Source organism: Lynx canadensis, chromosome B3, assembly GCF_007474595.2.
Source record: "Lynx canadensis isolate LIC74 chromosome B3, mLynCan4.pri.v2, whole genome shotgun sequence".
NCBI classification, from domain to species: domain Eukaryota; kingdom Metazoa; phylum Chordata; class Mammalia; order Carnivora; family Felidae; genus Lynx; species Lynx canadensis.
The window spans coordinates 134,051,325-134,339,682 of NC_044308.2; the positions used below are offsets into that span (position 1 = coordinate 134,051,325).

General features: G+C 39.7%; 4 protein-coding genes, 1 long non-coding RNA gene and 1 pseudogene across 6 annotated transcripts; 2 read left to right on the forward strand and 4 right to left on the reverse strand.

Moving 5' to 3' along the window:
• Positions 1-299: 299 nt before the first annotated feature.
• PPP4R3A (protein phosphatase 4 regulatory subunit 3A) lies at positions 300-37,571 on the reverse strand. Of its 2 annotated transcripts, none has more exons than XM_030319799.1 (15): positions 37,309-37,571; positions 26,467-26,522; positions 23,060-23,158; positions 18,785-19,402; positions 14,857-14,934; positions 14,659-14,775; positions 14,112-14,228; positions 12,165-12,296; positions 11,961-12,063; positions 10,120-10,278; positions 4,742-4,911; positions 3,465-3,607; positions 2,695-2,885; positions 2,084-2,310; positions 300-1,031 (listed from the first exon to the last, which is right to left on the reverse strand). In XM_030319799.1, the coding sequence occupies exons 1-15, from the start codon at positions 37,448-37,450 to the stop codon at positions 921-923; spliced, it is 2,463 nt and encodes an 820-aa protein (XP_030175659.1). In that variant the 5' UTR covers positions 37,451-37,571; the 3' UTR covers positions 300-920. The 2 variants fall into 2 exon arrangements, with proteins under 2 accessions (XP_030175659.1, XP_030175658.1); XM_030319798.1 differs by having other exon boundaries at positions 14,073-14,228.
• Positions 37,572-38,607: 1,036 nt separating this feature from the next.
• LOC115516790 lies at positions 38,608-44,247 on the forward strand. Its single transcript, XR_003969667.1, has 3 exons — positions 38,608-38,723; positions 40,127-40,210; positions 42,847-44,247. It is a non-coding gene; the product is annotated as an uncharacterized LOC115516790 (long non-coding RNA).
• A 46,078-nt stretch (positions 44,248-90,325) lies between these two features.
• CATSPERB (cation channel sperm associated auxiliary subunit beta) lies at positions 90,326-195,141 on the reverse strand. Its single transcript, XM_032593495.1, has 26 exons — positions 195,063-195,141; positions 192,262-192,350; positions 189,662-189,802; positions 184,913-184,973; positions 173,829-173,924; positions 169,337-169,486; positions 164,077-164,172; positions 163,821-163,939; positions 162,204-162,236; positions 158,157-158,223; positions 157,840-157,886; positions 157,052-157,210; positions 155,369-155,521; positions 148,005-148,149; positions 133,981-134,135; positions 131,414-131,568; positions 119,263-119,453; positions 116,947-117,279; positions 111,793-111,932; positions 109,038-109,235; positions 107,966-108,076; positions 104,084-104,194; positions 102,620-102,755; positions 100,997-101,097; positions 100,239-100,313; positions 90,326-90,713 (listed from the first exon to the last, which is right to left on the reverse strand). Exons 1-26 carry the CDS (start codon positions 195,139-195,141, stop codon positions 90,510-90,512), a joined length of 3,345 nt encoding a protein of 1,114 aa, XP_032449386.1. The 3' UTR covers positions 90,326-90,509.
• On the forward strand, positions 175,921-176,988 carry LOC115516112 (annotated as a pseudogene).
• A 36,714-nt stretch (positions 195,142-231,855) lies between the features above and the next one.
• On the reverse strand, positions 231,856-279,227 carry TC2N (tandem C2 domains, nuclear). The gene is made up of 12 exons (XM_030319800.2): positions 279,158-279,227; positions 264,797-264,919; positions 263,198-263,431; positions 255,845-256,012; positions 253,579-253,670; positions 252,299-252,374; positions 251,433-251,533; positions 250,935-251,051; positions 246,837-247,028; positions 239,315-239,429; positions 236,845-237,044; positions 231,856-234,902 (listed from the first exon to the last, which is right to left on the reverse strand). Exons 2-12 carry the CDS (start codon positions 264,861-264,863, stop codon positions 234,792-234,794), a joined length of 1,473 nt encoding a protein of 490 aa, XP_030175660.1. The 5' UTR covers positions 264,864-264,919; positions 279,158-279,227; the 3' UTR covers positions 231,856-234,791.
• Positions 247,301-248,291, reverse strand: LOC115516792 (40S ribosomal protein S3a-like). Its single transcript, XM_030319805.1, is given in 3 exon segments — positions 247,301-247,409; positions 247,412-247,783; positions 247,785-248,291. Coding segments are annotated over 3 exon segments (924 nt in total). The 5' UTR covers positions 248,277-248,291; the 3' UTR covers positions 247,301-247,349.
• Positions 279,228-288,358: the final 9,131 nt, after the last annotated feature.

The following is a 288,358-nucleotide window of genomic DNA, read 5'->3' on the forward strand; positions in this document are numbered from 1 at the left end:
ATAAAATATTTAGTCACAAAATAGTATTGCTTTTGTATGCACATAGTTGTAAGATTACTTTGTTTTTGTCAATAAAAACTATACCATCTTTCATAAAACTCTAAACAAATTAAGAACTGTGATGTAGAACAAAAATTACACATGGTAAAACAGGTACCAGCACAACGTTAGGTTATATTACATCAAAAAAAGTTTTAATGGTCCCAAATATATATACTCAACAACTAAGCATACACTCAGGGGAGAAAAAAATCAAAAACAAAATGAAACCAAAAAATTATGACACAAATGACCACATCTAGAATTCCACTCAATCTTTAATCAAGTAGGGACAAATCCCCACTTTAAAAAAAAAAAAAAAATCTGCAGTTTGAAGGGCAAAGGGAACAGATAAAAAAGAGGAAACTTTATATTCGCCCCTCCCCCAAAGAGGTTTTCCAAACCTGTTGTAGCTTGACTAAAATGCTCAGAATGTATGATTTTAAAGGCAGGTCTCTTTATACAAAGAAACTGCTGGCATTCTTAACTAGTGAAGAATCAGGGCACAAGAGCCTATTCTTCTGAGTCTCAAACGTGGTCCGAGAAAGCATATTCTGATTGTAGCAACTGACCAGTCAATCCAGAGTTCCACTTACAAAACCCCTGCCCTGTTGGCTTTTTGTTTCCATTTCCTTCCCTGAGAAAAGGGCAATGTGTGGTCCAAGCTGGAGAGCTCAAAGGCTTAAGTCTTTCCCCTAAATGTATAATATCCCCTCCTCCTGCTCCATTGAATTGGCACTTGATGAGCAGAAGTCAAGTGTGGGAGGCTGATCTGGATCAGTCATTCACAAGAGACCACTGCTTGGTTGTGGATTTTTGTAGGGGGGAGGGGTAGAGAACCAGTTTTCTCAACAGGTACTGATCAGAGGCAGTTGCCATTATTAGGACTCAAACTTTGCTTTCTTTGACAACGGTAGCGTGTCTTCCTTGTCTTCATCCTCATCATCGTCTTCATCATCATCAGGATAATCTACCAGACCCACGAGGCCTCCCTGTTCAGAAATAAGGTTTATTTTTTTTTTAAACTACATTTCCAGCACATATTTTAAGTCTAGATAAAGGATACAGATTCCCCCCTCCCAATATACTGTGTGGTTACGTGAGATTAGATGCAACTGAAATTCACTGTATTTTCCCTAAGTTTTCCGTAATAAAATTTTTAGTCTGTAATCCTAACAAATCACCCAGGAGATGGAATCAGTAATTACTGAATTGAAAAAATGTTTTAAAATTTAACAGTGCATTAACAAACTACAGAAGACCAACAGACCAGGAGGGCAGATCATTAGAAGTTAGGAAAGGGAGTCTGCCTTTCCTTCCAGCTTCCTTTTAGACCCGTGCCTTCGCCAGAAACCACTGCAGCTCTATTTAGGAGGCTGTGGAAGAAGTCCCACTGCTCTGTGGTCCCTTCACTTCAGCATCTCTCAGATTCACTTCTTAGCCCTTAGGGGTCTCGTGCAATTGTCAAAGAAAAAACAACTGTGGGTGGGGCACTGTATTCCCGATTTAGATCAACGAATTCCAAATGCCCAGTCTGCTAGTCCTGGGCAGCATAAGGTGACCCAGGGAATAGGTTTTTATCCTAAGATTATGTCTTGTCCACATTTTTGGTGTTAAAATTTTGATCCTTTCTTATATGAAAAGAGATGATGGTTAATTCTTTTTTATAAACCTTGCTTGGAAAAATAGTGTTGGGAATGTCCAGGTATTTATTTTTCTTCCACACAAGTCTTTATCTGGGTGTTAATTGGGAAAGTTGATAAAGAATAACTTTAAAATTTTGTGTATGTTTTGAAACAAATCTGAACCGGAGTTCTAAAACGCAAACCACCAAAATAATTTATTCAGACTTTGGTACTGGTCATAAAAAACTTTCAGAAATTGCTCAAGTTCTGCATACATTCAGGTAGTAGCGGGAGGATTATTCATTCCCTCTAGTTCAGAAAGGTTTGATCAGTTCCAAAAGACAGTACCCAAAGGAAATCTCAGTCACAGTTACTGTTGAACCAGATTAAATGAGAAAGGCCTGGAAGTCAAAATGTACCTTGGTAGTAATAGCTGCCGTCTGAGATGTACTTTTAGGGACAGATCCAGGAGAGCCTGGAGATCCTGGGGATCCCGGGGATCCCGGCGAACCAGGCAGATTTGCTGCAGGTGACTGGCTGGTGAGATTAGTTTTTGTTCCACTAGAGAGGGAAAGCTTGAAACTTGGGCTCTGCCGACCAGAAAGATTCGTTTTCAGAAGCACCTCTTTTTCCTCACTTTCTTTTACTAAAAATAAGAATATTGTCAATAGTTGTCACCCATACTTGTCTTTTTTTAATCCCCCCAAATGAGGTGGCACTAAACACAACTTCCTAGCTTACTCCTTTGCTGGGGGAAAACACATGTTCAACACACTACTGAGAAGGGATGAAACCTTCCTTCTGTATCCAGTGTTTCCACCCTTCCCGAAATAATCTAGTTCTCCCAAGTCAAGTCAAATTAAGAAAATTTAGTCCATGCTTTCACCCCCAGCCATTAAGTCACATTCTGTAAAGCAACTAAGTCTTTGAAATCTAGGTCACGACACAAAGTAGATACTCGTTTTCTCAAGAAAGAGAGAAAGAAACCAGGGTGGGAAAGCTGTCATTTTTGCCCAGCTTTTCAACATACATTTCTTCCTTTCCATGAATTTACTTATTGGATCCATAATATCATCATCATTTTTAGTTTTGTCAGATGGAGACACGACAGCTTCACCATCTTCCATGTCATCTTCATCAGTGTTAAACCACATCTCCTCTTCGTCTTCTAGTGTTCTGGCGTCTCTTCGATACCTGTGATTCCTCAAAATGGACCGCATGCTAGGAGTAAAGAGAAGAAAGTAAACCGACTCCTCCACAGACTCCTTTAGACAGTCTTCAAAGTGGTGCTCCGAATTAGACCGTCTTAACAGAGCAAGGAGAGAACAGATTTATACACAGGCTAATGAAGAACCAGACTCTACCCAACCAGATTTTTCATATATGATTGAAAAAGTCCACCATCTCTAGTATTATGGATCAGTTATTAAACTTGTTAACATCAGGAATTAATCCTAATTCATGGATTTTAAAATCTACCGTAAGTATGTGAATTCATGCATTTAGAAAAATATACAAGATTTCTTAAGTAACTGGTAACAAAGTAATTCAAAGCAAATCAATGAAGCCCCACTGCCACATAAGTGTTGGGTTTTCTTTTTTACTATCTAGTCTGATAAATGCCTAACGAAGAGTCCAAGACCAAGCCAATATCCACCTACACCTTCAGGACAACATTCACGTTGGCCATTGCAGAAAACTACAACTCCCGCTTATCCCATCCCTCCCTCCCCCAGCCAGGCCAGAAAGAGGCACCACCGTCGAACTTGAATGAATAGTTTAAAAAATGTAGTAATTTACCTGTCAAGTTTGGGATTATCTTGCCTTTCTCTTTGTTGTTCAAATCTCAGTTTTAATCCTTTAAATGTCTGTACATAATCTACGTCTTCCAGCGCTTTCCAGTAATTTTCAATTACATGAGCAGTTAATGATTTTATATCTTCCTACAGAAAAGAATTATAATGAAAACATACAATAGGAAAATGTTACTTTTGCTGAGAGGAGGCTTAACTGTAGAGAATTCAATAACCTGCTCCAAACAGATGAACTTCATAAAATTATAAGCCAGTCTTAATCAAATGCTGAAAATGGGCATAATTGGCTATGCTACGTACCAAAGTGTCTCTGATTTTTGGTGTATCTCAGAATTAACGGGTCTTCCCAAAGTAAATGCCCAGGTCCCACCCCAGATGATTCTTAAATTTAAGTAAGTGTGGGGTGGGATCAGCACATCACAGAAAAGTGCTAGAGACAGATGGTGGTGATGGTTGCACAACAGTGTGAGTGCACTTAATGCCGATGAATTGTACGCTTTTTAAAAAGGCAAATTTTGGGGGTTTCTGAGCGGCTCAGTTGGTGAAGCACCTGACTCGGTTTCAACTCAGGTCATGAGCTGCACACATGCTCAAATATTTTTTTTAAAAAGGTAAATTCACATTATGTATGTTTCACCATAATTTTAAAGCATGTCACAGATAATTCTAACACACTGTTTGAGAACCACTAGCCTACTCTATTACTAAAGATTCAGAAGTCTGTAATGAAATTATTCTTTAAATTTTTTTTAACGTTTATTTTTGAGAAACAAACAGAGCACGAGTGGATGAGGGGCAGAGAGGGAGGGAGACACAGAATCCGAAGCAGGCTCCCAGGCTCTGAGCTGTCAGCACAGAGTCCGACGCGGGGCTCAAACCCACAAACTGTGAGATCATGACCTGAGCTGACGTCGGCACTTAGCCAACTGAGCCACCCAGGCACCCCTGAAATTGTTCTTTGAAAGTATATAGGGAAAAGTCACAATTCAGAAGCCCTCAAAGTTTTGATGTGGTTTTTGTTAATTCTACTTTCTTAAAATGATTACCATGACGGTGTTAAATCAGTCGTCCAACTATCCTGTAAAGGATTCACAGCTGCTGAGAGACTGTATTACTTTGAACTGAATCCCTTACAAGCTTCTGGTTACATGGGTTTTCTTTTTAAAATTTTCTCCAAGTATAATCTCAAGCCACAATATCAATAATGCATATTCAGTATTCTCAATTAAAACCAAAATTCTAACTGGAAAATACAGAACCTACCACTCTAATAAATTCAAACATCTCTATAATGGCAGAGTTCATCAGATTGTAGCGGGATCCGTTGTTGAGAAACGCTTTGACAACTGGTTCGAACAAAAAACTTTTCATTATGTAGCGGTTGTAAAACTCATCTTTTAATCCAATAATCTTTCTCTTAAAACGAAGAGCACCTGAAACACAGAGGCATCGTTGTTCAAATTATATACCCCACTTCCATATTTTAGATAAACAAAAAAACCTGTGTAATAAATATTTCTTCGTGCAGTGTTAGGTTACCGCTTCCAGAAGTATGTACCTAAGGAACAGGGATCACAAAAGGGTTACCAGAAAAATGTATTCTGGAAATAGTGTATGTCATGATAGAACACAAGTCTCAGAGAGTGGAAAAATTCTGGAACCTACTAATGACCAAAATGTACTTCACATCTAAAATAAGAGCTAAAACAGGGCTGACAAATGAATTAAGCTTTATACTAAAGATGAGAAAATTCTAAATATGTCCTTCTACAGTCACCTTGAAAACAACAAAAACCATTGTTTTATTAGGGCAATCCACGTATAATTTGATATTCATTATTTTTGGACACTCTTACTATTCTGCATCAGAGTTCTGGGTTTACGATGGCTGATCTGTCAATGTGTCAGGAGCACTACTATAAACCCACAAACTCTGCATGACCCATAACTTGCCTTCCCATAATTTTGAAATAAATTTAGAGAATGTTGCTTTTAAAACGTGGTCCTCTAGGCTTATTGCAGCGAGTATGCTTTTTAACTTTTTTTCCTAATTTTCCTTTTTACAATTAATTAGGCTTTAACTTACAGATTAAAAGGTATATTTACATCTTGAGGTATGGGGAGTTACTTAAGTCACCATTCGTCAAGATCCAAATATACTCAGACAGCTAGACAAACCCTCTTTACCTAAATGGAGTTTATCAGTAAGTTAATGCCCCAGTTATTGTAAACAGTTCAAAAAAGCATACTCACTTCATGCAGTCACATCGTCTTCGGTTGGCAAGATTAATTATTGTGTTTGTATTTTGGTTTCTTTGGAGATCATGGAAGTGGCTCGTTAAATTGCCAATTTGTTATTAATCAAGTCCTTCATGAGCAGGTAGCCAGGCAACCATGCTGACACGGTTTCTGGGTGGGAAGGCAGAGGAGTAAAGCAGCTCAATTTTTCTTTAGTTGGCAGAAAAGAGGTCCACAAGTGAATGCCCATTTAGGTACAAGCTGGTTATAAACTGCCTTAACAATGCAACTTATTGAAGAGTGTCTCTTTCTAAAGTGACACTCTGGGCAGGGAATTTCAAAATAATGTATAGAAGAGTAATTGCATTTTTTTTTTCAACTACTGAATTATTTTCAAATACAAAAGCATGGTGAAATTAAGACATTTTAAACAGTAAGAGGCACCTGTGTGTTAAGTCAAGCCTAACAAGGGTTTATTTTCCCAAAACAGTGATTTTAGAGTTTGGTTTTTTTGTGATGTCACTTGACAAAGGAACTTAGTGAGGCAGTTCCATTTGTCAGAATAAAAAACAATCCATTGGAGCTCAGGCCAGATGTTCAGTTTTTAGTAATTAAGGCACGAGCTATTATTTCAAGAATCAGTACTCTGAACTCTGCAGGCTTTGTGGAGACTTGTGTCCTACCATAACACACGCTAGCTGCACCCTGTGGTCTGCGTGCGGTTCCTAGGTAATTGGTAAGAAACTCCCTTCCTAGAATTCACTAAGACCGAGGTGTGCAGTGGGACCACTATTTCCTCAAGAGCACTTCTGTCCAGAAACTGCTGGTGTAGATGGAAGACGGTTCTACTGGTCTTTGTTTTGTTCCTCCTTTCCATTTGCCCTCATTTATTTATATCCAGAAGTGGGTCACGTCCACTCAAAGTCTTCCCCAAAAGCAAATCTGCATCAAGAGTATCCAACCACTACTTGCTGTTGAATAAAGGTTGCTTTCAAAAATTTACCAGTGAGTTCTATCAAGTCAAGTTGCTCAGAGTAAATTAGAGAAAGCTTCTGGGAGAGGCCACAGTGGCATAACTGGAGGACTTTCGATGTAAAGTGCACTCTGCTTCCATGCTTCCCTCTAAACTTTATCAACATTCCAGGAATCTCTGGTGCTTCGTTTCAATCATCTCTAAAGTCATTCCTCTTCACCTCACACAACGGGAGATTTCGTGTCACAAGTTGAGACTTCTTGCCTCATATGTAACTAATGATGGCCAAATAAAGCATCTACAGTAACATTTTTATTTCATTCCTTTTATAGATGTCCACATCTTTAACAAAAAAACTAGACATGAACCCTGAAAAACCAAGGAAATCAGACGGATAAAACTGCTCTATGTATATATCTAACCTATAAAGGCCTACATTGTGAAAGGACTGCTGGTCTCCCCTACAGAACCGATTTGTTGGCTTTAGGATAAAAGCCTTCTAATAAGCAGCGGATATTAAAAAAAAAAAAAAAAGGCAAGTTCGGTGAAGTTCCCAACTTGTTTACATTTAACCACTCATTCGTTACCTGCTGTCCTTATAATCTGGCGTCTAAATTCACTTATAATGAACACTGCACCTAACATTTTCTTTCAATGTGATGTTAGCAGACTGAAAGTGTTCTACATCTCCTCAAATTTATACTTCGTTCTTTAAGAAATCCTCGATCAAAAACTCCTACTCTATACTCTACAGCCAGTCCTAGAGTGCTTATTCCTTATGACTGGCATCCTCTTCCAGAAACTACTCACGTTCTCAATCTGGGAAGACAGCCACACGGAGAATAATTTGAGAGTGAGTTAGGTTTAATGCTAACTCCGTTTGGAAAATGCGAAGAATAAAGCATAACTAAGATTTTCCTACAATATAAACCTTCCCTGGAATGAAATCTCTTCATCGTTCTCATTAAATTTTGAGACCTTTTCTTGATGATACTGCAAGCAAAATAATGAGATCAAGAACTGCGAACCAAAAGCCTTTTTTATCCCTCTCCTGCCACTCTCCCACTGGACTCGTGTGTTCTACCTACACCAAACCATTAACATGTCACACTTTCCCCACATCTGCACATTAGCTGTGTGTTCAACCAAGCATGCCACATTCTCCCATGACCAATCCAACCCAGTTTACCTCTTTTGCAAAATTTTCCTGATCTGACTCATTCGTGGAGAATAAATTCTTTCCACTATGCTTCCAAACACACCTCAATATAGTACTTAGGGCATTGTATTTTGATTTTTACAGGACTATCTCCTAATGAACTCTGATCCCTTTGACAGCTGAGTCCAGGTCTTAATCATCTTCATTTTCTTTGTACCAGGTATTTAGCATACTTCATCAAGTCTAAGATGCCACTGATTACAAGAAACTTTTTCTACTCTAAGAAAACCAAACCAACCAAACTATCATTCACAACAACATGCCGTTAATTTTAAGACTCACCTTGATCTCACAGATGACAAATGTCTAAAATGCAGAGCTTAGTACTGACAAAATAGGATAGTAGGTACTTGATACATTTATTGAAATAAATGATCAACATACTCATTTATTTAGTTTTTCCATTCTGTCCTAAACTGCCTTTCCCCGCACTTGAACAAAACCTTCTATTTTAACACGAAAGAAGTGTTCATTATGAATTCACTCTCAATTTAGTCAGGGGGCTCTCACTTTTGCTGTGGTTGGTATAGAAGGAAAGTGAATGAGTTTAAAAAGCCCTTCTTTTGCAAATGCTGAGCTCATGGATAGTACATTAGTAAGGCAGGACTGAAATAATGCATTTTTTTTGTTGTTGTCCCATTTATTTTTTTGTTGTTCTTAGCAGTCTAGATTAATGCCACACATGCTCCGAGTTACTTTTGGCTGAAAAAGTTTACCAAGGGTAGCATCAAAGTTTCTGGACAATCAACAGAAACTAATTTTACTAAATATCTGAAAGTTGAAAAATGAAAATATACTATGACTACGTGTAGTCTCAGTCCATACTGCTGTGTGTACATTGGCCCGAAAAACTAAGTCAACTAGCGGTTACCCTGATAAAAATGTTTAATGTTTTTAGAAGGAAATGTACTTCTACTTACTACTTTAAAGATAAAATATTGTAGAGCAAATCAACATCAGACACATCCTTATAAAAATAATGTTCTTATAATGTTAAGGATATTTTAAAAATCCATTAAGTAATAAAATTGTAAAAGTAGTTAAAAAAATAGCAAAAAATGGATATACATGTATATACATATATTCAGGCCTTCAATTAGTGAATGACTGTGATGCCTTTAAACAATGACAAAACAACCAAACTTACCCATAAAAAACAAAAGACAAATTACCAGCAGACATTTTATCGAGCCTCTAAGGTACCCCCCCACATTGGTCTGTCAACTTACCAAAGGCTGGCTGCTACATGATCAAGTACATTCTCAAATAACCTATTTGCAATTCTGAAACATGTTTTATTTCAACAAATAGGGCCTTAACACAGTTAAGTTTTGAAAAACGTGTATAACTAAGAACAATCCATGTGTTGCTCTAAGAGAGCTGACAAACTTTTCCCATAAAGGTTTACAAGTCCACATTTTAGGCTTTATTAAGCCACATATGTATGGCATCTGTAGCGTTTTTTTTTTTTTTTTTTTTAACAACCCTTTAAAAAACATGAAAACCACTTTTCAGCTTGTAAGTTGTGCAAAAATAGACCACAGCCTGGATCTGGTCACCTCTGAAGTCTGCCCCTCTCGCTCTGAATTGTCAGAGGTAATAAAATGTTATACTGTCCGGCACTGGTTGTTGTATGTAAAGTGATGAATCACGGTATATACACTGTATGTTAGCTAATCTGACAATAAATTATATGTTTAAAAAAATGTTATATTGTCAAATAGAAATAAACATGAGAAAAAAGTATTTGTGCAGTCAATGAATGGACCATCTACAGACATTTGTGCTGGGCATTTTGTAACTCGGAATGTGTTTTAGGAAGTCAGTGCTGTTAGCTATAAATTTCCAAATTACAAAAATATTCTTCATGATTTAGTGTGAGACCCAGGAACGTCTGATTTATAATTAGTAATGCAGTCCTAAAAAAGTTACGGAGGTAAAATGATCTAAGGTGCCATTTTAATAATGGAATACTTTAATATTAATTTTGTAGATGCACACCAACCCCTTTGCTTATGTAACTGAGAAATATGCAAATGAGGAAAATCATCTCAAAATGTGGTGAAATTATATAATCAGTGTAGTTTCCTATTAGAATGTAGGTCTCTTGACCTGAAATCCATGATCTTTTCTTAGGCAGTTAAGACCCAAAGGTACCAACAACATGATAATATATCAATAATAACTAATTCTACCAGAAGTAACACTTACATAATGCCAAGAAAGCATGCTTTGAGGCCATAAGAACTAGCACTCTCCGGAGGATGTCCTTGTTAATAATGTAGTTCTTTATGTGGTAGGTATGGTGCTCCACACAAAATGTTAACAACTCCAGTACAAGTGCCAACAACTGGGCAGTCTGAAAATCATCTAAAAACAAAACACGATTATATTTAATGACTAATATTCTTTTCCTTTCCAAATGTAAGTATCTAAATTCCAATCAAGTAAAATCCTATCCAAAATTTTATTTTTTATATGTTTATTTACTTGGCAGGGAGGAGGGGGGGTGGTGGATAGAGAATCCCAAGCAGGCTTCCAGCTGTCAGCGCAGAGCTCAACAGGGGGCTTGACCTCACAAACCGTTGAGATTGTGATCTGAGCTGAAATCAACTCAGATGCTTAACCAACTGAGCCGCCCAGGTGCCCCAACCCCAAATTTCAAGTTAAGGAAAAGGGAACAAACAATGGATTCCTATCCTACCATGTGCCAAGAACTGTGCTTTACATTTTCTTCAGCAACTCTAAGAGGAATTTGTTTCACAAAACCCAAGTATGAACAGCAAGGCAGAGATGAGACATGAATCTATTAGATCTGCTTTATTCCAAGGTGCAAGAATGCTCTACCATGTCTTAACACATCCCTCATAAGATGGACAGTACACATGGCACAGGAGGGCTTGAAAGATACCATCTGGTCTTTGGTGGAATTATTCTCTCTGCTCCTATGATTCCACTATGTTTTGTGGCTCCTTTATTACACAGGATGAATCCACACTGAGTTATAATCATTGGCTTATCTTTCTTCCTCACCAGGCAGAAAGCTTCTGGAAGTATTTTACTTACTTTTTTCATTTCCCCCATTTAGCCCCTAAAGATTATATATAGCACAGTAACTTCCACACAACAGGTTTTTAATAAATGTTTAAAGAACTAAATAAATGTGTTTGGAAAAAAGCCTTAAGCTTTACCTAGTACAAATAAAGTAGACAGAAAAATGAATTATCATGGTTCCCAGACTTAATCCTAGAGTCACAAAAAACTAAATTTAATATTTATTTTCTAAGTGGTATGTAAGTTATATTGTACTGATAATTCATCGAGAACAAAATCATCTTCTCGAAACATCAATAAAGGATTTCCCTTGAACATCCTAAAACTACTCTCTGGGGGCACCTGGGTGGCTCAGTCAGTTGAGTGTCCGACTTTGGCTCAGGTCATGATCTCACAGTTCATGAGTTCGAGCCCCGCATCGGGCTCTGTGCTGACAGCTCAGAGCCTGGAGCCTGCTTCCAATTCTGTGTCTCCCTGTCTCTCTGCCCCTCTCCTGCTCAATGCTCTGTCTCTCTCTCTCTCTCAAAAATAAACAAACATTAAAAAAAAAAAAAAATTAAAAAAAACCTACTCTCTGAAATACACACACGCAAGCTAAAGGAATGAAATGCAGAAATAATGAGTCATCAGTATATGAATAATCCCCAAATGGAAAGAAAGAGTTTAATAGTGAGCACAGCCTTGCTCTGCACATCTGGAGTGCAAATAACAAAATTACTTTGTTCATAATTACTTCCTTCTATTTTTTAACCTATGTAAATAAAAATAAAAAAATATGAATATTGCCTTAAAAACTTTTAAAATTCTGAAAGCAACAATTATCTCCTATTACGTTTTATTGTCTTCAATTATAGCACTTTTAAAGAAATTTTACCTTGAGCACCTTTTTTGAAAATGTATCCAAATGGCTTGAACTTTTAAAGACTATTACTCTACATCAACTCTGAATTTCAGAATTCAAGAACAAAGAACTTCACTACCAACCTGCATTATCTTACCTTTGCTGGGTTTGTCTTCTGTTGTATTTGCCAGTAAAGGAGCAGTGAGGACATGCATACAGTGCTTATAAAAGAAACCCAGAAACTCAGTCTTCTCTGTTTTCTAAGGAATCAAAAACACTTCCATGAACTTTAACGGCATTGGTTCCTACCAGCTATAAACAATATACTAGTATGAAAACGAGAAAAATGCCTGTGGCTTACATTGGCAGTAGCTAACATGTTCTCTGGGTCAACTAAAGTTCGAAGCAGGCCCATAAGTTGGACTGCTCCTCCAAGTTCAGGGTCTGTATCACAAATCATATGTTCTATAATGAGGTTGATGAGTAAAATATCCTGGTGAGAAAAGTACATACAATAAGGATCACTTACTATGAGTGAGAATGTAAAAGCACACACTATGACACGTTACAGCATTATACTAGCTGCCCTGTTAACTGCAAACAAAAGAAATGACTAACTTCTTTAACAGGATATATGGCAGTGTTTCCCTCAAGCACGCTACAGGCACATTTACACTAAGTAGTACAGAAAAGAAAGTCTCTTTCTTTCTCTCTGATCTTTAAATCCCTTTGATTAAGGCAAACACAAAGTTCATTTGGTGCCCGTAGAGCTTTGTACTTCTTGATAACAAAATTTCCCTTTTCTGAAGAAAGCTAATGGGCTTTCAGTTTCATAGTAAGAATATTTAGCTAGAATTTACAGCATTGTTCTATTTTTACTGCATTTCTATAGATTCTTTCTACTTATGGCAAATGATATCTGTATGTGTTCTCCACTTATGGAAATGATACAAAATTTCCATTAAAAATAAATTTAGTTGGTACCTAAATGTGTGAAGTTAGAAGAAATAAGATTATGGTATTTAGATAGCATAGAGAACAAATGTATTATAATGATTCCCAATGTCAATGAAAACTGATAGTTTTCCTGAAGCTCTATGACTGCAGTTCCTAGCCCAAGGAGTAAAATAAAAACAGAGAGGGATTCAGTGAGGAAATCTCTGCTCTTGCCTGTATATTCAGCAGTAGGATGGACATAAAGATCGAAATTGGGAATTAAGAGGCCTACTGCATGAAAGTGACATACTAAATTAATGTATGTGCAACTAGTGAGTTTCAGGGCCAACAAGAATAGCCTTTATTTTTAATAATACAGGTATTTTGGTTTTCTGGATAGGACTACTTATAAAAGAAAAATGTGACATAACATTTAACAGTCCAAACTGGTACTTTTCTACACTTACCCTGGTACTACGATTAAAAAACAAACAAACAAAAAGAGCAACCCTTAAATACAGAAAATTACTAGGCATTCCACTTCATTTTGACATTTAAGACTTTATAAAAAAGTAAAATCTATTTTCTCAATTCTGCATAGATTTTTTTTTCCTAAATGCCTCCCTCCCCTTTCAAGATGCAGTTGAGGGCAAAACATATTAGTTTATTTTCAGAAGTCACTTCTAAAATTTTATGGGAGCAGGAAGAAAAAAAATTCAGAATCATTGGATCAAATATCTAAGAATAAAACAGAAGAGCACACACATTTGGGGCTGCTGCATACGCCATATAGCACACTCCAGGAGCACGCTTCACACTACGGATTCTCTCACTTTAAAATTGACGTGTGTGTGTGTGTGTGTGTGTGTGTGCGAGTAAACAAGGCCACAGCTCGTTCCCTAATGGTCAGGCAGTAAAGAAAGTACCCTAAATACTTTTCCAAGGGACTGTGCTTCCTTTCTTCACTCCTGGTGTTTTTGAGAATCTATCCCTAGCAAAGCCAATGTTTTCCTAGGGAAGTTACTTATAATTCCACATACAGAAGAGCAATTTATTGATTAATGATTCAAATAAGATAGCATATCAAGTTAATGACAGAATTAAGAAATGTGATCTCAAAAATTTAAAAAGAAACTTAAGGTGAGCATTAACAAATAATTGCTGTAAGACACAATTTCTAAACTAAGGAGCCAATTTAGGGGAAGAAAAAGCCATGTGTATTATGGCTACACTTTTCCCAAATATTAGCTATTTGAATCTTTAAAAATGAATAATAAATACAGTTACAGCTCCCCATGTACAAATACTTACTGTTAGCGCAAATAATATTTACCTTGTTGGTTATTTTTTGCTCTGTTAACTTCTTACTTACATCATCATTCTGTTGTGCCTCCTGCATGACAAACTCTCGTACCATGGATGGATTATATTCAACCAAGTATGAGAATATATCAGTAGCAGCACTTCGCACCTGTGTATCATCCATGCCCTGCAGATAAAAAGCACTTATTTCTCCTAGGATTATAAAAATATGGAACTTACAGCTACGTAAACCCAAAACCTAACAAATTATAAGAAAACAATGCAGTAAGAAAGAGGTCAAGGTAATTTGGCACGTAGAACCTGTTCTGTGGATAAAGTTATACTTTCTTTTATTCCTGTTTACTTTTCTTCTGTCACATTTCAATGGGCTACAATTTAACAATTTATTATTAAAAATACGGAAAATTCCTGAGTATTCTTTCAATAAGGTTTAAGGACTCTTCTCTAACACTAGAATTTCATAGTTTTTACTGTAATAATACACAGCTAATATTAAATCTTGGCTATAACCAAATAATTGCATGTAACATAAAAATATATTATCTTTGTGGATTAAAAATATAATGGAAATTAAATATAAACAGAAACAAACTTACAAGGATGACTTCTAAAGCTGGTAATATGCCCATGTTTGACAAAGTCTTGAAAAAAGCATCTCTGTTTTGAGGTTGAAGCGTTTGGGAAAATGCACAAAATTCTTTTAAAAAGTTAACCTAAAAGAAGGAAAAGGACAAGTGAATATAAAAGATCTGTTGTTTTAGTTTTATGCCTTTCATAAGTATCAAATTTCTTACCAATTCCTGTCTCTTTTCCTCATCTGTTGCTTCATCTGTTAGTTGTGCAAACAAATCTGTCAGAAATTTTTCATCTTCCTGTTAAATCAAAGGACAAATTTATGCTAATGGTAAGAGTATATTAAAACATAATTTTCAGATACTATAGAAGGTACAAACTGAATAACTGGAAAAAGGAAAGATGGTATTGTTAATGGTACTCTTTAAAAGAGAGAAGGAAAAACCAAACTATTAAAGGAGAAACTGGGGATTTATCAAGGAAAATTCTTCTTTATATTTGGGCAAGGCTTTAATTTCTTAAGCCTATTTAAGGGCCACCATGTGCATATTTTTAGGCTTTGTGGACCATATGGTCCCTGCCACAATCATTTAACTCTGTTGTTATAGTAAGAAACAGCCGTAAACAATATGTAAATGAGCGTGGCTGTGTTCAAATAAAACTTGACTTATAAAAAAGGATATGGGCTATAGTTTGCAACCCCCTCATTTACATAGGATTTTAAAACCTTACCTTTAGAGAGTAAGGTTCTACAACCTCTCAAATGAAGGTAAAAATTAAGAAAAGCTTCCTTTGGGGTGCCTGGGTGGTTCATGTGGTTGAGCATTCCATCTTCATTCAGCTCATGATCCTATGGTCTGTGGGTTCAAGCCCATGTCGGCTCTCTGCTGTCAGCACAGAGACCACTTCAGATCCTATCCCTCCCTCTTTGCCCCTCCCCTGCTCACACTCTCATGCTCTCTCTCTCTCAAAAATAAAACATTTTAAAAATGTATTTTAAAAACAAAATTTTTTTAAAGCTTTATTTATTTTTGTGAGAGAGACAGTGTTGTGAGCAGGGGAAAAACAGTGAGAGAGAGGGAGACACAATATCCGAAGCAGGCTCCAGGCTCTGAGCTGTCAGCACAGAGCCTGATGCAGGGCTCGAACCCACAAACCACGAGATCATGACCTGAGCCGAAGCTGGATGCTTAACCGACTGAGCCACCCAGGCGCCCCTCCATCACTATTTTTCACTAAGATTTTATTATACTTTGGGGCACTGGGGTGGCTCAGTTAAGCGTCCGATTCTTGGTTTCACCTCAGGTCATGATCTCATGGTTTGTGGGTTTGAGCCCCACATTGGGCTCCATAGCTAGCAGCACAGAGCCTGCTTGGGGTTCTCTCTGTATCTCTACCCCTCATGCTGTCTCTGTCTCCCTCAAAATAAACTTAAAATATCTATATCGATTTAAAAAATTTTGTTATACTTTAATTCCATACTACCTCAGCTAGTGTTAGATTCAACCACTACTTCAGCCCTACAGACATGCCTAAGTTAAAAATATATACTTAGTACGTATGTATAGATATATACATATGTGTGTATGTAATCTCCCACTAGATCATAAACTCCATAGTCTCTGTTGTACGTGCTCAGGAAACATCTTCTGTGATATTAAATTGGTTAATCCTACCTTTACTTTTTCTAAAATATACAAACAGACCATACCTCAAGTGGCACCCAAATTCAAGACACATCCCAGATATAACATATCCCACCAAGTGGAAATCAAATGATTGAAAAAGATTCTCTGAATTGCTCTATTTGGGGATACAGAAGTTCAGAGAATAAGAATGTTTAAAAAAAAAAAATGTTTAATATGGGGTGCCTGGGTGGCTCAGTTGGTTGAGCGTCCAACTTCGGCTCAGGTCAGGATCTCGCAGTTTGTGAGTTCGAGCCCTGCGTCAGGGCTCCATGCTGACAGCTCAGAGCCTCGAGCCCGTTTCGGATTCTGTGTCTCCCTCTCTCTGCCCCTTCCCCGCTCATGCTCTCTCAAAAATGAATAAATGTTAAAAAAAATTTTTTTTTAAATATCTAATAATGTTACACAGAGCAGTTAAGAGTAAGGGGAGAGTATGATTGTGTACATAAGGTGGGTAGAACCTGGTTTAAATTATATCTCAATCATCCCTTTTCAAAATTTATAAAATTCTTTCCTTCGTACCAGCACTTTGGATCTAAGTGGCCCCGCATCATGAGAAACAAAACTACAGCATTGGCAGCCAAGATTTTGCAAAGCATACTGTAGGGAAACAGACTCAATAACTTCAAATTACTTATACTTAATGAGTAAAACTGGCATCTCACAGGTATGAAGACCAAGAAAACACAGAAGTGACAAATCCCTGAATAACAAAATGAGAATCACGTGGAGCTAAAGGAAAAGACCAGAAGCACTCAGGACTATCAAGGAAACCAGAAAGAGGCTCCAGTAAAAACTAGATGCTTATCAAAGAACAAATAGAAATTGGTACTGGAACCTTTCTCCCTGGTCTATATCAATCACAATATACTGTACAGAGATTACTATTGTCCTTTACTGTATTGACTGTATTATTTGTTTAAATGTCTCTTTTAAAAAGAATGGAGAACATGTCAAATCAGTCAACATGAACTGGAATTATTCCCAGCTCCAGGACAGCAGTGTTAGTAAAATGACTTTTCTATTTGGGGCGCCTGGGTGGCTCAGTCGGTTAAGCGTCCAACTTTGGCTCAGGTCATGATCTCACAGTTTGTGAGTTTGAGCCCCGCATCGGATTCTGTGCTGACAGCTCAGAGCCTAGAGCCTAAACTTTGGATTCTGTCTCCTTCTCTCTCTGCCCCTCCCCACTTGTGCTCTGTCTCTCAAAAATAAATAAAAATGAAAAAAAAAAAAAAAAAGACTTTTTTATTTGAACTTATAGTTTTGTTTCTTTAAGGTGACAAAGGCAAGAACCCTGAAAATACACCAATATTCTAAAAAGGAACAACCATAAAAATTAAACTTACTACTTTATTCATAACATGTCCTATCAAGCAGCTCTTACCGACATTTATTTGCCTCCTTTAACAAAACCAGGTTTCAATTATTTGTAGATCTGAGGTAAAGTCTTATATCTTTCAAGTCATATCATCTGTCTGTTATTCTTACAATATCATGGGCATCAAAGAAACAAAAAACATGGCAGGTGCACAAATCATAGAACTTTGCTCATAGCGCAAAGATTTATCTCGGTTAGACTAGACTAATTCCTACACTATAGGATAATATCCTGAGAAGTTTTTGGACCTTGAAGGTGTTACAAATGTGGATTGCTGGCTAGCTCTCATAGATTTTGATTTCTGTGCTTTGGGCAGAATCCAGGAAACATTACACCCTAGGCAATTCTGATACAAGCACCCCTAAAACACCAGACCTGAGAGACTGGGGATACTGTAAAAAGAAAATTTGGGGTTTAATAAGGCAAATATTAATAGATACTTTAAAATAATGCTCAAAAGGCTTACATCACGTTCATGCATGATCTTTTATCGTCACATGACTTTACAGGGTAGATACTAATATCACCATCCTTCCGATCAGGAAACCAAAGCTTCAGGAGGTTAAGAAAGTTGCCCAAGTCACATAGCTATTAAGTGACAGGTGGAGCTGTAACTCATATCCACATCCAACTTCCCCCTACTCGTCTAATAAAGAAGCATGCATGCCCTTTGCTAAGGAGAGACGCAACTATAATTTGCCAACATCTGTATTCCCTTGACCCTAAAAACTGGGTCCCTTTATATATAATTACCTGGCAGCGTTACCAATTCTACAGAACTTACATTCTTCAGTTAATTCTACATTCAACCATTTCATTAAGACCATTCCCTTAACTTCTTCAAGCTAGACTTCTTTATCACATTTACCTTCCCTGACGTAAACATAACACCCCTCTGGTCCCACAGTATTAAATATTACAGTCTCTTCTAATAACACCAACATACATACCTTCAGACAAAAATCAAAACTCAATTTAGGTATTTACAAGGAACAATAAATTACTTCTGCTAAATCAATTAACAGTTTAAACGGTATCAATCAAGAAGTATCTCTGTAAGTAGGAAAATAAAATGATCTAACTCACCTGTAACATACCAACAATTTCTACCTTATTGAAAAAGATAAAGGAGTGAAGTGTTGATAACATATTTTCTTCAAAGACTGAAGGGGTAGGTAGAACCATATCTTGGATGTACTGAACTCTGTATGTCTGATGAATTTTTTGTTTCAGCTCAGGATCAGATATGGGAATCACTTCCTTAAACTTGGCTGTTTTTGTTAGAAATTCCCTGTGTTTTCGTGGTTGTGATAAAGCAGGATCATATTCTAAGCATCCAATGACGTCCATTATACATTCCTCAGAAAACATAACTTCGAAAAGAGCAGTTCGATTCAAGAGGAAGATGCCTTTGATAATTTCATACAAGTGGTGCAGTCCTTCAATATTTTCCAAATCCTCACACACATGAAAAAGCTCTAAGAGCTTTTTAATATAACCCTCATTTTCCAGTGCTAGTGCAAGTTTTTCACGACGCAGGGGGGAAGGTAAAGATGATGCCACAAGTTCTGCAATTTCCTCAAGGCGACTTAATTCACAAGATGGCAATTCTAAACCCGGTGATGACATATCATCAAAACGCTCCTCTTCAGATTCATCTACGAGATCCTGAGTGATATCCACTGAAGGGTCCTTTCCTTGAACCTATTAAATAAGATTTACGATGGCTGTCATAGAATATAATCAAGCAAATCTAAATGATATTCTTAGATGAATACAAGAGATGTTTTAAGAATCCTAGCACTGTATGCCAGGAGAGCCACCAAAGTTTAAGTAAAATTCAAATAAATATCAAACATCATAATGTTGTGATCACAGAAAACATGTAATTAATTATAAGCTACAAGGAAAATTTTAATATCAATTCCTGAAAGCAAGGGCCAATGACATGTGCAAACTGGCTTTGGACCAAAGTGGGTCAGTGATATGCTATGAGTGCTGGTTGGTGGCCCCAAAATATCAGTTAAGAAAAACTATGGGAAACAAGCATATTTACACAAAAGTGAAACTATTTATAAAAAGCAACTGTAACATACACGTAGTAGAGCACAGTAGAGAAGAGTCCCCAAGATTATCTACTAAAAGTAACCAAACCATGGAAGTTTTCCTTTCTATTCACCCAAATTTATAGGTTTCATGATCCCTTCCAAGAAGCCCGAAAAGTGTTGTAAGCCCCAACTTAATGTCAATATATGGGCTCTCAGGGTTCACAATTAAATACATTTTAAGGTAAAAGGATATTTTTACCAAAGGGCATAGACTTATTTTGAAATAAAATAAGTTTTGCTATCTTAGCCCTATAATTTGAGACACTGTCACTAAATTTAGCAGCCCAACAGGCCAAGTTGAATGATAAAGGCATGGAAAACTTAGACCTTATATGAAACGGCCAAGAAACTGAAATTGCTTAGCATGGTTAAGAGAGACTGTTAATGGATATTGGAAGGGGAGAAGGCCTGGAATAGGTTTTGAAATTATGCTCCAAGTTGATATCATCTTGACCTTAACCCAGTGGGCAACAACCACTGAAAGGCAACTAGGCACATTCACGGATTGTACCAGCCATAGTCTCAAGTTGGCTTTGGATTTGTTAACTACATAAACTCTCAATACAGCTTTAGATTCCTGATACTCAGGCTATGCCTTTACCTATAGAAATACAGTAGCATTTGATTAAAAAACCAAATGTAAAGGGACAAAAACCCTTACTGTAATGACAATGCTATCTTGAGTTTATCTGCAAATATGAAGGGAATCAAAAAGGCCCGTGGTTAGGATATTCTTGGAATCTGATCTACTCAGGGAATCAAGGTGGAATTGTAATGATTTGACAAATACATTTCAGTCTTACTTTCAGAGAAGAAGTAATGAAGAATGAAAACAGAAAAAAGGGAGAATAAGCTACAAGTCTTCCTTAAGAGAAAGGATAAGTCTTAGAAATGAAATGAAAATGAGAATGTGGAGGCCATGAAAAGTGTAAGGAAGAAGAGATATATACAAACCTAGTATCTACTATCAAGGAGGATACTAGAAAATGGGGGAGACTTTTTGCTGTTTCTAGATCAAGAAATGAGCAGAGTTCAAGAGTAAGAAAAACATGTTAAGATCTCAAAAGAGCAAAAGGTAATGCATTCCTTAGAGCTAGGATCTAGAAATTAAGAAGTACAGACAGGATCATGAAAGACTGTGACTGAGAAACAACAATTTGAATCTAAAGTATGCACAAGTTGAAGGGGAAGATCAGAAAATCATAAAATAGCCAGTGAGTCCTAGGAAAGTTACTAGAGACAAAGTATACAAATACTACTACCTATGGCCCAAGTGTAAATGAAGAATTACAGCCTAAGGATACGTATAGTGAGGATGTGACAATTTATTAAAGGCAATTTATTAAATTTATTAAAGCGTGTCATGACAGCAACACATGGAGTCCCAGGTGTGAGTATTGGCCCTAATAGACTGTGTCCAGGGTGAGCTTGTTCAACTCAGAAAAGTGAAGGAGAACAAGGTCTGTCTGAGCAATGGGTGGGTGCCCTTAGTATACCGAGCTCTTCAATCTCCTCTCTCTATGGGAGAACTACTACACACAGGACAAAATCTGGAGGCAAGTGCTATGAAAACAAACATATGGGAAAGAAAGCAAAGAACAAGAATGAAGAAAAAGGAATTCAGATATAAATGTCAGTCTTTCACACATTAGCAAAAAGGGACAGTTTGTTGGTCACGTTAATATGTCAAGAACACAGCTGAATAGGCGATCAAGCAGAAATAAATTCTGCAAATAAGGAAACACTGTGCCTCAAGGACACTGCAGTTTTATTAAAGCGATGGCTCTCAAACTTCGGGGGGCATTGAGAATCACCTAAAACAGGAACTGACAAATGATAGCCAAACATGGCCCACCACCAATTTTTGTAAATAAATCTTATTACCAGAGAACCACGCTCTTTAGGTATGCATCACGTGTGGCTACTTTCATTTTACAACAGGAGAGTTGAATGGCTGTTAAACTGCATGGCCAACAACTATCCCGCCCTTTACAGAGAAAATGTGACCTGGAAGGCTTGTTCAAATGTAATTCAAATACAATTACTAGGACCTACTCACAGAACTTCCGATTCAGTAGGTCTCAGGGTGGGGGTCTCAGAATTTGCATTTCTATCAGTTCTCAGGTCACACTGCTGGTCTGACGACCACACTTTGAGAACCAATAAATTAAAGAACCTGCTAAAGATTATTCTCCAATTAAAGTGTGGATTATTCTCCAAAAACAAGTGTGGAGACTGAGAAACTGTCCTTAGGATGCAATCGTTTAAATGAGTCTATAACAAGAGCCAGTGGCTTTAGCATATAATAAATGCAAAACAGAGTGCATGACAAATACATACCCGACAAGACGGTGGAGATCATGTGACTAGAGGTACCAGAGTCACTAGGAAATTCCAGAATCAACTGAGAACACGCAAGATGAGGTGGAACAGATAGTCAAGAACTACTAGAAGTTACTGAACAAAGTGAGATCAGATTGGCATTTTTATTTATTTTTTTTTCAACGTTTACTTTTTATTTTTGGGACAGAGAGAGACAGAGCATGAACGGGGGAGGGGCAGAGAGAGAGGGAGACACAGAATCGGAAACAGGCTCCAGGCTCTGAGCCATCAGCCCAGAGCCTGACACAGGGCTCGAACCCACGGACTGCGAGATCGTGACCTGGCTGAAGTCGGACGCTTAACCGACTGTGCCACCCAGGCGCCCCAGATTGCCATTTTTAAAAAGATCCTTCTAGCTGTGGTATGGATTTGTGAAGACCAGTCAGGGTGAAAGCAATAAACAAGGCAAGAAATGACAGTAGCTTAGTAAACTGTGATAGCAGTGAAAATAAAGGGAAGTGAACGAATTTAAAATTTGTAATTGAAGGACTGAATGGATGTTAAGTGATGAAGGAAGGATAAATATGACCCACAAGTTTCTGGTTTCAGCAACTGGATGGCATTTACTGAGATGAGGGAGATGGGAGAATGAACAGATTCAGAGGAGATTATGTTCGGTTCTGAACTATTAAATGAGACACTAGTGAACACTCACAGAGGAGCTCTCAAAGACAGCTGGATATGAAAGTGTGGAGTTCAGCACAGATTGAGGTAGATAAATTGCACTTGCCTATAAATCAAGCTTTTCACAGACCAACAGTGAATTTAAGAAATATGAAATGCTATTTAAAATCTTGGGCATTAGCTAAAAGCGCAGCAAAAAAACAATATACTCAGAGAGCATGTTAACTTTCTAGTTTCCTAAAATTACCTGACATATTTTCTCCCAAATTTCATCACATCCAGCTTTTTCTTGAAAGCTAAGGGCCAAGTCATAATTTTCTGCTTCAGACCACACAATCAAAGTATCCTTGAGAGAAAAAAAAAAAGTCTGATTAGTATCAATTATCACAAACTACTTTAAAGTATAAGGCTTAAATAAACAAAGCAACAAGGAATTGCGTGTGAACAGTACTCAGCAACATCCATACTGGTAATTGCCAAGCCTCTGTATACCTGGCTATAAAATGAAAACAATGTTTTCCTTAAGGAGAAGTTAACAAATAAAAAGTACTACAAAGCGACCAATCTAAATGTACTAAAAGATACATACCTAAACACTGTGTCAATCCTTTGCCTGCACACTAGTTACATTTTATGCTCTAGTCACAATGCCCAGAAAGGAAGCCTGAGCATTCATTAATTAGGGCACATTAGGAGGATGGGATTAATAAACAAAATTCCTTCTCTCATCTCTCTATTGTCAACATTGGATGTTCTTTACCTGGGGCACCTGAAGCCCATGAAATTACTGGCTAAATCTGTAATATGTGAGCACTTATCTGGGCAGAAAGTTTTTTAACCTTCACCGAAGTGCTGTAGTTCAAAAAGCAAGATGCCCCTACCACCCACAACTCCTTTGCTCCTACTTGGACAGGCTTTTATTTAATGGTAATAAGTTTAATGAATAGTAAAAATATTTACAGGGTCTAAGATATCTTTTCAAACTTACTGACAGTAATAAGCATATACACTGTTCCAGAGTCATCAACTATTTCAAAAATAAGCCCTCCAACTGAGAGAGGTTTGTGACCCATATATGAAATTTTGAATGGTACCAAGGAGAATTACATTCAAAAAGAAGCCTAATGGAACAGCTACCATATAGCATTTTTTTTCAGGCTGGTCCAAAGAAAAGAATTAGGAGAAGTCAGAATTAGGAGGATGTGAGTACAACATAAAGAAAACATAATTCAATCTAAGAAATAACTGCAAGGAGCCAAGCAAAGGCTAGGTGAGCATCTACCAGAATGATAAAAGGTTCCTGTATTAAGAAGGAAGCATGGCTAGTCCATCTTTAAGGTAACTTAAAAGATATGTCTACATGGAGGAAGCTTCTAACACTTTTCCCTATCAAAGATACCCCTTATTGTACACAGATGGATCCCCTGATTAAAAATTTGTCTCCTAACCGGCATATTAATTCCTTTCAGTCAATTATGTAACTGTCCATCATGAGGACCAGTAGTCTCTCGCTGAACTACAGTGATGCCAACCAGAAGTAAATAAATGATCATCTGAATAGGCTGTGCAGTATTACTAATAGAATAAATCCACAATTTTTATTCAAAATTTTAAAAAACAGCTCAAAGACTCCTTTTTACTGTCCTCAAGAACTTCTAGAGATCATACATACCAGGCACGCACCTGTTCCACAGTGACTGAGTAGCAGTTCAAACTCAAAATAATTTATATTAACATTGTAAGATCAACACACCAGAAATTAGTCAGTTGGGAAACCCCCTAGAGTCTGCTTCATCTTTAAAATAGGTAGAATACATACTGTTATGAAAATTGCTGATAATAGAACACCTACTGAACAAACCTAAAACCAATGATCACATTAGTAATAAGACAGATTTAATACAACCATAAGCAATTACTCTGGTACAATGTAAATTCAGATTCATCTACAGGCTTAAATCAGTGCACAGCTAGCCATTTGCAACCACGTGGATGGAACTGGAGGGTATTATGTTAAGTGAAATTAGTCAGAGAAAGACAAAAATCGTATGACTTCACTCATATGAGGACTTTAAGAGACAAAACAGGACAAAACAAAAGAGACTCATAAATATGGAGAACAAACTGAGGGTTGCTGGAGGGGTTGTGGGAGGGGGGATGGGCTAAATGGGTAAGGGGCATTAAGGAATCTACTGAAATCATTGCTTCACTATGTACTAATTTGGATGTAAATTTTAAAAAATAAAAAATAAAGTTAAATAAAAATACAGAAATAACCTTCAAAAAAATATCAGTGCACAGTTAGACATATGCTCTTAACTGTCCATTTGACAAATTTAGAAGTTTGAAAATTTTTAGGAATCGCTCTTCTGTTTTCCTTAAAGAGCCTAAAATCATCTTGTTTATCATCCAACGTTAACCTATAGGTTAAGACATACGGAGCTCTTCATTCATCCTCAAAATAGACTTGATCTTTCCTTTTCCTTCAGATGACTTCCACTCTTCAACTAACTAAAACCTCAAAACACTAATTTATGTATTTAGGGATGGAATAGCAATGGCAAATACTCTAGTCTCCAGCCACTCGAATCAACCAATCTTAATGGTTCTTAATGGTTTTCTTAAGATCACTAAATGCAACGGTGTTAGCAGAACATTAGACTATCAAGAAAATATTTCAATTGTACCAAATGTTTGTTGGACAAATACATCACCACTAAACAGATTTAGGAGTTAATATCAGCTTTCCCATATACTCTCTGTGTGACCTCAACCAAGTCACAATCTTTAGGGATCTAATGTGCAAAGTAAAGCCAACACTAACTTTCCTCTAGTAGTATTTTAATGGTCAGTGATGAAGCAAAGCACTTTACAATTTATTTATAGGTTAATATATTTATAAAGTAATATACACATATGAATGCATTGGTAATAGCCTTTAGTCTAAATTATTTTATATCTATACCTTCAGGGTAATGCGGGGACTGATACTGCTTTTACTGGCTTTGTACAGCACTCAGTGTGTGTGTGTGTGTGGGGGGGGGGGTTCTGAATAAATACCCTTTGATGACAGTGCTACTAGGTACCAAATAGAGAAAGATTTACTTTCAGGTATCACTTGCTCTCTGAAGGATACAAGAAAGAGCATACTGAAACTAAAAGTTGTCTTAACAAACTGCATCACTGTTATATTACCGTAAGGTCCTATTCAGGCTATGAAAGAAATCAGACTCTTACCTACACTGGATTGCTGTATAGGGACAGAAATATCCCTTCTGCACTAGCATCTACAACAGCAAAGAAAGCAGTTTCTACCATTTCGTTGTGTTAATAGCTGATTATATCAGTAGCCACTTTTTTCTTTAGGGAGAAACCAGAAAACTATACTGTTTTAGTTTTAACTTTTGAGAATTAAATCTTAGTTGCTAGAATATCTGAAATATAAACTAAGTTTAACTTGAAGTATTTTTTTTTATTTAAAATGATTGCTTTATACAGAGATTGGTTGAAATCACATTTTAGAATTAGACTAGGAAAGTATGTTGTAACCTGTTTTGAATTTCTCACTGCAAGTAATCAATGGTAAATTTTCATTTAATCACCAAACTGAGAGGACAACATACAAGGTAAAACATAACATCTTCACATTTTTACCTGTTGTTTCTGATATGCGGTGTTAGGATTTATTTTGGACTCTAAAAGCAGAGAACCTGGGAAACAAAAGAAAAACAAAACAAAACATTCCATTATGTGATTGCAAAGCAGCACAATTACATTCCATCACATACACACACATTTCCTTTCCTGAACACTTGATACAAATGTAACTTCAGTTAAGGAAACAGTGTTTTAAAAACAATTTTAAATATAATAAAACTTGTAACCCAACAAATACTTGATATATTATGTTTACTTTTAACAAGAAGAACACAATTATCTGAAGAGTGAGGAATGGGTGGTAAAAGAAATCTAACACCTTACAGGCAGCACAGAGTAGTGACATGGCACAGCACGTAGCAGGATGACCTGGGTTTAAATCTCTGAAACACATCAGGACTTGGATACGATCCATTTCCCCAGTACATCCCCACATTATGCTTCACCTTCAGAAAGTCTCTTACTTCTGTTCCAGAATTGCCACACTTCTCCATCTTCAAATAATCAATTGTTTGCTGATAGTAAACTAATTTTAATTTGCACATTTCTGTATTTTTCCCCCCTGGCCATATCATAAGACTTGCGATATTCAGGAAATAACTAGTACTTTGTTAGGGCGCCTGGGTGGCTCAGTCGGTTGAGTGTCTGACTTCAGCTCAGGTAATGATCTCACGGTTCGTGGGTTCGAGCCCCACGTCGGGCTCTGTGCTGCCTGTTGAGGATTCTTTCTCTCTCTGTTTGTCCCCTGCTCTCTGCACACTCTCAGAAGTAAACTTAAAAAAAAAAATGTTTATTTATTTTTGAGAGAGAGAGAGAGAGAGAGAGAAAATGAGTAGGGGAGGGGCAGAGAGACAGGGACACACTGAATTCGAAGTAGGCTCCAGACACTTAACCGACTGAGCCACCAAGACTCCCCTTAAAAAATAAACTTTGATAAATTTCCCCGTGCTTCAATTTTCTTTATGCACAATTATTGGGCTTTTAAATTTTGTAATTAGAAGTTGTCTAGTGTTGCATTCATAACACGAAAAAGCAGCAAGGACATGAATATCTAGAGTCAACATTATTAAAAGCCTTCAACTATCTTTGTAAATATTCCTCCACTGTTTCCTGTAAATACTAGAACAGAAATTGCAATCTGTCGTTTCCCAGTGAAATCAGAGTATTCAGGTACATTATGGATCAAACTTAACTTTTTATAGATGAGTTGTAGCATACAATTATACTCAAAACGTGGTTTCTAGCAGAAAATACATTCCCAAAACCTACTTGAAATACCTATCACATCCTCAAAAACAATCCATCTTCAAAAAACTACATAAATAACAGACTGAAACTGGATTAAAGATCCAAGAGGTCTTGTGTCTTACAACCAAAATAAGTAATGCCTCTTTAAAATTAGGGGCGCCTGGGTGGTACTGTTGGTTAAGCGTCTGACTTTTTGGCTCAGGTCATGATCTCGCGGTCCACGGGTTCAAGTCCCGCATCGGGCTCTGTGCTGACTCAGAGCCTACTTTGGATTCTGTGTCTCTCTCTTTCAAAATAAACAAATGTTTAAATGAATGAATGAATAAATGTTAAACTGCACAGGGGCGCCAGTGGCTCAGTCATTTAAGTGTTCAAATTTAGCTCAGGTCTTGATTTCATGGTTCGTGGGCTTGAGCCCCGTGTCAAGCTCTGCTGACGATACAGGAACTGCTTGGGATTCTCTCTCTCTCTGCCCCTCCCCTACTTTCATGTAGACTCTCTCTCAAAATAAATGAACCAAAAAAAACAAACAAGTTAAGCTGCAATAAAAGCATGATCTACCCAAAAGAAAAAATTGGACATCATTGATCAATGATAATTGGACAGGATCAAAATCAAAATCTGTGCTACAAATAACACCATCAAGAATGTGAAAAGACAACCCATAGAGTGGGGAAAAATAATTGAAATCATAGATCTGATTAAGGGATTTTTATACAGAACTCTGACAACTTAAATAATAAAAAGACAACCCAATTTTGGTCAATAAATCTGAACTGACATTTCTCCAAAGATATACAAACGGACCATGAACATAAGAAAAGATACTCAACATCATTAGTCATTAAAGAGATGCAAACAAAAACCACAAATAAGACCATTTAACACCTGCTAGGATGCCTATAATCAAAGACAGTGTTGCCAACCATGTGGAGAAATTGGATCCCTCATACATTTTGCTTGAGGTATGTAAAAAGGCATCCAGTTTGTAAAACAGTTTGGCAGTTCCTCAATTGCTAGAGTTACCAGCAATTCCACTCCTAGGTATATACCCAAGAGAAATGAAAACATGTGTATGGTCACACAAATATGTGTACATGTAGTTTCTTAGCAGCACTTTTTCATAACAGCAAAAAAGTGGAAACAATCCAAATGTCCAAAAACTAATGCATAAATACTATTCAGCTATAAAAAAAAAAAAACAAAACAAAAAAAAAAACAACAACAAAAAACGCCATAACATGGATAAAACCTGAAAACATTACAAGTGAAAGAAGCCAATCATAAAGGCCTATATTCTATGACTGTATTTATATGAAATGTACAGAGTGTACAAATCAGAGAAAGAGGTATAGGTTAGTGATTGTTTAGGGCTGGGGAGGAAAGGGGAGTGAATAGGTAGTGACTTCTAATGGTTACACGATTTCTTTCAGAGAGGACAAAATATTCTAAAATTAGATTGTGGTGATGGTTGCATAATACTGTGAATATACTGAAAAATACTGAATTATACACTCTGAATGGGTGAATTATATGGCATGTGAACAATGTTTTTGAAAAAGTGTAAATACTCATTTGGTAGAATACCACACAGCAGTGTTAATGAGTGAACCAAATATGTGAATCTTATAAATATCTACCATATAATTCTATTTGCATAAAATTTAAAGACTAGCAAAAATTAACCTGTGGTGTTCATACACAGGTGGAGATAGTAACTGAGAAGGGACAGGCTTCCACAGTGCTGGTTATTTTGCAAAAATTCATCAGGCGGAATACTTACGATCTATGTGCCTTTTTGATGTATTACACTTGAAAAGTTTTTTAAAAAGTTCAAGAGTAGGGGTAAACAGAGGGGTGGAGTTATCACTTCAAATTGTGCTTTCGAAAACCACACCTGTAAAGGTGTGTCAACTATACTTCAATAAAAAGAAAGAAAGAAAAAGAAAGAGGAAGGAAGGAAGGAAGGAAGGAAGGAAGGAAGGAAGGACGGACGGACGGGAAGGAAGGAAGAAAAACACACACCTGACTTGGCCGCTCTAAGAACAAAAAGTGGTAGTGGTACAACTATTATGTTTCAGGTACCAACTCCTTTTGCATTTGCTTCAAAACTCTCTCTCCATAAAATTACAGGGTTAAGGGTAATTAGAAAGGAAAAACCACAAATTCAAGTGTTCCCTCCAAAAGCCCTAGCTAAAGCAAGAATAAGCACATAACTAGAAGCTTCTGATGTTGGCAAGTTTTTCTTTTTTCTGGGCCGCTCAAGATGTTAAAGGGAAGTATCTTCTGAAACACATTTTCAGTCACATCCCATGGCTTTGACCTAATATACCACCTTAGGAAGTCCAGCTCTGGTCCCCAAATACCATGCTCCCTAAGAAAGCAGTAAGTAGGCTACAGAGGGTGAAGCATGGAAACTGCCTTTTAGTTTGGGGACTAAGATAATAACAAAGACATATTTCTAGTTTTATATCTAGGCTATCTATTAGGTAGGTTCCCTTCCCCTATCTTAGTTTCTACTAGATCAAGTTATGAGCACTTCTCCAATTAACTGAAAAAGAACCAGTTGAGTGTTAATACGCATTAACACAATCCTTTCTCCCAAGTTTACTTGTCTCAGTTGCTATAGCTACAGTACCCGGAATAGCCATTTCATCCTAGTAATATATGGGTATGGCTGGGGATATAGAGTTCAACTGTAGGTGAGAGGCATTTATCATGGTAGCAGAGACAACAGGGGAGAAATGAGGAAGACGATCCGTAGCAGCAGACCTCAAGCAACATTGCAGGAGGTAGAGTTGGTTCTCATTAAGGAGAACACATGCTTTTGATACCAGGTAGGTTCAATGTTAGCTTAATAACTGAAGCACATATGCACAAGAGTCCCCACCCAAACTTCATTTGAGAAACATACCCATCCTCTCCAATAAAAGATGCCTTATCCCCAAGAAGAATTCACTCTCACCCTCTCCATGACACCTCCTCCTCGTCTGACAAAGACACTCTGTCACACAGACTAGAGAAAGACAAGCCTACACAGCAAACCCCAATATCAAAGACTTGAGAAAAGCCAGTTGGCAAGGATATACTGGACACAAAGAAAAATCAAGACCATGATCAAACTAAAAGGAATGCATCAATACATGGAATTCAATTTGTCACTGCAGAATCTATCATTCAGACCAGTAGCAAAATCAAACACCCTCAGGTGAGCTAAAGTGTATTCCTACACAGCAAATGCTTGTCGGAGTCTATGTCAAAGAAGCTCTGATAGGCCTACGAGTCCATATTTGCACACAGACTTCTTAAAAAAAAAAAAAAAAATTAATTCTTTTTTTACTAATACCAAGACTGACAACCAGCACAACTTTTGGGGAGGGTCATTTTATCTGTATCTAAAAGACTTTTAAACACATACTACTCTTTGGTCTAACAGTTCTGGAAATTAGCCTACATGTTCACACAGTGCCAAGTATACGAACAAATGGGTCACTAGCAGCATCCGTGATGGTAAAAACCTAGAAACAATCTCTATGCCAGCTGTCCTCAAAGTGGGGGACCTCAAGGAGTCTGGAAAATCAAAACTATTTTCATAATATGACTAAAATATTATTTACCTTTTTCACCCTTATTTTTCTCAGTGTTGACACTGATATTGCAAAAGACTGAATGCAGAAGCAGGTTAAGAAATTAAACCAGACACTAAAGAGATTTGTAAAACTACGAAACAAGGGACACTCTTCTCACTAAATTCTGACTTAAGAAAAGCTTTTTAAAGTCTTAGTTTTAAATTCTAATATGGCAATTATCAGTAGATACAACCCACATAAAACAAAAGTTTGGGGGGATCCCAAGTTCTAACAGTATAAAGATCTCCTGGGGAAGAAAGTTACAGAAATGCTACTCTATGCCAGCAACAGTATACTTGCAGGAATTAAACATATACAATGATTTACTATGCTTTTAGATGACAGATCTGTGTATCTTAACATAGATGCCCTAAATATATAGACAAAAAGGAGGTCTGTACACTCAGGAAACGGGGGAACAATGGTATAGGAGGGAAAATGCCACTCAGAACATCACCAAGACAACTGTAAGTAGAAGTTGTCAAACATAGATAAGCAAGAATGATGGACAATAAAACATTTAGTACAACAATGAGTACAGATGATTTGAGGTCATTAAAAACTTTACCTCCCTGCTTCATGACATCTTTGTTCCTCTTGTAAAATGAAATGTATCCTTGAATCTATTCTTGTATCCTGCTGCCAATTCCCAACACACCTCGATCAAAACAAATACCTCCAGGGAGTGGGATGAGAAGTAGTTGGTAGCACACCAGTGAAGCATCATTCCAAAAGTGTCTGAATCAGAGAACCTACAACTAGTGCCTGCCGCCTGGATCCAGCCAGCAGACAGCCTGTTTGGGTTGCAGTCTAACACACATTCATACACTGAATTCATGAAAATGTTTTAAAATGCAAAGACTTTACATTAAAAAAAAAAATCTAGATTTCTGGCTGAGTGCAGGAAAAAAAGACCACAGAACTAAACTATTTAATCAAAGAGTCACTAGAGCAAGACTTATGGTTAGAAAAAATGATATCCCTAGGGTTGTTGTATTAACCAAAAATTTCAAGTGCCAACCCCAGCATCTACTACATAACCAGCACTCGGTACTTGTTTTTTTTAAAGCATGGTCAAAATATCATTTCACTGGCATCTCTGTGCTGCTGAATAGCAGAAAAATTAGTAATAACAATGATCCAGAAACATATTACAATGAAAGATTAATCAACAGGTTTATATTGCTTAAGAAAAATACTGTAGCAAATAATACTTAGAAAACACTCCAAGAAAACTGTTAAGATTTTTAATCTTCTGATACAGTGTTATTTAGCTAGAAAGTTCACTGGATTAGAAGATAGCATTTCCTTTCACTGGAGAAATGAGATGTTACAGTTTCTATAACTTTTATGGTTCTATTTTCAGTATCAACCAACGAATCAAGTTCAGGTTGTTAAACAGTTTAGGGGCACCTGGGTGGCTCAGTCGGTTGAGCGACCAACTTTGGCTCAGGTCATGATCTCACAGCTCGTGAGTTCGAGCCCCGCGTTGGGCTCTGTGCTGACAGCTCAGAGCCTGGAGCCTGCTTCGGATTCTGTGTCTCCCTCTCTCTGCCCCTAACCACCTCGCATTCTGTCTCTGTCTCTCTCAAAAATAAACATTAAAAAATTTTTAAAAAAGAAAAGAAAAGAAACAGTTTAGATTTGGATAAATTAAAGATTTCAGAATGAACAGGTCCAGCTGTCACTCCACAGTAAGCAGTTTAACATCTACTCATCTCTGGTATACTGTCCTTAATGCTCAAAACTAAGGGCAGGAGCTTAAGTACTGTGCTTCATTAGAGGAAATAAAACACCATCAAAAATGAGTTATTTCAAGTCCAAAATATCATCTGGATAGGACAGCAGCATACACTTTAAACCTATAGCAATTCTGTGTCCCAAGTCCCTCTCTCCTGATTTTGTGGCTCAAGTTACACACAGCGTTTAAAAACTGAAATGAAGCCTGGGGGAAAAATGGTGGCATTACATTAAGAGGTTCCACGCCTATGTCAAACTTTCACTACACTCCAGCCCGATCACCTATACCCGACCACCTATACCCGACCTAGCTGATGGACTTCAAACTGTCGAAGTTACCACCCACAACAGATGGTAAATAAGGGTTTGCTCACCATAGGCCTACTGATTTTCTACAAAAGTAGGTCTACATAAGAAAAAAAAAAAAAAACAAAAAACAGGGGGCTTTAAATGGACTTTTCAAAGTGAAATCTTTCTCCCACTACTGATACCGAGCTCTCCCTAGCAGCTAAATCTGGAATGCCACCTGTACACAAGATTCTATACTACTTACTAATTTATGAGAGAAAAAAAAAAAATGCTGTTACTATCTCTGTTCAAATCACCACAACAGCCCAAACAAAACAAAACAGGCTTTCCACCTAAAGTGTTCTGACCTCCTTTTCTAATTATAGTGGGGGTGAGCCACTACCTACTACTACGTTCTACAAGAGGCAGACGTACAGGATTCTAGTTTTCGCCACAGTAGCAGTTCTGCCTCGACAAAACACTTCCCCGTCTCATTTTCTTCATGCCCCAAGTAATACTGAAAATTTAACCTTCTAAACTCTGAAATAGGTAAGTCAGACAATAGGGGAAACTATTTTGAAATGTAAAAATTACTTAATATAACTTAAGGTTAAAACCAAATGTAAGAACACTATTCTTGATGCTTGGCAAGTAATCCAGAAAAAAAGAACATGGATATGATTTTATGTAAAAAAGACATCCTTCACTGTGTGGAGAAATTCCAAATTCTTTTATCAATTCTAAAATTGGAAGATGGAAGTGGTAAAAGCCACAATAAGACGTTAGAATGATCTGAAATAATAAACTGAGAGGGCAAGGTAAGGGATCACATTATTATCCTTCACTTCAAGCAACTTAACAGGTACAGGAGAAGTTGAAAGAAGAAAAAAAAACACAATACCAAGTAATTTTTATTGTTAGATGGAATTTTGCAGGTACCTGAGAAATGAAGTAATCTATCTTCATTAAAGAAAGGGTTGTGTTCGTACAAAGTATTTTACCAGTATGAACTAATGAATAAGGAACCCCTAAAAAAGTGGGCTCGATAGCTTGCAGGACATCCCTTCCTCCAAGGCAAGGTGGGCTACAGATTTGCCAAGCCACTCAGTTCAGAGGGGAAAGGCACATACTTACACACAAAGATGCACCCTGTCAACAGAGAGGCCACAAGTACTTCCATTCAGAAGTGGCCTTCCTGATTTTCGGTGTAGTGTATAAAGGCCTCTAACAAGATAAAAGGCTCATTTTATGGAAAATCAGAAATACTTTCCATTTTGTTCACCACAATAAATACAGAGATTCTCAATTATCCTATAATGGAGAATGGGAGAAGCACACAATAATGGATGACCGAAATTAGCAGTCCATATAAAAACTTCCATCTGGCGTGAAGATAAACTATAATTTTAAATATCTTTAGGCTAAAAATTTTTTTTATGTTCTTTGAAATAAGCTTTGAGTCTGTAAGTATAAAGCAGCAAATGCAAGTAGACAGCAATAATGGGAATTTAAAACACACTATAAACAGTTAATGATAATTAAATAATAACAGTCTCAAGCCATAGGCTAGCTGTCTGAGCCTCAGTTTCCCCATCTGCAAAATATAGCTAATAATAGTACCTACACCAGATGACACAAGTAAACAGTCTCTGGCACATAGCAGGTACTCAATAAATTTTTACTTTGAATCCTATTTGGAGTTTTCCTATTAGAAAAAACATTAACCAAACTAGGGATTATTTAAATTATTTTTTTTAATATTTATTTATTTTTGAGATAGAGCACGAGCAAGTTGGGGAGGGCAGAGAGAGAGAGAGAGAGAATCCCAAACAGGCTCAGCACTATCAGTGCAAAGCCTGGTGCAAGGCTCGATCCCACAAACTGTGACATCATGACCTGAGCCGAAATCAAGAGTGGGATGCTTAACTGACTGAGCCACCCAGGTGCCCCCAAACTAGAGATTATTTACGACATTATGCCATAAGTGTGCTGGAATTTTCTAAACCCACTCTTTGGATTTAGTTTTCCTTTATCTTAAATTTAACAAAGGCACATCAGTTATATTTAGTTCAGCTTTTTCTCTATCAATAAATAAAAATAAATAAAACTAATGGATAAAAATTAAAACCATTTTGTTTTTGCCATTCAACCTGTTTTATTGCAGAGTTCCAAACTTTCCAAAGGGAGGAAGGGAGTTTAGGGGCTATTTCCAAAGAGGTAAAAATAAAAATGGGAAACAACCAGATCCCTACATCAGTACATTAGAACAGGAGGATTCCCTAGGATAGTAGGACATTAAAACATAACACTTAATACTTTAAACAAAACACTCTGCATAATGAGTCCAATTAAATACACGATGTGAATGTTAAACATGTTATTTTAAGTTATGAGATTTCAAAGAATTGACCTCAAATCTACCCACAGTTTCATTTGGAAGTTAACTGAACCTACAAAGCCCATTCTTTCAACTCATTATGTAAAAAGTTTTCCAAACATGCAAAGGAGGAGATGTTAGAGTAGTGGTGACTATGTGATGGTCACACAAAAGCATGCTAACACATTCAAACTTGTATTTTTAAGAGGCAAATAAGAGGCCTCAGAAAAATATTCCCAATGTATTCAAAATCCTTTAAATCCCTACCAAAGGAAATAATCTCTCCAATTAGGCTATTCTGGGTAGCCTTATAAAGATAACCTGTGGCCAATATAACTCCAAATTACAATTTTTCAAATCAGATTGAAAATCGATGTCCCTTGAGTGTTCAATTACAGAAGGGTGAGTCTTGTTTGTTTTTCATGGAATGGGGAGTTCAGGGTTGAAAGTCCAATTAAAATTCCTTGAAACGAGTTTGTAATAATTCTGATACAGAACAACTACAATCCTAATAAACAAATAGCTAGAGTGAAATTATAGACTAATGTAACAAGACAAGTTTTCAAATTCGGGATAAACAATTTGAAAACACTTTCACCTGACGTGAACATTTTAAGTGAAACTCAAGCTATGCCACAGAGAGAAGTGGCAATCCCTAAATAAAGTAAGTCTTGAAAAATGTGAAACACTTATTTTCAAACAACTGGGTCTTTGAACCTGGAGGGCTATTTCAAAACATGTGAAGCACAGGCACTAAGGCAGATTCAAAAGGTTTTAAAGTTATTGGCCAATTTCTCCCCACCTGTTAATTGAACCAAATAATGAATATACATTTAAGCAATCAAAAACAAACAAAAACAGCTCGTATAAAATTATTCCAAGCTTACGAGAAGTTTACACAAACAATACACAAAAATCTGTATTTGTGGAAAAGACAACACTGGGGGAACACAAATCGATCTTCTCACGGCAAAGCAGCATTTTCTCTGCCGAATGCAGAGTTGCCGGATTCATGAACCAGTGTTGCCAACGTGCAACACGATCAAAAAACTGTAGCAGAAAAAGTTAAAAAAAAAAAAAAAAAAAGGGCACAGCAAAACGTTCTCCGAAGACTGAAACACCTAAGAACTTTCTTCGCTCCGAGAAAGTTTCACGCCTGCTTTACAGATGAGTGAACTAAGGCAGAAGATCGGATTAATCAGTGCCTTTCTCAAGGTCACTCTAGTGCAAAAGAACAGTCCGGGCTCCCGATCTTAGGCCCCCGACCTCTCCACACGCCCAGGCAGCACAGTTCAAGCGTGCTGGGCTCCCCTCGTCCCCGCAAGTGCTACCAAGCGCTGGGAGGAAAAAGACATTTCGAGCGCTCCCCGTGCAGCTAGCTAGCTCCGGGAGGACTGGGGTGCTGGTGGCCCGTCCTCCCCGAGGGCGGCAGCCGCCCCCAGCCCCAGTCGCCCCCTCCGTTCTCGCATTAGCCCCAACCAACCAGGGAGGTGGCCCAGGGCCGGGGTGGGGTGAGGGAGGGGAAGCAAGGGTCCCGCCGCAAAGGGCTTCACTTACCATCGCTCTCGGCCCTGACAAGCAGGGACATGCCCTTCAGCCGCTCCACGTAGCCCGACGAAACATGCCCGGTGCCCCGGTCGTCCCACTGCCGGTCCTCGTTGAGCGTGTAAACCTTCACCCGCCGCCGGGTGTCGGTCATCGTGCCGCCCGGGGGCCGGGGCAGAGGCCCCGCTGGCGTCGCCCAGGAAGGGGGGCCGGGACAGGCGGGAGCCAAGGCAGGAGGACGCCCGCAAGCGGAGGACTCCCGAGCCTCACTACCGCCGCTGGCCGCTGCGGGGCCGCGGGGCCGCCCGCATGGCCCGCTCCCGGGCCCGAGCTCTGGGCCCCGGCCTTTCCTCGCCTCCGACTCCTCGGCGCTATTGTCCAGGCCCGGCGAGCCCGGCCGCCCCGACAGGGGCGCGCAGCGCTTCGCAGCCTCCCGCCCCGATGCGGTAGGAACTCGAGGCGCCGGTCACTGCCCTGCTCCCGCCTCCGCCATGATCTCTGCGAAGCCGCTTCCCGCGCCGCCGCCGCCTCCTCAGGCCGCCGCCGCCATGTTTTCCTTCCTTATACCTGGCCCTGCCACCGCAGCCAGTGGCTCCGCTCCGCTCCCCTGCTTCAGATGTCCCCAGCCGAGGGGTGCCTGCTCCTGCTGCAACTGCTACCACTGCGCGGGAGACCGCGAGAGCCCCCAAGCGCACGAGCGCTCCTGGCTCCTGGAAATCCCTTTCCCTTCGCCGCTGCCACCGCCTCTTCCGTCTTCCTCACGAAGCCAAAGCCGCCGCCATCTTGGTTCGCCCCTCAATAGCGGCGCGCGGGGCCACCCAGGCAGCAGCTGCAGGGGCGGCCCGTTGGCCCCACCATTTAAAGAGACAGGAGCGAGGCCGGGAGCCTCGCTGCGGCGGAGGCCGCGGACGGAGGCGGGAGGCGGGCGCCGAGTTGCCGAGGTGGCGGGAGCGCAGGGAGCGGAGGAGGCGGAACGCTGGTCGCGCCGGTGACGGCCCGGGGCTCCCTCGCGCTCCCTGCACGCACCGTCGTGCGAGCGCGGGGCGGTGTGTGCGCCGTCGCGCCCTGTGTTCGTCATCAGCCCCGCTCGGGGATTCGAAAGGGGCGTGGAACTCGCCTCCGGCCTCGGCGCGCCTGCCCGCTGTGTGCCCGCCGCGCGCCTGGCGTCTCGAGCTCCGAGTGCGGCCGCCTTCCCCGGTGGCTCACTGTCCGGCAGCTGCTGTCCCTGCCTGGCCTGCAGGCAGGCGACGGTCCGCGTCGCCCCGGGGCCCCGTCGCGGCGTGTCCGCCTCCGCGAGTGTCCTCTCCCGGCCTCGGCTCCCGGAGCGCAGGGTCCGGGAGGCGCCGGAGCCTCGCGGACTCCAGGCGTTTCTCCTTTGGGGAGAAGCTGAAAAGGTTCCGGGAAAGGCCGCAGGTTTGCACGGCGAGGTCAGTCGCAGGTCTTGGGAGCCGCCATGGGGCACGCACTGGTGTGGCTAATCCAGAAACGGGACGGCTGGCGCCAGACCCGAAGTGACAAGTCTAAAACCTCCCCTTACATTCCCACTACTCCCGCCATTCCTTTAGTCTTCATCAGAACTGTTCTTTTCTAGTCCTCCATGTTGCCAAGAAAAAAAAAAAAAAGATCGTGAAGGGTTTACGAAACCAGATACGGATACGATACAATGTAATCGGGATGAGTAACTCCCAACGTTAGATGTTAAACACTGCTAATCTTCACAAAGGAATCAGATTCTCGTTCCAAATTCTTACGCTCATGATAGTAAAAGCCGCCGTTTGGAGGGCTTTTCCTGTTTGCCAGGCCGTCTAGGTCATTGCTGTCCACTAGAAATAAAATGAACCCCTTGTAATTTAAAATTTTACAGCAGCCGCTTTTTGAAAAAGTACAAAGAAACTGCTGAAATTTATTTTAATGTGTTTTATTGAATGCAGTCTCTTCAAAATACTCATACGAAATTAATGACATTTTACCTTTTTTTTCCGAACTAAGTTCAAGATGCGAGGTGTGGCTTACTCATGGTGTAAATGTCTACTTGGAAGGCAAATTTTCATCGCAAATACCTAATCTGTATTTAAAGTCCATTAAATTTACAACTGAAAAAGTAGATTCACATGCTCAAGTTATTTCAAAAATGATTTTCCAAAAACAACTATCAATTTTTAAATGTAAAATTCAATTAAAATGAAATAAAGCTTAAAATTCAGTTCCCCATTCCCGGGTAAGCCACGTTTTAAGTGCTCAGTAGCCACCTGTGTCTAGTGGCCACTGTTAAGGCAGGTTCAGGTGCTTACATCACCAATAATCTCATCTCAGACCTGCAATGCAGTTCGTGTTACACCCATCTACATTCAGAAAGAGGCCCTGACAGCATGACCAGTGCTGAGGAGTTCCCCAGGATGTGGGATTTTCTGTTTTAAAATCAGAAGTTGGGACCTTTCCTCCCTCCCACCTCCCAGTCAAATGCAAAGACACGCTTACAAAGAACAGCTGCAGACTTTTATTTGCAAACAAAAGTGGAAAATGATAAAAACAAGGCAGTTTTCTCTAAAATGTAAAATGCTATAATTTCAAGCATCAGGGCATGACAGCAATTTTGTCCACTTTGGATGCAGTAAGACGTCATTACATGTATTTGTATTATTATTTACTCGATCCTCAAACCAAACATGAAATAATTTGTGGGAAAATCAGCTGGTCTCACTGCCTTCACTCTCACCTCCCTCCTAAAACATGCTGTATATTATAACTGGTGGTGATTTGTCCGAGTTAAGTACAATCTAGCCAGCCAATATGTTTTTATTTCTACTATTTGTATTTTTCCCCATTCTAGGTTAAGAGAAAGAACTTGAGCCGTTGAAAGAAAGCTCCTCTCCCTTCTGAGGGCACCAGTGAAAATCAGACCTTGCCATAATGGGTAGGTGTTACTGGGAGGTGACCTGTGGAACGCAACAGGGTAACTTTGGTGTCTCTACTCAGGAGGTGGGTACTGCTGTGGCATACAACGTGCTCCTTAAGTGGATTCTTTTGTAGCCAAGCCAACTTCCCAGCTAAGAACAAGCCCAGCACCTGAAAACAGAGGTCTGCAATGACTAAATCATGGTCTGAAATGGGCCATTAGCGTCCTGTCTCTCACCAGGCATATCTGTGTTGAGAGAGACAACCCAGTTCCTGAAACTGCTTTCGATCTAGGGGAGGGAAATCAGGTTGGGGAGGTGGGGAGGTGACTGATGCCCATGTATCCTTTCCTTTTTCTCTACCACTTCTGACAAATAAGTCTCCTCTCTCACCTTTTTCGAGACTGGTGTCAAAGAGTGCTTTATTTGGTTGAGATGCATAGGTACTTAATGAAGATTTGAAATGAGCTGTCTGCAACAATTTAGTCCACAACCATTTTCTAATACTTCAGGTAAAAATGTGAGTCATTTTCACGTTTTTTTCACCTTTGTACGGAGTCCCTCACCAGGGCCTGCTAACTTACTTCTCTTTCATATCCCCTGGATTTGATTCTGCTATTTTATTTCCTTGGTCATCACCCTAGGATTTGTTGCACCTGAAATTTTCCAACTAAGTTACAAGAAGTAAGTCCAGAAATTGTTGATATTCAGCTGCTCAGAGCCCTGTGAAAAACACTCCCAGGCACTAGCAGAAAGTAGCAGCGTTAATTAGCATCAGCATTTATATTAGTTTGCAGGGCAACGGAGAACCCAGAGACTTCTTTCAGTGTGCATGCTGCACAGTCTCCCACTTGTCTCCCACTTGTCTCCCAAGCCCTCATGCATGACAGCCCAAGCACCCAGAAGTAAAAGCAAGGATTCCTAAGGAATGGTCAAAGGAAATATTTAGAGCAATAAAGAGAAAGAGGAGATGGGTATTGGAATTAACCATGGGGAATTTCAGTGCACACATGCTTTCTTAGTTTTGTACATTTCCCTCAGGGGAAATGCGTTGTGTGCTTACAAATGGACAGCCCCTTTCTGCTGCTTGCTAGGTGTTTGAATAGCTCTAGCTGTGTGCATTATTCAGGTGATGGCCAATGTGGCAGTCACGAGAACATGCCTTTGCAGACCTCTTTTTACAAGGAACAAAATTCACCGAAGACCCCGGCTGCTGCACTCTGAAATTTATCACGGTGCTTAGGTACAGCATACCTCCCACAGGGTGCTCCCCACCAGTGACTGGATGCAGCAGGATACTAAGGCAGTTGTCCTGGGAGACATCTCTTCTATAGGCTGACTTTGGCTCAAGGGCTCCCTGACCAGCTTTGCCAAACCTTCCTTAGGGTGCACAACATTCCAGGATGCTCCTCCCAACCTTCTCTCCCTCTTACTTCACTCAGGATTAGATGCCTCTCCCAGCCATTCTGTCTCTCTATTTCCTTTCAAATAGGTGTTTCCTCAAGTAAAATCCTTACATGTTAATCTGCTCTTGGTGTGTGCTTTTTGGAGCACCCAGACTAGTGCTAAATTCAGCTCTTAGATGCAGTAAGTCTTTAAATGTAAAAGGGATAAGTCTTGATTTATCCACGATACGAGATTTTAACTAGGAATGAGAAAACAAAAATTTACTTATGGTTATGTTGAGGCCTGCTGAATTATATATTGAGAGTTGATATGTACTTAATGTATTTGACTTTTATAATCTTTGCTAAAGCTTTTCTACAGAATGGGTTTTTTTTTTTTTTTTTGATGTGTATTTTTGAGAGAGAGAAAGAGTGTGTGCTTGAGCAGGGGAGGGGCAGAGAGAGAGGGGGACAGAGGATCTGCAGTGGACTTCGTGCTGACAGCAGAGAGCCCGTTGTAGGACTTGAACCCACAAAATGCAAGATCATGACCCGAGCCGAAATTGGATGTTTCACCTACTGAGCCACCCAGGCGCCCCCCAGGATGAGAAGGTTTTAAATACAACTTTCACTTTGTTCTTTCTCTGATCTTTCTTAAGAATTCTGATTTCTGTCTGTAGGTTTGCAATACAAAAAGAGATTCTCTTTTTTCAAAAAGAGAACGCATCTCATCTCAACTCATCTCAACTCAACTCATTAACTCATAACTCATTAACATGTAAGGATTTTATTTGAGGAAACACCTATTTGAAAGGAAATAGCCAGAATGGCTGGGAGAGGCATGCGTCTAATCCTGAGCGAAGTAAGAGGGAGAGAAGGTTGGGAGAAGCATACTGGAATGCAGTGCCCACGTCTTTTGAGGTTCTGAGGTCTATTAAGAAGAGAGATGAACCAGTCCTTTCATCTATACCCTATCTTGGCCTCTGAAACTTCCCTTGTATGATTGGTCATGAATGCAGTCTCTTTCCTTAGAACTCCATGAGTAAACATCATCTAACATCGTTTAAAAACTTGCCCTCAAGTTCTTTGACATTTTTCCCCACTAGAAATGGAGTCTTTGTCTCCTCCTTTAAAATCTGGGCTGGTCTTGGTGACCTGTTTGTAATCAGTAAAACGAAGCAGAAGCGACGCTGTGTGACGTTGGAGGCGGGGCAACGGTTTTCTGGAGTGCTTTCTGCCTGGTTTTCTCAGAATGCTTTCTGTGCCATCAGGTGAGAAGCTCCCCTCTCCTACTAGGCTGAATGTCGCCGCTCTGGTAGACAGTCTTGGCTGAGCTCCCAGTTGACAGGCAGTGTCAACTGCTGCTAGCCTTGTGAATGCTTCATCTTAGACAGCCATGGCCCCGTTGAGCTCTTGGATGACAGCGGCACAACCATCTGACTACAACCACACAGCAACCTTCAGACGAGAACTACCCAGCTAAACCCTTCCCCAATTCCCGACGTGTAAAATCGAGAGCAAAATAAAATGGCCACAGTAAGCCACTGAGGTCATTTGTTACATAGCATTAGGTCATTTTGTTACATAGCAGTAGTAACAAGAGCATAGGTTTGCTTGGGTAATTTATTCTAATCACAAAGAAATGTAGCAGTACACTTTCCAGGGGTGGAATAGATGGAATTTAAATTGTTTTGCATTTTTAAAAACCTTTCTTCTGATAGGTTCCTTGTAGAACTCTTAAGCAGATACAAGGACACAGTCTAGATTCAAATACCTGACTCTGGTTCCAAAATTTGATTTGGGAAATATAGATCAGATCTTATTAAATCAACCTTATAGGAACTGTATGGATATTTTATAATACTGAAAATCTCTGTTTTGGTGTTTTTTATTTTATTTTATTTTACAAAACTGGCCTTGAAAATTTTGTTTCATTAAACTTAACTTTCACTTATTCTTTCTATCTGAAGTTGGATCAAAGGGGGAAAAAAGAAGGGGGAGATGATGATAAAAAATGAGGGCAGAACCTTCTTTCTATCAGTGACTACGAGAACACTGTGTTTTCTCCGAGAGACAGTTAAAGGTCAGTGTTCCTTTCTCAATCTCTGAGCAGGACTGATTAAAACAAAGAACACAAGCTTGCCAGATTAGTGTGGGAAAGGAGAGAACTGAAGCATAGTTGAAGTTGAGGTGTCCTAGCTAAGGTACCTCAGAAAGCAGAGCCTGAGACAAAGACTTGAAAATCAGTATTCGGCTGGAGAATGTGAAGAAAAGCAAGGAAGAGGGGTAAAAGGCAGGAGGCACCAATACGGGGAGGTGTTCCCCAAACATCGCCACCGCCGCGGATGAAGATTTCTTTGGTTCCACGAACCATTAATCTGGGGGGTGAAATGGGGCATTTATCCATAGCTCCCATGTCCCTAGTCAAAAGTTCGCCAACCGTGTTCACTTCTGAGTTATGCACGGCTGGACTTGGAGTGGTTTCTCATGGCACCCCCACACTACAGCACTGGAGAGGCCCTGGGGAGGGAAGGGAGAAAAGCATGTGACACACAACTGTGGAGGCTATTAGGTCACACCTGGGTGAATCCGGTCTAAAAATCTGACTTTCGAATTTATTGAGAGTGTAAATACTTCATATTCTTTTTAAATATTAAAAGTTATTTTTAAAATCTATTTTTTATATTTGCTTAATGGTATCCAAAGCATATAGTACAAGTTCCTCTGCTTACAGATTCTAGCAGCAATTATGAAGCTTATAACTATACATAATGGCAAACATATCAATTTGTTTAAAACCCATTGGGTAGATTTTAGTCATTCTGCTAAAAAAGAACTCTTTTTTCCGCCTGAGAATCATAAAAACATTTCACATCCTAAGAAATGGGTATTGTAAGTGGGATGAAATGATGTTTTGGTCAGTGAGAATAGTTAGTCATGTATTTAACCATCCGTATTATACCACTCACCAGATTCTGACCCTGGGTATAATTATCTAATTCCTTTTTGAACTATGAAGAATTTTGAAACCATAGAGAACAAAGCACTCTGTCCATGGCTCTAACCAGAAAATAAAAATGGAATTTTGTAGAACACATTTAATATTATTTGAATTGAGGTCTGGGATGCTGGTACTCACACACTGATGAACGCTTGTCAGAAAATTTCAGGATCTTAGGGGATGAGAATAGCATTTGGCAAGATAAAATCTTTGGTTTATAGCCACTCTAGGATTTACCTTGGCTTGAAGTCAAATGTGCTAGTTATTCTTCACCTGACTGCCTTCCCTGGGTCTGTGGCTTGGGTACTGATCCCCATGGAGGGTTTCACCCAGACTCTCTTGCCCTGTGGCTCATTGTTTCCGGTTGGGTTCAGTCAGTAGGAGGAATGGCAGGAGATTATTGAGGGAAGAAATAAGAGGAGAAAGTGATTGTGGTATTTTTTCTTTTGTCCTCTTTTTCCTTCAGTTCTGTCAGGGACAAGTAGTTTGATGTGGCTGGGGTGCAGGGGGCTATAGTAGAGCGAGATGGTGCTAGAATTTGGTGGGGACCACATCCTGAAGGCTTCTCTTTGTTTTGGATTTTATTCTGGAGGGTACAGGGATTCATGAAAGGATTTTTTTTTAAGTTTATTTATTTATTTTGAGAGAGACAGAGAGAAGGAGAGATAGAATTCCAAGCAGTCTCCATGCCATCAGAAGGAACCTGATGTGAGGCTTGAACTCATGAACCATGAGATCGTGACCTGAGCTGAGATCAAGAGTCTGACACTTAACCGCCTGAGCTGCCCAGGTACCCCATGAAAGTATTTTAAAAGTAGGGGAATGTGATAACTGGATTTATGCTTTTTCAAGATCCCTCTGGAAGCATTGTGGAGGAAGAATTAAAGAGAAGTGACATCAAAGCAGAAGGGTCCATTTATAAATTAACTGTCCCAAGTTAGGCAAGAAATGACAAATTCTTGAATTTAAGGCAGTGTCAGTGAGTAGAGAGGTGTAGGAGTGGATTTCAATTACTCTTTTCTTTCCCAAACAGGGAAGTTATCAGTGGGGGTGCTGGAACTCCCATTCTCTCCCAGCAGTCATGAGGAGCGTCTCAGCTTGGAAGTCAAGAAGGCCAAGTGCAAACCTGCACTTTCACCCCCACCTGGCCGGAATGAGGCAGCACTCCCTTCCCTGGCTGGAGTGGGGTCAGAAAAAGCCATACAGGGTTTAAGTAAGATCCAGAGTCTCATAATATATTATCTAAAATGTCCTGATTCCATTAAAAAATCATTGTCCTATCAAGAACCAGGCAGAGCCCAGATAGAATGAAAAAATACACTCAACAGATGCCAACACTGAGATGGCAGAGATTATGAAGCATTCATCATAAAAATGTTTCAACTAGCAACTATGAATACACTTGAAACAAGTGAAAAAACAAAGTCTCAGCAAAGAAATAGAAGAAGCAATTAGAAATTTTGAGAAATAAAAAAATATAGTGAAAAACTAAAATAAAAAACTCAATGGATGAGCCCAGTAGCAGCATCTAGGAGACAGAGGAGAGAATCCATGACCTTGGAGACAGAACAATAGAAATTACTCAATCTGAGCAATAGAGAGAATAGGCTGGGAAAAAAAATGAGCAGAGCCTCAGAGACCTGTGGGTCTTCACGAAGATCCAACATTCATGTTATTGGAGACTCAAAAGACAGGTAGAAAGAAGACTGGGCTGAAAAAGTACCCAAGGAAATAATGGCTGAAAACTCCTGCAATATGGCAAAATCCATAAACCTACAGATTCAAAAAACTGAGTCTACTCCAAACACAGTAAACCTAGAGAAACAGCACCATTTGCATTATAGTCAAGCTTCTGAAAACTAAAGAAGTATTGAAAGCAGGGAGAAGCACCTTAACTATAGGGGGAAACAACTTGAATGACAGCAAATGTCTCATCAGAAACCAAAGAGGCCAGAGGGAAATGGCACAACATTTTTCACGTGCTGAAAGAATTGTTAATGCAGAATCCTATACCCAGGGGAAATATTCCTCATGAGTGAAGGAGAAATCAAAGCATTCCCAGGTGAAGGAACACAGAGGCAATCTGTTGGTGGAAAATTACCTTAAGAAAATGACTAAATGAGATTCTCCAAGGAAAAAGGAAACAATAAAAGAAATCTTGGAACATCAGAAAAAAAGAACGTGGTAAGCAAAAATATGGATAAATACAACTGGCTTCCCTTCTCATACTGAGTTTTCTAAAGTACATTTGGTTGTTGAAAAAAAGATCATAACACTGTCTGATGTGTATCTTAATGTATAAGGAAGAAACACCTAACATAAATATATGCAACAGGGTAAAGGGATATAGGCAAACTTTCCACACTTTTCTTGAACTGGTAAAATGACATTGGTCAACTATGATAAGACTACATATATATATATACTATATATATATATGTATATATATAATTTATATTTATGTATATACATACTTGCATATGTACATATATATGCACACACATTCTTGTGTATGTATATACATATACACACACACAAACACACACAGAGCAGACACTAAAAAGCCATACAAAGAAACACACTTAAAACACTACAGATAAATCAAAATGGAATTCTAAAAACTACTCAAGTAACCCCATAGAATAGTGGGAAAAAGAAAACAGCTAAGCACCAAAAATGAAATAGCAGACTTAAGCCCCAACATGCCAATAATTATAAAATATAAATGGTCTAAATACACCAATTAAAAGACACGGATTGGCAGAGTGGGTTAAAAACAGCCCAAGCATATGTCATTTACAAGAAACTCCCTTTAAATATAACAATGTTGGGTTCCTGGGTGGCTCGGTCGGTAAGCGTCCGACTTCAGCTCAGGTCATGATCTCATGGTTCATGAGTTCGAGCCCTGCAACAGGCTCTGTGCTGACAGCTCAGAGCCTGGAGCCTGCTTCAGAATCTGTATCTCCTTCTGTCTCTGCTCCTTCCCCACTCACGCTCTGTCTCTCTCTAAAAAATAAACATTTAAAAAAAATTTTTTTAATGTAGGCAGAGTAAAAGGATAGAAAAAAAAAAGTATCACGCAGACAACCACAAGAAAGCTGCAGAGCTATAGATCAGAAAAAGAAGACTCAGAACAAAGAAAATTTCCAGACACAGAGAAGGACTTGATTTAATAATAAAAGGGTCAATCCATCAAGAAGACATAGTAATCCTAAATGTATATGATCCAAACAACAGAGCTTCAGAATGTGTGGATAGAACTGAAAGGAAAAATAAACAGTTCCACAACTACAGCTGGAAACTTCAACACCCTCTCAAAATTGATAGAGCAACTGGACAGAAAATCAGCAATGTTGTCGAGGAACTTCAACAACAGCATCAACCACAGGATCCAATCAACATTTATAGAATTCCACCCAACAAAGCACAATGAACTTTCTTTTCAAGTGCCCACAAAATATACCTAGGTAGATCATATCCTGGGCCCTAAAACAAACCTCAATAAATTTAAAAGAATAGAAATCAGGGCGCCTGGGTGGCTGAGGTGGTTAAGGATACAACTTCGGCTCAGGTCATGATCTCACAGTTCGTGGGTTTGAGCCCCGCATCGGGCTCTGGGCTGATGGCTTAGAGCCTGGAGCCTGCTTCAGATTCTGTGTCTCCCTCTCTCTCTTCCCCTCCCCCACTCATGCTCTGTCTCTCTCTGCCTCTCAAAAATAAAGAAATGTAATAATAAAAACAAAATTTAAAAAAAGTAAACAAACATTTTTAAAAAATAAAAGAATAGAAATCATACAGAGTGTGTTCTGCAATCACAATAGACTCAAACTAGAAATCTGTAGCAAAAAGAGAACAGGTATGACTCTAGCAAATGGAGACTAGACAACATATGTATATATAGCCCATGTATTAAAGAGGAAGTCTCAAGGGAAATTAAAAAAAAAATTAACTGAAGAACAATAAAAATACATTATTTTAACAATAAAAATGAGCAGAATGAAAACTAAAATACAAATTTTAATAGCATGTTACAATTTGTAGGACACAGCTAAGGCAGAGTGGAGGGAAAATTTATAGTTATGCATTGGTTAGAAAAGAGGAAAATTCTCAGATAATCACCTAACCTTTCACCTCAAGACCTAGGAAAAGAAGAGCAAAATAGATCCACAGCATACAGGAAAGAGGAAGGAATAGAGGTTAGAGCAGAAATCAATGAAATTGGAAGCAAAAATAATAGAGGAAGTCAATTAAAAAAAGAGATGATTCTTTGAAAAGATCAATAAAATTGACAAACCTCTACAAAGACTGACAAAGGAGAAAAAAGACAAATGGTCCACGTGAGGAATGAAATGGGATATCATTACAGACCCTGCAGGCATCAAAAGGGTAAGAAGGGAATACTATCAACTGCTCTATGCACATAAATCTGACACCTGAGATGAAATAGACCAATTCCTTGAAAAACACAAACTACCCCAACTTACCTAATATAAAATAGATCATTTGAATAGCCCTAGCGTTGTTAACCCTATGCATTTGTAATTAAAAATCTCCCCCGAAAGAAATCTTCAGGCCCAGATGTTTCACTGGAAACTTCCTATCAAGATCCTTAATGACCTCTTTTGTCATATAATGTAATATTACCCTTTTGCTGTATAAGGGGATATTCGTGGGTTCTGGGGGTTAGGATGTGATCATGTCTTTTTGGGAGCCACCATTCAGCATACTACATTCAGCCACAGTAATCAAGATTGGTATTGGTAAAGGGATACACATAGAGATTAATCAGAATATAAACGCAGAAAATAGACCTATGTAAACATGTCCAACTGAATTTTTTTTTTTTTTTTTTTTTTTTACAAAAGTGCAAAAATTAATTTGATGGAGGCAAGAGAACCTTTGCAACAAATGATGCTGGAGCATTAGGACATCCATAGGCACACACATACACAAAAGAAACTTGATCTAATTTTTACACCTTATACAACATTAACTAAAAATGGACCTTGCCTTTATTTTTATTTTATTTTTTATTTTTAAAAAAATTTTTTTAATGTTTTTATTTTTGAGACAGAGAGAGACAGAGCATGAACAGGGGAGGTCAGAGAGAGAGGGAGACACAGAATCCGAAGCAGGCTCCAGGCTCTGAGCTGTCAGCACAGAGCCCGATGCGGGTCTTGAAATCACGGACCGCGAGATCATGACCTCAGCCGAAGTCGGACGTTTAACCGACTGAGCCACCCAGGCACCCCTGGACCCTGCCTTTAAATGTAAAATGTAAAACTATAACCCATTTACCAAAAAAAAAAAAAAAAAAAAAAGAAATTCCTTGTGAACTCGAAGAAGGAAAAATGCTTGGACTCCAATTTTATCAAAAAAGTTGATAAAAAGGACTTCATCAAAAATAGAAACTTCCTTGATGATAGATTCTAGATGAAAAGATAGAGACTGGGGGAATTTACTTGCAAACCATAATGTCAGACAAAATATTTTTTCATAAAAAGAACATTCAAAACAACAATAACAAAAAACCCACACACAATCCAATTAGAAAATGACCAAAGATATGAGCATTTTACCAAAGAGGATGTACAGACAGGAAATACACATGAGATGGTCACCATCATTAGCCATTAGGGAAATGCACATTAAATCTACAATCAGATGTCTCTATACACTTAATAGCTAAAATGAAACAGTAGTGACAACACCAAATGCTGGTAAGGATGCAGAGAAATTGGACCACTCATAATACCAGTGGAGAACAGTTTGTTATTTTCTTAAAGGAAAACAAATTATGAGCCCCAGCAATTGCACTCCTGGACATCTATTGTAGAGACTGAAGACTTACATTCACATAAAAACCTGTACACAAATATTTATAGCAATTTCTTTGTAATAGCCCTAAACTGGAAACAACCCTGATGTTCTTTTATGGGTGAATGGTAAAACAAGATACCGGACATCCACACCATGGAATGGCATTCATCAATAAAAAGCAATGCAACAACCTGGATGAATAGCCAGAGAACTATGCTGGGTGAAAAAAGCCAATCCCAAAAGGTTGCATACTCTAGGATCTCATTTATGGACCATTCTTGAAATGATAAAGTGATTGAAATGGAGAATAGATTCGTGGTTGCCAGGGCTTAAGGAGGTGGGTGTGGTTATAAAATAGCAACAGCAGGTATCCTTGTGGTGATGGTAACATTGTCTTTGTGTATCTTGACTGTATCCATGCTAGTATCCTGATTGGAATATTGTACCATATATAGTTTGCAAGTTATCTCCTTGGAGGAAAGTGGATTCAAAGTTATGCTGGATTCCTCTGTATTATTTCTTGCAACTGCATGTGAAGCTCTAATTATCTCAAACATTTTAATAAATAAAACTATTAGTATGAAGCAAACAACCAGTGTAACCACTATATACAGTTGGCTAACGTGCTGTTTTTCATCACCTGTATGACATTCTCAACCATGATTCTTCAAGTATTGCCTTCTACCCTCTTTTTTTTTTAATTTTAGAGTGAGAGAGAGCACGAGCTGGAGAGGGGCAGAAGGAGAAAGGGAGAGAGAGATAAGGAGAGCGAGGGAGAGAGAGAATCTCAAGCAGGCTCCACACTTAGCACAGAGCCCAATGCAAGACTCCATCCCACGACCCTGGGATCACAACCTGAGCCAAAATTAAGAGTCACCCCTGCCCTCCTATCCTCCCTTTGGGGGACTCCATCTGACAGTCTCTTACTGTCTCTTCTAAATCTACCCTATCTTTTGTATTTTCCATAGTTTTTCTCTCGAATCTAGTCTGACATCCTTTGTTATTTTTCCTAAGTTTATTTATTTATTTTGAGAGAGAGACACGGTGAGTGGTGGGAGGGGAAGAGAGAGAAAAGGAGAGAGAGAATCCCAAGCGGGCTCTGAGCTGTCAGTGTAGAGCCCAACACAGGGCTCGAACTCACGAACTGTGAGATCGTGACCTGGGCCGAAACCAGGCTCAGGTCATGATCATTTTATGAGCTCATTTAATGAGTCAGACGCTTAACCGACTGAGCCAACCAGGTGCCTTGACATCCTTTACTTTTTATCTGGATTGTTTTGTTATAACAACCTGTGATCCAGTTAACTAACCCTCTCTTTCCCTAGAAATATTTCCAACCTTGGTTCTTATTTATGTAAACTTAGCTTGCACAGCTGTCTCATAGCCTGTGCCTGATGACTTCAAAGCCTGAAGGGTTTGCAGGTCTCTTTCTGCCTTCTCTTGCTCAGAGTCTGATTTCTGGGGGTTCCTGATATTCTTGGGCTACCGTTTGGGCATTGTATTTGAAAATTATTTGTATTCCAGAATGGCTGCAGCCACTCTGGAAAACAGTGTGGAGGTTCATCAAAAAATTTAAAATAGATCTACCCTATGATCCAGCAATAGCACTGCTAGGAATTTACCCAAGGGATACAGGAGTGATGATGCATAGGGGCACTTGTACCCCAATGTTTATAGCAGCACTTTCAACAATAGCCAAATTATGGAAAGAGCCTAAATGGCCATCAACTGATGAATGGATAAAGAAATTGTGGTTTATATACACAATGGAATACTACTTGGCAATGAGAAAGAATGAAATATGGCCTTTTGTAGCAACGTGGATGGAACTGGAGAGTGTTATGCTAAGTGAGATAAGTCATACAGAGAAAGACAGACACCATATGTTTTCACTCTTATGTGGATCCTAAGCAACTTAACAGAAGACCATGGGGGAGGGGAAGGGAAGAAAAAAAGAAAGTTAGAGAGGGAGGGAGCCAAACCATAAGAGACTCTTAAAAAGTGAGAATAGGGGTGCCTGGGTGGCGCAGTCGGTTAAGCGTCTGACTTCAGCCAGGTCACGCTCTCGCGGTCCGTGAGTTCGAGCCCCGCGTCGGGCTCTGGGCTGATGGCTCAGAGCCTGGAGCCTGTTTCCGATTCTGTGTCTCCCTCTCTCTCTGCCCCTCCCCCGTTCATGCTCTGTCTCTCTCTGTCCCAAAAATAAATAAACGTTAAAAGAAAAATTTAAAAAAAAAAAAAGAATAAACTGAGGGTTGATGGGGGGTGGGAGGGAGGGGAACGTGGGTGATGGGCATTGAGGAGGGCACCTGTTGGGATGAGCACTGGGTGTTGTATGGAAACCAACTTGACAATAAATTTCATATTAAATAAATAAATAAATAAATTCTCCAAAAAAAAAAAAAAAAGAAAGAAAGAAAAGAAAAAAAAAAAGAAAATTATTTGTAGATATAACTCGAGGCCAAGAATGGAGGTACTTTACTTCAAAGAAGAGTTTCATTTGCCTTTGCCAGGTCCCTGGGTCACTACCAATTAAGAATCGTGTTAAAGCAAGTTTAAGGCTAAAAATACCTTTGCCAAACCAGGTGACTTGAACACTGGCTATAGTTCTGTGAGGGGTGTTCTACTTCTGGTCTGTCTTCTCCAATAAGGCTTCCTCCTAATGTCCTGGACTTTGATTCCGTCCTTCTCTCCTGGGGAATTGGGTTCTCTTCAATTTTGGCCTTATAATTTCTGACTGTATTATCACAGGTTGCATTAAGATACTTACAGATGTTTACTCACCAATTTTAGTTATTTTCACCAAATAAATCAGCTTTCCATGATAGGATGACATATGGTATCTTTTTTTTCTTAGTAGATACAAAATTCTCAATAGCTACCACATTCTACATAGTTAAATAAAGGGATCTGAAGGAACAATGCATACTTGAAACCTCATTTGATAAGATCTGAAATATTACAATTTGTTGTCACAGATTAAATAATCATTGAACCCGGAATATAATAGTCCTTTCTTCAATGTTCTTTTAAATTTCTATCATTAAAACATATAGACATAAGCAACTATGGAAGATTAAAAAATTGAAAAGCAGTTGACATCCTAGAAACACATCTGAAAGTAGTGTAACTAATGTAAGGTATTAGTTTCTTGGAACTGCCATAACAAATCACTACAAACAGGCTTAAAACAGAAATCCGTCTCTTACAGTTCTGGAGGCGAGAAGTCCAAAATCACGGTGCCAGCAGAGTGGTGCTCCCTTCCAGAGGCACTAGGGGAGAGAATCTGTTGTTTGCCTTTTCTAGCTTCTGGTGGCTGCAGGTGTTCCTTGGCTCGTGGCCACATTACTCCAACCTCTGCCGCCATGGTCACATTGCTTCCTCCTCTTCTGTATGCATCAGATCTCCCTCTGCTTCTTCTTACAAAGACACTTGTGATGGCATTTAAGTCTCATTCAGATAACCTGGGATAATCTTCCCATCTCAGAACCCTTAACTGAACTACATCTGTGGGCTTCTTTTCTAAGTAAAAGAACACTCGCAGGTTCCAGGGATTAGGACATGGATATATCTTTTTAAGGACCACCATTGAACCCATTACAGGTGATATGATGGGAAATAAAATTAGGTATAGCTATTTGGGTGGTAACATCTTGTTAGAATGTATAATAGTCATTAGAAAGTTCATTTGAATATTGTTTTATCATTATTTTTTTAAACATTTATTTATTTTTTTTTTAATTTTTTTTTTCAACGTTTATTTATTTTTGGGACAGAGAGAGACAGAGCATGAACGGGGGAGGGGCAGAGAGAGAGGGAGACACAGAATCGGAAACAGGCTCCAGGCTCTGAGCCGTCAGCCCAGAGCCCGACGCGGGGCTCGAACTCCCGGACCGCGAGATCGTGACCTGGCTGAAGTCGGACGCTTAACCGACTGCGCCACCCAGGCGCCCCTAAACATTTATTTATTATTGAGAGACAGAGAGAGACAGAGCATGAGCATGGGAGGGGCAGAGAGAGGGGAGACACAGAATCCAAAGCAGGCTCCAGGCTCTGAGCTGTCAGCACAGAGCCCGACGCGGGGCTCAAACTCACAGACCACGAGATCATGACCTGAGCCGAAGTCAGATGCTTAACCGACTGAGCCACCTGGGCGCCCCTGTTTTATCATTAGTTCTGCCTGGCTAAATTGAACATCTTACAAAGTCTCTCTCTTTCCCTCTGTCTATAGATAGATTAGATATAGATATAGATAGATATAGATATAGATATAGATATAGATATAGATATAGATATAGATATAGATATAGATATAGATAGATATAAATAAATATAATATAAATATAATATAAATATAATATAAATATAAACATGTAGTCTCTCTAATAATAGTACATAACATATAACATATAATATATAATAATATATATGTAATATATAATACAGAAAATAGTCATAAAGCATTTTAAGCATCTCAAAAGAAAGGAACTAGATTAGAATGGCCTGGTATTTACATCACTAATACACATTGTTTACTTGACTCTAATTTACTTAAATTCTTATCAGCAGTGTGGTTGTTATGTTGAAACCATTAGAGTCTTGGTATGCTCCACTATCCCAATCATTTAAAGGAACAGAATACCTGAAAATGAAATACAAAGTTTTAGTGTAACTAAAGATCTTTCAAGTTTCAGACACCTGTTGGTACAAAGCGTGCAGGTGATACCATCACCTGATGTTGAACCCTGGGAAAAAGTCCTAATACACTACATTTAATGCCAACTAAAGAGCAGAAAGTTCAATATAAAAGATTTTTACTGTAAGGCTGTCTTTTGAACTATTTCTAATGAAAAAGATGAAGTCATTCTCTTTTTTTAGGAAAAAGGATGTTACGTGCTAAACATGAGCAGACTGTTAAGATCAAACAAAATACTGATTAACTGGAATTTGCATGCTAACATTAACTGCTGTCTCTATAAACCCCATTTTATAAATACAGTTTGTTAAAATATCAACATGTCATTCGGCAATTTAAATTCTACAGCCACACTATGCAAACACCAACTCACTGACCAACCTAAATGAGAAACCTAACATGTGTAGAGAGAACAAATGTGTTCAGAAGTTGTCATCCTTTCAGTAGCCTATGAATGATAGGAATTTACATTCAGCAACTGTTTGCATATTTGAACATTTTCATATTTAGTTTAACTTAAAAATTTTTTAAATAAATTTTAAGTTGAATTCTTCAAAAAACTGAAATACAGTTATGTGGTATATATATGAGGGAATATTACTCAGTCTTCAAAAATAATGAAATCTTGCCATTTGCAAGGACGTAGATGGAACAAAAGAGTAAAATGCTAAGCAGAAGAAGTCAGTCAGAGAAAGACAGATACCATATGATTTCACTTATATGTGGAATTTTGGAAACAAAACAGATGAACATAGGGGAAGGAGGATAAAGGGAAGTAAACCATAGAAGACTCTTACCTACAGAGAACAAGCTGAGGGTTGCTGGAGGGGAGGTGGGTGGGGATGGGCTAAATGGGTGACAGGTATTAAAGAGAACACTTGTGTTGAGCACTGGGTGTTATATGTAAGTGCTAAATCACTAAATTCTACTCCTGAAACCAATATTGCACTGTATGTTAAACTAGAATTTAAATAAAAATTTGGAAAAATAAACAAACAAATACAAAACCAAACAACCAAACAAAGCCAGACAAAGACAAATATAGTATATTCCACTTTTTTTTTTTAAGTCAAACTCATAGAAGGGAATAGAATGGTGATTACCAGGGGCTGGGAGAGATATTGGTCCAAAGGTACAAACTTACACTTATAAAATGAGTAAGTTCTGAGGATCTAATGCACAACAAAGTAAGTATAGTTAATAATAATGTATTATATACTTGAAATTCACTAAGAAAGAAGATATCAAGTGTTCTTAATATCCCCCCCAAAAAAAGTAACTGTAAGACGATGAATGCATTAATTAACTTGATCGCGGTTGTCATTTCACAATGTATCTCATTGAGTTGTGTACTTTGAATATAGAAAATTTTATTTGTCAAGTATACCGCGTTAAAGCTAGGGAGAAAAAGAATTACGGAAAGCCTGGATCTCTAAGAACATCAGAGAGTCAAGCCACCCTACTGGCCCTAGACCGCTAATTATAGGCTTTTATGTGAAAGACAAGTTTCCCTGTTGTTTAAGTCATGGTTACTTGAAGTTGCTGTTACTCACAGCTGTACCTAATCCTGATCTTATTTTGCATGTTCTTGCTTCTTGGTTGGCGTATTTTGTAAGATCGCATATTAAAAAAAAAACCCTTGCCTGAGCAAAATAAATTGTAGTTGACACAAAACGTTCTATTAGCTGCAGGTGTACAACATAGTGATTCAATCTGTATGTTATGCTCTGCTCACAAGTGTGGCTACCATCTGCCATCATACAACACTATTACAGGATCATTGACTGTATTCCCAACCCGTGCCTTTTATTCCCGTGACTTACTGTTCTATAACTGGAAGCCTGTATTTCCCATATTTAATTTTAAATTTTGCATCTGGAAAGATTATCTGAAAATATTGTAATTTCTGGAGTGTCTGGGTGGCTTAGTCAGTTAAGAGGCCAACTCTTGTTTTTGGCTCAGGTAGGTCATGATCTCACAGTGGGTGAGTTTGAGCCCTGTCTTAGACTCCTGGCTGATAGCTCGGACTGAGCCTGTTTGGGATTCTCTCTCTCCCTCTCTCTGCCCCCCACCCCCCTCCCAAAATGAAATAAACAAACCTTAAAAAAAAAGTTTTGAATATTTTGTGGCTTCTGAAGAGGAATTTAAATTGTATGTAAAGCACGGGATTCCTCCTAAGACTATCGTACTTTAACTTTTCTGGGGATATGATGGTTCATAGGATAATTCTGTATTTAAAGGGGTTTTCACAATTTCATATCCTATGTGTCTTCTGCTAAAAAATGATTGGTATTTTATTTTACAGTTTTCATCAATTAGCCAAACGATATCTAGGAAGCACTCTTCAGAATAAAAATAAATGCGATTAAAGGTGGTTGCAGTGGGATTGAACTCCAGAAATCATGAAATCCAAGCCTCTCATTTTAGTGAGGAGAAAAATGAGGTTGAGAGAATTAGGACTCACCCAAGCTTCTCATAGCTGGCAAGAGAGAAGATGGAGTTTGAAGCTTAAAGCTTGAGGTGGGGCTCTGGACCCTGAATTCAATGTTCTTTCTACCACAGGAAGCTATTCATCAAAAAGATGTATTGTTTTTCCTCTTCAAATAACGGATACAATACTTCTAAAGAGTCCCTTTTATTAAGAGCATATGATAATATATCGAGGAGTGTTAAGTATATCCTGTTTTTTTTAATTTTTTTTTCATGTTTCTATTTATTTTTGAGGCTGAAAACATGAACTGGGGAGGAGCAGAGAGAGAGGGGGAAAGGAACGAAGCAGGCTCCGTGCTGACCGCAGAGAGCCCGACACAGGGCTCGAACTCACGAGTGGCGAGATCATGACCTGAGCCGAAGTCAGATGCTTAGCTGACTGAGCCACCCAGAGGCCCCCATTCCCCGTTATTTTTTTTAAAAACCATGGTTTAAAATTGCTTGTTAACATGATGTATAAAGGGAATGTCAAGTCTTTATTATAAAGGTTAAAAAAAAAAAGTTTGTATCACCCTCCCATATGGTTTAGCAACAGATTTATTTTTTAAACAGAATATGGACCCAGTATGACAGTGTCATTACCTACCAGGTATTCACTATTGGGATTCTACTTGAACTAGATTATTTTATTTTATTTTAATGTTTATTTTTGAGAGAGAGACAGAGTGTGAGTGGGGGAGGGGCAGAGAGAGGGAGGCTCCAGGCTCTAAGCTGTCAGCACAGAGCCCAACAAACTGCCACATCATGACCCGAGCCGAAGTCAGACGCTTAACCGACTGAGCCACCCAGGTGGCCTGAACTAGATAATCTTCAAACCAAAACCTCTCAAATTGTCCTGAAGAATGCAGGTTACACTGAAAAAAATTTATAGGACTACAAGCATGCAATAGTACTTGGGTATCCTTTATCCTTTATCTTCTGTCTTTTTAACAGAGTTGGGAACTAATGAAAGACATGCTTAAAAGATTTACCAGATAATTTGCATGACATGATCAGGGCTGCTCTCGTCAAATTGTAAAGTGTCTTGGGGCGCCTGGGTGGCTCAGTCGGTTAAGCACCCGACTCTTGATTTCGGCTCAGGACGTGATGTCACGAATTGTGAGTTTGAGCCCCACATTGGGCTCTGCACTGACGGTGCAGAGCCTGCTTGGGATTCTCTCTCTCCCTCTCTCTCTCTCAAAGATAAATAAACATTAAAAAAAATTGTAAAGTGACTTAGTTATTCTTTATACTTTCCTCATCCTTCCACCTTCCCTAAATGTCTTCTTAAACCCTGACTGATATATCTTCCTATCATATCCAGTTACCAAAAACTATGTCTAGAGAGTCATTACAGGTACACTATGTTTTCCGTACAGAAATAAAGTTGCACGGAAACCGGGCATGTTATCTCTGAAACTCTAGCAATGATCACTCCAGAACTGGATCCCATTCAGGATACACTGACAAGCCTCCTGTATAATAGGTTGCCAGAGCAACTCAAATGTTTGTGGCTGTCCTCAGAACTTTTTTTTTTTTTCATGCTTATTTATTTTTGCGAGACAGAGAGAGACAGAGCATGAGCAGGGGAGGGGCAGAGAGAGGGAGACACAGAATCCAAAGCAGGCTGTAGGCTCTGAGCTGTCAGCACAGAGCCCGACACGGGGCTCAAACCCGCACATCACCAGATCGTGACCTGAGTCGAAGTCAGAGGCCCAACTGACTGAGCCACCCCGGCGGCCCGACTCAGAACTTTTCGTGTAACCAGTTAGGCACTAACTGGCTCCCAATACTATTTTCTGTTGCATTTCGTCCAGGAGCCGGAAGGTGGAGATGTTTCTTATTAGAGTGGTCATCCTTTATACCCTCCACCAACTCTTTTGACCCAGAAGTTCAACATGATCTTTTTGAATTTGGGAGTCAGCTTTTTGATATTTCCTAATGGAATTGACTTCTTGAGTTTTAAAACACTAAATAATAGAACAAACATCAAGAGCGTGTTGGCTCTTTTGATAAACTATATGTGAGAATGCTTGGCAAAGAGCTTTGAAATTCAAAATATCTTTACATTTCTAAAGGGAGGAGAAGGAGATAAAGAACAGAGATTATGGTCCAATGCCCTACGGGGCCACCAGTGTCAGTTAAAATTCTAATAATCAACATGCTTCTGATTTCTGCCTGCTTAACCTTTTGATCCTTTAACCAGGGGTTGCAAACTACTAATCTAAGGGTTAGATCCAGTTCGCTGACCTATGACACTTGCCTGCATAGTTTAAAAATTGGGAAATTTTACATAAAAAATCTGGACTTCTGACTTCTCTTCAGGGATTGGGAAATCTGGCCACATTGCTCACATTACCATGGGACAACAACGGGTAGGTGACACAGAGTAGAAACTACGTCTTGAGAGAGCATACACACCTGTCAGTGCTCACTTGTCCTGCTTTTTTATCCGTGCCTGGCCCCTGTAAGCCCTTAAGTTTCTGACTATTAGAAGAATCAGTAAGTGCCTTGTAGCTACAATAGGTAACCATATGCAGATGAGTCAGTAGAGCAGTTTAAAAACATTTGTTCCCAAGAAAAAGAAGTTCCAGAAATTCAGCAGACTTAATTAAAAAGGATGAAAATTCCTCTAGGTGGTGTTGTTTTATATCCCTTTTGAAATTCCTTAATTCATTTGTTTATCTAACGTGTTTTTCTTTTGCTAAGAACATTAGATTAGAACTTAGATTATTTAATCAAAGTAATCTAAGATCTTTACCAAAGCCATTTTTTTCTTTCTAAAGTGATTAATAATTTTTTTCTTTTCAATATTGGGTTGTGAATCAAGCAGACATGCTTCTAATGGTGGAGTTTACTAGAAGCTATTATTTCTACTGTGTAGCTTATCAGTATCATCCGTATAATTTGTCATTTTTATTTTAAGCACATTTAGATTTCCCACTAACACTTGAATAAATGGTAAATACAATATACCAGCAGCTGCTGTGGAACAGAGTTATTAGCATTCAAAAACATTTAAAAACTTTTTTAAAAAGTCAACATGTGGCAAGATGCCATAAACTGGCAGACTTTCGACTGTATCTGGCTCACACACTGTATTAAAAAATTCTGAATTAGTTGTAAACACTGAAAATTGCAATGTTTGTAATGAACCTTCCACAAGGGGGTGCTTCTGGGACACTTGATTGTGCAAAATGACATGCCTGGCCCCACAGACATTGAGTTTGTGACCTGCGCTTCAAAGTTATTCTTTTTTAACTCAGCGATATTACAAGGAACCTCATTTTTCACCCTTTTTTCTGTTGTTTGAAAGGCATTGACAATATATAAAGACATTAAAAAGTACAAAGAAGTACTTATTGGAAATGATGAGACTAAAATGTGACATCATTGTATGAAATCAAGGAACTCAGAAATTAGCAAAGAAATCAGCAAACTCCCAGAACTAATCAGATTTAGTAAGATTTAATGTGAATAAGATAAATACAGTTAAGAACACTCAAGTATTTTAGCATGGAAAATATAATTTCTCCCTTACCTCATCTTTTAAAAAATGGGTACTAAACACAGTCAGTTCTCATTATATGTGGTAGTTACATTCTCCAAGGTCACTGCAAACCCTGAATTAGTGAATAGTGCATCATCGCTTCTAATGAAACACAGGCTTAGGTTCCTGTGAGCCTCTGGTCACCACATTTTTGTCAACTGACCATAACCTTGTTTTAATGTGTGTTTCTGTTGATCGATTTGGAGTTACAAATAAATTTTAGTAAATAGGCAAACTGGAAAATATAGAATCTGCAAGAAAGAAGAATCAACCGTACGTAAAATTGCAAAAACACCCACTTATAATTTTACAAAAATACATATATACTTTTTTTTTTTTAATTTTTTTTTTCAACGTTTTTTATTTATTTTTGGGACAGAGAGAGACAGAGCATGAACGGGGGAGGGGCAGAGAGAGAGGGAGACACAGAATCGGAAACAGGCTCCAGGCTCCGAGCCATCAGCCCAGAGCCTGACGCGGGGCTCGAACTCACGGACCGCGAGATGGTGACCTGGCTGAAGTCGGACGCTTAACCGACTGCGCCACCCAGGCGCCCCTATACTTTTTTTTTTGATGCAGTGTTTTTTCTTTAGCTTTTTGGTTGTTTCCCTTCTCATTCTCCTTCTTCTCCTTTACATCCTTCCCTACTTTCATACCATGCACCAGGGGAATTTATGTAAATGACTTAATTGATATCATCCTGTCTTTTCCTCATGTTTAATCACATACAAAATAAACATATATCCACAAACATATATTGTCTTATAAAAGTAGAATTAAACACCCTTATCTCCGTCTTGCTTTTTATATCTCATGGAAGTTCATCCAAGTCACCCAGTATATCCCTAATTCAGTCTTTATAAAGGCTGTATAATACTCCATGGTTTGGGGCATGTATCTATTTTCTATTGGTAAACATTCACTTTGTACTTATTTTCGCTACTATAAACAATGCTACAATAAAGTTCATAGAATATATATTCTCTCTTATTTCTATGGGCTAGGTCCCCAGGAAAGGGACTGGTGGCTTCTGTCAGATCATTTTCCAGAAAGTCTGATGCTAACATTTGTACCAGAAATATCTGAGAATATTCTGATATCCCTATAAGGAATAGATGCTACCAGGCCGCTAGTAAAAGGATCATTTCATTGTTATCTTAATTTGAATTTCCCTGAGTATCATCAAATTGGAGCAGTTTTTCGTGTTTGTTGTCTTTTGGATTTGCCTGTCTGTGAACAATCTACTTTTTCATTGGGCTACCTAATCCATTTTTTGCTGAAATGTAAGAGCTCTTTCTATATTTAGGGATCATAAATAATTTGTTCTCTGTTTTTAAAATATCTTCTAAGTTTGTTATTTTTTAAAAGTTTTTATGTAAATTCCAGTTAGTGAACGTACAGTGTAATATTAGTTTCAGGTGTACAAATAGTGATTCAATACTTCCCTACGACACCTGGTGCTCATCACAAGTGCCCTCCTTACTCCCCATCCCCTATTTCACACATCCTCCCACCCACCTCCCCTCTGGTAACCATCAGTTTGTTCTCTATGGCTAAGAGTCTATTTCTTGGTTTGCCTCTCTCTCTCTCTTTTTCCCCCTTTGCTTCTTTTGTTTCTTAAATTCCACATACGAGTGAAATCATATGGTACGTGTCTTTCTAACTTGTTTCACTTAGCATAATATTTTCTAGCTCCATCCAAAGAATGGATGCCAAGGTTTTGGCATGCACATTCATATATATATGCCACTTCTTTATCCACTCATCAGTTGATGGACACTTGGGACGTTTTCGTCATTTGGCTTTGAAGATAATGCTGCTATAAACATTGAGGTGCGTGTATCCCTTTGAATTAGTAGTTTGTCTTCTTTGGATACGTATCTAGTAGTGCAATTGCTGGATCGTAGAGTAGTTCTATTTTTAGCTTTTATGAGGAGCTTCCACACTGTTTTCCAGAGTGACTGCACCAGCTTCCATTCCCACCAGCAGGGCAAGAGGGTCCCCTTTCTCCACATCCTTGCCAACACCTGTTGTTTTTTGTATTGTTGCTTTTAGCCATTCTGACAGGTGTGAGGTGGTAGCTCATTGGAGTTTTGATCTGTGTTTCCCTGATGATTCTAAAGTTGTTATAATATACAGACTTTGATTATAGTATTTTTTCCAAAACGTGATTTTAATTTCTATGTAGTCCAAATCTCACCTTTCCTTTATAGCTCTTGGATTTCCAGTTTTGTCCACAGTCTTCCCTGTCCTAGATTATACATGTGATATTTTATATTTTCTTGAAAGATGTTTATGCTTCAATCCATATAGAATTTATTTTTTTAAGTTTATTTATTTTGAGAGAGAGTACATGAGCGGGAGAGGGGCAGAGAGAGAGAGAGAGAGAGAGAGAGATGGAGAGAGAATCTCAAGCAGGTTCTGTGTTGTCAGTGCAGAGCCTGATGCAGGGCTCAGTCTCATGAACTGTGGATTATGACCTGTGCCGGGATCAAGAGTCGGACAATTAACTGACTCAGCCAGTCAGGTGCCTCTAGAATTTATTTTTATATATGGTGCTAAGATAGGCCTTCAACTGTATTTTCATCCAGGCGACTAGCCTGTTGTGCCAGCACCATTTAATTAAAAAATCCACTATTTTCCACATATTTGAAATAATACCTTTGTCAATATGAATACTACTATATTTATATTAGGGACAATACATTTTACTGATCTATTTATCTATTCTAATGACGGGTTAAAGGATTGACATTTTTGTATTTTTTCCCAGTCAAGAACATGATGTGTCTTTCCTTTTGCTCAAATCTTATTTTATGGCTTTCAAAAAGATTTTTATAGTGTTCTTCATATAGGTTCTAATCTTGTTACGCTTACTTCCAAGTACTTAATAGATTTTGTTGCTATTATGAATGGGAAAAATACCCCCATTTATTTTTCTAGGAAATTAAAATAGAGAATGGTTATTTTGTACATTTAACTTTTAAGCCATTTTATGAACTTCATGAATTTTATTGATTTTTTATAAATTTTGTTAATGTTTATCAGAGAGAGAGAGAGAGAGAGACAGAGCATGAGGGGGGAGGGGAAGAGAGAGGGAAACACAGAATCCAAAGTAGGCTCCAGGCTCTGAGCCGTCAGCACAGAGCCTGATGTGGGGCTCGAACTCGTGAGCTGCAAGATTATGACCTGAGCTGAAGTTGGGATGCTTAACCGACTGAGCCACCCAGGCGCCCCAAGGAATTTTATTGGTTCTAATGCATTCTTCTCATGAGAATCTCTTGGCCTTCCTGGTTATAAAATAATGCCAGCAACAAATAGATGGTTTTTATCTTTCCTTTTCCAGTGTTATGCCAGTACCTTATTTCTTGGTCCTAGTGTTCCTGTTATAACTTCCAAGACGACGTGGAATGTTATAGTAGCAGGTTGTCCTGCCTTGTTCCTAATGGTTTTGATCATTTGACCAATGTTCATTGAACGTTTGCTGAGAGTCAAGCAGTGTCCTAGGGGCTGAGGATACCTGGGGGGATAAAGCAAAATCCCTGGACACATGACGCGTACATTCAAGAAGGGGTACCATGGAAGGGGACTTGGAGTACCTTTGTTCCACAAATGTTTGGTCATGTTCTTGATTTTCACTGATGTCGCTTCAGTGTTTTGTCACTTAAAGATATCATTTGCTATTGATGTTTTCGTAACTATGCCTATGTTATAAAAGGAAGAGCTACCAAATTTTTTTTTTTTTTTTTTTTTTTTTTTTTTTGGACAGAGAGAGACAGAGCATGAACGGGGGAGGGGCAGAGAGAGAGGGAGACACAGAATTGGAAGCAGGCTCCAGGCTCTGAGCCATCAGCCCAGAGCCCGACGCGGGGCTCGAACTCACGGACCGCGAGATCGTGACCTGGCTGAAGTCGGACGCTTAACCGACTGCGCCACCCAGGCGCCCCAAGAGCTACCAAATTTTATCAAGTACCTTTCAAGGATTAAATTATATGATTATTTAATTTTTCTCTTTTAACTTACTGATGCATTTGAAATGAACTATGTTGCTTAGCTTCCTGACCCTGAATTGTCCTTGCACCCTTGGACTATACGACTTGGTCATGCTGTATTGTGCACTTAACTGCACTGCTGGATTCGACTCACTAATATTTTATTTGGAATCACTGATCATTTTTACCATTAAAGGTACATAAACTTTAGAAAAAGAACTGGGGGGCGCGCCTGGGTGGCTCAGTCGTTAAGCGTCCGACTTCGGCTCAGGTCATGATCTCGCGGTCTGTGGGTTGGAGCCCCGCGTCGGGCTCTGTGCTGACAGCTCAGAGCCTGGAGCCTGTTTCAGATTCTGTGTCTCCCTCTCTCTCTGACCCTCCCCTGTTCATGCTCTGTCTCTCTCTGTCTCAAAAATAAACGTTAAAAAAATTAAAAAAAAAAAAAGAAAAATAATTGGGAGGTTCCACTTTTTTTATGGCAAGGAAACATTCAAATACTATTGGAATGATCTATTCTGTGTAGGTGACAAATCTCAGCTGTTAATCTGATTCTGGTTTTATTTCAGTGGCAGTTGCTTAATACCTTTTCCAGTCTCTTTAATGATAATTGGTTTATGCAAAGTTTCCATCACTTCTTAGGTTCATTTTGGTAACTTAGAATTTGTTAGGGAAGAATGCATTCTTCCAGGTTTTTATTTTGTTTTCTTTTTTCCTTTTTAAAAAAAAATGTTTATTTTTTGAGAGAGAGAGAGAGACACAGAGCCTGAGTGGGGGAGGGGCAGAGAGAGAGGGAGACACAGAATCCCAAGCAGGCTCCAGGTTCTGAGCTGTCAGCACAGAGCCCGATGTGGGGCTCAAACTCACAAACTGTGAGATCATGACCTGAGCCTAAGTCGAACGCTCAACTGACTGAGCCACCCAGGTGCCCCTCTTCCAGCTTTTTAAATTTGCTTTTTCTGTCCTGTTGCCCTTGGAGATATCATACATCTTTTAATCTTGCCAGGATTTGTGGTTATATTGTCTTCATGTTTCCATTTTTAATTTTTATTAGCTTTATTGAGATGTAATTGAAATATAATAAAAGACACATATATAAAGTGTATAATTTGGTAATTTTTGACAAATGTGTATGCCAGTAAAAAACATCACCACAATCAAGATAACGAAAATATCCATCCCCTGCTAAAGTGTCCTCAATGCCCCTCCCACTGCTTCACCCCACCCCCAGCCAACCACTGATCTGCTTTCTGTTGCAATAGATTGGTTTGTATACAATGTGTATTCTCTTTGGTTTCTTTTGCTCAGCATAATGATTTGGGGTTCATCCCTGTTGTGGTTGTACCCATAGTTCATTCCCTTTTCTTGCTGAGCAGTATTCCATTGTGTGGTCATAGCCCAATTTGTTTATCCATTCACTTATTGATGGATATTTGTGTTGTTTCTAGTTTGGGGCTAGTCTAAGTAAAGTTGCCATGAACATTTGGGTTCAAGTCTTTGTATGGACATGTACTTTCATTTCTCTTGGGAAAGTACATAGGAATATGGTCAGCAGAAGTTTAACTTTCTAAGAAATGATAAAACTGTCTTCCAAAGTGGCTGTACAACCACTGTATGACCTGTACCTCCAACACGTGGTATGATCAGTCTTGAAACGGAGCCATTCTAATGGTTGTATAGTGGAACAACAGGTGTTGGCGAGGATGCGGGGAAGAGAGAAGCCTCATGCACTGTGGGTGGGAATGCAAACTGATGCAGCCACTGTGGAAAAAAGCATGGAGGTTTCTCAAAAAATTAAAAATAGGACCCTATGATCTAATAATCGCACTGCTGGGTGTGATTTACCCCCCAAATACAAAAACACTAATTTGAAAGGGTACATGCACTCCTATATTTATTGCAGCATTATTTACAATAGCCAAATTATGGATGCAGCCCAAGTATCCATCACTAGATGAATGGGATAAAGAAGATGTGGTATATATATACAACGGAATATTATTCAGCCATAAAAATGTAATCTTTCCATTTGCAATAACATAGATAGACATAGAGAGTATAATGCTAAGTGGGGTAAGTCAGAGAAAGACAAATATTATTTCGCTCATTTGTGGAACTTAAGAAACAAAACAAACAAAGGAAAAAAAGAGAGACAAACCAAGAAACAGACTCTTGAGAACAAACTGATGGTTTCCACAAGGGAGGTGGGGGGGGGGATAGGTAAAATGGGTGGGTGATAAGGATTAAGGAGTGCACCTGTTGTGATGAATACTGAGCAATGTATAGAGTTTTTGTTGAATCACTTATTTTGTACACCTGAAACTAATATAACCCTGTTAATTATATTGGAATTAAAATCAAAAATTTAATTAAAAAAACTAAAAGAAAAGTACCATGATATGTCACTGTACTTTTAATTTTGATATACATTTGATCTTTATTAGGGTTTGATTTTGATTCTTGGTTTGAATTCTCTTTCTGTTTGGTTTTGTTGCTTCACAACTGAAAGAGTTAGAAAGAAACCAGGGCGATCTATTCCTTCCACAGCAACCACACATAGGGATACTTGTAAATCTTATTTAAAAAAAGGGGGGATCTCAGACTTGAGTCACCTGACCTTAAAACAAATAGAAGAGTGACTTTTCCCTGAGAGACCCTCCCCCTTGTCTCCACAAGTGACTCCCAGTGTGGAAGGGGAAATAATGATCCCACCACCTTCCCAGTGGGCACAGGAACAACACATTCCACAACCAGCATCTCTTTTTTCCCCACCACCATCCGCTGGAGTATACAAGCCATACCTGAGGCAAGACTAGATAATCTGCCACATGATTTGCCTTTATTTAAGCATCTCTCTGTCTCACCAAGACCCCTCACTACAGCACAGCCTTCTGCTTAGCCCACTGCCCAGTAAACCTTCTGAGAAGATATTTACTCTCCAATTGGAATATCAGTCTTTGCCCTCTCTATGACTTCACCCTCAAGTCCCTGACTCCATGCCTATTATCCTTGCCTTTCAATGACTCTCATGCATCATATAACTTCTTGTTCAAGTCAAAACCCTTTGGATTCCCTTAAGTGATGCTACAGGCTGAATGTTTCTGTCCCACACAGATTCATGTGTTGAAAACTAACTCCCAATGTGATGGTGTTAGGAGGTGGGGTGTTTGGGAGGTGACTAGGTCATGAGGGTGGGGCCTTTTTGAATGGGATTAGTGCCCTAATAGAAGAGACTGCAGAAGAGTTCTCTTGACCCTTGCCATCATGATGGCTGTTGAAGTGGTGCCATGATCTTGCACTTAGCCTCCAGAACTATGAGAAATAAACTTCTGCTGTTTATAAGCCACCCAGTGCCTGATACTGTTATAGCAGCCTGAACAGACTAAGACAAGTACTAGCTATGTTAACTAAGATACCTGACTCCCGTTGAACTTGCTCCCTCCACTTATAGGCCAAATCCAGGAGGCTGAATCTCTCAAAGTAGAAATAAACCAGCCCATGCTACTTCCAAGATTACCGTAAGATCCTCTAAAAGCAGAATCCTTCCATGGTTTTCAACTTATAATTTAAGGCAGTCCCTGTAATACCTCTATACTCCCAGTAAAGAGACTTACTGCCAAGAGATACTGGACCCCATAAGACTCATGAACAAGAAACAGAATAGTCAAACTCAGGTTTCCTCCAGCTGCTAATTCCACACTGTTCTGGCCTCTATCCCACACACTACTCATTTCATAGTCACTGACTTACATTCTGCTTTTTCCAATATACCTCTTCACCCAACTACAATTTTTTTTTTTTGCCTTCACATGTACAGATCACCAATACCCATGGACTGTCATACTTCAGGGGTTGACTGAAGCTCTGCTTTATTTCACTAGCACTTAAAATTAAAACTCATTATCCTATTCTATTTACAAACATGAAAGCATCCTCACTCAAGCACACAACAAGCTATCAGCCTTTTTGGCTCTTTAACCTCATTTTAGACCCAGTGGTCAGGTGCTTTCCTCTTATTCATGAACAGTTTCCATACTGGTCCACACCCTTCATGATATCGTACATTGTGATAGTGGAAATCTTAAGGGTCTCCTCTACAAATGGGTCTCCTCCAAAAATGATGAGGACACTTCAGCCCTCATATTGAACAGGGAACCTTACTTAATTTGTCCCATCTTCCAGAACCATAGTCCTGGTAAAAATGTAAAGGTAGAGCAAGGATGATAGCCAGCTCCCCAGGTCCCTTTCTCCACTGGAAAATGGAATTGATTAAACTCCCAAAGTCTCATGGATACAAATATGTTCTAACTATAGTCTGCATTTGAAAAAGGATGGTTGGAAGCTTTTCCCTGCAAATAGGCTACTGCCACAACTCTAGCTACGTCACTGCTAGAAAGGATTTTCCCCACTTGGGGAATCCTTTTGTTCCTCTCCAGAGATAGAGGAACTCACCTCATTGCTCAAGTTATTCAAGATACTCAATGTGTTCTTTCATCTTACAAAAATTGCATGGTCCGTATCACCCTCAATCCACCAAAACCAGAATGGGCCAATGGTGCTCTTACACTTAAACCAGACCAACTCTGAAGAACTCAACCTGACTTAGCCCAAGGTCTTGCCATCAACCTTGTTGACCCTTTGATTTTCATTCTCCTCTCAACACTGATTATCCTTTTATGAAATAATTACTGGAAAGCCAGTGAAGATTCCTTACTTTTTTTGTACCATAGAAGATTCAAATCTGATCCAATCTGATATTCTTTTTTAAAAATTTTTAAATGTTTATTTATATTTGAGAGAGAGAGAGAGAGAGAGAGAGCAGGGGAGGGGCAGAGAGAGGGAGACACAGAATTCAAAGCAGGCTCCAGGCTCCAAGCTGTCCACAGCACTTGAACTCACGAAATGTGAGATCATGACCTGAGCCAAAGTCAGACACTTAACTGACTAAGCCACCCAGGCACCCCCAATCTGATATTCTCAAATACTGACAAGGTCTTACTCAATATACTCTTATTTATTACCAGTAGTTCAAGTCTGTCTTTCCCCCAGACATCTGACTTCAGCCCTTATCTTTAGGTTAAAGGGCTTCTGGAAGGAATATCACCAAAAGACCAATGTTGAACCCAATCTTAGGAAGACCAATACAGTTGACTCATGAACAATGCAGAGGGTATGGGCCTTGGCCCCCTGCACTGTCAGAATTCCTTGGGGGAACTTTTGATTCCCAAATAACTTAATGACTAATAGCCTAATATTGACCGGAAGTCTTACTGATAATATAGCCAATTAATACATATTTTGTATGTTATATGTATTATATACTGTATACTTACAATAAAGAAAGCTAAAGAAACTGTTATTAAGCAAATCATAATGAAGAGAAAATACATTTGAAGTACTGGACTGTATTTGTTGAAAAAAATCTGTGTGTAAGAGGACCTGCACAGTTCAAACCCGTGTCAACCGTACTGCCTTCCTAACCACTGACTTCTGTAAAACTGTAAGGAGTACAACTTTGGGTTCATGTTTCACAATTTAAAAAACATCAGTCTAGGGGCACCTGGGTGGCTCAGTCGGTTAAGCGTCCAACTTCAGCTCATGTCACGATCTCGTGGTCTGTGAGTTCGAGCCCCGCATTGGGCTCTGGGCTGCCAGCTCAGAGCCTGGAACCTGCTTCAGATTCTGTGTCTCCCTCTCTCTCTGCCCCTCCCCCACTCGTTCTCTCTCTCTCTCTCTCTCTCTCTCTCTCTCTCAAAAGTAAATAAATATTTACAAAAAATTTAAAAACCACACCAGTCTTATTTTGAAGTTGGGGAAATTCACCCTAACAGGAGACCTTAAACTGAGGCTCTTTTGAGAGCTGTCAGAAGCAGATAATGACAGGAGACAGACTACTTTCCCACTAGCTTTGGAACAAGTAGACGACATCACAGTGGGGCCAGCTTCTGCCCATGACTCTGGAACATGAGTACCTCAGACCCTCCAATCTGGTCTCCTTCATATTCCTCCTTCATCTCCTTCTCATTATTCTTCCATTTGTCTATCCCCCATTAGTTCCAGTACTTCCGTGAGTCATGCCTTCCCTTTCCTTTTCAGTTCAGCCCTCCTTGCCATTTCTTTCTCTACTCCTCATCTACCCATAAACAAGTCCCCCGGTGTTGCACATTTGTTCCCCCTCAACCTCCCTGACCTCCACATCATAAGCAAGGACACTTAAGATGCTAACCAAGAAATGTCTTTGCATGGCAACCATGGTCCTGACCCATTATCAAAGGACCTCTCACACCAATTTGTCTGAATCCACTAGATGGGTTCCCCCTGGCTTCGAGTCCTCGTTGTGCTTCTTAACACAGCTTCCGTCACTTGTCTCCTCTTTCCTACAATTATATTCCCAACTAAATGCCTTGCTTCCAAAACCCCTTCTCAGCTCTGGACCACCATCAGAGCTCAACAGATGGTTCAGCCAGTGCTCCAAGGAGAGCGCCAACAAGGAACTGCTGACTCCATGGACAGTTTCACTGAGCCTTGACCAAGACCCCGCAGAAATGACTCTAACCCCTAAGAGTGTTCTGAGACAAATGATGTCTTTCTTGCACAAGAGGGGGCACTGATAAGGCCAAACACAGACCTTTCCCCTTTGCCTGAACCTGCTGACAAGGCCAGACACTGATCCTCCAATTCCCCATTCTTTGTCTCATGATTGATTTGCTAAGATCAAAGCTGTCCCCTGAAACTAACTAACCACAGAGAAAAACATTTCCTGTTCATGTAACTGACCGAAACTTCTCGTGCTTGAAAAACAAGCCCAACTATAAATCACCCCATCTGCAACTTGTTTACTCCTCCTTACAAAAGTCTAAAGACAAAAACACCCTGCTATGATAAATAAGGTGCCACAAAAGAGTGGCAAAAAATTTTTTTGTTTAATTGATGGTATTGGGGAAATTAGCTCACTCCATGGAGAAAAATAAAGAAAATAAAGTTAAGTCTCCATTTTTTATTAAACAAAGGGGGGGGGGTGTCTCAGACTGAAATCCTAAATTCAAAAGTTAAAATTATAAATCAAATTGAAGAAAATGTAAGAAAATATCTATGTGAACTAGAAGTGGAGGGAAACTTCCTAACCAAGACTCAAATAATGGACGAATTTGAGTCCATCAAAATTAAAACTTTCTGATAAACAATGTACCCATTGGCAAAATAGAGACATGACAGACTGAGTAGGAATTACATCAATTGATCGTTTGTAGACCATTATTGGGTGATAAATTCAGTGTAGTGATTGCAATCAGCATTAAAAACAATGAGGTAGGGGCACCTGGGTGGCTTAAGCCTCTGACTTCAGCCCAGGTCATGATCTCAAGGTTTGAGAGTTCGAGCCCCGCGTCGGGCTCTGTGCTGACAGCTCAGAGCCTGGAGCCTGCTTCGGATTCTTTGTCTCCCTCTCTCTCTCTCTGCCCCTCCCCTGCTCATACTCTGTCTCTGTCTCTCTCTCATTCTCAAAAATAAACATTGCAATCCCTATCAAAATAACACCAGCATTCTTCACAGAGCTAGAACAAACAATCCTAAAATTTGTATGGAACCAGAAAAGACCCCGAATAGCCAAAGCAATCCTGAAAAAGAAAACCAAAGCTGGACTCATCACAATCCCGGACTTCAAGCTGTATTACAAAGCGGTAACCATCAAGACAGAATGGCACTGGCACAAAAACAGACACTTAGATCAATGGAACAGAATAGAGAACCCAGTAATGGATCCACAATGTATGGCCAACTAATCTTTGACAAAGCAGGAAAGGATATCCAATGGAATAAAGACAGTCTCGTCACCAAGTGGTGCTGGGAAAACTGGACAGCAACATGCAGAAGAATGAACCTGGACCACTTTCTTACCCCAGACACAAAAATAAACTCAAAATGGATGAAAGACCTAAATGTAAGACACAAAGCCATCAAAATCCTCAAGGAGAAAGCAGGCAAAAACCTCCTTGATCTTGGCTGCAGCAACTTCTTACTCAACACATCTCCGGAGGCAAGGGAAACAAAAGCAAAAATGAACTACTGGGACCTGTTCAAAATAAAAAGCTTCTGCACAGCAAAGGAAACAATCAGCAAATCTAAAAGGCAACTGACAGAATGGGAGAAGATATCTGCAAATGACATATCAGATAAAGGGTTAGTATCCAACATCTGTAAAGAATTTATCAAACTCAACACCCAAAAAACAAATAATCCAGTGAAGACATGGGCAAAAGACATGAATAGACACTTCTCCAAGGAAGACATCCAGATGGCCAACCAACACATGAAAAAATGCTCAACATCACTCATCATCAGGGAAATACAAATCTAAACCACAATGAGATACCACCTCACACCTGTCAGAATGGCTAACATGAGCAACTCAGGCAACAACAGATGTTGGTGAGGATGTGGAGAAAGAGGATCTCTTTTGCATTGTTGGTGGGAATGCAAGCTGGTGCAGCCACTCTGGAAAACAGTATGGAAGTTCCTCAAAAAACTAAAAATAGAACTACCCTATGACCCAGCAATTGCACTACTAGGCATTTATCCAAGGGATACAGGTGTGCTGTTTCAAAGGGACACATGCACCCCCATGTTTATAGCAGCACTATCAACAATAGCCAAAGCATGAAAAGAGCCCAAACGTCCATTGATGGATGAATGGATAAATAAGATGTGGTATATATATATACAATGGAGTATTACTCGGCAATCAAAAAGAATGAAATCTTGACATTTGCAACTACGTGGATGGAACTAGAATGTATTATGCTAAGTGAAATTAGAGAAAGACAAATATCATTACTTCACTCATATAAGGAATTTAAGATACAAAACAGATGAACATAAGGGAAGGGAAGCAAAAATAATATAAAAACAGAGACAGAGACAAACCATAAGAGATTCTTAAATATAGAGAACAGAGGGTTACTGGAGGGGTTGTGGGAGAGGGGATGGGCTAAATGGGTAAGGGGCATGAAGGAATCTCCTCCTGAAATCATTGTTGCACTATATGCTAACTAACTTGGACGTAAATTTAAAAAAAATAAATTATAAATAAATAAATAAACAAACAAACATTGTTTGTTTGTTTTTAAATGAAGTAGAGGGGCACCTGGTGGTTCAGTCAGTTAAGCGTTCAACTCTAGATTTCGGCTCAGGTCATGATCTCCCGGTTTGAGTCCAAGCACCACATCGGACTCCACACTGGCAGTGTGGACCCTGCTTGGGATTGTCTCTCTCTCCCTCTCTTGCCCCTCCCCAGCTTGCTCACTGTCTTTCAAACTAAATAAACTTAAATTTTTTTTTAAAAAATAAAGTAGAATAGAATGGAGAATATCAGAGATCATAGTAAGTATTAGGGGAATATACTCATCAACTTTTTGTTTAGATTATGTAAATAAAATGCAAATTAAAATATACATATATACACTGGGGCACCTGGGTGTCTCAGTCGGTTAAGCGGCCAACTTCAGCTCAGGTCATGATCTCATGGTTTGTGGATTCAAGCCCCGCATTGGGCTCTGTGCTGACAGCTCAGAGCCTGGAGCCTGTTTCAGATTCTGTGTCTCCCTCTCTCTCTGCCCCTCCCAGCTCATGCTCTGTCTCACTCTCTCTCAAAAATAAATAAACATTAAAAAAATAAAAAATAAATAAAATATATACATATATACACAGTGTGTATGAAAAATATAATATTTACATATACATCTATATTAATGCATAGTAACATATAATTAATCAAAATTACTTACATAGACTTAATATACAATTATATATTGTTCATATAATCAATATATATTATAATTAATATATTCATATATAATCTTTACATATACTAATATATATATTATAGATAATATATATGCATTGGTTATAGTATTAAATATATTCTTCCTGTTGATTATGATCAAAGTAGTGAAAACCACTTGATATCTGCTCAAGCAAATCGCAGAGAAAATAATGATACTCAACAGAAAATTGAGCAAAGTACACCAAAAGACAGTGAACAGAGCGAGAAGACTGGCTAGCAACTATATGAAGAGGTGCTCAAACCTATTAGTAATCTGGCAAATACATTTTAAAACTATGTTACACCAGAAGGACAAAAATAAAATAGATGTATGCTACTGAGTGTTAGGGTACAGGGGAACTCTGGAAGTTTTGATGCAAGTAGAAACTGGTTAAGACATTCTAGAAATAATCATTTGGAGGTACACAGTGGATTAAGAATGCAAATTCCCGTTGACTCAGCAAAGAGGAATCAGCGTCCAGATGTGTGTGTCTGGGGGTGGGACAGATACCCCTCTGCCCTTAAGGTGGCATATAATGGGATGCTTGCTGTGGTGGTGTTTATGGATTGCGAAGTTGGAGGCAAATCTAGGTTTGATCATTAAGGGAATGGATACCTAGAATGTGGTGAATGCACATTTAAAATACGAATTCTTATGCACCAGTTAGAAGCAACAGACTAGTCCAAACAAAATCTTGAGCAATAAAGAAAGAGAATGAGATTTGGACCATAATACCATTTAAGTCAAATGCGTATACGCACATACTGCATATGTTAAGTTAAAACTAGTTGTCTATAGCTAGTAGTAATATGGATTTTTTTCTTTTTTTAATTTTTTAAAGTTTATTTATTTATTTTGAGAGAAAAAGAGTGGGGGAGGGGTGGGGAGAGAGAATCCCAAGCAGGCTCCACACTGTCAGTGCAAGAGCCCGACGTGGGGCTTAAAGTATGCATGGTATAATTTCAATTCTTGTAAACTTATGAAGGGCTGTTTTGTGACCCAGTCTATGATCTATCTTAGAGAACGTTCCATGTGCACTCGAGAAGAAAGTATATTCTGTTGCTTTGGGATGCAGAGTTCTAAATAGATCTGTCAAGTCCATCTGATCCAATGTCTCATTCAGGGCCCTTGTTTCTTTATTGACCGTGTGTCTAGATGATCTATCCATTTCTGTAAGTGGGGTGTTAAAGTCCCCTGCAATTACCACATTCTTATCAATAAGGTTGCTTGTGTTTATGAGTAATTGTTTTATATATTTAGGGGCTCTGGTATTCGGCACATAGACATTTATAACTGTTAGCTCTTCCTGATGGATAGACCCTGTAATTATTATATAATGCCCTTCTTCATCTCTTGTTACAGCCTTTAATTTAAAGTCTAGTTTGTCTGATATAAGTACGGATACTCCAGCTTTCTTTTGGCTTCCAGTAGCATGATAAATAGTTCTCCATCCCCTCACCCTCAATCTAAAGGTGTCCTCAGATCTAAAATGAGTCTCTTGTAGACAGCAAATAGATGGGTCTTGTTTTTTTATCCATTCTGATACCCTATGTCTTTTGGTTGGCGCATTTAATCCATTTACATTCAGTGTTATTATAGAAAGATACGGGTTTAGAGTCATTGTGATGTCTGTATGTTTTATGCTTGTAGCGATGTCTCTGGTACTTTGTCTCACAGGATTCCCCCTTAGGATCTCTTGTAGGGCTGGTTTAGTGGTGACAAATTCCTTCAGTTTTTGTTTGTTTGGGAAGACCTTTATCTCTCCTTCTATTCTAAATGACAGACTTGCTGGATAAAGGATTCTCGGCTGCATATTTTTCCTGTTTAGCACACTGAAAATATCGTGCCAATCCTTTCTGGCCTGCCAAGTTTGAAAAGAGAGATCAGTCAGGAGTCTTATAGGTCTCCCTTTATATGTGAGGGCACGTTTATCCCTTGCTGCTTTCAGAATTTTCTCGTTATCCTTGTATTTTGCCAGTTTCACTATGATATGTCGTGCAGAAGATCGATTCAAGTTACGTCTGAAGGGAGTTCTCTGTGCCTCTTGGATTTCAATGCCTTTTTCCTTCCCCAGTTCAGGGAAGTTCTCAGCTATAATTTCTTCAAGTACCCCTTCACCACCTTTCCCTCTCTCTTCCTCCTCTGGGATACCAATTATGCGTATATTATTTCTTTTTAGTGTATCACTTAGTTCTCTAATTTTCCCCTCATACTCCTGGATTTTTTTATCTCTCTTTCTCTCAGCTTCCTCTTTTTCCATAACTTTATCTTCTAGTTCACCTATTCTCTCCTCTGCCTCTTCAATCCGAGCTGTCGTCGTTTCCATTTTGTTTTGCATTTCGTTTAAAGCGCTTTTCAGCTCCTCGTGACTGTTCCTTAGTCCCTTGATCTCTGTAGCAAGAGATTCTCTGCTGTCCTCTATACTGTTTTCAAGCCCAGCGATTAATTTTATGACTATTATTCTAAATTCACTTTCTGTTATATTATTTAAATCCTTTTTGATCAGCTCATTAGCTGTTGTTATTTCCTGGAGATTCTTCTGAGGGGAATTCTTCCATTTGGTCATTTTGGATAGTCCCTGGAGTGGTGAGGACCTGCAGGGCACTTCCCCTGTGCTGTGGTGTATAATTGGAGATGGTGGGCGGGGCCGCAGTCAGTCCTGATGTCTGCCCCCAGCCCACCGCTGGGGCCACAGTCAGACTGGTGTGTGCCTTCTCTTCCCCTCTCCTAGGGGCAGGATTCACTGTGGGGTGGCGTGGCCTGTCTGGGCTACTTGCACACTGCCGGGCTTGTGATGCTGGGGATCTGGCGTATTAGCTGGGGTGGGTAGGCAAGGTGCACGGGGGCAGGAGGGGCAGGCTTAGCTCGCTTCTCCTTAGGTGATCCACTTCAGGAGGGGCCCTGTGGCAGCGGGAGGGAGTCAGATCCGCTGCCGGAGGTTTGGCTCCGCAGAAGCACAGAGTTGTGTGTTTGCTCGGAGCAAGTTCCCTGGCAGGAACTGGTTCCCTTTGGGATTTTGGCTGGGGGATGGGCGGGGGAGATGGCGCTGGCGAGCGCCTTTGTTCCCCGCCAAACTGAGCTCTGTCATCCGGGGGCTCAGCAGCTCTCCCTCCCTTTGTCCTCCAGCCTTCCCGCTTTCTGAGCAAAGCTGTTAACTTATGACCTCCCAGAAGCTAAGTTGCGCTTGCTGTCGGAACACACTCCATCTGGCCCTCCGCTTTTGCCAGCCAGACTCGGGGGCTCTGCTTGGCCGGCGAGCCGCCCCTCCGCCCCGGCTCCCTCCCGCCAGTCCGTGGAGCGCGCACCGCCTCGCCGCCCTTCCTACCCTCTTCTGTGGGCCTCTCGTCTGCGCTTGGTTCCAGAGACTCCGTTCTGCTAGTCTTCTGGTGGTTTTCTGGGTTATTTAGGCAAATGTGGGTGGAATCTAAGTGATCAGCAGGACGCGCGGTGAGCCCAGCGCCCTCCTACGCCGCCATCTTCCTCCTCCCGACGTGGGGCTTAAATGCACAAACCGTGAGATCATGACCTGAGCTGAAATCAAGAGTCTGGTGGGTTAACTGAGCCACCCAGGCGCCCCCAAGAATCAGACTCTTAACTATAGAAAACAAACTGATGGTTACCAGAGGGGTGGTGGGTGGGGGATGGGGGAAACAGGTGAGGGGGTGAAGAGCACACTTATGATGAGCACAGAGTATGTACGTATAAAATTGTTGAATCACTATGTCGTACGCCTGAAACTAATATAACACTGTATGTTAACTATCTTGGAATTCAAACTAAATGAAATTAAAAGAAAAAAACCTGAGTTTATACTAGTGTCTCTCACTTTAATCTAGCATCACAGAGCTCATTCTAGCCTCTCTCCCTTTGCTTCTTTGTTTTTATTTTTTATTTTTATTTTTTTTTGGAGAGAGAACATGAATGGGGCAGGGGCAGAGGGAGAGAAGAGAGAGAATCTTAAGCAGGCCTCATGCCCAGCACGCAGCCCAGCATGGGGCTCGATCTCACCAACCCTGAGATCATGACCAGCGCTGAAATCGAGAGTCAGAGGCTTAATGGATTGAGCCACCCAGGGGCTCCTCCTTTGCTTCTTCGTAATTTCTTTCTCTCACAGTGAGAAACCTGGAGCCTATAGTCTACACTTTATTTACTTATTTGCTCCACCCTAGAATATGCATTAAGTAGTTTCAGAATTTCCAATCTGTACCCCTTTAAGAAACAAATTTAACAACTAAAGTACAGTACCTCCTGTTCATGTTGTCTTTAGCCTTACAGTATCTAGTCAAGATGCTTCTTTTCCCAAATTACTTAGGTCACCTCCTTTTCCTTCACCCATCTCATTAAGGTCATATCAGACATTTGCAATACAGTTAGATTCATTTGTTACAAAGTGCATTCCATTCTGAGATGTCTCAACCTCCTGGATGATTTTTTTTTTTTTTAATGGCATAGAGTCAACTTCACTCTTCGTGGTATATACATTTCCAAGAATTTTGATAAATGTAGAGTCATGTATCCACCACAACAGGACCATAGACAGTTCCACGATGCTAAACAAATCCAACTATGACCCCTTTGTGGTCTACCTCTCCAACTTCCCCCAATGTCTGGCAGCCACCAATCTGTTTTCTGTTCCCATAGTTTTGCCTCTTCCAGAATGTTGTGGAAGTAGAATCATATGAAAGTGCCAATATAGTCTTTTGGGTTTGGGTTCTTTTACTTAGCCAAATACATGTAAGATTCCTCTATGTTGTTGCATCAATTAACAGTCCATTCCTTTTTTTTTTTTTAAGTTTACTTATTTATTTTGAGGGGGGGAGGAGCAAAGCAAGAGGGAGAGAGAGAATCCCCAGCAGGTTCTGCACTGTCAGTGCAGAGCTGGATGCGGGACTCAAACCCAAGGAACCATGAGATCATGACCTAAACCAAAATCCGGAGTTGGACGCTTAATTCGCTGAGCCACCTTGGCACCCCAATTAACAGTCCTTTCCTTCGGGGGCACCTGGGTGGCTCTGTCAGTTGAGCATATGGCTCTTGATTTTGGCTCAGGTCATGATCCCAGGGTGGTGGGATCAAACCCTGTGTCGGGATCCATGCTGAATGTGGAACCTGCTTAAGATTCTCTCTCTCTGTCCCTCTGCCCCTCTCCACTGCTCATGCTCTCTCTCTCTCTCTCTCAAAAAAAAACAAACAAAACTCAGTCTATTCCTTTTTATCAGTGAATAGCATTCTCTAAACAGGTTGTTTATCTGTACACCAGCTGAAGGATAGCTTGGTTGAATCTACTTTTGGGAATCACGAATAAGGCTGTTATAAACATTTACATTCAGGTTTTGTGTGAACACAAGACTTCAATTTACTTGGATTAATTTCTAGGAGTGGGATTACTGGGTCAAAGGGTATGTGTACGTTTACCTTTAGTAAAACTAACAAATTATTTTCCAAAGTGGCTGTACTGTTCTGCATTCCCACCAGCAATGATTAAGAGTTACCATGACTTTGCAACCACACCAGTATTTGACATCATCACAGTGCTTCCTCCTCTGCTGCTCAACTGCCAAATTCTTTTTTTGTTGTTGTTGTTTAATGTTTATTTCTTTATTTTGAGAAGGAGAGCAAGTGAACATGTGAGCACGAGTGGAGAGAGGAGAGAAAAGGAAAGAGAGAGAGAGAGAGAGACAATCCCAAGCAGACTCTGCACTTGTCATCACAGACCCTGATACTGGGCTCAAAGTCACAAACAGTGAGACCAAGACCTGAGCCAAAATTAAGAGTCAGATGCTTAACCAGCTGAGCCACCCATGTGCCCCACAACCACCACGTTCTATTAATGTTTATTTGCCATATGTATAACTTCTTCTGGCAAGTGTCTATTCTGATCTTTTGCCCATTTTAGAGGCTGCTCATTTTCTTCTTGTTTAAAGAGTTCTTTATGTATTCTGCATACAAGTTTTTTTTTAAGTTTATTTATTTTTAGAAAGAGAAAGAGAGCAGAGGAGGGGCAGAGAGAGAGGGAGAGAGAGAATTCCAAGCAAGCTCCATGCTGCCAGCACAGAGCCTGATGCAGGGCTTGAACTCAAAAACCTTGAGATCATGACCTGAACTGAAACCAAGAGCTGGATGCTTAACCCACTAAGCCACCCAGACATCCCTCTGCATTCACTGGATATGTGACTTGCAAATATTTTCTCCCAGTCTGGTTTGTCTTTTCATTTTCTTAATAATGTCTTTTGCGGTGCAATAGTTAACTAATTTCAAAAAGCACAGGTCATTATTTATTTTTTTTTATAGATGGTGCATTTGTATCGTATCTAAAAACTCATCAGCAGACTCAAGGTCATGCAAATTTTCTCCTACTTTTTTTTCCAGAAGTTTTTTTCTATGATAATTTTGAGTTAATTTTTGTATAAGTTTGGGAGTATGTGTTGAGGTTGATTTTTTTTTGCATATGGACATCTAGTTGTCCGAGCACCATTTACTGGAAAGGCTTTCCATTCTGTTCCCTTAATTGATATATCTATCTTTTCCCCAACACCACCTTCCTTCAATGACTGTAGAATCATAGCAAGTCTTGGAATCCGACAGCACGAACATCCGAATTTGTCCTTCTTGTTAGAATCGTTCTGGCTAATCTAGTTCCTTTGCCTTTCCATATAAATTTTAGAATCAGCTTGTCTATATCTATAAAAAATTTGTGGGGTTATGATTGGAACTGCATTTATTTATTTATTTATTTATTTTTTTTTTTCAACGTTTATTTATTTTTGGGACAGAGAGAGACAGAGCATGAACGGGGGAGGGGCAGAGAGAGAGGGAGACACAGAACCGGAAACAGGCTCCAGGCTCTGAGCCATCAGCCCAGAGCCCGACGCGGGGCTCGAACTCCCGGACCGCGAGATCGTGACCTGGCTGAAGTCGGACGCTTAACCGACTGCGCCACCCAGGCGCCCCTGGAACTGCATTTAACCTGCTGATCAAATTGGGGAGAGCTGACATCATAACAATATTGAGTTGTTTTTTTTTTTTTTTTTTTCAACGTTTATTTATTTTTGGGACAGAGAGAGACAGAGCATGAACGGGGGAGGGGCCGAGAGAGAGGGAGACACAGAGTCGGAAACAGGCTCCAGGCTCTGAGCCATCAGCCCAGAGCCCGACGCGGGGCTCGAACTCACGGACCGCGAGATCGTGACCTGGCTGAAGTCGGACGCCCAACCGACTGCGCCACCCAGGCGCCCCGAATATTGAGTTTTTAATTCATAGACTTAACATACTATATCTCTTCTGTTTACTTAGATCTTCTTTGACTTATTTCATCATTGTTTATAATTGTCAGCATATGGATCCTGTATATTTTTTGATTGGTTTATAAATATTTCTTCTTCTCATAGAGAATAGAAATTGAAACTAAAACAATAGTACCTTTTACAATGGCACCAAAACCATGATATACTTAGTCTCTTAAATTGTATGCAAGTCCTATATGCTGAAAACTACAAAAGGCCGATAAGAGAAATGAAGGAAGATATAAATAAGTGGAGAGAGGTAGCACATTCAGGAGGTGAATCACTCAGTATGGTTAAGATTTCAATTCCTCTGGGGGCATCTGGGTGGCAGAGTCAGTTAAGTGTCTGTCTCTTGATTTTGGCTCAGGTCATGATATCAGGGTTGTGAGATAGAGCCCAGTGTCAGGTTCTGTGCTGAGCATGGAACCTGCTTGGAATCTTCTCTCTCTCCCTCTCCCTCTACTCCGCTCCTGCTCCAGTGTATACACATGCTTTCTTTCTCTCAAAAAAAAAAAAAAAAAAAAAATTAACTCTCCCCTAATCTAACTATTGACTCAACACAATCTCAATCAAAATCCCATATTTTTTTTGTTGAAATCATACCAAACCCTGTATACAAATGTTCATTGCACATTTATTCCTATTTGCCAAGAACTAGAATCGACCAAAATATGCTCTCATCGGTAAACAGTTTAACAAACTGTGGTTCATCCATACAATAGAATGCCACTCTGAAATAAAAAGAAACAAAGTAGTGATATACACAATATAGACAAATTCCAACTGCATTCTGCTATGAGAAAGAAGCCAAACTTATAAGGTTATATACCAGATGATTCCACTTATATGACATTCTGGAAAAGAAAAAACTGTAGAGCCAAAAACAGACCCACAGCTCCCAGGCAGTAAGAGTGGGAGAGGTGTTATCTAAAAAAGGTCAGGAGAAAATTTTTTGGAGTGATGGGAAAGTTCTGGATCTCTCTCTTTTTTTTTTTTTTACCATTTATTTTTGAGAGACAGCGCCTGAGTGGGGGAGGGGCAGAGAGAGAGGGAAACAGAGGCAGGCCCGGTGCTGACAACAGCAAGCCCACCCAGGCGCCCTAGATCTTGATTGTGATTGTGTTTACATGAATGTTCACATACATTTGTCAAAATTCTTAGAGCTGTATACCAAAAAGGATGAATTTAACTTGCATATAAATACATGTTTCTCTAAACTTAAAAAAAAAGAGGAGAAATCAAAATAAAATTCCGCAAGTTTGAGTTCCAGACAAAATATATTAAATGAGACAAAGTTATGTAATAATAATTTTTGTCTTCTTGGGATGACCCCAGTGAACAGAAGGGCTAGGCTGAGTTTCATGTCCCTGTCACGTGACCACAGCTGGTTGATCTTGGGATAACCATCTCATTGAGAATCCTTTAGCCTGATTCCTGCCAAGGATTTTTTACTTGAATTGGAGACCTGAGATAGAAGTTGTAGTTGTGTGTGGCTCGATGTGTGGGAGCTTAGTCACACAACAGCAGTGTGTGAAAAGGTCTCACCAGGAACCCCCTGCTGCTGTAACCTGAAGCTGCCTGGGTCAGTGCAGGGTCCTGAGTCCCCTGGGTGTGACATGAGATGGGGGTGTGTGGGGAGCAGGATAGATATTAGCTGACTTGCTTTTTAAAAATTTTTAAAAATTTGTTTAATGTTTATTTATTTTTGAGAGAGAGACAAAGTGCAAACAGGGGAGGGGCAGAGAGAGAGGGAGACACAACATCTGAAGCAGACTCCAGGCTCTGAGCTCTCAGCACCAAAAGTAGTGGTATATGTAAGATAGTCTTGGCCAGACTACTTTGTGACCCTTCTGAATGAAGCTCTCATTACACATGGTCAAAAGCTGAGGTGATGAAAACCTGGTTCAGAAATGAGTTTAGGGATTTCCAGTTGTGTTCAGAGACCAGGTATATTTCTTTGATGAACATCAAAATGGCATCTTATATTTCCAAAGACGACTGCAACAATCCCACCAGACCCACAGGCTCTTGGCCATGCCGTGTTGCCACACAAAAGAGGTGGAGTCTATTCCTCCTCCCTTTGAATCTGGGATGGCCATGGGACTACCTTGACCATTAAAATGAAGCAGAAGTGACCTTGTGAGACTTTGAAGTCCAAGTATTGAAGAAAATCTGGTAGCTCCTGCTTTTGTATTCTGGGGGGAAGCCAGCTCCCATGCAAGAAATCCAACTACCACGATTCCACAAGTGTGTAAGCCTAAGCTAGCTCCATGCAGAGGCCATGTGGAGAGGCAGGTGCCTGGCCAGCTTCTAGCTGTTCTGGCCAGACCACCTGAAGAGCCAGGCATGTGAGTTAGGAAGCCATCTTAGATGTTTCACTCCCAGCACATGAAGGAGCCTAGACTTGTTAAGGAGGGTGGTTTCTGGTGGTCTGTTTCATTGGTGGCCTTCAAAAAAACCTCATCTCTCAATATTCATGATCGGGCATAGTCCTCTTCCCTTGAATCTGGGCTAGCCTGGTGACTTTCTTTAGCCAATAGAACATGGATGATGTTGTGCCAGTAGGTGGCCCAAGCTTCTCCTTTTGCATCTTTAGGAGCCCCGGGCTGCCACAAAAGAGGTCTGGCTATCCTGGTAGAGAATCCACAAAGAGAGGCCATGTGGACAGGTCTCTTGAAAAGGAGAGGCCCTGAGACTCCACGGAGAGAGAAAGCAGCTCAGACATCATCACTGGCAAGACCAGCAGAACAATTCAACTAAGTCCAGTTCAGACGACACCATCTTGAGCAAATGTAATGGTTATTGTTTTAAGTCACTAAACTGTGGAGTTGGTTGCACAGCAATAGATAAAAGCAGCAATCAGATAAGAGAGGGATCTTAAAACTTGATGTTTAGAATGAAAGTAATGGACATGCCTGTCTTGTTGGGCTTGGCCACGTGGTTTGATCTGGCTAACAGAATGTGAGCAAACATAATGTGTACTTCTTGCTTTAAGTAGTTTAGATGGGTTGGCTGGTCTCTTGTGTCTGGTCCTGTGCTGTGAGAAGAGCTGGCAGGTTGGCCCTTGCCCTTTAGCCTGTGTTCCAGAACCACAGATATGCAGGGCAGACCTGCTTCGAGGCGAAGCACCACAGCCTATCCACAGACCAGTGAGCAAGAAATACATGTTTGTTGTCATGAACCACGGAGAGCTGAGGTGTGAGGGTCGCTGCTCCTTTAGAATCCAATATGCTCAGCCAACCAAATACTGTCTAAATTCTTCCTTCAGTGAAACCTTTGTGGCTTCCAGATGGGCCTCTCTTGTAGGCTGAATCTCAAAATCTTTCTTGTGCCCAACTCTTTATTGAATGCTGGGTTCTGACTCAAAACAAACAGGACGGTGTTCAACAGAAGAGTTACATCACAGAATTGCAGGTATAGAAATGTGCTGATTTTATTGTCAAAACTCTAGGGAAATGTTTATGGGCCAAGAGTTTGAAGATGTTCGCCAAAGACTGAAGAATATAGTACTGATTATTCTCAATTTATTGTCATAGCGATACTGTAGTCAGTATGCTAGCTGAGGCTGCTAGCTGGGCTTCTAAGGGACTGGATGAACTAATGCAAATCTGACGCACTATCTGCATTATGTCAGGTGCCATAGAGCGCCTGGCCCATGGAGAGGAATTCAGACTGATGACACCTGGAAGTCTCTCTCCTTTTTTTTTTTTTTTTTTTCTTTTTGGTGTCATTAGGAGTGGATTGATAAGGAAAGTATTTGAATCTTTCAAGGCATGCTCCCTGACCTTCTCTTTGGGTAGCTAACACGTCCACAGCACTTCCTAGGTGCCAGGCTCTGTTCTAATACACTTTGTGTATTATCTCCTTTAATTCCCAAATAATCCAATGAGGTAAGTAACATTATCACACTGACAAAGAAACCAAGACACAGAAATAGTTTCCTCAAGAGGACGCAGCTAGAAAGTGGCAAAGACAGCATTCCCACCCAGATGTTCCTACTCTGGAGCCCAAGCTCTTACCCGCCATATTGTATAGTAGGATTGGATGGGGGTGGGTGGTGCTGCAGTGAGAGCTGGATCCTGGTATTGGTGGAGATGGGAGGTGCTAGATGACCATGTCCTGCATGGTCATTACAATGACAGCAGAGTAGGCACAGTAGTCATGGTGCAGAGACAACCAGTGAAGGGCCTGGTACTTGGAGTATTGCTCTATTTCAAGTGCAGGCCTTCCGCTGGCAGGGCAGCAATATACCTTTACTGTTCTGTCCCCTTTGACTCTGCTCCCCAGGCTAGTGGGGAGTGAGTGGACCACCTCACTAGGCTATAGAATATTATGTTTCATGGCTCTGAGAGGTATGTAGAAGCAAGTTCTTAAGATATCTTGATAGGATACATGTGTGATGGAGAAGAAAATCAAACTCAGCAAGAATACACTTTGGCAAAGTCTGGGCTAATTCAGTATTCCGGAGCCTGTGGGGGCCTCTCAATCCAAAGTAAAGGGCAGGCGAGGGCACCTTCCATCCCCACCACTAAGGAGGGCAAACAGTGCCTGGTAGGTCATTTGGGAAATGTGAAGTAGCACATAACACATAATGTTTAGAATATTCTGCTCTAACTCATTTTGGTTCAAAAAGTGGACAGCTTTGAGTGGCGTCTAGCCCAATACAGGCTGCAGTACAGATCTGGTTACTCTATTCTCATGATCTAGCAAACCTACGAACAAATTTAAGTCCTGTTTGTGTCAATCACTTGGAAGGCTCTGATGTTTTATCCCACTTGCAAACTTACAAGGTAGTTCTGGGTGCTGGGTGAAGATACAAGACTCCCCGGACAGAACAAAGGACTATTTATCACCTTCAGCAATAGCATTAGCCAGATTATCAGCGTTTGGGCACCACATTTTTCACCTGAGTCTCAGGGTAACACAAAGAGGGTGGGGTGACATCTACCCATGTAACGAGTTATGTTATATGAAAGGAACCCTGAACTTAGGGAACTTGACTCTTTGATAACAGGCAGTAAGCATGCTGCCTTTGGCTCTTGAAAAAGACGTTAATCTTTATTACACAGTGATCGTGCCCGCCCATTTGCTTTGAATGCCTTATATGCTGCCATGGTGTTCTTCCATCCCTGCCACTTTATATTCCAACACGAGGAATGGGGCAATCCCTGCACTCCCCGCCCCCCCCCATGAGAATAGTAAAGCCCTGTTGAATGTATTCAGAATTTTCCAATCAGAAAAATCTAGAAACAGGTTATTCTTGTTTCCACATACACTGAAGTTTTGTATTAGGTCAAATTTTTTTTTTTTTTTAGTTACGAATGGGGAGACATGATATTCTTTTCAGTACTTTGCGACTTTATTAGTTTCAGCCCCTCACGATTTGCCTGTGACCTTATCCTCAACTGCACAAAAACAAGTGAAGAAATGGGTTGATGTTCTGGAATTTACAGCATTATTGTTACTCTGTCACCCAGAAATAGGTGATCTTATGATAAGGAGAAAGTCTACTGAAAGTCTGTGCACAATGGCCCCTTGGACACTGGCAATTTCCCTGGTTGGATAAAATGTATGTTCTATGCCATAATTCCCAGTAAACAGGGTTATTCCTCATAGCTATAACACAGTCATTTGGGAAACAAGGATGGAGAATGAATGGTTCTTTTTAATATTTCACTTAATAAAATACTCCTGACACTTTGCTTTCTGTGCCCTGAACTTTGGGCTCTGACAATCAAGTGGTCTCTCCAGCTAGTGTAGAAATGCTTCCAGCAGTGAACACGATATTGATTCCACTGACTTGGAAACCAAGACTGCCATGTAGCCTTTTTTGGTTCCTAGTATATTAGGAAAACAGGCAGAGGGAGAATAATTGATCTTACTGAGGAAAAGTAGAGATGCTGTAACACAATGAGGACCAACATTAACCTGGGTGGATCCTGGGCCACAAAGGTTTATTACCAAAAATACCCAAGGATAATGACCAACGGAAAGTAACAGACACCCGACAACCAAAGGGTAGGTTTACCAAAGACTCAGACCCTGTGGAAATGAAGATAGTTCATTCTCTTGGGCAAAGGGTCCTAGTCAGCTGAGCTGCTGAGGTTCAAAGGCAAGGGAGCACATGGAATGTAGAGTGGAGAGGAATCTCATATCAGCTTTAGTATGTGTTACAGAAACAAGGGTCATAAACTCTATTCACATTTCTTGTTTTCTGTGAAAGCATTGTAATTGTCACCATTTCCCCCCTTTTCAAGAAGAAACTAAGAGAAATTGATAGCAGGTAGACTTTGAATTGTCTTTTTTGGGGGAAGAGGTGAATGAATTTGTGGGTGCATGTACAATAGTTGGATTATCTTAGCAGGAGCATCTTTGAATGTACAGGAAGACACACGTGTGCATCTATAGACCATAGTATAGAATCTTAGGTTAAATAACTTACCAATGGCCATATGGCTAGTAAGTGATGGAGGGAGATAAAAACCAGGCCATACGATGTTAATATCAGTGGCAACTGAGTGTGGGTTATATGGGAACCCTCCATACTATCTTCACAACTTTCCTATAAATCTAAAACTATTCTAAAATTTGTAAACATTTATTAAAAGAAAAAAAAACCAGGCAGTTAGACTCTGGAACTTACACTTTTAACCACGGTGCCATGTTTTATCTCTAGACCTTTGGCCCAATGGATGCTCTGAAGAGTTGAAAAACTCTTGTTTCCTAGGTCCCCAGAACGTTCTCATTCTTGCCCATGACAAGAATCGATTGTCCAGATTTTGCTTGGATTATCTTTCTATAGTATTCTTCCAATAAATTTCCCTTTTTATTACAATTAGACACGATCACTATTATGCACCACCAAACAGCAACAGCTAACAATTATAGTATTCATGGAGCCAGGCGCTGTTCTAAGTCCTTTACATGCAACTATTCATTCGGCCCTCACAATAACCTGCCTATTAATTATCTACCTATCAGGTGAGTATTAAGACTACTTCCTTTTTACAGGTGAAGAAACTCAGACACAAGGAAGTAACTTGCCCAGGTCACAAATCCAGGAAGTGGCAATCGTGGATGCCTGGCTCCTGAGTCTGATCCTTGGAGCCACCTTGCTCACTGCCACCTCAAGAGACCTTTCCCGATATACAGGCACGGCCACAGTTTATAGCTCTCAGAGCTGGGCTCTTCTGAACCAGATGTTTACCTTTTCCTTACGTTGTCAGAGCAGTGTGCTGCCTCTCCTGAGCTTTTCCAAGAGAGTGTAGCCTGATCTCAGAATGTATTGGCCATCTTCTGACTATTTGGGAGCAGGTGCTCTGAGAGAGCACGCAGAGGTACATCTCTTGGATTTCTGCACGTGGGTTTGTAAACCAATACCTTGCACACACAGTGTTCTTCCAACGCCCCCATAATGGGGGTCACATCTCCCTCTTTTTAGGTACTACCGTCTGGTTTTGAAGTTGCTTCAAATGGCTTCATCTTTAATTCCTAGGAGGTTCTGATAGTACACCTGTGGATGGGTGTCCTCTGCACCTGCCTTTCCCTGGCAGGACTGCGTTCTGCTTATACTCTTTTGTGAACAGAGCAAGGCGCAGGCGCTCTGATCCCACAGAATGGGCTCCGGTCAATAAAAGCTAAAACATACGGAAAACTCATTCCACACAGAGATGGCTGTCATTTTACAGTTTTCTAAAAACCTCAAGGAAAATCTTCTATGTAAGGGTTAACATAAGAAATTTGGGGGGGCGCCTGGGTGGCTCAGTCAGTTGAGTGTCCGACTTTGGCTCAGGTCATGATCTCGCGGTCTGTGAGTTCGAGCCCCGTGTCGGGCTCTGTGCTGACAGCTCAGAGCCTGGAGCCTGCTTCGGATTCTGTGTTTCCCTCTCTTTCTGCCCCTACCCCACTGGTGCTCTGTCTCTCTCTGTCTCTTAAAAAAATGAATAAACGTTAAAAAATAAAAAAAGAAAATTTCTGTATATGTAGGGGCACCTGGCTGGCTCAGGCAGAAGAGCATGTGACTCTTGATCTTGGGGTTGTGAGCTTGAGCCTTCCATTGGGTGTAAGGATGAAATTAAATAAATAAATAAACAAATAAATAAATAAATAATTTTTCATGTATTTAAAATAGGAAAACAGAATGGTAAACACACCGACAAATAGCAATTTGAGTTATAATGAGTTGAATGGTAATAGCATTTTATCTCATTTTTATATTCACATTTAAACATATTGTTCTAGGAATTGTCTAATAAAAACAGGAAATAAAGAGAGAATTGTGATTATTGTTTGCTCACTATTCAGATTTTCATCTATAAGGCAGCTGATTGATGCTGAGATTTGATAAGTTCACTTTGTTTGTTGTCATAAAGTTTTGGAACATATCGCCTGGGTGGATGTTACGTATTTGAAGCATAAATGTTATAAAAATTAATGCCCCCAGCACTACAGCTGTGGCCACAGCAATAAGTGTGTGTCCCGGAAATGGCAATGGTACTTCATCAACATAAATCTGCAATGGAAAAAGCAAAGTCCGTTAGCTTTCTGAATCTAGTCATTCGAAACACTGAACTTCATATGATTTCCCCAACAGCAGAGGTATTATTAACCAATTTTGCAAGCTTCTGCTCAGCTACATGCAGATATTCGGCATCCACAAAGCCCAGAGACAGTCACTTGACAATCTGGCAAGAAATGATTTGCACACAATACAGGATAAGAATTTTATTTACCATCCTATACCTTTATCATCGGTCTTTAATGGCGGCGGTAGGCAGGATACGGCGGGGAAAAGTTCTGTGTTCAGTTATAGAGGAATGGACAGCGTGCTTTGGGAAAACAGGTAGGGAATGACTAACTGCCTAGGGTGACTAGGGATGGAGCTTCCTGAGCTGGATCTTGAAGAATAATTGGGTCCACAGAAGAGGAGAAGAAGAATGGGCATTCCCAGGAGGGGGAATCAGTATGTGCTCTTTCAAGCCATCATCTCTTTAGAAAATCCTCTAGGTGTTAACATAGGGAAACTTCTGTATATTTAAAATGCTTCCTACACCTGAATGGATAACTAATAAAAATAAGTTCCTAGAAGAGAGACAGGATTGTTAACAGAGAGACACAGAGGCATCTTCTTCTCTAGGACTTGAGTCAAGAATGGGCACCGTTTATGTTAAATGTAGAAGTGGGGACAGAGAGTGAGGTGGTTTGAGCCCGGTGACTTGGGTTTTGTCTGTGAAGCAGGAAGCAAGATCACATTTTGAGGTAGAAGAAAGAAGGGATGAGTGGAAGTAAGACAGTGGCAAACGTGGGAAAATGCCAAGGATAAGAAAAAGGATCAATACGCTGTTTTAGGATACAGCTCAAAGTAAAGTTACTACCACCTCCCTGCTAGTGACCTAAGGAGGTATGCCTTTTCTTAGAAACAGCCCTCGTATGCCATCAATTCTTCTACAATTTCTCTCTTTTTTTTTTAATGTTTTATTTATTTTTGAGACAGGGAGAGACAGAGCATGAACAGGGGAGGGTCAGAGAGAGGGAGACACAGAATCTGAAACAGGCTCCAGGCTCTGAGCTGTCAGCACAGAGCCCGACATGGGGCTCGAACTCACCGACCTCGAGACCATGACCTGAGCCGAAGTCGGCCGCCTAACCGACTGAGCCACCCAGGCGCCCCTTCTTATTTATTTATTTATTTATTTATTTTTCACTTATTCCATTTCATTTTCGATCCTGCTATTGTGAGCTCTATCGACTCACTTTGTACAAACCAACCACTTAACCTCCTTTCCACCCTGTCAATCCAGGTTGACATAATAACATCGCCAGATTCATCTTGGTAGGACACCAATCTGTCCATAAAACACTTTTATTTTTTTTAAGTGAAGTTGCTTTATTTGCAACCAAAAGAATTTTGACCATAGGGATGTTGTAAGCTGCAGAATTTAAAAGGTGGACCCGGCTGAGTGGTGTGGAGAGCAGCGAGAAACCATTCTTTCCCATCTGGGCAGATACTTATCCTTGCAATAATGGATCAGCTGGCCTAACCATCTCCTGTTGTACTTTAGAGCCAATGGTATGTGTTCAGTTGGTACTGGAATTATTGGGAATTTGGTAGAAAATGTTAGATGCTGAATGGATATTCTACTCGTGGCCTTCCAAACGGTACTGTAAGAAAACAAAAATCTTCCTTTTAGGGGCGCCTGGGTGGCTCAGTCGGTTGAGCGTCCGACTTCAGCTCAGGTCATGATCTCGCGATTGACGAGTTTGAGCCCCGCATTGGGCTCTGTGCTGATGGCCCGGAGCCTGGAACCTGCTTCGGATTCTGTGTCTCCCTCTCTCTCTGCCCCTCCCCTGCTCATGCTCTGTCTCTCTCTGTCTCAAAAATAAATAAACGTTAAAAAAAATTAAAAACCAAAATCTTCCTTTTAAGCTGGACCATCAGAAGAGTTTGGATAATTAGCTTTGTTAAGAAAGATCTGATCTGGGGTGCCTGCGTGCCTCAGTTGGTTGGGTGTCTGACTCTTGATTTTGGTTCAGATTGTCATCTCATGGTTCATGGGATAGAGCCCTGGGTTGGGCTCTGTGCTGACAGCATGGAGCCTGCTTGGGATTCTCCCTCTCCCTCTCTCTCTCTCTCTCTCTCTCTCTCTCTCTGCTGCTACACAGCTCATAGGCTCGTGTGCTTTCTCTCTCACAGAATAAACTTAGAAAAAAAAGAACCCTCAATTTTCCATTCAAAAAAAAAAAAAAGAGAGAGATCTAATATGTTTGTGGCCAACGAGAGAGACAGTTTATACGCTACCTGTAATTGCAAAAGTGAATTTTCTTTTCTATGCAGAAGTTAGAGCCAGAGGATACAAGTTACTATAATCATAGTCCGTTTGGGGTTTGTTTCCATCTTTCTGTTCTGCTTCCTCGGCGTTGGGTATCTCCCCTCTCAGTCCCCACAGCCCTCATGGGTGACAGCAGCAGCTCCTGGGGCTACAAGTTTTTTGTTCAATATCATCAAGAAAGAGCAAATACATGTCCCAGCGCTTGGAACAAAAATCCTGTGATTCACTCTGACTGGGCTGCTGTAAACCTTGATTCACTCTGACTCTGACTGGGCTCCTATAGACCTTGTGTCCATCCCCAAACACCTTTCTTCGAAAATGTTTAATAGCTTCTTATTGCTAATAGGAATGTTCTAAAGCTCTCTTTACGACATTTGAGGTCTCCCACAATTTGACCCTAACCTACCCATGTTCTTATACATAACCTTGAGTTCCATCCAAATGTCTATAAGCTACTCAAGAGGTAAGTTTTATACGTTCCCTTATCTGTCTTTGAGGCTGCTGTTCCCTCTACCCAGAATCCCTTCCTTACCCATTTTTACCTAAAATCAAATTTGAGTCACCTCGCCAGACGCTATAAAAGTTTCACTAGTTCAGTTAAGCCATCCATTATTTTTTGAGACTAGGCACCTGTATCACCTCTGAATTCTGTATTCTCCAGCAAAACCGCCTCCTCTAAAGTTCTTGAAAACAGTTTTTCCTCAAATGTTTCCCTTCCAATCTTCTTTGACTATCCAAATATTCCACACCATGTCTCAAAAAAGGTTAAGCCCCAGAATCATAAAGGACTATATTCTGGACACAATGTCTCTTTACTGCCAAAATACTTCAATTTGCATTTCTTAAACACAAAGAATTCACTTAAATGGCCACATTGTAATTACTGAAATCAAGGAATTAACACTGAGACAATGCTGTTATCTAATCTACAGATGTTCAAATTTTTTCAGTTCTCCCAATAATGTCCTTTATGGTGCACAAAAATCCATTGCTTCAGGATACTTGAAAAGCAGGTTTCAACAATCCCAAGAAATTTTACGCTCTTTTTTCTATTGTTTCTTAATGATTCTCTTTCTTTATTTTATTTTGAGAGAGAGAGGGAGAAAGAGAGAGAGAACACAAGCAGGGGAGGGGCAGAAGGAGAGAGAAAGAGAGAATCTTAAGCAGGCTCTACACTCACGACAGAGCCTGATACAGGGCTCAATGCCACAACCCTGCGATCATGACCTGAGCCCAAATCAAGAATCGGACACTTAAGCAACAGAGCCACCAAGGTGCCCTGATTCCTTTTATTAACTATGCAATCATTTCCTCTGTTTCTTAAAAAAAAATTTTTTTTAATGTTTATTTTTTGAGTGAGAGAGAGAGAGAGACAGAGTGTGAGTGGGGGAGAGGCAGAGAGAGAGGGAGACAGAGTCTGAAGCTGGCTCCAGGCTCCAAGCTGTCAGCACAGAGCCCGATGTGGGGCTCGAACCCACAAACCGTGAGATCGTGACCTGAGCTGAAGTTGGACGCTTAACCAGGCACCCCCCTCTTTTTCTTTCATTCATTTTTTTTTTTTTTTTTGGTCCCTCTTTCATTCCTGAAGCTTTGTTTCCTTCTGTTGACATTTCTTTACGGCCTAAAGAACTTCTTTATACATTTTTTTTTTTTTTTTAAGAGAGTTTCTGCTGACAGTGGCTTACCCTAATTTTCCTTCATCTGGGAATGCTTTTGTTTTTCTTTCATTCCTGAAGGACTAGATATAGAATTCTGGATTGGCAGCCCTTCCTTCCCAAACTACCCCGTCCCCCGTACGTTAAAGATGTTGGACAACTTTCTTCTAGCTTCTAAGGTTTCCGAGAAAAAAATCAGCAGTAATTCAAATTATTGTCCACTCACAGGTTTTCTGTTTGTTTGTTTGTTTGTTTGTTTGTTTTTTGGCTGCTTTCAAGATTTTTTTTGTCTTTGATTTTTAGTAGTTTGATTATGATGTGTTTAGACAGGATCTCTTTTGGTCTGGATTCATTAAGCTTCTTGAATATATAAATTTATGTCTCCACCAAATTTGGGGCATTTTCAGGCTTTATTTCTCCTCATTCTCCTCCTCCTTCCCCCTCTTCCCCTCCCCCCGCTTCTCCTCCCTTCCCCCGCTTCTCCTCTTTCTTCTTTTCCTGCATCAATCCCTTTTTCCCATCCTTCACTGACTCTGGTGACATAAAGGTCACACCTTTTGATGTCATCACATAGGTTCCCGAGGCCATTCTTTTTTTTTTTTTTTTTAATTTTTTTTTTTTCAACGTTTATTTATTTTTGGGACAGAGAGAAACAGAGCATGAACGGGGGAGGGGCAGAGAGAGAGGGAAGACACAGAATTGGAAACAGGCTCCAGGCTCCGAGCCATCAGCCCAGAGCCTGACGCGGGGCTCGAACTCACGGACCGCGAGATCGTGACCTGGCTGAAGTCGGACGCTTAACCGACCGTGCCACCCAGGCGCCCCCTTTTTTTTTTTTTTTAAAGACACATTATTCAGCATCATGATCAGACTATTACATTTAGCAATCAACAGCATGGGTGCAAAAAAAAAAAAAATCGACATAAAAACCCTTTGTTGGGATGCTTTACACTTTCCACAGAACCGAAAATAAAAGAACCTGTGATACAATTAATCACAAACACAGGCCTCAAGTTTTTGGCCCATACACATGAGTATGGTCTAAAACATGTCTTCTCTGTAGCAGCTAGGCCCTGCCATGGTGTGCGTGGCTGAGCTCACAAATCTGTCAACACCAAAGTTGTCATTCCCACCAAAACCACCTCCACGACCGCCACCAAAGTTTCCGGAACCACTTGGATCTCTTTGGCCGGATGAAGCGCTCGCTGTCTGTTGCTCAGATAGGGCTCTCCTTACTTCGCACTCACAACATGGTATTTTTGAATGACGATCTGGTCTACAGAGTTATGGTCATCAAACGGGACAAAAGGAAAGCCTCTCTTTTTGCCACTGCCTCGGTCCGTCATGATTTCAATCACTTCCATTTTCCCATACTGTTCGAAGGAATCTCTTAGATGATGTTCTTCAGTGTCTTCTTCAAGGCCACCGACACAAATCTTTTTGACAGGTAAGTGGGCACCAGGTCTTTGAGAATCTTCCCTGGAGACTGCCCTCTTGGTTCCACAACACTTCCGCCCATCTTGTGTGGCCCTGCATTCATGGCTGCATCCACGACTTCCACAGTGGCTTACGTGACAAACCCAAAGCCTCTGGAGCACTTGGTGTTGGGAGCTCTCATCCCTACAGAGTCTGTGAGCGTTCCCCATTGCTCAAAATGGCTCTTCAGACTCTCATCGGTTGTTTCAAAGCTCAGAGCTCTGATGAAAAGCTTCCACAGCTGCTCAGGCTTTTTGGGAGACTCTGGCTTAGACATGATGGTGGTGGGAGGGAGACTGTCACGATGCTTCCTCATGGGCAGAAAGGAGGCCATTCTTTGTAAAGTCTTTTTTCTTCAGGGTGGATTTCTACTGATTTATTTTCAAATTCACTGATTTTTTTTTCTCTGCCATATTTGTTCTGCTACTGAGTCTATCTAGTGATTTTTAAGTTTTAAATACTGTATTTTTCAGTTCTAAAATTTCCATGTTGTTCTTTTTTACAGCTTCCATTTCTCTACTGAGAATTTCTTCCATTCCCTTTTCAGCCATTTCAAGTGTTTACCTTTACCCCATGGAGGCTGTTATCATGGCTGGTTTAAAACATCTGTCTGGAGGCGCCTGGGTAGCTCAGTCAGTTAAGCGTCTGACTCTTGGTGTTGGCTCAGATCGTGATCTCACAGTTCATGGGTTTGAGCCCCACGTCAGGCTCTATGCTGACAGCATGGAGATTGCTTTGGATTCTCCCTCTCCCTCTCTCTCTGCCCCTCCCTCTCTCTCTCAAAAATAAATAAATTTTAAAAAATAATAACGTGTAATTATTTTATTTTGCTGTCCAGTGCTGATTGTCTTTTGAGGATTATATTTTCTTAGTTATTGGCATAGTGAGTAATTTTAGATTTTATCCTGGATGTTTAAGATATTTATGTTGTGGGAGACAACTGGGTGGCTTGGTCGGTTAAGCAGCTGACTTCAGCTCAGGTCATGGTCTCATGGTTTGTGGGTTTGAGCCCCACGTCTGGCTCTGTGCTAACAGCTCAGAGCCTGGAGCCTACTTCAGATTCTGTGTTTTTCTCTCTTTCTGCCCCTCCACTGCTTGTGCTCTGTCTGTCTGTCTGTCTCTCTCTCAAAATAAATATTAAAAACATATAGTTATGTTGTGAGACTCTGAGTCCTGTTAAAAATTCTTTGGAAAGTGTTTTTTTAAGTTCATTTATTTATTTCGAGAGACAGAGACAGCGTGAACAGGGGAGGGGCAGAGAAAGAGGGAGAGAGAGAATCTTAAGCAGCCTCTGCACTGTCAACACAGAGTCTGATGAGGGGCTTGAACTCACAAGTGAGATCATGACCTGAGCCAAAATCAAGAGTCAGCCGCTTAACCAACTGAGCCACCCAGGTGCCCCTGTTGGGTGTTTTGTTTGTTTTAGTATTTGGACACACTGGTCGAGTTCAGACCCCAGGTTCTGCTTTACTTTCTGTGGTGGCTCCATTGTCAGTTTAGTTCTCAAAACCTTTGCTATGCTAGTATGTGTTCCTGGTTTCTATGTTGCTCAGGGGTTACTCTAGAACTTAGGTGGTGTGTATATTGCATTTTTATTTTGAAGCCTTTGCTATGCTTCTATTTTTTGTTTTGAATTACTGTACTTTTGCCAATTTTATTTTATTTGAGTTCTTAAGGTTTTATTTAAATTATAGTCAGTTAACATACATCTGCAGCAGTGTGGACTCATTACTGGGGCTAGCCTTAGGGCAGGGTCAGGATAGAAAAAGAAGAGGGAAAACTATAGAAAGCTTATGAAGGTAATTGAAGAAGATATAAAGAAATGGAAAGACATTCCCTGCTCATGGATTGGAAGAATAAATATTGTCAAAAGGTCAATACTACCCAAAGCTATCTCCACATTCAATGCAATCCCAATCAAAATTGCACCAGCATTCTTCTCGAAACTAGAACAAGCAATCCTAAAATTCATATGGAACCACAAAAGGCCCCGAATAGCCAAAGCAATTTTGAAGAAGAAGACCAAAGCAGGAGGCATCACAATCCTAGACTTTAGCCTCTACTACAAAGCTGTAATCATCAAGACAGCATGGTATTGGCACAAAAACAGACACATAGACCAATGGAATAGAATAGAAACCCCAGAACTAGACCCACAAACGTATGGCCAACTCATCTTTGACAAAGCAGGAAAGAACATCCAATGGAAAAAAGACAGCCTCTTTAACAAATGGTGCTGGGAGAACTGGACAGCAACATGCAGAAGGTTGAAACTAGACCACTTTCTCACACCATTCACAAAAATAAACTCAAAATGGATAAAGGACCTGAATGTGAGACAGGAAACCATCAAAACCCTAGAGGAGAAAGCAGGAAAAGACCTCTCTGACCTCAGCCGTAGCAATCTCTTACTCGACACATCCCCAAAGGCAAGGGAATTAAAAGCAAAACTGAACTATTGGGACCTCATGAAGATAAAAAGCTTCTGCACAGCTTTGTTGGAAACAACCAACAAAACTATAAGGCAACCAACGGAATGGGAAAAGATATTTGCAAATGATATATCGGACAAAGGGCTAGTATCCAAAATCTATAAAGAGCTCACCAAACTCCACACCTGAAAAACAAATAACCCAGTGAAGAAATGGGCAGAAAACATGAATAGACACTTCTCTAAAGAAGACATCCGGATGGCCAACAGGCACATGAAAAGATGTTCAATGTTGCTCCTTATCAGGGAAATACAAATCAAAACCACACTCAGGTATCACCTCACGCCAGTCAGAGTGGCCAAAATGAACAAATCAGGAGACTATAGATGCTGGAGAGGATGTGGAGAAACGGGAACCCTCTTGCACTGTTGGTGGGAATGCAAACTGGTGCAGCCACTCTGGAAAACAGTGTGGAGGTTCCTCAGAAAATTAAAAATAGACCTACCCTATGACCCAGCAATAGCACTGCTAGGAATTTACCCAAGGGATACAGGAGTGCTGATGCATAGGGGTACTTGTACCCCAATGTTTATAGCAGCACTCTCAACAATAGCCAAATTATGGAAAGAGCCTAAATGTCCATCAACTGATGAATGGATAAAGAAATTGTGGTTTATATACACAATGGAGTACTACATGGCAATGAGAAAGAACGAAATATGGCCCTTTGTAGCAACGTGGATGGAACTGGAGAGTGTGATGCTAAATGAAATAAGCCATACAGAGAAAGACAGATACCATATGTTTTCACTTTTATGTGGATCCTGACAAACTTAACAGAAACCCATGGGGGAGGGGACGGAAAAAAAAAAAAAGAGGTTAGAGTGGGAGAGAGCCAAAGCATAAGAGACTCTTAAAAACTGAGAACAAACTGAGGGTTGATGGGGGGTGGGAGGGAGGGGAGGGTGGGTGATGGGTATTGAGGAAGGCACCTTTTGGGATGAGCACTGGGTGTTGTATGGAAACCAATTTGACAATAAATTTCATATATTGAAAAAAAAAAGAAAAAAGAGAGGGGTGGGGAAAGAGGGAGAGAGAGAGAGAGAGAGATTTTATTTTTGATAATGTGGTATCACTATTCGATAATGAATGAGTCATTAATCAATTAACTCAAATTCTCATTCCCTGCCCCCTAAGGGGCACTGATTTTGGTTCCAAATACTTTTGGATCCTGACAGCTTTAGGCGTATTAAGACTATCATCACAACAATGATAATCAAAGGGAAGATCATAATGGAAACTTGAGTGTTATAGACCTGTGTTCCTCTGGGGAGATGCCGTGAGAGGAAGTGCGGTAAAAGTCTGAAAACTGAGTTAAATATGGAAGATGGAGAGAGAATAAAAACAAATACAAGCACTTATTAAAATTTTCCCAGCATTGCTGGGTCCTATACCTGTCACACACTCTGCCTTCACCATTACTGACAATGTCATCCCCATTTTTCAGGATCTCTTGTCTCCAAGCCTTGTGTATCACACAAATTATGCTGTTTGTTTTTTTTTCTCTTTAGTGTCTCATGCATTGACATTTGTCATGTTACTTCCCCAGCCATCATCCCATCAGTACCTTGTGCATTTACTATACCTGAAATTCTTCAACTAAATTGCAAAAAGTGACGCCCGGAACAACAGACACTCTGAAGTGAAAAAGTTCAGAGCCCTGTGGAAAAAACACACCTGGTCATTAGCAGCATGGACACGTGTATTCCTTCAAGCTAAAATACACACTGTGGCCACTTTCCCTACAGATGATGCACAGAAAAATCCGATCCCCTTCCTAAGGCTTTTGCACATCTACTTCCTGTATCAAAATTAGAACGGAGGGAGAAGGACAAATAGGTGATACCTCTTTTTAGAATGAAGAAACAGAGACACAAAACCTAACATGGACTTGACGAGTAATTTGGGCTAATCATCATATTCATGGTTTTGATATGTTCACTAATTGTTACTGACTTTTATAATTACCTAGATTATATCAATTTCATGTGTTCTTATGGGCGGCTATGAAGACATACCTGTATACATCCAAACGTACACACAAGAAAACTCATTTACCTCCTAAATTTTGGAAATAACGTTTCTGCTCTACCTTGAAAAATAACCTATTAGTTTTGCCTATGAGCTCAAAAAGTAGTAAAGTGTTCAATTTAACTTTCAGATACCTTTTGAAATACTGATGTCAAGAGAAATGGAGGAAAAATAAACACTTTTTCATATATCTCAAAGATACAGTTTCTGCTACTGACGGACAGCTATACTTTAAAACGTAAACCAATCTTAGTTTAGACACATGTTCTTTGTGAACTCAAAACAGGAAAAACAAAAATGCTGTCAACTCACCTTTATACTTAAGTTGAGGCCTAAAGGATTATACACTGGAGCATCAAGACGTGGTTCTAAGTAATCTTTCAATTTTTTTACATTCTCTGGTACACTGTGTTCTAAAAGTACATGAGGTATATTTTAAGCACATTATGCTGTTTGCACATTTTGCATAAAATTTACTACATACATCAAGGTACAATGAAGGAATTTACTCCGTAACATGGGTAAGTTATCCCAGACTTTCAGTTCTGCTTGACTTTATAGAAAATGTACTTAGGGAAATGAGGCCAACAATGCATCTTCTCAAGGACATTGTCAAGAGGGACAAGCCCTTTGACCACTTCATTCAGGCTGCCCTTTTCTTCCGACCCCATGCTTATGACAAGTTCTAACCTGTACGTACTTTATATCTTTGGCAATGAGATAATGCAACCTTAGTGGTTGGTAAATGATTTTCGATAAGGTGGCAGAAAACTTTCACAATAGGATCACTTAAATCTTTTCTAAAAGAAACGATCAGGTGTTCTTGCTTTTCTTGTAATTCTTTCTAAAACCAGATATATGGTGTGGGGATTAGAAATTGCAGTGGTATAATGGTACATGGGATCTAAGGGAGGAGAAATCTTTGATAGCAGCATTTGCCAATTTCCATGGTATAAATAGCCTCACCATGGCTAATCTCCAGCTACTAATGGCTTAACAACCAGTACACAAAACGCTTGAATATTTAACAATTGATGCTCAAAAGCTGGCAACGTTAGGCTCCAGCATACCACAGAAAATGGGGATGTTAGTAAAGTGAAATAGTAGTTTTCTTTGCTAGATTTTTCATTTCAAGAATGCATATACTGGGCAGAGTAAGACTCACTGAACACCCAGTGTCTGGATATTTGGTAACATTAATAACTGGCCAAAATTTCATTTAATTCTATCTATCAATCTATTTGTCTACTTACTGATCGAGTGGGAGATTGCCTCAAAGTATTTATAAACAAAATGTGCAGGAAAGAGTTGTATATTCGAGGTAACATTGAATTGTGGTAAATTTAATTTTAATTTAATTTTATTTTTTTACAATTTTACTTTCAAGTAATCTCTACACCCAACATGGGGCTTAAACTTACAACCCTGAGATCAAGAGTTGCGTGCCCTACTTACTAAGCCAGCCAGGTGCCCCTGATTTTTCTTGTTTAAAAAAATTTCTGCATCTTTTAAATTATTTTACCATAGAATTTTGAAAAAACTTTGCTCATATTAGAGAGTAGATTCTATAGGCTATCTGGCCACACCTTTTAGAACCTTCTCTGTAACACAGCGAAACCATTCGAAAGAGACACTAGACCAATGTGTAGCACAAATTCAATCAATCGTTTTTGCTACTCATCTACAAAATGGCTTTCAAATGTTTTACAGTTCAAATTCTTCAAAAATGCTGTTATGCCACGAAATCCAGGGCACCGAAAGTAATAATGAAATACGTGGGAGACAAGGAGGACAGTAAACCGCAAGTTGCCAATGGACTCAAATTCTTTTCCAAAGAACTATTGGTTGTTGTAAACTGGTTTTATAAGCCGCTTACCTAGGTAATAACAACATTACTTATAAGACAAAATAATTATAGAAGAAAGCAAATTCTACTTAGTTTCCAATTTTCCCTCCTGTTCACTTCAGTCACGGTAACCAGATACGGCATTTCCACTGGGATATGTCCATCCTCACTGTAAATTTCCAAAGAAATTGGATATTGTGTAACTGGAAACTTAAAACGAGGAACCTAAAATGCAAATTCCGAGAATGAATGTCAATTTGGACAATTCAGGACTAATTTCATTTCCTGGTAAAGAGTGAATAGATACATTCTCCGAGAGCTTGGCCATTCTAAGGGACATGTGCCTCTCAGGGCTTCTGCCTTCTCAGGGCGTGAAAAACATGGTGTCTTACAGCAGAATTAACGTGAACTCCAAAAGTAATACACAAATATTGTGGTAACAAAATTCATGGCTTTCTATTGGTCTTTTTTCAGAAATTTTCTATGATGGTATTCAAACCTTTTTGGCTAACCCGCGTCTCAAACGGCACTGCATGAGGTGGCTCTTGGCCACCTCTCTCACACCTCTCTCCCAGCCAGCCATGATCTTTCAGCCACACTCTTTAAGCTCAGGCTCTGGAGTCAAAGCTGAAATCTAACTCTTTCATGTATCAGCAAGGTGATCTTTGGCAAATTACCTGGCTTGTCAGTGCCTTGAATTGGAGACAAATCGCGAAGAATGCGTAGAGCAGCGTTTGGCAGTCAGCAAATGTTCAAGAGATACATTGTAATTCAGTGAGGGGAGAGTTGCAGGGGTATATGTGACACTCCTCACAATTCACTGAATGCTAAGTCTATGCCCAACATGGTATGGTATTCAGTGATTTTATCTTTATATCAAAGATTTTATAAAAATCAAATCACTTAATATAATGCTATAGATAGATAGAAGACAGAGATGGAGAGTCTATAATGCTATTATATAGTCTTACAAGGCCTTGAAATAGATCTACTTGAAAGCTATACTAAGTGGACATTTAACTCACCTATTGCAAACATCAATATCCATTTGATACACTCTTGGATGTCTTGAGGCTAACAGAATAAAACATTTGACACAGAACCCTTCTCTTAACCAATATACTATACTGTCTTCTATTTTGTGGCTGCTACCAGACCAAACTCCTTGATTACAAGGACTTGATCTCCCATATTCCCAGCACTGACACTCATGTACACATTTTTTTTTAGTGAATCAATGTTCATCATAATCTAGTGTAGCGTAGGACAGGTCACAAATTGTTTTCATACAGATACGTGCCTGTGTGCGTATCTTCGTAAGAATCTTGTGAAATGGACGGGGTAGGGCGGGTATTCTTCTGTCTTATAGAGTGGTTAATTAACTGGCTTAGGCACATTTAAATCCAGATCTTTCTAGCTCTGTGTCCTATTTAATTCTGTGTCATAATGAGACGTTTCTTTGTCTTAACACTCAGGTTTAATCAAACTGCACATTTCAAAATCTTTATTGATATGAAAGTATTTTGTCTTCGGGTAATTAAAAATTAGCTTACCTTTTCTCTGCAGTCTGAGAAAGCGACAGCATGTGAAAATTTCTGATCATTCGTGCAGTTACACTCTTCCCGAGTAGACGCATTAGCACACTGTTTGAATTTACCAGATTTCTGCAAATAGAACACAGGTTGACTTGTTTTTTTTGTGGCAGGCTTTCTGCCAACTGAGTAAATGTTCAATAAATATTTGTTCCCTGAATGCATAAAATCCCTGAGAAGTTAATAGGGCAAAAATATCCACTAATAATGAAGTAAAAGTTGATTCTCTCCACCTTTCTTCAATTCTCTTTTTTATTCACCTCCACTCTAATCTTTACTACTTTCTTCTATCTGCTTACTTTGAGTAATACTATATTATTTTAATTACTTTTTATATAGAGGAAGACAAATCCATTCATTTTCTGTTCTTCAGATTATTTATTATTATTATTTTATTTTTAATGTTTATTTTGGAGAGAGAGAAAGAGAGGGAGAGAGAGAGAGAGCAAGCATGAGTGGGCTCTGACAGCCCAGAGCCTCACATGGGGCTTGAACCCACGAACTACAAGATCATGACCAGAGCTGCAGTTGGACACTTACCCGACTGAGCCACCCAGGAGCCCCTTCAGATTATTTATTAATACAAATTTTCTTTTCACTATGAACTTTAGAATAAGCCCACCGTGTTCCCTCAAACATACCCTGGTGGGTTTTGATTGTATTTGCACTGAATGCAGTGTAATTACTCTGGAGAGAACTGAGCTTTTAATGGTGAACCTTCCCATCAAGAACATGAGACTTCTCTCAATTTATTAGGTGTTTTTTATGTGCTTCACCTAAATCATACAATGTTTTTCATACCTGCCTTACACATAATTTTAGATTAAATTCTACATCTTTTATTGTATGCAGATGAAGTGTGGGTTGTTTTTCATTATTACTTCCAATTAATTAGTACAGATATATAGGAACATTACTGATTTTTCTTTGTGATCTGATATCCATTGGACTACATTAGTGATAATGATTATTCATTTTAGTAGTTTGCCAGTGGTTTCTTCCATATTTCTAAGTAATTATATGTGGAAATGGTGAGTTTTGTCTCTTTACAATATTTACACTTTATTTATCTTTTGTTGTGTTGGCTTAGGTTGACCCTACAGAACAAAATAAAATAGAAGCATTGAAGCATTCATGCTTTAATATTGAACTTTATATGTTTGCTAAGGACTTCTCGCCGATTTTATTGCATTGGGTGGTATCACTTCTATTTCTGGTTTACATAAACTTATTCAGAAATGAACGTTACATTGTATCAAATATGTTTTATGGCTTCTGTTGAGATTAGTTTTACTTCAATCCATTTATGCAGTATGTTATTTTAATGTTTTCCTACGCTCAAACTTGCTCACACTGGAGAAACTCTACAGTCTCCTGATACACTACGGTGTTAGTGTATTCATTCCTGCATTTGACTTGCTGGTAATATTTTACTTAGGATTTTTCACAAGTCACACTAGACAGATTTAGGGGTGAGTGAATTAAAGATATATGTGTGTCTGCATGTACTATTTTCTTTTTGCATTGTTTTGCATTTCTTTAATTTGAATTAAAGTTATAGAATGCGGACCATATTAAGCCTTTTTGGAATTCACTAAGACTTTATTACAAAATAAGCCATCACTTTATATGAATGTTCCACGCAGACTGAACGGAATGTGTATTCTCTGTCTTACACAGACACACTCACTGCGCTCCATGCCTCCCGGTTCTCCTGACTCATGGAGCTCTTTGCCATGACTGCCCTTGTGACAACACCGCCTCTTCTGGGATGCTCTCTGTCTCTCCCTTACCCTCTTCTACACCCTGCCTTGCTCTTCCTTTGTTGGCTCACCCCTACTCCTCTTTCAGTCTGACTCCCTTGGACTAGATTATATGCCCCTGATCCACAGTCATCTTGTGTGTTTTGTGTCTATTTCTACTACTTGGCTGTCTTAAGTGTAAGGGTAAGTAAGGATTAACCAGGAGAGGTTTTTTTAATGCAAATTTCAGGACTGCACCCATAGTTTCTGATTCAGTAGCTGCGAGGGACAATTGAGAAAGCTGCATTGCAGAAATATGCCTAGATAATTCTGCTTCGGGTTATGCACGGCCATACATACAGAAACAGTATTTAATTTGTACAACTTTTTTGTTTAACTCCTATCCTCCCCCATTACAGGAAAGATCTATAAAGGTATCTGTCTATCTTGTTTGTTGCTGTATCCTCAGAGAACATCTGTTTGTACAGTAGCTGACAGCACTAGAAATGTTGAAATTAACATGTGTCGACTGCATAAAAAGTACACTAAAAAATTACTGACTTAGCTGTAAATTAGATACAGTTACTATTCAACTCCCAGATTCAACTCCCAAGATTCAAGAGAATCTTGAAAATCCAAACAAATTAAGGATTTCCACGTAAGTATAGTAAAATCATATTTCAGTAGTGGAAGCTTGGTTCTAGTGACACAACAGGGTTTATCTTTGGGGAAAAAAAGGGGAATCAAAGCAGAACTCAGTATTATAGCTGGTCATTGCCTGGAACGGAGCTTCTTACACCAAAATGCAAGATTCAGCCAAAAGTCAACCTCCCCCTGTGTTATGTGTGCAATAATATTTGCACAAATGTGTATTATTAGTTTGTCCAACAGTCTTAAAGCACTCTTTACGTCTGGCACTGTTCTGGGTACTAAAGAGGCAGCAGAGGAGAAGATTTCAAATCAACGGCAACAACCCTGACTTATTCAGCTTATCTTTTTATGAATCATGATAACTAAAACAAATGAGCAAAATCCGTAAAATTATAATAAGTGCAATGAAGAACAATAAGGGAGAGAAGGGGGACAAGGAGTGGGTAACAACGGAAGTGGAGTTTCCGATTCTAAATAGAGTGGTCAAGGCAGGCCTCACAATGATGGTGGCATTGAAGCAAAGACCTGAGGACAGTGACAGAGTGTGCTGTGTGCTCTCTGGCAGAAGAGCATCCCAGACAGGAATTTTTTCAGCTGCAAAGGCCCTGAGTTGGAAGTATGTCTGGCATATCTGAAGAACCACATGGAGGCCAGTGTGGCTAGAGCAGATTAACCCTGGGGGAAATCAGGTCAGACGCAATGCCAAGGCCAAATCATGAAGGACCTGATAGACCGCTGTGAGAATTTGGCTTTTACTCCCTATGACATGGGGTGACAAGAGAGAGTTCTGAACAAGGGAAAGAACCATTTTATGTCTTTGTGTACGTGTGCGTGCACATACACAGTGCGTGTGGATATGGAATGGATGTGGATGTCTGTGCACATCTACAGGCAGGTAGGTGCATTGCCCATCACGTACTCTTCCTCGGAACCTACTGGTTTCTCTCTGTTCTTCCCACCATGTTCAGTCCACACTCCAGAGAGTGTGGTTGTTCTCTAGGAAGAAGCTTGGCAGCACTTTAAATGTGCCTGTGTTGGATCAAACAGTCTTCTTTCCTCAAGGACAACCCTTCACTTCACTAAGCTGGACATGAAACGGGCCTGGGGCTCCTTTCCTTTGAGAAAAGATACTCTCACGCCACGTATCCCCTTGGAAATCCAGATGGGAACCAGGGAACAGTCAGGAGAAACGGGTCCACTTAGACTTCTTGGCTCCAAAACCACCTCTAGAAATAGCAGTGAGAGGAGACGGGGCTAAAGGAGGAGGAAGAGGAAGAGGAAGAGGGTAGGAGTCGTAGTAATAATAACAGTGCTGACATATCAGGGCAGGTAGAACATTGTTTAGAATACACCTTCTCATTTAATCCCTGCAGCTAGGGCCATCTGTTATTTCGCTGAATGATTTCTCGAATTCAAATAAGTACTGGTTTAAATGTGAAAAATTATTTACCTTTGACTTAGGAAATAGATTTCTCGGTATGGGTTTGCTAGGGTCTGCATGGTAAAAATTATCTGTGAGGGGAATGGCAATCCCCATATTAGATGGAGGCCGGTAGTTGACCTGTAAGTGACCAAGCAAAGAAAACAGGTAATTCATTGTTATTTACTAAGTCTTTAACTTAAAAATCTTGATTTTCCATAAAAACATTCAAAGCAATTTTTTTTTTTTTAATTTTTAGTTCCAGGTATTAGAGTCCATTTCTACTTCCCCTGCACTCCTTACACCTTATTCTTCTGGAATTTCGACAACCTCAACCCATGGTAATAGAACTGTTTGCAACTTGTAAATAAGTGAAAAAAATGTTAGTAGATAAAATAGCTACCATGAAGCAAATGCAATAAAGTTTCAACACTTTATAAAAAGTCTTAGTGATGTCTTTAGTAAATAAACCTTCAAGTTTGGTTATTTGATTTTTTGTCACAGAAAAATTAAAAGTAATAGTTAGCAAAGAATAATAATTATATATATAATATATATATAATTATATATAATTATAATTATATTATTAATAATATTATATATTATTTATATTATATTATATATTATTTATATTATATATATTATATTATATATAAATATATAATATATTATATATAAATATGTATAATTATATATATAATAATTATATATATATATTTTTTAAGGTGTCACAGATACTGACAAGGCACAAATTAAAACTGTAACTACATCACAATGGAACCAGTAAACTATCAGCCCGGGACAGGTCAACATAATGACAAATCACTGTAGATTACAAAATCCCCGAGATTATGCCACCATAATATAGCATAAAGTGATTTTTAAAATGGTGGCACTGAGTTACCGAGAAAAATCATTATTTCAGGAAGTTCTTATATTTCAGAAATAAATAATAATCACATCCTCAAAATGATAAGAAGTTTGAAAAATGACCGGTGTTTTGAGTATCTTAGGAAAGAAATGTTCAGACACAATGGCCAGCCAATCACACAAAAGTAGTATGTCATGGGCACCCTTACGACAATGCGCTTGGGGTTCTTACCGGCAAAGTTTTGATCATATTGAACCCCTGACTGTCTTTGTGAATGCCACTAGTCCAGTCTTCCAGTGGGATAGGCTTACTCGGAATATGATGCATGGATTTGAGATAACTACAGCTGTTTTTCAATGTTGGCACGACTGTTGTGACAAAGCACTCAGTAGATGCTCCCCAGACAACTAACGCCAATGAAGTTGAACCCTGGAAATATCCAAGTAAATGAAGATTACTTAAAGTAACTGTTACAGGCTCAAGTGTGTTCACTCAAAATTTGTATGTTGAAGCCCTAACTCCCAGTGTCTCAGAACGTGGCTATTATTTAGAGACAGGGCCTTCACAGAGGGGATTAAGTTAAACTGAGATCATCAGGGTGCACCCTAATTCGATATAATGGCTGTCTTTATAACAAGAGGAAATTTGAACACAGACACACACAGAGGTGAGACAGCGTAAAGACGCGAGGAAAAGACGGCCGTCTACAAGCCAGGGCGTGAGGCCTCAGAAGAAACCAACCCTGTTGACATCTTGATCTGGGAATTCCAGCCCCCACACCCGTGAGAAAATGAATTTCTGTGGTTTAAGACTCCTAGTCTGTGGTATTTTGTTATGACAACCCAAGTAAACTAACACAGTGACCAATGAAAGAATATACAAAGAGAGGGGCGCCTGGGTGGTCAGTCCGTTCAATGTCCGACTGGGACTCAGGTCATGATCTGCTTGTGAATTTGAGCCTCGCATTGGGCTCTGTGATGACAGCTCAGAGCCTGGAGCCTGTTTCAGATTCTGTGTCTCCATCTCTTTCTCTCTCTGCCCCTCCCTGCTCGTGGCCTCTCTCTCAAAAATAATAAACATTAAAAAAATTTAAGAATATCTGAAAAGAAATGAGTGAAAATAGAAATAGAGAGATATGTTTGACCATAAAGATTGTTTGAGAATAAATCATGACAGAAAACACTTTCTTTTCCAGGAAGAAGTACATTGCTATCTAACAGCTGTGGGCAACACTGGAAATGAGAAAGCTTATGAAATAAACTCCATTATTACACCCTACTCAGACTGATGATGCTTCCCCCCCTTCCCTCATGAACATCTGGAGATTTGCTTGGATGATGTGAATAAAATAACTTCCACTGGTATTCATTTTGAAAAGAAGATATACATGTAGCAATTGCTGTAGCTCACAAAGATATGTTTTTAGTAGGAATTTATGCACAATATGTGTGTTTGAACACATTTTGTTGAATATTCAACAAAATTAGCTATATTCCGTTTGAAATTTTAAAGTCTTTTTGGAATTTTAAAAATCTAGAAATACTAATAACTGTAGTGGTGTTGTAGACTGTACCTCTGTCCCCGTACTCTGTACCCATTAAACATGATGTATTTTTAAAAAGTTTTACCAAAATACATTGGACCAGAATCTAAACACGGTTTGTTCTACCATTAAAGAGAATATGGTTAGGGTTGGGAGACATGCAAGTTAAATAAGAGACAAGGAAGCAAACAAAAAAAAAATCCAAAATGTTGGACATTCTATAACACAACTGATCTGATTTCTATGATTCAATGACAAGGGAAGAAAATGGACTGGTACCTACCTTCAAACAAAAGACACTTCAGAGAAAAATAATTACGTGCTGTGTGAATCTTGTTTGGATCCAAATTCAAACAAAACAATTATAAAAATATTTTTAAGAAAATTGGGGAAATTTGATTATGGACTAGGTTTTATAGGATGCCAAAAAATTGTTTAAAAAGTTTTAGGAAAAACAATGGCATGATAATAGTTATGTGAGAGATAGTCACATATTTTTTATACACGTGTATTGAATCATGTAAGAAGTGAAATGGCATGATGTTTGCTTTCATTCTGAAATATCTCAGACGATAAACCAAAACCCAAAGAGCAGGGGGAAGGGGTGATGATAAAACAAAAGTAGCAATGTCTTGACTACTGTTTGAGTATTAAGTACATGGAAATTCTACTTGTTTGTGCATCCAAAAATCTTCATGATAAAAACAACTTTGAAATATGTAGAAAAATATTTAGTAACTCAAAAGGATTAAACCATACAGTTAAATGGAAGGGGCAAAATGTTCAAAGTGTATGTACAAAGCTCTCCCAGTTTTAGGGAAAAAAAGAAAAGAAAAATACAGTTCGTTTATAGTGACTGAGGATTTTCTACATGCCAGGCATTATTTAAAAAAATTTTTTTTAATGTTTATTTCTGAGAGACAGAGAGAGAGAGAGACAGGCAGAAAGAGAGAGGGAGACACAGAATCCGAAGCAGTCTCCAGGCTCTGAGCTGTCAGCACAGAGCCCAATGTGGGGCTCAAATTTGTGAACCACGAGGTCATGAGCAGAAGTCTGACGCCCAACCGACTGAGCCACCCAGGTGCCCCTAGACATTGTTTTAGATGTCCTACTTGAATTATCACATTTAATTCTCAAAAACAACCCTATGAGGTAGGTATTATCATTACCATCTCCATTTTCTAGATGAGGATACTGAGCCATGGTAAAGTGACCTTCCCAAGTTCACAGACAGTACCAGAAGATCTATACCAGCCAGTCTTCTCCAAAACTCATTCAACCTCTGTTCTGTACTGCTACAATGCCTTTGGTTAATTCCCAAATGTTAAAAGTGCTTAGTCATTCTTGATAGATAGGGTTATGTGTGATTTTCTCTTCTTTCTCTTAGTTTATACTCTAAGTTTTCCATAATTAATAGATTTTTTTTTGTAACTAAAATCTTACTTGACGTAAAGCTTTGCTAGCTGCAGAAATTTTCATTACGTAACTATCAGTATCATCGAAAGAGCCTTCAGTTTTAACTTCTAACAAATTTGGATTTCCAACAATGACATTCAGTAGTGGTATTTGAAGTGTTCGAACACCTATGGAAACAAGGCCAAAGGTTAAAATTAAATCACTGGGTGTCAACTATACTAAAATATCTGTATCTACATTTATATCTATCTCTCCAGGTAAAATTCTTCTGGAAATTAATAAAAAGGAAAAAATTAAATCACGAAAAATTTATTTTTTATTTACTTTTTTAAATATTTATTGAGAGAGAGAGAGAGAGAGGGAATGAATCCCAAGCAGGCTCCTCACTGTCAGCGCAGAGCCCCATGTGAGGCTCTAACTCATGAACCGCGAGGTCATGACCTGAGCCGAAATCAAAAGTTGGACGCTTAACCAACTGAGCAACCCAAGGGCTGCATAATCATGAAAATTTTAAACGATTTCATAATGACTGGCTAATCAGGATTCTAGAACATCTGCAGAGTCCGTTATGAAGGATGCATAATGGCCACAAATATAGTTAGGAATTTATGTAGAGTTAACTTTGATGGTTCTTAGAAAAATTCAACTTTGCAAATATTTTCTCAAAGAAATATTGCTCCCCTCCACTTCTCGTTCTTCAGCCAAGTTCTCAAATGCGTGGAAAGGTCACTTGGACAGTACCGGTCACACTGAACTGCATGGCTCAGGGAAGAAACTGAAGGATACATGCTCAGTTAAAAGAGCTGTCGGCCACCGTTGCCAAAACTAGGCAGTTAACGCGGCACATCGTCAGCCAGTCTCTGCCTTGCAATCACTCCATACTGAGAAATTTAATAGAAAAAGAGATTTGGCAGAGCAAGTAGTCTAACTTCCATCCTTACTAATCAGAAAGGGCTGAGAAGTAGGAAATGATTAGCCTGAAGTTTCATCTGCAACAGTTTCCCTTAAACCAAAGCGATCTGGCCAGTGCTTCCTAAACTATCATCGGGTATTCTGTTAACACGCAGATTCTGATTTAGCGGGGTCTGTGGAGGGCACTGAAGCTCCACACCCCCCTCAGCTTTATTGACGTATAACTGACAAAGAAAACTGGATATATTTAAAGCGTATAATATGATGATTTCATGTATATATGTGTGTGTGTGTGTGTATACATATACATAGACACTGTCAAATGATCGTCACAATAAGTTAATTACACACCCACCACCTCACAGTTACTTTGTGTGTGTGGTGAGAACATATGAGATCTACTCTTAGAAAATTTCAAGGATATAATGCAGTACTGTTAACTATAGTCACCATGTCATATATTACATCCCCAGAACTTACTCACTTTACGATGACTCACTTTACAGTGAGAAGTATCTACTGACATCGGTCTATTTCTTTTTACTCCTGAACCCCTGGCAACCAGCATTCTACTCTCAATTTCTGTGAGTTAGACTTTTTAAAAATTAGACTCCACACCTGAGTGAGATAACACAGCACTTGTCTATCCCTATGTGGCTGATTTCACTTAGCATATCATCCATATTCCTCACACACACACACACACATCATGTTTTCTTTATCCATTCATCCATCAACCGACACTCAGGTTTTTTCCGTAGCTTGGCTATTGTAATGCCACAATGAACATGGGACTGCAGATATCTCTTTGAGATACTGATTACATCTCCTTCAGATAGACACCCAGAAGTGCGATTGCTGGATCATATCATAGTTCTATTTCTAATTTTTTAGGAACTCCCATACTGTTTTCCATAGTGTCTGTTCCAGTTTACATTCCCACCAACAGTGCATGAGCTTTCCCTTTTCTCCGTATCTTCAGCAGTCCTTGCTAGCTCTTGGCGTTATGATACCGGTCATTCTAACAGGTGTGAGGTGATACCTCACTGTGGTCTTGATTTGCATTTTCCTAATGATTTGTGATGGTGAGCACCTTTTCACGTTATCTGTTGGTCATTCATATGCCTTCCTTGAAAAATGTCTATTCAGGTTCTTTGCCTATTTTTTTAATTGCATTATTTGTAGGGTTTTGTTTGGTTTTGCTATTGAGTTGTATGAGTTCCTTATGTATTGTAAGTATTACCCAACCCCTTATTGCACATATGGTTTGCAAATATTTTCACCCACTCTGTAGGTTGTCTTTTCATTTTGCTTATGGTTTCTTTTGCTGTGCGGAAGCTTTTCAGTTTGATGTAGTCCCACTTGTTTACTGCTGTTTTTGCTGCCCTTGAATTTTGTGTCATATCCAAGTCATTGCCAAGACCAATGTCAAGGATCTTTCGCCCTATCTTATCTTCTGGAGTTTTATGGCTTCAGATCTTAACATTTAAGTCTTTATTCCATTTCATTAGTTTTTGTGAGGGGTATAAGATAGGGGTCCAGTTTCATTCTTTTGGATATGATGATCCAGTTTTCCCAACACTGGATCTATCAGAGGATAGATCCCACTGTGTGTTCTTGCCTCCCTTGTCAACGATTAGTTAACCATATATGTATGGGTTTATTTCTGGGCTTTCTATTCTTCTCCATTGGCCTATGTGTCTGCTTTTATGCCAGGACCATATGTTTTGATTAACATAGTGTTGTAATGTAGTTTGAAATCACGGAGTGTGATGCTTCCAGCTTTGTTCTTTCTTATTTAAAAAAATTGTTTGTTATTTATTTTGAGAGAGAGAGAGCAAGGGAAGGGCAGAGAGAGAGAGAGACAGAGACAGAGAGAGAGAGAGTCCCAAGCATGCTCCACGCTGTCAGTAAAGAGCCCAATATGGGGCTTGAACCCATAAACCGTGAGATCATGACCTGAGCCGAAAGAATCAGACACTTAACCGAGTCACCCAGGTGCCCCCTAGCTTTGTTCTCTCCAAAGACTGCTTTACTATTCAGGGACTTTAATGTGATGTATGACATTAACAGAATGAAGGGTAAAATCATTGATCATCTCGATAAATGCAGAAAAAGCATTTGACAAAATAGGGGTTTTCACAGAAATAGAACAAAAAACCCTAAAATTTGTGTGGAACCACAAAAGACTCTGTACTTCGTACAAGTACCCAGATGCTGCTGATGTGGCTCGTCAAGACACCCACACTTTGTATAGCATGCACTAGGCTTTTCTTCACAAAGAGGCAATTGAGTTGATTTGCTGATTACTATTGGCTTCCATCAAACTGAACAAGTAAAACTATATAATTCAACAACACATTTGGTATATTTTAAAGCTGCAATAATTAGAACGCCGTAGGATTTGTGCCCGAATACAAAGAGATAACAAAGGAACAGAGTTTTAAATATCCAGAATGGTCCAAGTGATAGGTAAATTGTTTACAAGATAAAGTTGTATTTGAAATCAGTTAAGAAAGGACACACTGTTCAAGAAGTGATGTTCGAACAACTAGCTAACCACCTACGATATACCAAAGCAAAATCTAGATCAATTAAAGACTTGGAAAGTTAAAACCATAAAATTAAAACTCTAAAATTACTTGAAGGAAATATGGACAATGAGTCATATAATCAATGAGAGGATTCTAAGGGTTTCAAGGGGAAGCTTTCCACAAAATTTAAGTCCACAATATTGATTGAAACAGAAATAGATGTCCTCCATTTTTTTCGAAGGCTGTAATTTTCATTTGTATAAATTGTATTTGGTTCTGCTTTTCAAAATGAGCCCTTTTAAAAGTAGCGTTTTGTCCTTTCATCATGGTTCAGGTCTTCTTTTGTCTCTTCGAGAGTTTTACATGTACTCGTTTTATTGTGTCTTTCTGATTTTTCTATTATCTCAACTTCTTAGAGACTAAACATCGAGTTCTTGGAGAGAGCGTGCAGACTTTTACATTTAGGTCATTTTATTACATGTTTTAAAATTCTTGTCCTTGGGACGCCTGGGTGGGTTAAGTGGTTCAGGTCATGATCTCACGGTTGTGGGATCGAGTCCTGCTTGGAATTCTTTCTCTCCTCCTCTCTCTGCCCCTCTCCTGCACATTCTCTCTCCCTCTCAAAATAAATAATAAGATAAACATTAAGAAAATAAAACAAGATTCTTTTCCTCAATTCATGTTCAATGGATATTGATTTTTCCACAGAAGTCTATGTTCCCTGGGTCATGAAAGTATTCCTACGAAGCTTGCCTATGCTGGAGCCCAGGTCTTATAATTATTTCTCAGCTTGGGATTCCTGCAACTGGTGTGTAGTCTCTGGGGATTATACAGTCTTGGAGTCTGGGGTTTTTAAGGAGTTGGGGTTTTTATAGGAGATCCTTTTTTTCCACTTTGAGTCTTGTGGAGACGATAACCTCCCGAGCTCCCTCTCTGGTTTGTTGGTAAAGTTTTCCTAATCCCCTCTTCATGATTTAAGCTCTTAGCTTTACTTAATGGTCTTGGTTCCAACCTCCTACCACAAAGCATATTCTGCTAATGCTTGGGCATTAAAATCCATCCCTCTGTCTATATGGCCTATATCTGAGTCTCACATCCTTCAGGGAGCCACAAAGTAGCTAATTTATTTGGCTTTGAGTTCCCTCTTCATTTCTGGCGACAAGGTTTTTTTCTCTTTTGCTCCCTTCCTTCCATCTTTCCTCTTCTCTTTCTAGCTCAGCTTTTTACTAAAATTTTTATTTTATTTTTCTAGTATGCCATTTCTCCATCATCTTTAGGAAGTTTAATATTACTTTTATAATAAGTAAATGTCATGGAAAAATAGGGAAAAGTATAGAATTCTATTTTAAAAGGCTTTTTGGGGGCTTAAAATAAATACTTGAAATAATTACAACAACACCAAAGTAACTAAAAGATTTTCTTTTCAGAGGACAGCAAAAATCTAAACTAAAATCCTGTGTAAATTTGGGCTGGTAACTTAACTCACTTTCCTCATTTGTAAATGAGAATTAAAATCTAGCCTTTTAGAGTTGTTGTAAGTAGTAAAAATACACAAAAATAATTTAGTACAGAGCCTCGCACACAGTAAGCATTCAGTCATTAGCAGCTCATACTGTGATTAGCAGAATGCCAGTTACTACATAAGCCAAAGATAAAGGAAATAATATCAAAGAGTATACATTCCAGAAAAACAACAACATCTCCTTTTGATGTTTCCCAATACAAATAAGCTTACCTTTTGTATTAGGTATGACCTTAACTTTTAAAGTATGAGACTTCCCCAGATCAATGTATTTCAGGACATTGAGTGATAGGGAATCATCATGTTGTTGAAACCAGTAATTACATGGTTTTGCATATATTTTCCACATTCGTCCATTCCTGTGCCCAAAGTTGTATAAGAACCAAGAGTCTTTGGGGACGGTCATATTGTTGAGTACTTTTGCAGGCATGGTAGCAATAGCCAAGGCATTCTTATCATCTAAAATGCTTATGATCATGAAGCTGCTGTAACCAGGAATCACCACGGTCTTCTCCACATCCAGATCTTGAAATGAAGAAATGGTACCTGAGGCTAAAACAGGAATCATTTATTATAAAATAAAATAGCAAATGTTCTCCAAGCACACTGGTGGACGTAACTGATGAAAACACAATTTGAGTTTTTAAACTATGGTCTTAACCAGAGAACACGCTGGCCAGATTTTGAGGTCAGAATTCAAATTATTTTGTAGAAAGTATATCACAAATATGTCAAGCACAAACCTATACTTTAACTTTATTATGAAACTAGTTCTATAAAATCCTTATCAGAAAAAAAAAATACCCACATAGGGCTAAGTAATGACAAAAAAAGCTGATTACTATAGAAATGCCAAGAACCTTAATAATTTAGAATCTTCACAAGAGAAGGATAACATAGCCAGTGATTCCCCAGTACCTAAAGGTGTGCCTATTACATAGAAGGTGCTCAACAAATATTTGCTGAGTAGATGAGTAATTGTTCAGAAAAAGCATGTAGATTTAAAAGAAACTAGACTTTAGGGAAGGACCGTGAGGAACACCACCATATAAGGAATGGAAAGGGAGAAAGATTTCACCAAGCAGATAAAGAAGAAATCAGTGGAGAAAATCCATCAGAGAGGGTGTGCAGGGAGCCAAAAGAAGGCTGTTTCAAGGAAGGGGAGTCATCACAATCAAATGTCTTTGATAGGTCATGAAACATACCACCACCACCAATATTCTCCTCATTCTGAAAAAATAAAGCGGTCAGAAGAGACCCTCATAGCTCTCTTTATCATGTACACATGCTCTAATTTTCTCCCACTTAAAACAAACCAACAAAAATCCTTTCCCAGCTTTCTTTCAACTGCCACATAATCTCTCTCCTCCCCTTATAAACAATTCCTCGAGACAGTTGCCTGCATTCACTGTCTTCAATTCCTCTCCTTTCCTAATGTTTAGAATCTAATCCAACCAGACTTTCATCTATACTAATCCACCCAACAAAAGCTTTGGTCAGTAACTTTCATACAGATCTGCTGGTCAGTTTTCCTTCCTCTTCTGACCTGACCTCCTTCTTGAAAGACCTTCCTCACCTGGCTTCTGAGAGACAGTTTCTCTTAGTTCTTCTTTGAGCAGACCATCCAGTCTCCTTTCCTGACTTGTCGGAATGTTAGGGATTGCATCTTAGGCCTTTTCTTTCTGTATTTACACTCATCTTGCGGGCAACATCATCTGGTCGCATAGCATCAACTATCATACATGTACTGATGGCTCAAATTTCTCTCTCCAGTCCAGATGCCTTTCCTGAACTCCACATTTGTCTTCCTAAATGTGAACCTCATTTCCCCACTTGGATGAGTAACAGGCATCTTCAATTTAATATAATCTCTCACCTGATTACTTCAACTTCGAAACTGATTTCTCTTGTCCTTTCCTTCTTAACCTCTCTCCATCACCTACGCAGTATATTCTCAACACGGGAACCAAAGTGAACATGTTAAAATCTAAGTCCAGTCGTGTTACTTTCTCCATGAAACCCTCCAATGGCTCCCCCATTTACTCACAATAAAATCCAAATCCTTACAGTAAACTATACTAACTTTGGCTTTGTATCTATCACGTATAATCCTTTGAAAAGAATTACCCTACATAACAGTGATTTAAAATTATTTTAGTATGTAGGGAAAAATCTACATGAACAATTTTTTTTTTCGGATTTCTGTTTGTTTGTTTTTTTGTTTTTTGTTTTTTGTTTTTTTTTTTTACTTCTCCTGAATACTGCTTATGATGAAATCAATAACATTACAGGCATAAAAGACAGGCACTAGTATCGGTGAAATATTAATGAAGTTATAGTCAGGGTTTGTTATATTAGAAACCAAAACTTCCTCCAGGAACCTGAGTATGTAGACTTCAGCAGATTGTCAACTGGACAAAATTTTGAAATATACTGTTTTATAAGTAAGCATGAACAATCCTCCTAAAAAGATAATTCATCTTTTTTTTTTTTTAAGCTATCAGAGATGTGCTATATTATTACACTTACTTTGCGGTTGAAGAGTAAGTTTATAGGTGACGTTGCCAGTTTGAGTAATGGAAAGGGAACTAGACAAACAAGAGCTCTCGTTCACTTCTTCTATTCCAAAAGGGTCTATCACTTCCACAATAATAGAGGACAAAAATCCTTCAGTAAGGTTATGTTGTAGTATCTCTCTTATATAAGCTGTTCCAGTTTTCCTAAAGACCAAAGCAACAAATATCAAACCCATCTGGATAAAACAGTGGTTTAAATGAGCAAGTTTGTGAAAATATGATTTAGAAATATATCAAAAATGGCTAACAAATGAGTATTTGATTATCATTTATTCAACCTCACTAGCAATCAATGAAATCTTAACCACTGCAACTAGATACAGTTTTTCACCCATCAGAGATTAGCAAAGATTTTTATTATTTATTTGTTTATTTAATGTTTATTTATTATTGAGAGACAGAGAGACACAGAGCATGAGCGGGGGAGGGGCAGAGACAGGAGAAGACATAGAATACAAAGCAGGCTCCAGGCTCTGAGGTGTCAGCACAGAGCCCCACGTGGGCCTCGAACTCACAAACCGGGAGATCATGACCTGAGCTAAAGTCGGAGGCTTAACTGTCTGAGCCACCCAGGCGCCCCAGCAAAGATTTTTAAATGACAGGGTTCAGGAGTGGCAAGAATTGAGTGGAGATAGGCACTCATCCACTACTGATGGTTTGTAAATTGGTACAAGCTTCCCAGAAAGCAGACTGACATTGTGCATGAAGGGCTCTATCATTATTTCCCCTCTATGATTCCATAAGTCTACTGACAGGCCTCTATCCTAAGGCAATAACTTGAAACGCAGAAAAAGAAAAAAAGCTTTCCACACAAAGATGTTCATCATGGCATTATGGTGAAAGTTAGAAATAAGAAATACAGGGGCGCCTGGGTGGCGCAGTCGGTTAAGCGTCCGACTTCAGCCAGGTCACGATCTCGCGGTCCGTGAGTTCGAGCCCCGCGTCAGGCTCTGGGCTGATGGCTCAGAGCCTGGAGCCTGTCTCCGATTCTGTGTCTCCCTCTCTCTCTGCCCCTCCCCCGTTCATGCTCTGTCTCTCTCTGTCCCAAAAATAAATAAACGTTGAAAAAAAAAATTAAAAAAAAAAAAAAAAAGAAATAAGAAATACCGACAATCAGAGAATTAAGTAAATGATAATACATGATCTAGTTAGAATAGATGTAACTATTAAAATCGTATTTAGAAAGTGTTTTTCCTTATATAAGGAAAGTGGTCATGTTCTAATGTCTAAATGAAAGAAGTAACGTAATCCGTGAGCGTGGAATGTTTTTCCGTTTCTTTGTGTCCTCGATTTCTTTCATAAGTGTTTTAAAGTTTTCAGAGTATAGATCTTTTACTTCTTTGGTCAGGTTTATTCCTTGGTATCTTACTGCTTTTGGTGCAATTATAAATGGGATTGATTCCATGATTTCTCTTTCTGCTGCTTCATTATTGGTGCATAGAAATGCAACAGATTTCTGTATATTGATTTTTATATCCTACGACTTGGTTGAATTCATGTATCATTCTAGCAATTTTTTTGGTGTAGTCTTTCAGATCAGAAGAACAAATATTGTTAAAATGTCTATACAACCAAAGCAGTCTACACATTCAATGCAACCTGTATCAAAATAACACCAGCATTTTTTCAGAGATAGAACAATCCTAAAATTTGTATGGAACCCCAAAAGACTCCAAATAGCCAAACTAATGTTGAAAAAGAAAAGCAAAGTGAGAGTCATCACAATTCCAAACGTCAAGCTGTATTACAAAGCTGTAATCATCAAGAGTATGGTACTGGCCCAAAAACAGATACATAGATCAATGGAACAGAGTAGAGGACCGAGAAGTGGACCCACAACTGTATGGTCAACTCATCTTTGACAAAACAGGAAAGAATATCCAGTGGAAAAAAGACACTCTCTTCAACAAATGGTGTTGGGAAAACAGGACAGCAACATGCAGAAGAATGAAACTGTATCACTTTGGTACACCATATACAACATAAATTCAAAATGGTTGAAAGACCTAAATGTAAGACCGGAAACCATCAAAATCCTAGAGAAGAACACAGGCAGCAACTTCTTTGACCTCAGCCACAGCAACTTCTTACTATACACATCTCCGGAGGCAAAGGAAACAAAAGCAAAAATGAACTACTGGGACTTCATGAAGATAAAAACCATGTGCACAGAGAAGGCAACAATCAACAAAACTAAAAGGCAGACTACGGTATAGGAGAAAGTATTTGCAAATGACATATTGGATAAAGGGCTAGTATCCAAAATCTATAAAGAACTTACCAAACTCAACACCCCCCCATCCCCCCACCCCCTCACCAAATCCAGTTAAGAAATGGGCAGAAGACATGAATAGACACTTTTCCAAAGAAGACATCCAGGTGGCTAACACACACATGAAAAAAATGCTCAACATCACTCATTACCAGGGAAATACAAATCAAAACCACAATGAGATACCACCTCACACCAGGCGGAGTGGTTAAAATTAACAACTCAGGAAACAACAGATGTTGGCAAGGATGTGGAGAAAGGGGAACACTCTTGCACTGTTGATGGGAATGTAAACTGGTACAACCACTCTGGAAAACAGTTTAGAGGTTCCTCAGAAAGTTAGAGATAGAACTACTCTATGACCCAGCAATTACACTACTAGGTATTTATCTAAAGGATACAAAAATACTGATGCAAAGGGGTACAGGCACCCCAGTGTTTATAGCAGCATTATCAACAATAGCCAAATGATGGAAAGAGCCCAAATGTCCACAAGCTGATGAATGGATAAAGAAGATACAATACAGATATAGATGTAGATACAGACACATAGATATAGATATATGGATACATATACAGTGAACTATTAGTCATCAAAAAGAATAAAATCTTGCCATTTGCAATGGCATGGAGCTAGAGTGTATTATGCTAAATGAAACAAGTTCATCAGAGTGATTTCACTCGTACGTGGAACTTAAGAAACAAAACAGATGAACATATGGGAAGGGAAGGAAAAATAACATAAGATAAAAACAGAGAGGGAGGAAAACCATAAGACTCTCTTAAAAGTAGAGACCCAACTGATGGTTGATGGAGGGAGGTGGGTGGGGAGATGGGCTAGATGGGTGATGGGCATTAAGGAGCACACTTGTTGTGATGAGCACTGGGTGTTGTATGTAAGCGATGAATCACTAAATTCTATTCCTGAAAACAATAATACACTGGATGTTAACTAACTTGAATTTAAATAAAATCTTGGAAGAAAAGAAACAAAGAATAAATGAAAGAAGCAAGGTGAAAAATGGTAAGCAAAAAATTAAAAATGCATATTTAAAAGGATTAATTGCTAACTCATCAAAATGTTTACAGTTGTGATCTTAATTTGCTTCTTCATGTTTATCTGACTCCTAAGAAATTTGCAAGGAGCAAGTACTTTACAGTCAAGGAAAAAAATCCATTTAAAAAATGTTAACTTGAAACATCCACATGCAAAAGAAAAAAAAATCTAGACACAGACTTTACACTCTTCGCAAAAATTAACTTGAAATGGATCACAGACTTAAATATAAAATGCAAAACCATAGAACTCATACAAGATTAACATAGGAGAAAAATCTACATGACCTTGGGTATGGGGATGACTTTTTAGATATAACACTGAAGTTATGATCCATGAAAGAAAACATTGATAAGCCATACTTTATTAAAATTAAAAACATCTGTTCTGTGAAAGACACTGTCAAGAGAATTAGAAGACAAACCACAGACTGGGGGAAAATATTGCAGAAGACACACCTGATAAAGGACTGTTACCCAAAATGAACTGTAGAGAAGGAAAAAAGCCTTTTTTTCTTTTTTTTTTTTTTTTCCTCTACCTCCCTAAATTCTGAACCTGAGGGCCTGGAAATTAAACTGACAAAAGACAGATTACAAGAAGAAAACAAATAGAGTTTATTTTTCTAATGTTTATTTATTTATCTATCTATCTATCTATTTATTTATTTAGAGAGGGATAGAAAGCAAGTGGGGGAGGGGCAGAGAGAGAGAGAGAGAGAGAGAGAGAGAGAGAGAGGGAATCCCAAGCACTGTGAGCACGGACCCCACCGAGGGGCTTCACAAACTGTGAGAACATGACCTGAGCTGAAACCAAGAGTTGGATGCTTAACCAACTGAGCTACCTGGGTGTCCAACAAATAGAGTTTATTAACCTGTGTGTCATGTTTACACACTAGAGAAACTTCAGTGATGAGGAACTCAAGGTGGTTAGAACCTGAGGCTTACAAAGCATTTTAACCAAGAACAGTAAATTCTCTGAAAAGCGACAAGGCAAAGGAAAAGCGGTTTAGGCTTTCAGGAGTGCCAAATTGGAAAAGTAAATATGCCTCTGAGGGAAACTAAGGAAAGAGAAGTCTTGTTTAGTAAGATTGGTTATGTAGATTCCACTCTGGCCTCTGGGCTTAAAAGAGTCTCTGGAGATTAGGAATCATCTTGCCTTTCCTGGTGGGGAGGGAGAGGGCAGAGATTTTTTTTTCTTTGTGTGTTTGTGCGCACACGCACGAGCTTAATTGCTTCACTGTTTTTCTTTGTTCTTTTTTCTTTTTGTAAGATGAGAATTCAGGAAAATGATAAAAATCTATGCTCTTCGTTAGAAGACCAGAGGAGAAATAAAAGCTCTTTCATTTATCAGTTGTGTGATGCCTTGAATAAAGGGGCAACTTGGGTTTTAAGTCAGAGATTTGTTTTTCTTGTATCTGCTTCTTCTCAATTGTCTTCAGCTGAAAACAATCCTCATGCCAAACTGGAATATTTTGGGGTGGCACATTCTGATCCCCTACAATATAAAGAACTCTTAAAACTCAGTAATAAAAAAATCAACCCAATTTAAAAATGGGCAAATGAACTGAACAGACACCTCACCAAAGAAGATATACAGATGGCAGATAAGCATATGAAAAGATGCTCCACATCATACATCATCAGGAAATCCAAATTAAAACAATGATGAGGGGCGCCTGGGTGGCGCAGTCGGTTAAGCGTCCGACTTCAGCCAGGTCACGATCTCACGGTCTGTGAGTTCGAGCCCCACGTCGGGCTCTGGGCTGATGGCTCAGAGCCTGGAGCCTGTTTCTGATTCTGTGTCTCCCTCTCTCTCTGCCCCTCCCCCGTTCATGCTCTGTCTCTCTCTGTCCCAAAAATAAATAAACGTTGAAAAAAAAAAAAAAAAAAAACAATGATGAGATACCACCACACCTATTAGAATGGCCAATATACAAAACACTGACAACACTGAATGCCTGCAACAACATGGAGCAACAGGAACTCTCATTCATTGCTCGGGGCAATGCCGAATGGTACTGACACTTTGGAAGACAGTTTGGCAGCTACTTATAAAACTAAACATATTCTTACCACGTGATCCAGCAATCACATTTCTTGGTATTGATCCAAGTGAGTTGAAAACTTAAGCTCACACAAAAATCTAAACAAGGATGTTGATAAGAGCTTTTGTTCATAATTGCCAAAAACTTAGAAGCAACCAAGATGTCGTTCAGCAGGTGAGTGGATAAATAAACTGTGGTGCATCCAGACAATGGAATATTATTCACCACTAGGAAGAAATGAGCTCTCAAGGCTCGGAGAGACACAAAGGAAAGTTAAATGCCTTTTACTAAGTGAAAGAAACCGACCAGAAAAGGCTGTATATTTTATGATTCCAACATACTGTAATGACTCCAACTGTATGACATTCTGGGAAAGACGAGACTATGAAGACAGAGAAGAGACCAGTGATTGCTAGGGGTTATCTGGGAGCGAGGGATGAATCGGCAGAGCACGGGGGATTTTTAAGGCAGTGAAACTCCTCTGTATGGTACTATAAGGTGGGTCCATGTCATACATTTGTCAAAACCCACAGAATATAGAACACTGAGAGTGAACCATAATATAAACTATGGACTTTGGGTGATGATGGTATGTCAATGTAGGTAATAAGTGTACCACCATAGTGCAGGACATTGACAGTGGGGAAGATTGTGTATGTGGGTATGGAGGGTGGATGTATGAGAACTCTGTACTTCCTGTTCAGTTTTGCTATGGACCCAACACTTCTCTAAAGAGTAAAGTTTCTTAGGGGCTCCCATGTGGCTCAGTCGGTTAAGCTTCTGACTTCGGCTCAGGTCATGATCTCATAGTCTATAAGTTCGAGCCCCGTGTTGGACTCTGCTGACAGCTCAGAGCCTGGATCCTGCTTCGGATTCTGTGTCTCCCTCTCTCTCTGCCCCATCCCCGTTCATGCTCTGTCTCTCTCTGTCTTGAAAATAAATAAAACATTAAAAAAATTAAAAAAAAGAGTGAAGTTTCTTAATGAGAAAAAATGACCCTCGTTGCCTCTGAAGTCAATGACCAATGGCCAGGCAGACACCTTGACTACCAAAGCTGTTTCTCCCCTTCTCCACTTGAGTCTCTTTTACTCAAGTGTCTAGGGTTTGCTGTTGGGGGTAATTAAGCTCTACTGTTCTGGGAGAGGTAAGAAATCAGTGGGTTGGTTTTTTTGTTTGTTGTTTTTTGACAGACAGAGAGAGAGAGAAAGGGAGGGAGGGAGTATGTGAGCAGGGGACAGGGGCAGAGTTAGACAGAGAGAGAATCTTAAGCAGGCTCCATACTCAGAGCAGAACCCAACGTGGGGCTCAATCCCACAAACCTGTGAGATCATGACCTGAGCTGAAATCAAGAATCAGACACACAATCAACTGAGTCACCCAGGCGCCCCTAGTTATAAGACTTCTGATTTTGCTTTAGAGGAAGAAAGATCAATCCAACAAGAAAACAAAGGAAATAAAGCACAAAGTCATCACTCTCCATAAGTCCATTAGAGAACTAAGGTCACCAACTAACATGACCAACTAACATTAAATCCAGGGGAATAAGCCATTCCAAAGAGAGTCTGAACACAAGAAGAGACTTACCAATAGAAGAGCTTGGGAGGGAGAGACCCAGTGTTGGCCACAACATAAGCAAGTAAGAATTGGCTAAAATTGTTTAAAAAAAAAAAGGAAGCCCGAGTATATGCTTGCATTATGAGTTTGGAGAAGCTAGGGCACCTTTCAAAGGGGTGTCCCCTTTGAACTCACAAGTTACTTCCTTCCCATGGGCTTTCCTAGAGGCTCATGAGAAAGACGGGGCAGGGCAATAGACCAGAGAGACCCCCTGGTGGTGGTCCAGGCAGCATGGAGGATGGGAGGAAACAGGCATCAAGCATCACCCACTTTCTTGAACTTTCTTTCATAGGAAGCAAAAATTTCAAGCCATGGGAAGCAAGATATTAACCACTTTTGCACACTGGCCTCCAAAGAGGTGATCAGTGCTGGGAGGGGTGGTTGGAGGGTGCTGGCACTGAAGCCCTGCTTCCCTCCCTCCTCCCCTCCCTCTGTCCCCCTATGTAGCAAAAGCTTGAAGCTACTGGGAGACAGGAAGCAAAAGCCATGGGGCACAGGCAAAGACACATCAGGATGAGAGAAGTATAAAATAATACTCGACCCATTATAGAGGGTCAGGAAGCTGTCTTGTGTCTATAGTTTTGGTAGAATTATCTAGGGGTGCCTGGGTGGTACAGGTGGTCAAGCATCCAACTCAATTTTAAGCTCAGGCCACTGTCTTAGCACCTTTTAGTGAAAAGACTAGACTGTTCTTTTTGCATTCTTATCCAGTGTCACATTTACTGTCCATAAAATGAATGTCTCTTGGGGCGCCTGGATGGCTCAGTTGGTTAAGCATCTGACTTTGGCTCAGTCTTGTGGTCTGTGAGTTCAAGCCCCACATCGGGCTCTGCACTGACAGCACAGAGCCTGCTTGGGATTCTGTCTCCCTCTCTCTCTGCCCCTCCCCTGCTTGCACATGCTCTTTCTCAAAAATAAATAAACATTAAAAAAAATTTTTTTAAAGCATTATCTCACTATGAGGAGAAGAGCCGGAAATTTCCACCCAAGATTGAATCTCAGATACCAGGCAGAATTTGGCTGCAAGAGGTAATTTCTATTAACAGATTATTGTTTTTTGGTGGTTTTTTTTTCCCCTCCCTTAATGGAACCTGACAAGCTGAACGTAACATATAAATGCAAGGACGGGGCACCTGGGTGGCTCAGTTGGTTGGGCGTCCGACTTTGGCTCAGGTCATGATCTCGCGGTTCGTGGGTTCAAGCCCCATGTCGGGCTCTGTGCTGACAGCTCAGAGCCTGGAGCCTGCTTTGAATTCTGTGTCTCCCTTTCTCTCTCTGCCCCTTCCCTACTCACTCTCTGTCTCTCAAAAATACATAAACATTGAAAAAAAAATTTTTAAAGCAAGGACAAAGGCCAAGAAAAACCAGGAGGGGTTGTTACACAGAGTTTTAGTCACTGTGACAAAGGGAACATGAATACTCCAGTGAAGCAGAAGAGAGACAGAAACAGACTCCCTCACACATGGACTCATCACATGTTGCAGGGTGGGGGGAGCCCACATCAGTGGGGGGAAAGAGTGACTTCTACAGATGGCTGGTTATATATATAAAAAAAGAAAGAAATCAGTTCCTACTTCACACGACACGCATTGGTTCTAGACAGACTAAACACTTAAAAATGAAAAGCCAAACTAAGACTATTACACGAAAACACAGGAGAGTTGCCAAATAGATCGTGGTGTATTAATGTGAGTGAATTACAGATGCATCAATACCGAGGAATTTAAAAAGCATATCGCTGTATGGAAAAGCATATCGCTGTATGGAAAAGGCAAGTCACAGAAGAATAATACATTTAGCAAAACTAAATAGTATGTTTTGATGCATGGGCACATGTTAAAGCCATAAAGAAAAAAATGTGTCAATGTTCACGCAGAAATCAAGATGATGCTGATCTCTGGGGGACCAGGCCTAGTGTTGGGGTGGGGAAGAAAGGAGACCTTCCCAGGGGGATTGCCCAAGGGGTGGAGGGAACCAGCAGGGTGGACAGGTGGAGTAGTGGCCTTGTCCCTTCCAAAGGACTCTGGAGGAGGGCCTCTGCATCAGGAGGGCCTCTCCCCCTTTTATTTCACCTGCTTTCTCTCCCCCGAACTCTGGAAGGGCTAGAAACCATAAGCTTCAAGGGAAGAAGATACTAGAAGCTGAAAAATAGTAAGAATGAGCAATACCCCACCTCCCCCAGCTCCCCAGTCCAGGTCAGGCCCAAACAGGGGCTGGGAAACAAATTTAAATTGGGTAAGAATTTGACCTCTCCTAAAACACTGGACAAGAAGAGAGTCACGTGATTCTTAGACTGACTTAGACATTTTTAGACCAAGGAAATATTCACCTGCCCTCGAAGAGAAAAGCTATGGGACTTGCCTGATATTCGTCTAGAGATAGAACGGAGGGAAGTCCACGGAGGGGCTTGAAGGACAGTAAGAGGAAAATTAAAGGTGGTCTCTCCAGCTTATGCAGTGAGCAAATTTCACATCTATCTATCCAGTTACTCACATAATTAGAAGACTTCAATGCCTCTCCTTCACCTGGAATGACATCTAACCCCTCAACCCCATCCCCGCGGGACTCAGAAGGCCCCACCCAACCTGGCTCCATGGTCTTGAATGACTTTTCTCCTCCTTTCACAACACTGAAGTCACTCTGGTTTTCCTTTGGTTTCTCAAACACACACCATGTTCCCATTGGCCTGGGAGCCTTCTACGTGTTGTCCTCTCAGTCTGGAAACTTCCCCCCACCCCTCTCTTCATCCGCATTCTTCTGTTCCCGTCATAAGCATCACCGCCCCCGAGCAACCTTCCAACATCCTCCAATAAGGGCTCAACCCTCAGGAAAACACTCTCTTGATGGCCCATGCTCTTCTGCTGTCAATGACGTGAGTTCGAGATGTGCGTGGGTTCGAATGTCGTCTTCACTGCTCTATGGTATCCAGAGTGCCTTGCACATAGTAGGTTTTAAGCAATTGTTTGTGGGAAAATGAATGAAGGGCTCACCCTGCTCCAGCCCCTGAACACCTAGAATCTGCCTTGACCGATTGCTAACTTTGGAACCTTGGGTCCCAAATCCTTGACCAGTCCAGCTGAAGTTTGGCTTTCTTCTAGTTCTCTGATCCTGGCTCTTTTCTCCCATTTCCTGTCTTGGAGATGCCCATTCCCTCGTTTCCGCACCAGTAGAGCAAAGTTAGAATCTGACCCCAGAATGTGCTGTTCTGATTTTTAAATTTTTTTTTTTTTTCAACGTTTATTTATTTTTGGGACAGAGAGAGACAGAGCATGAACGGGGGAGGGGCAGAGAGAGAGGGAGACACAGAATCGGAAACAGGCTCCATGACGCGGGGCTCGAACTCACGGACCGTGAGATCGTGACCTGGCTGAAGTCGGACGCTTAACCGACTGCGCCACCCAGGCGCCCCAGTTCTGATTTTTAAATACAGGCACCCTCACTTTTCCAGAGTTCACCTTGCGCCGCTCCACTTTTAGGAAAGACCAACATTAGCCCTTGTTTTCCCTAACTGGAAGAAATCCCAAGAGGATGCCCACTTCCACGAGAAGAGGCAAAAAGTGAAAACAGAATCCAGTTTGGTTTTGCAGTGAGCTGAGCCCTCATAGGGGCAGCGCACATCCCCAGCAGCAAGAAGGTCCCGCCGAACTCCTCCCCCTCGAACCGCACGCAGCATTCTCTGCGCCAAGATGCCAGAGGGTTGACCTGTGTGAGCAGCTGTGGTTTATCTCCATTCATTTTGTGCATCCGTTAGCAAGATATGTCATAAGGCATCAGAAAAAGCCTAACGGAGGTTATTTTTGGGGTCTGGGAATGCTCAGAAATTTTTCCATAAAAATTAAGGGTAATTGCATCTTTACGCCAGTTTGGCTTCCAAAAAGTTTCACAGGAACACTCTACTTTTGGATAGTGAGGGGAAACTTGTATTTGGATCCTTAAGAGGATCATATGCTTTTTAAAATTATTAGGATGTAAAACACTAATATTAACATTGAGATTGTATTAATCATATGTCAGTCTTTTAAAAAGTGATTCTGTATGTTCTCTACAAGGACGTGCCTACGTACACTAAGTGGTGGGCACCTGGGTGGCTCAGCTGGTTAAGCGTCCAACTTCAGCTCAGGTCATGATCTCGCAGCCCATGAGTTTGAGCCCCGTGTCGGGCTCTGTGCTGACAGCTCAGAGCCTGGAGCCTGCTTCGGATTCTGTGTCTCCCTCTCCTCTCTGCCCCTCCCCTGCTCATGCTCTTGCACTCTCTCTCTCTCTAAACACACACACATGCACACACACACACACACACACATTAAAAATAAAAATAAAAAAAAGACTAAGTGGCTTGGAAATGTCACACACACAAAATACCAGGTACTTTTCTTCGACACAGAAAGTTCTACCATCCTTGTGTGGGATAGGGGGACTACTAGCAGCATTTGTTCCATCCTATCCAATTTCAGTCTTTACCTCCATCTCTGTGTGAGCTGCCCCACGGCACATGAAGTTGTTGGCTACGCGACAAGGTGCAAACCAATATCCCGATACAAATATAGTAAACAGATTTCAATCTGGTGGAGACACCTGTTTGGAGTAGGGTGAGTTTCTTCTGGTCATCTGAAATTGTTCCTTTTCTGGTTGTTAGATTTTGGGGGTTGTAAAATTCATAGTGGTCTTCAAAGATGGTTTTTAGCCCTAAAGGTAGCTTTAAAGGTCCTGGGCTCTTGCTGTTATCTTAGAAGTAAGCGTGGCTAAGAATACCACATACCCTGCCGTGCGGTATTTTCTGCAAGACGACCTTCGCTTTGCTAGATGTGTTTGTCCTTAGTACATGTGAGAAATGCCGTGTAAGTGAGCAGTATAGACAAGCAGTATCCAGTGTAGCCCAGGACATCTTTGATTACTCAAAGACGAAATCTTTGATACTGAAGGTGCTGACGTGATCAATCCTGTGTTTCTGAACTTGGGGACTCAGTCAAGCCACCTTGGAATCTACCAATGTATGTGGGCTCCTGAGGTATCGGAAAAAGATACACTCTATCTGGTACAGCTAAGAACACGACTCAAAAAATTTAGCATTTAGAACCCAGTGTGAAATCTAAATACATGTGAGGCAAATCAGTCCCTACCTGGAGTGTATCACTTTTCCCAAGTGGATGTTGCTGAATTTCTTGGTGTATCTACTTTCCTGAGGTTCATTTGTGGGGACGTACGCAAAAAAAACTACTTCTTTTAAAGTGATAAACTGTGGCGCGAGTGCAGTTTCGAAGCCCATGTCAGGAGGCTGGAGTAGGAAAAAAAGAAAACAGTGCGTCTAAACTACTTTATACTTCAATTAGGGCAAAATGCAAATATGAGATTTGTTTCCAGTTCAGGTCAAAACAGGACCGTTTTTGTTCATCAGTAGGAGTAATATTTCAACATGTTCTGTTTGAATATCCACGCGTGTGTGAGGGATAATATCTTCTCCCGGTGCGGAGGCAAATTCTGGGGAGTAAGATTCAGTTTGGGATTCCTGTGACCTTGGCAGGAGCTGGAGTGGAAGAATGCACCGAGGCATGTCTTCCATTGTGTGCGAGGGGTCTGGAGGGGCAGATTTTGGAGCTCGGTTCTTACTGGAGTTGTTTTTTGTTTTTGTTTTGTTTTTTTTACAGGAAGGGGCTGTGGCATACAGCTCCTCACTTGAAAGCCGCTGCTCCCACCGCCGCATGCCAGTGACCCCACGGCTGCCAGTGACCCCACGGCTGACCCCACAACCCCCCCTCTCCTGTGCTATAGCCTTTCTCATTTCTTCTGTTTCACAAGCCTTTCCCTATAGTCCACGCCAGCACCGCTGCCCCAATTTCTGACCCGTAGTGTCTTTCCAACACACTCTACTCTGATCCTGATCCTGTCCAGCTTGGGGAACTTTGAGGACCATCCCGAAGGGGGTGTTGTGGTTTGACCTCGTTGTTATGACATGGGGAGTGGGGGTGGTAGGTAGTGCAGACTGGTTGGGGGTGCGGCCATTCAACAGTGCCTCCAAGACCCATTTTCTGTCATGTCTTGTCCCCCTAGTGTCTTAAACTTGGGAACCCACTGAAGAGGGGAGAGAGTGGGAAACAGATGCCAGGAGAATAGACATGAGACAGAATCAGTGTCTTAAGGGCTCTCGAAAGGCTGAGAGTGCTTTAGAGATCCAAACACCACGGGGTGCCTGGGTGGCTCAGTCAGTTAAGCATCTGACTTTGGCTCAGGTCATCTTGAAGTTTGTGAGTTCAAGCCCTACATCAGGTTCTGTCCTGATGGCTCGGAGCCTGGAGCCTGCTGCACATTCTGTGTCTCCCTCTCTCTCTGTCTTCTCCTCCCCAACTCTCTTTCTCAAAAAAACAAATAAAGATTAAAAACAATTTTAGAATTCCTAATGCCATTCTAGCCTGGGAGTGACAAGACCACCCTATGAAAAGTGTATACAAGTTCAATGAAAGGCAACACGCGGGGCCTGGGACCTGCTGTCTGGGTAGATGTCAGTGGTGTGTGTGATTTGGGGTAGATTATTCAGCCTTGCTCTGCCTCATTTTCCTCATCAGTAAAATGAGGATAAGTAGCTGTTACAAAGATTTAAGAGAGCAGAGCAGTGCTCGGGACATAGAGCCACGAAAAAGCCAGTGGTGATCTTTATCCCGGGAGGATGCACGCACAGCTTGTCTGGGGGAGAGAGGTGAGTTAAAAAAAAAAAAAAAACCTATTTATTGGCTTTTGATTTTAAGAATGTAAACTTTCACATAAGAGAACTGAGACATTTCCTACAAATTGTGAAGTTAGTGAAAAACTGTGGAATCTGCTTTTTTGGCAAGTTCCACCCTCCCCTCATGTCATTTGATTTGTGTCTATGCAGAGCCCACACGGCAGACTGGCAACTACACAGAAAGTCATATGGCGGCATTTTACAGTCACAGGGAAGTTCCCGCCGCCCTCTCTAGGAATATCTCGGACAGGGAAAGCAAAGACAACAACCTTTCGGCCCCAGTCTTGGCCTGGTAGTTTGCAGTGATCTATTGAAACTAGAGTCGGCCTTTATTCCATTTCCTTTAGGCCGAAGGGAAGGTTTTGTTAAGCCCCAGTGAACACAAAAACCTTGTTCTTTGCTGATACACTCAGGAAAGTTCATTTCATGACCGTGTGCCCAGTGATGAGTTCTTAGGCACATGCACCATCACAAGTGGCACATTATACATTAAAATTATTAGAACAACTCTTTGCACTGTCACCTGTGAGGAAGCCCTATATTAGTATCAGAAAAGGAAAAAAAAATAAAGGGGCAGGGTTAATATGAAAGAGGAAAGGTAAACCACTGGGAAAAATGGAACTTATATTTCTTGCTCATATTTCTTGGGAGGTAGAACACCAAACCTATCGTGATCCTGGGTTGGAAGTAGTAGGTCTAAGTAATAAGCTTAGAATATCTGGTCATGTTGCTCTGAAGATAGTCTGGGTGGAGTTAAATCTATATAACCCTGAAAGGGACTGGGAAGAAGGTTTTGGAGATGTTCTCTGCTATCTGGAGGCTTTTCCTGTAGTCTAACAGAGCAAAGTGCATTAATACGAGTTTGTCCCAAGGAAAATACCTTCCTGTTTTCCCACAATTCTGTGTGTGGAATGTGGTATATGTATTCTTAAAGCAAGGTGAACAGTTTCAATGCATTGTATCACTAACCTGTCCAAAAATACCTTTAGAATTTCCAAAGGCTGCAAATGACCCACCAGCTTCAAAATGGTCTGGAGTCAGTTTATGTATGAAACCCATGTGGTCATAGTATAATGTGAAGATATCATCATTAATAGATCCGATTTTACTATATCTTCTTAATCCTATGAGGAAAGAAACAGAAGTCTCTTGATGTCGATATAATACAACTAGAGATGTTTTAATACCATACCTTGTAAAAAACAAAAAAAAAAACCCCAAAAAACTAAAAAACCCTTCACTTAAACTAAGGGGTGGAAGTAAGGCTTTGAGACTCCACAATTAGTAAAATACATGTTGGTCTTGGTTAAGTCCCTCAAAAGTCCTTTCGGGGCTCCATTTCATTACAGAACCTGTTCCCTGAAGTAGGTGAAGGCCAGAGTGAGGGTCACAGGAGAGATCTGGAGAAAGAGAAGTGAGCTCCCCCTGGTGGTGGTTCCTCTTCCTGATGCCAGGAGAATTATCTGCAGAGACCCCGGAGTCATTAGCTATCCTACGATGAATAGGTTGAACCAAATTTGGTGTCCTGTGTTTCTCTCGTGCCTTTAGAGAAACATGATGGGCAGTCCTGGCAGTAATCTGGTAGTAGCAAAGCATTCACCTAACTGAATGGACACTGGTCCAGAGAGAGAGAGAGAGAGAGAGAGAGAGAGAGAGAGAGCTGCCTCCCACAATCCCTGAATGTTGGCGTGCCCCAGGGCTCAATTTTTAGATCTCGTCTCTATCTCTGGAGATCTCACCCAGTTTTAGGATTTTAAATCCTTTTTTTTTTTTTTTTTAAGTAGGCTTCACACCCAGCACATAGCCCAACACGGGGCGTAGAACTTGAGATCAAGACCTGAGCTGAGATCAAGAGTGGGACACTTAATTGACCGAGCCACCCAGGTGCCACTAAATCCATCTTTATGCAGATGATTCCCAAATGTAAACCTCTCATCCCATTCTCTTCCCTGAACTCCAGATTTGTATATCTGGCCGCCTACTGACCGTTCCAGATCCATGGCGGTCAGGCATCTCAAACCAAACTCATCCCAGACTGGACTCTCAACCCCCAGGCAAACTCCTCCACCCTCAGCCTTCCTCCTCTCCATAACGCCAACTGCAGTTTTCCTTTTGCTCAATCCAAAACCATGGTGTCATTCTTTCTTTCTTTTTTTTTTTTTTTTAACATGTATTTATTATTGAGAGACACAGAAAGACAGAGTGTGAGCAGGGGAGGGGCAGAGAGAGAGGGAGACACAGAATCCGAAGCAGGCTCCAGGCTCTGAGCTGTCAGAACAGAGCCCGATGCGGGGCTTGAACTCACGAACCGTGAGATCATGACCTGAGCTGAAGTCCGATGCTTAAACCGGCTGAGCCACCCAGGCACCTCCCGTGGTGTCATTCTTAATTCTCCTCTTCCTCTCACAGCCTGTATCGAGGCCATCAGCAAATCCTACTGACTCTAGCCTCAAGATGCATATAGAAGCCAACCTTTTCTCGCCAATTCCACCTCTGTCGCCCCGCACAAGTGGATATGATATGGGCAGAGGTTTACTGTGAGGAATTAGCTCATACAATTATGGAGGCTGAGAACTGCTGTGATCGGCTGTAAGCTACAGAAGCAAGGGCCTGAGAACCAGGGGATCAGATGGCATAACTCCCAGTCAGAGGACAAAGACATGAGGACTGAAAACCAGAAAGGCCCCTAGTTTAAGTCCCAGGCCAAGGACAGGAGAAGGCTTACGTCCCAGTTCACAGGCAGGCAGGAAGCAAAGGAGAGGATTCCATTTTCCTTCACCCTTTCGTTCCACTCAGGCCTCCAATGGATTGGATGAGGCCCACCCACCCACACTGGGTAGGACAGTCTGCTTTATAGAGCCTGCTGGTTCAAATGCTAATCTCCTCGAGAAACACCCTCACAGTCACATTCAGACATAGTTTAGTCTGGGCACTCCTTGGGGTGCCTGGGTGGCTTAGTTGGTTAAGTGTCTGACTTCAGCTCAGGTCATGATCTCACAGTAGGGGAGTTCAAGTCCCGCTTCAGGCTCTGTGCTGACAGCTCAGAGCCTGGAGCCTGCTTTGGATGCTGTGTCTCCTCTCTGTCTCTGTCTCTCTGTCTCTGTCTCTCTCTCTCTCTCTCAAAAATAAAGAATTTAAAAAATAATTAAAAAAAAATATGAGGACCCCTTAGCCCAGTCAAGTTGACACAAAATTAAATATTACAGTTGCTAAGGTTCACTAGGCCATATTTCATCTATAAACATAAGATACACTTTCTTCACATTTTAACATTTTGATTGAGATCACTTCCGTAATTGCTGTGTCTTACAATCATTTCCCACCAGGTGGCACTCAAAGTACAGTGGTCACTTGGCCACACAGGCATGTACTTTGTGCCAGCTTTTTTTTTTTTTTTTATTATTATTTTTTTTTATATATGAAATTTATTGACAAATTGGTTTCCATTCAACACCCAGTGCTCATCCCAAAAGGTGCCCTACTCAATACCCATCACCCACCCTCCCCTCCCTCCCACCCCCCATCAACCCTCAGTTTGTTCTCAGTTTTTAACAGTCTCTTATGCTTTGGCTCTCTCCCACTCTAACGTCCTTTTTTTTTTTTTTTTTTTCCTTCCCCTCCCCCATGGGTTCCTGTTAAGTTTCTCAGGATCCACATAAGAGTGAAACCATATGGTATCTGTCTTTCTCTGTATGGCTTATTTCACTTAGCATCACACTCTCCAGTTCCATCCACGTTGCTACAAAAGGCCATATTTCATTTTTTCTCATTGCCACGTAGTATTCCATTGTGTATATAAACCACAATTTCTTTATCCATTCATCAGTTGATGGACATTTAGGCTCTTTCCATAATTTGGCTATTGTTGAGAGTGCTGCTATGAACATTGGGGTACAAGTGCCCCTATGCGTCAGTACTCCTGTATCCCTTGGGTAAATTCCTAGCAGTGCTATTGCTGGGTCATAGGGTAGGTCTATTTTTAATTTTCTGAGGAACCTCCACACTGCTTTCCAGAGCGGCTGCACCAATTTGCATTCCCACCAACAGTGCAAGAGGGTTCCCGTTTCTCCACATCCTCTCCAGCATCTATAGTCTCCTGATTTGTTCATTTTGGCCACTCTGACTGGCGTGAGGTGATACCTGAGTGTGGTTTTGATTTGTATTTCCCTGATAAGGAGCGACGCTGAACATCTTTTCATGTGCCTGTTGGCCATCTGGATGTCTTCTTTAGAGAAGTGTCTATTCATGTTTTCTGCCCATTTCTTCACTGGGTTATTTGTTTTTCGGGTGTGGAGTTTGGTGAGCTCTTTATAGATTTTAGATACTAGCCCTTTGTCCGATATGTCATTTGCAAATATCTTTTCCCATTCCGTTGGTTGCCTTTTAGTTTTGTTGGTTGTTTCCTTTGCTGTGCAGAAGCTTTTTATCTTCATAAGGTCCCAGTAATTCACTTTTGCTTTTAATTCCCTTGCCTTTGGGGATGTGTCGAGGAAGAGATTGCTACGGCTGAGGTCAGAGAGGTCTTTTCCTGCTTTCTCCTCTAAGGTTCTGATGGTTTCCTGTCTCACATTTAGGTCCTTTATCCATTTTGAGTTTATTTTTGTAAATGGTGTGAGAAAGTGGTCTAGTTTCAACCTTCTGCATGTTGCTGTCCAGTTCTCCCAGCACCATTTGTTAAAGAGGCTGTCTTTTTTCCATTGGATGTTCTTTCCTGCTTTGTCAAAGATGAGTTGGCCATACGTTTGTGGGTCTAGTTCTGGGGTTTCTATTCTATTCCATTGGTCTGTGTGTCTGTTTTTGTGCCAATACCATGCTGTCTTGATGATGACAGCTTTGTAGTAGAGGCTAAAGTCTGGGATTGTGATGCCTCCTGCTTTGGTCTGTGCCAGCTTTTTATATTGCCCATCACTTCAAGTTTCCTGAAACACTGGTATAATATTGTTGAATTTTACCGATGCTTAAGATGCCTTCAATAATATTACATTATAATTTGGCACTGAAACAAAATTGTTATGGGCGCAGTAAGAGAAGAAAACAAAGCAGGGTATATATTTATCAGTAAGCGACACTGGAAGAATCACCACAATGTCACATTTTCTTGTACGACACCAAGTGTTTTATAGAACCTAAGAAAGAAAGAATCCGGGGCGCCTGGGTGGCTCAGTCGGTTAAGCCTCCGACTTTGGCTCAGGTCATGACCTCGCGGTCCATGCGTTTGAGCCCCGCATCCGGTGCTGGAGCGTGGAACCTGCTTCGGATTCTGTGTTTCCCTCTCTGCCTCTCCCCCACTTGGACTCTGTCTCTGTCTCTCTCAAAAATAAATAAACATTAAAAAAATTCTTTAAAAAAAAAAAGGAAGGAAGAATCGCACAGGAGATGACATTACATTATCTTTCGCTAGTGAAATACCACTCAAAACGATTACCCTATCACATACCAAGTAAGGCAATAATGTCACAGTAATCCAAGCATCACTCAGGAACACTGTTAAAACAGGGTGTTAAGGTTTAATTGGAAGTTTTTCTTTGTGGTAACAGAACAAAGTCATCTTATGATCAATGAACCCCAGCTTTGACTCAATATAGCTTTTACAACATTCTTCTGTTGGCTTTGCATGTGAATTACTGGTGAAGTTAGTTGGCCCCAAATTCTTAGGTAATATTATTTTTCTCTGAAAGTTCTGTAGAAGAATATGTGCCTTTCATCGTGGCAGCAGAAAAAAATCCAAGGCTGACTTGATTTTTCTGTGCCTTTAAAGTTGATTTACATTTTCTATTTCAAATAATTCAGAAGTGTTTTGCTTTTAGTTAAAAAAATCTTATTGTCACTTTTGGTTTCCTGTATTGTTTTCTATTTTCAGTATTTATTCATTCACCCATCTGTCCACTCGTATCGGAGGGGACGTGCCAGGAACTGTAGAGATAGAGAAACAGAGACACCGCCTCCGTTCTTCACTGGAAATTCCTACAACTTTGTTTCTCAAGCATCTGTATTTATCATTTTAGATTCTTTCCACTTATTTTTTTTTTATTCCATGTAGACATGTTTCTTTATTTTTTTTATTTTATTTATTTATTTATTTTATTTTTTAAAATTTACATCCAAATGAGTTAGCATCTAGTGCAACAATGATTTCAGGAGTAGATTCCTTAGTGCCCCTTCCCCATTTAGCCCATCCCTCCTCCCACAACCCCTCCAGTAACCCTCAGTTTGTTCTCCATATTTTTGAGTCTTTTCTGTTTTGTCCCCCTCCCTGTTTTTATAGTATTTTTGTTTCCTTTCCCTTATGTGCATCTGTTTTGTCTCTTAAAGTCCTCACGTGAGTGAGGTCGTATGATTTTTGTCTTTCTCTGACTAATTTCATTTATCATAATACCCACCAGCTCCCTCCACGTAGTTGCAAATGGCAAGACTTCTTTCTTTTTGATTGCCGAGTAATACTCCGTTGTATATATACCACATCTCCTTTATCCATTCATCCATCGATGGACATTTGGGCTCTTTCCATGCTTTGGCTATTGTCGATAGTGCTGCTATAAACATGGGGGTGCATGTGTCCCTTCGAAACAGCACATCTGTATCCCACGGATAAATGCCTAGTAGTGCAATTGCTGGGTCGTAGGGTAGTTCTATTTTTAGTTTCCTGAGGAACCTCCATACTGTTTTCCAGAGTGGCTGCACCAGCTTGCATTCCCAAGACATGTTTCTTTAGTTTCTATCTATACTTTGTCATAGTTCATCATTTATATTGACAATTTAGTTCCATTTTCTTAGGTGTTATTTTTACTGCTTGCAAAGTAATCTTATTTAGCCTATTTCAATCTTTATTTCATAATATGCGCTGTTGATTCTCTGTTTGCCTTTTCCTCCAGATACATCCTTAGACTTCCTCTTCCCTGTTTGCTACACTGGAAGGCTGACCTCTACGAACTGCAATACTTGTGCTCTGTTTCCAGAAGGCTTCTGATTGGGTTTGGCACTAGCAGGAGAGAAGAACAAGGGAAGGAGAGAAAAGTCTAGGTAGTTTTTCCCTGCCTTTCTCCCTACTTTAGTGATACAGTTCTGGCAGTAGCTTTGAGCCTCCAACACTATTCCTCTTATAGGACAGCCCCTCTTCCATCCCAGCTTTGACTGGGCTTGGGTGATGCTATTACCTATCTACTATCTATCTGTCTATCTATCATCTATTTATTTGCATTACCTCTGTTTTAAAATGTTTATTTATTTAAATGTTTATTTATTTTTGAGAGAGAGAGAGAAATAGCGTGAGTGGGGGAGGGGCAGAGAGAGTGGGAGACACAGAATCCGAAGCAGGCTCCAGGCTCTGAGCTGTCAGCGTGTAGCCTGACATGGGGCTCAAACTCACCAGCTGTGAGATCATGACCTGAGTCGAAGTCGGATGCTTCACCGACTGAGCCATCCAGGTGCCCCAAAATGTTTGTTTATTTTGAGAGAGAGAGAGAGAGAGAGACAGCGAGTGTGCACACACACACGCAGGTCGGGGAGGGGCAGAGAGAGAGGGAGAGAGAGAATCCCAAGCAGGTTCCCCGGTGTCAGTGCAGAGCCCATTGTGGGGCTCAATCTTATGACCTGAGTTGAAATCAAGAGTCGGATGCTTAACAGGCGCCCCTATTTGCATTGCCTCTTAAATCCGAGGACTGTAATGGTTTTCTCCCATTGCTAATCTCTGGGTACTTCAGTGTCATTGTTGGTTCCTTTAGCTCTGTCCACTGCTCTGAAAATCGTCTCCTTATAAAGGCTCTTCAGGTGAAACACTCGAGTGGAATTATATTTGCTGTCAGGACTAGAAGTGGCACAGTATTTTTACTAGAAATGTCCATGGAAAATAGAATATCCAGGCTGGATTCTGGGACGGAGTCGCTCACATATTCAAGGAATGCACAGATGACCTCTATGCCTGGTAGTTATCGTGACGCTGGCAATCCACAGCAAGCAATGGCATCACAGTTACTCAAAGTATTACTGTAGTGGCAGGGGATGGCGTGTCTGTGGACGGCTGCACTTTAAATGATCAAATGCGGTTGCTGTACCTAACAACGATGACAACTACAAAGATTTTTTCAAAGATTTTCCCAAAGACGGTAGGGTGGTACGACTTTATGGATATACCAAAGAGCTTACAAACAACAATGACAACTCATGACCTTGAGTATTCAGCTCAAGGCCATAGTAGAAAACCTGACAGCTTTATGGGGAGAAAAGAACCTCACTTCATACTGCACACGAAAACAGAAATGTCACGTAGACCTATACAACCAACCTAGAACAATCTGCTAGAAGGAAACAGGAAAGGATCTTCATAACTTTGGGATAGGCAAAGATTTCTCAAACAGGATATAAGAACAAGTACTTGCCATACAAGAAAAGATGGATAAGCTGAACTTAAAAAAAATTTTTTTTCATGTTTATTTTATTTTTGAGAGAGACAGAGCGTGAGCGGGGGAAGGACAGAGAGAGAGGGAGACACAGAATCCGAAGCGGGCTCCAGGCTCCGAGCTGTCAGCACAGAGCCCGACATGGGGCTCGAACTTACGAACCGTGAGATCATGACCTGTGCCACAGTTGGATGCTTAACTGACTGAGCCACCCAGGTGTCCCGATAAGCTGAACTTTTAAAAACCAATAATTTTGCCCCTCACAGGACACCATAAAGAGAACAGAGGGGCGCCTGGGTGGTTCAGTTGGTTAAGTGTCCGACTTCGGCTCAGGTCACGATCTCGCAGTTCGTGGGTTTGAGCCCCGTGTCGGACTCTGTGCTGACAGCTCAGAGCCTGGAGCCTGCTTCGGATTCTGTGTCTCTCCCACTCCTGCTCTGTCTCAAAAATAAGTAAACATTAAAAAAACACAAAATAAAATAAGAAAAAAGAGAAGAGAAAAGATAAGCCATTGGTTGGAAAAAGATGTTTGTAAGTCATATTTCTAAAAGAAGACTCATGTCCATAATACATTAAAAATTCAGAGCAATCAATCAAAAAGGTCATTCCAATAAAACTAGATTACAAAGAGGCTTGAGATAACTTACCAAAAATATATAAAAATTGGTCAATGAACATACGAAAATGTGCTAAACATTATTACTCATGCAAAGCAAATCTTCAGCAGATATGGTTACATACTGATCACAATGGCTTCCTGTTTAAAAGACTAACAACCTGAGTGCTGGAGAGGAGGAGGAGCAATGAGAATTCCTCCATGTTGCTCATGGGATAATAGATTGATGCAATTACTTTGGAGAAACATTGATAGTACTTAACATTTTTTTCCACAAAAAGCCAAATAAACATACACTTTATGGTACAGCAATTCTATTCCTAGGTATATGCCAAACAGAAACGAAAGCTCTGTCCAGAAAAAGACTAATACAAAAATGTTCATGGCTTCTCTATTTATAATCAGCACCCAATGGAAACAATTCAAATACCTACTAGAAGTGGAAGAGATATGGTATTAGGACAGTGGAAGACTACACAGCGGTGAAAAAGAACAAATTGCTGCATCAGTGTGGAGGAATATCACAGTCATAATGTTGACTGAGAAAAAAATATATATGCATAATTGTATTTATGTGAAGTTCAAAATCAGATAAAACTAATCTATGGTATTAGAAGTCAGAATAATGGCAACCCTTAAAGGTATACTGATGGGAAAGTAGCGTGAGGGAGCTTTCTGGAATACTGGAAGTATTCCACATCTCACTCTGCTTTCCAACCCCTCCTAATATTACTCATAGCCATTTTCATTTATTTCATAATCCTGTGATGGCTGATCATTAGATTCTGAAATGCTATGTCACAACTGCTGTCTCAACGAATATAGCAGCAAATACACCAAGAAGATTAACCTGATACCAACAGAAATTGAATAAAAGTTCAAAAATGAGCTGGAAAAAAATTGGATATAGAATACATAAACGCAGTGGTGTAGTCCTGGAGAAACAGAATCAGAATTCTGTGGTCTCTCCTCATCGTTGAGTAAGGAAGAACCAATAAGGAGATTCTATGAAGGTGACACTGAATTCTGGTGGTGTGCATTGAGGACACAATACTGAGGTCAAAGAAACCTTGCTTTTTGAAGTTATAGCAGAAAGCTTCAGAAGGCTTATTGCTTAACATCGTATCAGAGACCAGAAGAAACTGGTTGGAAACTAAACAGTAAAGAATGCTGACTTGTTAAAAACAAACAACAACAATGAATCCAGCCTCACTCTTATCTCGGGAATAATCAATGTTTTTCTCACTGTGGTTAGACCTGATCAGTTATCTCTAAGTTTAGCCCCAATTCCAAATTTACCCAATAATCTACAGAAGTGCCACTGGAGCACTGTTTGGGAAGACTGTATTTCTGAAGGCAAATCTCCTTGCCTATGAAGTTATTGATTGATTTTCAGTTTTATTTTTTATTCAATGGATAGCTTCATCGTCTTATGAACACCTAACAAAATGGACCAAGACGTATGTATGAAAACTATAATCCCCTTTAAAGAAAACATGGGAGTAAATCTTTATGACCTCGGATTAGGCAATGGTTGTTTCCTTAGAGATCACACCTAAAGTGCAAACAACAAAAGGAAAAATAGACGAATTGAACTTCATCAAAATTAAAAATGTTTGTGAATCAAAAGGCACCATCAACAAGTCAAAAAGATAACCCAGAATGAGAGAAAACGCATCCAAATCATGTATCTGTTAAGGGACAAATATCCAAAATATATAAAGTTCTCTTACAACTCAACAATAAAAAGACAATTAACCCAACTTTAAGATGGGTAAAGGATTTGATCAGACATTTCTCCAAAGACGTACAAATGGCCACCAAAAGCATGGAAAGCTGCTTAACATCATTAGTCATTAGTGAAACGCAAATCAAAACCACAATGAGATACATTTTCTCACTCAAGTAATTAAAATAAAGAAGACAGACAATAAATAATAAGTGTTGGTGTGGGTGTGGAAAAATAAATCTCACGCATTGCTGGTGGGAATGTGAAACAGTACAGAGTTTGGCATCTCCTCAAACTGTAAACACAGAGTTACCGTATGACCCAGCTGTTAGACTCCTACACACGTACCCAAGGGAACTGAAAGCATGTTTCTACACAAAAATTTGAACATAAATGTTCATAAAAGCGTGATTCATAAGAGCTAAAAAGTGTTTAAACATCAAATGTCCATCAACTCAAATGTCCCAATAAACAAAATGTGCCATATCCATAAAATGGAATATTATTCGATCATAAAGAGGAGTAAAGTACTAATAACCTGCTAGAACAGGAGTAAAAACCTCAAGACATGGGGGTGCCTGCGTGGCTCAGTTGGTTGACTGCCCAGCTCCGGCTCAGGTCAGGATCTCTGGGTTTGTAAGTTCGAGCCCCACATCAGTCTTGCTTCTGTCAGCGCACAGCCTGCTCTGGATCCTCTGTCTTCCCTCTCTCCGCCCCTCCCTCGCTTGTGTGCGTGCGCTCTCTCTCTCATTCAAAAATAAACAAATATTAAAAAAAAAAAAGACCTGAAGATAAGAGAAATAAGCCAGTCACAAAAGGACAAAAAGTATATGATTCCACTTATCTGAGGTCCCTAGAGTAGTCAAATTCACAGGGACAAAGGTAGTGGCCTGAGGCTCGGGGGAAGGAAAAATGGGGAGTTATTGTTTAGTGGGTACAGGATTTTAGTTCGGGAAGATGGAAAAGATCTGGCGGGAGATGGATGGTGTTGGTGGTGCCCAACGACGTGAATGTACTTGATGTCAGTTCATTGATGAACATGGCTCATTTAACACGGTTAAAATGCTGAATTTTGTGCTAGGTATATTTTGCCACAAAAATAAGTAACAGACAAAAACAAAACCACCAGCAACAATCAAAATAGGGAAAAGAACGATATGTCAAAACATACAAAAGAAAGTGCTAAGGGAAGCAAGAAAATTCTGATGTAACAGGTCACACCACTCTACACCCAGCCCTTTTAAGTAATACTGAGAGAAGGAAGATAAATCAACAAAATCCTGAGGACTCTCAGGAATATTCTCCTAACAAGAGAGAAGTTGACAATGGATAAGATGGTTCTCAAAGGAAAAAATCAAACCCTCTTGAGTGTAGCCAGGTTTACCACCTTCCAAGGCACTGTCCTAGCAGAACAAGTTCAAGTGCTACCTTGATGAGGTGAAGCAAACAGGTTTCAAGAATAACTCACCTACATTATCTTAGAGCAAATAGAAGATCTGACCGGTGCTACACACTTTTGTGATGAATTAGAGAGAAATAAAGGAGGATCGGAGATAGAAGGAGGAGAAGACATAGTGAGGGAAAAGGGGAAAAGAGGAAGGTGGGGAAGAGCAGAGGGGAAGAGGAATGAAAACGCGGAGAAGGAAGGTACTATAGCATTTAAAAGATATAAAGAATCCAGTTGAGACGAAGCCTGTCTCAAGATAAGGTAAAATATCCCCCATATTTTGCATCAAAAGACCTTAACAAGTTAATAGATTCAACAAAACAAGATCTCAAAGACCTAGTAATTGAATAACAAAATAAAATGAGAATGCAGATCATAGAGATGTAGACCTGAACAGAGAACCATGTTCCTTTATCATTCTAGGCTCCAAGACTGGTTAACAAAATTCAACTGATTTGGAAAAGATTGGGCATCTGTCCATAACTGTTCCTTTTGCTGCACAATAAACTGAGAGGAGCTATGTGAGCTTGGTCAACAAAATCACAAAATTAAAGTAGATTGAGAGTCATATACCATTTATACAATGCCACCTCTTACAAATCATGTGATTTGAGTTGCATCAATTTGAAAAAGTAGGCTAACATTACCTACGTCAGCTGGGACGCTGTGAATGTTAAACGCTAAGCATCTGTGCTAAGCACAAATGTAGCTCAGTAAGTGGGAGTATATTATTGTCTATTGAGAAAGCAAAATATCACAGAAATTGTAAATGAGAGCTTAGCATGATGTTCCAGGGTCCCCCTCTTTAGGGCTGTTCATAGGGTCCTACTTTAGTAGATCCTAAAACTCTATCACCCCCTGGAGGATTCTGGGAAGACTGTAGAGTAGGAAGTCCCAGGAATCTGTCTGCCGACAACAATTGCACTGGCAGAGTATATCTGATGTAATTACTTTGGAATTCTGGAGTCTATTGAAGGCTTGCAACTTCCGGAGTAAGGCTTGGATGGTAAATTATGGTTAATGTCAGCCTTTGGCAGTATTTACCCATCCTCTACTCAAGCCACCTGGCAGGCAGCTGTGCACATATTCCTGGGGCAGTTTATAGGAGCCAGGGTGGGCAAAAAGATCCCTGTCCTCCAAATATTGGGATCTGTGTTCCAATCTTTTCATGATAAAAACACTTAGACTAGGAATAAAAGATTATCTCAATATAATAAAAGCCATTTATGAGAAATCCACAGTGAGCATTATACTCAATAGTGGAAGACTGAAAGCTCTTCTTCTAAGATCAGGAATGAGACAAGAATGTCTGCTTTCACCACTTCTATTCAACACAGTACTAGAAGTTCTAGCCAGAACAATTAGGCCAGAAAAAAAAAAAAAATACAAAGCATCTAAATGACAAAGGAAGAAGTAAAATGATCTCTGTTCACAGTGATATGATCCTATATGTTGAACCCCCAACAATTCTACAAAAAAAAGTTATAATAAACAAATTCAGCAAAGTAGCACAATATAAAATCAATAAACAAATTCAGCAAAGTAGCACAATATAAAATCAACACATAAAAATCAGCTGTATTTCAATATACTAACAATGAATAATCAGAAAAGGGAATTAGGAAAAAAATTCCATTTATAATATCATAAAAAAAGAATAAAATCCTTAGGAATTAACATAACCAAAGAGACTAAGGGCAACCCACAGAATGGGAAAAAATGTTTCCAAATGTTTCATAAGGGATTAATATCCAGAATATATGGAGAACTTCTACAACTCAGCAATAAAAAACAAGTAATCTGATTAATAAATTGGCAAAGGACTTTAATAGAAATTTCTCCCAAGAAGATACATAAATGGCCAATAAGAACAAGAAAAGATGATCAATCATTAGGAAAATGCAAATTAAAACTATGAGATACTACCTTACACCCATTAGAATGACCACTATCAACAACAACAACAACAACAACAGAAAATAACAAGTGTTGACAAGGATGCAGAGGAATTAGAACTCTCTTATGCTGGCAGTGGGAATGTAAAATGGCATAGCTACTATGGAAAAGAGAACTGCAGTTTCTCAAAAACTTAAAAATAGAATTACCATATGATTCAGCAAGTCCACTTCTGGGCGGACACCCAAAAGAATTGAAAGCAGGGTTTCAAAGAGGTATTTGTATACCTATGCTCATAGCAGTGCTATTCAAAATAGCTAAAACATGGAAGCAACACAAAGGTCCCTTGATGGAATGAATAGATAGGCAAAATGTGGTATATACATACAGTGGAATGTTCTTTAGCCTGACAAATGAAGAAAATTCTGACACCTGCTACAACACGGATGAATCTTGAAGACATTATACTAAGCGAAATAAGCCAGTCACAAAAGGGCAAACACTGGAAGATTCCACTTATATGAGGGGCCCAGAGTAGTCAAAACCATAGACACAGAAAGCAGAATGGGAGTTGCTGGGCTGGGGGCAGGGGGAAATTAGGATTTATTTTTTAAGGGATACAGAGTGTTAGTTTTATAAGATGGAAAGAGTTCTGGAGATGGACGATGCTGATGGCTGATCGTTTTGAATGTACTTAATACCATCAAACTGTACACTTTAAAAGTGAGCAACACGGTCAACTTCATGTTATGTGTCTTTTGCCACAATAAAAATATTTTTAAAAAATCCGTCACCCCTAACAGGGTTGAGACCTTAAGATTAGTTGATTAAAATGGCAGAATTTTTTCAGGTATCTTCTAATCCCTGACTCACGTGTAGTGCTTACGCCAATTAAAGTGAATTCCTCACCTGCTTTCGTCAAGTAAACATTTCCACTTTGGGAAACAAAAGTAATATCTGAAGTATAAAAACTATGGTAAGTGTTCTTTATGATATCATCATGAAAGTCCGCTAAAAATTCGAAAGTGTTGCCGCCGTCGATCGAAAACCATACCTAAGGAAATAAAAAGATAAGAGCTCACTGAAGAGGCTGCCATCTGACCGTCAGCATTCGCCTATCAGCCTTATCTTCCTAGGTAAGCAGAGTCCTACAGCATGGCCTTCCCCATGTTCCCATGCAACCATCGCACGCACGCATGCACGCACATACGTACAGACTCCTTACCCACTTCATCAACGCTCTGGTTCTTTCCTAGGGCCTGGATGACAGTGTATGTGGCCGAGTCACAGGTCTACACAGTGTGCATGGTGAATGTGTAAGAGAATGAAGGTATCCCGTCATCTCCCAAGTGGGGTCCCTTTGATTCTAAAAGGATGAAATGTTGGGTGTACTTGGATAGGAAGGAGCGAGCTCACCTCATACTGACACGAGACTTTCATGTTCCAGGCATCCAGCCGATCTGGATGTGAACATGTTTTGTGTGGAAGAGGCCCCGGACACTTGCAAGAGGGTGTCCTGGGACCTTGGTAAATCCTCACGTATACTCCACCATAGCACGTGAGTGTCTCTATCCCCTCATCTTTCAGTTACGGGTTGCTTGAAGATAAATCAGATCCTGTATTGGATGAATCCTGCCTGGTACCTTTTTTAATAGCCTAAGTCTTATTCACATGAAGATTTCAGGTTTTTAAAGTTCTTCTTAAAAATGAATTTTAATGACAAGTTATACCTGAAAATAGGCTTTTCTTAAATTTAACATGTTGTAAATGCAGCTGAAGTCTCTTTGACCACCGTCCAAATAATTTTCCTTTTATACCTTATCTTAGATAATTGTGGTCTCCTCTATCCCTTCCCAGACTCCTCTCTTTTTTTTCTTAGTTAATATAGCTAAGGGTTGATCAATTTTGTTGGCCTTTCAACTTTCAAAGAACCAACTCTTAGTTTTGTTGATTTTTCCTATTATTTTTGTATTCTCTATTGCCTTTATCTCTGTTCTAATTTTTATTATTTCCTTCCATCTATTGACTTTGGGTTTGATTTGTTCTTTTTTATAGTTCCCTAAGATGTAAAGTCAGGTTGTTGATTTGAGATTTTTCTTCCTTATTAATGTGTGTGTTTGTAGCTATAATCTTTCCTGTTAGTATTGCTATTGGGGCGTCCCATAAATTTGGTGTGTTTTGTTTTCATTTTCATTTTAACATTTTTAAAGATGTTTTTTTTTTGAGAGAGAGAGAGAGTTCTAGTGAGAGAGAGGCAGAGAGAGAGAGAGAGACAGACAGACAGACAGAATCTGAAGGAGGCTCCAGTCTCTGAGCTGTCAGCACAGAGCCCGACGTGGGGCTTGAACTCACGAACCAAAAGGTCATGACCTGAGCTGAAGTCGGATGCTTAACCACCACCCAGGCGCTCCTTCATTTTAATTTTCTTAAGATATTTTCTAATTTTCCTTCCGACGACATCTATGACTCACTGGTTGTTTAAAAACGTGTTGTTTTAATTCCCATATACTTGTGGATTTTCCAGTTTTCTTTCTACTATAGATTTCTGGTTTTGTTCCATTATGATCAGAAAAAAACACTGTATAATTTCAATCACTTTAAATGTGTTGAGACTTTTTTGTGGCCTTGCTTATGTTCTGTCCTAAAGAATTCTCTGTGTCTTTTGAGAAGCATTTATATTCTGCTGTTGTCAGGTGGAGTCATCTGATTATGTCTGTTAGGTCTAATTGGTCTACAGTGTGGTTCAAGTCTTCTGTGTTCTTACTTATCTTCTGTCTGGTTTTTCTATCCATTATTGAAAGCGGGGTATTGAAGGCTCCTACTGTTACATTGCTGTTTCTCCCTTCAATTCTTTTAAAGTTTGCTTCATTATATTTAGGAGCTCTGATGGCTTGGGGCATAAATATTTATAATTGTCAGATCTTCTTGGTGAATTGAACTTTTATTCTTATATAATGTCCTTCTTTGTCTCTTCCAACACTTTTTGACTAACAGTTTATTTTGTATGGTATTAGTATAGCCAAACTTGCTCTCTTTTGGTAACTATTTGATGGAATATTTTTTTTCAATCCTTTTACCTTCAGGTTATGGGTGTGCTTAGATCTAAAGTGATTTTCTTGTAGACAGAACATGGTTGCATCCTGAGAGTTTTTCTTAATGTTTTTTGTTTTTATAGATTCAGCTTATGTTTGTCTTTTGACTGGGGAATTTAATCCATTTACACCTAAAGTAATTACTGATACGGAAGGACTTACTATTGCCATTTGGTTTGTGTTTTTGTGCGTCTTGTAGCTTCTGTTCCTCTTTTCCTCTCTTACTGCTTTCTTTAGCATTTCACTGATTATCTGTAGTGACATTCTTTGATTCCCTTATTTTCTTGTGCATATATCCTATACATTTTTTTCTTTGTGGTAACCATTGCAATAAAACATCTTAAAGTTATAGCATTCTTTTAAATCTGATAAAAACTTAACTTCATTGTGGGCAAAAGCTCCACTTACATAGCACTGCCTTCCCACTTTATGTCAATGATGTCACAAATTACATCTTTTTATATATTTATTAACATAGGATTATAATTTTAAAAAATGATTTTCTCATTTAAATTCTATACGAGAATTAAAAGTGAATTTATGCACCAAAATTACAGTGCAAGTACTAAATTTGTCCATGTATTTACATTATTGGAAAACTTTTAAATTTTCATGTGACTTCTTGATGTTATCTAGCATCCTCTATTTTCACCTTGAAGGAGGCTCTTCAGTAATTTCTTTTCCTTCCTTCCTTCCTTCCTTCCTTCCTTCCTTCCTTCCTTCCTTCCTTCCTTCCTGACAGGTCTAGTTGTAATGAACTCCCTCATCTTTAGTTTTCCTGGAAAATCTTAATTTCTCCTTCAATTTTGAATGACAGTTTGCCAAATGTAGTATTCTTGATTGACATTTTTTTTCTCTCAGCACTTTGAATGTATTATCCCACTCACTTCTGGCTTGCAAGGATTCTGCTGAGAAATCCACTGATAATCTTACGGAAGTTCCAATGTATATAATGAGCCACTTTTTTCTCATTGCTTTCAAGATTCTTTGTTGACTTTTGACATTTCGATTATGTCTCAGTGTTGGTCTTTTTGGATTCATCCCGATTGGAATTCTTTAAGCTTCTTTAATTTGTACATCCATTTCTTTCCTCAGCTTTGGAAAATTCCAGTCATTACTTCTTTAAATAAGTTCTTCCTCTCTTTCTTCTCCTTCTGTAATTCCCATAGTGCATAGATAGGTCTGTTTGATAGTCCTTGTAAGTCTCTGAGACTCTCTTCACTTTTCTTCATTCTTTTTTGCTTTTTGCTTCTCTGACTTGATGATTTCAAATAGTAAGTCTAACGTCCACTCCTCTAGTGAGTATTTCAGCTCAGTTATTGTATGTTGCAGCTCTAGAACTTCTGTTTGACCTTTTTTATAGTTCCTATCTATTTTTTATATTCTCCATTAGTTCATTATTTTCTTTATTTCTTTTAGTTGTCTAGCCGTGCTCACTTCTAGTTCGTTGAACATCTTTATGACAGTTGTTTAAAATTCTTTGTCAGGCAGCTCATAAGTCTGCATTTCTTTTACGGTCATTTCCTGGGGTTTTATTCTGTTCCTTTGATTGGGCCATGTTTCCCTGTTTCTTTGCATGCCTTGTGATGCTATTGTTTTGAGACTTGGGCATTTGATTACACAACCACTTCTCTCACTGTTTATGGACTGGCTTCATGCAGACCTTTACCAATTAGACCAGCTAGAGGCTCTAGGACTTCTGCAATCTCTTCCAAGGATGTGTTTTCTCTGGCTTGTGCTGTGTTTTTAGTTGTTTCAAGTTGCCTAAGCAGTTTATCCCTCTCCTTCCAGACACCCATAAGCTCTTGCTGCTCCTGGCATGTGCCTGTAGAACTGCAGCTTTAAAGTGCTGCAGAGGTCATATCTGTTTTCAACAGTTTCCAAACAAGGCTGCCAGTTCCATCAGTGCTCTGAGTTAGGTGACACAGATTCCCCAGTCTGGCCAGAATGTTGGACACACAGTTAATTATTTTGTTTCCATCCTGAGGGAGGATTCCCGGAGGGGGAGGCTTCCTCCAAGTGGTGCTGCATTAAGTCAAATAGAAGGAGAGTCATGGATGGATATGGAAAATGCTGTTAAGTCTTCCTATCCCTTTTGTTGGAATCTCTCGGGCTTTCGGTTGGTCTGGATGCTGTAGCTTCTCAAATGGATTCTGGAGTTCTTTCAAAGGTATTGTGGTCTGTATATTGTTATATTGGTGTCTCTGGGGGGAAAGGGATGTCTGATGCTTCCTGCTCCGCCATCTTGGCAATGCTACTCCACCTCCTTTACAGCAGTTTCCAAAAAATTCTGCCAGTTCCATCAGTGCTCTGGGTTAGGCAAGACTGAAACCAGTCCCTTGAGCCTCCCTCAGACAAGCCAGAATGTTGGATGCAAGGCCCACTCTTTTGTTTTTATCCCAAGGGAAGCTCCCTTGTGTGGGAGGTTTCCTCCTGGTTGTGCCATGCTAAGGTGGTTGGGGGTGGGGCACAGATGGGCAAATTTTCCTACCCCTTTTGTTAGAATCCCTTTTTGGGTTTTATGTTGGTCTGGGTGCTGTAGCTAATCAACTGGTCTCTAGAGTTCTTGCAAAGGTACTCTGATCTGTATTTTGTAGCTAACTCACTGTGTCTATGGGAGAACAAGGGCCCAAAGATTCTAAATCTGCCATCTTGCAGAACCAGAATTCTTTTTAATGGAAGTGATGCTGTCTTTTTTAATGGTCACTGTTTTTTATGTCTTGTTTTAAGATGCTTTCCCTATCCTGATGTCAGAAAGGCATTTACTTATATTTTCCTGTAAAAGTTTTTATATTTAAATTATTAATCCATCAGGAGTTGGACTTGATGTCTGTGGCAACATTTTCCATATGTAACCAATGCTTCCCACCCTATTTTAAGCAATCTTTTATTTTCCCCTCAGCTGTGATGCTATTTTTGGCCTCGATCAACATTCTAGATATGAATGGGTCTATTTGCTTTCTATTTCATTCCATTGGTCAGTTGGTCTGTTCCTGGGTCAAAACACATTCTAATTATGAAAACTTCTTAAAAACTGTTAATATCTGGTAGTACAAATCCCTCATCTTTATTCTTTTTTGGATGCATCTTGGGTGCCTGGGTGGCTCAGTTGGTTAAGTGTTTGACTCTTGATTTGGGCTCATGATTTCATGGTTCATGGGATCAAGTCCCACTTCAGGCTCTGTCCTGACAGTGCAGAGCCTGCTTGGGATTTTCTCTCTCTCTCCCACCCCGCATGCCCCTCCCCACCCCCCCCCCCCCCCGCCACCCTTCCCTTGCTTGGGCTCTCTCTTGCTCTCAAAATAAATAAATAAACTCAAAAAACAACAAAAAAAGAAGTGTCTTGGTTATTCTTGGTCTTTCGTTTTTCCATATATACTTTTTTGGGGGGCTTTATTTAAAAAACATTTTTTATACTGAGGTAGAGTTGACATACACTATACATGCTTTAGAATTAACTTAAACTCCACAACAAGCCTTGAGATTTTAACTAAAGTTGTATTAGATCTACAGATTAATTTAAGGAAGAAATGATATTATAAGTTTTCCTATTTACAAGTATGTTTTTATCTGTTTCTTCTTAAAGTTTTAAACGTCCTTCAATAAAGCTTATAATTTTCTACATATAAGTCTCAGAAATCTTTTCTTAGATTTATTCCTACATACTTTAAAATTTGTGTGTGTGTAGTTTTGCTTTGTTTTGTTTTTGCTGTTGTAAATAAGGTCTTAAAAATTATGCTTTCAGGGGTGCCTGGGTGGCTCAGTGCAGTTAAGCATCCAACTCTGGATTTCGGCTCAGGTCATGATCTCATGGTTTGTGAGTTTGAGCCCTGCGTCTACCTCTGTGCTAACAGTGTGGAGCCTGCTTGGGATTCCCTCTCTCTCTCTCTCTCTCTCTCTCTCTCTGTCTCTGTCCTTCCCTGCTCATGCTCACTCTCTCTCTCTTTCAAAATAAATAAACTTTAAAAAATTATGCTTTCAAATTTGCTGATCATGAGCAGAAATGAAACTGACTTTCCCTTCCACTGTTTAACTCTTTTCCTCTTTTTAATAATGTGTATGTACCTTTTAAGTTTTCTACATAGGCAATCAGATCTTCTGCAAGTAAATAGTTTGTTTACATTTTATTACTCATGCCTTTGATTTCTTAATTTTTTTTTTGTCTCACTGCATTTCCTTCTGTACACTCTTTTACTTCCTAATCACCTCCTGATAAAACTCCAACTGTGTTTAAATACAACTCTCTGTCTTCTCCGATGTGTGTGGACCCCCACAACTGACCACAGAGAAGAATGTACAATAATGCTGAACTGGTCGCACTTGGAATCCATGAGCACAAAGCCCAAGCAACTGTACTGCCTTCTCTCATCCATCAATCCACTCTCCCGCTCTCGTAGGCAACTATCTCTCTCTGTTGTCTCTTTCCTCAAACCCCCAATGCTCCTCCACCCTCATGCTCAAACAATAACTTTGGTTTTTGTGGAGAAAATAAAAGATAAATTTCCACCCCCTTCCATTACCACATCTACCCACTTACCGGCTCTGGAATCCAAAAGCCCTCCCTTCTTCCTGGTACTGTATTTAGACATGTCGCTCCAGCAACTTTTCCCTCTCTCACCCGCATCACCAGTCTTTCCCTCTCTACTGAATAATTCCCATCCGCATAGCCTAATTCCTTCTGTCTCTTCCTCTTCTCTCTCTTTTTAAATTTTTTTTAATGTTTATTTTTGAGAGAGAGACAGAGCACAAGTAGGGGAGGGGCGGAGGGAGGGAGACAAAGAATCTGAAGCAGGCTCCAGCCTCAGAGCTGTCAGCATAGAGCCTGACGGGTTGGGGGCGGGGGGTGGGGGTCGAACCTACAAACCGTGACATCATGACCTGAGTGGAAGTTGGACGCTTAACCAACTGAGCCACCCAGGTGCCCCTCTCCCTCTTCTCTTGACCTCCCTTCCTCCTGCTACCATTGCTGCATTTTACTGCTCTACTTTTCAGTAAAACTTTGCAAAGGATTTGTTTGTATTCACTCTCCTAATTCCTCTGCTCTCATTTTCTCTTCATTGGGCCTTCTATCTCCCTGATCATCAGAACGATGCTGTTTTTTACTTGACGTATAACCACTCAGCATAGAACAAGAGAATGATTTACACCTACCCTAGAGCGTGAAATGTCATGTGTACTCACCTGATCACCATAAGCATACAGAAAATGGCTTCGCGGATGGAATACCATTCCCACAGGAGATGAAAATGATGAAGGAAATACGAAAAGTGGAAATTTTGGTTTTAATCCTGGTTTGTTATTTTTTAGGGTGCTCACAGAGACAGTGGTGGTTTTCTAGAAATAGATTAAGCATGAACAAATCATAAGAATTTTACCATTTATATTACTAGACGATGTTACAATTTTTTGTGTTTCCTGTTACTTGGATTTTGATTAAGACAGGGACACATCCATTAGCACAGAAGAGAACTGAAAGGAGTGGCAACCATCGATGTGTCTTTGCTCTGCCTCTCCCTGCCTCATATGCCCATTTTATAGATGTTGAGCATGAGGTTTAGAAGATTAAATAATTTGTCCAAGCTTCTATAATAAATGGCATGGGGAAGTTTATTATAGAGCTATTGCTCAAATAGACCGATTCCAACGCCCATGCTTACAACTGTCATGGCACCCTACCTTTTAAAAGCGTGGATGCCTGGGTCACCTTACAACTCTACTTGGATCGTGGCGTTGAAGGGGGTCAGAAAGTGTACCCCAAGATATGCCACTGTGGTATAGAGATCATCGTTAAGCTGTAGACATTTAAGATTCAACAGATGCAGAAAAAAAAGCCTTCCCTTCTCTGATTAAAAGCAGCAACTTCTGGGAAATAAAACTATCATTAATTCCTCTTCAGAGCAGATCTACTTCCAGAAGGGAGAACCAAATAAAGCCCACCCCAAATCCCTCCTCCAGAGGAGTTTTATGGCCCTGAGGAGATGGGAAAACCACTCAAACCTGTGTGAGCAAACATTATCACAAACTTTCTTATCTCCTGTTTGTTCTCCTGTTATCTTTTCACTTGTTTTCCCTTAAGCGCCTTTCTCACCTGCCCCCTTAAACTATTAAGATGGTATATAATCCCCAAATTTGAACCACCTTTTTGCGTTTCTCATCACTGATTTTCAACCACATGTATGTACACTGCATGCATAAATCGATTGTTTTCTCTTCTCCTGTTATCTGTCTTTTATCAGTTTAATTTGCAGGGCCTCAAGAACTGAACTTAAGAGGGTAGAAGAAAATTATTTTTTCTCCACTAAAATTATAAGGGTAGGGCTAGTCCCATTTTTTGCTCATTTTAATTTTTTTTTTTTTACTGTTTATTTATTTTTGAGAGAGAGAGTGGGGGGAGAGGCAGAGAGAGAGGGAGACCCAGAATCCAAAGCAGGCTCCAGGCTCTGAGCTACCAGTGCAGAGCCCGACATGGGGCTCGTACTCATGAACCCCAAGATCATGACCTGCGCTGAGGTCAGACGCTTAACTGACTGAGCCACCCAGGCGCCCCAGTTTTTGTTCATTTAAACAAATCAATTTATGGAACCTTAACCTTATATAGACCAAGCTCAGCTTATATTCTCCTGGAGAAGAAGTAAAGAATCACTATGCAGACACAATCGTATTTTCTGTTTTCATCAAACTGAACGGTAAAGCAGAGGCAAGAAACCCCTAACATGCCTTAAACTATATTATCAACCATAAATAATTTTGTGGTGGTTAATTATAGCCACTCCTCCTGCCAAAGATAACAAGAACTTGGAGATAAACTTGCAAGGGTAAATTTTCACTGTTGTGTCATCAAGAGTAACCTCCCGGGGCTGTAACGCTTACCTGGTTGGAGAAGAGATAGACTCCAGCACTGTGCTCTTGGTCAACAAGAAACGTTACCAGAGTTGAAGCGATAGTTTTCTTTCCTTTTAAAATGTGAGGTAAGCAAGGTAACCATTGACGGAGTGGTTCTTTGCTGTAAAAACAAGAGCTTGACTACAAAAAGAGAAAGGAAAAGTTAATGCCATTTTTACAATATAAGTTCTAATTAGTTCTCTTAAGCAGATACACTAGTGAGCCACTGTGTTCTCCTGATCAACCACGAATAATAGTGATAAATCTTTCCTGTCTGTGCTTCTCTTCCGGCGGGGAGGGGAGTCCAGAAAACACTGCGAAGCCTCTCTTTCTGGCATGAATTGTTTTTCGAGAACTACTGTGTAGTTCCAGATTTAACGTAACTAGGTAAGTACCGTTAAACCCAAGTAGAAACACAACTGGGCACGAAGAGGGATGAAGTCCTTCAGTCTGTAGAACTGCCGTTTTTCTTAGATTAATAACAATCCATGAAATAATCCAAGAAATAAAATTCCTTACCTTTTTTTTTTTTTTACATTTTATTTATTTTTGATAGACAGACAAAGCACAGGTGGGGGCGGGGCAGAGAGAGAGGGAGACACAGAATCCGAAGCAGGCTCCAGGCTCCGAGCTGTTAGCACAGAGCCTGATGCGGGGCTCAAACCCACGAACCATGAGATCATGACCTGAGCCAAAGTTGGACGCCCAACTGACTGAGCCACCCAGGCACCCCTAAAATTTCTTACCTTTTAAAATATTTAAGAACATACCTCACTCAGGGTCCTGTTTCTCTCAAAGGTGATAGTAACATAATCAACTATAAAATACAAAGGTACAGAAATTAAAAGCAGCGTCTACAGTTTTAAATGTATCATTAAGTACATTCAAATACAATATTTTTTTTCACTTATAACAGGGCCTGCCTATTTCAGATTTAATTTCCCTCCCCTCTCAGTTTTAGGCCATTAACTTATATAAAATAAACCTACTTTTCTATTTTATTCTATTTTTATCTTATGTCATTTTATTTCATCTTTATACGCCATCTATGTTGACAAAAGCCTGTTAATATCTCTTCTCAATTTACCTTCAAAGTGTTCTCTGTTGGCAAAACATTTTTCATTATACCACAATTTTCCTTTGACATAGTCAACCTACATAAAAGAAGAAATAAAAATATCATTTAGGCAATAGGGAGACTTAAGATATAAAAAGAGAAAAACCTAATGAAAACTTCTAAAGTTTGATAGCTCAGGAGTGTGAGGCAAATACATGGAGAAAAATTCTATGTCAACAAAGGAAATGGTTGGGCAAGAAACAACAATTAGTACACGTACTAATATGGCATTTTCCCCCCTGACATGTTGCTAAGTGAAAACAACAGATATGTTTAGAATATAGTGGGAGCAAGTGAGGAGAGTTTGTATTCATAATTATTTAAATTTACATTTAAAAGTCACAGAGGGGGCACCTGGCTGGCTCAGCTGGTAGAGTGTGGGACTTTTGCTCTCTCGGTTGTTAAGTTCGAGCCCCACACTGGGGGTAGAGATTACTTAAAAATTAAATCTTTAAATAAAATAAATAAATAAGTAAATAAATAAATGTATGTCACTGAAAATCTAAAAGATGTAGGGGACAGGAAGAAGCAGGGAGAGTATATACAAAGGAGCAAGTGGGACTTTTTAATGTAGATTTTTATGTAACTGTTTTGGTTTTTAATTATGGGAATGTATTACTGTTTGAAAATAGTCATTTTTAGATGTTGGAAATTCTAATTTCCCTTGCAACATGTTCTCTCTGTTTCAAGATCTTCGTCAAGCACTCCATTTTGATTTACACAGACAGAAAACATAGATATTAGGTAAAACGAGAGAAACAGCTAAGCACTGCTCATCACTGTTTCCTGTTCTCTTTATCTCCCCAACATCTGTGCTCACTGGTTTATTTTGTTAAAGTTCTCTCCTGAGTATTTTCCTTAGCTGGAATAACTGGGTGATACACTTTCCAAATTCTTTCTTAATTGGGAAGATGAATAATCTCTTGACTGGAAAAAGGATTTTTGGATTTTGGCCCCTCTGTCTTGATAGCCTGTAGATGTGTATTTTACTCTTTTCCAGCTTCTACTGCTGTATAAGTGAAAGCTAATGCCAGTGAGGTATATTTTGCTTTTGTTTCTTCTGTTTGGAAAGTTGTAGTATTTTCCCCTTAATCGTCAAATTCGGAAATATTATTAGGATATGCCCAAGCATACATCTTTTTCAATTCTTCCAGGATATAGTGGTTTTTTTCAATAGATAGCCTTGGATCTTTCTTAATTTTGGTGTAATTTTCTTCTGCTATTTGTGTTATTATTGCCTGTCTTCTATCTGTTCCTTTTTTATTCCTCCCCAAACTTCTCTCACCTCTTAGACTTGGATTATCCTCAAAGGCCTATCTTTGCCCCGTGATTTTTACCCATCTTCTCTGGTTTGAGAAGTTTCTTCCTCTTCATCTTCAGCACTGCTTATCTGCATCTAAACAGTGGCTATTCTATCCTTCAATTTATTCCATTACAAAAAACAATGTTTACTGATTTATTTTGAGAGAGAACACAAGCAGAGAAGGAGCAGAGACAGAGGGAGAGAGAATGCCAAGCAGGCTCCATGCTGTCAGTGCAGAGCCCAAGGTGGGGCTTGAACTCACCAACCGTGAGTTAATGACTTGAGCCAAAAATCAAGAGTCGGATGCTTAACCAATGGAGCCACTCAGGTGCCCCAATTCATCCTATTTTTTAATTGCAGTGTGGTATTTAATCCCAGAAAGTACTTTCATGTGGCACTTGAAACTCTTAAGCTAATAGATGTTGGTGGTCTTTTCTTCTCACTAATATCTCAGTGCCAAGAACAGTAGCCATAGAATAGACGCTCATTGGATAATTGTTAAAGGAGTCGATTCATTTTGTTGTTCTTCTTCATTTATCACCTTCTCCATCAGCAACTCTGCTGTATGGTCTGATTCTAATGATCTTTTGTGCTCTCCGCCTGCGGAGCTGGCTTAGACGTATTTTGAAGGGAGCACTCAAGTCTGGTTTGGGAAGCATCTCAGACTGTGAAGTAACAGAAGGCCAAGTGGTCTCTCCACCTCTGGGCTGCCATTCCCCCTCACCTCAGAACCAGAAAGAAGCTTCTGTGCTTCCATGTCCTTCACCCTGCTCACCTCAGGCACAGGGAGAAAACAGCCTTCCCACTGGGCTTTTTTTCTCCAGGAGGCCAGCCACTCTCACAAGGTTGACTGAAACCTTCTCTGGGGGCTCCTGGATTTCTGCAAGCCAAGCACTCTCCAGGAGCCTCCACCTTCTAGCTGTCTGCCTGCAGGTCGCCAAATGCCTTGTTCTCACCTGACCCATGAGAGGAAAGACATGCCAGGCCTCCTCAGTGGGGTTCCCCAAAGCTTGAGGGGTTCCTCAAAGCTCAGGCTTTGAGTCCAGCTGTCTAGCATCCCCAACACTGCTGAGTTGACAGCCAGGTGGACTGGAGATGAAAGTTAGTGGGAGCCGAGGGGTAAGGAAAAGAGCTCAGGGTATAGTCCCCTCTGTCTCTTTATTCTATTGCTTCTTGTATGATTCAATTTTAGCTGACATGTTTGGATTGATTTCTAGCATCTCACTTTATGGTTGGTTTTCCATTCTTCTATCTTTGCACCTATTTTCCTCCTTTCTTGCTTTTTGTAGGAACTGATGGATTAGCCCTTAATCTTCTTCCCTTCTTCTGGTGGGTTGGAAGCTTTAGGTCATATTTCCTTTTCTTTTCGGGTAATTATCCCTTAAACTGTATGGTTTGTGTTGAACTGAGTACGCTTTTCTATCAAATTCCAAAATGATTCCCCATATGGATTCTCCCACCAAACGAGGGTCTCACAATAGGCTGGTCATCGGCTGAAAATCATCTCCCTTCCTCCTTGTAGTATCTGGAGTTTTGGTCCCGCCCAAGTATTAAACACAAAATTTGGAACTGTAAATTTTTTTTTACGCCAATTCCATTCTTGGAACAAATATTTACTAAGTGCCTACTTTGTGGCAGGCACCGTGTTGGACGCGGATCCCAGAGTGGAGCTCACAGACGAAGTTCCTTCCTCTGTTAGAGTTTAGAGCATATGTTTTAGGTCTGTCACTATTTCTGGTATTCCACTCCTTCGTGGGGGTTTCTGGGTAGTAAGCTCCGCTAATGTCTTATCTGTGCAACTTTCTTTCCTTCCGGCTCGTTCTTGAATGACAGAGTTGTGCCGGGTACGGAATTCTATTTTGGCAGGTACTTCCCCTGTTCTCTCTAATGTACATCAGTGTTGCCCATCGGGCCTCCCTGGGTCTCTGCTTTACGTTTCCTCCAGATAGTGTGGCAGGAATCTGTTGCATTTGCGTCCTGAGACATAAGTGCTCCTTCCTTCTAGGTGGTGAGAGCGAGTGAGTATGTGTGTGTGTCTGCGTGTGTGCGTGCACAGCTGGGTGTGTGCCCACAGGCCTGCATGAGGATGGAAGGGGGCCGGGCCATGGCAATAGGCTAGGAATCCTCATAATTTTGTGGTGGGCTCCGAACTCAAGCATGCTTATGTTGATGGGAATGACCTACTTGAATCACAAAACTTGACTTTGTAATAACAGAGGAAAGAAAAGACGGATGGAATCCCTTCCCCACCCCACCCTTCACAGGCCAGCAGCGGAGCTGTGGCTGGCTTAAATGGCACTTTTGTGAAAATTGGAGGTGCCTTTTTCTCCAGGCAGGCAGAGACCCACAAGGGGGGTGGGGGTAGATGGACCGGGGAGAAAAGTGTTAGCCAAATTTCAGCCCCAACTCTCTTTTCAAGGGGGTGCCCTTGTGCAGAATACACCCGAACAACCACAACAGTTCTGGAGAGAACATGCGAAGAAGTGGGGGAGGGGAGGCCAATGAAACAAGCAAATACACTTCTTCCTTTGAAAGGGAAGGAGATCATTGCTTAATGTCTGCTGGAAGTAAGTTTCTTTAAGTTCAAACTGGAAATAATATCATAGTAACAGGAATGATCTGTGTTGTGAATTCTTAATCTTGTGCCTCATCCCTCGGGCCATCAAGGAAACACTCCTCTTCTAACCAACCCCTGGAAAATTTAAGCTTCTTACCCTTTCGAAACCACAAAAGTCTGCCCTTGAAAACTACAAGAAAAAAAAAAAAAACACAACAACACTTTAATTTTTGCTTGCGTATCAGGAAGCATAACAAAACATAGCAATTTGAATTATACTAAAGGAAATGATGCTTTTTGTATCCCAGCAGTTAGGAGTGTCACCCATTAAAACCAGCCTCTAACATACTTTAAATAATATCCTGGAGATTTCCTCTCTGGTCTTTGCTTTGTTTCACTGTTTTATTGATTTATTTGTACTTGGACTTAATCACAGAAAGGATCTGAGTTTTTTGTTTTTGTTTTTGTTTTTTAAATCACGTAATGATTTAAACGGAAGAGTTTAGAAGGGTACAGAAAGGTACTAAATCTGCCACCCACTGGGATTAGGAAATCCCTTAACATATTATTTTCTCCATGGTCCCCTGTTTCTCTTGCCTCACCCAGGGCCAGCCCTCACTGTACAACCTGTGCCCAATCCTCCATGTTTTGGACTTAAGTCACTGTGCCCGGCTTCTTCAAGTCTCCACTTCAACAATTCCACGGTAAGCACATAAAAGGTCAGATCTGTTGGTAGTTTGAGCAACAAATGGTACTTCCTCAGAAATGGTGAGGAAGGAGGGAAGGCTGTGAATATTCATAATCCCCACATGTAAGAAATACCTGCTTCTCAACCAAAGCAATCACCCCTTCTATACTCTCTCATCTTTTTTTCCACTGTTTCAAAATCTCTATCACTGCTCTTATTTCTGTTGTGGTAGTTTTTGAGAGATGTTTATTGACCTGTTTAAGAATTTCATGGTATATGTATTGTGTATCCTCACCAAAATGTATATGCCCCTCCACTCAATCCCAGTGCTAACTTTTTGACTTATGTTCATTTGTAATACTATATTTAGCTGTATAAATTACCATAAAGTATTTGGGGAACATACATAGCTATAAATAGATAAAAAATCTTCTATATGTACATGTTTAAAACATAAACTTGTGTAGCAATAAAATTAGCACCATTTCCAAAGGATATGGTCAACACTATGAGGCAAGGGAAAAAGCCATTGTATTCTGCTTTTACATTTTCTAAAAGGAAGAAGCATTTAAATTCTAAGACACACCACACATAGCTCAAGTATCAAGTATGTCTACTTTATGTAGATAAAAGGTGAGATCAAAGTATTTGGAGTGTGTTATATCTTCTTTTACTAGGTTCTCATGAGGCATTAGCAAATACTTCTTCTATTATTTTTTTTTAAGTCACAAATGGTAAAGTAAATTAAACATAGTTTCTTCCACTTGGAATTTTTAATTTTCCTCTTACAGTTTTTAAATTAATGACTACGATTGTATTTCTGAACTAGGGATGTATTTATTTATTTTTTAACGTTTATTTATTATTAAGAGACAGAGCATGAGCAGGGGAGGGGCAGAGAGAGGAGGAGACACAGAATCCGAAGCAGGCTCCAGGCTCCGAGCTCCGAGCTGTCGGCACAGAGCCCAACGTGGGGCTCAAACTCACAAACCGCAAGATCATGATCTGAGCCGAAGTCGGACGCTCAACCGACTGAGCCACCCAGGAGCCCCGAACTAGGAACGTATTTAAAAGCAATTCACATACCGTTAAGACAGAGGATGATGGATAACGGAGATCTCCACTTACAAAAAGACCCAGAGAGGTGAGGATAACTAAAAAGTGATTGGTTAAAACCATATCCACCACTGAAAGCTTTGTGTGTTCTAAGGGGAGAAATCACACCAGGTTAAAAAGGAAGGAAAAGGTGAGCTCCTCAGCACAGACATTTCATTTCATTCATACTGATCAAGTATTGCTATATATGGGATCCTGAAGATTAAGTCACCATTAGAGGAATTACCTTCTCCAACTTGGGAATAGATCGTATCTGTCAGGTTATACCACGTGGTATCACTGTAATTCCAAAATCCGGAAAAACTGAGGCCTATGTAAATACCTAACAGGAAAAAAAAGGAAGATTCAGTTTAGATAACATTACGAAGAGAGTAACCCACTTCTATGGTTCCCAGACTGCCGCAGCCAGAAATGACATCTGCCCCACCTTCCAAACCAATCTCTGCCCTGCCTCAACTCGCCTCCCCTCGGCTAGAATCTCACTTCCTAAGCATTGGAAAGATGAAGCGACTTCAGGTTAACATAGGATTTTAGCCAACTGTCTGATTTAAATTTTAAGGATTCTGTTTTGTATCAAAGGGATCAGAATATGTCCCCCCAAAATATGCCACTCTGGTTAAGGATTTTTTTGAGCCGAAGGCAACTGAGAATCAACAGATTCAGGAAGAGATCTCTGCCCTCCCCTCACCTGGCTACAAGCAGAGCATGACTTTCTCTTTGGGACACATGCCTCCCCACCCCTGTGCCAGGAAGAGAAGAGCTCTCTTCTCATCAGAGATGGAAGAGAAGTCGATGCTAAGTTTGCATAAACACACTTTACCAGAACAGCCCTTCTCTTTCATTAATCCCCTCACATCTTTCCTAGTCACTTCCCCATACTTTATCATCCCCTGAAGCCCAACCTTCTTTCTTTTGTTAAAATGGTATATATGCCCCCAAGTTTAACCACTTATTTGAGCTTCACTGCTTTTAAGTTAACTCTGTGATGTAAATATTTTTTAATGTTTATTTTTGAGAGAGAGAGAGAAAGAGACAGACAGACAGAGTGTGAGGGGGGAGGGGAAGAAAGAGAGGGAGACAGCAGAATCTGAAGCAGGCTCCAGGCTCTGAGTTGTCAGCACAGACCCCCGACACGGGGCTCAAACTTGTGAACCGCAAGATCATGACCTGAGCCAAAGTCGGTCACTTAACTGACTGAGCCACCCAGGTGCTCCTGTGAATGCAAATATTAATTTAAAATGTGTGCCTTTTTTTCCTGATAATCTGCCTTTGTTAATTTAATTCACAGCCCTCATTCACTAGACATAAGAGAGTAGAGGAAGAGGGTTTTTTTCTTCCCTGATGGTATTTTTGTAAGCATAAGTACATTCCTAGTTCAGAAATACAATCTTAGTCAATAGTTTTAAAACTCCAAGAAGGAAGTTAAAATTCCAAGAGGAAGAAACTATGTTTGATTTACTTTACTATTTGTGATTTAAAAAAAAATAGAAAAAGTATTTGCTTATGCCTCATGAGAACCTCGTAAAAGAAGACAGAACACGGGGCGCCTGGGTGGCGCAGTCGGTTAAGCATCCGACTTCAGCCAGGTCACGATCTCGCGGTCCGTGAGTTCGAGCCCCGTGTCAGGCTCTGGGCTGATGGCTCAGAGCCTGGAGCCTGTTTCTGATTCTGTGTCTCCCTCTCTCTCTGCCCCTCCCCCATTCATGCTCTGTCTCTCTCTGTCCCAAAAATAAATAAACGTTGAAAAAAAAAATTAAAAAAAAAATAATAAGACAGAACACACTGCAAATACTTTGATCTCACTTTTCTTTGGCCATACCTAGGAGTGTTGAGAGTCTTTTGCTTTAAATGTGGAATATTAACCTGAAATCTAGTCAACAGGCATAATTATTGAGGGTGGTGGGAGAGCCTGAAGACGGTTGATGATCTAATGCATGTGCTCTGTTTCCCAAAGACGAATGTAGGACCACTCATGTGGTGAAGTGTATATTTTCACTCTCAGCTGTTTTCTGTGTAGGGAAAGATGTAGCAGGAAGTGTTGTCACCATATACTTTTTCCAGAGAGAGAAAAAGCTAATGACGTGTGTTGCCATTCTGAGCTCTAAGTCTCGTTCCACAGATAACACTATCCTATATTCTAAGTAGGGATGATCATCGGTGTCCAGTATGATATCACATGACCAGGGCCCTGCAAAGTTTAGAAATATTCAATAGAAGGGTAAGTAGGAAAACAAATGTCTTGTTCTGGTTAATACTTTGAGGTTCAAATTAAGTTACAAAGCCACTCTGTATAACAAACGACCACGACTGTACCCCAGGGTTACAGAAGCTGATGTGGACCATTGTGAAGAGTTTGGATTTTATTCTACTGGCCATAAGGGAAGCCGCTGCGTGTCTGAGGCAGGGAAGTGATGTGATTTGGTTTATACTTGAGAAGACCACTCTGGTGGCTGTATGGAAGATGGGTTGTACTGGGGCAAGAATACAAATAGAAGCTATGAATAAGAAGCTATGAATTAGTCTCGTGGAAAACCAACGTTGACTTAAGACTTCAGCAGAGGAAAGAAGCGGTCACACTGGGGATACACACTGGGTACGGCACCATCCTGGAATGTCACGAGAGCAAGGGCAGTCAAGAATGTGTTCTAGACTTTAGCTTGGAGCAACTCCATATGAATTGGGATAAGGAATACTGGAGAAGAACAGATTTTAGAGGGAGATGAGTCAAGAGTTCTGGATCAGAGTTACTGTATTTGAGATGCTCAGTAGACATCAGGAGGAAATGTAGACTATAGACAATTGCATAGAGGAGTTTGGTCTCCAAGGAGCGCTCAGCACCAGAAATATAGGTTTGAGAATCACTGGCCTGGAGACGGCACTTAAACCATAGGACTAGGTTAAGTTTTTCAAAGAGAGAGACGTGGCTCCCTAAGGAAGGAGAGTCAAGGACAAAGCCCTGAGTTTGACAACTACTTGAGGGGACACACCAAAGAGGAATGGAAAACTAAGGAATGACCAATGTGGTCAGATAAAAGCAATCAAAGGTGATACCGAGAAAGCCAAGAGGATAAAGTGTTTTGAAGACAGACTGGCCAGCTGTGTCCAGTGCTGCTGGGAAGGAAAGTAGAATGAGGATAAAGAATTGGTGGCTGGGGACGCCTGGGTGGCTCAGTTGGTTAAGTGTCCAGCTTCAGCTCAGGCCATGATCTCACGGCTCGTGAGTTTGAACCCCGTGTCAAGCTCTGTGCTGTCAGCCCCGCTTGCACTCTCTTTCTCTCTCAAAAATAAATAAACATTGGGGCACCTGGGTGGCTCAGTCGGTTGAGCATCTGACTTTGGCTCGGGTCATGATCTCACGTTTTGTGGTTCGAGCCCCGCGTCGGGCTCTGTGCTGACAGCTCAGAGCCTGGAGCCTGCTTTGGATTCTGTGTCTCCTTCTCTCTCTACCCCTCCTCCGCTCGCGCTTTGTCTCTGTTTCTCAAAAATAAATAAATGTAAAAAAATAAAAATAAAAAATAAACATTAAAAAAAAGAAGAAGAACGGGTGGCTGGAACTGACAATATGGAAATCAGAAATGGTCTTGGGAAGAAACATTTCACAAGACTGGCGGGTACCAAACACTCATCTCTAGTGGAATGAAGACAAAGCGGGAGGTGGGACAACGGAGCACCATCTACAATAAGTTCTTTGCCCAAATTTTGCTTTGAAGGACAACAGAAAAACAGCTAGGATGCTCCCAAACAAAGGAGGGTTTGTCTGTACGCCAATGGACCCAATCCAGCGAGGAGAGAGAGCAGACGATGCAGAGGGAAAGGTGGCATTTGCAGCAGAGAGGCAGCAGGAGCAAGGTGCTTCAGATGGTCGCAGGGAACGGGATCCGAACACAAGGGTTGGGGTGGTGGCCTCCGACAGGTGGAGTCTGGGCAAAGATGCTTCTCGCAACACAACAGGCGAGAAGGCAAGGCTCACAAGCACCAATGCGGGTAGAACGGCAGGTTTGCAGGTGCAGCGACGAAGGAGTGCCTTGTGGTCGATCTTGGTTTTCTATATGAAATATTAGATAAAGGCACAGCTGAGAGTGGAAAGGGGAAGGGGGTGACGTGGAGGGTTTGAGGTGTGGGAAGAGGTGTGAGATAAGGCCACTTGGCGGAATCGGAAAATAAACATACCAGCGAAGAGGGACAGGGTTTCTGGGTGGTGCTGAGGGCCCACTTGAGATTTGGGATCGGGAATTTAAAGTGAGAGCGGTCGGTGGAATGCGAAAGGGAGACTGGCGTGCAGTGTCTTCTCTAGCAACATTCCGCTGTCTCAGGGCAGGACTAGAGGTGGTTTTAACCGGAGTTGGCACTGCTCGGGGAATGGAAGACAGAGCAGGGCAGGGAAGCTACAGAAGGATCTGTAAGGGTGGGCTATGCAAATTATGGGGGAGGGGAGAGAGAAAACCAAGGGTGTTGGGAAGTGGAGAAGGTGGTAGGGACAAGACACTGAAGTCTCAGTGAAATCGAAGGAGCGCTGGAGTGGGAGCACTAGAAGAGGTGGTAAGAACGTGAGGGGAGGGGGCGTGGACAGTGTGAGTTGCTCATGGTAGAGACTCCACAGGTACCAACATTAGGGGAGATGATAAGGTCCAGAATATGGCCACAGAAGTGCGATGGGGGAAGATCATTGGAGGAAACGACGTCTGGCCATTGAGTATTACGTCGGTCATCCACATGGATGGTGAGTTGGATTCGAGGATTTTAGTTTGGATTTTAGGGTGCCCATATTATTTGTGAGTAATAATATTTTGTTTCTTTTAATTCTTTTATTTTCCTTTTCATTCATTGGGTTAGGGGACTACAAGGTCCCCAATGATCTAGGAAAAACAACTATCATAATACATTAGAAGTTGAAATGATGGGGTGCCTGGGTGGCTCAGTCGGTTAAGTGTCCGACTTCAACTCATGTCATGATCCCCAACTCGTGAGTTCAAGCCCCATGTCAGGGTCTGTGCTGACAGCTCAGAGCCTGCTTCGGATTCTGTGTACCCCTCTCCTTCTGCCCCTTCCCCACTCATTCTCTCTCTCTCTCTCTCAAAAATAAACATTAAAAAAAAAGTTGAAACAGAGTAGGATGATTTTAAATACTACAGTAGGAATCTAAAAGCACCTACATAATAAATGAAGTAATGTTATGATGCCTTAGAACATGATTCCCATTTACACAAGGAGTCACCTCTGAGAGGAAATAACATATTAATAGAAATCAGGGGGTAAGTGAAATTAGTAGAGACACTACAGTCACGATGAACATGACCAAAAGTCACAGAGTAAAAGTAGTTGATCACACTTGCAAGTTGACAAGGGGAAGTGACAAAGAGTAAATTCGCAGGTGGTTTTAGGAAACGTTTTGACTCCGTTGAGTCTAAACTTGCACTGCCAGTTAAACACTGCTGTTATAAAACACAAAACCCACATCCAACTTTCAACACAGCCAACGGACTTACCATTGTAGGTTTCATTCAAAATGAAGCCAAGTAACGCTACATCGTTAGCACAGGGGCATTTTGCCACTTTGAGATCCATCACGTGCTGATACACTTTGCTGATATCATTTTTTGTCATTATGGCCCCGAGATCCCCCTGAAGAATCGGTTCTGTGGAAATCAAATTTAGGTGTTTATAAATCGTGGCTGCAGGCTTGAATAGGGGACGTTACTGCTTTCCTTTAAAGGTTTTTTTATTTTGAATTTCCCCCAAGTTTTTATTTAAATTCCAATTAGTTAACAAACAGGGTAATATTCGTTTCAGGTGTAGAATTTAGCAATTCAACACCTACACACAACACCTGGTGCTCATCACAAGTGCCCCGTTTAAGGATTTTTAAAGCACTATGTAGAGGGCCTATTTCATTTTCCAAAAAGCAGGTGTATTACCTCACCCTTCATCAGCTAAAAAAAAAAAAAGGTTGATTCTTATTTTCCAGAGTAGAAGGAATGAAGGCTAAGTGCCCTTCATGGGGGCCTGGCACAGTCACACTGCAGAAGAACGTGTGGGATGGCAGACACTGCTTTGGCCACCTTTGGGGACGAGGACTGGCCGCAGGATCTCTCCCTAGAAATGGAATTGCTGGGTCGTAGGACACTTACGATGGAGAGCAGCTTCTGCTTCAAAAGCCCACACCACACATTTACTTTTTGTTCTCTTCCTCCGATTCCACAGAAACGGCAGCAGATATAGAACAATGGGAATAAATCCGGAATACCAGTAGATGGGGAAAGGTATCATTAGGGGCTGAGACACTGGGGGATTTCCGGAAGAGACACAGAAGGTGGGCTGGGATTACAAGGAAAAACCAATGAGAGGGGTACAGGTTCCACCCCTCAACCTGGCAATCTATTCTTGGATATGCAAAGCATTGGGGCTGGATGAAGTCAAATTTTAATGATAAGAAAATTGGGGAATTTTTTTTTTTCTTCTGAAAAATGAGAAAAGGGAGTACAAAAAGCAAGCCAGGGCAATTTGACAGAATACTGTTGTCTGAATTTCAAAAACAGCCAAGGGATTTTTAAAAAGAAGTATCTAGGGGCGCCTGGGTGGCTCAGTCGGTTGAGTGTCCGACTTTGGCTCAGGTCATGATCTAGTGGTAGGTTCAAGCCCTGCGTTGGGCTCTGTGCTGACAGCTCAGAGCCTGGAGCCTGCTTCGGATTCTGTATCTCCCTCTCTCTCTGCCCCTCCCCCACTCATGCTCTGTCTCTCTCTCTGTCAAAAATGAAAAAAACATTAAAAAAATAAAATAAAGAGATATTTAATAATTGATTCTTTAGCTGTTTACATTTCTACCATGTAGATCTTTACCATTTCCCCCTAATCTGCGGCAAAACCCAAAGACTTTAAGTGATAACATTTTTCACTTCCTGCAAAAGCAAGAAATGGAGGTAGATTTCCATCTGGGTTGATACAGTGTAGCTTAGACCAGAAAGAGATGGAACTTATAAACCAATGTTATTCACTCTGAAGTTCAAAGGCATTTGGGGTATGGCAGCTGACTCTTCAGGGTGACAGCATGTCTGTGCAGGCAATTAATAACCAGATCTTACAGGACAGAGAGACTGGACCTTGTTGCTGGGACATGATCACATCAAAATGAAAACACCTCGATGTACAAGCTCCCTAGAGTCAGATACTGTATTTTAAATGTTTTAAGAATGAGGGAGTGGTTATAAGTCTTGACTACTATTGAGAAGTCAAGGAGGAGACAGAAAAGGGACCCTTATGAAAGGGAACCAGGGATTGTGATTAGGAACAGTGTTAGTGGAGGGGTCTAGGGGGTGGATTGGAGTTAGTAGTGAATAAAGAGTTCCTACTCTAACCCTAACTTTAACTCTTAATTGCCCCTTCTCAACGCTTTCTCCCCATGTCTCCAGCATTTCAGTAAATGAGACCATCACCCATTTGATTGCTCAATAAGAAATCTAGGATTCATTCTGATTCCTCTGTCTGCCTTATCCCTCATCCACCAGGAAGGAACTCCTACCAGCTCTACTTCCGAAACACATCCTAAAGATTCTTATTTCTCACCATCTCCACCCCCCGGCCCATGTCCCCCGGACCACCTCCCAGGTGGACCAGGGCAACAGCTGTCAACCAATCTCCTCTATGCCATTTTTGCCATCCTTCTCTGAGTGTCTTCACACAGCAGCCAAGGTGACCCACTTAGAAAGCATGAGTCAGAATGTATCACTCTCCAGCTTCAAACGCTCCAAAGGCTCTTCCTTAGAATAACACCTGCACTTATTACCATGCTCCCTGCTGGCCTCTCCAAACATATTATAAGCCACTCTGCCTGTTGTTTACTCTGCTTCCACATCACAGGCCTCCTTTCTGTTCCTCAAACACATGAATCTCATTTCTGCATCTGGAACCTTTAACAACAACTCATTTGTAGAACTCTTTGCTACCATGTTACCTCTATACATTCTAAATTAAGTATATGCTAACATTTAAATGCAGTAGATAATAACCTGGGTGCATTTCAATGTGTTGTGATTCAGATTTCAAAAATATTTTGAAAACTGAAATAATTATGGACTGTTACTTCAGTACTTAAAGGTAGCTAGCACAGGACTTCAAAATATCCATCTCAAAGGCTTGCAATTACTATTGAATAACTATTAAAAAAAATTTTTTTTAATGTTTATTTTTGAGAGACAGAGCGTCAGTGGGGGAGAGGCAGAGAAAGAAGGAGACACAGAATCTGAAGCAGGCTCCAGGCTCTGAACTGTCAGCACGGAGCCCAACACGGGGCCCAAACTCAAGAACCACGAGATCATGACTTGAGCCGAAGTCAGATGCTTAACCGACTGAGCCACCCAGGCGCCCCAATAATTGACTATTTTTTAAAAACCTGGACGCTATGACAAAATAATAAAGCACAACATTTTGTCATTTTTCAGGTGTTTTAATTTTGGTTAAAGAAATAAAACAATATAGAATGATTGAAGATATCTCTGCTCCCTTTGTGGCCCCATTTCCAAATTTTCCCCAAATGCAACCACTATCATGAAATTGCTGTGTATAATTCTAATCCCATGTTTTTACATTTTTACTACAATATATATGTACCCATGAATGGTACATAGCATTGTTATGTGTTTTCTAAATTTTGAGTAAATGTTCTCCTATTCTATTCCGAAACTTGAATTTTCATTCAATGCTTTTGAGTTCTGTTCTTGATGATATATATGGGTCTATTTCCTTCATTTTAACAGAAAATTCTACAGGTATCTGTCTTTTCCCCTATTGATGGACATTTAAGTTGTTTCTCATTTCTATTACAAATAATGCTACATTAAATAGATCTGTCTTTTGCACACATGCAACCTTTGTTCTAGACCAGTTCTCAATCCTCTGCACGTCAGAATCACCTGGGGGGATTTTTTTTTTCTTTTTTTCTTTTTTAGTTACAGATGGCTGGCTCCACTTCTAGAGCTCAGATTTTATTTTATTTTATGTTTATTTATTTATTTGGGGTGGGGGGGAGAGGCAGAGAGAGAGGGAGAGAGAAAGAATCCCAAGAAGGCTCTGCACTGTAATCACAGAACCTGAAGTGGGGCTTGAACCCATGAACCATGAGATCATGACCTGAGCCAAAATCAAGAGTCAGATGCTTAATCCACTGAGTTATCCAGGCACCCTTAGAGGTCAGATTTTAATTGACATAAGGTTGGGTGGGACATCATTACTTTTCTTAAAGCTACCCACTCTCCTAAAGCTACTACTTTCCATAAAATGTATTATTTATTTATCTTTATTCTGCATTCTACATAGCACCATCAGAGTGGGAGTAAAGAATAAAAGTAAAAAGCACCTGAAACTAATATTACACTGTATGTTAAATAACTGCAATTTAAATTTTTAAAAAAAGGGAAGGTGAGGAAAGTAAAGATAAATATAAGATCCAGGAATGAGGACTTAAAAAAATACAATTTAATGCTATGGATGATCAAAAATTGGACTATAAGTCAGACAACTGGAAAAGAGAAGCCTAGACAGTTATATCACTCAGTGTTCATAACCTTAAAAGAACCAATTTTTCATGAAAAAAATGTAAATGTTCCTACAAAGAATGAGCAAATATTTTTGCTGATGGTCATCATAAAGGAAACTGAAATGCAATGAACACTATCTTTTGTAACATGTTCATAGAATGTGCAAAAACTAACTTTATAAAGCCATTATTTATCATGACCTCCATATGATTATAGAAAAAAGATATATTTCCATATTTCTATAGCACTCTTTGCAGACCTCTATTAACCATTAGAGGTGTATTTAATTATTTGTTTTCCTCATCAGAATGGGAGCCCCTCAAGGGTAATGATCATCTCTCTCTTTTTTATTGCTAGAACTTAGCACGGAGTCTGGCTTATAGTAGGTTACAACATTTGTTGAAAGAATATTATGAATTCCATTTTACTTTTATCTGTTGGCATTTACCTCGGACATTATCCAATAGTGTTCCTTCAGTAGTATAAATATGTAATCCGTGTTGTAATGTGATCCTTACTAACCATTCTTCTACAGCTGCAATATCTGTTTGAAAACAAAAGGCAAATAATTAGCTATTTTTTGTGTGTGCCAAGTTGGTGAAATTTAAGGCTATATACACACGACCAACAACATTATTATTCATTTCCCAATCGCTTTGACTGCATTTAAATATAAGGTTTCCCATGCTTTTCCTACAGACATTTTGATGATTAAATAAATTAAAAAAAAGAATTATGAAATGGTCTTACTACCACAACCATAAATCCAGATAATATTTTAGATCATAATTTTTCTATAAGAGCTGTTGTGGCTTGGTAAAAAGCAAATGATGACACTTCATGTGAAGTGGTATACTATTATTTTAAAGCAGACCATGATTAATTAAAATATATAGTGTAGGGGCACCTGGGTGGCTCGGTTGGTTAAGCATCCAACTTTGGCTCAGGTCATGACCTCACAATTTGTGGGTTTGAGCCCTGCGTCGGGCTCTGCACAGACAGTGCTGAGCCTGCTTGGGATTCTCTCTCTCCCTCTTTCTCTCTGTCCCTCCCCAATTCGCTCTTTCTCAAAATAAACTTTATGTATATATACATATATATGTATATATGTGTGTATATATATACACGTATGTACACATATATACATATATACACATAAAGAATATATATATATATATATATATATATATATATATATATATATATGTATATGGTGTAACCCTTAGGGCCAACACACAAAAAAAATAATTTAAGGTATAAATAATAAGCCAATAGTAGAGATAAATAGAATAAAACATAATTAATATAAATGAAGACAGAGAAAGAAAAGTAGAACAGAAGAGGGGTGTCTGGGTGGCTCAGTCAATTAAGTGTCTGACTTTGGCTCAGGTCATGATCTCATGGTTCATGGGTTTGAGCCCCACATCAGGCTCCACACTGTCAGCGTGGAGGGAGTGTGGAGGGGCAGGGATGGAACTTTCTGCCTCACAGAGTGCACTTTCCCCAGGCTGGCGGTCTGCACATCCTGTTTCCCCCTTTCCTGCCCACTGGCCCTTTCTTGGTTCCCTTCCCGGCTGCAGATCCACTCACGAGCTCAGGGTCTGGCCACCACAGACACCCGCCCCCTCCTCCTGTGGGGTGAGGGACAGAGTCACACACTGGCCACACGAATGCCGGCCACTTCTTCCCCCTGTGGCTTTCACTATTGAGTTTCTGTTCTCACAGGCAAGTCCATTCACCAGTACCTCAGGCTCAGCACAGAGCCTCATCCCATGCAAAAATTTCTGTCTGCCTGGGACGGGCTCCTGGTCCCTGAGGGTGGCTGGACTTGTGCCCTCTGGCCTCCCTTTGGGCTAAAAGCTCTTCCTACTCTGGTGGTCATTTTCTTCAGAATTACAACTTCTCTCACATGAGGGACACTTATCCCACTGGGGCCCAGATCCCAGGGGCTTATCTTTTAAAGGGGGGTGGTAGGGGCAGATTTAGCTGGGGACAGGGCTTATGATTCTGTTGTAGTGGATGAAATTGATAACTAATATTAAATATTAGTTATTAAATTAACTATTAAGTAACTAATATTAAAATTTACTGGTTCATGAGAGAAAAAAGAAAACAGAAGAGAAGGAATAGAAAATACCCTGATGATAAATTTCAAAACAACCATATCAACAATTACATTAAACGTAAATGATCTAAAAATACCAGTCAAAAGATTTCCAGACAATATGTAAAAATCAAGACTGAATATGCTATCTATAAGAGATCCACTTTAAATATAAAAGTATATATAAAAATATAAATATAAAAACATTGATGGGGAAGCCATGGGTGGTGAACTCAGCCTGGGAGCTCTTGTGACATGGGCCAAGGCTGAGGCTAAAACCAGGGTGCACTCATGAAAAACATGCCTGACCCAAATGACAGCTGAATGGGTTTTCATGTACACCCAGGCATCTAGTTGGGTCTGTGCAGTGGCTGCTGAAGTAGCTAGTGTGCCCAAATAGATCAGATGATATTTGTGCTTCCTGCTGTCACTATTTTCCATCGAGCAATTCCTGGACTTTGAGAAAGATAATGGTGTGAGAAAACATCATGTATATTTCTACAAAAGGAGCTTCCCACGTGACTGGCTGACCCAGAGAAGTCAATCTTTGGATGTATGACTTAACTGGCCCTCTGTGGGACTGGTTCAGAGTTGGTATGTACATAACCATCTTTGACTTTTAAAATATGAAGAGCCCTGGGGATCCACACGTCTTGGATAACTCTTTACAAGTTCTGACTAAAGACAGAAATGGTATGGTTCCTATAATGGCACATGGAGTGATTGAATATAAGGAAAAGTGTGGATTTAATTCTTTTTTAAAAAATTTTTTGTAAATGTTTATTTATTTTTGAGAGAGAGAGAGACAGAGACAGAGAGAGAGGCAGAGCAAGAGCAGAGGAGAGGCAGAGAAAAAGGAAGACCTAGAATTGGAAGCAGGCTCCAGCCTCTGAGCTGTCAGCACAGAGCCCTGCATGGGGCTGGAACTCAGGAACTGCGAGATCATGACCTGAGCGGAAGTTGGATGCTTAACTGATTGAGCCACCCAAGCGCCTCTGGATTTAATTCTTTATTAACAGTAACATCCAATTATTATCTATTATAAATCAAATTAGGTTGGATTTATAGCAACTGCATCTCTTCCCACATGTTTATTAACCAGCACACACTTCTGGTGGTAATACTAATCCCGCTCATCCTAAACACACAGGAAATATTAATCCCACCTGCAATGTGGTTAATGTAGTGAAAGATGTATATGAAACAGCCAAGAAGCCATGCAATGCAGGGTTAGCTGGTAGATCCAGAACTGGAAGTTGAAGAGGTTCAATGACAAAGCTCCACACAAACCTAGTCAAGTAGTTGATGTGCCCTCACATCGGTCTCACAGCTATTCAAGAATTCAGTGAGAACAACAGTAGAACTGCATTAAGAGTTATAGAAAAGAGGGATATCTGGCTGTTAAGACCCTAGTTACTTTGGGTAAAGAAGATGTGTCCACTAGATAAGTGACCAAGGCGATGGTATCCCATCACTATGGGATAGCTATGGGATAGCACCATAGCTATTCCAGTGCTTGAATGTTTATTTTTGCTAGACTAGCTGGTTGTTTTCCATGGAGTCCTTCCTACAGCTCCAGTTCCTCCATTACACTGGTAACCTGAGCAATTTTTCATCCTATCTTGTTGTGCTATGGTTAATTCCCTCCTCACATGCTCTGCTCTCTGATTTAAATTTCTGCCTTCCTCCATCTGATTGGATTCTCGGTGGGAGGCATCAGTACTTTTGTGTTTGATCTTATTTACTGACACCTTGATTTTATTTTAAAATTCATTTGTGCGCTTTCATTCTGTTGGTCAATGTGTTCTAATGGTTGCCTTGGGAAAAACAGGCAAGAGAATGAAAAAAAGAAAGATACATTATGCAAATACTAATTCACAGACAGCTGTAGTGGCTATATCAATACCTGACAAAGACGATTTCAGATCAAGGTAATATCAGGAATAAAGAGCAGCAATGCATATGATAAAGGGATCAATTCACTAAAAAGCTGCAACAACTCCAAATGTGTACATGCTTAACAAGAGCTTCAAAGTACATGAATCAAAGGCTGATAAAACTGAAAAAAGAAATCTAAAAATCCACAATTATACCTGGATATTTCAAAACTCCTCTCTCAGTAACTGACAAAAATCAGTACGAATATAGAAAAGCTGAATGCTACCAAACCAACTGACCTAACCAACATTTATAGAGCATTCCAGCTGAGAATAGCAGAAGATTTTTTTCATGTGTGCGTGCAAGATTCCCCAGACGAGCCATACCGGACATCTTAACAAATTATCGTATGAAATATGTTCTCAGAATACAGATATTAATCTGGAAAAAATAGATAACAGAAAGATATCTGGAAAATCTCCAAGTATTTGGACATCTTACAATGTACTTCTAAATAATCACAGGTCAAAGAGAAAGCAGGAGGGCAAATGAGAAAGTATTTCTAACTGAGAGAAAATGAAAACACACCACATCGAAATTTACGAGACGCAGCGAAAGCAGTGCTAGAGAGAAATATATAGCAGTAAAATATTTATATTGGATAAAAGAAATACCTCAAATCAATGATCTGAGGCTCGGGTTGAAAGACAGTAAAGGCCTTATACAGAGTCAAATAGTAAATATTTTGGGCTTTGTGGGCCATATGGTCTCTATCACAACACTAACTTCTGCCACAGTAATACAAAAGCAGCCCCAGCAAACACATAAATTGATGAACATGGCTGTGTACCAATAAAACTCTGTGTACAAACACAGGCTGCGGGCCAAAAGTGTAGTTTGCCGACCCCTAATCTAAAGGTTCCCAAATTAAGAAACTAGGGAAAAGGGGGGAAATTAAACCAAAAGCAAATAGAAGAATAAGATAAAGAGTGAGGTTCAATGAAATGAAGGCCAAAAAAATAAAAACAAAACAAAACCCCCAAAAAACTAATATTCTCAATCAGTGAAATCAAAAGATGTTTATTTGCAAGGGTCTATAAAATTGAGGAAACTGCCAGACTAATCAAGAAGAAAAAAAGGTGCAAATAACTCATATTAGAGGTGAAATAGGGAACCTCACTGGGGACTGTCTATTCTACTCGCTGTGTCATAAATTCAAAAATGTAGATGAAACGGAAAAGTTCCTACAAAGATGCAAACTGCCAAAACACACTTGAGAAAAACTAGAAGATGCGAATGTTCCCACATCTATTAAGGAAACTGAATTTGTGGTTCAAAGCTTTGTCACAAAGAAAACTCCAGACCCGGATATCTTCACTGGCCTGGAGAAGCTCACCAAACATTTAATGAAAAGAGAATATCAATACTACAAAATTCCTTCCATAATATAGGAGAGACTCTTCTTCATTTTATGTGTGTATGTATTTGTTTATTTCTGTTCTTAGAAGTCAGCTTTATGTTCAGTGTTATTGAGTTCTAACAGCCTATGTACTTACTTTTCCTTCCCACCAGGTTTACCTGCAGGCCGAGATTTCAAAAACCCCAACAAACAAACACACAGCACTGTGGGATTTCAGGCAGTGACCACCTGCATTTCATTTTGGCAATTAAACCAGGACTCCCTTTCAAAGAAACTTCTATGCAAAGTGCCGTGTTTCTAGAATGAGGCGCGTGTTTTTTCAACCTTGAAGTCACCCTCTTGAAAAGCAGACCCAGAAACCCAAGCTTTCAGAACTTGGTTATAGTATCACCATTGCTGTGGTAATTTTACAACCAATAGCCCCCAAAGTTACTTTATTTAACATAACAGAGGGCTTCAAGACCAGGCGGAATTTCTTGGCAATCTCACCTGCCCCTGCTGACTTGACTGTTCTACATCTGTTTCCATGGGAATCTTCACCCTTAAAGTCCAGGAGATGACCTCAGCTGCACCAAGTTGCCAAGCAGAGCCCATCCGGAGAGGGAGGGGTAGGGAGATTTGGACACAGGGCCCCTTGCTGGTCCCAGCACTGCTGTCTGACCCAGCAACAATGAACCTGTTCACTATTCATAAACGCTGTCCAATAAAGAGCATGCATCAAAACTTAAAGGCCAACCTTTCTGCCCAGATTCCTGGATAAAAAGGATTTTTAAAAATCTGTATAATTTGAACCAAGAGGGCAACTATTAAAAATAAACCAAGAAAAAAATAAAATAAAATAAACCAAGAAACATCCAGAAACAGGTTTCTAGTGAAAGCTTGACTTCCAATGCAATAAAATGATTTAGACAGGTTCTTTTATCTATGGGGAATGAAATGGTATCACAGCCCCTTAGTTAAGCCTCTGAAAATCCTTAAGTAGAAAGCATTTTAATTCAGAGACCAAAGTGAAAATATCTTTGAAAGAAGAATAATGTGGCTAGGAAACCTTGTGCCTCTTGGCAAATATTTTCCAACCCACCATGAGCTTGGGCTTTCTGGGAAGGTCACTGGTTTCCCAGTCAAAAACATTCTTGAAGTCATCAGGAATGGAGGGATGGAGACACAGCATCTGGGCAGGTGTGTTTCTAGTTCCATATCTGGGGCTCAAGAGCCAAAAAGCTTGATCCTGCAGGGCCTCATGAAGACATTCCCCAGGGTGATAAAGACTCTAAAGCATCTGAGGCTCCATAAGAACTCCTGAATGTTACCAGCTGTGCTGGGGTACCCGGACTCTTCCCCAAAGCCTTGCATTGTCTGTCCTTTTTCACTTAAAGTTGAGCACCACCCTGGCATTCATCAGCAGCATCCACAACAACAAAGCAATTCATTTTATAGTGATAGCTTTATTGGATACCAAATGGAGATGAAGACATTAGGAGAAAATAAAACTCTAGACTGATAACCACAAGAACCTACTAGCCAAATGAGTCCAACAATATATAAAAAGGATAATACATCATGACCAAGAGTTGTTTATCCTAGGATTACAAGGCTAGTGCAAAATTCAAAAATGAATCAAGGAAATCTAGCATATCAACATGCTAAACAAGAAAATCCTTATTTTCTCAACAGATGCAGAAGAGCATTAACAAAATGCAACACCAATTCACCACAAAAACGCAGCAAATTAAGAAGAGAACTTCCTTAACATGATAAAGGGTATCTACAAAATACCTAACATAATACATAATGTTGAGATATTGAATGTTTCCCTCCTAAAGTTGGGAACAATGCCTAGATGTCCTTTTACCATTCTTATTCAACATGGTCCTGGAGGTCCTGCCTTTACAATAAGGAAAGAAAAAGAAATAAAATGAATACATATTGGAAAGGAAGAAATAAAATTATATCTGTTTTTCCACATAGAAAAACCAAAGAATATACAAAAGGCTACTTGATCCAATAAGTGACTTTAACAATATTGCAAGGCACTTGGTCAGTCTACAAAATCAATCATATTTCTACATAGCAGCAGTCAACAGTTGGAAATTCAAATATTAAAAATAACCCCTTGGGGTGATGGGCATTGAGGAGGGCACCTGTTGGGATGAGCACTGGGTGTTGTATGGAAACCAATTTGACAATAAATTTCATATTTAAAAAATAATAAAATAAAATAAATAAAATGAAATAAAAATAACCACTTATGCTATACCAAAGCCATGAAATATTTAGTTATAATTTTTTTAATGTGTAAGATCTCTATGCTGAAAACCACAAAGCCCTGATGAAGTAGTTCAAAGAGGATATAAATAAATGGAGAGGTATACAGTGTTCATGGATATAGCGTATACAGTGTCCACTGGTAAGATGTCAATTCTCTCTATAGATTTAATGCCATCCAACATTTTAAAACCACAGGATTTTTCAAATAGAACTAAATAAGTTTATTCTAAAATTTATAAAGATAAAAGAAGTATACTAACCAAAACAATTTTGAAAAAGAAGATCAAAGTTGAAGGATTAATGTTACTTCTTATAAGCTTATTATTTATAAAGCTGAAGTAATCGAGACAATTGGTATTTGTGAAAAGACAGGGACCCCAGAAATAGTAATACAATGGAGACAGAGTTTTTACAACAGTGGTGCCAGAATAACTGGATATCCATATTCCCCCACCATTAACCTCAGTCCATATAACATCCAAAAATTAGCTCAAATTGAGTCATAGACCTCAATACAAAACCTGGAACCACAAACCTCTAGAAGTAAACATAGGAGAACATCTTTGTGAATTTGACTTAGCTGTGATGCCAAAAGTGCAATCCATAAAATAAAAAACTGATAAATTAGACTTCACCAAAATTAAAAACTCTGATATTTAATATATCTTAAAGATATGTATATATACATAATATATCTTAAAGTTATATATATGTATGTGTGTGTGTATATATATATATATTTTTTTTTTGAGCGAGAGAGAGAGAGTGACTGAGCATGAGTGGGGGAGAGAAGGGCAGAGAGAGAGAGAGAGAGAGAGAGAGAGAGAGAGAGAGAGAGAGAGAATCTCAAGCAGGCTCTATACTCAGTGAGGAGCCCGATGTGGGGCTGTATCTCATGATCCTAGGATCACAACCTAAGACAAAATCAAGTTGGATGTTCAACCAACTGAGCCACCCAGGTGACCTAAGAGATATTCTTAAGAGATGAAAAACATAAGCCACAGCCTGGGAAAAAGTATTTGTAAGTCATATATCTGGTAAGGGATTTGTATCCAAAATATATAACAAACTTGCAAAAGATCTGCATAGGTAATTCAAATGGCAATATAAGCACAAAAAATGTTCAATGTCATTATTATTAGGGAAATGCAAATTAAAACTATTATTAAATGCCACTACACACCTATTAGAATGGATAAAATTATACACACACACACGCTCTTATATATGGAGTCAGATAACCTGCTGGTGAGAATGCAAAATGATACAGCTACTTTGGAAAACAGTTTGACAATTTCTTAAAAAGTTCAACTTACATTTGCCACATAACACGGTGATCCTACTAGTCGATATTAGCTAAGTGCAATAAAAGTTTATGTTCATAAGAGAACTTGTATGAGAATGCTTGTAGCAGCTCTTCCCAAAATTGCCCCAAACTGGAAAAATACAAATGCCCTTCAATAAAATTAACTGTGGTACATCCATACAATGGAATCCTATCCAGTAAGGAAATTTAAAGAAATTGCAACACAGATGAATCTCAAATGAATTACGCTAAGTGAAGGAAGCCAGATTCAAAAGGCTACATATTCCGTGATTCCATTTATACAACTCTACAATAGGCAAAATGATAGGAAGGGTAAACAGAACTGTGGTTGCGGGGCTTGGGCAACAGGGAGAGGTCGACTACAGGTGGGGTAATTTTACTGGGTCAAGGATCAGTTCTGCATCTTGATTGTAGTGATTACACAACTGTATACATTTGTGTAGACTTCTAGACCTGGACGCTAAAGAGGGTACATATTACTGAATGTAAATTATACCTCATTTTCAAAGGGAAAAAATGGACAAATTATGAAGTGTAAATCAAAGAGCAACTTTTTTGACTTTCAATAGTTATACGCTGTTCAAACTTCAGGCTGCCTCCAGCACTCTCTAGCTATCACTACATCTCCCTACGGCTCCATGGGCCTCAGTTAAATCATTCGAAAATGGACATCATAACGGGACCTACCATATAGGGATAAATGAGTTAATATAAGTAGAGTGTTTACAGTAGTGATGAAATACAAGGATTCAGTCAATGTTACCTGCTAGCTCCACCATTACTATGATGACTGTTTTGCTACCTTGGTGGTTGATGTGACCTCAACTACCCTTCCCAAGATGTTATGTTTACATAATACTCCAATTCATGGCAGGACAGGAAATAAGATATGATTAAGGAAGAAAAAAATGAATGAGAAAGTATGATCTCCTTTCCCCTGAATACTTTTTTTCCCCAATTTCTAGCATATTACTAATTAGACCATCCTCTCCTATTAAATTATGCACTCAAATATATTTCTTTTACTCGGTCCTGGGAGTTGTGGCAGAGCCCATTTGGTGTCTTTCCATAAAATACTCAAGCTCTCAGCTTGCCTTTGTTCCTCTCTGGGTCACCCTAGAATCACTGCATTTCTGAAACTAAAGTTTGTAAATAGAAAAAGCAAAAATAACGAGTGATCTTCACTTTTTCAGTTCTCAAAGTAATATCAATATTATTCCAAGGAGCTAGAATGATCCATCCTTATACTGATGAGAGTGAAGTTAGAGAAAGAAAGAAAGAAAGAAAGAAAGAAAGAAAGAAAGAAAGAAAGAAAGAAAGAAAGAATGATTTTCTGGATGAATTCCTTGAAAAACAAAAAAAAAAAACGCACCAAGCTTTCAACAGATTAATTTGGAAAAAATTGAGATGAATAAAGGATAAAAATGCCGATATGAACCATATCCGATATTACAACACTGGGACTTCTTTTACAGACTTTTGCTTTGACACTTCCCTATTTGGAATCTTTTCTATCATTTATCTAATGAACTCTCACTTTTACTCCGAAGGACACAATTTCATGTGTCCTTTAATTACTCCTGTACCTAAAGGGGTTGGCCTATAGGATTCCCATTGTCCTGGTCCCTCATGACTATTTGATTGATACACAGGTGGATGCTGGAACAACACTTGTTGATTAAAGATACTCCTCTGGGAATTTGGAATTGGGTTGGTCCCTAAGAAATATATACTTAAAAAATTGACTGGCAATGAGGCATGTTTAGGAAGATAGTCTGCAGAGAGAGAGACACAGAGAGAGAAACAAATGTAGATTTACAGAAAATATAGAAAAGAGAAATAGGAGGAAAGCAGTCTATGGGGTCTTGATGACTGTCCATTTATTAGTACTAATTCCTTCCTGTAACCTGGTTGCATTTTTATTTGGTTCCATGACAAAAGCAAATGTCTTATTTTTCCTTCAGTGAAGCCAAGTTGGTTTCTGCTTCTTTCCCCTGCCATATTAAAACAATTTACCCTCCATCATTTTTAATCTATCTCATTAAATGTATCTCATGCCTCAAGATCTCCTAGCTCAGTCTACCAGCTCAATATACTTTCCTCCTTTTCCATCTGAGTATTTGCAGTAGGATATAAAGCTATTTATGCTGCCATGTAACATTTAATAGAAGCCTCCATAGTGAATAATTCATTACATATTGCAGTCTATTTTAAGGTAACCTATTGGCACATGAATTTCTTGATGCTATAGTTTTTGAGTTCTAGAAAATGAATTTATTTAAATGAAGAACAATATAAATGTTATGTGTGTCAAACCAATCTATCTATAATAGAATTGCCAGATAAAATACAGGAACCCAGGTTAAATTTTAATTTTAGATAAAGTACAATAATTTTTAGTAAGTATGTCTGAAATACTACATGAGACATCATATGGAATAGCAAATAAATTTTTAATACAATAAATAATTTTTTATTTGCTAAATTTGGCAATCCAGACCCATGAGTAAAAGAATTAATCCAGATCACTCTTACCTGTATTTTTCGTAATGTTTTCTCTGGGAATTTCAATCAACCAGTAAAGTCGATCACTGAACTTGAATAAAGAAGACATCAGAACACAGTGTTTTACAATGTTCGTGGCCATACTTATTTTGCATATTCAACCTTATCTTTAAAAATGAAATTAAACAAGAGCATCTAATGCATATACCTTTTACTCAGCAATTTCACTGTTAGGAATTCTCCTACATTATACTCACATATGTGTGAAATAAAATATATCCAAGGATATTTTTTGGCATTACTTGTGATAGTATAGATTGGAAATAACTAAAATCTTAATAGGGATGTAAAATAGTATAGCCATAAAGTGGAATACCATGCAACCACGCTCAGGTAGCACAAAACTGGGGCATTACTGGCTTGATGGGTCAGAGGACAGAACTTGGTGTTAAAAGAGAACTGGGAAATTGAAAAGGAAAATCCCATGAACAAGGGAACTGCAAGAGTGGTGAGCTAAGAGTTAAATATAAACTCTTCTTGCGCCCTGGGGCAAGACAAGTGCAGAGGAGACTCATGAAGTCCTTGTTAAAATAATCAGCCCTGGGGAATCTGGGTGGCTTAGTCAGGTAAGCATCCAACTTCGGCCCAGGTCATGATCTCACGGTTCATGGGTTCGAGCCCCACGTCGGGGCTCTGTGCTGACAGCTCAGAGCCTGGAGCCTGCTTCAGATTCTGTGTCTCCCTCTCTCTCTGCCCCTCCCTAGCTCACACTCTGTTCCTCTCTCTCTCTCAAAAATAAATAAACATTAAATAACATTTTTAAAAAGTCAGCCATGGAAGCTTAAAACCTGAGCAAAGATAGCAGCTGCTGAAACCATAGCTAAGACAGTTTACAGTTTGTGTCCAGGCAAGAAAGAATCTTTTACACTACAACAACAACAAAAGAGCCCAGCAAATTCTCATAAGAACATAACAGAATCCAGAGCTGCTACAGCTTATTATCTTAAATGTCCAGTTTCAACCAAAATAACAAGACATGAAAAGAAACAGAAACATCTAACTGATTAAAAAAAAAAAGTTAGATGACAAACTGACCCAGAGTGAGTCAGAGAGTAGATGAAGACTTCAAAGCAGCTATTACTAATATGTACATAGGCTAGAAGTGCCTGAGTGGCTAAGTCAGTTAAGCATCCAACTCTTGATTTTGCCTCAGGTCATGACCCCGGGTGTGGGATCAAGTCTCATGTCATGCTACGCACTGAGCATAAAGCCGGCTTAAGGTTCTGTCTCTCTCTCTCTTTTTCTCTCTCTCTGCCTCTCTCCCCTGCCAGTGCTGTCTCTCTAACACAAAAATTTTTTAATGTATATAGGCTTAAAGAAAATGTCCTAGTGAAAGAATGGATAGGGAATCCTAGCACATGAGTGAAAAATATAACAATAAGACCAGATGAAAATAATGAGGCTGCAAAGTATAATAACTGAAATAAGATATTTAGTAGATGAGCAGATTGGAGATGATAAAAGAAAGAATCAGTAAACTTGCAGATACAGCAGTTAAAATAATCCATTCTGAAAAAGGGGGGAAATGATTAGAGAAAAATGAACAGAGCCTTAGATATGCGTGAGATAATGCACATAATTAGAATCTCATGAAGAAAACAGACAAAGGAGCAGAACATATTTTTTCAGAGAAATAGTAGCTGAAGACTTCACAAATTTGGTAAATTTATAATCCAAGAAGCCCATAGAAACCCATTCAGAGTCAATACAAAGAGAAAATCTTAAAAGCATCCAGAGAAAAATGACACATTACATATAGGGGACAAATAAAGAAGATGTGGTATATATATATATATATATATATATATATATACACACACATACATATAGGGGACAAATAAAGAAGATGTGGTGTATATATATACATACATACATGTAAATATACATACATATACATATGTATGTACATATATGTGTATATGTATATATACATATATGCATGTGCATGTATACATATACATATATGTATATGCACACATATGTATATGTATATACATGTACATATACATACATACATATATGTATATATACATATATACATATACATACACACAATGGAATACTACTGGGCGATGAAAAAGAATGAGATCTTGCCATTTGCAACAACGTGGATGGAACTAGAGGGTATTATGCTAAGCGAAATAAGTCAGTCAGAGAAAGATAAATATCATATGATGTCACTCCTATGTGGAATCTGAGAAACTCAACAGTGGAACATAGGGAAAGGGAAGGAAAAATAAGATAAAAACAGAGAGGGAAGACAACCATAAGAGACTCTTAAGTACAGAGAACAAACTGAGGGTTGCTGGAGGGGAGGTGGGTGAGGGGGTGGGTTAAATGGGTGATGGGCATTAAGGAGGGCACTTTTCTGGATGAGCACTGGGTGTCATATGTAAGAGATGAACCACTAGGTTCTACTCCTGAAGTCAAGACTACACTGTTTGTTAACTAACTTGAATTTAAGTTAAAAAAGAAATGAAGTAGGACACATCCTACCACATGGATGAAGCTTGGAGACGTTACACTAACTGACAGAAGCCAGTCACAAAGAACTAAATGTTGTATGATTTCGTTTACATGAGATGTTCAGAAGAAGCGAAATCTACAACAGATGGGTGTAGTTTAGTGGTTGCCTGCATCTGAAGAGCAGAGGGTGTGCTGGGGAGTTCACAGGGATGGGCTGTCCTTCTGTGGTGATGAAGATGTTATAAAATTAGACAGTAGTGATTTTTGCACACTCTCTGAATATACTACACACCATTTAATTGTGCACTTTATTTTTTTTTAATTTTTTTTTAATGTTTATTTATTTCTGAGACAGAGAGAGACAGAGCATGAACAGGGGAGGGGCAGAGAGAGAGGGAGACACAGAATCAGAAGCAGGCTCCAGGTTCTGAGCTGTCAGTACAGAGCCCGACGCGGGGCTCGAACCCACAGACTGTGAGATCATGACCTGAGCCAAAGTCGGATGCTCAACCAACTGAGCCACCCAGGCGCCCCATTAATTGTGCACTTTAAATAGGTGAATTGTATGGTATGCAATTATATCTTAATAAAGTTGTTATCCCTGAAAAAATGAGGGGGAATGAAGATATTTTCAAGGGGATGAAACTCCCGGAGAATTCACTGCCCATAGACCTGTACTGTAAGAAATGATGCCTCAACTCCCCAAAAAGCAAATAATCTAGTGAAGAGACAAGCAGAAGACATGAATAGACACTTTTCCAAAGAAGACATCCAGATGGCTAACACACACATCACTCATCATCAGGGAAACACAAATCAAAACCACAATGAGATATCACCTCACGTAGGTAAGAGTGGCTAAAATTAACAACTCAGGAAACAACAGATATTGGCAAGGATGCAGAGAAGCAGAGCCCTTTTGCACGGCTGGTGGGAATGCAAACTGGTGCAGCCACTACCCTACGACCCAGCAATTGCACTACTAGGTATTTATCCAAAGGCAACAAAATGCTGATTTGAAGGGGCACGTGCACCCCAATGTTTATAGCAGCACAATTGACAATAGCCAAATTATGGAAAGAGCCCAAATGCCCATGACTGATGAATGGGTAAAGAAGATGTTGTATACAGACCCGATGGAATATTACTTGGTGATAAAAAAAGAATGAAATCTTGCCATTTGCAATAATGTGGATGGAACTAGAATGTGTTATGCTAGGCAAAATAAATCAGTCAGAGAAAGACAGCTATCATATGATTTCACTCATATGTGGAATTTAAGAAACAAAATAGATGAATATAGAAGAAGGGAAGCAAAAATAAGATAAAAACAGAGAGGGAGACAAACCATAAGAGACTCTTAATTACAGAGAACAAACTGAGGGTTGCTGGTGGGGTGTTGGGTGCAGGGAGGGGCTAAATGGGTGATGGGAATTAGGGAGGGCACTTTTTATGGGGTGCCTGGGTGGCTCAGTCATTTGAGCCTCCGACTTCAGCTCAGGTCATGATCTCGCAGTTCGTGAGTTTGAGCCCCACCTCAGGCTCTGTCCTGACAGCTCAGGGCCTGGAACCTGCTTCGGATTCTGTGTCTCCCTCTCTCTCTGCCCCTCCCCTGCTCGTACGCTTTCTCTCTCAAAAAAAATTAAACACTAAAAAAATTTAATAAAAAAAAAGAAGGGCACTTGTTGGGAGGAGCACTGGATGTTATAGGTAAGTGATGAATCACTAAATTCTATTCCTGAAATCATCATTATGCTATATGTTAACTAACTTGGATTTAAATTTTAAAAAATTAAAAAAATAAATAAACACTTCAAATATATTTGTAATGATGTGGGAAGGGATGTCCAGAATTTACAAATTTATTTGCTACCCAAAGGAAAGTGCTGGCATGAATATTTTGAATGAGACAAGGAATAAACCATTTTCTCTGAAAAAATTAATAAAATAAAATAAAATATTAAAGAAAAGAAATGATAATAATTCTTTGGGCTGAAAAAATAGCCCAAACTTATATCTCTGCAAAAAAATGAAGAGTGGTGGAAATCATTAATGGTAAATAGTAAAAAAAAAAAATTATTTTTTCTTTAATTTCTTAAAAATTGTTTAAAGCAAAACATGTAACACTGTACTGTTAGGTTTAAAACATATATAAATGTGATCTTATGGGCTAGCTATTAAAAAAAAACACATCCTACAAGAGAGAGTATGCTTCTCATTAATAATATAAAGAATAAAATAAAGTGTCATTACCAAAGTTAAGTTAAAGTGGAAGATGCCTGTATATGTACTATTTATAATTTCCAAGCTGGGAGCAAGTCCTCCTGATGTGAACACACCTAGAAATTCCTGCGAAGTATGCCCACTTTCAGATAGTAAAAAACACTGGATTTTCTGTAGGAAAGAGAAGGGGTGGAAAGTAATGACAATTTGATGGCGAGAAGCATCTCCTACATTAATTTAAAAATGAGAGGTAATCTATGAATCGTCTATGCTGCTAAAGACGTCTATCTGTAGTAATTTTCATCTCTAACCAGGAAAAAAAAAATCTATTTTGAAAAAGCACGCTTCTAGAACTTAGTAACCTATCATACTAGTGTCATAATAGGTTGAAACCTCAACCATATGGTAATCTTTTCTGTAAAAAGAATGGACATAAAGTTATTACATTTAATAAATATAGAATCAAAGCCACATGCCCATCACATGTAGAAATCCCTGTTTTATTAAAATCATTATTTTGTGTTTAAATTTTACAAGGAGCAAATGTATAAAGGAAAACTCATTTTAGTGTATTTTTATTGCTGTTTCTCAGTTTTGAGAAGGTATATGAAAATGCAGCAACTGGGGCACTGGGTGCCTCAGTCAGATAAGCATCTGACTTCAGCTCAGGCCATGATCTCACAGTTTGTGAGTTCGAGCTCTGCATCAGGCTCTCTGCTGTCAGCATGGAGCCCACTTTGGATCCTATTGTCCCCGTTTCTCTCTGCCCCTCCCCTGCTCTCTCTGTCTCAAAAATAAGTAAAATAACATAAAAAAAAAAAAGAAAATGCAGCAATCACAAATGAAAACCAACACGAGATAGATGCTAACAACTTCACCTCATTTAGTTCTCCTAATAGTTAAGACCACTTTGGGCAAGTTGCCTGAGTTTCAGTTTCCCTATCTACAAAATAGAGAAACATATTCATTCCAAAAACGTTTTCTGAGCTCTTACCACAAATCAGGCAGTGTTGTAGGGGCTGGGGAAGCAGAACTGCTCAAAACAGACAAAAAGCCCTGCTCTCAAGGAACTTAGGTTCTAATGGAGATTGGAAGACAGATGAAGACAAACACCTTTTCCCTGTCTTGTCACTAATTTACAATTTATTGCCCTTTGTTAAGATGGCATATAAGCCCCAAATTCTAACCACCCTTTTGAATTACTCACCACTGAGTTCTCCTGTGGCTATACATACTGCATGTGTCAGTAAAGTCTGGGTTTTTCTCCTGTTAATCTGTCTTTTGTCCATTTATTTTACAGGTCCCAGATACAGAACCTAAGAGGGTAGGTCCAGTACTCCTCTACTTATCTTAAGTACTCATCTTACAGAAGATTAAAGGTTGTAATGAACATAAAACGCTTTGAAAAATGCCTGACACATATAAACATTTTATAAATGTTAGGTTTTACTTCTACTAATATATTCTAGAACTACTATATGACAACTCTCTAAAAAGTAGGTGATAATTAAGTTCTTTTTTAAGAGGACAAAACTAGGGATTAGAGGGGTTAGGTAACCTGCTCCAGGGCATGACAGACCATGTATGTCTGTGTATAACTCCAAGATTTGATCCCAGCTCTGAACGTTTTTCTTCCTCTAACATCCATTTTTTGCCCCATAAGTAATCACAAAGAGGAAAGGCATTTTTGACTCAAAGGGGCATGCCCTTTGCAACAGTTGTGGATAAAAGACTTAAATATATGTCTGGCATATCAGGAAAGAACTGGGAACTAAGTCAAAAAAGACTTTGGGAAAAATGTATTTGTCCTTGTGGGGTGTTATATTTATCATAGACTTTCAAACAATCTGTACATTTTTTCTTAACTTAGGTTTTTGTTAGCATTTGCTGCATGGCTATCTTATTTTGGTGTGTGTGTATGTGTGTTTAAATGCCATTATATGAAATGAAGAAATCAAATGATCCCTTACCCCAAATGGCATCTGCAATGTGGTACTTGTTCTAAAAGAGAAAGATTCTTTCTCTAGGTCATGTGAAGTAAATTTCTCTAACAGACTGTATCTGTCAAACTTCAAAAGAACAAATCAGATCTACAAAAAATAAAAATCATTACAGCCAACCTTTTAAAAAGGGAAGGAGGGAGCCATTCAGTCAGCTAAACATCCAGCTTTTGATTTTGGGTCAGCTTGTGATCTAACAGTTCATGAGTTCAAGTCCCGAGTTGGGCTCTGTGCCAATGGTACAGAGTCTGCTTGAGAATGTCTCTCTCTCTCTCTCTCTCTCTCTGCCCCTCCCCTGCTCATGTTTTCTCTCTCTCTCTCTCTCTCTCTCTCTCTCTCTCTCTCCCTCTCTCAAAATAAACTTAAAAAAATAAAATAAAAAGGGAAGGAGACGGTATCTTAAAAAAAAAGAAAAAGAAAAAACAACCCAGGATGTTCAATGGCTAAATGCAATATTTCACTTGATACAAATGGAATGGAATAGAAAAGATTATTATTTATTTACGTAGAATTTTATCTCCCCAAGTCTGAACATAGTAGAAGGTATTTGAAAAAGTACAGTGTTAGTGGTTTTACACGTGGAGCTAAAAAGAATGCGAGAAGTTGTCACATATTATTAATGGATCTTACCAAGTCATTGGAAGAAAGGTACAGCTTGATTATTTCATTCTTTGGGGGGATCCCTTCACTGGCACAAGCAAAGTGTTTCTCTATATCACCTAAATAACAACAAGAATACACATACTTTAGGTCGCTGATAGAAGGATTTCCATGAAAAGAATCATATTTTTTAAACTGACAAAGTAATTTTAAGGGGGTAAGAATTACAGTTGTACATTTTAAATTCAGAAGTGGCCAAAAACCAGGGTTGGTTTTTTTTTTTTTAATTTTTAAAATTTTCAACAAATTTCATTATCCAGATGCAAAATCAACAAGAACACTTTTTACTTGAAGCATTCTTCAGAATACATAAAAAAAATATGTATACACACACACATGCATATATATATAACTTGAAGCACTCTTCAGAATACATAACATATATATACACATGCACATATGTTATATATATATGTTATATATAATATATATATTATATATAACATTCAATCCAAGAAAAATAGAATACACATTATCTTCAAGTACACACAGAAGAATCCCCTGGTTAAATCACATTAAAAGAGCCATCACACATACTACAAATCTAGTAAGACTGAAATCATACCAAGTATATTTTCCAGCCACAATGGTACAAAAGTAAAGATCAACAGTAAAACAAAGCTGGAAAATCTGCCATGTAAATATTAAATAGTTCTTGACTCTTCAAGTCTTTGGGGAGCACAGAAAAGGGACAGAAGACAGAATTTGTATTTTAATAGAGAGCCACAGATAGGTGACTCCTCCCCCAAAAAGGGCGGGGGTGGGAGGAAGATCCCTTCTCCTTATCTTGATCTAAAGTGAATCTCTTTGAAAGACAGATACCATATGTTTTCACTCTTATGTGGATCCTGAGAAACTTAACAGAAACCCATGGAGGAGGGGAAGGAAAAAAAAAAAAAAAAAAAAAAGAGGTTAGAGTGGGAAAGAGCCAAAGCATAAGAGACTCTTAAAAACTGAGAACAAACTGAGGGTTGATGGGGGGTGGGAGGGAGGGGAGGGTGGGTGATGGGTATTGAGGAGGGCACCTTTTGGGATGAGCACTGGGTGTTGTATGGAAACCAATTTGACAATAAATTTCATATATTGAAAAAATAATAATAAAGTGAATCTCTTGTAGACAGCAGAGTTGGATCATGTGTTTTTATCCATTCTGACAACCTCGATCACAAGGAATTTAGACTAAAGCCCAAATCCCAGCTTGGCATTCCAGTATCTCATTGACATGAGCTGATTTCCTACCTTTCCAAAGTATTTTACTTTTTCTAACCCTTCATTCTAGCCAAACGAAACTACACACTTGTCCCCTCACATTATATGATTACCTACCTCCATGACTTTACCATCACTTACCCTGATGTTGTCTTTGTAAAATACTCTTCCCCATGCATGCATAGATAGAGATTACTCATTTTGGGGGCCTGGATTAATTTCTCTCTTTTGTTCAAAGCCTTCCCTGACCACCCCTGACTCAGGTGGAAGTCAACTCTCCCTTCTCTGAAATCTTAGAAGTTGGCCTGTGACTCTCCAGTCTTAGAGTATACCCATACGTGTGTTGCATATTCTTCAGAAGAACCTAGGGACTGGTACTGGGTCATCCTAGAACTCAAGCAATTCTGCAACAAACCTGTGAACAGAAGACAGACTGAATCCCCCTCTTCATTGTTTGGTCAACAATTTTTTTTTTTTTTTTTTTTTTGAAGGCAGCTATGCTCACCACTATACCACCAACGCTTTTTTTTTTTTTTTTTGAATCAAGCATCTACTATGTTCTAGCAGATCCAGTCCAAAATGCTAGAGAATCTAAACAATCTGCACAAGTGGAGGTGGATTGTTTCATTCCTTTTACAAAGCATTTCCACCATAAAAGTCCTATTGAGTGATTTAATCCATGTATTAGTTTCAGAAAATAATCTTCAGTCTCAATCTGTTCGCTTTATGAGGCAGTTTATAATTCATACCACAGGTAACCATTCATGTAGGAAGAATGAAAAAAATCTATTTAAATAATGAACAATTTTTCAAATATAAAATGCTCCTTAGGGGCGCCTGGATAGCTCAGTTGGTTAAGCGTCCGACTCTTATCTTGGCTCAGGTCATCTCACTGGTTCATGAGTTCAAGCCCTGCATCAGGCTACACACTGTTAGTGCAGAGCCTGCTTGGGATTCTCTTTCTCTCTCTGTCCCTTCCCTGCTCGTTCTCTCTCTCTCTCTCTCTCTCTCTCTCTCAGAATAAATAAATAAATTTAAAAAAATGTTTTTAATTAAAAAAAATAGGGGCGCCTGGGTAGCTCAGTCGGTTAAGGGTCCGACTTCAGCTCAGGTCACGATCTTGCCGTCCGTGAGTTCGAGCCCCGCGTCAGGCTCTGGGCTGATGGCTCAGAGCCTGGAGCCTGTTTCCGATTCTGTGTCTCCCTCTCTCTCTGCCCCTCCCCCGTTCATGCTCTGTCTCTCTCTGTCTCAAAAATAAATAAACGTTAAAAAAAATTTTTTTTAATTAAAAAAATAAAATAAACTGCTCCTCAAACTTTAATATTCTATGACTTATAAATGATGAAACACTATAATAAAGGTCTCTATGTACACAAGTTAATAACAATAGATTCACAATATTATTAGAAATCGCTAGACAAGAATACAACAAATAATACCTGAAAAAAACTGAGAGGTAAGGTAAAGAGAAGTACCAAGAAAGTATTTTAACTGTTAACGAGGAAGGGATGGAAAGGAAAACTCCTACGAGAAAATAGAGAGTAAGAGAGTCTGAAACTTACCTTTATTATATATTATTCCTGATGAAAGGTCAAATATGGTCAAAAGTAAAATTATAATATACAAAAGTGGCAATTCCATCTATCGAAAGAAATAAGAATTATTTCTATTCAGTTGCTCTGAACGTACTTTTTAGTTCCTTTTTCTATAAACAACTACATAGTAAAGAAATCATCTATTCCTTTTAAGTTAAAAATATTTCCCTTTATGTGACAAAACAATGTTAACAGTTGACTAAGCTCTACATTTACTTCCTTGTTGGTATTAAAGATATTTATAATTACCACAAACTAAAGAGCTGGGGCTCTGGTTTTTCTTCAATGTAGATAACTGTTGGAGAGGTGTGATCAATTCTACAGCTGTATAAAACAGAGCCTGACTTGATAAAGACTCTGAGAAGGCAGAGCTGTACCTTATCTGATATTTTGACTGCACTGCTCTTGAGAGAGAGAATGCACACGAGCCCTGAGCATCCCTGTATGTCCCCCCGCCCCCGTGTGCCAACACCGCAAAGCCCTGGCCCCTCTTTACCCAGGCCTTTTCTCAGAGTCGTGTTTGTGGCAAGAATCCTTGAGGAACAAGGTAACATCCCCCTTGGGCAAGAGCAGGCTTGTTTCCATGGTGAATCTCCCAGGCTCAGTGTTCTCCTCCTGTAATACACCCCGCTATGTGTGTAAGCAAGCATCTGTGATGGGCTGAAATGTGTCCCCTAAAAACTTATATGTTGAAGCCCTAACCCCTAGGGCTTCAGAATGCAGTTGTAGCTGGAGATAGGGTCTTTATACAAGAGTGATTAAGTTAAAGTGAAATCATTAGGGTGGGCCCTGATCCAGTGTGACTAGTGTCATTATAAGAAGAGGAAATTTGGACACAGATATGCACAAAGGGAAGATGATGTGAAGACACAGGGAAAAGATGACCAAGGAGAGAAGCCTGGAACAGATCCTTCCTTCTTGGCCCTCAGAAGGAACCAACCCAGCTAACACCTTGAACTTAGACATTAAGCCTTCAGAAGTGTGAGTCACTTCTATTGTTTAAGCCAACTAGTGTGTGGCATTTTGTTACTGTAACCTTAGTATGCTAATACAGCTTCCATGATGGATATCTACTCCATGGGATTTGGGGGGCATGGAGACTGGGAGTGAACATCATGCTGACACTCTGGCTACTGCTTTTGCTGTTAGTGATGAAGTCCTTTGTCTCTGACCTAGGAGTCTTGTGTCTTTTGCCAGCATCCAAGAAACAGTAACAGATTGACTTGCCAGATGCAGGTAAAGCATAATCCAGATCCTGTGTGGTTCCTGACATCTGCTGAGTAAATTAAATTTCACTGATGTTTTTCCTCCCTTAAAATTGGTTTGCTTGATTCAATACATTTAATCAACAATATAACATTCAAACATTCATCGGATTTTTAAATTCATCATCTTTATCACATGGTTGGGGAGAACTGTGGGTTTTTTTAAGTGGTTTTTTTTTTTTTTTTGGGTCATCTGAGAAAACAACTTGTTTTCACAAACTGACACAAAACAGATGAATTTGTGTCCTTCTGTTTCTCTTCTCTCACTCTCTTTGTCCAGAAACATTTTGTTGTTAAGTTTTAGTGCAGCTCACCTCCAGCCAAAGAAAATCTTTTCAGATACCCAGTTGCTCTGAATTTGCTTACAATTGTAATCTTTTTTAAAAAATTTTAAATATTCATTTATTTTTGAGACAGACAGAGCAAGCAGGGGAGGGGCAGAGAGAGAGAGGGAGACACAGAATCTGAAGCAAGCTCCAGGCTCTGAGCTGTCACCATAGAGCCCGATGTGGGGCTCGAACTCACGGACTGTGAGATCATGACCTGAGCCAAAGTCAGACACTTAACCAACTGAACCACCCAGGTGCCCCATAATCAATTTAATCACAGAAGAAACCCTGCAGAGGTGGAGCTCAAGGTTGCATTCAAAAACAGTAGATCACAGTTTTGAAGTCCAGCACAGATTAAAAACCACAGATGTACCATTTATATAAGACACACACTGATTGTCTCTTAAACTACATATTGACTCCTTATGGACATTATTTTTTTTTAATCATGTAGTGCAACTAGGACAGTCAGTTGCCTAATTCACACAACCCTGAAAAGTTATTCAGCATGGTGAAACTGTATCAGCATGGTGCTATGTGCCATTATATTTTTGGTGTAGGAATGAATTTAACATTAAATGGAGAAGTCATCACAGTCACTTTGAAAATAGTGCCTTAGGGTCACCTGGGCGGCTCCATCATTTCAGCGGCTGACTCTTGGTTTCGGCTCAGATCATGATCTCACAGTTCGTGGGTTTGAGCCCCGTGTCAGGCTCTACACTGACAGCATGGAGATTGCTTGGGATTCTCCCTCTCCCTCTCCCTCTGCCCCTCCCGCTCTCTCTCTCTCTCTCTCTCAAAAAAAAAATAAACAAAAAAAAAAAGAAAGAAAAAGAAAATAGTGCCTTTGCCAGGAAAATCTTGTATTATTTTGCTCAATATTCACATTAAATGACATAACACCAGTACCAGAACCCATTCGTTTTTCTCCTCCTTAAAAAACTGACTGAAATCTATTATGCCCCGGGGCTCCAGACAGATGCTGTTATTACGTTATCCTCAGACTTGTCCCAGTTCAGTTCTCTCAAATAAATATAAAAAGTTCTCTAATTTCATTTGAGTGGATTTGGTTGTATCTATCTTTGACCAAAGAACTAAAAACCTACTTTGAAAGGCTTTTAAGTGCTTTCATTAAGGAAAGGAAAGCCAAGAGAGCATAATTGAAGAAAGAGACAGCTAAGGAAGGACCTCTGGGCCCTCCGTGACTTTGCTAGTAGCTGCATGTTCCCTTGTGCTAGTAATTCAGCCCATATTTATTCTTTTTTACACTTAGAGATGGAATGTATTTTAGAGTTAATATATGAGACACGAAGTTACATGTCTAAAGCCCATTAGTAGCTAGTAACATGTTGGGCATAGAACCAAGACCTCCTGATTCAAAAGATTTAGTCAGCACACAGAGATGCCACAAAACGAGAATTTAAAAACAGAAAGCTATTAAGTACATGATTAGATTTGACCTCTTACTGAAACTGCTACATGTGCCCACCGAGATTCTGTTCCATACGTTCATTAGTCTCCTTTCCTCCTTCTTCAGTATTACAACTTTCTTCAATTTAGTCCTACCTCCTTTCAACCACCATCTTATGGCTACAGAAAAAGCACTGACATTGACTTCAGATCGGCTCTGCCCATTTGGGATGTCTGATCTTTGGAAAGTTACTTAACTTCTTCAATTCAGTAAACCAGGTATAACAGCCACTTCGCAGGGTTGTTGTGAGAACTGAATGAATGATGCACTTTAGGCTTTCAGCAGCTGCTTTACACAGGCTACACAATGGATAAACACCAGCTCTGAATCCATGTCTTGATGTCCGGAAGCAATTTCTTTGTCTTCATCCCACTCCCGACTCACTCTTTCCGCCCTTAAATTACCTCCAGTTTTCAATCCCATCTAACTATTATGAGCTTTATCTAACGGTCAGATGTAAGTCACAAAGCTGGGTATTTTCTATTCTCCGGCACCAAATAAACACTGGGAATTGTCCTAAAGAATGAAGTTGCATTTTCCACCATCTGATTCATTTTAAGTCACTCCGTTATAGAAGAGTGATTACATTATCAGTGTGAACTATAGTAGGGCTCTCATTTTACTATTTCTTACCGTGACTGCCTTCTAAGAGTAGATGCCTGATTACTTGCCCCTTTCTTCGTTGTGTTTTCCCAAGCTTTCTTCCATTCAGGCTCAGAAAGAAGACTGGGTCCAAATTTTCAGTTTACTGGTTTAATGGTCCACTTAACTTTAGTAACAGCCAATCAGCTGCTACCAAGTACGGAAGTGGGCTTGGAAAATCTAAAGGCTAGGCAGTTGGAATTTCCAATTAACTGCCTCTTTCAGAGAACCAAAGGTCATCTTCTTTAAAAATCATAAGAGGTGGAGTTTCGCCAAACCTACCATGTTCCACCCAGGAAGGTTCAGAAACCTACAAATGACTATTCTCAAAGTCCGTAAATCATCATGGGACTACTGAGTGCCTGGGGGAAAGCATGAATGCTAAAAGGAAATGCTAACTACATACAATGAGGTTTAAGAGAAGAAAATCTGTCAAAGAGAGCTTCATAACTATGTCTTAAAGAAATATCGGGACTTTTAGAAAAGGAGAGACAACCTTGTTGATGGGGTAAACAAGATAAATAAATACACAAAGCACAAAGATGGGAATGAGCTGTGTATGCCTGGGAATCAGCAAAACCAAGTGAGATACCAACCTGTTCTCCAGACTCATGGTTCTGTGAATGGCCTTGGTCTTGCTGATTATATCCACTTAGGGTGCCTTTGGCTACTGAGCCCAGACTGAACCTCTCTGATTTACTAACTATCCCGACAAGTCATGAATGGTCACCGGGACTAGCAATTTTTTTAGTAGGGATAATAAAACCTGTTTTACACTCATGCCCTCCTTCAGACATCCTTTTCCATGGCCAGGTAGAACTCGCTAGTTTAATCTATTCCTGGAAGAGCCTGTATAAGAAACACCTTTCTCTTACCTTTCCCAGTGACCTAAAGAAGAAAGTTACTCCTCAATCTGAAATAACGAGGAGAACTCAACAAAACGTTTCTTCTGTAACAAGAAGTTAGTTATCAGAAACCTGGGACTCCTTTTTGCTGCTGATTTCTGACTACGGAAGGTGACGAGGGTTTTGTATTTTCAGTCTCTGTGGCAACACTGTGGTTGCTGCTTGCCCACACTGCATCAAAATAGGAATGCCTGAGCAGTGTTGAAGGCGCACACTGAGGGCTCTCAAGAAAATTATGAAGCAGCAGGTGACATGGCCCTCTTTTCCCCCCTGCCACACCTTTGTTTCCCTTCTTCATTTGCCCCCATGTGATGCTTCCTCCCAATTTGAGTAGTGTTTTCCTTCCCCCAGAAGACAAGGATCTGCTTCAGAGCTACTGATGAATTAACTTTGATGCAAATGAGGACCAAAGAACTCCCATGGCAGATCATTTCTCTGTTAGCAGTGCAATGAGAGATGTTCTTCCCTTTGGAACACAAGTCAGGAACTGGGTATCCAGTTAGGAGGGTTGAGAACCAGGGAAGGGGCTAATTGAAAGACAGATGGATGACTTTGACTTTTTTTTTGTTGGGGAGGGGAGGGGATTTTTTCTGACTATAAAAGTGCTCATAATGCAAAACTTGAAAAATATAAACAGGTATAGGGAAATTTACCTATAAACCAATGGTCAGATAGAACCACTGCTAACATTCTGACAAATTTAGTCAGTCTTTTCCCTACACATTTATACATTTCATGTAGGATCCTTCTGTATATAGCTTTCAGTCATTGTAATTCTGATTCTTTTCTCGCATAATTCAAGTGTTTTTTCAGAAGTTTTCACAATTACATATTTAAAGTAACTACATGCAAATTATTTAAATGTAAGACATTCAGCTGCTTTCAGTGTTTTCCTGTTATGAATAATGTGGTAATAAACAGTCTTAAACAAAAATCTGTCCCAACATTTGAAAGGTTTTCTTAGGCTATGAATATGTCGAAGACTCCTGATACATGTTGGCAAATTGCTTTCCAGAAAATGCAGCACTGAGAATGAGATACAGTCTATAATAAGCCAAAAAAAGTATCTCACCGTTTTTCTTGTTTTAGTATTGGTGCAGCTGAAAATTTACAATATGCTTATTAGCCATTTTTTCTTCTACAAATTAGAAGACTTCTTGACCATGTCCTACTGGAATTTTAGTGTTTTGCTTGTGAAATGGTAAAACAGTCCCTTGCAATATTTACTGTGAATATTAAACCCAATTTGTCACAATTTTGTTTATGATGAGCTTGGATGTACAGTAATTCAAATGTGATGCAATCGAATTTATCTGTATTTTCCTTTCTGGTCATTTCCATTGCTTCATGGTTTCAAAGTCCATTCCAATCAGAGACATACTTTGCTCATACTTTCTATATAAGAAAACTTATAAAGACTCAGAAAGTTCAAAGAATAAAATAACAAGGACATTTTGATCACCCCAGATTAACAGTTCTCTCCCAGTTTTAAAAAATGTTTTATTATGGGATATTTCAAACATTAGAAAAAGCAGGAAGAATGGTATTATTAGCCTCTTTGCATCCATCACCTAGCTTTAGTCCTGTTTCATCGATACACCTACCCATTCATTTTTCTTCTCCAGGATTATCCTGAAGATATCTTAAACATCCATATATAGTTCAGTATATATTCCTTAGGGAAAATTACTTTTTAATTAAAGCCATGATACCATTTCATTCCTAAAGCTAAGAATGAGTCCTGGAATGTCTATCCAGTGATAGTACCTATTTCCCAGCTGTCTCATGCTTAAAATTGGTTATACTTTGTATGAATAAAAATCCAATGAGGTTCATACTTTGCAATTAATTGATATAGCTTTGAAGTTTTTTTTTCCTTTTTCAAGTTCTTATTTGAATTCCAGTTAGTTAACATACAGTGCAATATTAGCTACAGGAGAATTTATGATTCATCGCTTCCAGACAATACTCAATGCTCATCTCAAGTGCCCACCTTAGTACCCATCACCCATTTAACCCATCTTCCCACCCACCTGCCTTCTACCAGCAACCCTCGGTTTGTTCTGTAGAGTTAAGAGTCTGTTTTCTGGTTTGCCTCTCTCTTTCCACCTCACCCCCACCATATTCATCTGTTTTGTTTCTTAAAATCCACATTGAGTGAAATCATATAGTATTTGTCTTTCTCTGACTTATTTCACTTAGCATAATACTGTCTAGTCCATTGACGTCACTGCAAATGGCAAGATTTCATTATTTTTTATGGCTGAGCAATATTCCATCATATGTGTGTGTATATATATCTACATCTATCTTCTTAATCTATTCATCAGTCCATGAACATTTGGGCTCTTTCCATAATTTGGCTATTGTTGATAATGTTGCTTATAAACATCAGGGAATGTGTCCCTTCAAATCAGTATTTTTGTATGCTTTGGATAAACACTTAGTGCAATTGCTGGATCATAGGATAGTTGTATTTTTAACTTTTGGAGGAACATCCATACTGTTTTCCAGATTGGCTGCACCAGATTGCATTCCCACCAACAGTGTAAGAGGATTCCCCTTTCTCTGCATCCTCACCAACATCTGTTGTTTCCTGAGTTGTTCATTTTAGCCATTATCCTTGAAGTTTTTAAATCTACAGGTAACTTCCCTACCTCTCCCCTATCATTTTTTCCTCTTTCTCCTTGCAACTTATTAGTTGGAGAACTCGCTACTGCTAATGTGTCTCTCACAGTCTGGATTTCGCTGATGGCATCACCATGGTATCTTTTTCTACCATAAGTCTATCTCATTTGTCCTGTAAGTTGTTAAGTTGATTTAGAGGCTTGGTCAGATTCAGGTTTAATTTTTTTGGCAGGAACACTTCATAGGTGTTTTTGGATACTTTCAACAGGAGGCACATAAAGTCTGGTTGTCTCTCTTTTCATGACATAGCAGTTGTCATTTCTTTCCTACACCTGTTAAATTCATTAGAGGCTGCAATATGGTGATATTTTATCATTTATTCTTCATTTATTTGCTGGAATACGTTTATAAAGATCAACTTTCCTTCAACAGTTATCTGGTTACTCAGAGTATAGTTCCTAAGTAAAGGCAAAATAAATGCTTCGTTCTTTCGGTTACCAGTTTGAAAATAGCGACTTGATCCTCTAGAATCCTCATAGAAGCAACCAATAAGGTTTGTTTTTTAGTATCGTTATGAACTCATAGGTTTCTATTTATTTTTTAGATTTAAAAAAAATTTTAATGTTTATTTTTTGAGAGAGAAAGCGACACACAGAGTACAAGCAGGGGAGGGGCAGAGAAAGAGGGAGACACAGAATCCGAAGCAGGCTCCAGGCTCTGAGCTGTCAGCACAGAGCCTGACATGGGGCTCCAACCCACTAACTGTGAGATCATGACCTGAGTGAGCCAAAGTCGGACACTCAACTGACTGAGCCACCCAGGCACCCCAATAGGCTTCTATTTAAATATGAGTGTTTCTATCCATTAGTTATTATCCTCATTGTTGCTGAAAGTGTACAATTTTGGGCAGGTGTTATCTGAAAGTTGGCTCTGGTCTTCTTGAAATGACTCTAGTGATCTCTGATAGCTTCCTTCCTTCTTTCCTTCCTTATAGGACGGAAATATTCCAGGCTCACCTTATACATTTCCTGTCCCAGGCAGGCAATCAGTCATTTCTGTACGGAATTGTGATTCTTTTACTGAGAAATGGTATGTTTAAACCATAATCTGGGGGCTAGGGGAGACTTCTTAAAAATAAATGAAGGGGCACCTGGCTGGCTCAGTCAGTAGACCATGTGACTCTGGATCTTGGGGTTGGAAATTCAAGCCCCATGTTAGATGTAGAGATTACGTAAAAATAAAACCTGTACAAAACAAACAAATGAACAAACTGATAAGTACAAAACATTATGGAAGGTAAATGGTGGCTACTTACAATTGAATTTCCCCATATATTCTCCCTAAAAGTCACACAAATAAGAGGAATCAATAAAACAATCCTAAAGCAACCAGGAAACAGAGATTAATAACACTTTCAATTTGCATATAAGTAGAGAAAGCAATTTCTAGAACCAGAAGAACCGACTCCAGAGTCTATGTCACATATAGGGCAGGGAGAGACTGTAAAGAAAAGAAGAGAGAACAGCAAGAGTTTGCAGAGGTGGAAGACAGAGAATCTCTCTTGTGGAATCCCCCACCTAAGAGAGGACATACAAAGACCAGCTTTGAGAACTGGCAGGTTAGAGCACTGGCTTTAAAGTTCTCATGCAGTTTTAGGAGAGCAGCATTCTGAAGAAGAGGTAAGATGCCGTGGAAGATGGAGGAATCTCACAGATGTTAGATGGTGAAGAGAAAAAAGAAAGCCATAGAAATTGAAGGTCTTACAGAGATAGACGAGAACCACAAAATTGGAAAACACACTGACTCTACCTCAAAAAGTTTGCATCTACTTCACAAACGAACTTCACTAAAGCAACAGAAGGTGCTTTTGAATTCAGAAACCTAGCTAGACACTCCACTTCTGCCCCCTCCTTGAGGCTTGCCCAGATAAAATATGTTTGAAAATGAACACAAAGTGGCAGGAACATCAGACAAAGCTATTAGAAGACAGATCATGAGAAGTGAAACATTTCAGCAGATGAAAATATTCTCAGGGACGCCTGGGGGGTTCAGTTGGTTAAGCATTCGACTGCAGCTCAGGTCACCATTTTGCAGTTTGTGAGTTCGAGCCCCGCGTTGGGCTCTGTGCTGACAGCTCAGAGCCTGAAGCCTGCTTCAGATTCTGTGTCTCCCTCTCTCTGTCCCTCCCTGACTCATGCTCTGTCTCTGTCTCTCAAAAATAAATGAATGTTAAAAAAATTAAAAAAAGAAAATATTCTCCCTGCCCAAAGCAACAAACAAAAAGTACAAAGGAGAGGAAACTTTAACAGAACCCTCTAATCTGAATTAAAGTGTTAAAATAAGAATCTGCACATTAAAACAAAAATTACCTTGAATAATAAGTTTGAAATAACCAAGAATAGAAACAGAGAAAAAACCAGGAAGATGTGAAGTCAGAGTTGACCAAACTCAGGAAATGGAAGAAAAAGACAAAATAATCTCAGAAATAGAGATAAGTCTCAAGGTGTCCAGGGGAAAACAGTTTTGATCACAACTATCATAAGGGTCATAGAGAAGAGGGATGAAAACTATCAAGAGAACAGAGGAATTTTTTTAAATGGTAAAATCATTGGAGAAAAAGTATTAATATAGACAATGGACAAAGAAAATTCAACACTTTCTCAAAGCAAAACAAAGACACAAGTATACAGACTGAAATGTCAACGTGAGAAATGAAATCAGGCTCATATCTGATCCCAGTTGATGAAATTTCAGAACAAGGATAAAGATGCTTATAAACTTCTGGAGAGCAGCCCCTGCTTCCTCCTCCCTGCCCCAGCCCATCCCACCCTTGACTCCCCTCCAGCCTAGCTCACACCTGCCTCTGGCTGGAGACTCAGGTGGTCCTCAGCCAGCCGCCTGCCATCCAGTTGGGACAATCCCTGGTGAGCGCATCATAGAGACTGAAGGTGGAGGAAGAATCTTTGGCATACTTGAACTTATCTGCATTAGATAAGAATCTGGACTCTGAGTGCATGCTGGTCTCTCATCGACTTCTGTTCTATTACTGTGCCCTATTAGAGAGATGTGAAGGGTTGGTTGAAATTCAAATCCAAAGATCACAGCATCCTTTGACACCAATAACTGTTTATGCTTCCTTAGAAAGAGTTGCCTGACAATTGGGTGGTTTAACAAGATGGCCCCAAGAAAGCATCTTCAGAGGCAGTTGGATTTTTGTCGGCCATTAGAGTTTTTATTTAAAAACCTTGAGAGAAATTCCCACTAAAAGGATAAGAATCACACTGACATAAGTCCTATCAACAGTACTGGATGATAGAAGAAACAGAACAATGCCTTCAAGGTCCTACAGAAAAAATAAATGATTTTTCAACCTAGAATTCTATAACCCATCACATAAGAAAGCACGAGAACAGAATAAAGACATTTCAAGACATTTTTACTTGGGGAGCCTGGGTGGTTCAGTTGGTCAAGAGTCTGACTCTTGGTTTCAGCTCAGGTCATGATCTCACAGTTTGTGAGTTCGAGCCCTGACATTGGGCTCTGTGCTGACAGCATGGACCCTGCTTGGCATTCTCTGTCTCCCTCTTTCTCTGCCTCTCCCCTGCTCACTCTCTCTCTCTATCAAAATAAATAAATAAATAAACTTAAAAAAAGACATTTTACTCAAGCAGTTTAATGAACACATTCATTCAACATCTATTCCACCACTCTTTGTTAATAACAGTTTTTGTTTTTTCACTTTTGGGGACTCAACCTCTCTGTGTAGTCCAATGGCACCACTGATCAAGATTCATCTTTTCATAGTCAAGTGGCAAGTATGTGACCCACGCACCAGAAAAAACAAGTGCTCCTTTCCTGGACTGGGAATCAGAGCAGAACAAGACTGACAATGGGAGTCCATTCTTGAGGTAGGTTGCAAGCAATATAGATGAGCACTTTTTGCTGTGACCTTCCCTGGACCTGCCTGACCTTTATCTTTTTCTAAGGCTGAGTCTCCTGGAGTCTGTGAGCACCCCATTATCCTTCAAATAAATTCCTTTTTGATTATGTGGTGAGTCTATTTCTAATGCAGTATCTAACAGATACAGTGAGGACTTAGAAATTTATATCCCATGTGTCATTCTTAGAAGTTGCTTGCAGACGTACTCGAGCAAAACAAAAGACATGGGATCCAGAAAGAATTGGAGTAATCCAGAAGAATAGTGAAAGGTAGGTCCTGGGATGATGAGCGGGCAGCAAGCGTGGAGGGTGCACAGTCTAGACTGGAAAAGGATGACAGAGGACTCCTGCTAGGAAGGAAGGAAGGAAGGAAGGAAGGAAGGAAGGAAGGAAGGAAGGAAGGAAGGAAGGAAGGAAGGATAAAGTATGATCAGAAGACAGACAGCTTGCCGATATTATAGGCACATTACTCGTATCTTTCATAAAACAGCAAACAAACTAGTGTGTGTGTATGGACACATAGGTATGTATGTCTATTTACACATAGATATGTAGATAGCTAGATTGATACCTGATAGCTGGATAGCTACATATAATCTCCTACTCATTCTGCTTCTCTGGTTGGACTATGATACAGTCGTAATAAATGCTATTTATTGGTTCCACCATTTAAACTGAACTCACTGACAAAGCATACTCTGGCAAATCAAGAAATAGAAGGATTAGCATATTTTATAAGGCTGTGTGGGGTAATCATTGGAAGGACACACACACTGTTAAAGATGATGCCCCTGGAAAGGAGGGCTGAGACAAGAACTGACTGAGCCTGAAATTGTCCTTTTTGTCATCAGTGTTTCAGTACTACTTTGTTACCACATGTTTGTGTGTCTTCAAATAAAAGAAAGTGAACATTTGGGCAGGTTTTAAAGAGTGAACATTCTCGGGGCGCCTGGGTGGCTCAGTCAGTTAAGCGTCCAACTTCGGCTCAGGTCATGATCTCACGGTTTGTGAGTTCGAGCCCCGCATCGGGCTCTGTGCAGCCTGCTTCGGATTCTGTGTCTCCCTCTCTCTCTGGCCCTTCCCCTCTCGAGCTCTGTCTCTCTCTCTCTCTCTCTCTCTCTCAAAAATAAATAAACATTAAAAGAAATTTTTAAAAAAAGAGTAAACATTCTCCTCCCCACTGGGGACAATATATATTAGTAAAGACTAGGAACCCTAAAGTCAGATTCCCTGGATTCTTATTCCTGTGGTCATTGTTATCTGTGTTACTTTTTAATATATATATTAAATCTTGGAGCTCTTTCCTTGTAGCTGTCCCATTTTTTCCTAGTGGCTGCCTCTTACTCTATTGTGCGTGTGTCCCATACTTTATATAAACAGCCACCGTTGATAGACATGTCACTCATTTCCAATCTTTTTTCAGTTACAAAGAATATTCCTGGAGCGCCTGGGTGGCTCAGTCAGTTGTGTCTGACTCTTGGTTTCAATTCAGGTTATGATCTTGCAATTCGTGAGTTCTAGCCCCGTGTTGGGCTCTGTGCTGATGACTCAGAGCCTGCTTGGGATTCTCTCTCTCCCTCTCTCCCTGCCCCTCCCCTGCTTATACTCTCTCTCTCTCAAATTAAGTTTAAAAACTTACAAAAGAATATTCCTGTCCATATGTCATTTCACACATATGTGAATAGAGCTCTGAGATAAATTTCTGAGAGTGAAATTGCTGAGTTAAAGGAAAAGTGCTCCTAGAACTTTGCTGTCTCCCAACTGCCCATCACAGCTGTTGTGGAAACACGCTCCAGCCCAGCACGAACACGGTATCTCCACCTCCTCACCAACCAAGTGCCGTCATGCTGTGGAAAATATCGTATTGTCACTGCATTCGCATTTCTCATATTAAATTCTGCCTTTTTTTCTTAACTGTCCTAGGTTTTACCCATTTTTTTCTGGACTGATTTTTTTTCTTAATGATTTTATATGTTAAGGGAATTAGCCCTTTGTCGATGAGGTAAATTACAAAATAGCCCCACCTTGTGTCCTTTCTCATTAGACTTCTTTTTATGGTTATGCGATTTCCTTTTTTTCTTTCCTTTCTTTTTTTTCTTCCTTCCTTCCTTCCTCCCTCCCTCCCTCCCTCCCTCCCTCCCTCCCTTCCTTCCTTCCTGTAGTTAAATAAGTGGATTTTCTTGTTTATCTTCTGGTAATTCATGGTTTCATTTTTTTTTTAATGTGACTTCTTTGATTCATCTGGAAATCATTTTGGTATAATCTCTGCAGTAGAGATCCAACTTTTTTTTTTTCTTTTCAGATGGCTACTCAGTTGTCCCAACACAATTTACTGAATAATCCCTTTCTTCTCCACTGTTTTGAAATGAGACTTTCATTTAATTGCTGCGTATCTTCAGGTCTGTTTCTGGGTCTTCTAGTCTGTTCCTTTGAATTATTGATTCATTCATGTGCCAGTAGTTTATTATTACTGTAGAATATGTTATTTTTAGTATAGTTAGTACCCTTTCATTAATTTTCTCCTTTCAAAATTTTCCTGGTAATTGTTACTTCTTTGTCGATGTGATTTCTGGAATCAGTTTGTCCAAACAAAAAACAAAAACCAAAATATCCTGTTGATGTCAGTCGGACTGACTGAAGGAGAATACTATGAAGACATTAAATTTTCCTATCTAAATGTCTTTTTTTGTTGTTGTTCTTGCCATAATTTTTTTCAGAAAAATTTATAATTTTTTTCAGAAAGATTCTTCATGTTTCATGCTAAGTCTATACCTTTCTTTTTATCTTTTTCAAATCTATGCAGTGGGATCATTTCTTCCATCGTTACTTCTAACTGGTTGTTGTTTGAATATATAAATTTCTATTTATATGCTTTTTGTCTTTGTGACCTTACTGAATCATCCCACCATTTAGCCTTTCAGTTGAATCCCAGGGTCTGCAAATATTGGTTTAATCTCTCTCCTTTTAAAATGTTTCTTGTGGGGAGCCTGGGTGGCTCAGTCAGTTAAGCATCCAACTCTTGATTTTGGCTCAGGTCATGATCTCACAGTATGTAAGTTCAAGCTTCACCTTAGGCTCTGTGCTGACAGTGTGGAATTTGCTTGGGATTCTCTCTCTCTCTCTCTCTCTCTCTCTCTCTCTCTCTCTCTCTATCTCTCTCTCAAAATAAATGAACATTAAAAAAACCAAAATGTTTGGTTTTTACCATTTATTTCTACTTCAGCCTAATTGCAATGGCCAATACCTTGAGAACAAAGATAGTTATGATGAATTCATCCTTATGTCATTCCTGATTGAATGGGAGTGCTTCTTTATCAAGCACGATGCTTTGGTTAGCCTTCAACAGCTTATGCTTGATTCTACAGTTGCCGATCTGTTAACATCATTCAACTTGGATGGGCTCAGTTTACCTCAGTTCATTACATCCTCGCCTACTGATTCTATTTTATTATTTTTTAAGTTCTTATTTAAATTCCAGTCAGTTAACATAAAGTGTAACATTAGTTTCAGGTGTACAAATAGTAATTCAACACTTCCATACAACGTCCAATGCTCATCACAAGGGCCCTCCTTAATCCCCATCTCCTATTTAACCCACCCCCCTAACTCACCTCCATTCTGGTAACCAGAAGTTTGTTCTCTATAGTGAAGAGTCTGAACTTTTGTTTGTCTCTTTCTCTATTTGTTTTTCCTTTGGTCATCTGTTTTTTGTTTCTTAAATTTCACGTAGGAGTGAAATCATATGGTATTTGTCTTTCTCTGACGGACTTACTTCACTTAGCATTATACTCTCTAGCTCCATCTGTGTCACTAAAAATGGCAAGATTTCATTCTCTTTTTATAGCTGAGTAATATTCCATTGTGTATATATACCACATCTTCTTTACCCACTCATCAGATGATGGACACTTGGACTGTTTCCATAATTTTTGCTTACTGATTTTAAATCTAGACTCTAAGAGAGGGGAAGGGCTTGATGGAGAGTCAGCAGCTATGTGGGACGGTGGTGGTAGTGTAAAACTTCTGAGGGTTACAATAAACCCTAAAAAATGGAATCCAAAGAAGGTATGAGGGAGAAGAAGCGACAGAATCACAGTGAAAGAAAAACTGAACCAATTTTATAGATGGGGCAGGATTTTTTGGCTCTTAGAGTTGATATTCAGACTAAAACAGGATGACTATTAGGAAATTTTCTGGGAAATAGATTTCTAGTAATTTCTAGACCTTCTCAGTTTGATCTTCAGTTCTTAAAAAGAAGAATGGCAAAAGGAGGTGAAAAAAGAGACCACCTACAAAGAAACCATTAGAAAGACAACTGACTTTTTTTAGTGATAATTAAGGCCAGGATGCCATGGAAAAATACCTTCAAAGTGTTAAGAAAAATACCCAGAAAAACTATCTTTCAAGGATGAGAGCAAAATAGTCATTTGTAGATAAAAACAGCACTTAACAGTTGACATTGAACAATATGGGTTTAAATTGCACAGGTCCACCTATATAGGGATTCTTTCTTTTTTTTTTTAATACTTACTTATTTTTGAGACAGAGAGAGAGTGCACGTGCAAGTGGGGAAGGGGCAGAGAGAAAGGGAAACACAGAATGTGAAGCAGGCTCCAGGCTCTGAGCTGTCAGCACAGAGCCCGATGTGGAGTTCGAACTCAAGAACCACGAGATCATGACCTGAGCTTAACTGACTGAGTAACCCAGGCGCCCCTATGGGGATTCTTTTTATACAGTACAATATTATAAATGTTTTTTCTCTTATAATTTTCTTGGTAACATTTCTTTTCTCTAACTTACTAAGAATATGGTATAGAATACATACAAACATACAAAATGTATGTTGTTCAACTGTTTATATTATCAGTTAGGCATCCGTTCCAACAGTAGGCTATTAGTAGTTAAGTTGTGGGAGAGGTAAAAGTTATACACAAACTTCCAACTGCACAGTGGATCAGTGCCCCCAATTCCTGTATTGCTCAAGTCAATTGTACCATCAGGAACTCCACACTAAGGGAACTTTTAAAGAATGCACTTCATGAGGCACCTAGGTGGCTCAGTCCATTGAGCATCCAACTTTGGCTCATGTCATGATCTCGTGGTTCGTGAGTTTGAGCTCTGCGTCAGGCTCTGTGCTGACAGCTCAGAGCCTGGAGCCTGCTTCAGATTCTGTGTCTCCCTCTCTGTCTGCCCTTCCCCCGCTCAAGCTCTGTTCTCTCTCAAAAATAAACATTAAAAAAATTTAAAGTATGCACTTTAAGAAAGAAAAGGACCCCAGAAAGATGATCAGAGGTACAAGAAGGAATGATATAAAGAGAAATCAGTAAAGAAAATAGGTAGAATTCTTAGATGTATCTAACTATGGCTGATTTCTAAATAGGAGTCAACTGAAAGGACATTGTTGGCCCTGCATAATTGCTGGAAAGGCTCACAGGAGCCAAGATCACAGCCAAATATCATGCCATAGAAGAATCCATGAGCACATGGCTGTAGCTACAGCCCAAACCACTGACCACCTACTGTTTACCACACAACCCTCACTGGAACTGGACACAAGGTACTTCCTCTAAAACTGGATGTTGCTGAGATTCACCACTGCCCTGCTTCTTATCCACACAGGCTCCAGTTTCAAAGTCCATGTGCCTGACTGATCACACCTAGGTCATATGCATGGGCCCAAGGTGAAGGCTGAGATACCAACTATGTGGGATTTGGGTTCCATTTCACACCAAGACACCTACGTAAGGACATCCCAAACACAGGAACAGAGGGTTCTGGGCAACACCACGTATTTGACAATGTCTACTACAGGCAGAAACTTTGAAAATAGTATCAGACCATTATGGTAAAAAGTAAAAACCAACAGGATAAGACCATAACTAAGGCAGATTGTTTTATTTAAGATTTTTTAAATAACTAAGATTGTACTGAGGCAGAGACATAATTCAAGCAAGAGATCTTATTGGAAAAATCACAGCTGAAGGCCTCTGAAAATGAAAAACCTTAGGCAGACATCCATAGAGTGGAGAAGTTCCAGGGCAAATCCTTCTGTTTGTGCCAAAGTCTTATGCCTCCAAGAAAAGCAGGGGTAAATTATCTGTGGAAGAGCACAGGCATACCAGCCAAGTAACAGCTGATTATCCCATCACCAGTCACTGCGGGGCCCAGCTCTCAAGTCCCCCTCCCTAAGGTCTTCAAATCAGTGCGATGCCTGGGGGCTCCCAACAAGAGCATAGGCCCAGAAATGTACCTGTAAACCGGAAGCCGATTTGGAGCCAGTGATACGCAATAAGGTGGACAGGTTGGAGGTAAGCACCAGAAGTACAAACAAAGCAGCAAGCTGAGGTCAGGCAAGAAGGAGGCTGGAAGAATATGGTTATTAAAGGGCAAGATTATTTTAAAAGGTGAAGAGTGAGCACAGACCTACAGGTGGTGAAAAGCAGATACAGCGGTACGCAGAAGACTAGGCAGACATAGTATAAAGCTCAAGAAATAACAGAAATGGAGAAAAGTTGGGTGTGGGGGCAGCCATTGTCACATACCTAGACACCAAAAAGTAATAATGAAAAAAAAATTACAAATGCTAAGATACAGACATTTGTGTAGCAAGAGAAAGGAAAAGGAACTCTTTACATCACTGCTTATTGTTAATTATCAAAAATTTTTCATAATCACTACTCATTCATTCAAAAAATATTTATCACGTATGTGCAGACTGGGATAGCATACTGCCTGCCATGTCTTTGCATTCATGGAATTTATAACCCAGTGGAGGAGACAGACAAAAATTAGCAAAGGATTGAATACATTAATAAGAGATCATGAGTATTGTGGGCTATAATAGAGAATAGGGTGTAGGGGTTATGTTCCCTTGAGGGAATACCTCTTAAGATGACACCTAAACTAAAAGCTGAGAAGGGCCTTTGGTATTCAGAGTTGTACACTTACGGGGTGGGTGCGGAGGGCAGAAGGAACAGCATGTGAACTCATGATGGTTCTTCCCATCTTACCATCCTGCATATCAATGTGGTGATAAGGATATGTGTGATAGGTACATAGGAGAAGTGCAAAACTCATCCTGAAGGCATGGGGAAGGTTTCTGAGAATTCTCAAACGTTGTATTTTCATTTCTATGAAAATGTTGAAAAACGGAATCATTTTCTGTATCATTTGGATGACCCTATATAACTGGATAACATATACAATTCTATCCAAGGAGGTGTTCATGATCTATAACTTTCCTTGTGGTCCCAAGACTGAACAGAAAGAATGGTTCGTGGTGTTCCTTCTCTCCTTCCAACGCCCAGTTGTAATGTTTTTTACGTTAACCAAAGGCACTGGAGATAGCCCATCATCTGAGTAACTTTTCCTGGTTCCTCCTCATCTCTGTGTCCTCTCCATACTGGAGAACCTCAGTACTAGTCCCTGGTACTCCTCTCTGTCTACACTCATTCCTTTGGCAAACCTGGTCGGGAATATCACATGTATGCTGATGACCCCCAAATTTACATTTCTAGCCTATACCTTGTCTCTGAACTTCTAACTGGTATGTATTCAGCTGCCCACTTCGATCTCTACACAGATGGTTCACATTTTAAACATGACATAACAAAAATGGCAGTTTGCATCCTGTCCTACAAACCTGCTCCTCCCAGCATTTCCCCCCCACCCTGGTCTTAGCACCTCTAGCAGCATGGGTCAAATGTTCAGGAATCATCCTGGACTCTCCCTCTCTCCTTTCCATCCTGTTGGCCAACTAGTCCAGCTGATTGTGCCTCCAAAGTTGATCTCAGTTCTCTCTCCGCCCCTTTCCACTTTCCACTTGATTTCCTAACCATGGCCAACAAGGCCGTTTATTATGACCGGATTCCACCTGTATTTTGAACTCCACCTTTGTTTCATGCCTCTTCCTTCCTTCCCTCCCTCAATCACCATGCTCTGTGCACCCAAATTGGCCTTCTTCGAATTCCTCAAACATATCAAGCTCTTCTCCACCTCAAAAATTTTCCATATTCTGCCTAGAAGTTTCTTCCCCTAGGTCTTCACAGGATTAACTTTCTCAGTGTTTAGAAGATATGAGTATCTTACCCTCTTCCTACGGGAACCACCATACTACTGTGCTTTGCTTCTCATAGGAAGACAATGAGCCCCTGTTTATTTTTTTATTTTTATTTTTTTTTAATTTTTTTTTCAACGTTTATTTATTTTTGGGACAGAGAGAGACAGAGCATGAACGGGGGAGGGGCAGAGAGAGAGGGAGACACAGAATCGGAAACAGGCTCCAGGCTCTGAGCCATCAGCCCAGAGCCTGACGCGGGGCTCGAACTCACGGACCGCGAGATCGTGACCTGGCTGAAGTCGGATGCTTAACTGACTGCGCCACCCAGGCGCCCCAATGAGCCCTTGTTTATAGAGCCTTCACATTAGAGGAATGAGCAAACCACTTGGTGCCAGGCAGTCGGACTTTGGCAGCCAGCTTCCCTGCAAAGTTGCAATCACTTCCACGGGGAAGACAAAGCCACCAGCTCTGTAAGAATTGTGCACAGCCCTCCTACCGGGAGAAGAGGAGCCCCCAGTTCTCATTGGCTAGAAAACCAAGAGTGAGGCCTCATGGCCATCTTCAGACAAGCCTGCTCTTGGAACCACAACTTATTTCCTATCTTTCCCCTCTACCAGACTGAAAGCAGGGACCATATGTCTTTTGTCTCCTCTTGTATTCCTAGCAAAGTACTGGGCATGTATTAGGCACTCAAGAAACACTTGCTGAAGAAATGAATAGATGACCAGGAGGAAGGGAAATAAGAAAATAGGTCCAAGATTACAGCCAAAACATGGTGATTTTGTGTGATGATGCAGCAAACAAAAGCCAGAAACCCTAACCTTGCAGGAATGGTTCCAAGTTACCGCACTCTCAGATCATATTTCTGATCAAAGCAACTCCACAGAGATTAAGATGAGCTCAGGTGGAGGAGCAGCTCGGGTGTGTGCTGGCCATGGCAGGGTGATCCTAGTACTGCTGACACGGCACCTGCTGCGAGGCCACTCACACCTGTCGGAGTCACTCCAGTATGTGCCCTTAAAGGAAAACGGGGCCTTCGTATCAAATCCTTCCTACTGATCCTGCAGCGGAGGAGAAATTTACGGAGTTCATATACGTGGAACTGGAGATGTCAGTGCTGTACGCACACCCACTGGGACTCACTAACCTCTCTTGCACGCTGGCTCCTGCTGTCTCCCCCCACCCCACCCCCCACAGCCTCCACCTGTGTCTTTGTCTGATCACGTGAAGTTCCTGGGAACTCAGACCTCCCCAGGGGCAACCGTTAAACCGGTGGTTCTCAACTGGGGGGTATTTTGACCTCTGGGGGTGAAAATGTCTAGAGACATTTTTGGTTGTGATTACTGGTGGGGGGGGGGGGCTTGGGAGATCACTGGCATTGAGCAGGCAGGAGCCAGGGAAACCGCTGAACACCCAGAGTGCACAGGACAGACTCCCGCAACAAAGAACAAGGAACTAGCCCCAAAATGGCAACGGTGTCCAGATTAAGAAACTCCACCGTAAACAATGACTGATGGGGAGGGAAGTGTAGATACTCCAGGTCTTTTGTGCCTGATCTGGAAAATTCTGAGATAAGATCTATATCCACTCTCTTCAGAGCTCTCCTGTCAGCCTGAGCTGAAATTACCTCCTTGGAAGTCTGTCTGCTATTGTATCCTCATTTGCTTTCCTTCTGTTCCCTGTCCCCTTCCCCACTGCTCTACCAAGTTTTCCTGAGAACACTTGCTAATAAACCACTTGTAAATCCACGTTTCAGGGTTGCTGCTTGAGAGGAAAAAAACTAAAACAATGTGTACAAGCGGATGCTTAAGGGTAACTACAGATTTTGTGCACACTGTATGGAACAGGTTACGAAATGGTGGTTATGCCCTAAAAGAAGCCATGTGGTTGGACAAGCCCATAAGCAGGGCGTCAGAATATCTTAAACCCAAACCAAGGAAGGAGGGTATGGTAGGAAAAGATACTGCAAAGTCAGGAAACCCCAGTCATCTCTGGGACTAAGGAGTCATGAGATCTTAAGTAAATCATAGCCATATGGAAAATGAGAAAATAAGAGCTGGATAATTGCTAAGATCTTTTCTCTAACATTCTATTTTGCCTCAGGACAGTGGCTCTTAACCAGGGGAAATTCTCCCCCTCCCCCCCATCCCCCCAGGGAACACTTGGTAATGTTTGGAGACATTTCCAGTTGTCCTAACTGGGGCAGGGGCATATCTAGCGAATGGAGACAACAGGCACTCCTAAACATCCTACAATGTATGGGTCAGCCCCCCAAGTCCCACCTACCCCCAACATAGAACTCTCCAGCTCAGGGGCACCTGGGTGGTTCAGTCATTAGAGCAACAGACTCAGAGGGCATGACTCAGAGGTCATGATTTCATAGTTCATGGGATCGAGACCCACATAGGGCTCCAGACCCGCATCAGACTCTGTGCTGACGATGTGGAGCCTGCTTGGTATTTTCTCTCTCCCCCTCTCTCTCTGCTCTCTCTCTCACAATAAATAAATAAACTTAAAAAAAAAAAAAAGAAGAAGAATTCTCCAGACCAAAATATCAGTAGTGCCGGGGTTGAGAAACCCTGTCTTATAGAGATAAGTTAGGTATTAACCTAAGGAATTCCTGACGGTTACAATTATTAAATGAGGCGATGTGTTATTGAAGGAGACTCTATAGCATGGTCTCTAAATACACCTCTAAAAGCAGCACAAACTGTAGACACTTTTCTGTGTAAGATTCTTATTCTAAACAGAACTTGAAATGTTTTGTGGTGGACAAAGCACCTGTGCACATAGAGACAGGAGAATAGGGGCCTGAAGCTCAGCAAGTTGGACAGGACTATGAAGAATCAACCTCCAGCCACATCTGGGGATGTAAATACTCTATGAGTGCACCTTCCTCTCTGCTACAATCACCAAAGAAACCTCCCTTACATGTCCCTTAACCTGTGGATGCAACTTTGGGGGCCACGTTTTTTCCCCCCTCTCAACATGTTCCTGGAGTGAAAAAGAAAAAGTTTCCCCAAATCATATGCAGGGAAGTGCTAGGGAAAGCTAATTATTTTATAACTGATTCATCAGAGCTGATAAAAAATTTTAATATGTATGTATTTACTTACGAATCCGGTTCATTCAAGTGACAAGCAGTAAGATGACGTCATAGTTAACTTTGACTTCACATTCCTGTTGGGCCAAACCTCTCACGCCCTTTTTAAACAAAGAGCTGGCAGTAAAATCCAACATATTGTGTGACTAGCCAGTGGTACATACTGCTTAGAAAACTCTACACTCCCAACAGGAAATTCCAGGAATGAAAAGGTTTCTCAGTTTCATTATAAGATAGGCGCCCTGTTCTGGTAACCATAATAGGTAGGCTAAAATGAAAACATTCATTCCTGGATTATTGATTTCTTTGAAAGTGATTTAAAACCAAACTTATAGTTTTTGAAGTGGGTCTGACATAATGAATTCCCTCTCATCTTTGATAATGATAGATTGGACTGTGCATCAGAAAACCTTCTAAGGGGCTTAAAAATTTTTTTTTAATCAAAGACTAGTGGCTACCAGTTGAAAGGTAGGGTGACAATTGGAATGAAGGCCAAAAGTTTTCATCTGGCTCCAGAGATGGTCGGCCTGTACCCCATACTTCATCCAAGTCTGACTCAGCAGGAACTGGGCAAAGAGAGGCATATTGTCCTCTCTTTGGTTCTTTGGTAAATCCTCTTATTAGGAGAAGGGCCTGGATACTAACTACCACAACTCACACCACACGGCACTTCAACTACTTGCTGTCAATCGTTAAACCAAAACATGTTTAACAGAAATACAGTTTTGACTTTTCAGATCTAAGATCTCAAAGCTGAGCATTTGCTCTCAATAATACAACTGCCCATGTTTTAGTCAGAAGAAAAGCAAATATTTTAAGCTGTGTTCATACTGCTTACAGTTACTAAATGCAAAATTAAAAAAACCTAGGGGCGCCCGGGTGGCTCAGTTGGTTAAGTGTCTGACTTTGGCTCAGGTCACGATCTCATGGTTCATGAGTCCGAGCCCCGCGTCAGGCCCTGTGCTGACAGCTCAGAGAGTGCAGCCTGCTTCCGATTCTGTGTCTCCCTCTCTCTCTGCCCCTCCCCCACTCGCACTCTGTCTCTCAAAAATGAATAAACATTTAAAAAAAAAAACCTAAATGGCATTTTTAAAAAATCCATGTTATGCCTTTCATCTCTTGGGGACACTGTGTATAACCAAAGAGAAAGGAAGTAACACTTATTGAGATTCAACTTCAAATTCTCCAATACGTTTAAGTAAAATGCACTTATTCTTGAAAGTGTGGGGCGACTGAGGGTACTGATTCAAATGAAGGCTATTTTGCTGCCACTTGTAGTATTTAAGAAACAGTAATAAACCTGAAAACAAGTTTTTCTTGACTTCTTCACAGTTTGACATGTCAACCCTTATTTGATGTGGAAACAAAAAGGCAAAGCACAACGTCATAGTAAGGTATGTCTCCTGTCCAATCATATCCAAATAGCCTCATTTCATTATTGAAAAAGAAGAGACGGGGTGTGGGGGGGGTGTCCTTGGCTGGCTCAGTCGGTAGAGTATGTAGCTCTTGATCTCAGGGTCATGTATTCAAGCCTCAAGTTGGGCATGCAGTCTACTTAAAGTTTTTTAAAAATAAAGGAGAGAGAAGGGAAGTAATGTAATTCAACTAGGTAGATCTCTATTTGATTAAATTATTGTTAAGTAAATGATACCTAAAGCATACTTATTAAAGTCAACAGCTCCTTGTAACAGACAGTAGAGCAACATGTCTACCTTGGATGCTTTAAGAATTTTAACAACAGGGGCACCTGGGCCAATCAGTTAAGTGCCTGAGTCTTGATCTCAGCTCAGATCATGATCTCACGGTTCATGAGTTCAAGCCCCGCATCGGGCTCCTCACTGACAGTGCGGAGCCTGCTTGGGATTCTGTCTCTCCCTCTCTCTTCCCCTCCCCTGCTCATTCTCTCTCTCTCTTTCTCTCTCTCTCAAAATAAATAAATAAAAAGAAAACAAGAAAAAGAAAAGAATTTTAACAACTAAGGCAAAGATATAACAAAACGATTGAATTTTGAATTATACAAAGACATAGGCTTGAATAAAAACTGATCCCTCATTATTTCCTTCTCTGGGGCGCCTGGGTGGCGCAGTCGGTTAAGCATCCGACTTCAGCCAGGTCACGATCTCGCGGTCCGTGAGTTCGAGCCCCGCGTCAGGCTCTGGGCTCATGGCTCAGAGCCTGGAGCCTGTTTCCTATTCTGTGTCTCCCTCTCTCTGCCCCTCCCCTGTTCATGCTCTGTCTCTCTCTGTCCCAAAAATAAATAAAAACGTTGAAAAAAAAATTAAAAAAAAAAAAAAAACTGATCCCTCATTATTTCCTTCTCTGTAACTAAAATGGACAGTGACTTATGTTATAAAGTCGTTATATATTCCAAAATTATTTTAACCAAAATACAGCACATTAACCAAAATTTAACACATTACCTGGAGATATAACAGGTACTTGATGTCTGTTGAATCACTGGACCAGACACCAGTAAATATGTACCCTTGATTTAGCTTTGGCACTAATTAGCTAAAGAAATCTATGCAACATTGACTTTGGATCCCAGTTTTTTTGCTACAAAAATGTTCATTTTGCCTCTATGGGTCCATGGTTCTAAAATCAACCAGATGGGCTAAATCATAATATTTTAAGATAGGAATTATAATGTGAAATCTATACTTAATGTTAAATGCCATCAAGTACTGAAAAACAGGACAGGAAGGAGAGGAAGCAAATTGGTCTAACGACAGTTCATATAGAGAAAAAGAACTAGTGGTTTAATCGCAAATTCAAACAGTGATAAGATGGGGGGAAATGAATAAGACCCTGGGTCACATTAACAAAAGTATAGCAGCCAGACCACAAAAGAAAATAATCTTGTGGCAAGTGCTATGAGCCAGTGAGATCACATCTAGAACATTCAGTATAACTTCAAACCATAAATGCTACAATTTCTTAACTTTATAAAATAAGCTATTGCTAAGGGTTTCTTCAAAAGCACAAGCACAGCACTGACAACATTAATTCAGGCATCCAGGGCCCCCGCCCAAACTGGGGCTAGCCTGAGAAGAGGCAAGGTGCAACGGCGGATTTTATGTGTCAACATGGAAGGTGTTTTCCTTGAGGTTAACATTTAAACTGGTGCATTTTGGTAAAGAGGATTGATTGCCCTCTGTAATGTGGGTGGGTTTCATCCAATCAGCTGAAGGCCTGAATAGAATGAAAAGATCAGCCTCCCTGAGCAAGAGAGAATTCTCCAGCATACTGCCTTTGGACTTCATCTGTAGCACTGGCTCTCCTGGATCTCTGCCCACTGGTCTTTGGACCAAAACTGCACCATCTGCTCTCCCAGGTCTTGAGCCTGCCAGCCTACACTGCAGATCTGTGAGCTAATTCCGTATTATATATTATACATACAATATAGAGTAATATACTCCTTATATATTCCTTATATATAATAAGGAATTATACATATGGGATATATGTGTGTATACATATACATATATATAGATATAGATATACCCCCATTGATTCTGTTTCTCCAGAGAACCCTAATACAGAAGGTTTCCTAGAAAAAGTGATTCTGAGACTCTCACAACACATAGAATTGGGTAGTGAAGTGGAGAAAAGGAAGGCAAGAAAGGAAGAAAAAGGAAGGCAATGGAAAGCACCATGAGCACGGCCCCAAAGGGCAAGACGGTAGATGAGGCACCCACATATAAAGCCCAAGATCTGAGCTAACGATACCAGGAACTGAGATGTGATCAGAGTCTGTCTCTTATACTGTGTCCTGAGAAAATGAGAAATAAGCATTCCCAAAGAAGATGGGATTTACATATTATCAAATTACTTCTCTTTTTCCCAGGACAGCCTATTTCAAGAGACTTCTGGCATGCAACTAATCTCTCTTGGTTATTATTAACTGTTGCTATTTAACTTGAGTCAGATTCAATTTGGAAGCTCTCCAACCATTAATGATCCTTCTGTTACACAAAACACAGCTGAGCCTTCCCACCTCATTCCCCTAGACATGTATGGGAGGCAGCGTATAAACACATGCTGAATAAGTTAAAAATTAAACATTTTAAATGACTGGCAAATAGCTTTAATTGTAAAACTGAAAAAAAAAATAGAGATACAGTCTTCTCTGGATCCCACATATGATAGACGCTCAGTATACTTTGGTTAATTTGAAAGTCACTTATCTATATAAGATAAACTATTTCTCATGTGTGTATAATTTAACATTTTCTTTTCTTATGGACATTAACCTCTTCAAATGGAACGATTACACTTAAAACCAATAAGCTTGGTGACAAGCGATGTTTTTTCTCCATGCTTGGGAGCTAAGTAAGTGTTTCCTCATTTTTACCCCACCTCCATGACAAAATTCTTTGGAATCTTAGCAGATAACAGTCCTTTCCATAAACGTAAACTTTCAGCTGTGTTTTGTAAGTACACTATAGTAACTCTCCTCCCCTCCAAAAACATTACTGATGGTTCCTGTAATTGTGGCCATATCCTAAAGACAGCAAGCATAAAGGTTAATCTTAGAGTTAGCACACTCCTCAGCAGCTGTAGCTGTAAGAACCTGTAACTTCTCTAGCAAACACCGTGGTAATATGCCAAGTGGATGGTGACAACCTGCCATGTGGGCTAATAATGCAGAAAATAAATCGCTCGCAGATAACTTTCAGTACCACCACTCCACAGAAGCGGGAAAGGCAGCATTGACTGAAGGAGTCTTTCTTTAAAATTTATGAACATATAAACCAATTTATATATATATTTTAAAGTTTATTTATTTTTGAGAGAGAGAGAGACACACACACACACAGCATGAGCAGGGGACGGGCAGAGAGAGGAGACACAGAATCCAAAGCAGGCTCCAGGCTCTGAGCTGTCAGCACAGAGCCTGACGTGGGGCTCAAACTCATAAACTGTGAGATCATGACCTGAGCTTTCAAAGTCAGACGCTTAACTGACTGAGCCACCCGGGCAACCCACTAATTTATATTTTTTAAATATAAAATTAGAGTTTTATATTATGAATTAATGTTCTCATAATAAGGACACTCTACTTCTGAAATTTGCAGAGAATTACTGTAACAGTAAAGGAATTTCAGTCAATCTTGAAAACATGATACCAATATACGACTAATTTCTTTCAAAACAGCTCTACACCATACTTGGAGTGACAAACCTGTTTCTCATCATTTTCTTCCTCAGGCAGAAAAACAGCAGAACACTGTCACTTCCAGATAAGTAAACTGAGATGACAAATGGTATCAAAAGTACACTTTGAGCACTTTCAAATGACCTGGTAATAAAAATGGAAATCTTGCTGGACTGTGAGAAGCACACAAAGACGAGTCAGGTGTTTCATAACAACGTTTTCCCTGTTATCTTTGGGAAACAGATCATTATTGGAGCTGTATGATGTGAGCTCCAGTCATCCAAATCTCAAAATGCCATATTCTTGGGATGCAGCTTCCTACGAGGACGATGACGACTGGAGATGTTTGTTGACAAGCCAGAGAGGAATTCTGCATTGATCAATTTCTGTTCCCCTCCTTGCGCTAGGAAGGCTCTCAAACAAGCACAATACAAACCCCGTCGAATTTCCTTACCCTGTGGATGACAGGGCCATATTTTCCTTCCTATTTCATAGAGTGCTTACAGCTACTCCCACTAATGCAGGAATACATGGGGGAAAAAAAACGTTTCTCAAAAATGAAGAAAGTGTTTTTGTAAGTGGGGAGTAATCAACTGTGTCAAATACTTCAAACGCTACTAATAAAACAGAAATTACAAACCTGGAGACTTTGGACATACGTTTAAATATTACCAAAATGTGAGGGGAATTCGTAAAGCTGCACTTCAGAGGACCTGTGTCTGGGAGGCGCCATCAAAGGGGATTATAATTTAGCAGCAAGCTGAAACCTCATCAAGTGAGTGAAAACTTGCCTAGCCAAAGACTCTGAATAGGTACGGATGATCAGAATGATCTATCGCAAACCAGAAAGCCGAAGAGGCAGAACGAACTGTGCGAGTCCTATGCCCTCCAGGAGAAAGGCGTTAAACACAGACATCAGAAGTTAAGGCTCTTCAGCAGTCTCCTGTTAGGGGCACAATGCTAGATCTGGCCATGCCAGAGCCTGGGTAATAGCCTGGGTAATCCATGTCCCTTTGCTTTGACTTCGTGCTCTCCGCCCAATCATCTAGCTTCCAAAATTCAACTCGTCATTGATTGTGAAGGCAGATGTAAATATTTCTGTTAACAGAAGGGACTAGGTTTTCCTTTGTAAATTAGTAAACTGGTATTGTACTTCGTACATTGGCCTTTGGAAAGTTTCATTAGTCAACTGCCCAAATTTATTAGTGTTCTGACGGAATGAAAATTCAAGCCTTGCAAAACTGAGGGCCCAGACGCTCCACTCAGAGACTTCACTCAGGTGAAGCTGTCCTGAGCAGTGCTGGTCTTCCCTTATTTCCACCTCCCTTCTTCAGCAACAACCACATTTATCTACTGTCTTTTTCTACTTCAATGACATAAGGTCTTGAAAAAAGTTTTTCTACTTTATAAAGGAAAAAATTAAGTAATTAAATCAATTTTTCTCAAATGTGGCCCAAAGTCCAAAAGATTAACCTTCCAACATCTTGATTTTAAAAATAAAATATATGAACTTGCTTATTTTCCACATTCCTCATTAAGCCATAGGACTTAAAAAATATCTACTTAATAATATTAATAAGGAATAAGGACTTTGAAACATTCAAAAGGATAAATTACATTTTAATGTCTGAACTGACTAAAGATAAAATTACATAACTTGGGATTTGTCAATGTTTCTTGGATATGACACCAGAGGCCCAGGCAACAGAAGTAAAAACAGAGAAATAGGACTTAATAAAAATTTAAAATTTTTGTATATCAAAAGACAGTAAAGACAGTATCAGCATAGTAAAAGGCAGTCCACAAAATGAAAGAATATATTTGCAAAGCATATATCTGGTAGGGGATTAATAACCAGAACATACAGAAAACTCCTAAAAATGAATAAAAAACAAACAAACAAACAAAGCCCAATTCAAAAATGGGCAAAAGACTTGAATAGGCATTTCTCCAAAAAGAAATACGAATGGCCAATAAGAACATGAAAAGATGCTCAATATCACTGATCATCAGGGAAATGCAAATAAAAACTACAATGAGATATCACCTTATACCCATTAGGACAGCTATGATCAACAAAACAAAACAGAAAATAACAAGTGTTGGTAAGGATGTGGAGAAATTGGAAGCTTTATTGTTCCCACCCTATTGATAGGAACGTAAAATGGTTTAGCAGCTATGGAAATAGTATGGTGGTTCCTCAAAAAATCAAAAATGGAATTACCATAGGATCCAGCAATTCCACTTGCCAATATATACACAAAAGAATTGAAAGTAGAATCTCAAAGAAATATTTGCACACCCATGTTTATATCAGCATGATGCACAATAGCTGAAATATATAACCAACCCAAATATACCCTATGGGATGAATGAATAAGCAAAATATGGTATATACATGTAATAGAATATTATTCAGCCATAATAAGGAAGAAAATACTGACGTGTGCCCCTGATGAGGGTGGGTGATGGGTATTGAGGTGGGAACCTGTTGGGATGAGCACTGGGTATTGTATGGAAACCAATTTGACAATAAATTTCATATTTAAAAAAAAAAAGAAAGAAAATACTGACATGTGCTACAACATGGACGAACCTTAAGGATATTATGCTAAGTAAAATAATCCAGTCACAAAAGGATACAGACTATAGGATTCCACTTACATGAGAGACCTAGAACAGTCAAAATCCTAGAGGCAGAAAGTAGAAGGTGGTTGCCAGGCGCTGGGGGAGAGGTAGAGAAATGGGGAGTAATTTAAAGGGTACAGAGTATGGGTTTTACAAGATGGAAAGGGTTATGGAGATGGATGGTGATGATGGCTGCAGAACATATGAACATACTTCATACTAATGAACTATACACTTACAAATGGTTAAGATGGTAAATATTATGTCTATTTTACCACACACACACACACACACACACACACACACACAAAGAAAAATCAGAAAACTACAAAGTCTAGGTATGTGTGTGAATTTCACCACGGTATATTGACTTCAATAACTCAAGAAATCACCCAGAGGACTTCCTTCAAGATTCACAAGCTGGTGCAAATTATTGCCACTGTGACTCATTGTTAGTGACGGAAGTGTGTCACACCCTCAGACACGTGGGGGAAGAAAAAAAAAGCCAAAAACCATTATCGTGTTTCATATACCCAGGTAATATCATTAGGGGAAAAAAAATAAGACCGTTTTAACTCTTTCAGCTTTCAAGAAGGAGCCAGGAATAGGATGTACTATTTATTACCCACACAGCAGAACTAGAACGCTAGACTCAATGAGCAACTCCTGCCTCTCGGAACCACACTCTCTAAGCCAAATAAACAGAGGCATCATTCCAAACATTTTCCTGTTTTGTTGTTTCTGCAACTTACTTTCTTCTGGACTAGGAAAGGGAAAACTTTTCCCTTTGTTATTTCTCAAGTTTATTTTTTTCTGGACTGGGAAAAGAAACAAACTGGACCGTAGATCAAATCTGTCATAATGTTTCCCTCACTCTCCCAGTCCTGTTGGAATCATCTATTCCCATTCCTTTCAAGAAAACAGATGTCATTTTTCTAATTCTACAAGATAATGGACACATGTGCCGAGTGCACGGACAGACAGACACACATGCACCCCATAAGCCAAATCCCACCACCTGATGCAGTTTTCTGGACCCCTGATGTCACTGTTTCCCTGCAAAAGCCCACTATCTCAGTCCACCCTTCCTACTGCCTTGCCCATAGGCTTCAAAACAATAAAAATTTCTTTAAGAAAAAAAGAAATGAAATGTTTTTAGAAAAGACTCAAGTCCTTTTTTCAGTGTCCCAGAGAAGAAACTATACTTAGTTAATAAACAATCTAGTTTTAACATTTTAAGAAAATGTTTTTGATACCTTTTGCCTTTTTCCCTTTTACCCCCAGCCTTACAACACAGAAAAGGATTGACATGGGACTACAGTGAGGTTTATAAATATGAATACACACACACACACAGGAAGTAAATGCAGAAAATACAAAGATGTCTGTTGCCTCTTTTTGTCTAAACTCAATAAAAACAAAATCACATTTAGAAAATAAACTTCATCTCTGCTGTCTTTTAAAGCCACGAAAACCCAAACACACAAGCAACACAGATAAAAATTTATTTACAAGTGGGTTTTTCTTAAAATAATCACAATACTTGCCTGGGTTAAGAATTCTGAGTTTCTTCTTTTCAGACGGTCACTTGACATCTCTGTATGTCCTGCTTTAGCTCAGAGTAACTTAAGGAAAATAGCATTTTAAAATGTATTTTTTTAGGGGTACCTGGGTGACTCAAGTTGGTTGAGCGTCCGACTTTGGCTCAGGTCATGATCTCGCAGTTTGTGAGTTCGAGCCCCCACATCGAGCTTGCTGCGGTCAGCCTGTCAGCGCAAAGCCTGCTTCAGATCCTCTCTCCCCCTCTTTCTGTCCCTCCCCCGCTTGCGCTGTCTCAAAAATAAATATTGTAAAAAATGTACTTTTGTAAAAAACCCTACATAGTAACTCATCAATATATTATGAACATGAGTATTTGAAATAAACTAAGACAGAAGGAATTTAAATTAGGACGATTAGTATATGAAGCAGTCATACAGAAGGAAAGACCAGGAACAGATTTTCTGATCTTCTATTTGCTTGCCCGTTGCATGAAATCCATCAAATTCTATATGGAAATATTCTGTATGTTCTGATACATCCGCTTGAATATAAGCTCGGTGGTGGGAGTGGAGGTGTTGTGTATTGGGTGTATTCCCAGCACCTAAAATGAGTGGCACAATGTAGTTACTCAATAGTTATTTGTTGAATAAATATCCCTGTGTTCCAGGATGATGGGCATTTACCCTGGAAGACTCTACTAGAAGTCAGAGTCAATGACTTTACTATCTTAGGCCAAACTCATTTTCAGATTTTCTAGAAAGAAAGTGAAAACTGAGCACGGGTTTTGGTAAATGGCAGGGAGGGGAAGAGAGGGAGGAATGAGGGGCAGGAACAGGATGGAGGAACGGAGGAGAGGAAGGGACAGTGTAAGAATTCTGTACACTGAAGGGAATCTGAATTACAAGTGTCTTCTATAAAAAGAAAGAAGATACAGTATCAGGAAGCATATACGCACCTCATATAAGCACATCCTTACCTTCCCACCTCTATCCTTCACTGCTCTCCACAGGCTTTCCTTCCTCCTCGAGGCCTCTCTTTCTTCCGGTGACTGTCAGTCCTCCTTCCCGGGGCTCCTTTTCCATTATGAATAAGAAAACATTCCTCGGCAACCCTCCCCACCTTCCTCATCTCCAGACTCATTACCTGTTGAGGACACGTCCTTACCACTGAGACATACACGGGGTTAGGCTTCCTTCTCAGACAGCATCTTGCTTGAGTCTCTTCCCTAAATTCTATCACAGTAGGCCTCCAAATCTCTCATTCTATCCTCCAGGACTAGAACTGTCAACAAACCAATCTTCTACTCACCTATTCTACGGAAGTCATATGGATCCTGTTTGGGCTGCTAATTTAAAGAGGTTATTTACATCTTACAGGAAATGTTCAAAGCTGGATACAATCTAAGTAACCTTCCTATTTTATACAGGAAGCAAACTTAACTGCAAAAAAACAAATGTTTTAGATAAATTAATATACTTTTTGTGCTTGGTAATGATATACATGAAGCTGTTGTCATGCAATAATAAGGTAAAATGTGATTACTATCTCAGCAATCTACAAAATTTAGAATTAAGTGTTACTGAATAGAATCATAGGTTTTAAACACTGCTGAGAATTTCAGAATTTTTTTTCCTAGGCCAGAACTCATAGTGTGAGGCTATCATGTTCCACTTTTCTATAATTAAGAAATGCGTCAATGAATTTTAAAAGTAAATTTGCTAAATAACCCAGCATTATCTCTCTCCACAAGATGATATTAGTCTTTAAGCCCACTCTATTGTGCAATAAGACATGACTCAATGTGTTCATTCATTTTTCTTCTGTTTGTCCACTGCTGTATCCCAAACACTCAGACCACTGCCTATCAGTTAAGTGGATGAGTAAACAGATATGTACTTCCTATGTGCCAGGTACGATGCTGGCCTCAGGAATGCAGCAGTAAACATGAAAACTTTCATGAAAACTGGAAGGTAGAAGATACATTGAACAAAAGTCGTGTAATTATTTAATGACAATTATGATAAAATCAATAAAGGAAAATTACATCTGAAAATAGCCTCTAACATTGCCTAAGATGAGAAGGCAAAGACGTCTGAAGAACAGATATTTAAGTGAGCACCTAAACAAGGGATTTAGCAAAGGGAAGGGTGAAAAGGACGACTACTACACTTAGATGAAATGGCATGTGTGAAGATGCTGAAGAAGCGAGGGGCGTATTGCCTTCCAAGAACTGAAAGCAGATCAGTGGGAAAGATGGGGCTGGAGTCCAAGGCAGAGCTCAGATAATGCAGGGCCTTGTAGACTTAAACATTTTGGACTTCACACCAAAAGCAATAGGAACTAAGGAGTGACAATCATATCTGTATTTAAAAAATTATCACCCTGGCCACTGCGTGGAGAATGGTTTGGAGGGAAAACAGAGGGAGGCAGGAAACCAATTAGGGGGTGAGAATAGAACTTACAGGTGGAGGCGATGCTGGGTTTGACTAGGGAATTTACAGTCGGGACAGAAAAGCGGGTGGATTCAAGATCTCCATAGCACGTATGCTACCGACTAGGGTGACTGATTTGAGTGCGGGAAATGAAAGACAGAGAAGCTCCAAGGTGCTCCAGGCTCCTTTTATTAAGATAGGGAACAGTGCAGGCCAGATTGTGGGAGAATGGGAAATCCAAAGTTTTGCTTGGGATATGTTCGAGACAGGATGTCCGTATCAGCCAAATGATAGTGGAGCTCATTAGCAAACTAGGGTAGAGATATAAATTGGCAGCCTTGGGGTGCAGTCAGTTAAGTGCTCGACTATTGGTTTCGGCTCAGGTCACGATCCCAGGGTTGTGGGATGGAGCGCACACTGAGCATAAAGACTGCTTGGGATTCTCTCTCTCTCTCGTTCAAAAATTTTTTTAAATTTATATTTGGCAGCCTTTGGCCAGTAAATAGCAGTTGAAGCCATGAAAATAGAAGAGATTGCCCTGAGGGGCAAAGTGGAGTGAGAAGAGAAAATGGTCTAGGACTGAGTCCTAAAGAAGTCCCAGTGTTTAAAGTGCACAAAGACGAGCCAACGGAGAAGAAAGAAAAGGCTAGAAGGCTAATAAGACAGCAAACAGAGCATAATAACATGAAAACTAAGGGAAGACATGGTTTCCAGGAGGGAGAAGGGCACCTGGCTGGCTTAGCATGTGGAGCATGTGACTCTTGATCTCAGGGTTGTGAGTTCAAGCCCCATGTTGTATGTGGGGGCTACGTGTGTTTAAAAAAAAGAAAAAAAAATCAGATATGCTCCTAATTCCTTCAGCTGACTTGATTTTCTTTATTTGAGCCTCTAAAGCATTTTGACCATACCTCTAATCCTGCTTTTTACTACAATTCTGCTTTATGCTGTTTTATTCCCCTACTAAAATATAAAACCCCAGAGTAAAGAGTGATGGCTTAGCCACCTCTACCCCTAAAAGCACCTACAACAGTTGTTTGCAAAAGGTAACATATAGACATTTTTACAATTATGAAGTACACAAAATGGCTCATTTAAAAATTTAGTTGTTTCAAGATCAAGTCTCCATATACTGTATAATCAAGAAATACTAAAGACTGAGAAATTAAACTAAAAGACAGCAAGAGCCACAGTCAACAAAATCTGTTAAAATAAATCTAGTCCTGGGACGCCTGGGTGGTTCAGTCGGTTAAGGGTCCGACTTCAGCTCAGGTCACGATCTCGTGATCCATGAGTTCGAGCCCCACGTCAGGCTCTGGGCTGATGGCTCAGAGCCTGGAGCCTGCTTCCGATTCTGTGTCTCCCTCTCTCTCTGCCCCTCCCCCGTTCAGGCTCTGTCTCTCTCTGTCTCAAAAATAAATAAACGTTAAAAAAATTTTTTTTTTAAATAAATCTAGTCCTATCATGAAGGGCAGATATTTTTTTATCATCCTCCTGCCTCAGAAACTAAAGAATGGTGACTCAGAAAACAAATTCCATGGCACGACAATATGAAAATCAATACTAAATAAACATCATCATCTATCTTACTCAGTGATTTAACTCAGTATGGAATCAGATACCTTTTAGTCATCCGAGAAGACATACGGAACTTTCTGGACATCTGCTGCTGTTATCAGAGTCCTATGGCTTAATATAGTTAGATAGTTAATATAGTTATCATTATATAATTTAATTTACTTACCAGTTTTAACTAACAAAATAGTTATTTTAGACATCAGATCTTCCATACATGAAAAAAATTTAAAAATCAGTAATTGCCAAGTTAAAGAAATCCCACCAGGAAAGGACTAAAAATGCAGGCAGCATTCATCTTCAGACAATTTACCCAAAAAATACCCAATTCTGGAGGGTAACACTAACTCTTTTAATATCTTTTAAAATATTAAACCTCTATTTCAAAATGGACATGGTACTTCATATATACTCACTTTTCATAATTCTTTCCTCAACTCAATGTTTCAGCCAAAACTTCAAGCATTTGAAATTGTTGAACAGTAATTTCAGCTGACCCACCAAGAGAACACAAGTAGATGTCTGTTAATTTTATGTGTCAACCTGACTGGCCAGGGGTGCCCAGATTACATGTTATATCTAGGTGTGTCTGAGAGGATGCTTCTGGACAGGATTAGCATTTGCATCACTGGGCTGGGAAAATTTCCCTCCCCAATGTGTGGGTGGGCATCTTTTGGTCTGCTGAGAACCTGAATAAAATAAAGGGAGATGAAGAAGGAATTGATCCCTTTTTTCCTGCCTCACTGCTGAGCATCTCATATTCTCCTGTCCTCATACTGGGATTCATACCATTGATTCCACTGGTTCTCAAGGCTTCAGGTTCAGACTGAATTATGCTGTTGGCCTTTTTGGGTCTCCAGCCTGTATGACAGATCGTGGGATTTCTTAGCTTCCATAATACATGAGCCAACTTCTCATAATTAAAAAAATATGTATTTTTAAAAATGTATATATACACCTTGTTGGTTCTGTTTCTCTGAAAAAACCCTAATACAGTATACAGAGAGATATTTTATCTGGTACTTCCCTCAATATACCCCATCAAATACCAAAAGGAAATAACATATCCTTTGAAATATTGCCGTCATGATATAAAATAGTGAAATTTACTGAAAATTTCTAAAATCCTTCAAAAATAAACAATTATTTTATTAAACAAACAGTAACAATTTGGGGGGAAATTTTGGGAAATATGGTTTCAGTACAATAGTATCACAGAAATTCACATAACTATATTTAAGCAGAAGTTCACTTTAGCTTATTTTCAGCTCATAATTACATACGTTCAAAATGCCATTGGTTTCTTCTTAACGGTCTGGTAAATGCTGGAACTGATACACTTCAATGATAATTTCCCTAGGAGGTCTGCTAAAAGAAAAAGTCATGCAAAACCAAACGAAAGCTTAAGAGTGATGTTGTATTTTGACATGGGCTGTAGCTACCTAATTGTATCAATCTGAAAGCTTATACATAAATAAGCACAGTGTTAGGAATTAGCATTGTATAAACTATCAGCTATCAGTGTGAACCCTTCCATGGCTTTCTCTGGTCATCTAGCACCATTTTGATTCCCTTGTCCTTGTGATAAGTGGGTAAAGGTCAAGAAATACCCGAGTAAAAACAAAGACAAGTGATTTTTGCTCACTATCTCATGTTTTTATTACCAGCTAATGTTTTTTCTCATAATTTGAGTAGCTATTAACAAAAAAAGTGTTTCTTTTCATATTTCATGTAAAGCCTCAAAGACAACCAGAATATCATCTGTATTCGGTACCTCTCACACCAGAAAAAGGCTTAAGTAAAACTAATTAAAATATTTGGGAATTTAGTTGTGTCAATAATACTCTAACTGAAAGGTCTTTTAAATGAAAAGATTTTTTTTTTAATTTTTTTTATTTACCTATGATTCTAAGACATGCAAGAAACCAAAAAATCACACTTTTCTCTGAAATTATACATTGTATACGTATTGCAAAAACATTAAACATTAAATAATTTAAATTGAGTTAAATACATGACTACATTTAATAAATTTAGGAATTGGAAGCATTAATAGAACACAAAAAACTGCTCAAATTAAATTCTAGATTAAAAAAAAAAACACAATAAAACCTGTTATTTATTGTCCAAAAGCCAAAATACCTATTTGGTGGCTATTAAAATAGGTGTATTTGCAGAGGATTTTTAAGGCAGCGAGGCTACTCTGTATGATACTACAGTGGTGACTATATGACCTTCTGCACTTGTCAAAACTCACAGAATGGACAATACCAGGAGCGAACCCTAAATTTGGGTGATAACACTATGCCAATGTAGGTTCACTGATTTTAGCAAATGTATGATTCTGGTGGGCTATGTTGATGATGAGCAAGGTGTGTGTATGTGGGGGTCAGGGGTACCTGGGAACTCTCTGTACCTTCCTGTCAATTTTGCTGTGAACCTAAAACTGCTCTAAAAAAATAAAGTCATTTATCTCAAAGATGTAAAACACTACAGTCAAGGTGATTTCTCTTGAAAGTTCACGTGAGTACTGACCAATATTTCATTGTTCACAAATCTCAGAAAATTATTTCCAAATGCACACTGTCAACACCACCAGTATAACATAAACTCTAGGGAATAGAAGCAAAGAACGTGTAAATTAGGCATATTTTGTAGCTTGTGGAGATGATACCTAGGAAAAAAGGAATTAAGGGTTTACTTGAGAAAATCTTAATGAGACATACAGAACATAAGAACTAGAATGAAGAGGGTATTCTAAAGCTATACCAAAGTATCTTCTGGTCTAAAATATCACCATCTACCTCCTGGCATGTGTGAACAAGGTAAGAGAGAAAGAAAAATGGAAGACCATGACCACAGAGCAGTTGGTCTACTCATTAGCAAAACTAAAGTCAGACTTGCCAAGATCAAGGAAGGCATTATCTGTTTCTCCAAGCAGCTATTCTTTTGGGGCATAGTTTGCATAGCTGACTAACCTGAAATTAGGCCCACATACTGACTTCTAGTGAGTTCCTGAGAGAAACTGCAATAGAAAATATGTGCTATATAATGCTATCACGTACAGTTTCTTAAAAAACATGGGAAAATAGCACTGTGGATTATAGAACAAGTAGTTCATATATATATCTCTATATCTCTATATCTATAGAGATATATATAAACAGTAAAAAAAGGGAAATAATTATCATAAAATATTGAACTTGCTAATTAAGCTCATTTAGTTCTGCTAATTAGGAGGAGCTATATGGAGGATAATCTTATTCCAACTCCAATTAAAACAAAAGGTAAAATATTTGAGGGAGGAAAACACAGCAAAATGTGTACACACAAGGTTTCCAATTAAACTTCAACCTTCTGGTGTTTTCGTTTATTCTTGCCAAAACATAGCGTTCTATATTTGAAGTTTCTCGGAGATAAATAATTTATACAGTGGCAATGTGACGCCTTATGGGTAAGAAGTAAGAAACCTAGGGCACAACTCTTCCCCGAATACCTAAGAGCTGAAGTGGTTCGATGATTCATATTTGTTTTCTGAGAGAAGAGAGGTAGCAAGAGGTAAGCAGTGGAGTCAAGATCTAATCAAGAATGACTGGCACTGAAACAGTCAGTAGTAAAGTCTTCTACGTGTCTAACAGTACTAACAGAGACTTGATATACTAGATTTTAAATATCTAGGGAAAGCTTTCAAAAAACCCATAAATGTAAGATAGCAATCACCACCTATGGTTGAAATTCTCATTGATTTTATAATTTATTTAGTTGCCCCAGAAATACTACTCTTTATTTCACTATTTTGGCATAGTTTTAAAACATCCCCTTTATTTTGGATATCAGATATAATTCATCCCATTTTCTTTAATCAAATTTAATTTTCTATAAGATCCATTACACATTACAATTATGACCTCCATAAATAAATTGACAAATGTATTGATTTGTCTCTTTTCATTGGTAGCAAATTGAAATCCTAAGTCTTCTAAAAGAATGTCAAATTCTTCATCGAATTAATGTGTGATGTCTTCAAGATGGATTTAATCTGTGCCACTTGATAACAACCTTTTCTGGATTTGTAATGGTTTCTTTCCACTGATTCACTGCTTCAGTGTTATTACTGTCTTCGCTTATCCAAATCTAGAAAGGAACAGCACAACCATTTAACAGAGTCTGAATTCAAACTGCTAAGAACTCTTATGGATGAAAGACGAGTGGAAGTTTGGTTGACGTATTTTCAATTAAACATCTTTACATTTTTCCAAAATTTTGTTTGATTTCTATTTGAAACGTAAATGTTAAAATACTTAACCTAGTCACCCTGCAGACTGTTTTATATGAATCAATCCAATTTAAAAATTCAACATGAAAGATTATAAAAATCATTTCTCCCAAAACAGTAATTAGTATCTTTTGTTATTCAATAAGCCTAGGAGCTCAACTTACAATTGATCCTGACCATTTGAAACACTTCTGTGAGGATTAACGGAGACTAATCATGATTTAAGTTAGATTGGTAAGAAATGTCCATTTTAAGCACCTTTTACATTAGATAAAGCTGTGATTTTAATTGAAATCTAAACTAACTTTAGGTAATAGACATGAATGAATTTGAGAAAATTGCAAAGCATTATGCAAATGTAAGACATCACACTGGTTACATACCACAGAGGCAAGGTGGGCAAGGAACCCAAAGCCTGAATTCTCACCTCAGCTTTAGCACTACCAAGTGCCGCTACTTTGGAATTAACTTCTGTGAAACGGAGTTTCTAATTCTTTTAAATAAAGAAACTGGAGCAGGCCACTGATTTTCAACCTTTCCCCCTTAATTTCCTGATCTGAAGAACTTTACCTTCATACAAAATCTTACAAAGAACCTTAATATATGATATGAATCAGATAACGCCAGCATGCTCTGGCTGATGTAAGGGTGGGGAGACCTTGAGTCCACATTTGGCTACCCCATCATGATGGCTACTAAGGACACCAGAGAAGCCAGAGGGAACAGATGGACAGCCAGAACCCTTCCAGAATTATTATTCTTAACTGGACTCTCAACCAAGAAAATGGAATCACCAAAAACGTTATGCTGAAAATCACCTGAAATCTCCCATTCCATTCCTACATGATCGCTGAGGCTTAGTGAGATAGGAAGCCTTAACTGAATCCACTTCATGGGCCTCACGGCTTTGAAAAGTATGCTACCTATATGAGTTTTTGAGTCCAAACTCTTTCCCAAATAGGAATAAATGAAGAACGACAAAACTGTAATTTTTTAAATAAATGTTTTAGGTAAAACACATGAAGAAGTGGGTCAAAAAGTTATTACCAATCTTTCAAAATTCACATATAATTTAAGGATTTCACATAGGCTGCTAATAACATCTTGTTATCAAGCAGACAGAAGCCTTTAAACCAGTAATGTAGATTTTGGAATTTAAATTCAAGCCAAACAATCATAATTAAGATAAAAGATAATGAGCTACTTTTGGAAACTACAAAGGAAACAAGTCCCTATAGGATTGGCAAGTAAGCAAGCATTCTGTTGTCTTACACAGATGAATAAAATTTTTAAATAGATTAATCTAGACACCAATACTAACTATCTAAATACCACCACAACCACTGCTAACACTAATGTTTTCAAATTCAAATCTAACATTCAAATTTCAAATTCAAATCTAACATTATTCAGTTAATAGCACACAGAGTTAAACATTAAATCGAACAGGACACAGAAAGAAGAAAGTTGGATATCTCCAGCCTTACAAAATTTGATTTAAATACTTAGCGTCAAACTCAACAGTACTGAAAAACTGACCTTTCTTATAGTGTTTACAGCTGAGAAGCTCAGAAATAGACTTATTTCAAGATAAGAAGCCTGATTGCTCAGAAATTCCAACTATTTGTATTAAAGCAAAGTGTGACAAGATTTCATTTTTGTGGCAACATTAAATTTTATGATGCTGAAGAATTTTACTCTATTCAACTTCAATTTTATCCCGTATTCCCTTTGATGACTAACTGCCTTGAGCATACAAAAGTGCAAGCAAAGAATTCAAGATAAAAAATCCCTACTAACCTGCCCCACAAAGTGTCGTCTTCTTACAGAGCTCCGACTGTAAAGCTTAATGAGAAAAATAATTTCTTTTTCATTCTGTCTGAGTGGAAAAATCATAGTTTCTCCCCACTTTACTCTGCCACTGGAGGCCTTCAGTAAGCGTGTCTTCTTCTTATAAATCAACTCTCCTGAACTAAACATTGCCACCTTCACAAAAAAACCTAAACAATAAGAAATTTTGATATGTAAAACTTTATTTTAAATGTCATAAAAGATACATATCTATATGTTACATTTGGTGTGAAAATACAGATAAGCCGCTTCTCAAGATCTGACGAAAAAAAAAAAAAAGATCTGACGAGCTCTTGGCATAACGGAAAACATCTCTAGTAAACTTTATAGTTCTCATCACGCTTTACAAAAAACTACAGCAACCTCCAATGAATCTAATCTTTCTCTAACCTGAATGCCATTTAAAGACTGGAAACTGGAGGCATACATGACAGTCAGCAATAGGGCAGCACACACTGAAAAGTATTATACAAAAGAGAGGGGCCAACTCTTTGGACAGCTGGAGGAATTTAGTTCACGGTTGTACACAGATAAAATTCTTTGCTCGAGACTCCTGAGGTTAAACACACACCCACTAGAGAAAATTTACTGTTTAAATAAATGGAGATAGACAGCTTCCAGTAATGGCAGAATAGTTGTAGAAACTAACCTTCCCATAGATTAAAATTATAAATTCTGGGGGAAAAAATATAAAAAACAAGTGCACAAGCCATTAAAGATTGACCAAAAGCAGGCAGAAATTGGAGGAGAGTCAGCTTTTACAGATGGGAACTGCACTGGGTAAAATTCAGGTTTATATAACTTTTCCCCTAAGCATACTCCCCCGTCTCCCCCGTCTCACTGACACGTGGTCCCTACAGCTCAGGCAGAGAGGGCAGTCCGACTAGTTTGAGTAGTCATGGGATACAGCTGAGGTGGCCAGGGCAGCAAGAGAGTGAGGAGGGAACTTCCAGAAAAAAGGGAGCTGCCAAGTGAGGACCTAGACGGACCATCAGATTTCCAACATGGAGATTATGATAATCCTGACAGCGGTTTTGATCAAAGAAAGACCCTATTAATGTCATAAATAAATTCCATCTGTGGATTTCTACTGATGTCCTTATTTCCTAGAATATTAACCCTATGTAGCCCTGGTAATTTATTCTTTTAATACCACGTTAGATTTTATTTGCTTATTTTTATTTTATGATTTTTCCATCTATCTACATAAGTGGTAACAGTCTATAGCTATTTTTTGTGTGCACTATCCTTTCTGTTTTGATATCGAGAATATGCTAACCTCATAAAGTTACTTTTTCCATCGTTTCTCATGCTTTGGAACAGCTTATATAAAATAGGAATTAAATGTTCCCTGAAAGTTTGGTGGAATCCACCAGTAAAATCATCTTGGCCTGGTGCTTTTATTAGAGGAAATTCTTTAACTACCTACACATGGTTATCATTTCATTCAGATGCTCTCCCTCTTTTGCAGTGAATTTCAACAATTTTCTTCTCCAAAAATCAATTATTTTACAGAGATGTTCAAATGAATTGATATAGTTATAAATGGGGTTGTCTTATTTATTATTGAACCACCTTCAAATTTGAAATGTTATCTTCTTCCTTGTGCCTGTTTTCTTTATTTTTTGCTCGATCCAATTTACTGTAGGTTTGTCTATTTTACTGACCTTTTCGAAGAAAAAGTTTTTGGCTTTATTGATTATGTCTTTTGCTGTTGTCTCCGTATCTATCAACTTTGGCTTTACCTTTAATTCCTTACCTCTACTTTCCTTTGTATTTGCTGTTTTTTTCCTAACTTCCTGAGCTGAATGGTCGCGTGCGTTTATTTTCAGACATCCACTGCTTTTTGCCCACCTGCAGGGATCTTCTCTTCTTGTAGCCGAATGAAGGAGCACTCTTACCCCACTCTTAGCCCTTAGGGAGGACTGACTTCACACCTCCAGCTCTAGGAACAGCCATATATACCAGGCCTACGCAACCAAAACATCAGAGCCCCTTCTGGTGCCCAAAGGCACAGGGAAGGAAAAGTGTTTCAAGGTTTATGTGTGATATTTTCTGGGGGTTTTTTGAATTAAGTTTCTAGTTAGCAGAATACTCAACAATGGGCATAGACCTAGAGAAAAGATAAATTATCTAGGCTGGTGAAATATATCTGACAGTCCTCTGGACACTCAACCTATATAAACTAATGACCCAAATAAGGAATAGCATCAAATGGATAAAAATCTAAGAGACTATGGAGTAGAGTAGACACATGGCTAAAATCTGAAATCCAATAAAGTAATTTTAAATTAAAAGGTAAGTATTTAAGTTAAATAACAAAAGTATGATTTTAATTTCCATTGTTAAGAAATATAGGAAAAACTAGCTTTGACTAATATTTTCTGAAGATTTCACTTTGAACCACAGATATACTTACTCAAAGTGAGAGGTGATGAACAGCTTGGAAGGTATTGTGCCTCGAGAATCTGTAACTGAATTCTGCTATTTACTGCTTGAAAACAAGTCCCCAATTCAAGTTCTGCATGGCAAACCTAGGTATCAAAAAAGTACCATTTGATAATTAAGAATAAAGTTTTGGAGATATTTCAAAAATTCAAAAGCAAAGAGGTACAATTTTAAGTTTTGAAAGCGATGCTTTTTATTGACACACAAAATTATGGTAGAAAATATGGTTAGGATAAATGCATGGATTCTGTAAATACGAGGTACTCACTTTCATGGATTCTGAAAAGCCAAGTTAAACCTACATACTTGATCCTTCAAAACCAGGGAGGTCAAAAGATATTTCAAACTGAAAACAGATGAAATTCTTCAGCAGTTTTTGTAAAGAAAATGTCCATGAAATAAACACCAAAAAAGGCCACTTTCAAAACACTTAGTCATTTGAATTGTTTTTAAGAATACATAAACTATAATGAAAAGCTTCATATATAAGAACCACCATTATTTTTTCTGACTATAGACACAGCAGTAGATGCTACCCAGATTAGAAGATTTGAAGACAAAGGATTACTACAAGGAATAAATGTGTAGGTTAAGAGCTGAATTACTATGCTGAATGAGAGCCAGCCAAGAAAAGTTGGCAAAAAGGAAGCTAATGAAAGAGACGGAGGCAGTAAATAATAAGGAAAAGGTCAAAGAAAACCTGAGGCAAACAATGAAATGAAGGAGACTCAGAGGGGGAAAAGTTAAAATGTGCTCTTCTGTAGCACTGACTAAAGAAGAAAGTTAGTAATCCGTGAGATGGAACACAAGCCAGCCTACTTATGTGGATTTCAAGGTGCTTGGAGTAAAAAATCAAGGAGAGAAACATAAAGTCATCCAAACAGAAAAATACTACTGTTCACATGTTGAGAAGAAAGAACATCAGGTTAACAGACCTCCCTTGGGCCCAGCACAGACAGGCACAAAAATCTTTGTGAGTATGGATTCCAACAAAGCTACAGAATGGCTGAATGACACTTGATGAAGAGATTTGTATTTGATAATTACCGAGTATTCCCCAACCATCAGCACATAACTCACTGAAAAAGAACCTTTCCATGTATCTGCCATTGACTGAATCATGGGCGTTTCCTTCAAAACAGGATTCGGCATTTTAAAATTGCTCATGCCAGGATTAAAAAGATCTGTACGTGTGTCTACACACACACACACACACACACACACACACACACACACAGTGGAATATTACTCAGCCATAAAAAAGAATGAGATCTTGCCATGTGCTACAATGTGGATGGACCCAGAGGGTATCATGCTTAGTGAAATAAGATACAGACAAATATCATATGATGATACTCATATGTGGAACCGAAAAAACAAAACAAACAAACAGACTCTCACATACAGAGAACCAACTGGTGGTTGCCAGGAGGGAGGTGAGTGAGGGCATGGGTGAAGTAGATAAACGGGATTAAGAGGTACAAACTTCCAGTTATAAAATAAAGAAGTCATGGAGATGAAAAGTATAGCATAGGGAATATAGTCAGGAATACTATAATAGCACTACATGTGACAGATGGTAACTACACTTACTGTGGTAAACACAGAGTAATGTACAGAATCACTGACTCATTATGGTGTATACCTGAAGCTAATGTAACACTGTATGCCAATTATACCTGGATTTAAGAGGGTTTCTGATTTGTATTTCCCTGATAAGGAGCGACGCTGAACATCTTTTCACGTGCCTGTTGGCCATCTGGATGTCTTCTTTAGAGAAGTGTCTATTCATGTTTGGCACTTGTACCCCAATGTTCATAGCAGCACTCTCAACAATAGCCAAATTATGGAAAGAGCCTAAATGTCCATCAACTGATGAATGGATAAAGAAATTGTGGTATATATACACAATGGAATACTATGTGGCAATGAGAAAAAATGAAATATGGCCTTTTGTAGCAACGTGGATGGAACTGGAGAGTGTAATGCTAAGTGAAATAAGCCATACAGAGAAAGACAGATACCATATGGTTTCACTCTTATGTGGATCCTGAGAAACTTAACAGGAACCCATGGGGGAGGGGAAGGGGGAAAAAAAAAAAAAGAGGTTAGAGTGGGAGAGAGCCAAAGCATAAGAGACTGTTAAAAACTGAGAACAAACTGAGGGTTGATGGGGGGTGGGAGGGAGGGGAGGGTGGGTGATGGGTATTGAGGAGGGCACCTTTTGGGATGAGCACTGGGTGTTGTATGGAAACCAATTTGTCAATAAATTTCATATATATAAAAAAAAAAATAAGAGGGTTTCTGGGGGTGGGGGAGAGGGGAAAGTGGGTGATGGGCATTGAGGAGGGTACCTGTTGGGATGAGCACTGGGTGTGGTATGGAACCAATTTGACAATAAATTATATTTAATAAATAAATAAGTAAATAAAAATTTTTTTTTTCAATGTTTATTTTTGGGACAGAGAGAGACAGAGCATGAACAGGGGAGGGGCAGAGTGAGAGGGAGACACAGAATCGGAAACAGGCTCCAGACTCCGAGCCATCAGCCCGGAGCCTGACGCGGGGCTCGAACTCACGGACCGCGAGATCGTGACCTGGCTGAAGTCGGACGCTTAACCGACTGCGCCACCCAGGCGCCCCAAAAATTTTAAAATTAAATTGGTCATGACATAAATCGAGAGCGAGGCAGTGAAAAGTGAACCACTTTAAAGTTTAAACTCAACTGTCAAGGTTAGACTCCCCCTTGAAAAGTCTAAAATGATGATCAAACTTATCTATTTTGGCAACAAATGCTGAATTCTAATAAAAAAGTGAAAGTACTATTTTTGCTTTTGTAATCAGAGTTTAAGAATGGATTAAAAAATCTTTTTTGGCAGCCATATATAAAACGGAGCCCTCTCTTATTTAAAAAAACGCTGCTGTTCTTGGCATTTAAAAAAATAGATTAAATACAGTTACTTGGGGTGGTCGGTGGCTCGGTCGGTTGAGAGCACGACTCCGGAGTTTGGCCCAGGTCGTGATCTTCCAACTGTAAGATGGAGCCCCATGTCAGACTCTGTGCTGACAGTGCAGAGCCTGCTCGGGACTCTCCCTCTCCCTCTCTCGCTGCCCCTCCCCTGCTGGTGCTCTCTCAAAATAAATAAATAAACATTAAAAAAACAACAACAGCTATTTATTATTTACAAAACACCAAGGAAACTATGGGTAAAATTTTTTTGTTATTATGGTTGTGTGTCCACAATGTAACAACACTTATGAAAACACCTAAAGGTGGCAAAACTTCCCTTAGTGTTACACACTTGTAGAGCTCACTCTCACAAAACAAAGCAGCGCTTGGCAAAGGTTTGCTATTTCTAATTTGCCAGTGTCATTTCTGAATTCAACTTATTTATTATGTTCCAGGATATTAATTCAGATCGTAAAAAACTATTCAAAGTGGTTTTCAATGTCCCTATAACCAAAAAATTAAAATTCCAATCAGGGCACCTGGGTGGCTCAGTCAGTTAAGTGTCCAACTCTTGACTTCGGCTCAGGTCGTGATCTCAGTTTGTGGGACTGAGGGTGGCGTCAGGCCCTGAGCTGACAGCACAGGACTTGCTTAGGATTCTCTGTCGCTCTCTCTCTGTGCCTCTCCCCAGCTCGTGCACACTGTGCATGCTCTCTCTCTCCCAAAATAAATAAACTTTTAAAAAATAATAAAATAAAATAAAATTCCAATCAATTAGCACGTATAAAGTGCATTTTTAATGGGCACAAAACTATGGAAGATACGTGATCTCTAATCCTGCAACAAGGATCCTTTTTTAAAGAAAAGAAAACTTGCCAAGCCTTCCTTGAATCGTTGTTGAAAGTGAAAAGCATAGTTAGAGAAAACCATGATCTGGTGATCTCTGAGAATATCTTCTTGGGGGGAAATGACATATGGTAGAGCTGGTCCTGGAATCAATGCTTCTGTTCGAATCCTGGCTCGCCAACTACTGGCTGGAGGAAATCATGCAAGTGCTTTCGTGTGTCGGTGCCCTCAGTAGGGATACCGAGAGCAGAAAGCTCATAGATTTGAGTGTGAGCATTAAATCACCTAACACCACATCAGTTGTATGTAAGGCTCTGTAAATAAAAATCTCATCTTTTCCGCATTATTCAACACAGAGACTTGGGTTCTCAAATAAATACTTATGTTACTATTTGTCAGGGTCAAGAACTCTCTACTAAGACGTTAGCTCTACATGAAAGTTCTGCTGTGTGTGGTGGCATAATTGTCACCGTGGAGGATGGGTGTGAAAGTCCGGCTCTGTCAACTAGAATATCAATTTTCCTCCTCGACACAGGAAACAAAGCATACTATTTTTGCATTGGCCAATAATCTGAAACATTCACACTAATATAAACCCACTGGTCCAATATAGCCCCTAAGTTCTTCTTTCAGGCCATCAATCTTTTTGTACCCCTAGGACCTAACACACAACAGATACACAATTGTTGCAAGACCTCTAAAACATGAAGTAATTTGGTAGAAACTTAGCCAAAATCATTCATTCAGATTCTCCAAGGCAGATAAGATTATAACAACTCAATTCTCCAGAAAATACCTTTGCTGAGTTATCTTCTGATATACTCTACTCGTCTTTAAAGTTTTAGTAGGGGCACCTGGGTGGCGCAGTCGGTTAAGCGTCCGACTTCAGCCAGGTCACGATCTCGCGGTCCGGGAGTTCGAGCCCCGCGTCAGGCTCTGGGCTGATGGCTCAGAGCCTGGAGCCTGTTTCCGATTCTGTGTCTCCCTCTCTCTCTGCCCCTCCCGCATTCATGCTCTGTCTCTCTCTGTCCCAAAATAAATAAACGTTGAAAAAAAAAAATTAAAAAAAAAAATAATAAAGTTTTAGTAAATGAATTATCCATTTGAATAATATATTTTGTGCCTTCTGTAAACTATGGTTGCAGCTTAAGGTCTACCAAACCTAGTTTCAAAGATGCAAGTGACAAACTCCTTGTCACAGTTACAAAGCAAATTTCCTACATTTAAACAGAATATAAAAATAATCTAATATAGCATGCTTCCGTTTAATCATTTATTCTTTCATTCCTACCTACGTACCAATGGTCAATGCCAAGAATATAATTAGGCCCTTGCTAAGAACACAGTAAAACATAAAGAAAACGGATGGAAGCTTGAGCTTTGTTTTGTTTAAACCAAGTAACTGAATTCTAAGTTGTAATAAATACCGTACAGAGAACACATTGGAGATGGAGACAGAAAATAATAGATAAGAAAGAACTATCTAAAAATTTCACTTCTTGATCAGTTATAGAAATCCTTTTTTATTTTTTAATCTTACTTTAATTCCCTTCTAATTCACTGGTTCTCAAGCCAGAGTGCAGAGTAGAATCACCTGGGAAGCTTCTAAAAACTACAGATGCTTCTTCATCAAAATAAAAAGCTTCTGCACAGTGAAGGAAACAATAAGCAAAATTAAAAGGCAACTGACAGAATGGGAGAAGATACTTGCAAATGACGTTATCAGATAAAGAGTTAGTATCCAAAATTTATACAGAACTCACCAAACTCAACACCGCCCCCCCAAAAAAAATAATCCAGTGAAGAAATGGGCAAAAGACATGAATAGACACTTCTCCATAGAAGACATCCAGATGGCCAACCGACACATGAAAAAACGCTCAACATCACTCATCATCAGGGAAATACAAATCAAAACCACAACGAGATACTACCTCACACCTGTCAGAATGGCTAACATTAACAACTCAGGCAACAACAGATGCTGGCAAGGATGCGGAGAAAGAGGATCTCTTTTGCACTGCTGGTGGGAATGCAAACTGGTGCAGCCACTCTAGAAAACAGTATGGAGGTTCCTCAAAAAATTAAAAATAGAACTACCCTATGACCCAGCAATTGCACTACTAGGTATTTATCCAAGAGATACAGGTATGTGTTTTGAAGGGACACACGCACCCCGATGTTTATAGCAGCACCATCAACAATAGCCAAAGTATGAAAAGAGTCTAAATGTCCATCGATGGATGAATGGATAAGGAAGATGTGGGATACAAATACAATGGAGTATTACTCGGCAATCAAGAAGAATGAAGTCTTTCCCTTTGCAACTATGTGGATGGAACTAGAGGGTATTATGCTACGCGAAATTATTCAGAGAAAGACAAATATCATATGACTTCACTCATATGAGGACTTTAAGATATAAAACAGATGAACATAGGGAAGCAAAAATAACATAAACACAGGGAGGGGGACAAAACATAAGAGACTCTTAAATACAGAGAACAAACAGAGGGTTGCTAGAGGGGTTATGGGAGGGGGGATGGGCTAAATGGGTAAGAGGGATTAAGGAATCTACTCATGAACACACTGTTGCACTCTATGCTAACTTGGATGTAAATTATAAAAAATAAATAAATTATAGAAAAAAAAAAAACTATAGATGATTCTGGCCTCCCACCTCCCATCTCCCCCCACCCTCTCCACCCCCCACCAAACTCTGATTTAATGTGTAGCCAGGATAAGAACCACTTTAAGTCACATTAAATATTTTTGAAGGCAGGTAAAATATAAATCCTATATAAATTTAAAATTACATACAGGTTTGGCCTTATAAAAGCTTATAAAGATTTAAAGATTAAAAAATTTCTATAACTGTTATCCTGACATAGAAACTATATAAGTAAATTATTAGGGATTTCTAAACAATTTTAAGATAGTGTTCAGCTGGCTAGTTGAGAGAAACAAATTATCAGGTCTCAAAAATCAATCAGCACTACAGATAATCAAGTTCTTTACAAAAACAGACAAACCAGCTGTTAAGAACCTCCATTCTACCCAATTTATGGATAGATATTGAGCTTGCTCATGATTAAAATCACTTTCCTAATCTCTTTTAAGGCACTCTTTTTTTTTTTTTTTTTTTAAAGTAGGCTTCACACCCAGCCTGGAGTCCAGTGCTGGGCTCAAACTCATGACCTGAGATCAAGACCCGAGTTGAGATCAAGAGTCAGATGCTTAACCAACTGAGCCACCCAGATGCCCCAACAGAATTTTTTTTTTTAAGGCAATCTTGTTTGAATTTGGAATTTATGATTCCCAACTTTCTTTCTTGCTCTTCCTAAATTATCAGCTATAAAAGAAATTTTTAAAAACTCAATAAAATGACTCCTAACTTCAGGATTATTTTCCTGAAGTATAAAATATGAAACATTAATAAAAATGTCCTAGGAGAAGGTAACCTTAAGGTTATTTTTCAATGGAGAAAGCAAAGGGTCTCTGTTAACCTTTTATCACTTATGTAAAAAGCCTTATTAAACAATGACATCATTATTATTACTATTATTATTGCTTCTTGAGAGCCTTCCCAATCCTCTAATATATTCTAGAGTGTTCAAGTTATACTCCAACAGAAGGTCATCCACAAAATAATTCTTAAAGTATAAAACACTTTTATAGTGATACTACTATCACTTACAGAAATTTTTGAAGGTGGCGTTATATCCAAAGAGTAATCCATCTCCTGTGTGCTAAGAGCTCTGAGTGACAGTGAGCATTCTCCAATGGTTTTCTTCCTGGGTGTCTGGGTTTGAATCTTAAATACAAGCCTTACGGTTTGTAGACTTTGGAGTTTAATAGCAAATACAAAAGTTTCCATAAATTCAATACTCTAAAAAAAAATGCAGGAAAATAATATAAAATATATAAATAAAAGGACTGAAAAAGAGATGATATGGCAATACCAAAGAAATGAAAATAACATTTTGTAATCTAGGAAAGGAAGATCTAATTTTTTACAACAAAAAAATATCTTTCAGTGTAAATTAAGATGACAATGACCATGAGTTGTTTTTCCAGAATTTATCCTGGATACTGCCTTTCTTAATGTCACAAATTATCTATCTATCTATCTATCTATCTATCTATCTATCTATCTATCTAAAACATCCCAAATAAGATTTTTTATTTGTCACCATTAAATGTCTGAATTTTAAACAGATTCTTGGACTGGTGGTTCATATCCATCAGCTTGTTCAACTTTAGCACAACTTTAGCATCCCCAGTAGCTTTTCCAGAACCTTCACCATGAAGCTCCGTGAGCTTTCCCAATTCAAGCTTGGGCTTCTTCAGCATTTTTACTTTTCTAACAAAGACATCAGGGAGTGGATAAATAGGCTGACAAGCCTTCTCTATGTCTTTTCTGATGCTGTCTGGAATCAATTTATTGACCACTTGTTTCAAGTCACTTGTCTGCAACTCCTGGGTCATGATTTCCATCATCTTTTTCCGAATTTGGCAGGCCTGTTGGTACTGAGCATAAGAGGTCTTCCGAATCTGATTGTTGTGTTTTTTAGTAAAACTGACACAAAAGAGACGAAGCAAATACCCTTTGGTAGTCTTGACATCAACGTGAGCTTCAATCATCGGTCTGCCATTTTTTGACCATGGAGCACATTTTGTCCCAGGTAAGATCCCTGCCATGGAAATTAGTCAGGCAGTTTTTTCCCTGAACATCTTCAGTAATTAGCTTGAATTTCCTAAATGGAACTTCATCATTCTGCAGATCAGCAAGGCTCACTTCAAACACAGGACCCTTAAGGCCATCAGATGTGATTTTGCTTCCTTGAGTTCTCATGACTAGTGTTTTTCCAATATTTCTTATATTAAACATTGCTGGTGCTTTTACATCATACCAATCTTTCTTTGAAAATGGATCAACCACTTTCTTCTTGGCTCCCTTTTTGCCACCTTCCATAAGACACTTGTTCTTGCCTACCGCGATGGCGCTGCTCAGGGAGCCAAAAGGGCGGAAGTCACAAATTATCCTTTTAATTACTAAGGGATTCAGGTCAATATCAACACCAACTTTAGCAGAATATAGCTTTTCTCCTTTTTGAAAACTGGGTTTGTTTTCCATCTTTGGTTCTGGGGCCTCATTCCTGCTATCCACCGCAATTTTTCAACAGTAAGTGGTTCAAGAATCTCACATGTGCTCTCTCAGGAAGTACCCCAAATCTATCCATTCACATTAAGAGACCTAAATTATTTCTATTCTTTTTCTAATGTTCTTCCCACCTACCTTGGGATTTGATTTCTCTTTTAGTGATGTTTGCTCCACTCTCTCCAATCTGAAAATCAATCTCCTTAAAAAGTCCTATCTTCTCTCATTAGCATCCAGTCCAGGCAGCAAGTCAGTGTTTTTCATGCTCAGAATATTTTCCCAAATGTTCTTTTTGTTACTTTTAATATTTTGTTATTCTAACATCTTCTTGACACTAGACTGATTTTCGCTATACACTTTCTTCTTCCCATCTTTACTGCTTTCGTTTGAAAAGGAGTTTTGTTTTGTTTTTTTTCCTTTTGAAAAGACAAGATATCTGATCTGGGTAACTAAAATCAGTATCTTAGATACGGTGCCCAAATTTTCACTTTTATTGTAATTGCTTATGTCTGTATAATCAAAATTGTTTCTGAGAGCCTCCCAACCACCAGAGCTATCTTTTTCTCTCAGAGTCTCAACCACAGGACCACACCAACAATATAGTATACATAAAATGTTTAATTTTTAAATTGAGATGCAATGAGATTACACATGAAGTAATAAGTGTGTTGGCTGGCTTCACATTTTGCTATAATAGAGGTAAACAAGTTGATAAATAGTAATAAATCTTAAAAGTAAGATCCCATGCCAACTTTAATATAAGAACAATTTTTCCTAACTTTTCCTAAGTTAACTCACAGTTTCATTTGAAAATCAGAAAGTGAAATTGTTTAATTCAGGAAGGATTCATTTTGAGTGTCAGCATCATAACCAATTAAAATTTATTTCCATCTAGACTTTCTAAAAGGCATATTTTCAGTGTGAGATACTAATACATATAAACCAACTTTGATTACTGTCTTTTTACTTAAGAGCATTTTTCCATGTCCTTAAAAATTCTACCTAAAAATTTTCTACAGCTGCCCAGTATTCTATCACACAGTGTTATGGTTTAAATTTGGCCTCCAAAAAATATGCTGAAGTTCTAACCCCCAGTAACTCAGAATGTGACCTTATTTGGAAATAGGGTCTTTGAAGATGTAGCTAGTGACGTTAAGGTGAGGTCATCCAGGAGTAGGTGGACTGCCAATCTACTAGGACTAGAGTCCTCGTAAGAAGGCGGCCACATGAAGACACAGTGACAGAAGGAAAATGCCATGGGAAGATGGAAGCATGAAACAAAGTCAAGGAATGACTCAGACTGCTAACCATTACCGGGGGCTTGGAGAGTGGCATGGAACAGATTTTCCCTCACTGCTGAAGAAAAGAACCAACACTAATGACATCTTGATTTCAGACTTACTCTAAAACTGTGGGAGAGAAAATTCCGTTGCTCTAAGCCATCCAGTTTGTGGTACTTTGTTACAGCAACCAGAGGAAACTAATACACATGGTATATATACCATGAATTTTCTCAACCAATTCCCTATTAAGACATGTAGATAGTTTCCAACTTTTCCCCTATGAACAAAACTGCCAAGAATACTTTACACATTTTTTAGTTGCCTTTTAAACTCCTTCCATGGAACACATTCCAAGTAGAATTACTATGCAAAAGCACATAAATATTTCAAGGTTTCGATGTGTTTTGTCAAAATAATTTCCAGAAAGTTCTATATTCTAGAGTATTTATGAATTTTTTTCTTCATTTTAATAAGCAAAGAAAAAAAGAGAGAAAGCAATATGCAATTTAAATTCATATTTCTATAATTACTAGTGAGAGTAAATTTTTTCATGGTATTAGTCATTTGAGAAACCTTATTTTTAAATTATATGTACTTACAGAAAACACCGTTCATTTGCATGGAAAAACACTAACCTCTCAACATGTATCAGGAGACAAAAATGAAGATGTCTTTAAACTAATGTGAAATCTGAAATCTATAAAACCAAAGTCAGGATAAGTCTTCCAGTTATAATAGCTGGAAGTATTTAAAAGAAATTTATTGCAATCAAGCAATTATTTCACAAAGCCAAAGCGGGGTAGGAGGAGGGACGATAAAAATACAGACATTCATTTTCCTTTCATACAAGAAAAACAGTCTTCTTAGATATTGTTTATCTTGTACATACTTTAGTGATTAAGATTTTCTTTTTAGGGGTGCCTGGGTGGCTCAGTCAGTTAAGCATCCAACTCTAGATTTCAGCTCAGGTCATGATCATGCGGTTTGGGAATTCAAGTCCCACATCTGGCTCTGCGCTGGCAGTGTGGAGCAGCGTGGGATTCTCTCTCTCTCTCTCTCTCTCTCTCTCTCTCTCTCTCTCTCCCCCTCTCCAGCTCACTCTCTCACTCTCTCTCAAATTAAATAAACTTAAAAAAAAAAGAAAGATTTTCTTTTTAAATACATCTTAATATTGGGCACTGAAGTATCAAATATTTTTAAGGCTCAAAATTGTCTTTAAAAAGCAAGAGGTATATAATTTGCAATTTCCCCCCAAAAAACACTTTCTTATTCCAATTCTTTAAGTGGTTTATAGTGACAAATATGGAAAAAAAACCCATAAAAAGAAATTCAAACAAAAACAGCCACTTACATTAGAGCCTTCCTTTGCTGAAGATTTGAAATGCACTGGTTTGGGCAATGTTAGTATTCCTTTTATAGAAATAGTAGGAGTGTCTCCACAACTAGAAGGCCAACTTAAATCTTTGCACTAAAAAAATTAAAAGTACAGATTTTATAAAGGACTCTGACAATACAAATATTTGATGTATTTCTTGAGTTAATGACTTAAATACAAACTATAAAAGTAAACTAATCTACTGAGCTCTCATTTCATCTACATTGAAATAATTTGACATTTAATGTTCTAGACATCATATCAATCTCCTTCTTGAGGTTAAAACCATAATTCCATCATACCTACAGATTTATTTTCTTTAGTCTTTATTAAATACAGTTTTATGCAAAATGTTACAGAATCCTAAATTCCAAAGAAAGTATTGTCCCATTCCCCAGAGAGAGAAACAGTAGATGCTTATAGTGAAAATATTCAGTTTTGTAAGCAAAGTTGGTATTAACTAAGTTAACTCACCTGTAAAACTGTGATCCAGATCTGCTCTACTGAAGAATTATAAAACACTTTCACATTCAATCTCCCAAAATCTCTTTCATCTCCTGACAGAGTAATTGTATCTGAATTGTAAAAGGACAGGGGCATTTGAAATGTTATGCAATCCTTCTAATCCAATCATGCTTTGATACAATCCAATTTTTTTAATGTTTTTATTTATTATTGAGACAGAGAGAGGCAGAGCATGAGCAGGGGAAGGGCAGACAGAGAGGGAGACACAGAATCCGAAGTAAGCTCCAGGCTCCGAGCTATCAGCACAGAGCCCGACACAGGGCTCAAACTCACGGACTATGAGATCATGACCTGAGCTGAAGTCGGGTGCTCAACCGACTGAGCCACCCAGGCACCCCGATACAATCCAATTTTAAGAGTACAACTGAAAAATGGCAAAATTACTCTTTTAAGTTGCCACTTTAATAAGACAAAAATGACACATCAACGTTTTATAGCAGGGGAAGGCCTGCTGTAAAAAGTACCTGGCTTAAGAACTTAACCCAAGTATAGCGTGAGAGATTTAAGTTAAAACTAAGATAAACTTTCCCACAAAACAATGATATGGCTTTAATCCTATATGCTGCCGGAAGTTCCTTCACTAGTATACTTTATATCAAACAAACAAGAGGTGTGCAACTGCTATGCCTTTTTTAAAGATGCATTCATGCCCGAACACAAGAAGTGGGCCATCTAATCTGAGTATTCATATGCCGGTAACATGGATATAACCATCTAGAGTTGTCCTTTTTTACTTTACCAAATATATGTTCAAATTACGACTCGGTAGAATTCATTCCCCTCAGAATATAAAAAGAAGGTACTTTACTCCTTACCCAGGCTTCTGTTACTCCCCTGGGAGTTCTTCCTGGAAGAAGAGCTGCTAGGCACACTGGACAGGGAATCATGTCTCTACAGATAAAATTGGTCTCTAGTCAGATATCACACAGCAAAGTTCAAGGATCTGAAACTTATGCCCCAACTTCCCCACACCCCCAGCATCAAACTGCATGCTAACCATCAACAGTGTCACTGGTCAGATAGGAGAGAGGAAGAAAAGCTTTGTGTGTGTGTTAACAGGAAAGTCTTAAAGAGCTTACTAGATCATACATGGGGAAAGCCTTTGCTGTCTGGGGTTTGGTTTTACAATAAGGAGGAAGAGATCACCGTTTACGTTCATACTTGAAAGTACAAGTAAAAATAAGAATATATCTGGAAGTGCCCTGTTACTTAAAAACTTGCAAAGTAGTGGTTATGAAAGCACAGTCCCTCTGAACCACCAACATCAACATCATCCAGGAATTTGTTAGCAATACAAACTCCGGCCCCAGTGCAGGGCTACTCAAAAGCTCTGGGGGTGAGGCCTGCCAATCTGTATTTTAACGAGTTCTCCAACCAATTCTGATACACATTAAAAAGTTGATGCTATGAAGAATTAATTCTGTAAAATATTAACTCCACTGAGGATGCTAAGGATTATTTAGAATACACTTCCATTTGAATAAAATGTATGCATATACATTTACATGGAAAAAAAGCCCGCAAGTATATGCAACAATATTTTCATAGCGCTTTTATTCTCGGTTACAGGAATATAGGTGATTTGTCTTTTCACTTTGCTTAACTCTATCTTCCAATTTTTAATGATTACAATTTACTTATATTTTTAGAAGAAACTTTTTTAAACATCGAAAAGTTATTCCATTTAAAAAATAGGAGGATGCTGTGTTAATGTTAATTAGGCCCTATGTCTGAATAGAAATAGTATTTTTTATTTACTAGGTAGTTACGATCAACAAGGAAGGTTAAATCAATAAGCACTTTGAACCAGACTATTTTAAATTCCAACTGCCTTCAAGACTGCCTGAGTGTACACCAAGAGACGTAAGATTCGTTAAAAAGAAAATAAAAAAAACAAAAAAACTACTGCCTTTTACTATTCAGCTGAGAGCTTCCTGAAATAATATACATGGGAAATGCCAAGTGTTAACTCTTCAGATATTACCATAGATTTATCTACAAAAGATTTATACATGTTGTTTCTAATGTAATTCACACATTTCTGAGATTTTAGCTTGAACATAAATTATCGTATACATTTATATAAGTAATTCACCTGGATGAACCGCTGGGATGAACTTGTAAGATCAAACATAGACTTGCTTAGCCCAGGGGAACTGGGAAGTTTGTTGGTCCTTAAATCACAAACTACGAATGGACATGGAAAAATGTCTTTACATTAAAGAAGAAACATTGGAATTTTACTTATTCACCATGAACTAAATCTCTGTTTAGTTCTATCTATCATGAATATTAATGCAATCAATTTAAGAGATAATAGTCTTCTCGGGGCACCTGGGTGGCTCAGTCGGTTAGGCATCTGATTCTTGATTTTGGCTCAGGTCACAATCTCATAGTTCCTGAGATGGAGCCCCAAGTTGGGCTCTGCACTGACAGCACAGAGCCTGCTGGGATTCTCTCTCTCCCTCTCTCTCTGCCCCTCCCCCACGTGCGTGCACACACCCGCTCTCGCTCTCTCTCTCAAAATAAACATGAGAAAAAAAACAAAAAACCTCTTCTACCAGCAATAGCACTGCTAGGAATTTATCCAAGGGATACAGGAGTACTGATGCATAGGGGCACTTGTACCCCAATGTTCATAGCAGCACTCTCAACAATAGCCAAATTATGGAAAGAGCCTAAATGTCCATCAACTGATGAATGGATAAAGAAATTGTGGTATATATACACAATGGAATACTACGTGGCAATGAGAAAAAATGAAATATGGCCTTTTGTAGCAACGTGGATGGAACTGGAGAGTGTAATGCTAAGTGAAATAAGCCATACAGAGAAAGACAGATACCATATGGTTTCACTCTTATGTGGATCCTGAGAAACTTAGCAGGAACCCATGGGGGAGGGGAAGGAAAAAAAAAAAAAAAGAGGTTAGAGTGGGAGAGAGCCAAAGCATAAGAGACTGTTGAAAACTGAGAACAAACTGAGGGTTGATGGGGGGTGGGAGGGAGGGGAGGGTGGGTGATAGGTATTGAGGAGGGCACCTTTTGGGATGAGCACTGGGTGTTGTATGGAAACCAATTTGTCAATAAATTTCATATATATAAAAATAAATAAATAAATAAATAAATAAATAAAAACAAAAAAAACAAAAACAAAAACAAACAAACAAAAACCTCTTCTAATAAAATTTAAAACTTTTTACAATTATTTTACTTTTGTTCCAAACAGAAACCAATATAAATCAAACAATACATTTTCACATCCACATCAACTATCAAGCAGGAAATATTCATTCTTTTTGCTTCATTACTCAATTCTATATCCCATAGGAATGATATAAGAGAACGTAGGTCCTCTGTGCTAAATGCAATTCAACTATTTAATGAGTACTTATTACATTAAAAAAAAATACTGAATTCCATGTGCTCCTATATTTCTAGTCTATATTTCTAGCTTCTCTCCTAAATTAGGAGATTCTTAAAGAATGGAACTCTGTATATTGTGTATTCTAACACATTGCTGAAGTAAGTATCTAAATAAATACTTCTGCTTTGTTTTCAGTACCTCACCCTGAATTCAGTTGTTGAGGTAGCTATATATAACATTAAAATCTTGAAAAACAGGATTTTATGAATCATATATGTACATTTATACCAGTCTAAAATTGATACAGTCCTCAAATATTAAACTGAGAAAATTCTATAATCATTTAGGCACTTTGTTTTTTTTTAATTTTTTAACATTTATTTATTTTTGAGAGAGAGTGAGTGAGCAGGAGAGGGGCAGAGAGAGGGAGACACAGAATCTGAAGCAGGCTCCAGGCTCTGAGCTGTCAGCACAAAGACCGACGTGGGACTCGAACTCACAAACCATGAGATCATGACCTGAGCCGAAGTCAGATGCTTAACCGGCTGAGCCACCCAGGCACTCCTTATTTGGGCATTTTCTACTTTCTTTCTTTACATTTGTCATCTCATCATGAGTTTGTAAATTTATCATTTTCACTGAACAGAGCAGGAAAGAAAAAGCTAATAAATACCTGTTGTAGAACTTCTGAATAGGCAGATGATGTATAAAATACAGAAATAATCTGAAAATGAAACTTTTCAGAAAAGGACAAAGAAAATGAAACTTGGAACTCTCAATACACATAATTCATTAATCTTTCAATTTTTACATCAGATAGAATACCACAGAGAAGCCATAATGTTTTTCATATCACTTCTGAAGCCTTGCTTTTCTCTATCTTATTTTTTGTTCTTCATCATGAGAATCATCTCTTCCAGGGTCTTAGACTTTATTTGATTTCTACATTTGTTAAAGAGGAACACGAAAAGAAAAAACACAAAAAATTTTCATACCTGATCCATATAGTCTCGCTGCTTCTGAACGTGGAGGAAGGCGCCGGATCAAATCAGGTGAAATGTGCTGATACCTATAGCATGGGTTGTATACATCGTAGCTGGCTCCGTGCTGGGATGAACTGGAAAGTTCTACCTTTCGATCTCCAAAAGATGCTCTGGCAGATCCTGAAAGTAAGTGTTTCTACAGTTTTACCCTTTTCTTTTTTTTTTTTTAATTTTTTTTCAACGTTTTTATTTATTTTTGGGACAGAGAGAGACAGAGCATGAACGGGGGAGGGGCAGAGAGAGAGGGAGACACAGAATCGGAAACAGGCTCCAGGCTCCGAGCCATCAGCCCAGAGCCCGACGCGGGGCTCGAACTCCCAGACCGCGAGATCGTGACCTGGCTGAAGTCGGACGCTTAACCGACTGCGCCACCCAGGCGCCCCCAGTTTTACCCTTTTCTTGAAGTTATTAACTAACAGCTGGCGTACCCAATGCAAGAGGAAGAAAAAAAATTTCCTCAAGTAACACTAAATCACATGTGCTTGAGATATAAAATAGAAATCCGCACATGTTTATTTACTGTGCTCTGCATGGAGCATCCTGCCATGAAACCTGCTCTCAAGACAGTCTGGTAATTTCTCTCTTGTGCTGCGGCATTTCTCTTTGCCCTATACACAATCCTGTATTTTTTTTTTTTTTTTTAATTTTTTTTTTTTTCAACATTTATTTATTTTCGGGACAGAGAGAGACAGAGCATGAACAGGGGAGGGGCAGAGAGAGAGGGAGACACAGAATCGGAAACAGGCTCCAGGCTCTGAGCCATCAGCCCAGAGCCCGACGCGGGGCTCGAACTCACGGACCGCGAGATCGTGACCTGGCTGAAGTCGGACGCTTAACCGACTGCGCCACCCAGGCGCCCCTTCCTGTATTTTTTTAATCTGAGTTTCCCTTTTCTTTTCTTTTCTTTTTTTTTTTTTTTTACGGTTTGTTGATTTTTGAGAGACAGAGCGTGAGTGGGGGAGGGGCAGAGAGAGAGGGAAACACAGAATCCAAAGCAGGCTCCAGGCTCCCAGCTGTCAGCACAGAGCCTGACGCGGGGCTCGAACCCACGAACCGTGAAATCATGAGCTGAGCCTAAGTTGGACACTCGATCAGCTGAGCCATCCAGGCATCCCTGAGTTTCCTTTTATTTTTCTACTTGCATAAAGAACATCTTTCAAGTAAAAAGAAGATCGTTTTTTGATGAAGACACAAAACATTTATAAAAACTGACCACATGCTGAGATATGCAGAGCAATTCTTTGGAAGGGCAACAATCACAGAGTGTGCTCTCTAACCACGATATAATAAAGTTAGAAATCAACAAAAAGATTATTAGAAAATATTTACATGGAAACACAAAGGGCCTAGGATAACCAAACAAAAACAAACAAAAAAACGAAATCCACTTTAAGAAGTAAAACAAGATGGAAAGATCTGTGCTACTGAGTTTTAAGAACAGAACACTGGCACACAATAAAATAAGACTGAACAGAACAGAGGACCAGAAAGAGACACTTTTTTATGGACATTAGATTTACAATCAATGCAGCACTGGATAAGAATGCAAAAACAACAGTCTTTTCACTAAAAGGTGCTAACACAATTGGATATTGATACAGAAGAAAAAAACAACCTTATCCCAACTAAAAAAATTCATAAAATATTAATTGCATGTGGATTGCGGATCTAAATTAAATGCTAAAGGCAAACCAATAAAACATCTACATTTCAGTCAATTTATAAGAAAGTTTACACAGCCTTAGGGCAGGCAAGAACTTCTTAAATGCAACACAGCATTATTATAAAAAACATTTTTTTTTTAAATTTTTTTTTCAACGTTTTTATTTATTTTTGGGACAGAGAGAGACAGAGCATGAACGGGGGAGGGGCAGAGAGAGAGGGAGACACAGAATCAGAAACAGGCTCCAGGCTCCGAGCCATCCGCCCAGAGCCTGACGCGGGGCTCGAACTCACGGACCGCGAGATCGTGACCTGGCTGAAGTCGGACGCTTAACCGACTGCGCCACCCAGGCGCCCCTAAAAAACATTTTTTAATAAACTGGACTACATTAAAAATTGAAATTTTCCATTTTTTGAGACCATTGAAGAGAGTGAAATGGTCACCCATAGAGTGGGAAAAGTTATGTGCAACACATATAACCAACAAAGGGCTTATATCCAGAATGTATAAGGAACTCCCACAAATCAATAAGAAAAAGGCAAGCCCAAACAGAAATTGGCTGCAAGCCTCAAGCAGGCACTTCAGAAGCCATCCAAATAGCCAAAACCATGAGTGAGTGCTCGATTTCATTAGTCATGGGGTAGACACGCAAATGAAAACTCCAGTGAGATTCCACTACAAACTCACCAGCATGGGTTACAACTAAAAAGCCTGATAAAAGCAAGCGTTGACAAGATCGCACTCCTGCCGGAGGGAATATAAACGGAGGCAATCACTATGGAAAACAGTTTGGCAATTTCCACCAAGACTGAGGGAGACGTATGCCCTATGAAATGGCAGTGCCATTTGGGGACATACACACCACTGAAATGCCCGCACATGTGCACCAACAGACGAGTACAATAACGCTCAGAGGCATTATTATCCGTCATGGCCAAAAACTGGAAAAAACTCAAATGCCCATTAACAGTAAAATGAACAGTAGTCTATATAGACTACATAAAAAGACCTTTTGTATGCTATGCAGAAACACTATACCACGCCATTTATAATAAATGAAAATAAATGTATTTTCTGTACAGATACTAAAACTGAAGCTACTGACAACAATTTGAGTGAAGCTCACAAAAATAATGCTGAATGAGGGGCGCCTGGGTGGCGCAGTCGGTTAAGCGTCCGACTTCAGCCAGGTCACGATCTCGCGGTCCGTGAGTTCGAGCCCCGCGTCGGGCTCTGGGCTGTTGGCTCAGAGCCTGGAGCCTGTTTCCGATTCTGTGTCTCCCTCTCTCTCTGCCCCTCCCCCGTTCATGCTCTGTCTCTCTCTGTCCCAAAAATAAATAAACGTTGAAAAAAAAAATTTTAAAAAAATAATGCTGAATGAAAGGACCTATCATAAACAAAAGACTATATCTGGGTTGCTGCCAGTGCGTATTTGTTTACTCGAGTGGTGACCATACACGTGTCCTGCATTGGAGTAAATCACTGAGTTACATATTTCTGTTGTTCCTTTTTTCTACATGTGCATATTTCACAATTTAAAAAGGGTAAAACAATAGATCAAGTTCCTTTCAAAGTTAAGAATCACACTGGAAATAACACAGAGGCATAAAGTTTTTAAGAGTTTAAATTATTGCCATCTTTTCATTCTTTCTGTCCCATTTAAAATAGAACCCACAGTATAAACCAATATTTTCTGAATTGAGCTAAACAATAAAACAGGTGGCTTCACACTGAGTTCAGAAAAGAAAAATAAAATATGGGGTTATGAGGTGAGATCTTATCCTCACCCCAGTTCAAATAGCTATGTGTGCAATCCAAGCATAATACATAGGCAGAGGGGCGCCAAGAGGGGGTTCTGATGCCAGAGAGCTTTGTTAAGGAGCCTGTGCACCTTATAAGCTAACCCTTAAATCATTCAGCACACAAACACTGCTACAAGTCTGTTTATGGTAACAAGAATATGCTGTCAGGAGTAGTAGTACCAAAAATGAATGACTCACTACCTTTATGGGCTATACCTAAAAAAGAATATTCTGATTTCATTTTTCCTTTACAGAATTCCAATTTTCCTCTCAAACAGTATACAGTGATATTATTTTTAAAGCTCAAAAGGAATGTTTCTCAATTTACAGAACCACAGTGCTATAAATATAAAACTAAATTCAAAGAGACATTTACTTTACACCTCTCAAAAGCTCTATTTAAAATTTCAATATTTATTCAAAACACATTCTTTTAATGGATAGGTAGATATGAGATAGAGCAAGCGCAGTAAGATGTGAACGATGGGATCTCTGGGTTACAAAGCAGTAACCTATGGCTGTCATCAGACACATCAGTAAGTAAGAAATGAAACAAAACACATTTCGAATACTTGAAACATAATTTTAGTCATTACTGACAGTGCTCTGTCCTGTCTTCTTCTCAAAATTTCCTTGTCAACCCATCATTCACAGCCACATACACATACAACCTGCGCATGTCTGATTTCTATAATTAGGCACCAAGAATACTTTCTTGACTCTAATGATTTTCTCTCCAATATAATAAAAATCAGATGGCTTTACCACATCTTCATTGAGCCTATAATTTAAGTGTAAACCAATTTCCCACTCATTCAAACCAAAAAGCAATCTGTTTTCTAGTGATTTAATGAAAAGACAAAAGAAAAATTATCACATATTGCTAGGTAGGTATTTCTCATTTTTATTATGAAAATAATACATAAAATACCCTAAATGTTTTAAGAAGACAAAATTTATTAAACAAATTATGGGACATCTATAGATTTAATACTATGGGGCCATTAAAAAGCAATGAGTATGAAAACATGTTCACAATGTGTGATAGGAATAAAACAGATTACAAAACTGTTTGTATGGCTTAATCTCAATGCTGTTAACAAGCACAAGAAAAGGAGAAAGACCAATTATCAAGGTATCCTGTGACACAAAGCTTTTAAACACTGTTTGTGAGAGATACTACTGATATGTGTAAAACAAGGTGGTGGGCCAGGCACAGGGTTCCTCTTTCCTTGTTTCTCTAAAAGAAAAAAAGAAAGGATGGATGGATGGATGATGGATGGAAGGAAGGAAGGAAGGAAGGGAGGAAGGAAAAAATGAAGGAACGAAGGAAGGAAAAAAGATCACTCCTACCAAACCCAACTCTCCTATAGATAACAACAGTACACTGTAGACCAAAAACAAAATGAACAAAAACCCTGAAGGGACTGGACAGTGATCAAAAGCAGTGCAGATTCTGGAGAGCACTGACTCTTGGAAGAAAGGGAACAGGGCCGCCTGTTTTAATGACTATTAGCCTGAGGGCAAGCCAAAGTTGGTGCTGCACAGGGCGGATAAACTCCAACAGAAAAATCCACACTCTTTCTGGCCTGAAGAACCAGAGGGCGGAGTTCAGAGCAACCACAGCTGCTAGAAAGCAAGGTGGGAATCTTGGAAAGGAGAAAGCTCCAAATTCTGTGAATACAGTCTGCTCAAATATCTGGCTGATCCCCGAGCCACACATATATGGGACGGACCCCACCTAAGGATACATGGGGCGCCTGGGTGGCTCGGTCAGTTGAGCATCTGACTTTGGCTCAAGTCGTGATCTTGCATTCGTGGGTTCAAGCCCCACGTCGGGCTCTGTGCTGACAACTCAGAGCCTGGAGCCTGCTTCTGATTCTGTCTCCCTCTCTCTCTCTGCCCTTCCCCTGCTCATTCTGGCTCTGCCTCTCAAAAAATAAAATAAAACATTAAAAAACAAAAATTTAACAATTTAAGAAAAGATACAAAAACTAAGCTAAGAGCTGCCACCAAAGACCCAGAATTTGCAGCATGGTCTAAGTTAATCACCTGTTTAAAAAAAAAACCCTCTCAGAGTAACATGATTCTAAAGTGTCTACAACAAAACACCCCACATCCAGAATATAATCCAAAATTACTCCATACACAATGAAACATGAAAAGATGACCCACTTTCAAAAAAGAAAAGAAAACCACAGAATCCACACCTAAGTGACTCAGATGTTAGAATTAGCAAAGATGCTAGAGTCCAAAGACATAAGAGAAAATAAGCTCACAATAATGAAAAAAAAAGAAAATGAAATCACAGCAAAAGAATAGAATCTACAAAAAAAGAACTAAATGTAAATTCAACAACTGAAAAATATAATGTCTAAAATAAAAATTAACTGGATGAGCTTAACAGCTGCATGGAGATGACAGAGGAAAGAGTGAACTTGACAGTCAATAATACCCAATCTTGATAGAGGGGGAGAAAAGTTGAACAGCAAAAAAAAAAAAAAAAAGTCTCAGAGGCACATAAAACAATATAAAAAGGTCCAACATGTGTCTAATTGGAATCCCAAAATGAGAAGAGAAAAAGGATGGGAGGTGCCTGGGTGGCTCAGTCGGTTAAGCGTCCGACTTCAGCTCAGGTCGTGATCTCGCTGTCCGTGAGTTCAAGCCCCACATCGGGCTCTGTGCTGACAGCTCAGAGCCTGGAGCCTGATTCAGATTCTGTATCTCCCTCTCTCTGCCTGTCCTCTGCTCATGCTCTGTCTCTGTCTCTCAAAAATGGATAATGTCAAAAAATTTTTTTAAAAAGAAGAGAAGAAGGATGGGCCAGAAAAGACTATTTGGAAAAATATTCTAGATTTTGGCAGGAGTCTGGATTACACTGTTACATGCGTTTAACCAAACTCAACAAATACAAACTTAAAACTTAGGTAGTTCATTATGTATAACATTTATATCAAAAGAAGAAAACTATAAACAGATACTGAACTCTAATAAATTACATATATGCTTAAGTATTTAGAAGTATATTAATGTCTGCAATTTACTTTGAAATGTGTTCTTCACCCATGCCCCACTCAAAGAGGATTAATAATGGATAGAAGAATCAATAGACAGACGTGATTAATTTTGGTAAAATATTAATAACAGATTCTATGTGGTGGACATTCACCATTATAGTCTTTCAACTTTTCTGTGTGTTTGAAATGTTTCATAATAAAACTTTGAGGTGGGGGAGGGGGACACTGTGAGAGTGTTTCAATGGACTGAAGCAAATTATTTTTAAAATACAAGAGTTACATGTTGTTTCTTCTTACCATTACTCTCTTGGCCTCTAACAACATCAACCAAAATCTACCCAATGACTATTTCATTCAAGTGGCTATTGAGACTGGGTCATGTAGTGTAGTTGTGAAGAAAGACTACTCCATTGCTTCCTTTCTTCTCTTTACACCAAATTTTAGAAGATAGAAAATAAGAACTATCCTCAAACAAAAAAAATTTAAGAATGCTTTCTATATTTACTGATCAAATAAAAACAAATTCCTCATTTTCTTTCCAGACGTGTTAAAGATAACTGAGATATTACATGATTCCTTTCAAAAAGGACACGCATCTATACACAGATGTGTTGAATGTGATCAGATTTCATAATGAGATCTTTCAAAAATATTATACATTAAGTTCCTCTACAGAAAGAGCAAAACATATAAGAAACAAAATATAAAATTTATATATAAAAGGATTTTATATCTTTAAACATATGAAAGAACAAAGTAACAGAAACAATAGCATTTAAATGCTACATGTTGATTTTTAAATCCTGCCATTTTTATGGTTTACCTTCCAGTTCTTCCAGATGTGAAGGAGTTCCTTGTACCCTGGGCTGAATATAAGATAACTTAAACTTTGGCACCACAAATGGTACCTCTTTGCCATCAGACGGTAATTTGGAAAGTAAATAATCCTCAGTACAGCCAACCTGAGGCTTTACCGAGACAGAAGTCAATGGAGGTACACAGACAGTGGTATTCTGACATTCTGAGACTGCTGCTTTAAAGTCTCTTTCTGTGGAAACTACATATAAAAGAAGAAAAAAAGAAAAGAAAAAGAAAAATCACAAATTTGAATGTAGAGTTATATATAATAACCTAAAGTTACCATGCTTTGGTACTTACTTAATCTCCTAGAAGAAACTGCTGATAGAAAAACTACCACTTCTAGGTCCTATCAAGCACTTCTGGAATCTACATTAATTCTGTCCAGGCAATATTTGCAAAATTAGCATACCATTGCCAAAGTATATTAACTTATCATAATGGTAAAAGCAGTTTTTAAAGAAACTCATTCCCACAAAAAGAGTTCACAGATGGAAAATAAGTTTATTTTGTAGTTAATTCCACAATACTTTCAAGTAAAAGCCAGGCATTTAAAAATACTGCCAACGAAGCAATTCTTGTTGTCAGTACTAGTGGTTAATATCAGTCTTAAATATATAAAGCAATTCCAAAAAGAAGCTAAAGGTCTCCCAAGTCTCCAAAAATCTTTACTGAATCACAAAATAAAATGTATTTTTACCCTAATACACTAGCAACTCTCCCTGTATTAGCTTCTGTGACCTATTTTGTCCTTGGTCTCAAATTATATGTGTTTCCTAAGCTGGTGACTTAGGCTGGGGAGGTAAGGGACACCCAGAGTTCATCTTTATGTATGAGCGGTATTGTCTGTTGACTGGATGAAAGTCCAACTACTACTGTGTAGGAATTTGTGAAATGTTTTAATGCAAAAAGAAGCCTTCCTATTCAAATATACTAGGGAGCTATGCTCCAGACAATGAAACACAAGAAAAAGCCAAAGACAAATAAAGTTCCAGTCATAACTCTAAAGAAAATGAAGAGACCATTAAATAGAAAGGGAAATCTCCAGAAGTCCTTCATAAATATGGGGTCTTGATGAAATAATGGGTCTCTTCTCCGTTAGTCATTCATTTGTGAAAGGCGTTTTTTAATGCATTGTCCTCAACTAGAACTATCTTTATTCGAATTAAAACATTTGCCGGAGTATACTGTCCCCAAACACACTCAACAGTTCTCTTCTCTCCCTGCCTTTGCCTGTGCAATTTCATCCACCTACTAATCCTCGTGTCTAATCTTCACCTTCTCTGACTTTCTTCTTCCCACGCAGTTGCTGAAGTCCTCTTCAGACTCCCATGCCGAATGCCATCTTCTCAGTGGTCATGTCCCAGGGTGTCCGCCGGGTTGAATTTCTCTCTGTCTCTTATGCCCCAGGGTACCTTATTACTTACCTGATGTGCCTTACATTTATGTCTGCTTCCCCCATGATGTCAGGAAATATTTCTCATTTATCTTTATATTACAAAATGCCACATTTAAAAAAGATATTAAATAAATGTTTGTTGATGTAAAAAGAAGCCAAACTCACAATTGTGCTTTTCTGTTTCACCATAGAAACATCCTCTACAGCAGCTCTTTAGAAATTCTGTTGCCATTACATACAATTTCTAACAGTCAGCAATTGATACAAACTTCCAATTTTAGTATCAGTCTGTTGGCAGAACAGAAAACAAGTTAACATGATCAGGCTTAATGCGTTAGGTATCACTAAATAAATCATATTATCTGTCTTTCTAAGATGTAATGAGGAATACAAAGCAAAAATGTTTCAAGGAAGATAGATTTTTTATCTTATATATAATTTTGTATAAGCTAGGCTTCTTATAAGTTATTAAAATGAGATACTCAAAAATCACTAGATGAAAAATCTCAATGTTAAACCTGAAAAAAAGGGAAAATTCCACTCTCAGTCTTCTTTTTTTCCAGGTATACCCAAATCAATGCCCAAGCAAAATCTGCAAGAAAATATGGCACTCATAAAAAGTTTGAGAAAAATTTTCACTTCCTCCAAATCAATTCTTTTAGTAATCCAAAGGCCCTATAAATGGAGCCAATATACAACTTCATACTTTATAAGTTGGTTTAACATTTAGAATTACACCAACAGAAAAATATATCTTAAACACTGTATTACAATCAAAACCACACTCAGATATCACCTCACACCAGTCAGAGTGGCCAAAATGAACAAATCAGGAGACTATAGGTGCTGGAGAGGATGTGGAGAAACAGGAACCCTCTTGCATTGTTGGTGGAAATGCAAACTGGTGCAGCCACTCTGGAAAAGTGTGGAGGTTCCTCAAAAAATTAAAAATAGACCTACCCTATGACCCAGCAGTAGCACTGCTAGGAATTTACCCAAGGAATAGAGGAGTACTGATGCATAGGGGCACTTGTACCCCAATGTTTATAGCAGCACTCTCAACAATAGCCAAGTTGTGGAAAGAGCCTAAATGTTCATCAACTGATGAATGGATAAAGAAATTGTGGTTTATATACACAATGGAGTACTACGTGGCAATGAGAAAGAATGAAATATGGCCCTTTGTAGCAACGTGGATGGAACTGGAGAGTGTGATGCTAAGTGAAATAAGCCATACAGAGAAAGACAGAAACCATAGGGTTTCACTCTTATGTGGATCCTGAGAAACTTAACAGAAACCCATGGGGGAGGGGAAGGGGGAAAAAAAAAAAAAAAGAGGTTAGAGCAGGAGAGAGCCAAAGCGTAAGAGACTCTTAAAAACTGAGAACAGGGGCGCCTGGGTGGCGCAGTCGGTTAAGCCTCCGACTTCAGCCAGGTCACGATCTCGCGGTCCGTGAGTTCGAGCCCCACTTCAGGCTCTGGGCTGATGGCTCAGAGCCTGGAGCCTGTCTCCGATTCTGTGTCTCCCTCTCTCTCTGCCCCTCCCCCGTTCATGCTCTGTCTCTCTCTGTCCCCAAAATAAATAAACGTTGAAAAAAAATTAAAAAAAAAAAACAAAACTGAGAACAAACTGAGGGTTGATGGGGGGTGGGAGGGAGGGGAGGGTGGGTGGTGGGTATTGAGGAGGGCACCTTTGGGGATGAGCAATGGGTGTTGTATGGAAACCAATTTGACAATAAATTTCATATATTAAAAAAAATAAAGAGAAGCAAAGAAAAAAAATAAAAGGTGATCGCCATAAAAAATAAAAATAAACACTGTATTACACACACACACACACACACACACACACACACACACACAGAGTTACCAGCTAACTAAGTCACATATAACATAAGATGGAAATAAAAGGAGTCTGTCTCACTTTTTTTAAGATTTATTTTTAAGTAATATCTACACCCAGTGTGGACTTGAATTTATAACCCCAAGATCAAGAGTACTATGCTGTATCGACTGAGCCAGCCAAGCGCCCTGGGAGTCTGTTTTAAATTTACCAGGAACTTAAGTTTGTATTAAGAACTTTATGTCCAATTGCCCACCTTGGGCTCACGGACTTTATTCCAAATGCACTCTCTTCATTTATGCCTACTTAAACTCTGTACATTTTTCATAGAAATTCCAATGTATACAAAAGATGATAAAATGATGTAAGAAAATCCCTATCACCCAGATGAAAGAGTTATCAACTCACAGCAAATCTTAATTCATCTCTACCTTCCCACTTCCGTTTCTAGGATCTGTAAGTAACACATCTGCTGACTTTACTTCCTTTGTGTGGGTGTACTGACACTGTGCCTTCGATCAAAACGACCCCGGGGGGTTTTCACTTCCCCAAAGTGGGAGCTCAGATGATGAGGGAACTAACTACCTGCAGACCCCTGCGGGTGGCTCGTACCTCCCCATTCAGCAGGCCATAATCTGCAAATTCTTAATGCAATAAATACACTAGCTCCACCTTCCAAATACAGACACCAACAAAGTATTTGTTAAAATGCCAATCTGATAGGAAAGAAATGATATCTTGTGTTGTTTTAATTAGCATCTCTTTTACGTGAGGTTGGGCGCCTTTTCATATAAGGCTAATCTGTATTTGTTTCTATGAACTCGCTGTTCATTACCTTTTTTGCCCATCTTTCTATAAAGCTATTGGTCCTTTCCTGCCTCAGTTTTAGAGGATTTTTATATAGTTGAGAGATTAATGCGTTGTCCATGATGTAAGTGGCAAACATTCTTCCAGTCTGTCATTGTCTTTTTGAGGTATTTTCTGCCTTGGGGGGGGGGAGGGGGCGTGGGGGGGATGTGTGTGTATATATATATACACACATAAAAACATACATGAATGTGTGAATACACATACACGTAGTTATGGTTACCTAAGTTTTCCCTCTTTGTTTCTAGATTTGGACTCACAGGAAACTTTTCCTCATACATAGGTCATAAAAGACTTTACCCATGGTCTTTTCTAATACTTAGTATGGTGTTACTTTCTATATTAACACCCCAGTGTACATACAGTATGAGAAGTAGATTCAATCCTACCTTTCCCAGTTGGCTATTCCAGTATCACAAACACCATTTATTTAAAATTCTGTATTTTCTCCAATGATTTTAGAATGCTGCCTTTATTATAGACTAAATTTCCACATATAATTGAGATATTTATATATTTTCTATTCTCTTCAACTGGACTGTCTTTTCCTGTAACACATTTTAAAGTGCAGGGGCACCTGGGTGGCTCAGGTGGTTAAATGTCCAACTTCAGCTCACCTCATGATCTCGTGGTCCATGAGTTTGAGCCCAGTATCGGGCTCTGTGCCCAACAGCTCAGAGTCTGGAGCCTGCTTCAGATTCTGTGTCTTCCTCTCTCTCTGCCCCTCCCCCCTCTCAAAAATAAACATTAAAAATTAATAAAAAATAAATAAAATGAAAATGGCCTATAGTAATATGCTCTCATATGCAGCAGGGCTGGCCCCCCAACCTTACTGCTCTTGAATTTCAAGGTTTTCCCAGCTTTTCTTGCTTGTCTGTTCTTACTAATGAACTTTATAATCTGTCTAGCCCCAGGAGGAAAAATCTAATGGTACTTTTGTTGGGATTCTGTTATATTTATAAATGATTTTAGAAAAAAAACTGACATTCTTAAGATGTTGTGCATGCCTACCCAGAACATTTGTTCTAGTCTGTGTTTGTACTTTGAAATTTTTTTTTAACGTTTATTTATTTTTTTGAGACAGAGAGAGACAGAGCATGAACAGGGGAGGGGCAGAGAGAGAGGGAGACACAGAATCCGAAACGGGCTCCAGGCTCTGAGCTGTCAGCACAGAGCCCGACGCGGGGCTCGAACTCACGAACTGTGAGATCATGACCTGAGCCGAAGTTGGATGCTTAACTGACTGAGCCACCCAGGTACCCTGTGTTTGTATTTTGAAGAGTTTTTGTAGTTTTTCTCATATAAATGTAGAACTTTTCTTGTTAAGTGTATGCCTTTAAGATCTGTTTGGCTATCAGCAAAGGCATCTTTTCTTCCATTATATCTTGTAACTGATTTGTTTTAAAATTGATACATTTTCAAAATCCCTTTTTTAGCTCTAGTCAAAAAAAAAAAAAACATTTTAATGTTTATTTATGAGAGAGAGAAAGAGAAAGGGACAGAGTATGAGTGGGGGAGGGGCAGAGAGAGGCGGGGAGACAGAGAATCCAAAGCAGGATCCAGGCTCTGAGCTGTCAGCACAGAGCCCAACGCGGAGCTCGAACCCACAAGCTGGGAGATCATGACCTGAACTGAAGTCAGACGCTTAGGAGCTCGAACCCACAAGCTGGGAGATCATGACCTGAGCTGAAGTCAGACGCTTAACCAACTGAGCCACCCAGGTGCCCCTAGCCCTAGTTTAAAGGATGTATTCCTTGACCACTCAGGTCATACTGAATTCTTTCATTTCTAGACATCCAGTGAACTTAAAAATATATATATATGTATATATATTTTCTTGAAATTTATGATACTTGTTCTCTCTCCCCTTCTAAAATATAAACTTTTCAGAAACAATATTATACTTACTTTCTACTTATCACTCAGCACCCTATATGATACTGGGAACATAGGAGGAACTCAGCAAATATATAGTTGATCGACAAGGGAACAAAGTATAACTACCTCATATAAAAACTCCTAATGAACTCATCAAACCACATTTCTGACCCCCAGCCAGCCTGCAAATACTTTACATTAATCATGAAAGGAATGTGGGAGGACTGGTTAAAAACCATTACTGCTTCTCAAAGGTCCTCAAAGTTGATGGCCTTGAGTCATCCAAAATGAACTGGGGACTATGGGGGAGGGATGCAGAAAAGAAAACAACTTTATGTGAATATGAATAAGGCAGATAGATGGGGCACCTGGGTGGCTCAGTCAGTTAAGCTTCTGACTCTTGCTTTCGGCTGAGGTCACGATCTCATGATTCATGAGATCGAGCTCTGCATTGGGCTCTGCGTGGATAGCACGGAGTCTGCTTGGGATTCTCTCTTTCCATGTCTCTCTGCCCCTCCCCAGTTCATGTGTTCATTCTCTCTCTCTCTCTCTCTCTCTCTCTCAAAAGTAAATAAAAACTTAAAAAGAAAAAGAAGGCAGATAGAGTTTGCATGACAGACTACTGGAGAGTAGAGAGGTACACACAGAGACAACCACAGACCTCAGCAAAGCCTCCCCCTACCCCCCAGGATTCAGCAGGGCACTGCTCAGAGCATGCACACAAGCAAATCGCACAAGACTGGGCAAAGACCACCAGAAAAGATTACAAAAACCATACCATCTCTCGCCAAGGTCAGGACTCATGTCTGTTCCCACCAACCAAACTGAGATAACCTCATAATTCACAGGACATTGGGTAGAATACTTAGAAGGGTCTTGCCTCCATGGGGTAATAAATAGCCCTAACTAAATGCTAGTCTGCTTTCCAACCAACAAATTTAAAAAGCAAGACTCAAAAGGATCAAACCATTTTCAAAAAAAACTATGTCCTGGGGTACCTGGGTGGCTCAGCTGGCTAAACACCTGAGGACTTTGGCTCAGGTCATGATCTCATGGTTCATGAGTTCGAGCCCTGCACCTGCTGTCAGCACAGAGCCCACTTCAGATCCTCTGTCCCCCTCTCTCCCTGTCCTACCCCCACTGGTTTTCTCTCTCTCTTTCAAGATAAACAAACAAATATGCCCCAAAGCAAAAAATACTTCTAAAAATCTAAAAACATCCAGCACACAAGGTAAAATTCACAATATCTGGCATCCAATAAAAAAATGACCAAACATGCAAAAAGGAAAAAAAAAAAAAAAAAACCACTGAGAAAAATCAACCAACTGGAACCACACAGAAATACATGGACAGTTAGACTTTAAAACATTTCTGACACTGTATGTTCAAAAAGTTAAGAAGTCACATGATAGATACAAAAAAGATGCAACTTCTAAAAATGAAAATTATAGTATCTGAGGTAGAAGATACATTGGATGGGATTAATAGCAGATGAGATATTGCAAAAGAAAAGATTAAAGAACTTAAAGGCACAGGTAGAGAAACTACCCAAAATGAAACAAAGAGAAAAAAGAACAAAGACAAAATAAAAAGAACATCTGTGACCCATGAGATAATTTCCAGCAGCCTAATAAACGTGTAATTGAAATCCATGAAGGAGATGGGGGAAGGCAGAAAAAATATTTGAAGAAATAATACTAAAAATTTTCACATTTGGTAACTACCAACCACAGATCTAAGAACCTCAACAAACACTAAGCATAGAAAGTATGAAGGAAACTATGCCAAGACACATCACAATAACATGGCTCAAAGCCAGTGATAAAGAGGAAATTTCAAAAGCAGGTGGAAATAAGGAAGGACTTGTATTTTACTTCATTAAATATAGCCTATCATAGTTTTGTTTGTTTGTTTTTTGAGAGAGAGGGCAAGTGGGAGAGAGGGGCAGAGGGAGAGAAAGAATCCCAAGCAGGCTCCATGCTACCAGCATAAAGCCTGACGCAGGGCTCGATCCCATGACTGAGATCATGACCTGAGTGAAAAATCAGGAGTCGGATGCTTAACTGATTGAGCCACCCAGGTGCCCTGAGCCCATCCTAGTTATTTTAATAATCCATAAGAATTCCAATATGTAAGCTTTTGTAAGTTTACTTCTTATTATCTGTTGTTTCTGCTGACTCTTGTTCAGGCTGTCTTATTTCCTGTGCACTTGGTTATCTTTGACAAATTATTCAGTGACTTTGAAACTTTATGCACAGAACTTTTTAGAGACAAAGATAAAAATACACTGCCACAGAGAATACCTGCATTTGTTTACCATATTATTTTAAATTCATACATTGACATATAACCCAATTTAAAAATGGGCAAAGGATGTGAATAGACTCTGTAAAGAAATACGACAGATAAATGACCAATAAACAACATGAAAAGGTGCTTAACATCAGCAGTAATGGGAAATGCAAATCAAAGCCACGAGATACCAATCCACATACATTGAGGATGGTTATAACCAAAAAGACAGACAAAAACAAGTGTTGACAAAGATCTAGAGAAACCGGAACCCTCAAAGATTATTGGTGAGAATAAAAACTGGTGCGGCTGCTTTGGGAAATGGTTCGGGTGTTCCTCCATGGAATTATCATATGACCCAAGAATTCCACTCCATAGGTAACAGCTATGAGAATGAAAACTATATTTCCATACAAAAATTGTACACAAATGCTCACGGCAGCATTATTCATAATAGCCAAAAAGCGGATACAACCCAAATGTCCATCAACTAACAAACAGAAATACAAAAACAAAATATGGTAGAATCTTATTCAGCCATTAAAACGAATCAAGTACTGGGGCGCCTGGGTGGCTCAGTCGATTAAGCGGCCGACTTCGGCTCAGGTCATGATCTCGCGGTCGATGAGTTCAAGCCCCACGTCAGGCTCTGTGCTGACAGCTCAGAGCCTGGAGCCTGTTTCAGATTCTGTGTCTCCCTCTCTCTCTGACCCTCCCCTGTTCATGCTCTGTCTCTCTCTGTCTCAAAAATAAATAAACATTAAAAAAAATTTTTTTTAATAAATAAATAAAAAATAAAAAAATAAAACGAATCAAGTACAGATTCATGTTACCAAACAGATAAACCTTGAAAACACGCTAAGTGAAAAAGGCAAGACACAAAAGGCCACGTATTGTATAATTTCATTAACAAGAAATTCCCAGAATAAGCAAATCCATAGAAATAGAAAGCACATTAGCGATTTACAGAGATTGGGGGAAAAGGGGGAAATGAGAAGTGACTGCTAATGGGTACAGGTTTCTTTCCGGGGGAAAAAATGGTCTAGAATTAGTGATGACGGTTGCACAATTTTGTGAATATATGAAAAACCACTGAACTGTACACTTCAAAAGGGTGAATTTTATGGTATGTGAATTGTATCTAAAGAAAAATAAGATATTAAAAAAATTACATCTTGGAATTTTGGGGGGACCACCAAGGTGATGTGAACCACCTCTCTACCACCGTCCACGGTTACAACTTTCCAAGTTTTCTTCTCCTGTTTTACTTGGAGTCAAGGCAACTTTCCTTGTGGTTCCCTAAAAGAGGTAGAGTGAGTTTTAGTCCTTGAGGCCACAGACCTTTGGGATTTCCAGAACTAGAGGCAGAGAGTCTCTTGTTAGCTTACCTTGAAGGAGCCCTAGGCTGACTTCTAACTAGGCCTCCTGTCCTGCAAATCCACCGAATTCTTATTCAAATCTAATCAAGTCTCCCCAGTTTAGCAAATGCACTCAGAGCAAATAAGAATTAAGGGCTCCTTTAGTCTCTGATTTTCAGCTTTCTCTTTGATTTTGGCATATTAATTCATAAGTACCTTTTTTAAAAATTGCACCACAGCATTCTTAGCTATTTTCAGTGTGAAAGTTTTTCCAAATCTTAACTATATTCCCAAAATGAAAATTCTCTATTTACTTTTCAAGTTAGAATGAACTCTAATGAGTTAGGACAGGATCTGCAAAAACAAAAAGCCTGATATAGTCTACATTAAAGTAGCTTCAGTATTCCTTGTGACTTCAGCTGATTACAGTAGATATTTAAGATTTAAAATATATTCCAATGAAAGTTTACTTTAGAAAAAAAATTAATTTGAGGGGAAGTCTAGTTTTAAAAGAATTGTAAGTAGGTGACTCCTTCTCTTAGGTATCAAGGCTCTTTACACAATTAAAGTAAATATGATCGCAGCAAGAATACACAAAGAGACCAAAGAAAGATTAGTCCAAAAACATATGCACACATATATGGAAACTTGGCATATGATGCATATAGATCCGTAGGAGGAAAACCAGAATGTTCAATAAATGATGCTAGGAAAAACTGATTACCCGTCTGGAAAATAAATGAAACTGGACCCCCACTTCACATGACACAAAAATCAATCACATATGGATTAAAGACGTAAATACAAAAGGCAATACTATTTTAAAGCTTTCAGAAGAAAATATAAGACTACATCTTTCTAACCTCAAGGAAGAGAAAAATGTGTTAAGCAAGATGCCAAGGGGCACCTGGGTGACTCAGTTGGTTAAGTGTCTGACTCTGGATTTCGGCTCAGGTCATGATCTCAAAGTCGTGAGATTGAGCCCTGCTTGGGGCTTTGCACTGAGTGTAGAGCCTGCCTGGGATATTCTCTCTCGCTCGCTCACTGTCTCTCTGCCTCTCTCCCACTCACAGGCGCACACACACTTTCTCTCTCTCAAAATAAACAAATAAACATTAAAAAAAAAAAAAAGCCAAAGCTTAAAAACAAAAAGATGCCAAAAGCATACACCATAAAGACAAAGTCTGAAACACTCAAGTACTCTAAACTATAGAATACATCTATCAAAAACCATATAAAGTAAAAGACAAGCCACTTGCTGGGGAGAAGATATTTCCCACATGCATAACCAATAAGACTCAGTACCATAAATAAATAAATACAACTTCTAGAAGGAGATTTTTTTAAGTCAAAAAAATAGGCAAAAGACATAAACCGACATAACAGAATTGTGGAACATCTGACATCATCAGTAATTAAGGAAATGTAAATTCAACCTTCAATGGAGGACCATTTCTCACCTACCAGATTGTCGAAAAGAAACAATTCAGATCATTACAAATGTTGTACAAACGTCTCAAATGTTGAGGAAGGGAACAAAGTGAACATTGAACACACTGCCTGTGGAAGTATAAACTGGTATAACCACTTTGCAAAACAATTCAGTATGGGGGCACCTGGGTGGCTCAGTCGGTTAAACGTCTGACTCTTGGTTTCAGCTCAGGTCATGAACTCACCATTTGTGAGACAGATCCCCGGGTCTGGCAGTGCAGATAGACCACACTGCCAGAGTAGAGCCTGCTTGGGAGTCCCTCTCTCTCTCCCTCTCTCTCTCTGCCCCTCCCCCACTCACGTTCACATTCTCTCTCAAGAAAAAAAAAAAATTCAGTATGTTCTAGCAAAACTGAAGATCCACAACTCTACTTCTGGGCAAAGAGACATGCGTTAGAATGGCCATAACAAAACAGCTCTTAGTGGCAAAGAGTGAAAATTAAATTAAAAAAAAAAAAAAAGAAAATGGAAAATGTCCCTAAATATCCATTAACAGGAAAACGGATAAACAGCAGTAAAGTCATACAATGGAATGATACAGAGCAATAAAAAGTAAATGAACTGTAACATAGCAACATCAATGAATCTCATAAATATAATATACCCAAAAAAAGTAGCAGCATGGAAAGAGAGAGACACAGTCAGGGCTTTGAAAATATTCATAAGTATTGTTTCTTTTAAATTTTTTTTCATGTTTATTTTTGAGAGACAGAGACAGAGACAGAGTGTGAGTGGGAAAGGGGCAGAGAGAGAGGGAGACAGAGAATCCAAAGCAGGGTCCAGGCTCTGAGCTGTCAGCACAGAGCCCGACGTGGGGCTCGAACTCATGGACTGTGAGATCATGACCTGAGCCAGAGTCAGACACCCAACTGACTGAGCCAGCCAGGTGCCCCAATAAGTATTATTTCTAAAGCATGATATGAGTAAGGGGCATTTATTTTATTTGTATTCTCTAAATCTATAGCTGTGTGAAAAGTACTATTTTGTACACATGAAATAATTTCTCATTTAAAAATTAAGTAAATGCATGGCTGTGGTTGAAAACATGAAAATTACAGAAAACTATATGAAGAAAATAAAAATTAGCAATAATCCCATCACCCTGAGATAACTACAGTATTTAAAAGAAAAAATATATTTAGCATATCTTTTTCTACTATTTAAAAAAAATTTTTAAATGTTTATTTATTTTTGGGAGAGACATAGAGCACAAGCAGGGGAGGGGCAGAAAGAGAGAGACAGACAGAATCTGAAGCAGGCTCCAGGCTCCGAGATGTCAGCACAGAGCCGGATGCGAGGCTCCAACCCACAAACCGCGAGATCATGGTCTGAGCCGAAGTTGGACGCTTAACCGACTGAGCCACCCAGGCACCCCATCTTCCACTATTTTTATTTATTTTTTTACAGCTTTATTGAGGTACTTACAGTAAATTATACACATTTAAAAAGGTTTTTTTTATTATGTTTATTTACTTTTGACAGAGAGAGACAGAGCACGAGAGGGGGAGGGGCAGAGAGAGAGGGAGACACAGAATCGAAACAGGCTCCAGGCTCTGATCTGTCAGCACAGAGCCTGACTCGGGGCTCAAACTCACAGACCGTGAGATCATGACCTGAGCCGAAGTCGGAAGCTCAACCGACTGAGCCACCCAGGCATCCCTATACATATTTAAAATGTATAATTACATGAGTCAAACATATGTATACACTGATGAAAGCATCTTCACAACCAAGAAAATGAAGGGGTGCCTGGGTGGCTCAGTCGGTTAAGCGCCCAACTCTTGATTTCGGCTCACGTCATGATCTCACCGATCATGAGATCGAGCCCTGTGTGGGGCCTGCTTGGGATTCTCTCTTTCTGCCCTTCCCCCCACCCCCATCTCCATTCTCTCTCTCAAAATAAATAAACAAACAAAAAAAAGAAAGTGAACACACTCACCATTCCCAAAAGTTTCCTCACACCCCTTTCCTGTCCTTTTCCTTTGCACCCATCCTCTGTTGTCTGTTACTTTAGGCTACTTTGCATTTTCTAGGATTTTGTCAGGTTTGAACACACTTTATGCATATGTCACACTTTACTTGACACTGACAGGTTTTCCAAAATGCTTTACCAATTTACACTTCCATCAGCAGAGAATGAGCGTTTCAGGTGCTCCATATCCTTTGCAACATTTGGTTATTGGCCTTTTCCACTGTAGCGATTATTTGCATATTCCCCAGGTAAATATACATAAAACTACTTGTCTGAACAGCAATGAAAAAAATTAAACTTCAATGATGACTGAAGTGACACTCATTGTAAAGCAATTTTCACGTTAAGGGCATTTTCCCTTGAATGCATGGTAATAACTGAAGCAAAGCCCTTGGTGCATGCCTCATGAATTCCGATTTAGTAAAGACGTCTGATTTCCGCATAAGAGATTTAGAAGAATCACTGAAATATATAAGAGGAATCACATGACTTAAATGCAAGCTGGGAGTCTCACAGTACTGGAACTCAGGTGAAATACAATCCAACACAGTTTGTGAAAGTGTGACTTTAACACAGATAACACCAGACCCCAAGAGACCAAAATACCACTAAGATCGCGATAATTTGAATGAGGGACGATGAAAATCTTTCTCACAATAGTTCTATTCAGTCTGCTCAGCTACTTGCTCTCAGCTTCTGCTACTTAACCATGAGAGGGGAACAATGCTGTGAGATGCACTTTAACATAAAGGTATTCGACTGTCCTTATATTCTTTCCAAACAGACCACAAACTCCCCTCTACCACCCTGTAACTTCTTCTAATCTTTGTCTCTCAAAATAAGGACTCTACACTCCTTATCTTTATTTCTTCATTCTCTATTTACTCCTCAAATGCATTCATATTTGGCTTCTATCGTTATCATTTTACTTATATTGTGTTTGCTGAGGTCAATGACCTCCTCCTATCCTAACTACCAAAGCCAAGAGACATTTAATCAGCGCCTATCTTCCAGATCCTTCTGACTCATTTGACTGAGACAGATTTCCCTCCTGATTAAAACTCTTTCCTCTCCCGTCTTCTAAGCACCATTATCTGCTAGATTTTCCTCCTTCTTTCCTGAATTCTCCTCCTCACTCTCCGTGGCTGTCTCTATACAACACTTCAATGTTGGTTTCCCATGCTTGGTCTTCTTTTCTTGTTCTTACTGGAAGATTTCTTCCACTCTCACGGGACTAACTACACAAATCCATGATGCTTCCAACATTTACAACTCTTCTCCTGACTTCAGAAAATCCCAATACTAGACAGGTCTGCCAGATGGTCTCCAAGAATCTCACTGCTTTTCTCTCAGCCTGAATTAATCTCTCAGTCTGTTAGCTTTATGCGTGAATACAATTATAATTCAAGTGGAGCCAATAAAATACAAGAGATACTTTTGAAATATTTTTCTTGAAGGGTTTAAAGAAACAAAAATTTTTATAAAGACTTTCCTCCAGTTACGAAGGTAACTCATAGTAACCAAAACTACAAAACACAAGAGATAAAAGGCAAATCTCCTCCAATCCCAGCTCTCAAAGGCAAGCAATATTAACATGTCCTTCCAGAAGAAGCAGTTTTTCACCACAATGAAGTTACATACCAAAACATCAAATTAGTAAATAGACGGTGTTGTTGTTAACTCTTCGTATTTTCCAGGCTACTTTTTGCAGTATTAATCAGAAGACAAAATTCTACTACATGCCTACCTGGAGTGAGAAAATTAATAATATTCTAAAAACCAACGCAATCCTTTTACATGCTGTATTTTTTAGTATTCTAAAGGAATCGGTGTTTTTGGCTTGGCAACTATCATGCCTATCCCTGGACGCCTACCTGTGTGCAATACACCCCACAAATCAGCCATCCTACTTTCCTTTATTTAAAGGAAACCACAGCAAAGAAGAAGAAGAAGAAGAAGAAGAAGAAGAAGAAGAAGAAGAAGAAGAAGAAGAAGAAGAAGAGGAGGAGGAGGAGGAGGAGGAGGAGGAGGAGGAAGAAGACGACGACGACGACGAAGAAAAACTGTAAGAGACAGAAGCCAAATCTAAAATCAAGCTGGGTGTATAATTCCTGTTTTGCAAAAACCATAGGGAAGTGACATTTTAATACCCCTTCTCTGCTTCTACAAGTTTCAGAAACGTCACAGATTAAAGACACTCCGCTAATGTGTTCTTACCGGACTCTCCAGGCAAAGGAAGTTCGCTTCCCTCTTTGCCCAGAGGCCACCTGTACCGGGCAGAGAGCGGGGTGCAGGGTGCGGGCTGGGGTCCCTTCCCTCCCGTCCGGGCGTCCCAGTGAGCGGACCCGGGCAGGGCAGGGGCCTGGCCTCGCCCCCCACCCCCGAGTCACTGAGCCCCCTCCCCGCCCAGGCCACGGTGAGCTCGGCTGTCCGGGGACCTCAGACCTCCCCGAGGGCTCCGGAGAGCAGGTGTCACTGAGAGACTCAGGAAACCGCCCCCCCCCCCCCAGCCCCCAAGCAAGGCGACGTTTCTAAAGAGTGAAAGGAGACGAAAAACCGTACACATCCGCAAGCCCCGGGCGGCTGGGGCAGAGGCCGCTCTCACACCGCGCCCCCCACCCCCGGAGGCCCCCGACAGCGGCCGCTCGAGGCCCGCGCCACGCTGCGCGCCCGGGAGCGGCCCCACGGCGCACCTGAGCCCAAGGCCCCCTCCCCGCCCGAGACGTGCCGCCCGGCCGCCCCGCGCGGGGTCTCCACGCGCCGCTCCCGGGCGCCCCCCGCTCCACGCCGCGCTGAGACGGCGCCGCGCGGCCGAGGCCGGTTACCTCCTGCAGCCAGCGGGCGCTCAGCCGTGGCCTCCCGCGGGAGCCGGGCCCCGGGTCACCTCGTGCGGCCGCGCCCCGAGACCCCGCCCCCGGTCCCTCCAAGTCCGCCCCGCCCCTCCGGAGGTGCGCGCCGAGGGGCGGGGCGGGGCGGGGCCGCCCGGCCGGTACCTGAGCGCGCGAGTCTGCGCGCTCCGCCCCTCCCTCCCCGCCTCTCCAGCCGCTGCCCTGGGCCCCTCCGGAGAGGTCTTTGGAGTGCCTGGAGGGGTCAGAAGGGAGATAAAAACTAACCAAGGGACAGAGGGAACGTTTGGGGCCTGATGAACTTTTATGTAGAGGGGACGGAGGAGCAGTCTTTCTTGCCAGAGGTGTGGCTGCACCCTTGGAAACGGAAGAAGCTTTTCTTAGCTGCCTTGTAGCGTCACCTGACTTTACACCCTAATTTTAAATTCTTTAAGGATCAGACCGCTTCTCTTCACTTTTGTGGCTTCACAGCTACTACCACCTCGCTAGCAATAGGTCTGTTGGAAGGTGTCTACTACAGTGCCCGGGCCCCCATATTATGCTAGAATCCACTCTAGCACCCTGGCAAGGAGTGGGCTCGCCCTTTTCTTTTATGCCTCCCACGGTGGGAGTCTCAGCCCCGTTGCTGGAAAGTTGTTGAATGGATTCCTAGATTACCTGTTGATGAATGGCTCAGCTTTTGAAAGGCTGAGGAAGTACGAATTGAAGTAAAGATAAGCCTTTTCTTCCCAAGGAGCAGTCTGTCCCAAAGGGGGTAAGTGGGTTCTGCTCATCTCCAGGCCCTACAGATGCTGGAGTGCAGGTGGAGGGGGGGCTAGATCCCAAGATCAAATTAATCTGGGAAACAGACACAGTATAATTACCCTCTTTGAGAGTCACGGGCACTTAACACGCTTAAGAACTGTGTTTTGCTTTGTATCATCCTGTAGTTCCCAACTTTATTTGACTTGAAGGACGGTAGGCCAAAATATGCCACTTTGACATAAGGGTTATTTTAAGTTAAAGGCACTTGAACAACAGCAGATACAAGAAGATCACTCTGACCCTCCTTTTTCTTCCTGAAAGTGGAAGATGAAACTCCCGAGTGAAAGATGTCTTCCCTATACTGGGAGGCAAGAAACATTCTTATCACCAGGGAGTAGAGGATAAAGGAAGTCTATACGCACAAACCTTGTGAAACTAACCCTGATCTTCCTAGTCCCTTCACCATTATCTGCCCCAGCTCAAGCCCCTTTTCCATTATTTAGCACCCTTTGTTCAACTTAGTATATAATGTTCATCTCTAACTGCTTCTTTGGATCTTCATTCTCCCATAAGGGCTGCTGTGTCCATGTGAAAGATCTGTATGCTTCACTCCTGTTCATCTATGCCAATTTAATTCTCAGTCCCAGCCAGAAACCCTAAAAGGGTGGCGGTAAAGTTTCGCCTCCCTTACACACCACACAACTCTCTTTCTGAGAGATGCCTGTTGCCATCCTGGGGAATTAGTGTTTCAACTCACACACTTTGATAAACACTGCTTAAAAGTCCTCGTACATTCACCTTCAATCATTTCTCTATTACAAATGTTTGCAAAGTTCTGTACTGTTTACACAAAGCTTTCACATGAGTCATCTCATTCGACCCTCACAATTATGATGTAACTGTTATTATCCTTGTTTTACAGTTGAAAATACTGAGAGTCAAACAAATGGTGGTTGCCTGAGTATAGAGTCAAGACCGACTCTGGACTTCAGACTCCAAGGCTCTTAAATATATATTATATAAAATGTGTGCGTGTGTATATACACATATGATGTGCTTTATTTAAAGGTCAAATGAGAGAGAGAATGTGTATATTTTCTCTGACACTTTGTATTAGAAAAACTCAGTTTCCCACCTGTTGTAGGGGAAAACCCAGTTCTTTCCTCCTGCATTATCTCTTGCCTGTGTATCTCCTTTACTCCTCATATAAAACATTTCATTTCCAACATTTCTGGTCACTAAATATGTGGAGGTTTTCCCCCCACACCAAGTAATTCTCTGCAACATCAGATAGATGTCCCACAATTCAACTCAATTCTGACATCACTTTCCTGGAGAGAGCATCAGATCCCACAGGTGAAGCGTTCAATTCCACAAGACTGTCTTCCTGCACCCCCACCCCACCCCACCCCCACATCACATGCCAGGTTATCACCTGTGCTTCAGGCCAACCAGCTATAGGTCAAAGTTTCCAATGAACCGCCCCCCACCTTGGGTTCAAGTAATTTGTTAGAGGAGCTTACAGAACACAGGGAAATGCTTACTTAGTTTTACCAGTTTATTACAGGATATGATAAAGGATGCAGGTGAACAGCCAGATGAAGAGAGATACATAGAGCAAGGTCTGGGAGGGTCCCCGTGGAGTTGGGGTGCATCATCCTTCCAGTGTGGATGTGTTTGCCAACCTGGAAGATCTTCAAACCCTGCACTTTTGGGATTTGATGGAGGCTTCCTCACATCGGCATGATCACGTATTAGCCCCACTTCCATCCACTTTCCCCTCTGGCAAGTTTTTAATCGTGGTCTTTCTGGTGACCATTCCTCATCCAGGAGCCCACACAGAGTCACCTAGTGCTCTTAGTACTTGGAAATTTACGAGGATTTTAGGATTTCCTGCGCCAGGAACCTGGGGCAGAGACCAATACGATAGATAGATAGATAGATAGATAGATAGATAGAGATATATCTATAGATATAGATACATATATATTGTTTTTTATTTTTGAGAGAGAGAGAGAAAGAGAAAGAGACAGAGTGCGAGCAGGGGAGGGGCAGAGAGAGAGGGAGACACAGAATCTGAAGCAGGCTCCAGGCTCTGAGCTGTTGGCACAGAGCCCGATGTGGGGCTCCAACTCATGAACCATGAACCACAAGATCATGACCTGAGCCAAAGTCAGATGCTCAACCCACTGAGCCACCCAGGCACTCCTAAGAGACCAATATTTATTTTCTATCATCTCACACCCTTCAATAGAGCACATCCTTGGCTAGAAACCTCTAGCTGCACGTGTTAGTTCTCAAGGCGAGGGACCTTCACCTATCCTTTACTCTCCTGCAGCAACTGACATCATAATGTAGGGCATAAAAGTGTGGCTCAGATGTGCTGAAGGAAAAAAGAATGAGTGAATGCTTAGTAATACTTATTAACTGGACTGAGCCCTTGGGTCCCTAACTGAACAATCTTACCAACCTCCTCGCTGATGCCAAAGTCCCAAGAGAAAGCGTTCCCTGAAATGTTCTTCCTTTCCTTCCACCTTCCATCTAAAAAGGTGTCCTTAAAAGAACACTTCTGTTGACAAAGATAGTTCTTTGAAAACAATGAAACCGTGTCCTTTGTTTTCCTCGAAATGGGCCTCCTTCCTGTTCCAGAGGCAAGATAGGAATAAAGGATACTATATACCTTTCTCTGTGCCCTTGTGTTTTAAACTCTCCCCATAAAGTGATGGTTCTTGCAACATTCTGAGTGGCTTTTGTTGGCTTAGTTTTAATGTTAAATGTTAATGTTTAATGTCTTATACTCTTTGAAGCAGATCTGAGGAGAAAAATGTAACCAGGTTGGTGTGGATAACATTGCTGCTTAGATTTTCCTACTCATATTCTTTCATTTGAGAGAGAAATCACCTCATCCCTGTCCCAATCCCTTTTCATTCATCCTGCATTTAGTGCAGTTTATAAATGATGAATGACTCGGTCCAGTCCTACCCCTTCAGCCTCCCCTCCACTACCCATTTTGGGGTACATTTTTGACTTTCTGAACCAACTGTTGCTCCCTCAATTGCCAAATTTGCACTACTGTTTCCCTTACCTCTATTGTATGGGTCTCAGTTGGCCAATTCACGTTCATTCATTCACGTTCGTATCACCTCTTCTGGAAGATGAAACGCCATAACAGCCATCCCAGAGCGGATTAGGTGCCTAACCCCAGCACTCCCACCACCAGCCATCCGTATTTCGATCATGGCACCTACACGATCATTGTGATTGTTGGCTTCTTTGCCCTCCTCCTACTAACCTCATCCTACGTGAGTTACCAAATAGACAGGAATTATAACTTCCTGAGCCTAGCACCTGACCCATAGAAGGCCTTCAAATATTTGTTGAATGAATGAGAAAAAAAGTCTTTAAAAGAATATGAATTCCTAGAGTGCTCGTGAAGTAATATCACAAATACAAATGGCCATATGAATAAAATGGAAGTGGCAGACAGATTTCTGCTTCCCCCCAAATTATTTTCTTCTCATTTTCTGCCTTAGAAAAGCAGAAGCCTATACATATTTATTCATTCATTCATTCATTCATTTATGTACTTGTTCAACTAACATTCTTGAGTACCAGTGGTACATCAGGAACAATCCTAAGCACTTGCTTCAGAGGGAAAGTGACATTTCAGCAGAGCCATGAATGCTCACCAAACTTCCTTTCCTTTTCCTGAACACAAAGCTGAATTACTTTGTCCTTTCCCCTTCACATGGGGCCAGTTCTCACCAATAGCATTTGAGCAGAGGTAGAGTTTTACTTCTGGGTCTAGATAATTAAGAACTGGTGAGCCTTCTCCCCACTCTCTCCCTGACCACCTTAGACCATTGCTGAAGCTGAAAATGTGACCAGATGGGAGGCCAGGTCCCTGATTGACTTCACAGAACAAAGCTCTCCCCACCACCCGCTAATCTTGACGGGATTGTGATGGGAGTGAAAAATAAACTTTATGGTGTGAACTCCTAACATTTAGGGATTCTGCTCCCCCCCCACCCCCACCAAGCAGGTAACTTTACTTACCCTGATTACACTGTCAGAAATGATGGCATATAGATTACATAAGACACCAGAAAATGTTGTCTCCTGCTCTAAGCATTGCATGGGAGACACAGAACATGAAAATTTTTCAAAGGTATTAAGGCCACAGACTTTAAGTTTGTCCCAATTGGACAAATAAATATCTTTATGAATCCACAGCTCTTTGTGCTCTCTTTTGGGTGGCCACCTGATCAGAATGCTGACATCTTGACCTGAAAACTGGCATAGAGTCACCATCACTCAGCAGCCCTTGTGAATCTCTTTCCTGCACGTTGAAGAATTTCCCTGAGTGAGCTTCAGGAGGTCTGGTGTCACTCAGAGAATATAGTTGACTTTGAACAACACAGGTTTGAATTGCCTGGGTCCACTTACACGTGAATTTGGTACAGTACAGTGCTGTAAATGTATCTTCTCTCCCTCATGATTTTTAGTAACATTTTTTCCCTCCAACTTACTTCATTGTAAGAGTACAGCATATAATACATATAATATACAAAATACACGTGAATTGACTGGTTTTGTTGTCAGTTAGGCGTCCAGTCAACAGCTATTAGCAGCTAAGGTTTTGGGGAGACAAAAGTTATACCCAGGGGTGCCTGGGTGGCTCAGTCAGTTAAGCATCCAACTCTTGATTTCGGCTCAGGTATGATCTCACCATTAATAACATCAAGCCCCGCCTCAGGCTCTGTGCTAACAGCACAGAGCCTGCTTGGGATTCTCTCTCTTCTTCTCTCTCTGCCCCTCTGCTACTCTCTCTCTCTCTCAAAAATGAATAAACATTAAAAAGAAGTTACACCCAGATGTTTGACTGCCCAATGTGTCCTATCCCTAACCCTGCCTTGTTCAAGGGTCAACTGTATATTGAGAGATAGAAACTAAGTTAAGAAGTTGGCTCTGAAGGCTCTTGAGTATCCCACCAGGGAGTTTGTCTACTGATTTCCAGGACACGTGATGAATAAACCAGGACTGTTTGCGATGGAGTGAGCTTCTTTTTTTTTTTTCTTTTCCTTCCCCCATCCTCTTCTTTCCTGGATAACTAGTACCCACCAAAGCTAGGGAACAGTGGGAAAATGGCTGGTCATAGATGCTCCACCAAGAGACCTAGCATGATGAAGTCCTCTTTTCCCAGTGCCCTCGCCCCAAAGCCCTTCCCCAACACATCACCATCCTCCTCCTTCTCCAAGCCCCATTAATCAATGAAGCTTCAGAGCACCAAGAGGCTGACAGTTTCACGGAAGTCTAAATGAAAATTATTCAGCCCCTAGGACAAGAGGCAATAGCACCGCTGGGATCAAAGGAAGGTTATAAAAGAGGAAAAGAAGAGAGGATTCAGGAAAAAAAAAAAAAGGAGGATTTTCTACCAACCACCTCATCAACTCACCCAGACTGGAAAGCTGGTCTAAAGAGAAGGAAAGACGCGTGGAGCACATCATGTGGAACTGCCCCAGGATTCCAGAACAAATGCCCCCAGACTCCCTTAATGAAGAAGAGAAACATCTAAATTCCTACTTCCTGTGAACTTTGTACGGATTGGAAGAAATGATTCAAACCTAAAGTAAATGTGTCTGCATTCTTCTGCAGTCCCGTGTACAATGGCTTAAACTGTGTCAACTTGCTTAAGCTGTAACTACATCTCCCAAAATTTCTTTCCCTATGTATGGCTCTATGTTAGACTGAGTGCAAGAGGAATGTGGACAAGATCTGGAAGGTATAAATGAAACAGAGCTATTCCTCTTGGAAGACCCCCCAAGATTACAGTGGCAGACCAACAGAGATGCTGTCAGGTTCCACAGCCAGTCCTCCCAGGCCCTCCTCCAAAGCCTGGCTGAAGACCTACAGAGCTGAGAGCTATCCCTAGATTTTTCCACAGTTCTTCCGTGGAGCCTGCTTGTGCGACCAGGTGTGCCCGGTTTCGTAGATGCAGATTCTGACCCAGTACGTTCACCTGCACCAGTATCACATAGGGGGCCATTTAGGCTTTGATCCTTCAACCCCACTTCCAGACCTTTATTGCCCCAAGTTTCTCCCATGACTCTGTAAGATCCTGTTCTTGTATCAGTAACACTTTAGTGCTTCTGCTTCCCTGGCTGGAGCCCTCTGGTTCGCCAGGCATGTCCTTGGCTGCCCAACAGGATGATTACGTGGGTTATACTTTTCTTCCCTTCCCCTGTGAAAGAAAAAGTCCTGGTGTTATAAGTAGGAACTACAAATATTTGGGTAGAATCATACACCAACAGGGGTCTCCCCAAGAGAGGGTAGTTATTTAGTTGCTCACTGGCTTCACAGAATGACTTTACTGGAGTATGGAAACTGACTTTTGACTTTTCAAGCTTAGAAACTTGTGTCTTTTCACCATTAGCATTTTAAGCGAAATTCTGTTGAAGAAGAAGGCTCAGCCAAGCTCCCTAGGGACTGAGGTAGACAATAGATTCTACCAATATTAATAGGGCCTGTCTGTGAACAGAACATGAGACAAACAATCGCTATGGGTCCCAGATGCTTCTAGCTCATGGTCCAAACATTATACTATACCCTACAGAAACAACCATATAGGAAGCTGAGTGATAATCAGAGGGTTGCCCAGGGAGAGACGTGGAATCAAAATTAGAGAAATTAGGAGAAATACTGAGGGCTTAAAAGCACCAAGTTATGATAGCCATCATCACTGCCACAGAACAGACTAGCATGTCCCAGTTGCAGGCGAGCAGTATGGTTTCACTCACCAAGAGTAGTCATAGAACTTCTTCTCTGTGACCGTTTACAGAATCAGCCCCAGCCCTTCATCCCTCACTGTACCCATACTCTTGGCCATGACTTTGAATTTCCTTCCACTCGAGGAGTGGACTAGATTTGCCTAGCCCTTGATTATGGGTTCAGCCATTCGGCTCGCTCTGGCCAATAGAGTGATACAGGACCAAGAGTGTTACATGTCAGCGCTTAGCTGAAAAGGCCTTGTATGTTGCTGCTTGCCCTTTGTGCTTCTGCCAAAGCCATGAGAAGATTTCGCCTGGGCCAAGCCAGGTGGTCCAACGAGGATGAGAGACATGGAATGAGAGTCATTCCAGATACACCCAGACGAGATGAGCTAATCTCCAGCTGACCAGCAGACACATGAGAAACAATAGATGATTGTCATTTCATGCCTCGGCGTGTTGGGACCGTCGCAGGGCAATGGTTTCCTGACACACCCTCCAACCATGATTTTCTGTGGTGAGGTGGAGGAGAGCTCCAAACCAGTGTGCCCAGACCCCCTCTCGTGCCACTAGGGGGCTCCCGTTGGGCCAACGGTAAATCAGAGGATTCAGCATCAGTAAAACCTTCAGTAAAATTCTGTTTAACAATTTTCTATCCTTTTGGTCAGATATGAAATCAAAATATGTGTCACAGCAGAAAAGAGAAAGATTTAAAAACTCTTTGGACGACTACATCTGAATATTAGTGGTTGTTTACAAATGCAACTCAAACTCACTATCTGAAATAAAATTTGAAGGCTATTATTTGTGATTTTTGCTTTCATCAGAATTTGAGGAAAACTCATACGCCCAGAAAAATCCCCAGGCAGTTTAGGATGCCAAGACTTTCTTTCCTTCTCTTTAAAACTGCTCCATAAGGAGAATTCACGAATAAATGTGGTTGGCAGGTGAGCCAAATATCCAAAGACATATTCTTACGACAATTGCGTCTTAATTTGTTAGTTTGAAGTACGCATTGATCTTTTTATTAATTAGAGGCATCGGTTGGGGGAGGAGTGTCTTCAAAACACTTTCAGTCCTATTTTCTCGGGCATTCCTTTCCCCTCCATGACTCCCTGCCTGTTGTTAGCTTCCCCCACCCTTCTAGTTTATGAGGGGACCGATGAAGTTGGGATCTTTCTTGAGGAAATGTGGGAGGTCTGCAATCCATTTCCTACTTGAGCCTCATTTACCAGAAGAAAAAAGAAAAACAACAACGCAAACACACTTCCAGCAAAACTGGACAGCAGCTCCGCACACTGGCTTTTAAAGAGCTATTGTATCACCCTGGGAGGTGACAGCACTCCGGGGACAGCACGGGGTCTGTGAGGGCCAATGAAGCATACCCTTCCATTCCTAAAAAACATCCCCTCAGGAAACAATTTGGCGTTTCCTGCAAAACATGAGCTTGCTTGGAAGCCCGACCAACTCATCACCGCTGTTCGTCTCATACCGCAAGCCTGATTAATAACAATAACTAGTCGGAGAACATAGTGGATACAACTTCAGTGGGAAAGAAGGCAAGGGGAACAAACAATATCCTTGCCAAACAGACACGCATGCCCACATGCCCACACACTTGCCCCCAGCGTACAAAGCCACTTAAAAATGTGAAGAAATGTAGGGCGCC

What these genes read in the sequence shown, in the direction of transcription:
- CATSPERB (XM_032593495.1), bottom strand. Translation starts at nt 195,141, where the DNA reads ATGGAATTGCCACTTTTGTATATTATAATTTTACTTTTGACCATATTT. An exon ending in TCTTCTCCAACCAGGTAAGC is followed by an intron (nt 155,522 to 157,051) that starts GTTACAGCCCCG and finishes ATCTATTTCTAG; the next exon opens with AAAACCACCACTGTCTCTGT. An exon ending in CTAGCAAAGCTTTACGTCAA is followed by an intron (nt 109,236 to 111,792) that starts GTAAGATTTTAG and finishes GGATATTTCCAG; the next exon opens with GGTTCAACTTCATTGGCGTT.
- PPP4R3A (XM_030319798.1), bottom strand. Translation starts at nt 37,450, where the DNA reads ATGACCGACACCCGGCGGCGGGTGAAGGTTTACACGCTCAACGAGGAC. An exon ending in AGGAAAAGAGACAGGAATTG is followed by an intron (nt 14,776 to 14,856) that starts GTAAGAAATTTG and finishes TCCTTCTTTTAG; the next exon opens with GTTAACTTTTTAAAAGAATT. An exon ending in TGTTTGAATTTATTAGAGTG is followed by an intron (nt 3,608 to 4,741) that starts GTAGGTTCTGTA and finishes TCTTTTCTGTAG; the next exon opens with GAAGATATAAAATCATTAAC.
- TC2N (XM_030319800.2), bottom strand. Translation starts at nt 264,863, where the DNA reads ATGGCAACAGAATTTCTAAAGAGCTGCTGTAGAGGATGTTTCTATGGT. An exon ending in ACATCTGGAAGAACTGGAAG is followed by an intron (nt 256,013 to 263,197) that starts GTAAACCATAAA and finishes ACTTACTTTCAG; the next exon opens with GATCTGCCAGAGCATCTTTT. An exon ending in CATCCCAGCGGTTCATCCAG is followed by an intron (nt 252,375 to 253,578) that starts GTGAATTACTTA and finishes TTTTATCTGTAG; the next exon opens with AGACATGATTCCCTGTCCAG.